Source organism: Physella acuta, unplaced genomic scaffold (genome assembly GCF_028476545.2).
Source record: "Physella acuta isolate Inbredline_101_S28 unplaced genomic scaffold, ASM2847654v3 ptg000184l, whole genome shotgun sequence".
In the NCBI taxonomy this organism is placed as follows: domain Eukaryota; kingdom Metazoa; phylum Mollusca; class Gastropoda; family Physidae; genus Physella; species Physella acuta.
Window position 1 is genome coordinate 17,501 of NW_026731703.1, and position 263,433 is coordinate 280,933.

At 38.4% G+C, this 263,433-nt stretch overlaps 12 protein-coding genes and 1 long non-coding RNA gene across 26 annotated transcripts; 5 read left to right on the plus strand and 8 right to left on the minus strand.

The window, feature by feature from the left end:
* Nucleotides 1-2,151: 2,151 nt before the first annotated feature.
* LOC131936685 (C-Maf-inducing protein-like) lies at nt 2,152-13,126 on the minus strand (the record flags this gene model as incomplete). The annotated part of the gene is made up of 2 exons (XM_059293735.1): nt 12,777-13,126; nt 2,152-2,280 (listed from the first exon to the last, which is right to left on the minus strand). Coding segments are annotated over exons 1-2 (411 nt in total), but the record flags the coding sequence as incomplete, so codon positions are not given.
* Nucleotides 13,127-28,226: 15,100 nt separating this feature from the next.
* Nucleotides 28,227-42,590, minus strand: LOC131936682 (centrosomal protein of 76 kDa). Its single transcript, XM_059293730.1, has 12 exons — nt 42,398-42,590; nt 40,103-40,328; nt 39,751-39,978; nt 39,137-39,322; nt 38,812-39,038; nt 38,196-38,390; nt 37,361-37,524; nt 37,012-37,132; nt 36,594-36,806; nt 36,145-36,232; nt 35,699-35,828; nt 28,227-32,565 (listed from the first exon to the last, which is right to left on the minus strand). Exons 1-12 carry the CDS (start codon nt 42,482-42,484, stop codon nt 32,427-32,429), a joined length of 2,004 nt encoding a protein of 667 aa, XP_059149713.1. The 5' UTR covers nt 42,485-42,590; the 3' UTR covers nt 28,227-32,426.
* Nucleotides 42,591-46,090: 3,500 nt separating this feature from the next.
* Nucleotides 46,091-105,924, plus strand: LOC131936683 (dynein axonemal heavy chain 5). Of its 2 annotated transcripts, none has more exons than XM_059293732.1 (79): nt 46,091-46,359; nt 47,628-47,762; nt 47,910-47,997; nt 54,224-54,390; nt 54,548-54,755; nt 54,857-55,020; nt 55,156-55,332; nt 55,745-55,858; nt 55,953-56,060; nt 56,756-56,908; nt 57,146-57,302; nt 57,575-57,711; nt 57,851-57,996; nt 58,092-58,215; nt 58,335-58,472; nt 58,610-58,816; nt 59,112-59,275; nt 59,450-59,603; nt 59,744-59,915; nt 60,246-60,515; nt 60,634-60,837; nt 62,112-62,350; nt 62,517-62,718; nt 62,994-63,229; nt 63,744-63,962; nt 65,216-65,347; nt 65,792-65,961; nt 66,180-66,420; nt 66,872-67,071; nt 67,459-67,612; nt 67,856-68,019; nt 69,236-69,443; nt 69,668-69,829; nt 70,095-70,319; nt 70,504-70,676; nt 71,268-71,446; nt 71,735-71,922; nt 72,064-72,258; nt 72,428-72,614; nt 72,867-72,976; nt 73,160-73,406; nt 73,610-73,851; nt 74,091-74,231; nt 74,373-74,622; nt 75,194-75,471; nt 75,676-75,891; nt 76,254-76,484; nt 76,872-77,035; nt 77,550-77,672; nt 79,624-79,693; nt 80,138-80,391; nt 81,645-81,798; nt 81,939-82,103; nt 82,474-82,700; nt 91,714-91,832; nt 92,282-92,409; nt 92,787-93,034; nt 93,242-93,317; nt 93,662-93,877; nt 95,613-95,878; nt 96,033-96,201; nt 96,311-96,466; nt 96,685-96,822; nt 97,052-97,252; nt 97,699-97,803; nt 98,846-99,099; nt 99,360-99,550; nt 99,737-99,864; nt 100,116-100,265; nt 100,427-100,598; nt 100,716-100,843; nt 101,081-101,179; nt 101,419-101,691; nt 101,947-102,209; nt 102,403-102,619; nt 102,732-102,884; nt 103,363-103,515; nt 104,022-104,207; nt 104,436-105,924. In XM_059293732.1, exons 1-79 carry the CDS (start codon nt 46,252-46,254, stop codon nt 104,646-104,648), a joined length of 14,043 nt encoding a protein of 4,680 aa, XP_059149715.1. In that variant the 5' UTR covers nt 46,091-46,251; the 3' UTR covers nt 104,649-105,924. The 2 variants fall into 2 exon arrangements, with proteins under 2 accessions (XP_059149715.1, XP_059149716.1); XM_059293733.1 differs by lacking the exon at nt 77,550-77,672 and adding an exon at nt 78,536-78,658.
* A 103-nt stretch (nt 105,925-106,027) lies between these two features.
* LOC131936684 (GPI transamidase component PIG-T) lies at nt 106,028-119,012 on the minus strand. Its single transcript, XM_059293734.1, has 11 exons — nt 118,775-119,012; nt 111,659-111,836; nt 111,273-111,510; nt 111,076-111,162; nt 110,444-110,534; nt 109,862-109,956; nt 109,508-109,712; nt 109,039-109,188; nt 107,806-108,052; nt 107,428-107,598; nt 106,028-106,775 (listed from the first exon to the last, which is right to left on the minus strand). Exons 1-11 carry the CDS (start codon nt 118,974-118,976, stop codon nt 106,631-106,633), a joined length of 1,809 nt encoding a protein of 602 aa, XP_059149717.1. The 5' UTR covers nt 118,977-119,012; the 3' UTR covers nt 106,028-106,630.
* Nucleotides 119,013-121,778: 2,766 nt separating this feature from the next.
* On the plus strand, nt 121,779-163,432 carry LOC131936680 (protein Jumonji). The gene is made up of 22 exons (XM_059293728.1): nt 121,779-122,252; nt 123,345-123,478; nt 123,571-123,862; nt 124,437-124,575; nt 124,774-124,925; nt 126,023-126,219; nt 126,623-127,147; nt 141,962-142,820; nt 142,909-143,084; nt 143,543-143,616; nt 143,799-143,880; nt 147,767-147,892; nt 149,394-149,543; nt 149,655-149,747; nt 152,254-152,372; nt 154,698-154,883; nt 155,281-155,389; nt 155,478-155,663; nt 159,148-159,272; nt 159,942-160,116; nt 161,182-161,289; nt 162,118-163,432. The coding sequence occupies exons 2-22, from the start codon at nt 123,374-123,376 to the stop codon at nt 162,241-162,243; spliced, it is 4,104 nt and encodes a 1,367-aa protein (XP_059149711.1). The 5' UTR covers nt 121,779-122,252; nt 123,345-123,373; the 3' UTR covers nt 162,244-163,432.
* Nucleotides 163,433-163,603: 171 nt separating this feature from the next.
* LOC131936675 (N-terminal EF-hand calcium-binding protein 1) lies at nt 163,604-179,931 on the minus strand. 3 transcript variants are annotated; one of them, XM_059293720.1, is made up of 13 exons: nt 179,913-179,931; nt 173,926-173,950; nt 173,364-173,472; nt 172,562-172,685; nt 172,250-172,386; nt 169,837-169,952; nt 169,598-169,624; nt 168,823-168,887; nt 168,115-168,168; nt 167,847-167,956; nt 167,468-167,545; nt 167,141-167,232; nt 163,604-165,373 (listed from the first exon to the last, which is right to left on the minus strand). In XM_059293720.1, the coding sequence occupies exons 3-13, from the start codon at nt 173,417-173,419 to the stop codon at nt 165,348-165,350; spliced, it is 885 nt and encodes a 294-aa protein (XP_059149703.1). In that variant the 5' UTR covers nt 173,420-173,472; nt 173,926-173,950; nt 179,913-179,931; the 3' UTR covers nt 163,604-165,347. The 3 variants fall into 3 exon arrangements, with proteins under 3 accessions (XP_059149703.1, XP_059149699.1, XP_059149700.1); XM_059293716.1 differs by lacking the exon at nt 179,913-179,931 and adding an exon at nt 177,006-177,131; XM_059293717.1 differs by lacking the exons at nt 169,598-169,624; nt 179,913-179,931 and adding an exon at nt 177,006-177,131.
* LOC131936678 (uncharacterized) lies at nt 170,090-172,215 on the minus strand. Its single transcript, XR_009386081.1, has 2 exons — nt 171,981-172,215; nt 170,090-170,457 (listed from the first exon to the last, which is right to left on the minus strand). It is a non-coding gene; the product is annotated as an uncharacterized LOC131936678 (long non-coding RNA).
* On the plus strand, nt 179,872-188,766 carry LOC131936676 (ubiquitin-conjugating enzyme E2 Q2). Of its 6 annotated transcripts, none has more exons than XM_059293724.1 (10): nt 179,872-179,891; nt 182,475-182,709; nt 183,724-183,846; nt 184,490-184,650; nt 185,673-185,752; nt 185,841-185,917; nt 186,033-186,113; nt 186,302-186,395; nt 188,377-188,453; nt 188,544-188,766. In XM_059293724.1, exons 2-10 carry the CDS (start codon nt 182,542-182,544, stop codon nt 188,679-188,681), a joined length of 999 nt encoding a protein of 332 aa, XP_059149707.1. In that variant the 5' UTR covers nt 179,872-179,891; nt 182,475-182,541; the 3' UTR covers nt 188,682-188,766. The 6 variants fall into 6 exon arrangements, with proteins under 6 accessions (XP_059149707.1, XP_059149704.1, XP_059149709.1 ...); XM_059293721.1 differs by lacking the exon at nt 179,872-179,891 and adding an exon at nt 180,073-180,211; XM_059293726.1 differs by lacking the exon at nt 179,872-179,891 and adding an exon at nt 180,084-180,211 and having other exon boundaries at nt 182,495-182,709.
* A 124-nt stretch (nt 188,767-188,890) lies between these two features.
* On the minus strand, nt 188,891-197,214 carry LOC131936673 (paraplegin). Of its 3 annotated transcripts, none has more exons than XM_059293715.1 (20): nt 196,852-197,214; nt 195,951-196,139; nt 195,567-195,666; nt 194,866-194,985; nt 194,466-194,608; nt 194,258-194,350; nt 193,994-194,121; nt 193,714-193,840; nt 193,353-193,502; nt 193,049-193,193; nt 192,759-192,864; nt 192,396-192,522; nt 192,136-192,298; nt 191,914-192,024; nt 191,584-191,699; nt 191,349-191,432; nt 191,192-191,264; nt 190,825-190,982; nt 190,426-190,503; nt 188,891-189,732 (listed from the first exon to the last, which is right to left on the minus strand). In XM_059293715.1, the coding sequence occupies exons 2-20, from the start codon at nt 196,137-196,139 to the stop codon at nt 189,568-189,570; spliced, it is 2,376 nt and encodes a 791-aa protein (XP_059149698.1). In that variant the 5' UTR covers nt 196,852-197,214; the 3' UTR covers nt 188,891-189,567. The 3 variants fall into 3 exon arrangements, with proteins under 3 accessions (XP_059149698.1, XP_059149697.1, XP_059149696.1); XM_059293714.1 differs by having other exon boundaries at nt 196,882-197,213; XM_059293713.1 differs by having other exon boundaries at nt 196,830-196,874.
* On the plus strand, nt 197,208-215,563 carry LOC131936672 (ankyrin repeat domain-containing protein 11). 2 transcript variants are annotated; one of them, XM_059293711.1, is made up of 14 exons: nt 197,208-197,217; nt 202,650-202,848; nt 203,306-203,396; nt 203,499-203,675; nt 203,780-203,971; nt 204,074-204,216; nt 204,444-204,648; nt 204,816-206,642; nt 209,431-209,663; nt 209,756-209,884; nt 209,994-210,092; nt 210,243-210,386; nt 210,796-210,891; nt 210,989-215,563. In XM_059293711.1, the coding sequence occupies exons 2-14, from the start codon at nt 202,819-202,821 to the stop codon at nt 211,169-211,171; spliced, it is 3,549 nt and encodes a 1,182-aa protein (XP_059149694.1). In that variant the 5' UTR covers nt 197,208-197,217; nt 202,650-202,818; the 3' UTR covers nt 211,172-215,563. The 2 variants fall into 2 exon arrangements, with proteins under 2 accessions (XP_059149694.1, XP_059149695.1); XM_059293712.1 differs by having other exon boundaries at nt 203,807-203,971.
* Nucleotides 215,564-218,195: 2,632 nt separating this feature from the next.
* On the minus strand, nt 218,196-219,021 carry LOC131936677 (histone H1-like). The gene has a single exon (XM_059293727.1). The coding sequence runs from the start codon at nt 218,965-218,967 to the stop codon at nt 218,329-218,331; it is 639 nt and encodes a 212-aa protein (XP_059149710.1). The 5' UTR covers nt 218,968-219,021; the 3' UTR covers nt 218,196-218,328.
* A 7,736-nt stretch (nt 219,022-226,757) lies between these two features.
* LOC131936681 (ran-binding protein 9) lies at nt 226,758-235,718 on the minus strand. The gene is made up of 12 exons (XM_059293729.1): nt 235,483-235,718; nt 233,782-233,893; nt 233,465-233,517; nt 233,072-233,239; nt 232,898-232,920; nt 232,687-232,788; nt 231,304-231,386; nt 231,087-231,199; nt 229,622-230,359; nt 229,196-229,347; nt 228,500-228,611; nt 226,758-228,406 (listed from the first exon to the last, which is right to left on the minus strand). The coding sequence occupies exons 1-12, from the start codon at nt 235,685-235,687 to the stop codon at nt 228,276-228,278; spliced, it is 1,992 nt and encodes a 663-aa protein (XP_059149712.1). The 5' UTR covers nt 235,688-235,718; the 3' UTR covers nt 226,758-228,275.
* Nucleotides 235,719-240,665: 4,947 nt separating this feature from the next.
* LOC131936686 (arrestin domain-containing protein 3) lies at nt 240,666-246,997 on the plus strand. 3 transcript variants are annotated; one of them, XM_059293736.1, is made up of 9 exons: nt 240,666-240,699; nt 242,216-242,331; nt 242,498-242,618; nt 242,915-243,040; nt 243,250-243,461; nt 244,195-244,377; nt 244,695-244,904; nt 245,128-245,287; nt 246,420-246,997. In XM_059293736.1, exons 3-9 carry the CDS (start codon nt 242,504-242,506, stop codon nt 246,779-246,781), a joined length of 1,368 nt encoding a protein of 455 aa, XP_059149719.1. In that variant the 5' UTR covers nt 240,666-240,699; nt 242,216-242,331; nt 242,498-242,503; the 3' UTR covers nt 246,782-246,997. The 3 variants fall into 3 exon arrangements, with proteins under 3 accessions (XP_059149719.1, XP_059149720.1, XP_059149721.1); XM_059293737.1 differs by lacking the exon at nt 240,666-240,699 and adding an exon at nt 240,760-240,850; XM_059293738.1 differs by lacking the exon at nt 240,666-240,699 and adding an exon at nt 240,789-240,845.
* Nucleotides 246,998-263,433: the final 16,436 nt, after the last annotated feature.

Genomic DNA, 263,433 nt, shown 5'->3' on the forward strand with positions numbered 1-263,433 from the left:
CTCTAACCTTACACATGACATCAATCACTGCTCTAACCTTACACATGACATCGCTGCTCTAACCTTACACATGACATCAATCACTGCTCTAACCTTACACATGACATCAATCACTGCTCTAGGCTTACACATGACATCAATCACTGCTCTAGGCTTACACATGACATCAATCACTGCTCTAACCTTACACATGACATCGCTGCTCTAACCTTACACATGACATCAATCACTGCTCTAACCTTACACATGACATCAATCACTGCTCTAGGCTTACACATGACATCACCGCTCTAACCTTACACATGACATCAATCACTGCTCTAACCTTACACATGACATCAATCACTGCTCTAACCTTACACATGACATCAATCACTGCTCTAACCTTACACATGACATCAATCACTGCTCTAACCTTACACATGACATCAATCACTGCTCTAACCTTACACATGACATCAATCACTGCTCTAACCTTACACATGACATCACTGCTCTAACCTTACACATGACATCACTGCTCTAAACTTACACATGACATCACTGCTCTAACCTTACACATGACATCAATCACTGCTCTAACCTTACACATGACATCAATCACCGCTCTAACCTTACACATGACATCAATCACTGCTCTAGGCTTACACATGACATCAATCACTGCTCTAGGCTTACACATGACATCAATCACTGCTCTAGGCTTACACATGACATCGCTGCTCTAACCTTACACATGCCATCAATCGCTGCTCTAACCTTACACATGACATCAATCACTGCTCTAGGCTTACACATGACATCAATCACTGCTCTAACCTTACACATGACATCAATCACTGCTCTAACCTTACACATGACATCACTGCTCTAACCTTACAAATGACATCAATCGCTGCTCTAGGCTTACACATGACATCACTGCTCTAACCTTACACATGACATCACTGCTCTAACCTTACACATGACATCAATCACTGCTCTAACCTTACACATGACATCAATCGCTGCTCTAACCTTACATATGACATCAATCGCTGCTCTAACCTTACACATGACATCAATCACTGCTCTAACCTTACACATGACATCACTGCTCTAACCTTACACATGACATCAATCACTGCTCTAACCTTACACATGACATCAATCACTGCTCTAACCTTACACATGACATCAATCGCTGCTCTAACCTTACATATGACATCAATGGCTGCTCTAACCTTACACATGACATCAATCACTGCTCTAACCTTACACATGACATCGCTGCTCTAACCTTACACATGACATCGCTGCTCTAACCTTACACATGACATCAATCACTGCTCTAACCTTACACATGACATCACTGCTCTAACCTTACACAAATTACATCACTGCTCTAACCTTACACATGACATCACTGCTCTAACCTTACACATGACATCAATCGCTGCTCTATGCTTACACATGACATCAATCACTGCTCTAACCTTACACATGACATCAATCACTGCTCTAACCTTACACATGACATCAATCACTGCTCTAACCTTACACATGACATCAATCACTGCTCTAACCTTACACATGACATAATCGCTCTAACCTTACACATGATATCAATCACTGCTCTATGCTTACACATGACATCACCGCTCTAACCTTACACATGACATTGGGAGCTGTGATATACCGTTTAACTTTGGTCTGACCACGGTCTCATGCATTACACCCACCCACCGGTCCATAGAAACTGGAGAACGGAATCTGCACTTTACCCCAGACACCGCTAAACAAGTTTTGATTCCTCCCGTCAAACACTTCGCTATTTGCCCATTAGCTATTCGCCCATTAGCTATTCGCCCATTATCTACCCAGCATTTATAACACACACATCAAAATTATATGGAGTGGGAGATGGGAGGGGTGGGTTAAAAAACAATATCACTTGTTTCAAAGTATATTAGTGTTAAACTATACTATCTTAAATAGAAATGCGTGTGTTTTGGAGTTCAAAAGGTGATAAAGAAAGAATTTTAACTCTATTTAAAATCAATGAAAAATCATAGTAAAATATAAAATGGAACAAAGTTTCCATTTGATGTCTTGGTCAGAATGAATACCAAGCGAAACGTCAGCCGCTGTTGAAAGTTGTGGTGAACTTACTTGTAACAGCACCGAGCCATCCTGTATGGTGATCCGTAGACAAAACTTTTGCCCTGCATCCCATCTGGACACAATATGGACGTCCTCTATACTCGAGTAGGGCACGGCCAGCTCCATGAAGCCCGTCGGCTGTGGAAGAAAAAAATAATTGCTTGTATTGTCTCAGTGTTTAATGATGGGATCTGGTGGGGAGCACCCAGCTATACAGCAGCAAGAAATGGAATGTGAGCAGGTCACAAAACGGACATACGATCGCATCAAGTGACATGCAACTGACGGCTTCTATCAGCCTGCATGGAGATGGATGGGTCTTTGCTTTATATATGAGTAGCACGTGTCTTCATCAGTTTTTCTATGGTGTCTTTACACTGTATTCAGTTCTTGCGATAAATAAAACTAGGCTAAATCCAACATCAAAAAAGGCCGACACAGCAGGAATAAAACCCTACTAACATTTAAGCTTTTGACGCCTTTTTATTTCAGCCTAACGTTTGCAACAATAAAAAAATAAATTAAAACCAGGATAATCTATGCTGAGAGTTCTAAATTATTCATTCTTCAATGGCTCAATGCGATCATTAAGCCTATTTTTTCTATTTGGTCTACTGTAGAAAGAACCTTTATCATCAGTTTCTACAATCACACAAACACAATGCAGCTTGTGTGTACAAAGGCACTCATCTAATTTTGCTACCAAGATTCCTATATAGATTTCACGTACGTGCGACTAATCAAAGCAAGAACAGCCTTCGCACAACCAAGAAACATCTGGGCTTTCAGTGACCTTTGCTTGACCATCAAGGTGCACCTTTTTAACACAAATGTAATATCTGTGCTGCACTAGGGGCCAGAGACTTGGAGGATGACAAAGACCACCATTGATTAAGTCCAGACGTTTATAAACAGCTGCCTCACATAAAATACTCAGGATCCGCTGAACCGACACCATCAGCAACGTACACCTACAGAAAACGAAAAAAATTCCGCTGCTGAAGAAATAAGAAAAAAATAAGATGGAGTTGGATAGGGCACACAATGCGCAGACCGCCAACCAATATCATCAGGCAGGCATTTAGATGGAACCCACAAGGAAAACGTCAAAACTGAAGACATGACTTTGAAGGTGAAGCTACAAAGAAGGACTACACCTGTAGTCCGGTTGAGAAAATGGACAGGACAGATACCTTGGAGATCTGTGGTTTACGGCCCAAACCCCAACAAGGGTGACGGGTAGTGATGATGAAGTGGATGAACTGGATTCAAGTTCTGTGTTCAGTAGCGTGAGACCTACTGGTGACCAGAACTTGTACACGAAGTAATACGACCGAAACATTACACTTCTAAAGTATTATACTTAAACCAGGTCCACAGAGCATAAACAATTAAATGGGTCGACCTACTATCTTGGCGCTTGACTAAACGCCTCTAGTACTTGACTTTGATACATGTCTTGTTCAATGAGTAGTGTGTTGCTCAATGACTTTCCTGGAGTGAATTCAGTACATTTTATCCACATAAGAAGTCATGTCAAGTAAAAGGAGTGATCCTGTTGTGGATATTATCTATTGCTACTCGGCGCTGAGGTTGTAAGCAAATATTTACAATATAATTTTAGCGGTGTTTATAAAGAACAAAACAAATAGGTATCCATGAAAACTTTTTATCGGATGGATTATTAGAGGTCAAGGTTAGAAAAAAGAATATGAACAGGGCAAGGTTTAGACCAAAGTTTCTGATTGTTATAAACTATACACATATCCTCGAAAATGTGATGCCGACGTTTAAGAAAGAGCCGTATGTTGTTTTGTTTTTTGTGTGTCGAAAATGTATTTTAATTTGAAATCAAAATATTTACTAATGTATCAAATTGTAACCTTATCAAACATACATGGTAAAAAAAAAAGAAATAGTTTAACCATTAATCAATCGGATGTAAAAATGTTTGAATTAACTAAAATGAAGGTATTTGATCTAACATTCAACATATAGGATCGAGATGTAGTATAGTTTAGATATGTTGCTTAGTTTGAGCCGTGAGAGTATTCCTAATGGTATGCACAGGACCAGGCCGTGCATTGATGTGGTGGACATAAATATCACAAAGTGGATCATTTGTCTTTTATCTATCTAAGAATTTCGCGATTTAATTTCTCTGTCCCTCTACCGTTCATTGACTCTAAAAGGATTACTTCTACTATGAGCATGACCAAGATAGGTAAGTGCACCGGTTTCAGGTTAGGTTTTACTTTAGGGTTAGGCTGCAGTTTCACATTTTAGAATTGCACTAAGGTTTTTTTTTTTCAAATGTAGAGATTGAGAGCAGGGGATTTTCAAGGTTTGGTTATGATTATGGTTAAGAATGACGCCTAGATTTTAGTTGTATAGTTGATTATAGGTTTACAAGCAGGTGAAAACTTAACAATAGATTGGTGTTCGGCTTAGTTTTATTTTCTTGTATTTTCATTCTTATTTCCCTGTTTACATACATAAAGTATTTTAAGCCTACGTTTAGATTCTGAATTTATAATTAAGTTTGATAAACGTCTCTACGGGTCGTGGATGGATATTTCAAATTTATACCCTGTATATAATAGCACATCTGAAATTATTTTTTTTCCTTTAAAGTAAATGCTCGTATGACGTTGCTGAAAAGGAAAATTAAAAACGTAAATGTTACGGAACCTTTTAACAACAGTCGTATAAATGATATTAAAAAACATTTAAACAAACTATTTTATAACTCTACTACTAGGGGTCGGCGTGGTCGAGTCGGCAAAGCTCATGGTTGTTAAACCGAAAAGTCTCGAGTTCGAACCCTCGGGCAGATGAGGCTCGTTAGCTGGGGACAGCCACTCTTCTAGGAGAGACAACTCCTTTCATCCAACTCTATTGCTGCCTTGTAGCTTGTAGCAAATCCAAAAATCGGAGTCAATGGCCTCAATGGAGCATAACCAGTTGACACGTATCCTTAATTGTGTTGGAGGCGTGGTCGAGTCGGCAAAAAGCTAATGGTTGATACATTCGAACAAAGTCTCGAGGTCAAACCCGCTGGCAGATAAATCTCGATCCCTTTCAACACTAATAATTAAGAACGAAGAAGAAGAACTCTAATACTAACTACAAGTGTTCTAAATAATTAAACGTGTTTTACCGATAAACGATCCTTAATAACGTAGCCAATATATTATTTAGAACAGTTGGATGGAAAAGAAAACACGAAACACTAACAGCCTAGCTCCCGTTGCATTAACGGGAGAAAACAACTAGTATAAAATAAAGTTCAAAATTAATTGGACCTAAGGCTTAGGCAATACCCCACGTCACACTGTACTCATATTTGGATTAAAATCAACATTAAGGACGGCGTCTCAATACAAGGGAGTAAAGATAAATAGAAACACAGTTACTACTTGAGACGTGTGTAGAGGGATATTTTAGCGCAGGTAGCTAAATAAATGGGCCCATCTTGTTTGGATTACAAGGCAGGAATCAATATCTCACTATGGGAACAGGAAGAGAGGAGACGGCGAGGGCAGCACCAAATACAGCAGCCCACTAAAAGCCTAACAAAAGCTTGTGGTACTGGTATCGGCTCGATGATCACTTGTTTGTGTGTTGTTAAGACGTTGAAGCGATCTGTGGACACAGTGGACACAGAGCCGTACAATCACCGTTGACATAAGATCTATACAATTATGGAGTAGGAGGTCTTTGACCTATGAACCATGCAAAGATGATTACATGTCTATAAAAAATGTCTTTCATTCGCTGACGTTTAATACGATGTTTGATGTTTAGATAAGGCGTCTAGACCAGGGGTCGGCAACCTGCGGCTCGCGAGCCGCATGCGGCTCTTTTGATATCAAGATGCGGCTCTCCAGCTCCTTGCACAAATACTAATAGTCTTAATAACAAAAAAAATATTTGAGATAAAAACAATGTTAGTGGCTCTTTAAAACCAGGGAAATTTTGAAAATTGTAACTTTTGGCTCTTCCACTTCAAAAGGTTGCCGACCCCTGGTCTAGACCTACACAGAAATGACAATTTACATTATTTATTTTTTTAAGTCAATCACAAACCTCTGATATAACGTTGTACTTGGGTTAAGTTATAGGTCCCCGTGGTACTGAAATATGTGTAAACTACAGTCACATACGGTTTAAAATGTATTAAAATTATAGGATTCATATCAAGGTTTACTATATGCAAGAGTAAATTTAATATACACAATACGCATGATGATACTAAAGAACGTCGTGTTATATACTGCTTGTATAAAGAAATGTATCCCCCCTCCACCTGAATGCGAAATGCACTGAAATATGCGATTGATATAAGCATTGTACAGGTAATATAACGCCATTTTAATATTATCCAGCTACTATATAATAGGTGTTTTATCCAGCAGCTATAATGGCTGTTCTAACGAGCTGTTGTAACATCTCTCTTACATCTATTATTCATTGGAGACAGTTACGAGTGCAAAAGATATTATTTTTAATGCATTTCTTTATGAACATCGTCTCCATTACATATACATTATCTTGAGCAACGTTTAATTGCATTACACTGTTGTTTCTATGATGTACAGAAAATTGCTGAATACCCCCCCCCCCCCCCAATCAAAACAAGAACATATTACACAGCAACAACAATAAAATAACTACGGTGGTTAATTTTTTAAATAAATTTTGCTACAATTCAATTCATTTTTTTAATGACCACAACTAAAAAACAAAGATGAAATGGTAAAACCGCAGTGGATCAATACGCCTGAAAATAGCGCAGTCGTGTTCTGCCATCTATTTTTACAACTGACAGTAGGCCTATAGGTTTTATTTTGCCATTTCTATTCCCGTGACGCAGGTCTCCTCTGCCCACTTGGATGAATGTTTCCGAGAGTACACAAAGAGTAGACTGTTTTCACGTCAAAACGCTACATTTCATCATCCCACACTATTTTCCCCACATCATGTGAGATCGAACAACAGCGTGCATATCAAATTGCCTAAGCTACACAAGCTCTAAAAAATGTAAAACAAGAGAAAAGTGTTACTTCGCTTCTGTAGAACAATTAAACTTTTTTTTAAATACACCGAGGTGCTTTTAGTTTTCAGTTTGAAGGAATGAAGCAGTAACAGACGATTAAAAAGTTTGCTAAACGTTGTGTTCTACAGAGCATCTGTCGAGATAACAACTAGCTATAATTCATGTCTCATTCATTTAGTACCACCAGTTGTCGTGTTTATTTTCGTGTCTCCCCTATGTAGATAAGAGGTTCAATGGACGGCTGACATCCTAAAGCAGCAAGCCAATCGGGATGACGATTAGAAACATCTGCTTTTGTTTTCATCCCACATTATGATGTCACTAAAAGCCATAGTGTACTACACATCATATTATTTAGTCCTACAAATCAAAATATTTCGTCCTACTAATCACACCACTTGCCCCAACAATCCTATGGCTCTACACATTACATCGACGGGTGATGCATTCAGCCCTAACACCAAACAACTCTGCCATAGATATTTTCTTTGGCCAGCGGACAATTCGATCCAATAAAGATGTTAACAACTAGATAGTGTTCATCCATGGACAGAAAACCATGGCTAGAAAATACTGTACGGTCATTTAAATACACATGTTGACTTGAGATATGTGTACTAGTTCCAAAATAAAAACCATTAAATATCTCTCAAATTTAAAAATAGAAAGCTAATTTTCCCAGCCTTACAAAGAGACACCAGGAAGACAATTTTTAAATAATTGCCCAAGGCTGGTTGTTTCTTAAATAAAACAGGATTTCGTTTTTGATCAGCCACTGGTCGACAGCTTCACAGTTTATCAAGGCAAGCTCTGTCTCATACCGATAGTTATATACTGTCTTACTAATGCGAGGTTATTCTGGTCAGTAACAAACTACATCTAAGTTTGGTTTTAACTGTAAGGATGTACTAAATCACTGGTCAGTAACTTACTACATCCAAGTTTGGTTTTAACTGTAAGGATGTACTAAATCACTGGTCAGTAACTTACTACATCCAAGTTTGGTTTTAACTGTAAGGAGGTACTAAATCACTGGTCAGTAACTTACTACATCTAAGTTTGGTTTTAACTGTAGGGATGTAGTTGAGTATCGATTACGCCTCTTACGTCATGATGCCTTACAATTTCAATAAGGAAATGAAAGATATGTTGAAAGTAAATCTTTTGTATCGTGTTTAATTAAACTAGGCAAAGCTGCTTACACAGACAAATGAATAGATCCACGCTATCCGTTCTTTGTGATACGCTCCTGGCACTGAGACCATTTTGAATGAGCTAGCGTCTAATTGGTAGGTGGAGTACAAATGTGCGACTCCTTAACGATACATTAACGTCGCTAACATAGAGAATATTTCGGGCCAGATAACCTGGCGTTAATAAGACAGTTGATAAATATCGGTATGAGGAGACCGAGCCTGCCTCTGTGAAGCTGTAGACCAGTGACTGATTAAACAACGAAATCCTGTTTTATCTAAGATGTTCGATAAATTGAGAGACGGCATATTGAAATTATTCAGGCAGTGAATAAACCAGCCAGGTTGGCTGTATTTGTATGTTACTTCCATTTTTCTCATGTTTAAGGTTGCGTTGGTCGTATATTACAGTATATACCTTTTGTTACAATTGTTTCCTCGTGATTCTTGTCAGTTTTAATAAAATATATTAAAGTTAATATCCCCCGCATATTGACTACTGTGGTTTATAGTAATATTACAATTTTCAAAGAGGCAAGTGGAAGGGATGTTCAGCCGCGACAGACCGTATTTAGAATATCATACATACAATACTACGGGCCCAGCAGTCAGAAAAAAATCTCTGTATATTGTATTCGCGTACTTTGGGTACGCTGGATGAAACATAGCATTTTGTTGCAAAAAGAAATAAGATACAAGCCCCGCTTCCCTCGTATATTGGGTAAAAAATTCATTTTACAGTCTCACAAGCACTGAATGCAACACAACCCTTCTACTCCAGTTTCCATCTTTCAACATCAAACGTGCTGGGTTATGGCCAGTCATGATCTCCATCGTAATGGGAATAGTAGTTTACATAGGGGAGTAGCCGGAATCTAAGAAATTTTGGTCAATTAATCCCCCTTTTAAGCTTGTTTTATGGCAGTATTTTTTTTACATTTGTTTAATTAGTCAAAAGTAAAAAAAAAAACAAATCGTCAAAAAAAAAAATAGCCTATATGTATGCCCTAAGAAAGTCAAATGCACGATGACCAAAAATCAGTGTGCCTAAAATAATGGAATGTTACTGAACCGGATGTTGCCAAACATCGATGAAATGTAGCCCAAGTTTCACATCAGACACGGCAACTTGTTGCTCCCATATCTTAGACAACTATAGCTGGAGTGCGTTTTTTAAGGCTTTATTAAGAGAATTCATTTTAACAAATGTTCTGACTTTTTTTGTATTCTAGAAGGTTCCGTTATCAGTTTTCTTCGTTCTCGTTATGATACTTTTTTTTTAGATAAGAGCCATAACTTCCGAAGCAATATAGTTGGATGAAAGGATTGAAGAAAACATTTTTACAATGAGGGAAAAACAATTGATGAATGCAGTTGTGCGCGTGACAATGTGTGAACATTACAGAGATTTCCCTACAGTTTTGCACCCTGCTGATTTGTTATCAATATTTAAACAAAACGTCCGAGCCTACACGAATGACGCACTCAACACTACCCTTGCTGACTTATGGAGAAACCTTTTTCCTCCTGCACAATGCTCAAGTCGTTTTCACTAGTTTTTTAAATCAATATTAGAGTGGACAATGTGGTCGTAGTCAAGAATAGATCTACTTGCCGTCACAATAAACCTTTCGTTGTGGGTAGGGACATACAATAAACATAGGCCTATACTACATCTCTGTATCTAAATACTAGATTTGAATAGTTGTATTAAAAAGAATTATAAATGGAAGCTCCAAGATTTGTTATTTGATGGCTTGTAATTTTGTTTTAAAAACATAAATGGGGATTTAAGGAGAAAACGTTCAGATGTTTAGATAAGTAAATAACAAACTAAGATGATGTTGAAAAGGATTTGTAAAACAATTTTGGGGAGCAAGTATTTCGCTCCTATAATTGATTTTAAACACTTAAATTATACCCATTCACTATGTAATGATTCTATTGAATTTTATAATAGAAAATGGTGAGGTTTAGGATTAGCTGCTTGTATGGTAAGGCCTATAGATAATTCAAATAAAACAGTACATTGGAGTGCAATATTCAAAACAGACATGACAACAAAGGATCAGCCACCATAATGCTTGGAGCTTATGATCTATTTAAACCTTGCAAGAGGTGTATAGGAGGAGCAGCCAAAAACTGATGGTTCACCCCGGGTGTTGCAAGGGGTCTCTACGCCTCTGCAGCCAGTACAAACACAATGTATTGAGTATGTTTCAGTACAATTGCTTAATTGCAAGCAAGCATAAGAAGAGTTTTGAGTAACTTTCACCATCTTTAACATACTTAATTAATCTCAGTCTACAATTTGGTAATCTTAACATTTTCACTGTTCAAGACCCAATATATTTACAAAGTGCAAGCAACATGTAGTAGGGAAAAATTCATTTTTAAAATATACAATTATTTTTTAGAATTTCTAAAATAATGTGATCTAATTAAAAAAAAAATTAACGACTGGATTTGAAATAAGCCCAAGTCACAAGCCACTTAGCTTTTTTTCTCCTTCAACTATCACTATGCCTTATTAAGTAAATGTGCAGTAGTTTTGGTTGTAAAGCCAGGTCTATTGAAAGCTGTAGAAACATTAACCTGCGGTGTTATTCAAACACATTACTTTCATGGTTTAACGTATTGAAAACTTTTAAATAAGTTCTTTTCCAACAAGATTTTTTAAAATATATGGGCCTTTAACCAATAATCTTTGTTTTTTTTAATTTCCTCCTTTTCAAAAACATCACCCGTGATATTATGAATAAATTAATTGAAAATCACAGGCTGGTTGAAGCTGGTAGTATTCTTCCTAATACATTAACTATTCTTAACTATATATCCAATTTTTATCTTCCTTGGGCTTTAAAATTATCAAGCACTCTTTAAGACTGAGAGAGAAAGATTTTCATGATTACTTACCTGAAACTGATCAGCAGTTTCAGTACCTAAATTCTATTTCTTTCTACATGCATTATTTTATTCAATTCAAGATCAATTTAATTTAATGTTTGATTTTTAACACATAAGTTCTCTATTTTGATGGTTGAAACAGGAGGAAAATTAATTGACTTAGTCTGATGTATGCATTTAATTAGCTAAAAAATGTCAATGCTGAAAACTCCAACATATGATAAGATGAGAACCTCCATTGGAAGCTACAAAAACAATTATCAAAATTCCAGTTAGCTGCTTATGTAATATAACCTGTCTTTTTTTAAACCTCTGTAGATTTTTACTTGAACTTAACAATTTACTGCACTTTACCCCAACATTTTCTACTTAATAAAAATACGGATTTTTTTATTTTTAAATATAGTTTTGTTGAATAATGCAAGTGTACTTGTATCTTTCACTTTAAATCAAACTTCAATAATATTTACAGTATTACAGATTTTTTTCTTTGATAGTATTTATTATTGTAGTTTGTCAAAGCAGGACCTTAGCATTGCTACCATTTTCTGCTGTACTTTGGTTTGTAAAAAAAAGAAATTTTTTTTTTATTCACTAACCTGTAAACTAAATGTAATTTAATTTTACATTGGTAAGCATAAAATGCCTGTAATTCTTACATTATGAAGTTTTCGTTAATACTTGTAATAATATTTTTAGGGCTTATGTTATTTCATGATTTTCAAACCACAATATCATTATAAAAAAAGTATATTTGCCCATACAAGTAGGCTAATTAATTCAGTCTAATTACTAATAATTACTTTAGTTTTAGTCATGGCCTATCTTGCCTATTTATAATAAAATATAGGCTTAGTCAGTTCATAGGCATCTATATATACATAATTCTCTTCTTGGAGACGATAGAAAACACCAAGCTGTAATCTCGCACTCTACCACCCCCACCCCTACATGGTCTGGTGAGCTGTGGTTCACGCTAAATGTTTACAATCGTAGAGCCGGGTTTAGTGACGGCTATTAGGGGCAGATAATTTAGATTGAAAAATTTTTAAACTTAGGGGAGGTAACTAAGAGGAGTTTACTTTCACGGGGGGTGTGGGGTAGGGGTTGGGGAAAGGAGGGGGGGTATCGTCCTTAGCGAGCTACTGATAGTGTTTTAAAGCAAGTATTTTCAGTGGCAGCTTTGGTACTGTAGAATTCACAAATTATGAATTACTGAAAAGCAGAAAATAAAACAACTAAATAGCGGCGTGTGATACGCCGCGGGTCGGCTCGTATTCATATAATTAACTTAGTCTAGTACTATGGCTATAGTTTTCCACAATAATCTAGAATCTCGAGGGTAGAAGCTTTACTTTAAGTAGGCCTAATATTATTAATAAAAGTATGAACAAAATTTTCTGTAAAATATTATAGATCTAGATCTAGATCTATTGTGCTTTTTAAAAGATATTGAGTAAAAAGTGACAACTTACAGTTGTTGAACGCATTTCATTATGGTCCAAAACAATTCTGTGACTTTCCCATCTTCTGAGATACCTAGAGTTCATGATTTTGCTCACAATAGTCCTTGTATGATTGAGGCGACATACTTGTACATCAGCCTCAGATATAAGTTTATGTTTAGGACCTGTTTGCAGTGGTGGTTTTGGACTTGTTGGTGACTGAACTATCCCTCCAGTCACTTCGGACAATGGTTTGATGTTGTTGTTGTCAGTAGTAGTACTACCAATCGTACAATCCGTTAGGGTAGTCATCGTTGAAGCTATCCAATATTTGTTTTTGAAAAGGCACAATAAGGAAAACTAATTCAAACTGAGGACCTTTAAACTTTAAACACTGGATAAGCACATTATTACTCTAAGCTGCCATTATATTGCTTTTTTTTCCTAGATAACAAGTTTGTAAGTTCACCACTAGACTAGGCTTAACACACATAAACCGATTATGATTGTTGTTGTGTAGTGTTAACGTAACTCACGGGCACAACTTCTGCTGGAGACAGCTAACTAAAACTATCGCTAAGCTAGAATTTTTTTTAAATTGTAACACCCTGTACACAATAGGACACACAACTTTCTAATAATTGTGTAAATGATATGATTTTAAAAACCATATTAGCTTTGATCCCCCGGTAAATCCGTGTTGTCGCTTCAACTTGGCGACAGAAATGTTTTGTTTTTTTCCGCGATGGCAGTGTATTCACAGACGATAGCAGTCCTCCATTTTATATCTTCGGAGATTTCCGGCGAAATGTCACGTGATTGAAATGACGTTGAATCGGCAGTCCTCAAAATAGATTTCCTCGTGCTCTGTTGAGTTTTCTGAAAATAACCGCTGCGCGAATAAAATACAATTATGCGGGAAGCAAATGTATTTGCGGATTCAGAATCTAGCAGAGGAAAAAAATCAATCTGGTTTTACTGAGTTTATTACTCAACAAAGGAAAGTATCAGAGATAGAAAAGCTTGATAACACAACACTAACCAGCTGTTTATCGTACACTACAGAAATGTATTTTTATTAAGCAACACTAGATCTACATGGTATAGTATAGGCAGGTCTATAACTAAGGTATTAAAAACAACAATCGAACTTCAGCCATTAGAAAGCTAACGGTTTGACTGTCATTGCCACGCCCACAACTTTTTATACAGCTGGCCTTTAAATAACCAAAGCAACAAACGTTTTCTATTACAAAATAACGTTAGTATGTTTAAAACAATACATTCCTATAAATAGATCCCATGGCTGGATTTATAAAATGCATCATACATGTATGTTGTAGCCCGCATATTTGAGGCTAACTTTACTATAGGTGTTGGACTGTACAGGTGAGGTCTACTTTACCACAGGTGTAGGGGCGGGACAGTAGCCTACAGGTAAGGTCTACTTTACTACAGGTGTAGGGGCGGGACAGTAGCCTACAGGTAAGGTCTACTTTACTACAGGTGTAGGGGCGGGACAGTAGCCTACAGGTAAGGTCTACTTTACTACAGGTGTAGGGGCGGGACTGTACAGGCGAGGTCTACTTTACTACAGGTGTAGGGGCGGGACTGTACAGGTAAGGTCTACTTTACTACAGGTGTTGGGGCGGGAATGTAGCCTACAGGTGAGGTCTACTTTACTACAGATGTAGGGGCGGGACTGTACAGGTGAGGCTACTTTACTACAGGTGTAGGGGCGGGACTGTACAGGTAAGGTCTACTTTAATACAGGTGTTCGGTTGGGACTGTACAGGTGAGGTCTACTTTACTACAGGTGTAGGGGCGGGAATGTAGCCTACAGGTGAGGTCTACTTTACTACAGATGTAGGGGCGGGAATGTAGCCTACAGGTGAGGTCTACTTTACTACAGGTATTGGGGCGGGACAGTAGCCTACAGGTGCGGTCTACTTTACTACAGGTGTTGGGGCGGGACTGTACAGGTGAGGTCTACTTTACCACAGGTGTAGGGGCGGGACAGTAGCCTACAGGGGAGGTCTACTTTACCACAGGTGTTGGGGCGGGACAGTAGCCTACAGGTGAGGTCTACTTTACTACAGGTGTAGGGGTGGGACTGTACAGGTGAGGTCTACTTTACTACAGGTGGGGCGGGAATGTACAGGCGAGGTCTACTTTACTACAGGTGTAGGGGCGGGACTGTACAGGTAAGGTCTACTTTACTACAGGTGTTGGGGCGGGAATGTAGCCTACAGGTGAGGTCTACTTTACTACAGATGTAGGGGCGGGACTGTACAGGTGAGGCTACTTTACTACAGGTGTAGGGGCGGGACTGTACAGGTAAGGTCTACTTTAATACAGGTGTTCGGTTGGGACTGTACAGGTGAGGTCTACTTTACTACAGGTGTAGGGGCGGGAATGTAGCCTACAGGTGAGGTCTACTTTACTACAGATGTAGGGGCGTGAATGTAGCCTACAGGTGAGGTCTACTTTACTACAGGTATTGGGGCGGGACAGTAGCCTACAGGTGCGGTCTACTTTACTACAGGTGTTGGGGCGGGACTGTACAGGTGAGGTCTACTTTACCACAGGTGTAGGGGCGGGACAGTAGCCTACAGGTGAGGTCTACTTTACCACAGGTGTTGGGGCGGGACAGTAGCCTACAGGTGAGGTCTACTTTACTACAGGTGTAGGGGTGGGACTGTACAGGTGAGGTCTACTTTACTACAGGTGGGGCGGGAATGTACAGGCGAGGTCTACTTTACTACAGGTGTAGGAGCGGGACTGTACAGGTGAGGTCTACTTTACTACAGGTGTTGGGGCGGGACAGTAGCCTACAGGTGCGGTCTACTTTACTACAGGTATCGGGGTGGGACTGTATGTACAGGTGAGGTCTACTTTACCACAGGTGTTGGGGCGGGACAGTAGCCTACAGGTGCGGTCTACTTTACTACAGGTGTTGGGGTGGGACTGTAGCCTACAGGTGAGGTCTACTTTACCACAGGTGTTAGGGCGGGACTGTAGCCTACAGGTGAGGTCTACTTTACCACAGGTGTAGGGGCGGGACTGTAGCCAACAGGTGCGGTCTACTTTACTACAGGTGTTGGGGCGGGACTTTACAGGTGCGGTCTACTTTACTACAGGTGTAGGGGAGGGACTGTACAGGTGAGGTCTACTTTACCACAGGTGTTGGGGCGGGACAGTAGCCTACAGGTGAGGTCTACTTTACCACAGGTGTAGGGGCGGGACTGTAGCCTACAGGTGAGGTCTACTTCACTACAGGTGTAGGGGCGGGACAGTACAGGTGAGGTCTACTTTACTACAGGTGTAGGGGTGGGACTGTAGCATACAGGTGAGGTCTACTTTACCACAGGTGTAGGGGCGGGACTGTAGCATACAGGTGAGGTCTACTTTACTACAGGTGGGGCGGGAATGTACAGGTGAGGTCTACTTTACCACAGGTGTAGGGGTGGGACAGTAGCCTACAGGTGCGGTCTACTTTACTACAGGTATCGGGGTGGGACTGTATGTACAGGTGAGGTCTACTTTACCACAGGTGTTGGGGCGGGACAGTAGCCTACAGGTGCGGTCTACTTTACTACAGGTGTTGGGGTGGGACTGTACAGGTGAGGTCTACTTCACTACAGGTGTAGGGGCGGGACTGTACAGGTGAGGTCTACTTTACCACAGGTGTTGGGGCGGGACTGTAGCCTACAGGTGAGGTCTACTTTACCACAGGTGTAGGGGCGGGACTGTAGCCTACAGGTGCGGTCTACTTTACTACAGGTGTTGGGGCGGGACTGTACAGGTGCGGTCTACTTTACTACAGGTGTAGGGGCGGGACTGTACAGGTGAGGTCTACTTTACCACAGGTGTTGGGGCGGGACAGTAGCCTACAGGTGCGGTCTACTTTACCACAGGTGTAGGGGCGGGGGGACTGTAGCCTACAGGTGAGGTCTACTTCACTACAGGTGTAGGGGCGGGACAGTACAGGTGAGGTCTACTTTACTACAGGTGTAGGGGCGGGAATGTAGCCTACAGGTGAGGTCTACTTTAATACAGGTGTTGGGTTGGGACTGTACAGGTGAGGTCTACTTTACTACAGGTGTAGGGGCGGGAATGTAGCCTACAGGTGAGGTCTACTTTACTACAGATGTAGGGGCGTGAATGTAGCCTACAGGTGAGGTCTACTTTACTACAGGTATTGGGGCGGGACAGTAGCCTACAGGTGCGGTCTACTTTACTACAGGTGTTGGGGCGGGACTGTACAGGTGAGGTCTACTTTACCACAGGTGTAGGGGCGGGACAGTAGCCTACAGGTGAGGTCTACTTTACCACAGGTGTTGGGGCGGGACAGTAGCCTACAGGTGAGGTCTACTTTACTACAGGTGTAGGGGTGGGACTGTACAGGTGAGGTCTACTTTACTACAGGTGGGGCGGGAATGTACAGGCGAGGTCTACTTTACTACAGGTGTAGGAGCGGGACTGTACAGGTGAGGTCTACTTTACTACAGGTGTTGGGGCGGGACAGTAGCCTACAGGTGCGGTCTACTTTACTACAGGTATCGGGGTGGGACTGTATGTACAGGTGAGGTCTACTTTACCACAGGTGTTGGGGCGGGACAGTAGCCTACAGGTGCGGTCTACTTTACTACAGGTGTTGGGGTGGGACTGTAGCCTACAGGTGAGGTCTACTTTACCACAGGTGTTAGGGCGGGACTGTAGCCTACAGGTGAGGTCTACTTTACCACAGGTGTAGGGGCGGGACTGTAGCCAACAGGTGCGGTCTACTTTACTACAGGTGTTGGGGCGGGACTTTACAGGTGCGGTCTACTTTACTACAGGTGTAGGGGCGGGACTGTACAGGTGAGGTCTACTTTACCACAGGTGTTGGGGCGGGACAGTAGCCTACAGGTGCGGTCTACTTTACCACAGGTGTAGGGGCGGGACTGTAGCCTACAGGTGAGGTCTACTTCACTACAGGTGTAGGGGCGGGACAGTACAGGTGAGGTCTACTTTACTACAGGTGTAGGGGTGGGACTGTAGCATACAGGTGAGGTCTACTTTACCACAGGTGTAGGGGCGGGACTGTAGCATACAGGTGAGGTCTACTTTACTACAGGTGGGGCGGGAATGTACAGGTGAGGTCTACTTTACCACAGGTGTAGGGGTGGGACAGTAGCCTACAGGTGAGGTCTACTTTACTACAGGTGTAGGGGCGGGACTGTAGCCTACAGGTAAGGTCTACTTTACTACAGGTGTAGGGGCGGGACAGTAGCCTACAGGTGAGGTCTACTTTACTACAGGTGTAGGGGCGGGACAGTAGCCTACAGGTGAGGTCTACTTTACCACAGGTGTAGGGGCGGGACTGTACAGGTGAGGTCTACTTTACCACAGGTGTAGGGGCGGGACAGTACAGGTGAGGTCTACTTTACCAAAGGTGTAGGGGCGGGACAGTAGCCTACAGGTGAGGTCTACTTTACTACAGGTGTAGGGGCGGGACAGTACAGGTGAGGTCTACTTTACCACAGGTGTAGGGGCGGGACAGTAGCCTACAGGTGAGGTCTACTTTACTACAGGTGTTGGGTTGGGACTGTACAGGTGAGGTCTACTTTACTACAGGTGTAGGGGTGGGACTGTAGCATACAGGTGAGGTCTACTTTACTACAGGTGTAGGGGCGGGACAGTAGCCTACAGGTGCGGTCTACTTTACTACAGGTGTTGGGGCGGGAATGTAGCCTACAGGGGAGGTCTACTTTACTACAGGTGGGGCGGGAATGTAGCCTACAGGTGAGGTCTACTTTACTACAGGTGGGGTGGGACTGTACAGGTGAGGTCTACTTTACCACAGGTATTGGGGCGGGACAGTAGCCTACAGGTGCGGTCTACTTTACTACAGGTGTTGGGGCGGGAATGTAGCCTACAGGGGAGGTCTACTTTACCACAGGTGTAGGGGCGGGACTGTACAGGTGCGGTCTACTTTACTACAGGTGTAGGGGCGGGACTGTACAGGTAAGGTCTACTTTACCACAGGTGTTGGGGCGGGACAGTAGCCTACAGGTGCGGTCTACTTTACTACAGGTGTTGGGGCGGGAATGTAGCCTACAGGGGAGGTCTACTTTACTACAGGTGTTGGGGTGGGACTGTACAGGTGAGGTCTACTTTACTACAGGTGTTGGGGCGGGACAGTAGCCTACAGGTGAGGTCTACTTTACTACAGGTGGGGCGGGAATGTAGCATACATGTGAGGTCTACTTTACTACGGGTGTTGTGACGGGATTGTAGCCTACATGCAGTGGCGTATTGAGGTCGGGTGTCACCCGGTGCGGCATTTAATAGTGTCACCCCCCCCCCCCCAGAGGCGTTGCGAACCTTCCCGGGGACAAACTTCCCTCACACTTTCGATTTGCACCCCCCCTCAAGTTTTCGATTTGCACACCCCCCTCAAACTTTCGATTTGCACCCCCCCTCAAGTTTTTCTCTCTATATTTTGCTATTTTTTTGCCTTGGTGTCACCCCCCTAAATGGTGTCACCCGGTGCGGTCCGCACCCCCCGCCCCCCCCCCCCCTCGCTACGCCCCTGCCTACATGTAAGGTCTAGTCTACTGGAGGGCGAGCCACACCCTTTAGCCCGAGCTCTCGTTAAGGATGGCGGCAGCTGTACCAGCCACCAGAGACACGACAGTCTATTTTCAGCGACGTTCTAACGGTATAGGACTATAGGACTGAGGTAGTGTTGGGTGACGATAGGACTGAGGTAGTGTTGGGTGACGATAGGACTGAGGTAGTGTTGGATGACGATAGGACTGAGGTAGTGTTGGGTGACGATAGGACTGAGGTAGTGTTGGGTGACGATAGGACTGAGGTAGTGTTGGGTGACGATAGGACTGAGGTAGTGTTGGGTGACGATAGGACTGAGGTAGTGTTGGGTGACGATAGGACTGAGGTAGTGTTGGGTGACGATAGGACTGAGGTAGTGTTGGGTGACGATAGGACTGAGGTAGTGTTGGGTGACGATAGGACTGAGGTAGTGTTGGGTGACGATAGGACTGAGGTAGTGTTGGGTGACGATAGGACTGAGGTAGTGTTGGGTGACGATAGGACTGAGGTAGTGTTGGGTGACGATAGGACTGAGGTAGTGTTGGGTGACGATAGGACTGAGGTAGTGTTGGGTGACGATAGGACTGAGGTAGTGTTGGGTGACGATAGGACTGAGGTAGTGTTGGGTGACGATAGGACTGAGGTAGTGTTGGGTGACGATAGGACTGAGGTAGTGTTGGGTGACGATAGGACTGAGGTAGTGTGGGGTGACGACACTGTAACAAAGACAGGCAGTGAAAGGGTGAAGATCATCAACACGGTGCTAGTTCGATCCATTGGCGTAGGCAGGGGATATCAGGGAGTTGACCTCACCCGATATATATATATATATATATATATATATATATATATATATATATATATATATATATATATATATATATATATATATATATATATATATATAGGGGGCCCAAAATTATTTTTTGCGGGGTGGCCCTTTTTTTCTAGTTCCGCCACTGATATATATATATATATATATATATATATATATATATATATATATATATATATATATATATATATATATATATATATATATATATATATATATATATATATATATATATTTATTTATTTATTTATTTATTTTTTTTTTTATTTATTTTTTTTTTTATTTATTTATTTACGAGCCGACCCGCTGCGTATCATACGCCGCTATTTAGTTGTTTTTTTTTCTACTTTTCAGTAATTTATAATTTGTGAATTCGACAGTACCAATGCTGCCACTGAAAAAATTTGCTTAAAAAAAACTAAACCCCCCTTCCCCCCCCCCCCCCCCACGTGAAAGCAGCCTCCTCTTAGTTACCTTCAGAGTTTCTTCCAGGCATCTCTTCGGGGGGGCGAAGCCCCCCCGAAAATTTTTTACCGCCCCCCCGAACGAAATGAAATTTATATAATTTATATAGAAAATATATACTTTTAACAGTGTCCGCCCCCCCGAAGAAAGTTTACCGCCCCCCCCCGAAGATTTCAAGTGCCCCCCCGGAGAAAAAAGTCTGGAAGAAACACTGGTTACCTTCTCTAAGTTCAAAATGTTTCAAACTAAATTATCTGCCCCTAATAGCCGTCACCAAATCCGTCTCTATGATTGTAAAATGTAAACAACGTGAACCACAGCTCACCAAACCATGTGAGGGGGTGGGGGGTGGTAGCTTGCAGCTTGTTTTCTAACGGCTCGAAGAGGAGAATTATATATATAGATACATAACTTTGAACAATAACTCTAAAGCTAACATTATTTTACGTTAGTTAGGAGGATGAAGGTGAGTTTGTAATTTCCAACTGCTGTTTAGATATGTGTTATTTTAAAAAAATACATTTCAATATTTTTCGTTTTATTTTTCTTCTTTCATTTTTACTTTCTCGTATACGAAGTAGTCCCTAAAGAGAAAGTACTGTTTGTAATCGTGCAAAAAAAAAAAAATCGGGTTTTTTGCAAATCTCGACGTACCTCCATGTGTTGGAAAAACATAGTTTTGCAATCTTGTCCGTATGTATGTGTGTGTGTATGTGTGTGTGTGTGTCTGTAAACACGGTTATTTGAGTACCGTAACAGCTAGGTTGATGAAATTTCATATATAAGTATTATATCTTTTTCTACTTTCAATTTGTCAAAAGCCTATAACTTAAGTAGACCCAACTATTTCAGATAGATAAACGAAATTTCACATGTAAGTAAAAGATCTAATTCTCTGCCTTCTATCAAATTCTGAGTATTTTCCGTTCACCGGAAGTAGTAATTTAGGCTATTTCCGATTGCTCAAAAAAACGCATGTAAATTTATAAAGTACTAATAATATTCCGCACTATTATACACATTTTATTTGGCGCTCACTTGGTGTGCGATTCTTTTTTCTACGAGATTCTATTCTATTTTTAAAAGCTTAAGTAATTAAAAATGGATTTAAAATAGTGTCTATATCCTGAGTTGCCATTCCCCGTAGAGTTATATAAGAATATTCGAGAACGTTTAGGGGAGATAACTCCCGGTTTATTTAAATACATTTTGGTATTATATGCGACGATTATTAGAGATATTTGGTACTTTGTCTAAACAAACTCCAAGCATTTTATATAATGCTTCCATTTCTCACTTTTCTGGTAACAATTAGCCTACGCTGCAAAAGCCTAGCATAACGCACTTGAAATTAAATGCAACAAACGGCCAGCAGGCAGGGAATAGCATGTTTCACGTTAATGGCCAGTTTTTTTTCTAAGTGTGAAGCCAGTCTAGACGATAAATTACGTCACGTGTGCCGGTGCAGTGAGGTCATGTTCAGCGTGAGAATAGATAGCCAAGCTTCCCATGTCAGGTTCGGTGTGAGAATAGATACCCAGGATCAGCTGTGAGAATAGGTAGCCAAGCTTCCAATGTCAGGTTCCGTGTGAGAATAGATAGTCAGGTACAGCTGTGAGAATTTATAGCCAAGCTTTCCATGTCAGGTTCGGTGTGAGAATAGATACCCAGGATCAGCTGTGAGTATAGATAGCCAGGATCAGCTGTGAGAATAGATATCCAGGATCAGCTGCTAGAATAGATAGTCAGGTTCCCATGTCAGGTTTGGTGTGAGTAGATAGTCAGGTTCCCATGTCAAGTTTCGTGTGAGTAGATAGTCAGGTTCCCATGTCAGGTTCCCATGCCAGGTTCCCATGTCAGGTTCCCATGTCAGGTTTCGTGTGAGTAGATAGTCAGGTTCCCATGTCAGGTTCCCATGTCAGGTTTCGTGTGAGTAGATAGTCAGGTTCCCATGTCAGGTTCCCATGCCAGGTTCCCATGTCAGGTTCCCATGTCAGGTTTCGTGTGAGTGTAGATAGTCAGGTTCCCATGTCAGGTTCCCATGTCAGGTTTGGTGTGAGTAGATAGTCAGGTTCCCATGTCAGGTTCCCATGTCAGGTTTGGTGTGAGTAGATAGTCAGGTTCCCATGTCAGGTTCCCATGTCAGGTTTCGTGTGAGTAGATAGTCGTTCCCATGTCAGGTTCCCATGCCAGGTTCCCATGTCAGGTTTCGTGTGAGTAGATAGTCAGGTTCCCATGTCAGGTTCCCATGTCAGGTTTGGTGTGAGTAGATAGTCAGGTTCCCATGTCAGGTTCCCATGTCAGGTTTGGTGTGAGTAGATAGTCAGGTTCCCATGTCAGGTTCCCATGTCAGGTTCCCATGTCAGGTTCCCATGTCAGGTTTGGTGTGAGTAGATAGTCAGGTTCCCATGTCAGGGTCCGTGTGAGAATAGATAGTCAGGTTCCCATGCCAGGTTCCCATGTCAGGTTTGGTGTGAGTAGATAGTCAGGTTCCCATGTCAGGTTTGGTGTGAGTAGATAGTCAGGTTCCCATGTCAGGTTTGGTGTGAGTAGATAGTCAGGTTCCCATGTCAGGTTTGGTGTGAGTAGATAGTCAGGTTCCCATGTCAGGTTTGGTGTGAGTAGATAGTCAGGTTCCCATGTCAGGTTTGGTGTGAGTAGATAGTCAGGTTCCCATGTCAGGTTTGGTGTGAGTAGATAGTCAGGTTCCCATGTCAGGTTCCCATGTCAGGTTTGGTGTGAGTAGATAGTCAGGTTCCCATGTCAGGTTCCCATGTCAGGTTTGGTGTGAGTAGATAGTCAGGTTCCCATGTCAGGTTCCCATGTCAGGTTTGGTGTGAGTAGATAGTCAGGTTCCCATGTCAGGTTCCCATGTCAGGTTTGGTGTGAGTAGATAGTCAGGTTCCCATGTCAGGTTCTCATCTTGGCTGAAACATATTACATGCCTGCTAGACGACAGTGGCACAGGCAGGATTTTGTCTGATGGGTAAAGTTGTATGGCATACACATATATACATAAACACATATATGCATATTATATATATATATATATATATATATATATATATATATATATATATATACATATATATATATATATATATATATATATATATATATATATATATATATATATATATATATATATTAGAAGTCCGTGCGGTGGGTCTAATCCTCTGCCACGTCTTTGTAACTTTAATTCGAAATCTTGCTTTAGTTTTAGTTTTATCTTTATAACAAAAGTGGTGTGTATCAGCTTGACGTAGCATCACTTTGCCGGGCTGTGGGTTCGGAACAGAGTCGGAAACACAGTACTATGACAACGCTACTTTGATTAATTGTAATTGTGTACGTGTTTTTCCCCACTCAAACAGCACACGTAACATTAACTCGACTTATTAGGGTGCATCGTCTGATGTGGTGTCTCATGTGCGTCACGTGGTGTTATGCATCACATGACGTAGTGCATGATGTGACGTAGTGCATTGTTCGTGTAGGCTGAGTGCATGTATCAGTCCGTGAACGAGGAAGATAAAAAAATCGATGCTGATATTCTCAGCTAGGAGCTGCTACTTAGAACCATCGACGCCGACTCCTGTGTCTTTTAGACTCCGTCTATAAATAGTTACAATAACATGTTGACATTTAGATGATCTATTCTTAGCGCATCGCATTTCTTCCCCACGCTCGAATCACCCAGGCAACAAATATTTCATCTACTGCTAATTGTTTTTATTGCCGTCAAACCACGTGATGCTGGTCTACGCGGCTAACACCGTTGCCACCAGTCCGACAATTATATCCCACCCTACGCCAAAGTCCGACAATTATATCCCACCCACCCTACACCAAAGTCCGACAATTATATCCCACCCTACACCAAAGTCCGACAATTGTATCCTACCCTACACCAATGTCCGACAATTATATCCTACCCTACACCAAAGTCCGACAATTATATCCTACCCTACACCAAAGTCCGACAATTATATCCCACCCCACACCAAAGTCCGACAATTATATCCCACCCACCCTACAGCAAAGTCCGACAATTGTATCCTACCCTACACCGACAATTGTATCCCACACACATGACCCCGAACAATTTAAATTTTTGACAGGCATCATGACTCGACTCTGCTTAAACTTCTCAAATAGTCGAGTTACATAGTCAACTTGTCTAGGGAGCTCGATTGAGCAGCAAAAAGCATTAATAAAAGATATCCTAGTCAGGCAGTTCAGAGCGGGTTGTTGGGGGGGGGGGGGGGGGGGGGGGACGACGACGACACGTGATGACAGCTGTCTCATACCAGGTTACAGCCATTGTCGTGTCGTGTCGTTTTTTTACATCAAAATTTGAGTGTCATAAACTAAAGCTGTAAAGATATAGGCTACTGTGTGTGTGTGGGGGGAGTGGGGGATATTTCTGACACCCCCGCTAAACAAAGCCCTACCTACGTCACTGCTTCGCGCTCACAATGGTCGCCTATTATAGTTTATTATTTGTAACTTAAACCGGTTTAGCCACCAAGACTCACCACAGCAGCTGAATTAACAGAAAAGTCACCACACACACACTCACATATACATATACATATACGTATATATATATATATATATATATATATATATATATATATATATATATATATATATATATATATATATATATATATATATATATATATATATATATATCCACCAATATTTAGGCTTACTATTTTACCAGTTGTGCGTAGTTATTGCTGCGTACTCAGAAAGCAAGAAAGCTTATAATAATTCATTTAAATATAGAAAACCATTTCTACGTGTTGTTTTAAAGCAATCAAATAATACATCCGCCGAACGTGTTCGTGTTATTTCCTGAGACCGGTGTTAGACCCCACTGGTGTCAGGTGCCAACCGGTGTTAGACCCCACTGGTGTCAGGTGCCAACCGGTGTTAGACCCCACTGGTGTCAGGTGCCAACCGGTGTTAGACCCCACTGGTGTCAGGTGCCAACCGGTGTTAGACCCCAGTGGTGTCAGGTGCCAACCGGTGTTAGACCCCAGTGGTGTCAGGTGCCAACAGGTGTTAGACCCCACTGGTGTCAGGTGCCAACCGGTGTTAGACCCCAGTGGTGTCAGGTGCCAACAGGTGTTAGACCCCACTGGTGTCAGGTGCCAACCGGTGTTAGACCCCAGTGGTGTCAGGTGCCAACCGGTGTTAGACCCCACTGGTGTCAGGTGCCAACCGGTGTTAGACCCCAGTGGTGTCAGGTGCCAACAGGTGTTAGACCCCACTGGTGTCAGGTGCCAACCGGTGTTAGACCCCAGTGGTGTCAGGTGCCAACAGGTGTTAGACCCCACTGGTGTCAGGTGCCAACCGGTGTTAGACCCCAGTGGTGTCAGGTGCCAACCGGTGTTAGACCCCACTGGTGTCAGGTGCCAACCGGTGTTAGACCCCAGTGGTGTCAGGTGCCAACAGTTTCTGTTCATTTACCCCCGTCCGTCATCACCCACCCCTGTTCATTTACCCCGTCCGTCATCACCCACCCCTGTTCATTTACCCCCGTCCGTCATCATCCACCCCTGTTCATTTACCCCCCTCCGTCATCATCCACCCCTGTTCATTTACCCCCGTCCGTCATCATCCACCCCTGTTCATTTACCCCCGTCCGTCATCACCCACCCCTGTTCATTTACCCCCGTCCGTCATCATCCACCCCTCACCCCTGTTGATTGCCCAAATTAGCTGTTACCCCACTACTGAGAATGCCCATAGTATACTTTTTACTTTCTCGTATACAATGTAAATAATGGTGCAAAAAATCGAAATTTTCACAAATCTCGACGTTTTACACCTCGCTGAGTCGGACAAAGTGTTGCAACTGTATGCCTGTACCAGGTGACACCATTTAGGGAGTGACACCTTGGGTAAAATTTACGGTCAATAGTTTTTTTATCCAGTTAAAAAAATAGAGGGGTGACACCAAACCAAAACCCTTAGGGGGTAAGAGAGACACCCTAACTTACCGCAGCGGGTGACACCCTAACTTACCGCAGCGGGTGACACCCTAACTTACCGCAGCGGGTGACACCCGACTTAGTGACGTCAATGCAGAGGTTTCCTGAGCGACCAATCCTTTTACTCAGCATTTAAAAACCTGCTTTCCTAAAGGTTTTTAATCACCATTATATATATATATATATATATATATATATATATATATATATATAAATATATATATATATATATATATATATATATATATATATATATATATATATATATATATATATATATATATATATATATATATATATATATATATATATATATATATATAGTTCCGTAGTCTGAAGGACAATTGAATAATCGTGCATTGGAAATCCAAGCACAAAACCTGTGCGGTAAGATAGGTAGAGCCAGATGTTGCCGCCCATGTACCAGACACCTCTCTCCACACTGCTGATGGACTCAATACACAGGACGCTATCCGTGCAGCCTGGAATCAGCTGTGTTGTAGCAGCTGCCCAAAGGAAACCTAAGGGGCTCCACTCCTGGTTGATGTCGGAGTTTAAGGGGCTCCACTCCTGGTTGATGTCGGAGTTTAAGGGGCTCCACTCCTGGTTGATGTCGGAGTTTAAGGGGCTCCACTCCTGGTTGATGTCGGAGTTTAAGGGGCTCCACTCCTGGTTGATGTCGGAGTTTAAGGGGCTCCACTCCTGGTTGATGTCGGAGTTTAAGGGGCTCCACTCCTGGTTGATGTCGGAGTTTAAGGGACTCCACTCCTGGTTGATGTCGGAGTTTAAGGGGCTCCACTCCTGGTTGATGTCGGAGTTTAAGGGGCTCCACTCCTGGTTGATGTCGGAGTTTTCTCTCCTAGACGTGCTGACGAGCCTTGTCGGGACTTTCGAGTTGGCACCCATACGCTTATCCGCCCGACGCTTGCGATTTAAACGCCACTGATCTGCCTCAACACACCCGCCTTATACTCCATGGTGTGAAAACATCCGCTAACACCAGTTCACTTGTCATCTGGCTGTAGGGTGCTAGCTTGAACTTTATCCCGTTTTCTCTAGTTTGTTTTTAAATATAGTCGTTTTTAGATTGGTTTATTATAACTAACTTTTTAGACTGAAAAGTAGACATTCTTGCGTTGTCATCAGAAATAAATTTAGCTGAAAAAAGCCACATTAGAACTGTACCAGACTTGAGTTCCAAGATTGACTATAAACATTGTAACTTGACATAAAATTGAACTAATTGGATCAAGAATACATAGTTAAAGAAACGATGATTATTTTGATAGTACATTTTAGATGGGGGGGGGGGGAAGAAGAGGTTATGTCCTTCAACTCCACAAGGTGAGCTTGCGTATGACAACTTCCAAACTATTGAGGCAATTCCTGATGAAGGTACCAGGTTTGTGACTAGTTAGATTCATTGATTCCCTACCTGTTCAGGCAATTACTGATGAAGGTACCAGGACTAGTTCGACTCATCGATCTAGTAAGAAAACATCGTCAGCTGATTGAAGACTTCCTATACAACTCTGTATTGAGCTGACATTTACAAATCAAAGGGCAACAACTATGTGGTAAATTTAAAAAGTTACTTTATTTATGTACAAGTCAAATAAACACATGAATAGAAGTGACTGAGTAAGAGGTGACGCGCAAGTCAATTCACATTCCAATGAGTTAATACAATTTATGTTCAATGAAAAGAAAATACACCCAATTTAAGAGCTAACTAATTGATTCTTTAGATGTTTTATAAAATGACCTAAAACTGTCTGATTTGAAGAGAATTAAGCAAACAATAAATTGTCAAACATCATCCATTTTTTATGTAGAAAATCTTGCAACCTTTGACATCTAATCAAAGAATACATTTTAATACTTTATTTGAATGAAACCCACCTATAGGTAAAAACTAAAGCGTATAAAAAACATCAAGGACCTTACAAAACAAAAATATTGCAGCTGTCAAACTTGTTTTTGAACCTGGATTCTGTTTATCAATGACAGTCTCAGTTTTACATTTTGTAACTCTAAACAATATTTAATGTTAACACCAGCTCACCAGGTTTACGGATTCATTCAGTTCCTATAAAATACTGTTATCTTAAACTGCATTTTTATGGCTAGTTGAATATCCTATTGATTGAAGATGAGATATTCTTGTAGTGTCACAAGATATGTATTTAATCACATTTGAATAGAAATACCCCAGTAAAATTGGGTCAAGATAACCTTCCAAAATTTGACCAAAAGCAGCTGATGTGACTTAAAAGCCTGTAAAAACACAGGTGACTTACTATTACAGGGGGATCATGTTTGCTCAAGTCTACTAGTGGGTGGAGGTTTTACTTGTGGGTGGAGTTTTTACTAGTGGGTGGAGTTTTTACTAGTGGGTGGAGTTTTTACTATTAGAATTCTTTAATGGTTCTCTGGTGATACAAGGTCACACAGATTTACATGTATCACAGATTGTTCTCTCATTTGTACTCAGTCAAATATGGCAAAACATTGGTGCTGTTATGGCAAAACATTGGTCCTGTTATGGCAAAACATTGGTCCTGTTATGGCAAAACATTGGTCCTGTTATGGCAAAACATTGGTGCTGTTAGTTAGCTCAATCAGTAAATGACAAAAATAGGGTATTATTTAATCTTTTCTTTTACAGTAACTGAGTAACAAGTAAATAACAAATTAATAAACACAGACCAACCAGGTACCTAAAACAAATCATAAATCTAATTTGTTTTTAAATTTTGTAATGTATTCATCTCAACCATGTATCCGCTGACCAACAGTTAGTGGTCAGTATTCATCTCAACCATCTATACAAGGCATGTACCAGCCAACAGACCACCAACAAATACATTACAGCCAACAGACCACCAACAAATACATTACAGCCAACAGACCACCAACAAATACATTACAGCCAACAGACCACCAACAAATACATTACAGCCAACAGACCACCAACAAATACATTACAGCCAACAGACCACCAACAAATACATTACAGCCAACAGACCACCAACAAATACATTACAGCCAACAGACCACCAACAAATACATTGAAGTATAGCCAAATGTATAATAAAATGTTATGGAAAGAAAACTCAACCAAAAAGAAAATAATCAAGCAATATGTTTTTGGTTGAATGCCTGAATTGGCACTATGACCCCATCTATTTAGATTTTTTTTAAAAACCCAAACAAGACTGTACAAGACAAGGCAGTGAGGCAGCTAATTAAAGTGAATATTGATTGGGATAAACTGCCTCTTTGTTCCATGGATAAACTATGTTCCTGCGTGTGCAATCTTTGTTCTGGTGTAATAAACAGTCATTGATTCATGCATTGATCTTTCTTCAGATGGCGTGGAGAAACACATCAAGTCAAGCTACGACAGCATGTATCAAACTTTCACATCAAACATCCTCTACCACCAGCCTGTATCAAACTTTCACATCAAACAGCCTCTACCACCAGCCTGTATCAAACTTTCACATCAAACATCCTCTACCACCAGCCTGTATCAAACTTTCACATCAAACATCCTCTACCACCAGCCTGTATCAAACTTTCACATCAAACAGCCTCTACCACCAGCCTGTATCAAACTTTCACATCAAACATCCTCTACCACCAGCCTGTATCAAACTTTCACATCAAACAGCCTCTACCACCAGCATGTATCAAACATCCTCTACCACCAACATGTATCAAACATCCTCTACCACCAGCATGTATCAAACTTTCACATCAAACATCCTCTACCACCAGCATGTATCAAACATCCTCTACCACCAGCATGTATCAAACAGCCTCTACCACCAGCATGTATCAAACAGTCTCTACCGCCAGCATGTATCAAACAGCCTCTACCACCAGCATGTACCAAACTTTCACATCAAACATCCTCTACCACCAGCATGTATCAAACATCCTCTACCACCAGCATGTACCAAACTTTCACATCAAACATCCTCTACCACCAGCATGTATCAAATAGCCTCTACCACCAGCATGTACCAAACTTTCACATAAAACAGCCTCTAACACCAGCATGTATCAAACAGCCTCTACCACCAGCATGTACCAAACTTTCACATCAAACAGCCTCTACCACCAGCATGTATCAAACAGCCTCTACCACCAGCATGTACCAAACTTTCACATCAAACAGCCTCTACCACCAGCATGTATCAAACATCCTCTACCACCAGCATGTATCAAACATCCTCTACCACCAGCTTGTATAAAACAGCCTCTACCATCAGCATGTCACAAACTTTCACTACTAACATAAAGTAAACAGTCTGCCAAACTAAAGGAATACTGGAACAATCTCTTTCACTAGTTTTTGTACAATAAAAAAAGTTTTGGTTAAGTGTACAGTGCTTGAGAAGGATTTGATGCTGTTGTTCAAAGCTTAAAGTTAAAACACAGTAATTTCAGGTGGATATTGATTGTAAGGCCGTGCCTTAAGTACAAAATCTGAGCTGAAATTATAAGCCAAGGTGAATGCTAAATTTAGCTGCAGCAGTGACGCCAGAGCTATAGATTATAAGTAATGTTAATTCCTTTCATAGGAGGCTGTGTTGGCTGACAAGCCCCGCCCTGCCAACATCTTGGTCATTGACAAATTCAACCAGGACAAAAATAAGCTGCTGCTGTCTCAATTGGTGGGTGCCAACAGGGGAGAGAATCAATAGCCTTGTGCAATGGTAGACTGGTGAATCACACAGCATCCATGGATTGAACTCATGACATCCAGAACATTCGGGTAGTGCTGGGTTCTACGGCTAGCTCAAATTGCCAACAATTTCACTTGACAAGACTAAGACAGCTTGTTCAAACAGACATGACAAGTGGCTGGAATAGACTTGTTTAGAATTTTGTCAAACATAGCATGTACAATCCTCAAGTGGGGCAGTTATATTCTTATTGAATTTCCTATTGATTCTAGACAGCAAATAAGTCACAAGACAAAGCTAGCATATAGATAATGTATATTCAGGATACCATCTCATTGCCTAGCTTATTTGTGTTGATCCTTGTGTCTCAAACGAGTGGGGGAGGGGGAGGAGATCTTGCTGCACTTATTCTCTACAATATATGTAACATAAACACCACTTGAATCAACTATTAGACTCAGTAATCCACTTTCTGGTTGTTCCATAATGTCCAAAACTGTCAAATTTTGCCTTTGTAATGTCTATATGTACTGAACTAGCTACCAGTATATAGCTGGACTGTGAAAAGCTTACCCTCTCTTAACTGCACATTTCTTTTTTTAAATGCAACTGTTCTCAACTCCAATCAACACCTCATATTTTAGTTATCCACTGCAAATAATTCTCTCTAAATACGTTGGGTGAAGACTAATGTTTTCCTTAAAACAAAATGTACCAGGATCACAATTAGTCCAGAAAAGCCTTAAGCTAAATCAATACTTTATTTAATGGCAACATCCTCATGCCAACTAAGTCAGAACGGATATGTTAACAGATAATATTGAGGTAAACATTTTACCTTCTGGTACACACGCACCAGGTGCACTAAAATCATTGAAACATTGGATTTACTAAAAAACTAAAGACTAAGTTTGACAGTGCGACTAAAAGATGACTGCTACAAACTGTTATATCAGCAAAACATGCTGTACAAAGAAAATACATATTCAAAATAACGTCTTCATTTCTTCAAAGTTTATAATGCTTAATGATTGTTATCAAATCATAAGCTTTAGATTGTATAAAGCTGCGTGTGGAAACATTAAACAACAGACTTATATTTGCAGGCAAACATAATCCAGGTGGCACATGCTGATTCAGGGTACGGATAAACACGAACTCGCACTGCTAGACGCACCTGGTCGCCCCGACAGTTGATTATTTCATCACACACAGGAGATCTATGAAAGAAAAAACTAGTGACAGTTGATTATTTCATCACACACAGGAGATCTATGAAAGAAAAAACTAGTGGCAGTTGATTATTTCATCACACACAGGAGACCTATGAAAGAAAAAACTAGTGGCAGTTGATTATTTCATCACACACAGGAGATCTATGAAAGAAAAAACTAGTGACAGTTGATTATTTCATCACACAGGAGATCTATGAAAGAAAAAACTAGTGACAGTTGATTATTTCATCACACACAGGAGATCTATGAAAGAAAAAACTAGTGACAGTTGATTATTTCATCACACACAGGAGATCTATGAAAGAAAAAACTAGTGACAGTTGATTATTTCATCACACACAGGAGATCTATGAAAGAAAAAAACTAGTGGCAGTTGATTATTTCATCAACCACAGGAGATCTATGAAAGAAAAAACTATTGACAGTTGATTATTTCATCACACAGGAGATCTATGAAAGAAAAAACTATTGACAGTTGATTATTTCATCACACAGGAGATCTATGAAAGAAAAAACTAGTGACAGTTGATTATTTCATCACACACAGGAGATCTATGAAAGAAAAAACTAGTGACAGTTGATTATTTCATCACACAGGAGATCTATGAAAGAAAAAACTAGTGACAGTTGATTATTTCATCAGACACAGGAGATCTATGAAAGAAAAAACTAGTGGCAGTTGATTATTTCATCAACCACAGGAGATCTATGAAAGAAAAAACTAGTGGCAGTTGATCATTTCATCACACACAGGAGATCTATGAAAGAAAAAACTAGTGAAAGTTGATTATTTCATCACACACAGGAGACAGGAGATCTATGAAAGAAAAAACTAGTGACAGTTGATTATTTCATCACACAGGAGATCTATGAAAGAAAAAACTAGTGACAGTTGATTATTTCATCACACACAGGAGATCTATGAAAGAAAAAACCTAGTGACAGTTGATTATTTCATCACATACAGGAGATCTATGAAAGAAAAAACTAGTGACAGTTGATTATTTCATCACACATAGGAGATCTATGAAAGAAAAAACTAGTGACAGTTGATTATTTCATCACACACAGGAGACAGGAGATCTATGAAAGAAAAAACTAGTGACAGTTGATTATTTCATCACACACAATAGATCTATGAAAGAAAAAACTAGTGACAGTTGATTATTTCATCACACAGGAGATCTATGAAAGAAAAAACTAGTGACAGTTGATTATTTCATCAGACACAGGAGATCTATGAAAGAAAAAACTAGTGACAGTTGATTATTTCATCACACATAGGAGATCTATGAAAGAAAAAACTAGTGACAGTTGATTATTTCATCACACACAGGAGATCTATGAAAGAAAAAAACTAGTGTAAGGTTTACAAAAAATATCCAGTTGGTACAAGAAAGTTCCTTGCTGTAGAATATCATAATTCCTTTAAAAAATTCTCAGATTAAGAAAACACAATAGCTTGATATACAATTCTATTCCTGATATTTTTTATATAATTTGTTTTAATAAGGGGAAACAACTCATACAGAATCTTTAATTCTATCAATTTATGAGTTGGGAAGAACTTGAAAAAAAAATTCTGCACCATCTGACTAGATTACTAAAAATAGCTCTCTCACAACAATCTTTTGGTGTCTGACTTTCAAGTAACCTTATAAGACAAAGTACCTACTAATTCACTCATTTCTAGCAATGTTATTGACTTAACCTTAAGGTGTGCAAGTACACTGCCAGGAGAGGTGGATGGTTAATGATAATTAGTTAATTAAAAGCCTCAAAGTAACAGCTTGAATAAAGGCAGCCCAGGTGAAAATATTTTGGTATGTTCAGGTAACATAATTTATATTGATAAGTGGAGGTTCCATCATTTATATTGGGTAGGTTCAAGTTCTCTCATTTATTGGATAGGTTGAGGTCCCATCATTTATATAGGACTTTGGTAGGTTCATGTTCAATCATTTATATTGGATCTTGTAACATTTAAAAGCCATTACAAAATCATTATTGGAAAAGGTTGATGTATAGAAAAAGCTGGGGAGCTAACCATCCAAGGGAAGTAATTGTTACTGATTGCTGAGACAAAGCATGACATTTTATGAATCATTAAACAGGCTGTCTCTGCTAATTGCTGTAACCTTTATCATTCTGTAAGGGCAAAGTTCAAAAGTGTTTTGATGCAATGGTCAAGACCCCTAGGTTGCTTGGATGTAGCATTTAAGTGCCCCCACATTTGTTGGTACATAATTTGATATCACATTTCCTTTAGAAATTTGAACAACATGAACTTGAGGCTGGCTGTGTTCAAACTATCACACATAATAAGCTTGTAGAAAGTTATTACACAAAAATTTCTGTTTTTACTGACCCAATAAAATTGCTTTCCTTAATGAAAAAAAAGACATTTAAGCCCCTATGTAAATAAGGCATAGATTTTGTTATTTAACATGAGGTAGAATTTGGACAAACGGCTGAGAGACTCAGAGCTAGATCACAACCCAAACTGGACAACCACAAAGTATAATTGATAACTCAGAGCTAGATCATAACCCAAACTGGACAACCAGAAAGTATAATTGATAACTCAGAGCTAGATCATAACCCAAACTGGACAACCACAAAGTATAATTGATGAAGAGCTAGATCACAACCCAAACAAACTGGACAACCAGAAAGTATAATTGATAACTCAGAGCTAGATCACAACCCAAACTGGACAACCACAAAGTATAATTGATAACTCAGAGCTAGATCACAACCCAAACAAACTGGACAACCACAAAGTATAATTGATAACTCAGAGCTAGATCACAACCCAAAAAAACTGGACAACCACAAAGTATAATTGATGAAGAGCTAGATCACAACCCAAACTGGACAACCACAAAGTATAATTGATAACTCAGAGCTAGATCACAACCCAAACAAACTGGACAACCAGAAAGTATAATTGATAGCTCAGAGCTAGATCACAACCCAAACTGGACAAGCAGAAAGTATAATTGATAACTCAGAGCTAGATCACAACCCAAACAAACTGGACAACCAGAAAGTATAATTGATGGATCAGAGCTAGATCACAACCCAAACTGGACAAGCAGAAAGAACCAGCACCAACCTGAGACAAGTAGTGAAAGCCTTGCGAGCATTTCGATGTGTGAACTGGACAGGATAACCCTTAAAGGTCTGTCCATCTGGGACTGCAAGTCTGACTGCATCTTGAAATTCTTCATTACCAGCTGTGATGCCTGACAAAAGTATCACAAATATTTATCAGTTTCTAGTTTGGTAACAGTGAGTTGACAAATTATTTTTAAATTTTAAAATTTCAACAAGTATGTCTATGTATCACTGTTTAGCGTGAGCCAATGGTCCCACAATGTTGTGAGCTAGCCAATGGTCCCACAATGCTAGGAGCTAGCCAATGGTCCTACAATGTTATGAGCCAATGGTCCCACAATATTGTGACTAGCCAATGGTCCCACAATGTTATAAGCTAGCCAATGGTCCTATAATGTTGTGACCAGCCAATGGTCCCACAATGCTAGGAGCTGCAGTATGTACCTGTGACTCGCTCTGTTTCATAAGCTGACAAGGCTGGTGAGAGGATGTAGCTCAGCTGGTCATCCCAGTTAGTGGTAAGACCTTGGTCCTGATGAAAAAAGTCTTTAGATTTGAACAAACAAATGACACTTTATGATACTAAAATCCCAAAAAATCAAGAATATTACATTTTGTCTTATTATAAATATATATATATATATATATATATATATATATATATATATATATATATATATATATATATATATATATATATATATATATATATATATATATATATATATATATATATATACTTATCTTTTTAAATGCATCTTTTTATGATTCTGTTTTGGGTTTTTCTTGAGATTGTTATTAGATTTCAGTTATTTTCTAATTTTTTTTCAAATACTGAAGGAATTTATTTCACTGTGATAAGAAAAAATGTGCACAAAAAGAAAGTGACCAACCCTTCTGTGTTCTATGACCAGAACTCTCAGCTGTTGTTCCAGGTCATTACTCAGGAGACTGGCATCAAGTAAGGAAGGGCTGATGGGGGGTGGTATTGGCCATGCTGGACACGCACCTGGACCACACACAGCTAAGATGGCATCTCTTGACATGGCTTTCCAGTGGCTTTCATTGTGCAAGTCAAAGTGGCACACTTCCACAGAGTCTGAAGGCTAGCAAGGTTAGAATAAAAAGTTCATTCCTCTCATACAGATACATGTACATTAGAAAGTATGGAAAGAAATCTTGCAACTGCAATCTGGTGCCACTTCACAAGCAGGCTGTGTGCCAAACTGCCAGGAGATTGTGACATCAATTCTGTAGCTCTATAGCAATGCAAATACACACAAAAAGAAATTTTTAAGGAATGTAACAAACCTGGCTGTTGGCAAAAAATGACTGGTGGTTGAAGACACAACCAACAGTTTTATAGTGATAACTGGGGCGAGATAACTTGTCCATTGGAGGGGCGTTAGGGTTGATGGGCTCATGGATGTATCTGTGGGCAACATAAAAACAGACACAAGGAAAAACATGTTATAACATACATAGTGGGTTTTTATTTAAGAAGTACTAATAAAGAAAGTGCTCTTTCAACAGATATAATAGATTTTCAATACAGCCGATGCTAAAGGCTTCAATAACGAATACAGGAATGGTATATCTTGAAAAAAATAATAAAAGAGCGACCAATGAAATGTTTATCAGGCAGTGATGATAAGGTTACCTGTGACCGTTGAGACTTTCCCAAAATGTAATGATTCCTTCAGCACTGATGGTCATGACCCATGCATGGACTGAGCCCTTCTGCTTGGTCCCAACACAAATATAAGCATCCAGTCCAAAGCCGAGAAGAAGGCTACATAGCAGGATAGCATGGTCTTCACAGTCCTGAATCAAGAGAGGATGTTTTCTTACATTCCATGTCTTAGCAATAGACAATACACACAAAGTAAACAAACATACACTGTTCATCGCATGAATTTGACAAAAGCTGAAAAATTTTAAAATATTGTCACTACTGGGCTAACATATCCATATTCAACCATATCACTCAGTATGTCTAAGGCATTTGAAGAAGCCAGAACAATGTCAATGTCTATGTCAACTATCTCATACACTGAAGCAGCCTATTTCAATGGCAACCATCCGACACACTGAAGCAGCCCATGTCTATGGCAACTATCCCCCCACCCTGAAGCAGCCCATGTCACTGTCTATGTCAACTATCTCATACACTGAAGCAGCCCATGTCTATGTCAACTATCCCCCCACCCTGAAGCAGCCCATGTCTATGTCAACTATCCCCCACCCTGAAGCAGCCCATGTCTATGTCAACTATCCCCCCACCCTGAAGCAGCCCATGTCTATGGCAACTATCCCCCCACCCTGAAGCAGCCCATGTCTATGTCAACTATCTCATACAGTGAAGCAGCCCATGTCTATGTCAACTATCCCCCCACCCTGAAGCAGCCCATGTCTATGTCAACTATCCCCCACCCTGAAGCAGCCCATGTCTATGTCAACTATCTCCCAAGGTGCGGGGCTGAGTATTTCCTTACCCCTCTGTTTCTGCACAAAAAGGCATGAGTGTTTGTCCACTGTTCAATTCTTCCACCACCACCACCCAAAGCCTGAAGTTTTTCATGGTGCATTAAAGAGACAAATCTGGCGGCTTCTCTTGGTGTGTCCAGAAGTCTCCCAGCTCTCAGAGGCCTGATGTAGCTGCAGACTGGGCGATTCATGCCATTTTCATCCTGTAGGGGAGACAACCAGGGACAACACTAGATTATAGAGGTGAATAAAATGGTTGAGAGAGGGAAGTACTGCAGCTCAGAATGGAATAGAAGTTAGGGGTTATGGAGAAAGTTTGACATTGCTTTATAAAGTCAATGCTGATAAAAATATTGCTTCTACATTTCTTAACATGTTTACATGCCACAACACATGAAACTATACAACCTTTAGCTAGCTCCAATAATTCAGGATTCAATACATTAAGCTGATAACTCAACACACAAAAAAATTCTACCAGATTCACGACTATACAACAGGTTGTGATAAGTAACTCATGAAATATTAAGCTGACAATCAAATCAATAAATCATCTAAAATAGAAATAAATGTTAGACTGCTTGTAAAAGTCTGCTTGTTATGACTAGGTGTAGCGTGCCTCACCATGGCAAACATCTTAACAAGCCTCTCTTGGTGGGACTCTCTGATCTGAAGATATTCCTTCCACCACTGTTTAGCATACACTAGAAAAAGTCGCTCCTTATCAGCCTGGCGACTTCTCTCCATTTCTATCTGGGCTCGAACTACATTTTCCTCTATATTTTGATTTGATTTCGGGAATAATTCTAGCTGAATGTCAAATATTCCAACAGGCACGCGAGCCTCGTTACCTAGAAAGCAATAAAAATTTGAATTACAAATGTTTGAATGCTGGTGTAGATAAATCATTGAGGGGGGAAAATTTGTTACTCTGGGAAAACTTATTTACCTGTGCCCATCATCTCTATGCTAGTCCTTAATATGCTTTGCTTAGAAGAGAGTAAGGGCCGCCACTCCATGAAATGTGATGATAAAAGGGTTGTATCTCCAATAGCATCAGTTTTGATTAAAACCAAATGAACTTGATCACTTATAGACAACATAGATGGAATATCTGCCATTTTCCCAGCCTCACCTGTAGAAGAAGTAGTGACACAATATGACACAAACACACGTATTAGAACAAATATAATGTCACAATAAGTATCAGTACAAATATAACTACACAACAAGTATCAATACAAATATAACTACACAACAAGTATCAATATAAATAAAATATAACTACACAACAAGTATCAATATAAATATAACTACACAAGTATCAATACAAATATAACTACACAACAAGTATCAATACAAATATAACTACACAACAAGTATCAATACAAATATAACTACACAAAAAGTATCAATATAAATAAAATATAACTACACAACAAGTATCAATACAAATAATATATAACTAAGGAAATGTTACCAGCTTACAACAATTAAAATGTGAACACCAAATGAATAATTCTAATTTATATGAGGTAAACTAAAACATGGAGAGATATTTACCTGAAGATTCTTTGTGTAGCTCTAACAAAAAGCCTTCATCAAACTCTGGTTCAACAGCACATGGCACCGGGCGAGATTTGTATCTTTGATTCCTAAAGTAAACATGAAGAGTGAAGTAGCCTGACACTTTCTGTCCTGGCATCACATCAGCATCATTCAAATGCTCTAAGAAAGCCTTGCCTCCCTTGACCACTAGGTACATATATCTTCTGGTTGGATCTATATTGGCTATATCAAGATAAACATTCAGTGGTCAGATATATTCCATAATTGAGATACAATGTACAAACTGAAAAGACAATCTGAGCAGTAAAAATTACTTATATAAGACATTAGTAGTAATAATTCAAACCTTTTTTCGCCAAAGGATTGTGTAAATGATCTGTTGCATCAGTAAAATGGGATGCTGGCTTTTCATTTTGTGAGCCCGCCACTTGAATGTGTCTCATGATTTCATCTACAACACCTCTCTGTCTCAGTTGATTCATCACATCAACTTCACTCAAAGCGCCATGTTGACCATTCTCAGTTGTGATCATGCTGGATACTACATTCCGGATTTGGTTTTGAATGTCCATCTAAAAATAAATTAATTAATTTAGGCAACCTTATATTAGCTATTCTTAATCCACGAGAACAAACAAGTTCATTTTTTACTTCATCAGACAAAATTTAGAACGATCAACATACACTCAAGATTTTCACACAGCACACACTGGGCTGTCCGGAAGATAATGTGGACGAACCCTTGCCCCAACAATTAAGATGCAATAAATATAGAACTGGCATTGTTTACAATTAAGTAACTCAGTGTTAGAAAACATGGTCACCTGTATAAAATTACAGTATTAGTAGCATGTTAATTAAACATTCTTAAAATGTTAAGTTATTTTGAATTTCATTTCTTCTGAGATTTGTGCAATGTATCACAGATAAGCTATAAGTAAAGAAAATACTAGTATTCTAATTAGTAGTATGCTTTTGACTTGCCAGTTGTATTAAAAAAGTTAAGTGCTAGGTTGGGTGTCACCCCGTGCAGCAAGAAACGATGTGTTTATATATATATATATATATATATATATATATATATATATATATATATATATATATATATATATATATATATATATATATATATATATATATATATATATATATATATATATATATATATATATATATATATATATATATATATATATATATATATGTATATATATTTATATATGTGTGTGTGTATAAACTTTGATCACTGCAGACTTAATAGTAACAATGTTTATCTATACTCTGTTAATAATACAGTTAGATGTTGCATTGTTTTCCCTATAGTTAGCACGTTTACGTCATGGTGTCACCCCCACCATCTGTAAAAATTGTCGATTTGTACTTAAAAGACTATTTACTTTAATTAATCATTAATGGAATTGGCAAAAAGCATTTTTTTTTCTGTACATTTTGCACTTTTTTTGCCTTGGTGTCACCCCCTAAATGGTGTCACCCGGTGCGGTACCCCCCGCCTCACCCTCACTAGAAGACTATTTACTTTAATTAATCATTAATGGAATTGGCAAAAAGCATTTTTTTTCTGTACATTTTGCACTTTTTTTTGCCTTGGTGTCACCCCCTAAATTGTGTCACCCGGTGCGGTACCCCCTGCCTCGCCCTCACTACGCCTCTGGTGTAATGTTAGGCAGGTCATGTCTAGAACTACTAGACTTTAGAGTAGAGTTTTTTAGTAGAATCTAACTCAAGGCTAACCTTATATTATTAAAAAAAAACTACAACAGACACTGCAAATACACCAACCCAACTTTGTATTGGTCAAAGAGGTTCCTCTTTAGAAGAGCCCATGATGCATACTAGTGGAAGCCTCAATGAAACTAGCCAGCTGACAAGAAGAGACAAGGGCTTCCGGGGTTACAACAGCGCATTAAAGAGAATTGCCCAAAACCAAGCCCTGAGGAGAGGTGTGGCTGCAGCCCTTTGCTCCCCAGTTGCCATAAAATTATAAATGAATGAACTCAAGGCTATTATTAAGAAGTTTGTGAATGACTTATGATTAGGCCTAATTAATATTATTAGGGCCTATAATTATATATAATATATTGTATTCTATAGCAATGTAGTATCAATGTACTATTATGTACTAATGTTAATGTGGGTCCCTCCTATACTATAGTTAGTATGTAGGCCTATGTACTATCTATTTGTGTTAGTATGTGTAGGTAGACTGTAGACTAAACTAATAAGTAAATGTATACTAATGTATAGACTATAGACTCTAGTGACTCTAGTATATTCAAGTATATTGGCAGCCTATTCATTTTTATTTCATTGAAATTGATTAGAATAACTCACACGTTGATTACAAAAATCATGACTACTAAAAATTAAATAGTATAAAATTAACAGTAGTAGTCTAGATCTAATCTAGATGTAGATCTAAATTCTAAATAAATGCTAGATCTAGAATCTATATCTTTATTTCAGATCAAGATTAGATCTTAATTCTAAATCAATCCTCATCACTAAATAAATTATTGGGCCAAATATTAAACAATTTTGAAAGGCCAAAGGAAGGGCCAGAGGGGAAAAACAAGCTCATTCACGCACGTTTTAGCAAAACTATCTGTCTGTAGGAGCCTACCTGAGAAACCTGTGAATGTATAATCTGCTTTAACTCATTAATTTTCTCTGGAGGAAGTGCCATTGTAATGTTTTTTTCATGTACCATGTAATAAATTTGTTATAAATGGTGATGGAGTTCAACTTAATTCATATTTTAGTTCTATTTTTCAGCAGCAGTAAACCAAAACATGTTTTCATTACGCACCTTGAGGTGGCTTAAAAACTATAACCGGAGTAGCGGAGTAGCCTAGTAAATTGTATAACACATTTACAGACCAACACAGACTCCAGTTCTTTTTTTTTTTTTTTTTTAATAATTTTCATGGACGTTTAGACTCAAGTTATTAATACAAATCTAAACAGTTTAAAAAATGGCAGAATTACAATTAAATTTGTATTGTTGAGAATCTACATACACAAGGGGCTATCTAATTTTAGTCACATAATGGGGGGGGGGGGAGGTTTACGCTACTAATTTTAATTTCAACAAAGTTTTTGCAACTTTTCGCAAATATTTGAAAGACTTTTGTAAATGATAATTTTAAAAAAAATGATTCAAATAAATAATCTTGATCAAGTTCGGTTAAAATGTTAGACAGAATTCGCTGTTTAAAAAAAATTACAATTGGGGATAGGTAGAGATTGACTTATACGAGGATAGAACCTAAGCGTATCGCCATTTATGTCGACGGCAACGCCCCAGATATGTTTGAGTGTTGGTTTACTGTGGCCACTACCCCATGCACATAGCTTATAGTTATAGGGGGGGGAATGTTTTAGATAACACTTTAATTATTGTTCTGAATTCATGCAGTGTTTCTTCCAGGCTTTTTTCTCCGAGGAGGGGGGGGGGGTGTACTTGAAATTTCGGGGGGGGGGAGGCGGACTAAAATTTCAGGGGGGGGGGGCGGACACTGTTAAAAGTATATATTTTCAATATAAATTTCATTTCGTTCGGGGGTGGGGGGGGGGGGGGGGGTAGACCAGAGGCGTATCCAGGTTTTCGTTGTAGGGGGAGCGAAATGAGCAAAAAAAGGCGCCGAATTTTTAACACGTTCTATATACGTGTATTTTATATATATATATATATATATATATATATATATATATATATATATATATATATATATATATATATATATATATATATATATATATATATATATAATATTACTAGCTGTGTGTCATTACTTCGATATGATGTAAAATAAATTGTAAGTAGCACTTGAAGAAATAAGAAAAAACACACAATATAGGCCGACAAAACAAAAAATTTATCAATCTAAAGAAATATATATGGGCTCTCGTGGGCACAGATTGGAGGAGCAGCCCAAAACCGAGTCCGCTGGAGATGTGTGGTTGCAGCCCTTTGCTCCCCAGGGGCCACAAAGGAGTGATAATATATATATATATATATATATATATATATATATATATATATATATATATATATATACACACTACAACCAAAAACAATAAACGCAACACAATCTGTTTTGTAATTCTTGTAAAAAAAATGTTTACATAATAATTCCTGGGACATTAATTAAAACAAGCGAAATAGTGGAAAAATCACTCTCTTAATATAGATATGTATATATCTACACATTTAATTATAAATGTCAAAACAAATAAATAATTACTTTAGAATGTAATAAAACTGTTTAACAGTATTCGTGTTTACAAAATATTTTTGTCTATAATCAGAATTTAATATATCGTCATCATAAATGCTAAAGTATTACAGCATAATAAAAGTTTTTAAAACCAGAGTTGGTATAAAAACAAGCTTTAAAATATAATAGAAAAGCATTCGGAATAACACCTTACATTTAACTAAATATCGGTCTTTTAGATCAGATCATACATTTTAATTAACTACTGCTTCTTTGTGTTCTTTAAAGATCATTTTTTAACACAGTGATAGGTATGGGTTAGTACCTTTTTATTGGTAATTGCAAAAACAATATTCACAGAGTTTTACCTGTATCAAAAGCTATGATTCTGGCGGCATGGTTCTTTGGTACATCGTCCCAAATGTACTTAACAGATCAGTTCGGGGTGGGTTGGGGGGGGGGTTCAACTTCATTCACCACTGTCCGGTCGCTTTAGGTCAATAATCCAACCCAGTGTATACCTAGGTGTGACATTAATGTCGCTCTACACAATTGTGGTGGTGAGGAGTTTGTGTGTGGGGGTTGGGGGTGGGGTGTGGGTGGGTGGGATAACCAACTCAGAGTGAACATAGCGTCAGTTTTTAGATGACTGTTCTAAACATACATATTCAATTACACATATATACTGATTCAGAAATAGATTTAAATATGTAGCAGTGGTATTAATGACAATATTTTTTGTACAGAGGGGTCCATGGGGGGGGGGGGGTTGTAACTGTTTCATATAATTTGTAGTCGTAATCACTATCGCCCAAACTGTAGGAATATTACTACTTCATCCTGATAACGTTGTTGACCTAGTCAAAATTTCCCCACCGCTACGCAGTTTGCCTATAAGTAAATTTAAATAGAGGTGCCACATCAGTTGTATTTGTGTCTGTATTGTAATTTCAAAAAATAAATTACACGATTCAAACTGTATATATATAAAGTAATTATTTGTGAAGATATATGTATACTATTTTCTAATTCAATTATTCTTAAGCAAATACATTATACAGTTGCCTTAAACTTAACACCCCTCTTGCCAAGTGGTACTACCCGTAGAGGTTTTTTTTAAATTGCAATGCATCGTAATGGTTATTTTTAGAATAACAAACTGATGCAGCTGTTAATACGTGTTGTAAACGTAGACACTACTAGACTAGTACAATAATGCTTAATTGCTGCATGAAAAGAAATCTTGTGATTTACATAGATGTGCCGACCAAAACTATTTTTTTTAACAAATATTGTTTAAAACTTTAAGTTTAAAAAGTTTCCAAAAAGGCGCCACTTTGCTGAAAATGGCCAGAGGGGGAGCGGCCGCTCCCCCTGCTCCCCCCCTGCGTACGCTACTGGGGTAGACTCTTTTCAGTGGGGCGCCCCTTCTGAGAAGATGCCTTAAAGAAACACTGAATTCATGGGTCCACGGCGTCATGTCATAGACATCATTCGACAATAAAGCATTTTATAAATCATTCACTGTCATCATATATATGGTGGAAAACTGAAACCACCCTGTTAAGCCACAGTATATATGAATACATACATAAAGGCATTCATGAATATATATATATATATATATATATATATATATATATATATATATATATATATATATATATATATATATATATATATATATATATATATATATATATGTGTGTGTGTGTGTGTGTGTACGTGTGTGTATGCCTATACACTGAAAAGTGAACTTCTATTTAGGGCGAATGTCACATGCCTTTAATAAATTCTCGCATTATTTTCAGCAATGTCATTATTTATGAATAGACATGTTTTGACACCTCAATTATGTTCCACATGTTGTCCTATTAGCTACCTTTTAAATAACTTCTAATCAGACTATTATACTTTTTTAGCTGATTTATCGGTTGCCAACTCAGTAACACAGCGCCTCCTTAACAGTTCTTTATAGCTAAGTTCAAGAGGATATTGAATCAAGTTCGAGCTCCAACTTTCGCCAGTGGAAAATGTACCTTAACACCGCTTTCATATGCAAATGAGGAAGTGTAGCACCCTACGGTATCGTAGAAACCTATAAACATTCCAAAATGGCTGTCTAACAGAAGGCATAAACAAAATTCAAAGTTCTTACTATGAAAGTTAAGTTATTTTCAGGAAATTCGTAATAAATTGATATACATTTTCTATTAGATTGACGGATTTGTTAAAAACTTTCGAAAAATTAAAAAAAATGTCAGCTGATCCTCAAATAAGTGGAAAAGATCGGCTAAAGAGCGCGGATAAAAACAAATCTCGCCTTGCAGCATTGGCGCCGGGAGAAAACATTAAGGAAAAACAGGTATAATCTCGTCTATGTGAATTTATTTACACTAATTTTTAGAATTATTGAAACATATTAGATCTAGATCTAAATAGTAGTAAAGTAGACTAGACTTTTACTAGATACAGTTCCCACTTGTAAACAATGTCAATGACAATGTTGAATGTAGCCTGAGTTAGGCTAACTCTAACACTTTGCCTATATGGTTAAGTTAATTGATTAGTAATCTATAGTCATTCTATAGTATTAGTAGGCCTATATTATTAATAAATAATTTATGTACTAAGTTATTTTTTACTTTAGTAAATAGATAGTAAATAGTTATTCTATTTACTAATTTCCAATTAAAAATCATAAAAATATTTTAAATGTAGGTTTATGACATTAATGACTATATAAAAACATAAGTGGTTAAATATTGTATAAGTATCTAAGCTGTTTGGTTTACCCACTTCTGTTCTTGTTTCCATCTAAGTTTTTTTTAAACTGTATATTTAATAAGATCCATTGATTCTAGTGTAAAGAAATCTAATGCCACAAAGAAAATGATGTAATTGATACTCAATAATAAAGAAACTAACATTACAGCCTATTTTATTTGTCTAATCTTAAAAGACATCCCCCCCCTCGCCCTAGAACATCTACCATCCCCGTCCCCCCAACAAATAACAATTTACATAGAAAATGTATACTTTTACCAGTGTCAGCCCCCTCCCCCTGGATAAAATAAGTCTGAAAGAAACACTATCTGCATGATTGGTTTGTATCGATGACGTCATTTTTTTGTGGCATTAGATTTCTTTACACCAGAATCAATGACGTCTTTTTGAGGAGCTTTGAAAGAAACACTTGTTACATTTGTAGATCATACAGAATAAAGGTAGAACCTACTTCAAGATTTAGCTGCCAAATGTAGGAAACGGGTCTAGATAATAGAAATAGGGTTTACCTTTAGTGTTTATGATCTATAAATGCGACCAATGCTTCTTTCAGATAATTTTCTCTCCCTTGAACTTAATTTTCCAGGGTAGAGGGGCGGACACTTGTAAAATTCTATATAAATTCTATTTATATTTAGCATCAAATCCGTATTCGATGACATTTTTTGTTTCCGGTTAAATTTGCAGATGAGGTGGGGATTTTTTGTTTTGGTTTAGAGAAAAGACAACACTATCAACCTAGCACCCGTTGTATTTCTCCCTCAACGTGCCATTTATCTAGTACTTAGTAAGTTTAAAAAAAATAATTTAAACTGAAGCAGGATTAAAAATATTCTTTGATTGCAGCTAAAGCTAAAAGAGGAGAGAGAGGCAAAAAGAGCCCAGTTGGATGAGAGGCATTATTATGTTTTACAAACTGTTGCCGACAGTCTGGGTTTGGAAAGGTCAGAGGTGGAAGATGCCATTTTGGAGGGCAGCCAGGTAGTTCAAGCATTTTGTATAACTTAGATAGGCTATTTTTCTTAGAGCTCACCTAATGGAAAGATATAACTATAACTTTCAATCTTTCTTTTTTGGAAAAAATTTATATTTAACATTTTTAGATTAATATTTTTTTTTTATTGCTAGATTGAAACAATGGAGAAGTTTCTAGGAGTGAATGGCTGCAACAGGCTACTCTTCTACTATCAAGAGCCAGAGGCAGATAAAGAACCTGGTTAGTTATTGTTAGATTTTTTAATCTTAACAAACTTCGTTTTACTTTTTTTTTAAAAATCCCAACACACTAATACACAAGAAAACATCATTGTCATTCCTGTTACAGAACTGGCCATTTTCTATCATTTTAATAAAAATGTATGGCCAACAACATCTATTTTAGATTGGCCAATTTTACAGAGGAGGGTTTTTTTTCTACTTGGGTTAGAGTTTTATCAAAAGGCCATGTCCTTCTTCTTCCTCTTCATCATTCTTAAAAATGTTTATGTCGGAGGAGTCAGATAACAAGTCTGTCAATTGACAAACTGGACGGTGAACTCCAGATCTCCATACAGTTCTTTTCTGAGTGGGGTATATTGTGGTCAAAGACTAGACCACATCTGATGGTGCATGCTGCAGGGTGTTATGTGTTCTCCTGGACCAACTTCTTGTTTTCTAAATATATGCTGTTTGAATCTGTTGTGTCCTGTTCTAAGTCTAAAAACTATGTGTTGTTCCTTGTGTGTTAATTTGTAATATGATTTGTATTTTGTGTAACTTGGGTGCATGTCAGAACACAATTGAAATATTATTTGCTTTTTGTAATCCTTTGTATTTCTTTTGGATGTAGAGAGATTTCATGTCAAATAATCATTGCTATTTTTCTGAAGGTTATAGGCCTACCATACAATAACATATTATTAAGATAAGAAAAACATAGCAATTTGTTCTTAACACCATATCTGAATGTTTAGTTGTATTGATTAAACAAAAACATCAACATTAGTTATTTTAGGAAAGAAAAAATGTGTCCATAAGGCAAAATGTAAACTTTAACAATTTAAGGTATGATATGTCTGCCAGGTAGAAGAGTTCCAACCATAAAAACCTCAATCAGTGTTTAGTGAAAAATTAATATTGAAATTTTTTTTTAACAAACTTTTAAAATGAACTACAAAGAAAATAATGAATCACTTTTTATATTACGATAGAGGAAAGAGTTAGTCACTTATACAATTTTTATTTTGGGTATTAATTCATAATATAAACATTTTCTATAATTAAAAAATGTATTAACATTTTTTTCAGTACATTTTATTTTTAATAGAATCAAATCGAATAACTAAAAATTTAGTAAAAATCCCAGTTCACCAAATGTATGTTATAGCACCAAAAGAATATTACTTTATATATGATTGTTTAATTGATTTTAAAAATAATAATTTAAAATCTATTTATCACATCTCATGGTTCATGTTACATTACATTGTCTTTGAATGTTGACCTACTTTTCAAGTTTTAAACCAATACGTTCAATAGAAGTAGGTGAAATTTCATTTACAAGTTTCAAACCATGTGAAAGACAAACAAAGCACAATAAAAGCTTGTCAAATTACAAATACAACCAAGAAATATAAAAAAAATTATATATTTGTTATACTGACTTGCCCTCGTAGTTTGTGGACAGCCTGGGGACTTGACGAAGAATAAATTTTACTTAACAGGCATACCTGGAAATCACCTTTGACCCATATCACTAGTACCTGAAGATTACCTTCCCGTGTTTATTGATGATCCTGTGATGGTCATCCAGCTGACCCTTCTGTGCCCCCCCGCTTAACATCTCTGATTTTAAGCTGCAGCTCTTCAGTTCCTATAAAACAGTTATGGGACTTTAAAGACACAAGCCCAACATGTAGTCCCATCTCTGATGTGCCTTATGATGTTGTGTTGGGTAAAGTCCCTAAATGTTTTACTTACACTGGTTTAATTATTGGTTAAAACTCTTTACCAATCACTAGAATTCTATTTAAAAATCTGCATATTTTTTTTTCTTATATATCATCAATGTAGCTTTTTAAAATGCTCTCTGCTACAATCCACTCCACCTATCAATTATAGTTTTATAGTTGCTGCCCTTACCCTTCATATTACCATGGAGATTGTCCATACAACAAATAGAAATATCAACCTATTGCCATCCCTCAATCAAATCCACCTATCGAAAAAGATAGAAGAAATAATAATTGGATTAACAATGGGTTAATGCTGCACCAGTTGGTACAACGTACCTAGGGTCATCCATAAATGACGTCACGCTTTTTATGACGATTTTTACCTCCCCTTCCCTCCGTCCCACATCGTCACAAAAAGCCAGACCCACCCCTTAAAATGACGTCACACCTCAGCCTACAACCCCCCTCAAAATTGCAGTTGAATTTTTTTAAAACATCGATATTTTTCCAAAATCTTGTCTGAACTCTGTCAAAATTGAGTATTTAAATAAATTCCTATTGCAATTTATTAAAACAGTTTTCTAAAACGCGAAATAACGTCTAAAATTAATTTTCTAACATTGCTTTTTTATAATGCAAAAGTGTGACGTCGCATCATCTGAATACCCCCCTCTCCCTCATTACAAACCGTCACAAAATTACGAACCCCTCCCCCCCGACGAGTGTGACGTCATTTATGGACGACCCCCCCTAATAGGCACAAGGAAATGGTTAAATCAGCACCTGGACATTACGAAATATAATACTAACGTCCATGACTCCACCAATGGCCTGCCTTCATATAAGCGTTTAAAACCAAGGCAATATGAATCATTTCATGATCTCCTGTTGGTGATTTCAGCTGTTTAAACATGCGCACACAGCACAGGGGATGAGTGGGCTGATACTCTTGTGTTGCCTGTGTTCGCTTTTTTGTTAAGTTACGCTTTCGGATAAATTGTTTGCCAATCTACCTTTAGTTGTGTGTTGAAGTGTTCACGACTATTTGAAAGAAAGTAGATTCTAGTAGCATTTCGTTTAGCATTGGTAGTTAAGGTGTGAGAACTGCTTGGTTACCACAAAATTATTTTCAAGCCATTAGCAGCATTGCTTTCATGGTCGTGTTAACACGACCGGCGCTTTTGTTTGTATGGCCTCCGCTTTTAGAACCCGTCGCTTAAACAGAAAATAATGCATCAGACGTGAATAGAAAGAGCGGGTAGGTTGAATGAAGCGTGAACGAGTTATCGGTCTTTGCTCACTGAGATCGAGGTTATTTGTATGACAGGATAAAAAAGAACAGGCGTTTTTACCAGCTCTATCGGAAATCGAAGAAATCAATTACAAACGCATTAATGTTGTGAAATACATTCCTAGACCCATCGGACTGGAACATGTTGAAACAAATATCGGAGCCTGCATCGACCGTGACCGCGTCAGTTGTTTAATATCAGTTTATCAAGTTCTTCGTAATGGTGTATCAGGTGCTATAGCTCTGCATAACAGTATCGATTGTGATACTGCATGACAGTATCGATATGCAATACGGCAGTTCATGGATGATAAAGCATGACAACATAGTACGTTACGATTGTGACGTTTTAACTTTCAAGCACAGGCGGATTGCTGTACTACTGTACAGGGACCTGCCTATAGAGGCGAAGACAAAACGTGCAGTGTCCAACTATATATATTTTCACACATTGGTACGGGCGTGTGTTGGGTGGGGGGGGGGGGGTCCATTAATGACGTCACATACATAGGAATGAGGTTTATAATGTTTTTATCAAGCGTTGTAAAAGCTAACTTTCAATGTATTGGATATATTATAATGAAAATGTGTTAATGTTCGTTAAAACGTATGTAATTTCAGGGTGTGTGGTGGGATGAGGGTATGTGAAATCAGCGAAAGTTGCGAGATGTTGTTTAAGGACAACCTCTGGGTAACTCCAGAGTGTGATGGGGGTAACTCCAGAGTGTGATGGGAGGGTAATCAGAGTGTGATGGGGGGTAATCAGAGTGTGATGGGAGGGTAACCAGAGTGTGATGGGAGGGTAATCAGAGTGTGATGGGAGGGTAACCAGAGTGTGATGGGAGGGTAATCAGAGTGTGATGGGAGGGTAATCAGAGTGTGATGGGAGGGTAATCAGAGTGTGATGGGAGGGTAACCAGAGTGTGATGGGAGGGTAATCAGAGTGTGATGGGAGGGTAACCAGAGTGTGATGGGAGGGTAATCAGAGTGTGATGGGAGGGTAACCAGAGTGTGATGGGAGGGTAATCAGAGTGTGATGGGAGGGTAACCAGAGTGTGATGGGAGGGTAATCAGAGTGTGATGGGAGGGTAACCAGAGTGTGATGGGAGGGTAATCAGAGTGTGATGGGAGGGTAACTCCAGAGTTTGATGGGAGGGTAACTCCAGAGTTTGATGGGAGGGTAACTCCAGAGTTTGATGGGAGGGTAACTCCAGAGTGTGATGGTAGGGTAACCAGTGTGTGATGGGAGGGTAACTAAGATGAGGTTGAAAGACCAGGGGTAAGGCCCCGATGGACGTTAGCAGATAAAGTATTCGTGTTTTATGACCTTAATGAATCGCAGTAACTTAAGCCAGCTCAACCCAGAAAAATATTTGCTTCACAATCCTGACATATGGGCTATATTTGACTGTCAGAACTTTGGCTGCCACATTACTACATTATGTTATGTAGGCTATGACGTGGGTTACGTATCTGTTGTCCGTTGAGGAGATAAGTATGGACGTCCGATTTTAAGTAAAAATAAAATGGCTTGGGCGTATCCATAACGGCAACCCCCACATTATTGAACTCGTTCAGTTATTGTAAGCCGTGCCCAATCTTATCAGGTTACACGAAGTTGTACAAGACTGTGATTTCACTGGAAGTGCGATAAACGCATTGGGTACAAGCTTACACGGACCACTTCATTCCAATCGATCGTCTGCTAATAGGCCCTATCCCAAATCGACGACTACATAACTTGCAAGGGAAAACATTGATTTTAAGTGTGCTTTATATTTTTAATCGAAAGAAATAGAACGATTACCAATAAACCGATAGTCCTTCGTGACTGCCAAATCATAGTATTATTTGCTCATAAAATATAATGCAAAGTGATTATTTTTTTTCTTTCTACAAATGAATTTAAAACAGTGTGAAAATATTTGTTTACACCGTAAAAAAATATTGTTTGCTTCTAGTTCTAGCCTAGTCTGGCCCTAACAATTTTTAGGCCAAACCTGAGCGCGGGTTCAACTTAACTTTGCGGTGTTTTTTTTTTTTTATAAATCACACACATTCTGGCAAAAATTTGTATTTCACGAATACATTGATATAAAATAGAACTACCTTTGTTCTCGAATCAATTTACTAGAAATAGAGCTAGAAATCTAATCTAGATTTAGATCTAGAAGAATCTATATATCTACTATCTAGATCTTATCTCTAGTTGTAAGACTTTTATTTAGTCTAGATCTAGATCTAGATTAGAAGGTGTCTGGTGTAGTCATCACTTGACGTTTAATTTTAGAAATAGAATCTAGATTCTAGATTAGATCTAGAATCTAGATCTAGTTTAGAAAATCTTCTGGATCTGTATTTTCTAGCTTTAAACTTTAAACATAGATTTAGATCTATAACCTAAATCTAGCTAGAATCTAGTTTTTTTTTCAACAGACAAACCTGACATAGCAGTGGCCTGGAAATATTTTGATCTAATTGTAGACTAATAGTTATAATATATTTACAGGCCTATTAGTATTAGACTATACTATGCTGATCTAGGCTACAAAATTATAATTTAAAAAATTAATATTGAGTACCTTTATCTAGATCTATAGACTATACTATAGAGTAACTATAAGTAAACTGGTAAACTCTAGATTTGGCCTACTAATTAAAAAATTGACAGTTTGGAGATAAGCCCAGCCACTAACGTAAAAACTGCACAGGTGAAAAGTTAAGACCGCCACTTTTTGCCAGCTCCAATTTAATGCACCTTAAAACCAACTCCTCATAAGCGTCTATGGTTAGGGTTTGGATTAGGTTAGTCAGTGCTAGGCACTTAAACCAGGGTATGCACCCAGCACAATAATGTATAAAATGCCTAACTTTGCCTAACCAAGGGATGCACCCAGCACAATAATGTATAAAATGCCTAACATTGCTTTACACTACCAACCTATCCCAATCAAATTATATAACAAAATAATAAACACTTTTCATGTTCTATTTTCCAGTATAAGCATGACTTCTAACCCCCTTCCCTACTAATCTTAGCTCTTCTGCTTAGCAGCTCTTTTTTATATTTTTTAAGAACCCCCCCCCCCCCCCCAAAAATGGCAGTATTTATGGAAGTTATTTTCTTGTGGTAAAAATGTTCAAATACATGTGTGTTTCCAATCATTAACTGACAGAAGTCGTCTGATGTCAAATAAATTTGTGTTTCCAATCATTAGCTGACACAAGTCGTCTGGGTCCACCGCCTGCTAAAATCTCTAGAACAACAAAGCCAAAGCTATTTATAGCTGATGGGAAGGAGACTCCATTGAAGGGAGTTTGTCTGGTCTTTACTCGCATGCCCTCAAGCAGTAACACCAGCGTCACTGAAGCCAACATGACAAAGGTAACCGTTCTCCTCAAGCTATCATCAGTGCTCATTGGTCTAGCTCTGTATTGGATTATTATTATATCTAATTAAAACAACGTTTGTAATGTTTTGGATATTTGAATCCTAATTTTATAATTCTTTTAAACAAAATTTTTAACATCCTGCTTGATAGGAAATCAATTTTACAATGCTTGACTGTAATGGACAAGGGACAAATGGCAGAGGTCTTTTGCGCGCAGTTGAGAGCGTGTTATCAGGCGTGTTTATACCTGCATTGAAAAAACTAGAAAATGGATGGGACCAACTGTCCAATCAGGAAGGAGGTGGCATCAGAAATGACTTTCTTAACTCCCTTGATTCATTTGTATCTGTTCTTGTTGGTAAGTGTTGGTAAACTTGTTGACTTCCAAGTTGTTAAGCTCATACCTTGTGACTGTCAAAAGTTTGGAAGGCAAATTTCAACTTCTGGTCTGGTCTGCAGGTGCACAGGAAAGCCTGGAAGAAAAAGTGACCCTAAAGCCCTGTGAGAACTTTGACCTGGCTAAAGTGAACACCATCTCAGACTACCAGACAGTGGCCAACAGCACAGAGTCACTGGAGAAGATTGAGGAGTGTATGAGGGGATGGATCAAACAGATTGAACAAGTGAGTCTCTCATCTTTAATCAACACTGTCACTAGCAGCTAACATTCACATTTCTTATCATGGTGCTTTTACCATTCCTATTTGATGCTACAGGTCCTTATGGGCACAGGTAATCTTTTCTGTCTGATGTTACAGGTGCTGGCAGAAAGTGAGCAGATGAGAAGAGAAGCAGACGACATTGGTCCTCGTGCAGAGCTCGAGCATTGGAAGAAGAGGATGTCAAAGTTCAACTACCTTGTGGACCAGATCAAAGGTCACGATGTCAAGGCTGTTCTGGGGATCCTTCATGCTGCCAAGTCTAAACTTATCAAAGTGAATACATCTTTTCTTTTGTAGTAGAAATTTGGTTCTTGTTAGTGTGAAAAGAAATTATAAAAGGGAAAATTAATTTGAGTTTTCACTATGTTGTGTCTTGTTTGAAGTAGAGTCATAAAAGTCTTGGATGATCTGATTCAGCTCTGGCAATAATTTAGTTTTTTAATGTTGGTGTTTGATTGTTTTATTCAGATCTGACAAGATAGTTTTTTTATCTTGATGTTTGACTTAGATCTGGCAAGAATTTAGTTTTTTTATCTTGATGTTTGACTTAGATCTGGCAAGAACTTAGTTTTTTTATCTTGATGTTTGACTTAGATCTGGCAAGAATTTAGTTTTTTTATCTTGATGTTTGACTTAGATCTGGCAAGAATTTAGTAGTTTTTTTTTATCTTGATGTTTGACTTAGGTCTGGCAAGAGCTTGACCGGCGCATCACAGATACAGCCAATGAAGCCAAAGACAATGTTAGATTTCTCTACACCCTGGAGAAGTTGTGTGACCCACTGTACCACAGTGACCCAGTGAGTCTAAACATCATTTTTTTTGCATACATTGTTTTGTATATCATATCATCTGAGGCTAGTTAAAATCTTGACATGTCTTTTGTTTGGTTAGGTTGGAATGCTGGAGAGTATCCCAGCACTGATCAATGCTATCAGGATGGTCCACAGCATCTCACGCTACTACAACACCTCTGAGAGGATGACCTCACTTTTTGTTAAGGTAACCCCATACAGAACCTCATTTAGTTTCTTTATGTAGGTTTCTTGTTGGTAAATTAACTACATACAGTACCTCATTTCAAGTTTGTTTATGTAGGTTTTTTGTTGGCAACCCCACAGCACTTGATTTAGGATGTGTTAACATAGTTTCTTGGTTGATTAGAGAGGTATTACTAAGTGTGTTTTTCTGAGTTTCTTGGTTGTTTTTTTGACTTATGAAAAGTTAAGTCCTTGCTCCAATAGTCTGATATCTGCCCTTGCTCAAATAGTCTGTGATATCTGCCCTTGCTCCAATAGTCTGTGATATCTGCCCTTGATTCAATAGTCTGTGATATCTGCCCTTGATTCAATAGTCTGATATCTGCCCTTGATTCAATAGTCTGATATCTGCCCTTGATTCAATAGTCTGTGATATCTGCCCTTGATTCAATAGTCTGATATCTGCCCTTGATTCAATAGTCTGATATCTGCCCTTGATTCAATAGTCTGATATCTGCCCTTGATTCAATAGTCTGTGATATCTGCCCTTGATTCAATAGTCTGATATCTGCCCTTGATTCAATAGTCTGATATCTGCCCTTGATTCAATAGTCTGATATCTGCCCTTGATTCAATAGTCTGTGATATCTGCCCTTGATTCAATAGTCTGTGATATCTACCCTTCCTCCAACTGATGTCCAACTGGTCTTGTTTCAGATCACCAACCAGATGATTACAGCGTGTAAAGCTTACATCACTGACCACAGAATTGAGACTGTCTGGTCACAACCAATGGCTGTTGTCAGACAAAAGTTGGATGCCTGCATCAAGTTAAATGATGAGTACCAGAGACACTTCCACAAAACAAAGGTCAGTTTTTTACAAGGTTGATACAAGGTTGATACTAGCTTGTTACAAGGTTGATACAGGGTTGATACTAGCTTGTTGCAAGGTTGATACAGGGTTGATACTAGCTTGTTACAAGATTGATACAGGGTTGATACTAGCTTGTTACAAGGTTGATATGAGGTTGATACTGTATTAGTTTGATCAAAATGTTGAATGACGTACCAAGTTTGAGTCGTGTGCTGTTAAAATTATTGTCAGGCAAAGTTAGAGAACACGGCCAATGAGCGACCATTTGACTTCTCTGAGATGTACATTTTTGGCAAGTTTGACACATTCACCAGACGGCTCAAGAAGATACTGGACATGTTTGACACCATGGACAAGTACTCACACCTGGCTGAGAGTAAGATTGAAGGTCAGTTCACTTGTTAAGTACACTGACAATTAGAAATAGCTGATTTATTTATGCTGAAGGTCAGTTCACTTGTTAAGTACACTGACAATTAGAAACAGCTGATTTATTTATGCTGAAGGTCAGTTCACTTGTTACGTACACTATCAATTAGAAACCACTGCTTTATTTATGCTGAAGGTCAGTTCACTTGTTACGTACACTATCAATTAGAAACAGCTGCTTTATTGATGCTGAAGGTAATGTAATCTTGTGTGATAAATCTACTACCTCAGGTATGGAGCTTATGGCCAATAAATTCAATGTAATAGTCACAGCCATTAGAAAACGTCCATACGACTTCCTTGACCAAAGAAAAATGGAATTCGACCAGGATTATGATGATTTCAAGAGGCAAATCAATGAGCTACAGGTGTGTTTGCTTAACCTTTGTAAATGTGGGTAGCACAGACAGCAGCCATAACTTTTTTTTTGTTGGTGAAATAGTCAGCTGTCTTTAGATTTGTGTTGGTAACTCCTGCATGTTTTTATTTATTTATTTCCAACTGCAGGCATCAATAGTGATGCTGATGGACCAGAAGTTTGAGAAGATCACCAGCACACACAGAGCATTGGTTTTGTTGCGCAAGTTTGAAATGTTGCAGCTAGAGAATTTAGGAATTCATGAGAAGTACCACAGGATTTTACAACATTACAGGTCTCATTTTGGCAGCTTTTGGTTTTAGTTTTAACCTTTGTACTGGTGAGGACTAATAGTTTGTCTACATGTAATGTTGTACCCTCTCTCCACAGCCGAGACATTGATATGGTCTCAAGAATTTATCAGAAACAAAAGAATGACCCACCTTTGGATAGAGATCATCCACCGATTGGAGGAAAGATTTCGTGGGCCCGTCAACTCTTCAGAAGAATTCAGGTGGGTTGAGTGAAGTACCTGCAATAAAAGGATTGATTGAAGTTTGATATTTTTAGGAAAAATATCTTTTAAAAGTAGCATGTTTTGCTTCATTTCATGTAATTTTGTTTCTTTTGAAGGGTCCCATGGAAGTTTTCCAATATCACGGAACCATCCTTCAGGGGTCAGAGGCCAAGAAAATAGTGAAAAACTACAACAAAATTGCCAAAGTTTTGCTGGAGTTTGAAATGTTGTATCACAGAGGTTGGCTTCGACAGGTAAGAGACCAGCATTTAACAAACTTATTCTTACAATTTAGTCTACATAAAGCAGCAGTATTTTATTCTGTATATGCGTTATACTTTGCTTTAACAATATACATTTGAGAGTTACTTACCTTGTGTGACATTTCCAGATGGAAGCTGCCAAGTCAGGCCTGCAGGCCTCACTGCTGGTGCGACACCCAGAGACCAAGGAGTTGTATGTGAACTTTGACTTCCAGATCTTCACCATGATCAAAGAAACAAACCACATGTTCAATCTGGGGCTGGAGATTCCTCCAATAGCCAAAACCATGAGGGCCAAAGAGATGGAATACAAGAACCACTACTCTGCTCTCTGTGTGAGTCGAACTTTTTTTGTTAACTGCCTTAGAATATAATGGACAAACGATTTCTTTAATTATCACTCTAGAAGTATTAAGTACAAAAATTCTACATTAAAAACATTTTTCAAACATATTAGCAAAATTTAACACATATATTATTAACAATTTAAATGATGCTAGAAGTGAAATTGTGCCAATGTTTTACCAACAATGTAGATGATGTTAGAAGTGAAAATTGTGCCAATGTTTTACAAACAATTTAGATGATGCTAGAAGTGAAAATTGTGCCAATGTTTTACCAACAATTTAGATGATGTTAGAAGAAAACAACAGAGTGAGAAGAAAAATTCCTGCAGCATTTGAGGCTTTAATGGGACTCCACCTGGCCAAGGTGGACGATGTGCTTGAGCCTGGCTTGACCACCCTGTCGTGGACCGCCATCAAAATACCAGATTTTATCCAAAGTGTTTACTGGTGAGAAGAAGTATAATTTGTATATAATTTTGTCATAATTTTAAAATATTTCAAAATTCTATACAAAATATTGCAGCTGTCATTTTTTTTAATGTGTGCATATCCTAACATAATGTTAGCTATTCAAAACGTTTGTTTTTACCTCTCAAAACAATTTAACTTTATGATTTTCAGTGCTCTCTCTGAGCTGGAACTGTTGGTAGACCGTGCTCATGATGTCACAGAGTTCCGCATTGATGCCATCCTCAGAGACATGGCCACTACCACACTTTGTCAGCTGCCTGAAGATGAGCCTTGGACTGTCCAAGATTTCCTGGACAATACGCAGGTGTGTGGTCAACTTTTTAAATTGAATTTACATCTTATATTTTACATTTACTTCACTGTATAGATTTTAATTATGAACTAAGTATTTGTTTCTTGAAATCTGTATCCTTTTTTTTCTTGTTCCATGATTGTGATCACCAGAAACTGTGTGCTAAAGGAGCTGTAATTCTTCAAACCAAAAGTCAGACAGTGGAGGAGGCAGCCAATGAGCTGATCAACATGCTGTGTAACATGGAGCCTGAGGAGAAAGAGGGAATCCAAGAAGAGGAGGAAGAGGAGGATGCTGGCTTTGATGAAGAGGAAGGAGATGGGGGTAAGGCTAATTCATTAACTAGTTACTTAGGAAGGAAATTCTAATTTGATGTAATCAATCAAGACCATGCTGTTAAATTACACCAGTGCAGCATGTGAGGATGTTCACAGTGAATCATTAAATTTTTTTTACATAGAACATTTTAAAATTTATCTTTTGTAAACTGAGGAGCGATTTATTTTGAAACAAGAGCAGAAATGTAAAGACTATTTATAATAAACAAAAACCAAATATATATTCGTTTGTTAGAAAAAGCAAATGCATAAGCCTATTTTACAAAATCACCTTTTGATAATGAATACCATAATTAATGAATTTAATTAATACCAGACGAGAAAGAGAAGACAGCAAGGGAAGAAACTGCAGGCAGTTCTGCCCCACACTCACGTGCAGGCAGCCGTAAGTCAAGACCTGTCTCGTCTAAACTCAACGCAGCAGCAAAGAAGAAGAAAGAGATGAGAGAGAATATCGAAGAGTCTGCCATGGACCTGCTGACCCACTTTAACAACAGAAACTTAGATGCACTGCTGAAAGCCACAAGAAACACGCTGGAATCTTTAAGGAAAAGGATTACCTCAAGTTCAATGGCTCACTACATAGGTTAGCAATCATGTTGTACCATAATCTTTTGGACCCATCTATAGCAAAACTAAAAATTGTATACCTTTGATTAAACATCAATGATTATTTGCATAAGAAGTAATTGTTTATCACACAGGAGACAGCTCTTTGTATGGTGACCAAAAACGAGACAGTCGTCCATTTTTCCGCACCAACGCCACCCTGGCCATCCCTCAGATTGTGATGCACCCAGCACTGGATGAAGTTCAGCAGGCCTTGAACAAGGCTGTGCAGAATGTCATCAGTGTCAGCGGAGCTGTGGCTCAGTGGAGCAAGGAGAGGAGGAAGCTTGTCAAACCAGGTACCCAACCTTGTCAGGTGACCTTATTGAACCAGGTACCCAACCTTGTCAGGTGACCTTATTGAACCAGGTACCCAACCTTGTCAGGTGACCTTATTGAACCAGGTACCCAACCTTGTGAGGTGACCTTATTGAACCAGGTACTCAACCTTGTGAGGTGACCTTATTGAACCAGGTACCCAACCTTGTCAGGTGACCTTATTGAACCAGGCACCCAACCTTGTCAGGTGACCTTATTGAACCAGGTACCCAACCTTGTGAGGTGACCTTATTGAGCCAGGTACTCAACCTTGTGAGGTGACCTTTAGATCTTATTGAGCCAGGTACTCAACCTTGTGAGGTGACCTTATTGAACCAGGTACACAACCTTGTGAGGTGACCTTTAGATCTTATTAAACTTGTAAGCTCATCTTTAGTAAGATGAATATCCTTTGTTCTTACACAAGATACTAACTATAATAGTCAAGTTTTAATAAATGAATTTTATATTTAAAAACACTGGTTGTTAAAATGTTTAATGTAGAAAGTTATTTTTTCCTAAACAGCTGCTTTGAGGTAAAAAGTCGTTGAACATTCACAAACTTTGTTTTGCTTGTTAAGAATTTTTGTTTGAATGGCTGCTGTGCTCTCAGAGTATGAGCTGCCATTATAAAAACTAAAAGGTTCATTGAAAAATTCTATTTGTGTTCACTTTAGTTAGCAATTGAAAAAAATCACCAGCTATCAACCGCATGCTTTCTGTCACAAAAGGTTTAGTATCAATGCTCTTTGGAAAAATAGCGTATCAATTCACAGCCTAACTGAACAGAAACAACCATATTATTTCCTTTGTTCATTGCCAAATACAATTAAGGTTTTAACACATAGTGACCCTTCTCAACCAAATGTGTCAGTTTGCACATTGATCTATTTTGAGCTTGAAATCAATTTTTGAATTTAAGTCACTTGTTATTATTTATGTCCCATGTTTACACATTTGTGGTAGAAATTTTAAAAAATATCACTTGAAAGTCAGTTTATTTAATGTTTGGCTTTAACAAGTAATTAGCTGTTAACTAGTACATTTGTGACTTCTCAGAGTAACTTTTTGATTGAGTTAAAAGTCACTAAAACTTGTGGATGGTCACAAATTGTTTCAACAATTTTTTTGGAAACATCTAAATAATAAATTAATTCTGAAGATTCTGAACGTTGAAAATTTCTTCATTTTTTGTGTGCGATATATTCTGAATAAATAATTGTACTTTATTGAAGTTTAACGTTCATTTTTGCAGCACAAGTTGATCAGACCCAGGGTCCTGATGGAATGGATCGTCGAGGCAGTGTGGCAAGTGTCGCCCAGTCCGACATATCCCACATTGACCCTCATGCAAAAAAAGTGGACGGGGTAGAGTCAGTGAGAAGCTACGCCATTGTTCAACAGCCCAAAAATTATTTAAAATCTGTCATGGAAAATAAAGAGATAGCAAAGCTTGCCTCACTGCTGTCCACCAGTATCAACTCCAACAAAAAGGTAACAGTTGGCTTAACACTAGCTCGGTGTTGGAAACAAGATTGCTGATTCAATAAACTTTCTTTTTTTAAACTAAGTTTTAAGACATTTTTTTGTCATGTATTTTATTTAAAATGCTTGTGTTGTTAAACTGCTATGTTGATATGTTTTAAACTCTCCTCACCAGGAGGTAACAACAGCCCTGGACCAGTTTGCAGACTACCAAAAAATCTGGGAGAAAGACAGAGAAGTTGCCCTAGATGAGTTTATGAAGGAAGATCCCAAGTTGTCTGAGTTTGAAGCTGCCATTCGTGGATTTGAAGTGCTGGAAGTTGAAATTAACAGTCTCCCAGAGTACTACGATGCTGGTCCTATAGCCTTATATACAGGTTAGTTTTGGCAATGATATTTTATACTGGTCCTATTGCCTTATATACAGATTAGATTAGACAGTGATATTTTAAAGCTACAATTGAATAGTAGCAGAGCGTATTTTAATTAGAATGGCAACTCAGACTAATGAGGTATTTCAAATATTATAATGTTTTAAAAATATGTGTTTTGTAACATTTAATTCTAGTGAAAGGTAGATGTTATATTATTTTTATGTACCCTCCCCTTCTCCCAACTAAATGTTAAAACTACAGTTTTTGTTCAATTTCAGAGCATTTAAAAATTGGCCTGACCAATGAGACCAAAGCTTGGAGAATGCTCTACGGGAAATTCTGTAATCAAAAGTACAAAAACCAGATGGATGACATTTTCAGCTTTATTGATGACTTCAGTAAGAGGCTGCTGCGACCAATCAAAGACCTGGATGACATCCGCTTTGCAATGGCTTCTCTAAAAGAAATCCGAGAGAATGAGATCAGGATTGATATGTGCATTGCACCTATTGAGGTACATGATCAAAACAAATTGAGAGTAGACTTAATAGATGGCCTGGTCAAAAAATGGGCATGTGAAAAAAACACTGCTATGGTCTGTCTGGTTCACAGAATTGTTTGGGTTGGTTCAGTGGCTTCACTGGGCATGGTTTGGGTGCTACCCATGCTGGGTGACACCAAAATGAAAGATTGCACCAAATGGTTTACTGTATTTGTACATTGTTGAAGGAGCAGTGACATGCTAAATTATAGCCACTCCATTTAGTGACACCCTGAGTTATACCACCTATAGCCACCAACATTGAGTGACACCCTTAAGTTATAGCACCAGTAGCCACACTGTTGAGTGATGCCACTAGGTTGGTTGCCTACATGAGAGATTTTGGGTTAAGGTTTAAGTTAAAGTCCACCAATGCATATTTATATGTAATTTTTATTTTGAGCACTCAATACTGCAGTAAACTCAAATTTTGATTAATTTTTTTAAAATGAAGTTTATGTGAATTGATATGTGATGTTGTCACCAGGAATCCTACGCCATGTTGAACAGACATGAGCTCAAGCCAGAGAAAGAGGAGGCTGAGAAATGTGACACCCTGCGCTACTCATGGGAGAGGCTTCAGGCCCAGTCCATTGAGGTACAGGACCACCTGATCAAAATACAACCTGACTTTAAGAAGGAACTCATTGAACATGTCAAGATATTCAAGGTGGATTGTGACGACTTCTATGGAAGCTATGATGAGGTGGGTTGTTTTAGTTTTCTGTTTACAGCAAACATTCCACATTAGAATAAATTATTGCAGCTGTCTGATGTTTCCTGTTGAACCATACATTGACCTTTGAAATGTAAACTAAAATGTTTGTGTACAGAAAGGGCTAGTGGTTCCCTAGAAATGTAAACTAAAATGTTTGTGTACAGAAAGGGCTAGTGGTTCCCTAGAAATGTAAACTAAAATGTTTGTGTACAGAAAGGGCTAGTGGTTCCCTAGAAATGTAAACTAAAATGTTTGTGTACAGAAAGGGCTAGTGGTTCCCTAGAAATGTAAACTAAAATGTTTGTGTACAGAAAGGGCTAGTGGTTCCCTAGAAATGTAAACTAAAATGTTTGTGTACAGAAAGGGCCAGTGGTTCCCTAGAAATGTAAACTAAAATGTTTGTGTACAGAAAGGGCTAGTGGTTCCCTAGAAATGTAAACTAAAATGTTTGTGTACAGAAAGGGCCAATGGTTCCCTAGAAATGTAAACAAAATATTTGTGTACAGAAAGGGCCAGTGGTTCCCTAGAAATGTAAACTAAAATGTTTGTGTACAGAAAGGGCCAGTGGTTCCCTAGAAATGTAAACTAAAATGTTTGTGTACAGAAAGGGCCAGTGGTTCCCTAGAAATGTAAACTAAAATGTTTGTGTACAGAAAGGGCCAGTGGTTCCCTAGAAATGTAAACTAAAATGTTTGTGTACAGAAAGGGCTAGTGGTTCCCTAGAAATGTAAACTAAAATGTTTGTGTACAGAAAGGGCTAGTGGTTCCCTAGAAATGTAAACTAAAATGTTTGTGTACAGAAAGGGCCAGTGGTTCCCGAGAAATGTGAACTAAAATGTTTGTGTACAGAAAGGGCCAGTGGTTCCCTAGAAATGTAAACTAAAATGTTTGTGTACAGAAAGGGCTAGTGGTTCCCTAGAAATGTAAACTAAAATGTTTGTGTACAGAAAGGGCTAGTGGTTCCCTAGAAATGTAAACTAAAATGTTTGTGTACAGAAAGGGCTAGTGGTTCCCTAGAAATGTAAACTAAAATGTTTGTGTACAGAAAGGGCTAGTGGTTCCCTAGAAATGTAAACTAAAATGTTTGTGTACAGAAAGGGCCAGTGGTTCCCGAGAAATGTAAACTAAAATGTTTGTGTACAGAAAGGGCCAGTGGTTCCCTAGAAATGTAAACTAAAATGTTTGTGTACAGAAAGGGCCAGTGGTTCCCTAGAAATGTAAACTAAAATGTTTGTGTACAGAAAGGTCCAATGGTTCCTGGAGTGGCACCCCGAGAAGCTTCAGACAGGCTGATCATCTACCAGAACACATTTGACACACTGTACAGAAAGTTCATCACTTACACAGGGGGAGAGGAACTCTTCGGGCTCTCTGTAAGTTTTTTTTTCTTTTTTTTGGTTAATTTTTGTTAAGTTTTTTTTGTTACTCTTACAAGCCAATCCAGTTTGTTCCTAAACTTCCACTCTGTAATGAGTAGCTTATAATCTTTGTTTTCCCAGCCATCAGATTATCCCAAGCTGTAATGAGTAGCTTATAAACTTTGTTTTCCCAGCCATCAGATTATCCCAAGCTGTAATGAGTAGCTTATAAACTTTGTTTTCCCAGCCATCAGATTATCCCAAGCTGTAATGAGTAGCTTATAAACTTTGTTTTCCCAGCCATCAGATTATCCCAAGCTGTAATGAGTAGCTTATAAACTTTGTTTTCCCAGCCATCAGATTATCCCAAGCTGTAATGAGTAGCTTATAAACTTTGTTTTCCCAGCCATCAGATTATCCCAAGCTGTAATGAGTAGCTTATAAACTATGTTCTCCCAGCCATCAGATTATCCCAAGCTGAACCAAATCAAGAAAGAGTTGAACCTCCTGCAGAAGTTATATGGTCTGTACAACAGCGTCATCGACACGGTGCACGGCTACTACGACATTTTGTGGCAAGATGTCAACATTGACAAGATTAACAACGAGCTGCAAGATTTCCAGAACAGGTGCACCACTTGTCCTTTTAGTGCATCGTTTGTCCTGTTTTAGTGCACCACTTGTCCTTTTAGTGCATCGTTTGTCCTCTTAGGGCATCGTTTGTCCTGTTTTAGTGTACCACTTGTCCTTTTAGTGCATCGTTTGTCCTGTTTTAAAAAAAACTAAAGATTTAGTTTAGAAAAACTGGGGACATTTTTCACTAAAAGAAAAAAATTTCTCTTACCAGGTGCCGTAAACTTCCACGAGCTTTGAAGGATTGGCCAGCTTTTGAGGACCTGAAGAGAACAATTGATGACTTCAATGAGATGGTTCCCCTCCTGGAGTTGATGGCCAACAAGGCCATGAAACAAAGACACTGGCAGCGCATGTCAGACCTGACGTCACATCACTTTGATGTAGAAGGTGAAAACTTCACACTTCGCAACATTCTAGAGGCACCCTTGCTCAAGTACAAAGAAGAAATTGAAGTAAGTCATTTTCACTGGTTCATGTTTGAATCACATAATGTGTGCACAAATATCTTTGCTACTAAAATTATGGCATTGCCACTCCATGATTTAACTGATGTTACATACACTCCATGATTTAAGTGGTGTTTCAATGATTGTCACTTCATGATTTAAGTGGTGTTTCAATGATTGTCACTTCATGATTTAACTGATGTTACATTGATTGTCACTCCATGATTTAACTGATGTTTCAATGATATTCACTCTATGATTTAACTGATGTTACAATGATTGTCACTCCATGATTTAACTGATGTTACAATGATTGTCTCTCTATGATTTAACTGATGTAACATAGACACACCATGATTTAACTGTTTCAATGATTGTCTCTCCATGATTTAACTGATGTTACAATGATTGTCTCACCATGATTTAACTGTTACAATGATTGTCTCTCCCCCATCAGGACATCTGTATCAGTGCGGTTAAGGAAAAGGACATCGAAGCCAAGTTGAAACAGGTGGTGACCGACTGGGGCACGCAGGAGTTCACCTTTGGTAACTTCAAGAACAGAGGGGAACTTCTGCTGCGTGGTGACACCACTAGTGAAATTGTTTCACTGATGGAAGATTCCTTGATGGTCCTTAGCTCACTTCTTAGCAACAGGTCATTTCATTTGTTCACTTGTTAGCCACAGGTCATTTTATTTATTCACTTCTTAGCAACAGGTCATTTCATTTGTTCACTTGTTAGCCACAGGTCATTTTATTTATTCACTTCTTAGCAACAGGTCATTTTATTTGTTCACTTAGAATAAGCCAAAGTTCTTTAATCCATACATTTTTTCAAATGTAGACTTTGAAGTAAAGTTGTTGCTTAAAGCTTACATTACTCTCAACAGTAAAATTATGTTAACATTAAAATTATGTTAACAGTAAAATTACTGTCAACAGATACAATGCTCCCTTCAAAGTATTCATTGTTGTCTCTCTCTGTAAACAGATACAATGCTCCCTTTAACGTATACATTGTTGTCTCTCTCTCTGTAAACAGATACAATGCTCCCTTCAAGAAAAATATCCAGACTTGGGTGGCCAACCTGACCAACTCCTCAGAGATCATAGAGAACTGGATGACAGTTCAAAACCTGTGGGTCTACCTGGAGGCTGTCTTTGTTGGCGGAGACATAGCCAAACAGCTGCCCAAAGTAAACATTTATCACATGACATAGCCAAACAGCTGCCCAAAGTAAACATTTATCACATGACATAGCCAAACAGCTGCCCAAAGTAAACATTTATCACAACACAAGACATTTATCACAACACAAGCCACTCTAAAAAAATGTATCACATTCATTTTGCCGGCGGTTTTTTTTTTTAAAATTTTTTAATGTTTCAAGTCTTTATACAGCTGATAATTCCAAGTGTATATTTAAAACAATTTTCAGGAAGCCAAACGCTTCAGCAACATTGACAAGTCTTGGGTGAAGATCATGACAAAAGCCCACGAAACCCCCAACGTTGTGCAGTGCTGTGTGGGGGACGAGACTCTGATGCAGCTTCTACCCCACCTCCTGGAACAGCTGGAGCTTTGTCAGAAGTCTCTCACTGGGTATGTCCCTGTCATGACAGGCCTGGGTATGTCCCTGTCAACTTAGGCCTGGGTATGTTTTAGGCCTGGGTATGTCCCTGTCAACTTAGGCATGGATATGTCCCTGTCAACTTGGGCCTGGGTATGTCCCTGTCAACTTAGGCCTGGGTATGTTTTAGGCCTGGGTATGTCCCTGTCATGACAGGCCTGGGTATGTCCCTGTCAACTTAGGCCTGGGTATGTCCCTGCCAACTTAGGCCTGGGTATGTCCCTTATGTCCCTGTCAACTTAGGCCTGGGTATGTCCCTGCCAACTTAGGCCTGGGTATGTCCCTTATGTCCCTGCCAACTTAGGCCTGGGTATGTCCCTGCCAACTTAGGCCTGGGTATGTCCCTGCCAACTTAGGCCTGGGTATGTCCCTTATGTCCCTGCCAACTTAGGCCTGGGTATGTCCCTTATGTCCCTGCCAACTTAGGCCTGGGTATGTTTTAGGCCTGGGTATGTCCCTGTCAACTTAGGCCTGGGTATGTCCCTGTCAACTTAGGCCTGGGTATGTCCCTGTCAGATAGGCCTGGGTATGTCCCTGCCAACTTAGGCCTGGGTATGTCCCTGCCAACTTAGGCCTGGGTATGTCCCTGCCAACTTAGGCCTGGGTATGTCCCTGCCAACTTAGGCCTGGGTATGTCCCTGCCAACTTAGGCCTGGGTATGTCCCTGCCAACTTAGGCCTGAGTATGTCCCTGCCAACTTAGGCCTGGGTATGTCCCTGCCAACTTAGACCTGGGTGTGTCCCTGCTAACTTAGGTCTGGGTATGTCCCTGCCAACTTAGACCTGGGTATGTCCCTGCTAACTTAGGCCTGGGTATGTCCCTGCCAACTTAGGCCTGAGTATGTCCCTGCCAACTTAGGTCTGGGTATGTCCCTGTCAACTTAGGCCTGGGTATGTCCCTGCCAACTTAGGCCTGGGTATGTCCCTGTCAACTTAGGCCTGGGTATGTCCCTGCTAACTTAGGCCTGTATATGTCTTCCTGCTAACTTAGGTCTGGGTATGTCCCTGCCAACTTAGGCCTGGGTATGTCCCTTATGTCCCTGTCAACTTAGGCCTGGGTATGTCCCTGTCAACTTAGGCCTGAGTATGTCCCTGTCAACTTAGGCCTGGGTATGTCTTCCTGAAAACTTAAGCCTTTGTAGGTACCTTGAGAAGAAGAGGTCTGATCTCTGCCATATGGTTTCCACAGGTACCTTGAGAAGAAGAGGTTGAGCTTCCCCAGATTTTTCTTTGTGTCTGACCCAGCACTGCTAGAGATCCTGGGCCAGGCCAGTGACCCCCACACCATCCAGGCTCACCTGCTGTCTGTGTTTGACAACACCAAGAATGTCCGCTTCCATGAGAAAATCTACGACCAGATCTTGACCATCATTTCCTCTGAAGGGGAGGTCATTGAGGTACTCTTACTTGCCCACTAGTTCCAAGTGAAAAGTATTTTTATTGATCGTAATAATTGCTCAATAATGTGTGTACAATAGAAATTAATAGAATGTTGTATTAGATGTTTATTCCAATCACTCAATAATGTGTACAATAGAATGTTGTATTAGATGTACAATAGAATGTTGTATTAGATGTACAATAGAATGTTGTATTAGATGTGAGTCACTTTCTTCTGTAGCTGGAGAAGCCTGTGAAAGCAGAAGGCAACGTTGAAGTGTGGCTCATGAGCTTGATGACCATGTCCCAGAAGTCCCTGCATGCTGTCATCAGGACAGCAGCCATGACCATTCAGGATTCCAGCTTTAACCTGCTTGAGTTTCTCAACACATTCCCTGCACAGGTACGCTAGCACATTGACCATGTACAGGTGCACTAGCACCCTGGACCCACACAGGTACATTAGCACCCTGGACCCACACAGGTACTCTAGCACACTGAATCCACACAGGTACTCTAGCACCTGGCCCACACAGGTACTCTAGCACCTGATCCACACAGGTGCTCTAGCACCCTGAACCCACACAGGTACTCTAGCACCTCACCTACACAGGTACTCTAGCACATTAAGGTAGTTATGTTGTTGACTGTCATGTTTGTGTTCCCAGGTTGGCTTGCTGGGAATTCAAATGATCTGGACACGTGATGCCACTGAAGCACTGACCAATGCCAAATATGACCGTAAAATCATGGGTCAAACAAACGACTCATTCCTTAAGCTGCTGAACGCATTGATTGACCAGACAACTGCTGACCTCACCAAAGTAGAGAGGACCAAGTTTGAGACTTTGATCACCATTCATGTCCATCAGCGAGACATTTTTGATGACCTGGTAGGAAATTTTCATCCTATGATAATTTGATACGGTCCACTAACTCGCCTTTACTTTAAGTATCACTAAAAACATAAACTCTATTTGATCTGTCCTTTTTACTAGCAGGTCTGAAGTTTTACTATTGATGAAGTCTTGTGTATTTTGTTCCCAACTGTTTATGAAATCTGGGCTTCTCTTCTAGTGTCGCCTGCACATCAAGTCCCCCACAGACTTTGAGTGGCTGAAACAGTCCAGGTTTTACTTTGTTGAGGACCAGGACAAGTGCATCATCTCCATCACAGACGTGGACTTCATCTACCAGAATGAGTTCCTCGGCTGCACAGAGAGGCTGGTCATTACCCCACTAACTGACAGGTGAGAGGCTGGTCATTACCCCACTTACCAACAGGTGAGAGGCGGTCACTACCCCTCTGACAGGTGAGAGGCTGGTCATTACCCCACTAACTGACAGGTGAGAGGCTGGTCATTACCCCACTAACTGACAGGTGAGAGGCTGGTCATTACGCCACTAACTGACAGGTGAGAGGCTGGTCATTACCCCACTAACTGACAGGTGAGAGGCTGGTCATTACCCCACTGACAGGTGAGAGGCTGGTCATTACCCCACTGACTGACAGGTGAGAGGCTGGTCATTACCCCACTGACTGACAGGTGAGAGGCTGGTCATTACCCCACTGACAGGTGAGAGGCTGGTCATTACCCCACTAACTGACAGGTGAGAGGCTGGTCATTACCCTACTAACTGATAGGTGAGAGGCTGGTCATTACCCCTTTTTACCAACAGGTGAAAGGCGGTCATTACCCTACTAACTGACAGGTGAGAGGCTGGTCATTACCCCTCTGACAGGTGAGAGGCTGGTCATTACCCCTCTGACAGGTGAGAGGCTGGTCATTACCCTACTAACAGACTGGCACTATTGTTGAGCAAATTTTTTTTGTCTGCAGGTGTTACATCACCCTAGCACAGGCACTTGGCATGTCAATGGGCGGGGCACCTGCAGGGCCTGCAGGCACAGGCAAAACAGAGACAGTCAAGGACATGGGTCGCTGCCTTGGCAAATATGTTGTTGTGTTTAACTGCTCCGATCAGATGGACTTCAGGGGTCTGGGCAGGATCTTCAAAGGTCAGTGTCATGTTTATAATTTAGATCAGTATCTTGTTTACAATTTGCTTCATTCAATATTCTAAAATAACCTACAATTAATGTTTTGTTAAAACAGTTTCCTCTGAACAACACCAGCTCACAAAATTGCAATCAGACAACAATCAGCAGTATAATTATTAAGTTATAACTTGCTAGACCAATTCTGACAGATGATAATAAACCAAATCAAAATATATTTTTCTTGATGTTTGACAACAGCATTAATCAACCATTTATGTTTTGATCAAGACTAAAAGATTTCCCCAGGTTTGGCACAGTCTGGATCATGGGGGTGTTTTGATGAGTTCAACCGCATTGACCTCCCTGTCTTGTCTGTGGCTGCCCAACAGATTGCCATTGTCTTGGCCTGTAAGAAAGAAAGGAAAAAGAACTTTATCTTCACAGATGGTGATAATGTAGAAATGAATACAGAGTTTGGCATCTTCCTTACAATGGTAGGGTTTACTCATCTTTTAGTAATAACATTTGCTAGAGAATCCTTTTTTCAAAATAGAATGCCTGAGATATTTTTACTGTACCATAGAACCCTGGTGTAATATTTGAAAGCTGCCTCAGATATTTTTATTGTACCCCAGAACCCCGGCTACGCTGGACGCCAGGAGCTGCCAGAAAATCTGAAAATCAACTTCCGTACTGTGGCCATGATGGTCCCAGATCGTCAGATCATCATCCGCGTCAAGCTGGCCGCTGTTGGCTTTATTGACAACATTGTGCTGGCTCGCAAGTTCTACACACTTTACAAGCTCTGTGAGGAGCAGCTGACCAAACAGGTGACCAACATCACAAACATTCAGTTTAGTTTTAAATCATTCAATTTAATTGGTTTTAAACTAGTGACAAGCATTGAAATTTAACCAAAGGCTTATAGGGTAGACAACACAAGGGTTGATCCAATGTGTCTGATTGCCTCCACTGTAATGAAATGTGTCTGATTGCCAGGTCCACTATGACTTTGGTCTGAGGAACATCCTGTCTGTGCTGAGGACCCTGGGAACTGTGAAGCGCCAGAACCCCACAGAGACTGAGCAGACTGTGGTGATGAGAGTTCTAAGGGACATGAATCTCAGCAAACTGGTTGACCAGGATGAGCCACTCTTTGTCTCCCTTATCTCAGATCTTTTCCCAGGTAAACCAATCTCCCTCACAGATTTTACTGGGATCCAATCACAACAAATGTACCCACTCCCCCAGGATTGGGCGGGGAGGGGCTCAAGGTTTAAATTTTTTACCCAATATCTTATGTTGGCAACCAAATACCTTCTGTAAACAATCAAATACCTTATGTTGGCAGGCAAATACTTAATGTTAACAACCTAATAACTTATGTATACATTGTGTAGACAATCAAATAGCACTGTTTGCCTTGACCCTCCCCTAGGTATCACACTGGACAAAGCAGGCTACCCTGAACTTGAAGCAGCCATTGCCAAGAATGTGGACGATGCCAAACTCATCAACCATCCCGAGTGGACCATCAAGCTGGTGCAGGTGAGAAATCTCTGTGGCAGTCATCATGGATTGGGTAGATCTTATAGAGACCCTCTACTGTACATTTAGTTTTTCTCCCTCAGCTGTTTGAGACCCCTCCATTATAAATGTATTTTTTGTGTCCATCTATCAGCTGTTTGAGACCCCTCCATTATAAATGTATTTTGTTGTCCATGTCCTCAGCTGTTTGAGACCCAGAGAGTCCGCCATGGCATGATGGCCCTTGGCCCCAGTGGTGCGGGTAAGACCTGTTGTATCCACATCCTGATGAAGGCCATGACAGACTGTGGAGAGCCACACAAGGAGTGGAGGATGAACCCCAAGGCCATCACGGCCCCTCAGATGTTTGGTCGGCTCGATGTGGCAACCAATGATTGGACAGACGGCATCTTCTCCACTCTATGGAGGAGGACGACCAGAGTTAAAAAAGGTATGAATGGACCAAAGTCTTCAGTTGTATGAATAGATGGCGGTACCAAAAGTTTAAGTTGTATGAATAGATGGCAGTACCAAAAGTTTCAGTTGTATGAATAGATGGCAGTACCAGAAGCTTCAGTTGTATGAATAGATGGCAGTACCAAAAGCTTCAGTTTTATTCTGGTGGGTTGTTGAGAAAACTTTGAACTTTTCCAGGAGAACACATCTGGCTGGTACTAGACGGGCCTGTGGATGCCATCTGGATTGAAAACTTGAACTCTGTCCTAGATGACAACAAAACCTTGACCTTGGCCAATGGTGACCGTATACCCATGGCCCCAAACTGTAAGATCATCTTTGAGCCACACAACATTGACAACGCCTCCCCCGCCACTGTCTCTCGTAATGGGATGGTCTACATGAGCAGCTCAGGCCTGGGCTGGAATCCTATCCTACGTGTAAGTTTGACCCATATCCTAATATCCTATCCTACGTGTACGTTGGCCCACGTGTAAGTTGCCCAATATCCTATTCTACATATAAGTTAACTTGTATCCTACTCTACATGTAAAATATCCCCCATGTACAGACCCCCATGCGCTGACCTCCATGTACTGACCACCATGCAATGGCCCCCATTTACTGACCCTATGGGTTTACCTTCATATACTGACCCCATGTAATGTGTTTTATCCAGGGCTGGCTAAACCTGCGTCCAGCACATGAAAAAGATATTCTCATGGGTTTGTTTGAAGGATCTTTTACTGCATTGTGGAACTATGCCATACAGAATCTGGAATTCAAAATGGACATTTTGGAAGCTTTTGTCATTAGTCAGGTGATAAAAAATTGTTAATTAATTTCAACTTTATTTTATAATCAGCTATTATAGATATCAGTTGTGAGTTTAATGTGCTATTATCTCATGACAAACTGCAATAGAGATCTTGACTTAAATGCAACAATGTCCCCCATAAAGGCTTGCAAGTTGATGACTGGACTGATCACCATGAAGGATGAGAAAGAAGGCACAGGGCAGCTGCCTAGAGAAGTGTATGAGCGCATCTACATCTTCACACTCATGTGGAGCATCGGAGCTTTCCTAGAGCTGGATGACCGGGCCAAGATGGAGGAGTTTCTCCGCAAGCACGAGACCATCAGACTGGACCTGCCAAAGATCCCTGATGGCCTGGATGCCACAATGTTTGACTTCATGGTGGACGCTGATGGTTAGCAGTTTAAAAAATTAGTTTCATTGTTCATTTTTGGGGAAGGGCGGTTACTTCACTTGACTGGTCTTTTGTTGCAAAACCTGCACACAAATTTTATTTTAATTTTGAAATTAGCTACTTAGAATTTTTCAGTGTCTGTAGAATATCTTAATTTGAAAAAGCAAGAAATCTGTGTAGAGTTTAGGAAAACTTAAATCTTGAACAGAGAGCATAGGATCAAATAGACAGTGTGGTCTAACGGTAGAGACTTAAACTGCTAACCCAAAAGTCTCAAGTTTTGATCCCAGGCTAGAGTCAGTTAGACGTCCCTGAGTCCACCCAACTCATGGGTACCTGATTCATGTTAGGGAAGTATAGGTGATTGAACATAGTGCTAACCACATTATCCCTTCAAATGCCGAAGTCACTGAAATAAGGGAACTCTTCTTCACCTGCCATATGGACCGTAAGGTTCAAAAGGAACAATCTGGAACAACCAATTTTTTTCTTCACATTTGATTAATTGTCATAAACTAATTGTAGCTTCTTGACTTAAAAAACTAATTCTCTGATACTATTGTGTTGCTAGGCAACTGGGTGTACTGGGGTGAGAAGGTGAGCAGCTACATCTACCCCACTGACCACGAGCCTGAGTACACCAGCATCCTGGTGCCCAATGTGGACAACGTGAGGACTGAGTTCCTCATCAACCTGATCGCCAAACAAAACAAAGCCGTCCTGTTGATTGGTGAGCAGGGCACAGCCAAGACTGTCATGATCAACAACTACATGGGCCAGTACAACCCAGAGTACCACATTGGCCAGTCGGTCAACTTTTCTTCAGCCACCACACCTCTCATGTTCCAGGTCAGTTCCCTGATACATGGCGTCTAATGTTTGGTTTTTGCTCACATTTTAAAAAAATTGTGTACCAGTATTTTCTTTTTTCAGTCTTACAATTTGGAATAATTTTTTTTATCTTTTAAGAATAAAAATTAAATATGCTGAATTAATCAGTTTTGCCTTTGGAGTCAGCCAAGCATTATTGTTGTTTAACCAACTTTCCCCCAGCGCACCATTGAAAGTTACGTGGATAAAAGAGTTGGCTCCACCTATGGGCCCCCTGCAGGCAAGAAAGCCACTGTGTTCATTGATGACATCAACATGCCTGTCATCAATGAGTGGGGCGACCAAATCGCCAATGAGATTGTCAGACAACTCATGGAAAACCGTGGCTTCTACAGCTTGGAGAAGCCTGGTGACTTCACAACTATTGTTGATATGCAGGTTGGCTTTCTTATAACTTATATTCACAACTATTGTTGATATGCAGGTTGGCTTTCTTATAACTTATATTCACAACTATTGTTGATATGCAGGTTGGCTTTCTTATAACTTATATTCACAACTATTGTTGATATGCAGGTTGGCTTTCTTATAACTTATATTCACAACTATTGTTGATATGCAGGTTGGCTTTCTTATAACTTAAATTCAACACACTGAATATCACTGGTCAAAATCTATTATTGCAATGTTAACTTTTCAGTTGCTATTCTTTCTTATCATTTCACATCTGTATTCTGCTGCCATACATCTCTGATTTTGAAAAAACTCCAGCCATTGACAATTTTCTAAACACCTCCCAGTTTTTGGCAGCCATGATTCAGCCAGGTGGAGGTCGCAATGACATCCCCCAGCGTCTGAAGCGCCAGTTTGCCATCTTCAACTGTACACTGCCATCCAATCCATCCATTGACAAAATCTTCACTGTCATTGGGCTGGGACATTTCTGCAAGGAGAGAGGCTTCAAAGAGGATGTCATTGCCATGGTCAGGAACTTAGTGCCCATCACTAGAAGACTCTGGCAGTTAACCAAGGTAAATTTAAAACTTTTGTATGAAGAGAGACAGTGGTTGAAATCAACTCATTGTTTACTAGCTAGTGTAGTATTTGTCACATTGACAAATTATTTATCTTTGTACCATCTGTATTTTGAAATAAATGATCCACCACACTTGTAACCAACAGCTCAAAGACTGAGGTTAGACTAAGCTTCCCATGAATGTCAATCTACCCCATATCCCAGAGGTCACATGACCAAAATCTCCAAAAAATACTGATTCAATTAGCTCGCAAGAACAAAAAAATAAGGCTCCACCATCCAATTAGATCATGATTATGTCCTTTGGTAATACCTACATACATTTGTAATTATTTTACAGATTATCAAAATACATTTCTAAAATTGAAATTACTCTTTCCAGATCAAAATGTTACCAACACCAGCCAAATTTCATTACATCTTCAACTTGCGAGATCTGTCTCGCATCTGGCAAGGCATGTTGAACACTATCAGCAGTGTCATCACTGATGTCAAAATCCTGATGGGGCTCTGGAAACATGAATGCTGCCGTGTCATAGCTGACAGGTGACGTGGGGAAATGTGTGTGTGTCAGAGTGGGAAATGTGGGGGAAGGGATGTGGTGTATCATAACTTTATAGTAAAATGAGCTTGGGCTGATTAATTTATTAAATGTTGGACACAAATACACAGGGAACCTCCACCAGCTGGTGGGTAGCAAAACAAACAAAATAATTTATTAAATGAATGATACTAGAATATTGAGCTTTTTGCTGCACTGACTATAAAATTCCAATTATAATGATGATTTTTTGATCAGTTTGGTATGAAATCTATATGTAAAATATGTTTGATGATTTATTGTGGTATTGCATGTACTGTACTATGTGAATAACTTTACCGTTATGTCATTCATAATAAAAAGCTTTAATTTCAGATGAAAAGTAGCCACTTCAATAGTTTTACTTAAATAGTTACCCTTAAATGTTACACTAAAATAGTTACCCTTATATGTTATAATTATGAATACCTGAAAGAATAAACATATAAAACTATTTTTGCTTGCTAAAACTGGCCACAGATTTACCAGTGTGGATGATGGTGCCTGGTTCATCAAAACTATGACCAGGGTGATCAATGAAGAGTGTGGTGAATCCACAGCTGTCCATCTAGAACGGAGTGATCTGTTTGTTGATTTCTTGAGGTAGCCCCAACAACATGGATCAAGATTTGGCTTTTTTTTTTTTGCTGTGTGATTTTTTTTTTTGCCTAACCCTTTTTCCTTTTAAAGAAAATTTCTCTGTAAAACTTAAACAGGCCTTAACAGCCTAAATATTAAAAAGAATAGATCTGAAGTAACAAAATTTTTTCTTGTAAAGCTTAAACAGCCTAAATATTAAAAAGAATAGATCAGCAGTAACAGAAAAATTTTCTTTGTCTCCCTCATACAATGCAGCAACTCAAGTGTGTACGTGAAATCATTTTCAAATTATCTGTTTGAATTTTAAGTACTTTTTAAATATTATCAAAACAACTATCATTAAAAATCTTTTAAGAATGATTTGTTTACAAACTGAATATAAATAATATTGATAATAAGTTAATATTTCTTAGCAAATCAAAAAGCTAGTTACATTTTCAGCATACTTGAGTTGATGTGTCTAGTCTAACACAGCATACTTGATGTGTCTAGTCTAACACAGCATACTTGATGTGTCTAGTCTAACACAGCATACTTGATGTGTCTAGTCCAACACAGCATACTTGATGTGTCTAGTCCAACACAGCATACTTGATGTGTCTAGTCCAACACAGCATACTTGATGTGTCTAGTCCAACACAGCATACTTGATGTGTCTAGTCCAACACAGCATACTTGATGTGTCTAGTCTAACACAGCATACTTGATGTGTCTAGTCCAACACCCCTCTAGTTTTCTCCACAGTGGGCTGCAGTGGCTGCTTTTATTGCTTTATGTGTGTGTGTGTGATCCTAACTTAGCCTAGATTTTAACCTGTGTGCATTCTAAAAACCTAACCCTGCATGTTGCGCCGTGGCCGTGGACAGATTTGTGACAGTGGAGGACCTGGCCTGGTATGACAAGACACTCAAGCGCCTGGTCAACCAGGAGATTAGTGAAGAGGCAGGGGAGCTGGTGGTGGAAACTTTTTTTTTCTCTGGCTTCATGAGGTGGGAACATGTTTCATTCTGTAACAGGTGTCATCCCTACACCCAGAGATGCAAACACAAATATGTTTCATTCTTTAACACAACCTGGTGTCACCCATATACCAAGAGATGCAAACACAAATATGTTTCATTCTTTAACACAACCTGGTGTCACCCATATACCAAGAGATGCAAACACAAATATGTTTCATTCTTTAACACAACCTGGTGTCACCCATATACCAAGAGATGCAAACACATTCACAATTGTATTCATTACATTAAATTAATTATCCTACATAGAATAAGCAAAAGCAATTTTTTTTTTACTTAACTCCATTTTCAAAAAGGATATTAGAAATTAAAAATAATAATATTTTAAAATTTAAAAGAAAACAAATAAGTTGCTTGCTCAAAATAAACATTTTTATTTTTATTAATTTTAAATCTAACTTTGAGACTGATGTATGTTAAATTTAAAAACAGAATTTAAAAAAATGAAATTTGATTCTTACCATAAATTCTTGTTTAGATGTGATGTAGATAGAATTGTGCTGATATAACTGATATTTTAACCTCACTAAAATGTGCTTGACATTTGATATCTTGTTACTGTTAGTAGTCCCTTAGAAGTAGAACATTTTTCACATGAAGTTTTGAATTTGATCATTAGTTACATCTTGAAATCAACAGCTTAAGTTAAGTAAGATTTAATTGATTTAAAGTAAGTGAAAACTAGAGACTTTATTAGATTGAATTTATGGTCTAAACACAGATACTAGACTATTTCAAAGTATGTAAAATTAAGAGTGGTTAGTGTTAAATTTCTTGAATATAATGATAATCTAATAAAATAAAAACCATACAATTTCGTTTAAACATGATAAGTAATGGCAGATATAAATAAATTACAGATTCTTTATTCCATGCAGTTTTATTTTTAATGTGCTCTTTTCTAACAACATATGCCTGTCTTGTGTCTCTAGAGATGCACCTGAAGCCACAGGAGATGAGCCTGAAGATGCAGACTTTGACATGCCTAAAATCTATGAACCTGTGAGTCATCTCCTTCATAACCTGCTTATTTTTGTCTCTGTAAACTTTGTTTAGCCTGCCATAGTCCCCATAACTTTGTTTAGCCTGCCATGGTCCCCATAACTTTGTTTAGCCTGCCATGGTCCCCATAACTTTGTTTAGCCTGCCATGGTCCCCATAACTTTGTTTAGCCTGCCATGGTCCCCATAACTTTGTTTAGCCTGCCATGGTCCCCATAACTTTGTTTAGCCTGCCATGGTCCCCATAACTTTGTTTAGCCTGCCATGGTCCCCATAACTTTGTTTAGCCTGCCATTCTGTCCCCATAACTTTGTTTATCCTGCCATGGTCCCCATAACTTTGTTTAGCCTGCCATTCTCACACTGCCATGGTCCCCATAACTTTGTTTATCCTGCCATGGTCCCCATAACTTTGTTTAGCCTGCCATTCTGTCCCCCTGCCTCAGGTTGAAAGCATGCAGGCCCTCAAGGAGAGGCTGTCCTACTTCCTACAGCAGTACAATGACAGCGTGCGTGGTGCAGGGATGGACCTGGTGTTTTTCCAAGATGCCATGACCCACTTGGTCAAGGTTTCTCGCATTATCAGAACACCCAGAGGACACGCCCTTTTGGTAGGAGTGGGAGGGTCAGGCAAGCAGTCTCTGACCAGGCTGGCCTCATTTATTGCTGGATACAAGACCTTCCAGATTACTTTGACCAGGTAAACTTTTGCTTTTGTTATGGTTTTGTTTGCTTACCAGATTACTTTGACCAGTGTACGCCACCCGTTGCTATGGCCACCTGTGGAGCCATGTTCTCTGCCCCCCCCCCCCCACCAATAAGATGCCATGTTCTCTGCCCCCCCCCCCAATAAGATGCCATGTTCTCTGCCCCCACCAGTTGTAGATGCCATGTTCTCTGCCCCCACCAATAAGATGCCATGTTCTCTGCCCCCACCAATAAGATGCCATGTTCTCTGCCCCCACCAATAAGATGCCATGTTCTCTGCCCCCACCAATAAGATGCCATGTTCTCTGCCCCCCCCCAATAAGATGCCATGTTCTCTGCCCCCACCAGTTGTAGATGCCATGTTCTCTGCCCCCACCAGTTGTAGATGCCATGTTCTCTGCCCCCACCAGTTGTAGATGCCATGTTCTCTGCCCCCACCAGTTGTAGATGCCATGTTCTCTGCCCCCACAAATAAGATGCCATGTTCTCTGCCCCCAGCAATAAGATGCCATGTTCTCTGCCCCCACCAGTTGTAGATGCCATGTTCTCTGCCCCCACCAGTTGTAGATGCCATGTTCTCTGCCCCCACCAGTTGTAGATGCCATGTTCTCTGCCCCCACCAATAAGATGCCATGTTCTCTGCCCCCACCAATAAGATGCCATGTTCTCTGCCCCCCCCCAATAAGATGCCATGTTCTCTGCCCCCACCAGTTGTAGATGCCATGTTCTCTGCCCCCACCAGTTGTAGATGCCATGTTCTCTGCCCCCACCAGTTGTAGATGCCATGTTCTCTGCCCCCACCAGTTGTAGATGCCATGTTCTCTGCCCCCACCAGTTGTGGATGCCATGTTCTCTGCCCCCACCAGTTGTAGATGCCATGTTCTCTGCCCCCACCAGTTGTAGATGCCATGTTCTCTGCCCCCACCAGTTGTAGATGCCATGTTCTCTGCCCCCACCAGTTGTAGATGCCATGTTCTCTGCCCCCACCAGTTGTAGATGCCATGTTCTCTGCCCCCACCAGTTGTAGATGCCATGTTCTCTGCCCCCACCAGTTGTAGATGCCATGTTCTCTGCCCCCCCCCAATAAGATGCCATGTTCTCTGCCCCCACCAGTTGTAGATGCCATGTTCTCTGCCCCCACCAATAAGATGCCATGTTCTCTGCCCCCCCCCACCAATAAGATGCCATGTTCTCTGCCCCCCCCCCCCCCCACCAATAAGATGCCATGTTCTCTGCCCCCACCAGGTCCTACAATGTTTCCAATCTGCTGGAGGACCTCAAGTTCCTGTACAGAACAGCTGGTCAGCAGGGCAAGGGCATCACATTCATTTTCACTGACCAGGAGATCAAGGATGAAGGTTTTCTAGAGTATCTCAACAACATGCTGTCTTCTGGTGTGGTTAGTACATTGTTACAGTTTTTTGTTCTTTATTTAGAAATCTATTAGTTGTTGTTTCTATTGCTGATGTATTCCTGTGTGTGTATAGCTAACAAAAAAGATTGCTGATGTGTTCCTGTAAGATGTATTCCTATGTGCAGGTCTCCAACTTGTTTGCCAGAGATGAAATGGATGAGATCCTGGGAGAGCTGGTCTCTGTCATGAAGAAGGAATTCCCTAAAAGACCCCCAAGCAATGAAAACCTGTATGAATATTACCTGACGAGGGTCAGGGCCAACCTTCATGTTTCACTTTGTTTCTCACCTGTAAGTCAGGCCTTTCATTCACTTGAAATTCAGTCAATAAATAGGTTTCACATAACACTGATTTAAACAGCTGGATGGATCTTTGTAGCATTTGTCCATCTGATGTGGCCTACTTTAAGACTAATTGTAAAAAAAAAAAATAAACATTTATAATAATAAACTTCTATATGTGCATTAAAAAGAAGATATAAAAATCAATAAAATGTCTTTCTTTAAATATATAATAAAATGCACCACTATTGAAATAACTAAAAAGAAAAACATGGATCACTTAAAGCTGCTCCTCATGACAGATGTGGACAAAGGCCTTAAGAAATCAGTTAAACAAAAGCTTGTAATGTTTCTTACACTCATTTGACTGTTTGTGCAGGTGGGAGAAAAGTTCCGCCAGCGAGCCTTGAAGTTTCCTGGTCTGATCTCTGGCTGCACCATGGACTGGTTCCAGAGATGGCCAAAGGATGCCCTGATTGCTGTGGCTGACCACTTCCTGCGTGACTTCAACATCGTGTGTACAGAGGACGTGAAGAAACAAGTCATCCACACCATGGGGATCATCCACGACGGGGTGGCAGAGAGCTGCATAGACTACTTCCAGAGGTGACAGTTGATTCTTTTAGGGGGTGGCAGAGAGCTGCATAGACTACTTCCAGAGGTGACAAAATGGTTGATTCTTTTAGGGGGTGGCAGAGAGCTGCATAGACTACTTCCAGAGGTGACAGTTGATTCTTTTAGGGGGTGGCAGAGAGCTGCATAGACTACTTCCAGAGGTGACAAAATGGTTGATTCTTTTAGGGGGTGGCAGAGAGCTGCATAGACTACTTCCAGAGGTGACAAAATGGTTGATTCTTTTAGGGGGTGGCAGAGAGCTGCATAGACTACTTCCAGAGGTGACAAAATGGTTGATTCTTTTAGGGGGTGGCAGAGAGCTGCATAGACTACTTCCAGAGGTGACAGTTGATTCTTTTAGGGGGTGGCAGAGAGCTGCATAGACTACTTCCAGAGGTGACAAAATGGTTGATTCTTTTAGGGGGTGGCAGAGAGCTGCATAGACTACTTCCAGAGGTGACAAAATGGTTGATTCTTTTAGGGGGTGGCAGAGAGCTGCATAGACTACTTCCAGAGGTGACAAATAGTTGATTCTTTTAGGGGGTGGCAGAGAGCTGCATAGACTACTTCCAGAGGTGACAAAATGGTTGATTCTTTTAGGGGGTGGCAGAGAGCTGCATAGACTACTTCCAGAGGTGACAAAATGGTTGATTCTTTTAGGGGGTGGCAGAGAGCTGCATAGACTACTTCCAGAGGTGACAGTTGATTCTTTTAGGGGGTGGCAGAGAGCTGCATAGACTACTTCCAGAGGTGACAGTTGATTCTTTTAGGGGGTGGCAGAGAGCTGCATAGACTACTTCCAGAGGTGACAAAATGGTTGATTCTTTTAGGGGGTGGCAGAGAGCTGCATAGACTACTTCCAGAGGTGACAGTTGATTCTTTTAGGGGGTGGCAGAGAGCTGCATAGACTACTTCCAGAGGTGACAAAATGGTTGATTCTTTTAGGGGGTGGCAGAGAGCTGCATAGACTACTTCCAGAGGTGACAAAATGGTTGATTCTTTTAGGGGGTGGCAGAGAGCTGCATAGACTACTTCCAGAGGTGACAAAATGGTTGATTCTTTTAGGGGGTGGCAGAGAGCTGCATAGACTACTTCCAGAGGTGACAGTTGATTCTTTTAGGGGGTGGCAGAGAGCTGCATAGACTACTTCCAGAGGTGACAAAATGGTTGATTCTTTTAGGGGGTGGCAGAGAGCTGCATAGACTACTTCCAGAGGTGACAAAATGGTTGATTCTTTTAGGGGGTGGCAGAGAGCTGCATAGACTACTTCCAGAGGTGACAAATAGTTGATTCTTTTAGGGGGTGGCAGAGAGCTGCATAGACTACTTCCAGAGGTGACAAAATGGTTGATTCTTTTAGGGGGTGGCAGAGAGCTGCATAGACTACTTCCAGAGGTGACAAAATGGTTGATTCTTTTAGGGGGTGGCAGAGAGCTGCATAGACTACTTCCAGAGGTGACAGTTGATTCTTTTAGGGGGTGGCAGAGAGCTGCATAGACTACTTCCAGAGGTGACAAAATGGTTGATTCTTTTAGGGGGTGGCAGAGAGCTGCATAGACTACTTCCAGAGGTGACAAAATGGTTGATTCTTTTAGGGGGTGGCAGAGAGCTGCATAGACTACTTCCAGAGGTGACAAAATAGTTGATTCTTTTAGGGGGTGGCAGAGAGCTGCATAGACTACTTTCAGAGGTGACAAAATGGTTGATTCTTTTAGGGGGTGGCAGAGAGCTGCATAGACTACTTCCAGAGGTGACAAATAGTTGATTCTTTTAGGGGGTGGCAGAGAGCTGCATAGACTACTTCCAGAGTTGACAAATAGTTGATTCTTTTAGGGGGTGGCAGAGAGCTGCATAGACTACTTCCAGAGGTGACAGTTGATTCTTTTAGGGGGTGGCAGAGAGCTGCATAGACTACTTCCAGAGGTGACAAATAGTTGATTCTTTTAGGGGGTGGCAGAGAGCTGCATAGACTACTTCCAGAGGTGACAAAATGGTTGATTCTTTTAGGGGGTGGCAGAGAGCTGCATAGACTACTTCCAGAGGTGACAGTTGATTCTTTTAGGGGGTGGCAGAGAGCTGCATAGACTACTTCCAGAGGTGACAAAATGGTTGATTCTTTTAGGGGGTGGCAGAGAGCTGCATAGACTACTTCCAGAGGTGACAAAATAGTTGATTCTTTTAGGGGGTGGCAGAGAGCTGCATAGACTACTTCCAGAGGTGACAAAATGGTTGATTCTTTTAGGGGGTGGCAGAGAGCTGCATAGACTACTTCCAGAGGTGACAAAATAGTTGATTCTTTTAGGGGGTGGCAGAGAGCTGCATAGACTACTTCCAGAGGTGACAAAATGGTTGATTCTTTTAGGGGGTGGCAGAGAGCTGCATAGACTACTTCCAGAGGTGACAAAATGGTTGATTCTTTTAGGGGGTGGCAGAGAGCTGCATAGACTACTTCCAGAGGTGACAAATAGTTGATTCTTTTAGGGGGTGGCAGAGAGCTGCATAGACTACTTCCAGAGGTGACAAAATAGCTGATTCTTTTAGGGGGTGGCAGAGAGCTGCATAGACTACTTCCAGAGGTGACAAATAGTTGATTCTTTTAGGGGGTGGCAGAGAGCTGCATAGACTACTTCCAGAGGTGACAAATAGTTGATTCTTTTAGGGGGTGGCAGAGAGCTGCATAGACTACTTCCAGAGGTGACAAAATAGTTGATTCTTTTAGGGGGTGGCAGAGAGCTGCATAGACTACTTCCAGAGGTGACAAAATAGTTGATTCTTTTAGGGGGTGGCAGAGAGCTGCATAGACTACTTCCAGAGGTGACAAAATGGTTGATTCTTTTAGGGGGTGGCAGAGAACTGCATAGACTACTTCCAGAGGTGACAAATAGTTGATTCTTTTAGGGGGTGGCAGAGAGCTGCATAGACTACTTCCAGAGGTGACAAATAGTTGATTCTTTTAGGGGGTGGCAGAGAGCTGCATAGACTACTTCCAGAGGTGACAAAATGGTTGATTCTTTTAGGGGGTGGCAGAGAGCTGCATAGACTACTTCCAGAGGTGACAAATAGTTGATTCTTTTAGGGGGTGGCAGAGAGCTGCATAGACTACTTCCAGAGGTGACAAAATGGTTGATTCTTTTAGGGGGTGGCAGAGAGCTGCATAGACTACTTCCAGAGGTGACAAAATAGTTGATTCTTTTAGGGGGTGGCAGAGAGCTGCATAGACTACTTCCAGAGGTGACAAAATAGTTGATTCTTTTAGGGGGTGGCAGAGAGCTGCATAGACTACTTCCAGAGGTGACAAAATAGTTGATTCTTTTAGGGGGTGGCAGAGAGCTGCATAGACTACTTCCAGAGGTGACAAAATAGTTGATTCTTTTAGGGGGTGGCAGAGAGCTGCATAGACTACTTCCAGAGGTGACAAAATGGTTGATTCTTTTAGGGGGTGGCAGAGAGCTGCATAGACTACTTCCAGAGGTGACAAATAGTTGATTCTTTTAGGGGGTGGCAGAGAGCTGCATAGACTACTTCCAGAGGTGACAAAATAGTTGATTCTTTTAGGGGGTGGCAGAGAGCTGCATAGACTACTTCCAGAGGTGACAAAATAGTTGATTCTTTTAGGGGGTGGCAGAGAGCTGCATAGACTACTTCCAGAGGTGACAAAATGGTTGATTCTTTTAGGGGGTGGCAGAGAGCTGCATAGACTACTTCCAGAGGTGACAAATAGTTGATTCTTTTAGGGGGTGGCAGAGAGCTGCATAGACTACTTCCAGAGGTGACAAAATAGTTGATTCTTTTAGGGGGTGGCAGAGAGCTGCATAGACTACTTCCAGAGGTGACAAAATAGTTGATTCTTTTAGGGGGTGGCAGAGAGCTGCATAGACTACTTCCAGAGTTGACAAATAGTTGATTCTTTTAGGGGGTGGCAGAGAGCTGCATAGACTACTTCCAGAGGTGACAGTTGATTCTTTTAGGGGGTGGCAGAGAGCTGCATAGACTACTTCCAGAGGTGACAAATAGTTGATTCTTTTAGGGGGTGGCAGAGAGCTGCATAGACTACTTCCAGAGGTGACAAAATGGTTGATTCTTTTAGGGGGTGGCAGAGAGCTGCATAGACTACTTCCAGAGGTGACAAAATAGTTGATTCTTTTAGGGGGTGGCAGAGAGCTGCATAGACTACTTCCAGAGGTGACAAAATGGTTGATTCTTTTAGGGGGTGGCAGAGAGCTGCATAGACTACTTCCAGAGGTGACAAATAGTTGATTCTTTTAGGGGGTGGCAGAGAGCTGCATAGACTACTTCCAGAGGTGACAAATAGTTGATTCTTTTAAGGGGTGGCAGAGAGCTGCATAGACTACTTCCAGAGGTGACAAATAGTTGATTCTTTTAGGGGGTGGCAGAGAGCTGCATAGACTACTTCCAGAGGTGACAAAATGGTTGATTCTTTTAGGGGGTGGCAGAGAGCTGCATAGACTACTTCCAGAGGTGACAAATAGTTGATTCTTTTAGGGGGTGGCAGAGAGCTGCATAGACTACTTCCAGAGGTGACAAAATAGTTGATTCTTTTAGGGGGTGGCAGAGAGCTGCATAGACTACTTCCAGAGGTGACAAAATGGTTGATTCTTTTAGGGGGTGGCAGAGAGCTGCATAGACTACTTCCAGAGGTGACAAAATGGTTGATTCTTTTAGGGGGTGGCAGAGAGCTGCATAGACTACTTCCAGAGGTGACAAATAGTTGATTCTTTTAGGGGGTGGCAGAGAGCTGCATAGACTACTTCCAGAGGTGACAAAATAGTTGATTCTTTTAGGGGGTGGCAGAGAGCTGCATAGACTACTTCCAGAGGTGACAAAATAGTTGATTCTTTTAGGGGGTGGCAGAGAGCTGCATAGACTACTTCCAGAGGTGACAAAATGGTTGATTCTTTTAGGGGGTGGCAGAGAGCTGCATAGACTACTTCCAGAGGTGACAAATAGTTGATTCTTTTAGGGGGTGGCAGAGAGCTGCATAGACTACTTCCAGAGGTGACAAATAGTTGATTCTTTTAGGGGGTGGCAGAGAGCTGCATAGACTACTTCCAGAGGTGACAAATAGTTGATTCTTTTAGGGGGTGGCAGAGAGCTGCATAGACTACTTCCAGAGGTGACAAAATGGTTGATTCTTTTAGGGGGTGGCAGAGAGCTGCATAGACTACTTCCAGAGGTGACAAATAGTTGATTCTTTTAGGGGGTGGCAGAGAGCTGCATAGACTACTTCCAGAGGTGACAAAATAGTTGATTCTTTTAGGGGGTGGCAGAGAGCTGCATAGACTACTTCCAGAGGTGACAAAATGGTTGATTCTTTTAGGGGGTGGCAGAGAGCTGCATAGACTACTTCCAGAGGTGACAAAATGGTTGATTCTTTTAGGGGGTGGCAGAGAGCTGCATAGACTACTTCCAGAGGTGACAAATAGTTGATTCTTTTAGGGGGTGGCAGAGAGCTGCATAGACTACTTCCAGAGGTGACAAAATAGTTGATTCTTTTAGGGGGTGGCAGAGAGCTGCATAGACTACTTCCAGAGGTGACAAAATAGTTGATTCTTTTAGGGGGTGGCAGAGAGCTGCATAGACTACTTCCAGAGGTGACAAAATGGTTGATTCTTTTAGGGGGTGGCAGAGAGCTGCATAGACTACTTCCAGAGGTGACAAATAGTTGATTCTTTTAGGGGGTGGCAGAGAGCTGCATAGACTACTTCCAGAGGTGACAAATAGTTGATTCTTTTAGGGGGTGGCAGAGAGCTGCATAGACTACTTCCAGAGGTGACAAATAGTTGATTCTTTTAGGGGGTGGCAGAGAGCTGCATAGACTACTTCCAGAGGTGACAAAATGGTTGATTCTTTTAGGGGGTGGCAGAGAGCTGCATAGACTACTTCCAGAGGTGACAAAATAGTTGATTCTTTTAGGGGGTGGCAGAGAGCTGCATAGACTACTTCCAGAGGTGACAAAATAGTTGATTCTTTTAGGGGGTGGCAGAGAGCTGCATAGACTACTTCCAGAGGTGACAAAATAGTTGATTCTTTTAGGGGGTGGCAGAGAGCTGCATAGACTACTTCCAGAGGTGACAAAATAGTTGATTCTTTTAGGGGGTGGCAGAGAGCTGCATAGACTACTTCCAGAGGTGACAAAATGGTTGATTCTTTTAGGGGGTGGCAGAGAGCTGCATAGACTACTTCCAGAGGTGACAAATAGTTGATTCTTTTAGGGGGTGGCAGAGAGCTGCATAGACTACTTCCAGAGTTGACAAATAGTTGATTCTTTTAGGGGGTGGCAGAGAGCTGCATAGACTACTTCCAGAGGTGACAGTTGATTCTTTTAGGGGGTGGCAGAGAGCTGCATAGACTACTTCCAGAGGTGACAAATAGTTGATTCTTTTAGGGGGTGGCAGAGAGCTGCATAGACTACTTCCAGAGGTGACAAAATGGTTGATTCTTTTAGGGGGTGGCAGAGAGCTGCATAGACTACTTCCAGAGGTGACAGTTGATTCTTTTAGGGGGTGGCAGAGAGCTGCATAGACTACTTCCAGAGGTGACAAAATGGTTGATTCTTTTAGGGGGTGGCAGAGAGCTGCATAGACTACTTCCAGAGGTGACAGTTGATTCTTTTAGGGGGTGGCAGAGAGCTGCATAGACTACTTCCAGAGGTGACAAAATGGTTGATTCTTTTAGGGGGTGGCAGAGAGCTGCATAGACTACTTCCAGAGGTGACAAAATGGTTGATTCTTTTAGGGGGTGGCAGAGAGCTGCATAGACTACTTCCAGAGGTGACAGTTGATTCTTTTAGGGGGTGGCAGAGAGCTGCATAGACTACTTCCAGAGGTGACAAATAGTTGATTCTTTTAGGGGGTGGCAGAGAGCTGCATAGACTACTTCCAGAGGTGACAAAATAGTTGATTCTTTTAGGGGGTGGCAGAGAGCTGCATAGACTACTTCCAGAGGTGACAAAATAGTTGATTCTTTTAGGGGGTGGCAGAGAGCTGCATAGACTACTTCCAGAGGTGACAAAATGGTTGATTCTTTTAGGGGGTGGCAGAGAGCTGCATAGACTACTTCCAGAGGTGACAAATAGTTGATTCTTTTAGGGGGTGGCAGAGAGCTGCATAGACTACTTCCAGAGGTGACAAAATAGTTGATTCTTTTAGGGGGTGGCAGAGAGCTGCATAGACTACTTCCAGAGGTGACAAAATAGTTGATTCTTTTAGGGGGTGGCAGAGAGCTGCATAGACTACTTCCAGAGGTGACAAAATGGTTGATTCTTTTAGGGGGTGGCAGAGAGCTGCATAGACTACTTCCAGAGGTGACAAAATGGTTGATTCTTTTAGGGGGTGGCAGAGAGCTGCATAGACTACTTCCAGAGGTGACAAATAGTTGATTCTTTTAGGGGGTGGCAGAGAGCTGCATAGACTACTTCCAGAGGTGACAAAATGGTTGATTCTTTTAGGGGGTGGCAGAGAGCTGCATAGACTACTTCCAGAGGTGACAGTTGATTCTTTTAGGGGGTGGCAGAGAGCTGCATAGACTACTTCCAGAGGTGACAAAATGGTTGATTCTTTTAGGGGGTGGCAGAGAGCTGCATAGACTACTTCCAGAGGTGACAAATAGTTGATTCTTTTAGGGGGTGGCAGAGAGCTGCAAGACTACTTCCAGAGGTGACAAATAGTTGATTCTTTTAGGGGGTGGCAGAGAGCTGCATAGACTACTTCCAGAGGTGACAAAATGGTTGATTCTTTTAGGGGGTGGCAGAGAGCTGCATAGACTACTTCCAGAGGTGACAAAATGGTTGATTCTTTTAGGGGGTGGCAGAGAGCTGCATAGACTACTTCCAGAGGTGACAAAATGGTTGATTCTTTTAGGGGGTGGCAGAGAGCTGCATAGACTACTTCCAGAGGTGACAAATAGTTGATTCTTTTAGGGGGTGGCAGAGAGCTGCATAGACTACTTCCAGAGGTGACAAAATGGTTGATTCTTTTAGGGGGTGGCAGAGAGCTGCATAGACTACTTCCAGAGGTGACAAAATGGTTGATTCTTGGGGAAGGGTGTCGGGTGTTGGGGAGTTACTTCACGACAGGGTGGCAGAGAGCTGCATAGACTACTTCCAGAGGTGACAAAATAGTTGATTCTTTTAGGGGGTGGCAGAGAGCTGCATAGACTACCTCCAGAGGTGACAAAATGGTTGATTCTTTTAGGGGGTGGCAGAGAGCTGCATAGACTACTTCCAGAGGTGACAAAATGGTTGATTCTTTTAGGGGGTGGCAGAGAGCTGCATAGACTACTTCCAGAGGTGACAAAATAGTTGATTCTTTTAGGGGGTGGCAGAGAGCTGCATAGACTACCTCCAGAGGTGACAAAATGGTTGATTCTTTTAGGGGGTGGCAGAGAGCTGCATAGACTACTTCCAGAGGTGACAAAATAGTTGATTCTTTTAGGGGGTGGCAGAGAGCTGCATAGACTACTTCCAGAGGTAACAAAATAGTTGATTCTTTTAGGGGGTGGCAGAGAGCTGCATAGACTACTTCCAGAGGTGACAAAATGGTTGATTCTTGGGGAAGGGTGTCGGGTGTTGGGGAGTTACTTCACAACAGGGTGGCAGAGAGCTGCATAGACTACTTCCAGAGGTGACAAAATGGTTGATTCTTTCAGGGCCTGTGTGGCTGGCTTAAGGAGATCAATTAGATCATACAAGTTCTAAATTCATTTCCCACATGTTCAAACTCTTCATCATTAAAAACAGACCCTAGAAACTTATAAAATGTTTGTCTAATTAATAAAATTACGTAAATGACAAAAAATTATGTCATTCTCCGTGGGAGGGAGGGAGGCTTTTAGAATTTTTTGACAATGTATGACAAGGAGGTATTGTTATAACTCTGGCTTGTGTTTACAGATATTGTTATAACTCTGGCTTGTGTTTACAGATATTGTTATAACTCTGGCTTGTGTTTCAATATAATGTGTATAACTCTGGCTTGTGTTTACAGATATCGGCGCTCAACACATGTGACACCCAAGTCATATTTGTCTTTCATCAATGGCTACAAGTCAGTGTACATGAACAAGAGGAACATGATAGGGGAACTTGCCAACAGGATGAACACAGGTAAGGAACATGATTGGGGAACTTGCCAACAGGATGAACACAGGTAAGGAACATGATTGGGGAACTTGCCAACAGGATGAACACAGGTAAGGAACATGATTGGGGAAATTAAGATTTTTTTCACAGCACAAGTTTTGATCAATGTTGCTGTGATTTTTTTTTTTCCCAGGAAAATCTGAATAAATAAAAAAAAATTCTTGCATCTGAGATAGCTTTAACTGTAAAGTCACTAAAGTGACAGTTGTAACCCAAAGTGTGATGAAGAGTTGAATGTTTTGGTGTCAGTAACCCAAAGTGTGATGAAGAGTTGAATGTTTTGGTGTCAGTAACCCAAAGTGTGATGAAGAGTTGAATGTTTTGGTGTCAGTAACCCAAAGTGTGATGAAGAGTTGAATGTTTTGGTGTCAGTAACCCAAAGTGTGATGAAGAGTTGAATGTTTTGGTGTCAGGTTTGGAGAAGCTGGTGGAGGCCTCTCTAGCGGTGGCGGAGCTGAGCAAGGAACTTGCTGTCAAAGAAAAGGAATTAGCCATTGCTTCAGAAAAGGCTGAAGCTGTTCTCAAACAAGTGACCATCCAGGTCAGGCATGCCTTAACATTTCTCAATCTTTGAAACAAGTTTTGAAGTCTTTAAATGCACTAATCAGTTGAGGGGGGGGGGGAGGGGGAGGCAACAAACAATTTGGTCTCAGACACTGTAGCTACCTAACTGGTAACTTTTAGATGTTCTAATTTTAAGTTCTGCTACAAGCTAACTGGTACATTTCAGTAAGGTTCAGTTAAAAATATTCAACTCAGAACAAAAACCTTTTTTTTTTCTAAATTTAATCAATTTATAGAGGAAAATTAATCAATTTTTTAATAACATTCAATTGACCCATGTTATAAATGAAAATTGACCCATGTTTCAAATGAAACTGATCCATGTTTTTGAAGCAACTGATTCCTGTTTTACAGGCTCAAGCTGCTGAGAAAGTGAAAAATCAGGTCCAGAAAGTGAAAGACAAAGCTCAGACAATTGTGGACAGCATTGCCACAGACAAGGCCATAGCCATGGATAAACTGGAGGCCGCACGGCCTGCACTAGAGGAGGCTGAGGCCGCCCTTAACACCATCAAACCTAATCACATAGCCACGGTCAGAAGGTTGGGCAAGCCCCCACACCTCATCATGAGGATCATGGACTGTGTACTCATCCTCTTCAGGTAGATACACCTTTTTATCACCTTTAAAAAATGTTATCATAAAAGAACTAGACTCCTGGACATATTATCCAAAGTGTTTTTGTTCTTATTTTCAACTTTTCTCAGTATTCAATTTAACATGTTACATATTCCTATAACATTCAACTTTTGATTCCTTATCCAATGTGACATTCTTGAACTTTGTTTCTCATTTCTCTTGATTTCTAGGAGCAAATTGAACTCTGTCACGTTAGATCCTGAAAAACCAGAATTTGTCAAGCCATCTTGGAACCATTCCCTAAAGGTGGTTATCAAAATATTTTGTTTTAATTCTTATTTATATCTGTATACCTTGTCAAGAATTTTTTTTTTTTTAAATTGGTATCCCTCAAAGCTCCTGGGCATATACTTTTTCATTTTCAATTTCCCTTCCCTCATATACACCTACGTATAATTTAAGTTTTTAATTCCATTTGCTGATAACCAGTTGCATGAATACCCATCAAACACTGGTAGTGGTTCGAAACACAAAATGAATATTTTGAAAGCCTGTAAGATTAGGGTACTTGATCTGGGCAGGTCATCAACTATGATGAGGTGAGTTTGAAGAGAAATTGAAGATTTTAAAGTTGATTTAAAAATTCTCAGCTGATGGCAGACACCAACTTCCTGAAAAATCTGGTGGAGTATGACAAAGATAAAATAAACGATGAGATGTGTGAGCACATGGAGCCCTACCTAGAAGCTGAGGACTACACTTTAGATATTGCCAAGAATGTTTGTGGTGATGTTGCTGGTCTCTTGTCATGGACCAAGTCTATGTATGTCTTCTACTTCATCAACAAGGAGGTCTTACCCCTCAAGGTAAGCTGGTCACACTCCACTGGTTTTACCCCACAAGGTAAGCTGGTCACACTCCACTGTTTTACCCCTCAAGGTAAGCTGGTAGCTTCACACTCCACTGGTTTTACCCCTCAAGGTAAGCTGGTCACACTCCACTGGTTTTACCCCTCAAGGTAAGCTGGTCACACTCCACTGGTTTTACCCCTCAAGGTAAGCTGGTAGCTTCACACTCCACTGTTTTACCCCTCAAGGTAAGCTGGTAGCTTCACACTCCACTGGTTTTACCCCTCAAGGTAAGCTGGTCACACTCCACTGTTTTACCCCTCAAGGTAAGCTGGTAGCTTCACACTCCACTGGTTTTACCCCTCAAGGTAAGCTGGTCACACTCCACTGTTTTACCCCTCAAGGTAAGCTGGTCACACTCCACTGGTTTTACCCCTCAAGGTAAGCTGGTCACACTCCACTGGTTTTACCCCTCAAGGTAAGCTGGTAGCTTCACACTCCACTGTTTTACCCCTCAAGGTAAGCTGGTCACACTCCACTGGTTTTACCCCTCAAGGTAAGCTGGTCACACTCCACTGGTTTTACCCCTCAAGGTAAGCTGGTCACACTCCACTGGTTTTACCCCTCAAGGTAAGCTGGTCACACTCCACTGGTTTTACCCCTCAAGGTAAGCTGGTCACACTCCACTGGTCTTACCCCTCAAGGTAAGCTGGTCACACTCCACTGGTTTTACCCCTCAAGGTAAGCTGGTCACACTCCACTGGTTTTACCCCTCAAGGTAAGCTGGTCACACTCCACTGGTTTTACCCCTCAAGGTAAGCTGGTAGCTTCACCTCCATTGGTTTTACCCCTCAAGGTAAGCTGGTCACGCTTCACTGGTTTTACCCCTCAAGGTAAGCTGGTCACACTCCACTGGTTTTACCCCTCAAGGTAAGCTGGTCACACTCCACTGGTTTTACCCCTCAAGGTAAGCTGGTAGCTTCACCTCCATTGGTTTTACCCCTCAAGGTAAGCTGGTCACACTCCACTGGTTTTACCCCTCAAGGTAAGCTGGTCACACTCCACTGGTTTTACCCCTCAAGGTAAGCTGGTAGCTTCACCTCCATTGGTTTTACCCCTCAAGGTAAGCTGGTCACACTCCACTGGTTTTACCCCTCAAGGTAAGCTGGTAGCTTCACCTCCATTGGTTTTACCCCTCAAGGTAAGCTGGTAGCTTCACCTCCATTGGTTTTACCCCTCAAGGTAAGCTGGTCACACTCCACTGGTTTTACCCCTCAAGGTAAGCTGGTAGCTTCACCTCCATTGGTTTTACCCCTCAAGGTAAGCTGGTCACACTCCACTGGTCTTACCCCTCAAGGTAAGCTGGTCACACTCCACTGGTTTTACCCCTCAAGGTAAGCTGGTCACACTCCACTGGTTTTACCCCTCAAGGTAAGCTGGTAGCTTCACCTCCATTGGTTTTACCCCTCAAGGTAAGCTGGTCACGCTTCACTGGTTTTACCCCTCAAGGTAAGCTGGTCACACTCCACTGGTTTTACCCCACAAGGTAAGCTGGTCACACTCCACTGGTTTTACCACACAAGGTAAGCTGGTAGCTTCACACTCCACTGGTTTTACCAACTCAAAGTTCACAAATTTTAGTTGCACAAAGCTAGCTAATAATACCTGTGTGAATATTTTATTGCATGCATTTTAAAATTAAGAATGATACCAAATTGAGTTTAAATGAGATATTGATTAAAATCTTTAACAGGCCAATTTGGCAGTTCAAGAGGGCCGTTTGAAGATTGCCATGACAGATTTAGAGAAAGCTCAAGCTCAGCTGGACGCCAAAGAGGCTGAGCTGAGAGCTGTGCAGGCTGAGTATGACAAGGCCATGGCAGAGAAGCAGGCCCTGATGGATGATGCTGAGACCTGCAGACGTAAAATGTCTGCTGCTTCTGCTCTTATCAATGGCCTTGGAAGTGAAAAGGAGAGATGGACAGAACAGAGCAAAGAGTTTAAAGCACAAATAGGAAGGTAAGACTATACTTGCTTGTAACTGATATAAAACATTTATTGAGCAATCATTTCTAAACTTAGGAGTTGTGTTTAAAACAATTATCTTTACTTTTTACAATAATGAGATGTAACTTGTGATGATGTTCTAAAGTTGTATCCCTTGAACTTGTAGACTGGTGGGAGACATCTTGATCTGTACAGCTTTCCTGTCCTACTCTGGCCCATTCAACCAAGACTTCCGTAGTCTGCTCAACAAAAACTGGATGAAAGAGCTCAAGAGTCGCAAGATCCCGTACTCAGCCAATCTGAACATGGTGGAACTTTTGGTTGACCCCACTCAGGTCAAGGACACTACACTTCTCTGTTTTTTTACTTTCTAAATGTTTGAATGATTGTTGTATGTTTTAAATGCTGAATATGTGTTATAATGATCCAGCTTTTTGTGGTCAGATTGCTGAATGGAACCTCCAAGGTCTACCAAATGATGAGTTATCCACACAAAATGGCATCATTGTAACTCAAGCTTCTCGTTACCCTCTTCTCATTGACCCTCAAGGTCAAGGCAAAAGTTGGATCAAAAAAAAAGAGGAAAAGAATGAGCTCCAGGTTAGTGACTATAATAACATGTTTATACTTCTAAAATATTCCTAGATTGCCTCTGTCTCTAGAACTATTTAAAACAAAATTTAGTTATGAAATTATATAATAATTTGGCTTTCAATTTGTTTGAAATCTGTCAAGTTTTAATAGTTTAATGAAGCAGATTTAGACTGCTGGTTGGGGATATTATTGTTCCTGCTAAAGTGGGCACATTGCACTTTTAGGTGACCTCCCTCAATCACAAGTACTTCAGGCAACATTTGGAGGACTCCATGTCACTAGGACGTCCTCTGATGCTGGAGGACATTGGAGAAGAACTGGACCCTGCCCTGGACAATGTGCTGGAGAAGAATTTTATCAAGGTCAGTGGTCATCTTAATATTTTCCAGCAATCCAACAAAAATAGAGTTTTCACAGCTGAAAAACTGGAAAATGCTTGAGCATTATCAAGCTCATTTTTATTTAGTCCAAAATCAAACCAAACTTTTTTTTTAGTAAAAGCCTAATGTAAGAAAATATAAACTGATCTAAATGATCAAAGTTAGAAGCCTCTAGAACATGTGCTCAGTGATGACTGGTTTGTGTGTACAGGCTGGCTCCATGCTGAAGGTCAAGGTTGGAGACAAAGAGTGTGACATCATGAAAGGCTTCACCCTGTACATCACCACCAAGATGCCCAACCCCTCATACACACCTGAGATCTCGGCCCGAACTTCCATCATTGATTTCACCGTCACCATGAAAGGCTTAGAGGATCAGCTCTTAGGACGTGTGATTCTCACAGAGAAAGCTGTTAGTATTTTAGATCTAAATTCCTGTGTTGTGTAAAACATCTAGCCATGAAGGTCTAAACTCCTGTGTTATGTAAACCATCTATCCATGAAGGTCTAAAGTCCTGTGTTATGTAAACCATCTATCCATGAAGGTCTAAACTCCTGTGTTATGTAAACCATCTATCCATGAAGGTCTAAAGTACTGTGTTATGTAAAACGTCTAGCCATAAAGGTCTAAAGTCCTGTGTTATGTAAACCATCCATCCATGAAGGTCTAAAGTCCTGTGTTATGTAAACCATCCATCCATGAAGGTCTAAAATCCCATGTTATGTAAAAAACATCTATCCATGAAGGTCTAAAATCCCATGTTATGTAAAACATTTATCCATGAAGGTCTAAAGTCCTGTGTTATGTAAACCATCTATCCATGAAGGTCTAAACTCCTGTGTGTTTGTATGTTTCAGGAACTTGAGAGTGAGAGGCTGAAGCTGATGGAGGAAGTCACGGCCAACAAGAAAAAAATGAAAGACCTAGAGGACAGTCTTCTGCTTCGTCTGACAACAACCAAAGTAACCGACAGTTTAACCTCTTAGTAAATCAATAAACTGTTTTAATAGAAAAGTCTATCAATATTTATATCCAATGCCAGTTATTGAATGTGTAATGTAAGATCATGTAGTTTAGCAATGCTACATGTATTCAGATACCAGACTACCACCCTCACTACCATTGTTCAGTCTTAGATACCAGACTACCACCCTCACTACCATTGTTCAGTCTTAGATATCAGACTACCACCCTCACTACCATTGTTCAGTCTTAGATACCAGACTACTCACTACCATTGTTCAGTCTTAGATACCAGACTACTCACTACCATTGTTCAGTCTTAGATACCAGACTACCACCCTCACTACCATTGTTCAGTCTTAGATCCTAGACTACCACCCTCACTACCATTGTTCAGTCTTAGATATCAGACTACCACCCTCACTACCATTGTTCAGTCTTAGATACCAGACTACTCACTACCATTGTTCAGTCTTAGATACCAGACTACTCACTACCATTGTTCAGTCTTAGATACCAGACTACCACCCTCACTACCATTGTTCAGTCTTAGATCCTAGACTACCACCCTCACTACCATTGTTCAGTCTTAGATACCAGACTACCACCCTCACTACCATTGTTCAGTCTTAGATACCAGACTACTCACTACCATTGTTCAGTCTTAGATACCAGACTACTCACTACCATTGTTCAGTCTTAGATACCAGACTACTCACTACCATTGTTCAGTCTTAGATACCAGACTACTCACTACCATTGTTCAGTCTTAGATACCAGACTACCACCCTCACTACCATTGTTCAGTCTTAGATCCTAGACTACCACCCTCACTACCATTGTTCAGTCTTAGATACCAGACTACCACCCTCACTACCATTGTTCAGTCTTAGATCCTAGACTACTCACTACCATTGTTCAGTCTTAGATACCAGACTACTCACTACCATTGTTCAGTCTTAGATACCAGACTACCACCTCACTACCATTGTTCAGTCTTACATTCTAGACTCACTCTCACAAATTTGATTCCTCCACCAGGGTTCGCTAGTAGATGATGAGGATCTGATCAATGTCCTCCACATCACCAAAGCTACTTCACTGGATGTCACTCAGAAGCTGGACATTGCAGCAGAAACAGAGGTGAAAATAAACTCTGCTAGAGAAGAGTTCAGGCCAGTAGCAACCAGAGGCTCCATCTTGTATTTCCTGATCACTGAGATGAGCCTGGTCAATGTGATGTATCAGACATCACTCAAACAGTTTCTACAGCTCTTTGATCTCTCCATGGCCAGGTACGACAAATGTTTAAAAATATTGTGTCAAGAATTAGTTGGTTCTAACTTATGTCAGGCACCATTTAATCAGCCCCACACTTGCAAGGTATAAGTCTTATCAATAAATCTCATGACAAAGCTTTTTGTTTCCCTGCCAACTTTATTTAGAGAAGTATTTTTAAAAATAATTTTTCTGACTTTCTTCCACATATATAAACTTTAAAAATTAAAAACCATTTGGATAAGTTATAACAACTGTTGTTTTTTTTATTATCTAGGTCAACCAAGTCACCAATCACTCAAAAAAGAATCCAGAACATAATTGATTACATGACCTTTGAGGTCTTCAAGTATGCAGGCAGAGGTCTTTATGAAAGTGATAAAATGACCTTCACTCTGCTCCTTGCCCTGAAAATTGACTTGCAAGCCATGAAAATTAAACATGATGAGTTTATGACTCTTGTCAAAGGTTCCTGTACTTTTCATATCTAGTCTTAGCAGTTTTAAATATCTAGTCTCAGCAGTTTTAAGTCCAATATTGCTACATTTAAATTTGTTAATAATACGAGGACTCTGTGTAGCAGTAAGTTCCCATCTATCTTGACAAATGTTACGGTCCAGTCTGGATGACCAATTGAAATGTTTGACACTTCAGGTGGAGCCTCCGTGGACACATCTACTGCCCCACCCAAGCCACCCCAGTGTAAATGGATTCCTCAGATCACCTGGCTCAACCTGACAGAGCTCAGTAAACTGCACCAGTTCTCTGGCATTATTGAACAGGTGAGTTGTTGGCGTCTGCTAACAAGAAATGTTCCTCACATTAGCTGGGATTGGTTTATTTACTTTGAAAGATTGCCAAAGGGATCTAAACCTTGCTTGTTACTTCAGATATTGGTGTCATTATACTTTTACCATTATATGAAAATATAAAAACAAAGTGTTACACTATTTAAACCAAAGTTAACAAAGAATTGAATTAAAGTAAAAAAATATTGAACCAAAGTTAACGCAGTCTTGATGTTATTTTCAAGGTTGAAAGAAATGACAAGCAGTGGAAGCAGTGGTTTGAAAAAGAAGCGCCAGAAGAGGAGGTCATACCAGACGGCTACAACAACTCCCTGGATGTCTTCCGGCGTCTGCTGCTGATCAGGTGCTGGTGCTCTGACAGGATTCTGCCAATGGTTTGTTTTATGGCCTTCAAATTTTAAAATGGTTTTACCAGTGGTTCATTGTGTCACCATCTTAAAATTGTACCATATTGCACAAGAAAGAAATAGATACAGTAGAAAATGTATGAATTAATAAACAGTGCTGAAACCAAATATATATTTGACCACCCTAGGCCAAACGCTACATAGCTGATACCATGGGGGAGAAGTATTCTGAGGGCATCATTCTGGACATGGAGAAGATGTGGCAAGAGAGCACCAACCGCTCCCCCTTAATCTGCCTGCTGTCCATGGGATCTGACCCCACACCTCTCATAGAGGGCTTGGCTAAAAAGTTGCGACTAGGTGAATCATCTATAAGCACTTAAGTAATGATAAAATCCATGTCATACACATTAGTTGACCTTCAATGTTGATTTATTTTTTTATTAAAACATCTTTTATTGTTTATTGCAAATCTAGAATGCAGAGCCATTTCTATGGGTCAAGGTCAAGAAGTTCATGCCAGGCGTCTGCTGCAACAAGGCATAACATCTGGTGGCTGGCTGCTGCTACAGAACTGTCATCTCAGTTTGGATTATGTTAATGAGGTGAGTTTTATGTTAATGAGGTGATTTTTAAAAAAAATATATTACCTTCCCCCCCCCCCATATATATCCACTAAACTACCCTTAAATATTTCCTTTTTAACTATATTCAATCACTTAACTGTTTAAAGCTTGATGTGTGTCCTGTAAAGCTTGATGTGTGTCCTGTCAAACATTGTTTAAAGCTTGATGTGTGTCCTGTAAAAAAATTGCTTAAAAAACTGCTGTTTTGCCCCTCAGGTCTTGGATGTTATTGTAGAAACTGAGACCGTCCATGATGAATTCAGGCTTTGGGTGACCACTGAGGTCCATCCCAAATTTTCCATCAACTTTTTACAGGTCAGCATTCATACTACAAACTGGAAACAAAATGTTTCTGATTTATTTTTAATTATACTACTAAATAATAAATTAAGGTCTTGAATTTGTTTTAGGAATGCCATGATATGTCTGAAAACCTCGACCATTCTTATAGTCTGACTGTTAAAATATGTCCCATCTGACCATTCTTATAGTCTGATTGTGTTAAAATATGTCCCATCTGACCAAGCTTACTTTAACTAATGGATGATCCTCAGATCTCTATCAAGTTTACCAATGAGCCACCGCAGGGTGTGAAGGCAGGTTTGAAGAGAACATTTGCAGGGATGACACAAGACTTCTTGGACATCTCTAACATGCCCCAGTGGAAGCCCATGCTGTATGGAGTGGCTTTCCTGCACACTGTGGTTCAGGAGAGAAGGAAGTTTGGACCCCTGGGCTGGAATATTCCCTATGAGTTCAACACCTCAGACTTCAATGCCAGCATACAGTTTGTGCAGAACCATCTGGATGATATGGATCCAAAGAGGGTCAGTAGTATGGGGAGTGTCCTACCTTCTGGGTCCTAGTAGTATGGGCAGTGTCCTACCTTCTGGGTCCTAGTAGTAAAAATATTATACTAAGTCCTATATGATCATACAGAAATAAAACATTTGACAGAGGTAAAGGTAGATAATTTCATACCAGGTTGTCAAATCTGTTTGGGCACTTTCACTGGCAATGTGAAACAAATTTTTATTAAATTGTAAGTCTTACCTAACTGAATCTGCCTTGTCTGTTGCTAGGGTGTCAACTGGATCTGTGTGCGCTATATGTTTGGTGAGATCCAATATGGCGGCCGCGTGACAGATGACTACGACAAGCGTCTGCTCAACACTTTCTGCCGTATTTGGTTTGGTGAGAACATGTTCCAGCCCGGCTTTGTCTTCTACAAAGGCTACAACATCCCAAAGTGCAGCAAGATCAATGAGTTCCATGAGTACATCAACAACCTGCCCTCTACCGACCCACCTGAGGTCTTTGGGCTGCACTCTAATGCTGACATCACGTGAGTTTGACTTTTTTAAGTATTTTAATTTTTTAAACATTTCAAATATCATCCTGAACTTTTACATTTTTGAGATCATAAAATTTAAATTTCTAACAGATCAATAACGCAGCCTGTATTCACATTTTTAAAACCAATTTTAAAGAAACAGTTTGTTTCACTACTGGTCAACTTTCCAAATGTCTTGCACCAGGTATCAGAATGTGACAGCCAAGTCAATTCTGGACACCATCTTAAACATCCAGCCCAAGGACAGCTCCTCCAGTGGCGGGGAGACTCGTGAGTCCATGGTCTACAAGTTCTGTGATGACGTCCTCAACAAGCTGCCCACAGACTACGACCCCTTTGAGAAGGCAGCGTGTCTTGCTAAACTGGGCAAGCTCGAGCCTCTGGTCATCTTTTTGAGACAGGTCATTTGATTCTATCCTTTCTTTATCAACTAAGCAATTATCTATTTAAAATGACCACCATGTTTGTTGCCATAAGATGTAAACATGAAACTGTTGTTTGACCCCTGTAAAGGAACTGGACAGAATGCAGTCAGTGATAACAGCTGTCAGGAGTACAGTAATAGATCTCAAGCTGGCTATTGATGGCACCATCATCATGAGTGAAACACTCAGAGATGCGCTGGATTCCATTTATGATGGACGCATCCCATCTGCCTGGAAAAAGGTTTGCCTTTATAACACTTTAGTTTTTCCATTCCATGTCAGACCTGTAATGCAGTATCTTGGGTTGGATAATGATTGTTTTAATTCACTAAATACTTTTTACTACACACACAATATACACAACTGACAGAATAGCTTAAAAAGTTTCTTGGTAGTCTATAATTCATTTTTTCATTTGAATTGCTATCAGTGATTAAAGCAGGCCTATGTTTAAACCTTATCAATGTATGTGGCTGATGTAAGCAGGCCTATGTTTAAACCTTATCAATGCATGTGACTGATGTAAGCAGGCCTATGTTTAAACCTTATCAATGTATGCAGCTGATGTAAGCAGGCCTATGTTTAAACCTTATCAATGTATGTGACTGATGTAAGCAGGCCTATGTTTAAACCTTATCAATGAATGTGACTGACATAAGCAGGCCTATGTTTAAACCTTATCAATGTATGTGACTGACATAAGCAAACTGTGTCTCCAGATCTCTTGGGACTCGAGCACCATCAGCTTCTGGCTGAATGAGCTGCAGGACAGAAACACACAGTTCAGGTCCTGGCTTTACAACGGTGCTCCCAAATCTTTCTGGATGACTGGCTTTTTTAATGCTCAAGGTTTCTTGACTGCTATGAGACAGGTAGGTTATACTATAGGTATGTGTCATAGTTGTGTGACAGGTAGATATGACAGGAAGTTGTCGCAGATAAGTTCAGACATTCTTGTTATAGTCACAGTCTAGAAAGTGACACAAATTTTCCCAACCATTTCTCTAGAAAGTGACACCAATTTTCCCAACCATTACTCTAGAAAGTGACACCAATATTCCCAACCATTTCTCTAGAAAGTTACACCAATTTTCCCAACCATTTCTCTAGAAAGTGACACCAATATTCCCAACCATTTCTCTAGAAAGTGACACCAATTTTCCCAACCATTTCTCTAGAAAGTGACACCAATTTTCCCAACCATTTCTCTAGAAAGTGACACCAATTTTCCCAACCATTTCTCTAGAAAGTGACACAAATTTTCCAACCATTTCTCTAGAAAGTGACACAAATTTTCCAACCATTTCTCTAGAAAGTGACACCAATTTTCCAACCATTTCTCTAGAAAGTGACACAAATTTTCCAACCATTTCTCTAGAAAGTGACACGTAACCACAAGGGCTGGGCCCTAGACACTGTAGTGCTGCACAACGAAGTCACCAAATTTGAGAACTCCGAAGCTGTGACCTCAGAGCCACCAGAAGGGATCTACGTGCATGGGCTATTTTTAGACGGTGCAGCCTGGGATAGGAGGAACAGCAAGCTCATTGAGTCCAAGGCAAAGGTCAGTCAGTACTCAGATGGCCCCAAAGATGATGTTTGGTGGCCTCTAAGAGATATCCACAATGTCTTTTTTTATTTAGTTTTTGGACTTCTAAATCTCTACTGATATGTTCTAATCAAGTAGCAAAATATCAAACCACTTCCTGTCATGAACACACATACATTATTAACCCCATCATCAACACGCAGATATTAACCGCATCCAACAAACTTGTTTCTTCTCTGCCAGGTTTTGTTTGAAGCCATGCCAGTTATACACATCACAGCTATAAGCAACACCACCCAGAATGACACATCACGCATGTACAAGTGCCCCATCTACAAGAAGCCGAGGAGAACAGACTTGACCTACATTGCTGAGATTGTTCTCAGGACATCACAGAACACCCACCCTGACCACTGGATCTGTCGTGGTGTGGCACTGCTGTGTGATGTCAAATAAAAAGTTTAGGATACCACTGTGTCTTACTCAGTTCAATATTTTTCTGACTGAAGTCATATTTATTCAAGTCATTTCCTGTCTCTTAGGAACAGAATTTAATGTACTAGTTCTTCAAGTCAGTTGAATAACAGTTATTCAATAACACATTTGAAAAGTGGTACTAAAATCTTTTTTTCTAATTAAAATTTTTAGGCTCTCCAGATCTGTGTCAAAACATGGTTGAACCTAGACATTTAACCTCAGTTTTGTTTTAAATGTATTCAATACAAATACTACTACTACTTAATATTTATGCAAATTGTAATTGATTGCACTTATGAATCATTCACTATAAATAAATACAAATGTGCTGCTGTAATTGTTTAGTGGCAGCCAACAGTTCCTGCCAAAGTGCCAGCAGTTAAAAAATAGTTTTAAGCTTCCTCTCATTTATTTGTTTCGCTGTATTAGTTTTTCTTTATTTATATTTATTACAAGGTGCCTCAAAAAAATGAGTTTCCTTCTTATAATATCCTTGTTGAACTTCTTGCCTTTAATCATGCCTATTTATGTAATTTAAAATGATATTCTTGCTTTATCATGTTTATATTGTAATACTAATATGTTCTAGTCTATTATACACATTTTGTATATTTTATCCTTTAAATTAGTTGGCCTCTTATACATTCGTAGACACCTATGTTAACTCATTTAAAACAGATCCTTATACTCAATTTTGATACAAATTTTTAAACTTTTTTTTCTATTTTCCTTTGCAGTTTATATTTTTTAAATTTAAAAACTTGATTGTTGCTGAAATTTCTAATAATGTGTATACTGTTAATGCATTTGTCAATAACAATGAAGGACGGAAAATTAAATCTTAATTTAAGGCATACAAATTGCCTTTACATTGTATGAATAATTTTCATCCAGTTTAGCAACAAAGTAACCATTTTATTTCTAAATTTGTGCATGTTTTGTATGTGATTTGGACAAGGGAAGATCCTTGTACCACTGAGGGGCTTATCTGTGATACAACTTTTTGAACAAATCTTCTTAATATTTAAGTAGATAAAATGAAATCATTTGATCAAATTATTTGTATAGTTTCATTTTATTGAATTATTTAAACTATTTATTAAAAATAAAATTGCACACTACAAGCTAACTTGACTTTACTTATTCTATTAGTTAAAATCACGTTACTTTATTGCACTTAACTACCTGTGGGGTAGGAGAAAAAAATGGCTCATCCATTTATAATTATTATTATTAAGAGACAATACTAATGAATAGAGAAACTGTATTACTTAAAAATCAAGTGTAGCTTACTTAAATTGGTTTAAAAGTTTAAAAAGTCAGGTACAAAATAAAGAGCAACTATGTTTCATGTATAAATGTGTTCATTTAATAATTTATTAATTAAATCAGATCATTACATATAGTAACTAGAACAATAACAAGAAACTATTTTAGTTCACCAACACATACATTCTGATTCTAAATCAATTGTTTATAAACAAAATAATAACCAGAAGATCAACTTTAAAAAACAAATGCAGTAGTGATAAAGAATGCTTTATAGCTAGACATTTAAAAAATACTAGCTATTCATTTTACTGAAGTATATTATCCCTGAAGCAATGTGCAGGTTGTGAACATTCTGATCAAACTTGTAACCATCATGTCAGCTTTCTGCAACCTACATAAAACTAGCTTGAGACCAGTTTTAACTAAACACAGAAGCTTGTGCAAACATTTCTTACAGACCCATTTATTATGAAGCTGAGCTAATATGGAATGGTTGCCTGTTCACAAGCACAACACAAACTATTAAATGTCTCAAAATTGCAGGTTCATGTAAAAAATATAACTAAGACAATTTTCATACAGTAAATATCAGGGGGAAAAAAAATATATTTATATAAACTGCAGTTAATATTTTAAGCAAATTTGTTCTTTATTTTTTAAAATTTATAAAAATAAGAGAACATTTCAAGTTATGTAATTTTGTTAGTTGGAGTTGTCTCTCTTACTTTTCCTTGATCCCTGTCTTCAGCTACTGTTTTTGACTTAGATCTCATAAAAAAGGATTTGATTTTATTCACAAGCCCTTTCTTTGAGGTAGGATCCAACTGTGTGAATCTGTCAAGAAAAAAAAAATATTTATATTAAATTGTTTCAATTCATAATTAGTTACAAGATAATTTCTACTAGATGGAGAAATACAACAGGCGCCAGGTTGAGTGTTGTCTTTTTCTCTAATCCTCAACCATCCACATAGTGTTTCTTTAAGACTTTTTTCTCATTTTTCTCCTGGGGGGGGGGGGGGCAAATTTAAATTTTCTTTGGGGGGGGGGGGGGGGGGGGCAGAAGGTAAGATAAATGTTATTTAGCGGGGGGGGGGGGCTTTGCCCTCCCTACCTGAAAGAAACTGCATGCAGACCACTTTGAAGATTAGACAAATAAATTAGGCGGTAATGTTAGTTTCTCAAGTATCGATGATTTCTTTATTATTGTTTTTTTTGGCAAAGGCTTTTTAATTCTAAGTTGACTCTAGAATCAATAATGTCATTTTATTGTGTGTACCTTTCGGCTTTAAAACTGTACATATTTCGTTTTGTTTTGAAAACGTCCTATATGTTGTATTTGACTTCACAGTCTTTCACTGTGCATCTTTTAAATTTCTTTGTGTTTTCTCTAGAGCGTTCAAGACGGACAGACAGACAGAATATAGCCTAACTATTAGAGTTAATGCTTAGCTAAAATCTTAAAGCACATCACAAACAAATTTTACCTTCGAGTTGTAAGATTATGGATGCTGCCAAATGCTATAGCAACAACAGTACAAGTCAAACAAATGACATTATAAGGCATTGAGAAATCTGGCGTAGGTAACTGTACTAGCAGGCTCTCAGTGTGAATTCGCAGAGGGAACTTTGTACTGTTCTCTTCAGATTGGAACAATCTGGTGATTGGTTATAAACAGATCATGACTTTATATCGAATCAATATTGAAAGAGGAATGTTTTCCGTATAAAATTAAGGTTGTCTATTTGTTCTAATTTTAATAAAACTTTCATGAGCCAATCCAAGGCTATTCAGTTTTTTTTACCCTAACAACTACCCGACATCTAACATTGAAATAAAAAAAGTTTAAGTGTGCGAGCCTTACATAGAATCCAGCTGTGAGGAGAACTGTGATGGCATTGTGTACTCCAGCGTGGAGGGAATCATGGCAGTAATGACTGCTGAGCCTATATGAAAACCATGGTTGGCATCTGGTGGATACTCAGTCCACTTGAGGTAGGCTCGAGAGAATGTCCAATGTAATTCTGTGACAGAATTAGCCCACAGAACAAAAGACAGCTCCAAGTGGTGTGGTCTTGATCTATCCTTTGCAGGCGTGTAGTGAACTTTATCTGTTTCAAAAAGTTGACTTAGAATACATGCAACTAAATGCTGTTATGATTAAGGGGATATGCGCAGGAAAAAAATCACAAAATTTCTAGTTTTTCGTCATGATCGGTTTCTTGCACTTTTGGATACTTTGTCCATTTTTGTATAAAGAAAATAATAACTTTAAAGAGAAAAAATTTTTTTATGTGTTTGAATTACGATTTTTATGACCCTATTGATTAAAAAATAATCAATTTTTCCCAATCTTACAAGCTCTCTATGAAAAGTTTTTTATCCGTCATTATATTGTATTTGACATCATTGGAAAGCTGGATTTATCATGTAGGCTATCTAATAAACTTAATTTCCTACATCTCGGAAACACCCAAAGCTTACAATCGGCTTTGCAGTTTACACAGATATGGTACTTTCCTGACCTAGTTTTCGTTACTTTTGGCTGTTTTTCTCAGTTCGCATGTTTTTAACACTAAAAATCCTACTACTTTTTTATTTATTAAACAATGCCAACCATATTTTCAGTAATTGTTCTTGATGCAAATATACAACTTTTGTCACGAGGGAATTGTGATTACTTTTATAGAAAAAAAGTATTTGGTAATTAATATGCAAATTTTGAAACTTTTGAATACTAAAAAGGGTACTATTTTTTAGACGTTGTAAAATTCTTACTAGTAGTTATTTCAAAAAGTTGTCGTGACAAAAGTTTTAATATATACTGAAATATAAGCAATTTAAATTTGGTTGCTATAGGAGCATAAATAAAAAAGCCTTAGTATTTTTAAAAGTACCGAAAAATTCAAAATGGCGGAGATTTTTTGGGTTTCCATGACAACCAAAATTGTTTTAGACCCTTTTTTTTGCTGTTTAATACTTACTTTTATATGCCAAATATGATTAGTATTCAAAAGGCTTTAGATTTTAAACTGTAAAAAATAGAAAAAAACAGCATATCCCCTTAAAGCACAAAATTAATGTATGATTTACTTACACGGAACAGCTCTACCATTGTTAAGTACTTGGAGAGAATTAAACTTCACCCTTGTAAACCAAGGTAGTGTATCAAAGTAGAGAATAGTTAAGTTGGTGGACAGCTGATTGTAGATTTGACAGGAAATGCCACCATTTTCTAAACCATAACCTATATCACATAAAACAACAGTCAGTTTAAAAAAAAATTCATAAAAAACCTTTTAATAACAGTTTTAGCCCAACAAAATTGTGATGGATTCAAACAACTCTTTGGTTGCTTTGGCAACTCAAGTTTTAAACTGGATTCTCTAAAGTGTTTAATACTGGAGTAGAGTTACTGAACTATTGTATCACTTTCCTGTGCAAGCTGAACTGTTGGTATGAAAAAATACTGTTGGTACTGAGAAGAAATGTGTAGGCTAAAAATGTAGTAGGTACAAAAAGTTATACAAGTAATAAATCTAATAAGGTGGAAAGTACAGTTATACCTGTAATAAATCTATGGGCATAAAGAGAGGGAGGACTAATCTTTATCATCTTCTGCGGATCACTATATGTGAAAGCAATATTCAAAGCTCTGCCTGCCCTGGTTATTAGATTTGTATCATACACAGCGTATGTGTGCTCATTTGGTCCTCTTTTCACTGAGTGTGTAGCACTGGGACTGGGTGTTAGACTGTACAACGACTCATTCTGTAAAGCAAATACACAATTTGACATTTTAGGATGAACTCATAAATATTACCTCATTGGTGATTTTTGTAATTAGAGAACTTCTTACATCATTAATGGTGATTTCTATCATTGTTAAACTTGCCACCTCATTATTATAAGCTTCTCACCTCATTATTGGTGACTTCTATCATTATTGAACTCTTTGATGCAATAGGGCAGCTGGAGACTAGGTGATTACCAAACAGACTTTTTAATGACCAGTCTGAAAAATGATTCATCAAACATTACTAGACTAGGTGATTACCAAACAGACTTTTTAATGACCAGTCTGAAAAATGATTCATCAAACATTACTAGACTAGGTGATTACCAAACAGACTTTTTAATGACCAGTCTGAAAAATGATTCATCAAACATTACTAGACTAGGTGATTACCAAACAGACTTTTTAATGACCAGTCTGAAAAATGATTCATCAAACATTACTAGACTAGGTGATTACCAAACAGACTTTTTAATGACCAGTCTGAAAAATGATTCATCAAACATTACTAGACTAGGAGATCCAAAGTGGCTAATTAAATGTGCATAATTAAAACCCTACTAGATGATCCTAAATAGCTAATGTATATAAGTAATTAAAACCCTTCAAGAAGATCCCAAATAGCTAGTGTATGTAAGTAGTTAAAACCCTTCAAGGAGATCCCAAATGGCTAATGTCTAATGTGTGTAAGTAATTAAAAGCTTACTAGGGGATCCCAAAGGACTGACGCTTACAACATCTTTCACTACACTGAGACTTTGACTAAGTTCTAGAGCTTCCTCTGTACATGCAGCATTCTGAAATGTCAATTGAAGTATGGAATATGGAATATTAATTGTAGATCATTCTCAGCAGATTTCTCAGTCTTCTTCCTACCAGTGACCAATAAATGACTATTAGGTTGTTAGCTGTAAAGTGGTATTTTTTTATTAATAGGGTCATGGTCAGGTTTGGGTTCTGTTTTTCTAGTAGTTTCCCTTAAGGTGCAATGAATAAGTTGACATGGTCCATTATAATAATGCTTACAATATTTCTTTGAGATTGATATAAAATGCGACTATATTTTAATTTTGTAATCTCAAATTAAATCTATTTTTAGCAAGTTACTTTTACTTTTTTTACCATACATTTATTTGAGAATAAAGTAAAATGTTAAATAATTGTTAATAATTTGACAGGGGTGGGTGAGAGTCAGGTTTGTTGTGAAGCGAGTGTGTGTGTGCAGGTGGTAGGGTCGTTTGGATCGGTCAATGTACCTGTCTACTATTTCAAGCTACAGTTTTAAACTTGACATAAGAATACTATTTGTAAACCTAAATAAATAATAACATTACTTACAGCACAAATGGGACGAACATCTAGTCCAAGTGAATGGTAATTAGAATCATGAAAATGGAATGCATTGAAAAGGGTAGATAATCCTGCCTGGATTTTAAACAAAAATAAAGTACAAATCTTTATTACTGATCTTTAGCATGATACATAGAAATTTAGGGAAAAACACATTTAAAAAATCAGGATGTAGACAGTCATACCTTAGAATCACAGGGCAGCAATTTTTTCCATGGAGTCAGATTTTCTGTGCAAACAATTTCATTGGGAAGATTGCCGTATCTGACAGAATGTGAGAAAAAAGAAGCACTCTTTGGAGCAATGCCATGAGGTCGAAAACTCCAACTTGGAGTAATTGTAATCTTAGAGTCCAGGAAGTTCAGAGATGAACAAAACAGTCCAGAAACAGCATTCACTAAGTCAGTCCACGCAGCATCAACACTGAAAGCATTCATCATTTAATTGTTTGTGCTGCTCAAGTTTAGTATTTAACACTAGTATAAAATTAATATGCCAATTTTAAAAAATGTATTTTTAAATCATAGTTGGAAATGCTATCTTCAAGATGAGGAGAATGAGAGGAACTCACTCTTTGACAGTTGGTTTAAACCAAACCCACAATGCAGCTCCAGGTGGTGCATCATGGACAGGGTAGCCCCAAAGTTTGTGGCGCCACAGTCCTTGAGTCTGTGACAAATGTAATTCTTGTACACCGTATCGCATCAACACTTCTCCAAGAGATTTGGGGAAAAGGTGATAATGGCTAACTGAAAATGTATTAAAATTAGCTCTAAGAATTGGTTAGCACAATTATTATTGTTGAAAACACAGCCAACAACATTGCCACTAAAGGTTTGACTCTTTTATACAAATGCATTTGTTTGAACAAAAAAAGATTGTTTCTTATTGGTCACTTTCAAAACCAAATTATAATAGAAAATTTAATTGGCCTAATAAATCACCAGTAAAAAAATACAATGCGTAAAAAGCTTGTTTTGGTTGTGTTTATAATAAGATACGCTAAACCGGACGTGCGCGCGAAGCAACAAATAAAAAATACGCTAAAATGGAGTTTCACCATAGTTTGTTGAGAAAAATTAAAATATTAGATTAGATCTATATCCTGATTTAGACTTCTAGATCTAAAAATATTTCTAGATTTTTAGTGGATTTCTTATGTACCAGTGTCATAATAGTAATAGAGTCTTCTTATTAAGGGGATGTTAAGTAAGGCTGCGGATATTAGTAGTTCACTACAAATAGCCCTCAGCAGGCTATTTGTACTCCAACCAATCAGAGTGAGGCATCTTTCTGTGATTCTTAAATTCCCCTATTTAGGCAATATGTATTATTATGTAGAACTAATGTTTTCAGATCTAACCTTATCACTAACCCTGAACCCTAACCCCGGACCTTATTATTGCCTAACCCTACTCTAACAACTAACCCTACAGTAAAATAGAAAAAAAAGCAAAATAAAAACTTTGTGCCAAAAGGAATAGATCCCACAACGCGAAAATAAACTGCATGATGCACAACCAGTTAGACTTAGACCACTGAACATTTAGAAAATTGTAAAAAAATAGAGTGTAATAGTAAGATATAAAAAAAATAAGCATACATGTGCAGGACATTAAATTTAAAAATAAATTTGAATGGCCTGCTAAAAAAAGAGAACTACAAGTCAAATAGTTGTGAAATAGCCTTCTGAGAGTTAACAACAAATTAGCTACCTATAAGACTAAGACTAACTGGTCACTAACTAATAGATTTTGTAGACAGTGACATTCACTTAAGACTTAAGTTGTCTTTGTATAATAATTGTTTGGATGCTTTATATGAAACTACCTATATCTGCTGTACGCATGTCCATTTCTAAATACATCCATGTCAATTTTTTGTTTGTTTTCTCCTTCTGGAAGACAAGTTTTTAAAGTTTCTAAGTTTAGGTATGATGTCAGCTGGTGATCCCAATTCCCCCAGGATGAAAACACTAGCTCCGGGATGAGACGATTAAAAACAACCAATAAAAGCTTTTTATAACTATGTTAACTATAAATAGCTTATACATATGTGCAGGACGCTGTAAATACTATAGCTAAGGCTACTAAAGCAACCTGAGAAGTCAAATGGGGGTGGCCGCAGCTTGGGTAATGATTAGGGTGGTTTCACCTTGCTGTATCACCAACTACTTGAGTTAGACCAGCCTAGATTTAATTACTCTATATTTCAAGCTAAGTCTAGAATCTATAGGCCTAATTTTTTCTGTTGTTTTTAATCATTTTGATCATCTACTTCTTCAAAGTTGTTCTAGAACTAGTTTGTGTCTCTACATACAAGCATGTCTAAGCAAATGTTAGCTTATGTTTTGTTAGTGATTGTTATGTCCCTTGTGTTATGATTATTATAGTTGCGTCCCTTGAGTCATCACAGGGTCATCCGTGATGTGTAGTTAATAAATTTAATCAAAGTGTTTTTTATTTGGTTTTGTAATCTATTAATTAATAATATGTATTTTAGTTATTAAAATTGGATTAAAACAAATAAAATACGATCGTTGGGCAGGCGGGGTGCAGGAAAAAAAATTAGGGGGGGGGGAGGGGGGGGAAATATCACAAGTAGTGAAGTCACTAAAACATTAAATATCTCAAATTCTATGCATAGGAATACAAAATGACTCATACATATTAGAGTAGAATAGCAGCAGAGTAATATAGTACTTTTGGTTTGTTTCAGTGTTAAACGGTTACAAAATATCACCTGATGAAAATCGGGAGTTAGGAATTTTCCGCTGTGGAACTTTAGTTACTATAATTACTGTGCAGTGTGTACACTACACTGTACTTCATCTTCATTATTTTAATTTAAACTATTTCTATACTTATAGGACTAGATACTATTACTAAGTTATTACTACTATTAGTAAGTTATTAATAGTAAAGTAAGTACTAGAAGTAAGTAGAATCTAGGATAAAACCTTAATTTAGCGTCGGATTATTATTCCAGAATGCAACAGCAGTAAAAAACAGCAAAACAATGGCAAAGTCTGTCATACAGTTCGGGAAGCCACCGGAAGTACTGTAAACCATACTTTATTTGGCGTCATCTTTTATTTTTTAATACAGAACGTATAAAATTTGGTTAGATTTATATGTTAAATACTGCTTTACTAATCATTTTGTATAACTAGTTATTTTAAAGTGTTTCAGATAAATATTTCTGCTACTAAACATTGTTTAACAGGGTTCGTACACAGTCTGGAATTTAGAAAAGTGTATTTCAGACTTTAAAAAGTCTGGTCGGGTCTACACTGTGGTATGACGTTTTTCGCTGGATCGCAGAAGAAACCAGATTTCTCAGTTACTACGTCATTGGGATGGGGGGGGGGGGGGGGGGGGGGGGGGAGGAGGAGGAGTGTTAGACCTGTCTTTTTTTTTGTTTTTATGTGTGGTGGCTGACCGTGTAAATGTGTTACAAGTATTTAAAATTGTTATGTAATGAAAGAATGATCGGCCATACAAATCTTGACCTCTTTTTTTTTTACCAGCTGTTTCTTAAGTTTGTCTGAGGTTGCAGGCAGGTAGTCTAATAAAACAATCATGAGGGAAACTGTTAAATTAGTGGTAGTCTACGTATAATTTAACCACCTGTATTTTCAATTCACTCTCCAAGCTGTTTTTGAAATCTTTGCAAAAGCTGACGATTAGGGCTAGACTAACCCACCCCTCATAGTAACTAAGGTCACTGATATCTAAACTTGTATGAACTCACAGTGACCCCAAGTACATAGTTGGTGCTGTTTGGCTGGATGGGGGGGGGGGGGGGGGGGAATAAAAGTGACAGTACAGTTCATGCTATGACTATTAGACTGGGCTCGTGACCTCACACTGACCCCACCACTATCTCTTGTTGTGTGTGTGGGGGGGGGGGGGGGGGATACCGATAGTTTTTAATTGCTCACAAAAGTTTATTGACTATTAAACTTAAAAAAATAATTTACTAGATCTACAATCGAATTTAACTTTATTTATTATTTAGCCTAGATCTAGAGATTCATATTATTCAATGGTCAAATATTAAAAATAAGGCCGATGCTAGCCGGAATAAGATATGCATGCGATACGCATGCGCAATGGAGAGAAACTACGACTTGTCATCGCGGCGATGTTTTCGATGGTACTGCGCATGCAGTGTTTACAACCGCACAACCCTAACACCAACCCTAATCCTATCCCTATCCCTAATCCTAGCCCTAACCCTCATTCTAGCCCTAACCCTAGGTCACTGCGCATGCGCAGAGCTATCTTTTGCCTACTAAGTGGAGACGTTGGAGAGAAAAATCGGTAATCCCTTAGTTTAGCGTCGGAAATTATCGGGTAATGTTTGTTGAGTTTCGGTAATTAGAGTTACAGTAAACCATGGTTTATTTGACCATTGAAATATAAATAAATTGAAAGTCGATTGTAGTAAACTAATGTTTTAATTTTTTAAGTTTAATCGACAAAAGGAAACAAGAATAAATATAATAGTAGATTTAAATTAGTAGATCTAAAAATAAAAACATATATAAATATAAATAATGTATCAAATGTAATAATTTAATGTTTTTGGCTTGCAGCGGATTTGCGACCATTAATTAATTAAATCTAGATCTAGCTAGATATCTAGCTGCTAGGCCAAGTAAAAAAATCTAGATTACGAAAATAGTAAAAATGATTACAAAATGTAAAAATGATTACAAAAATAAATCTATCCAAATTTTAAACATTCTGTTTAAAAATAAAAGAAGACGCCAAATAAAGTATGGTTTACGGTACTTCCGGTGAATTCCGGAAGTGTGTGACAGACTTTGTTATTGTTTTACTGTTTTTTACTGCTATACGATTCCGGAATAATAACCGACGCTAAACTAAGGGATTACCGAAAAATCTTCTTCCGAGTAGACACTTCGTAAAAATAAACCATGGTTTACCGTAACTTTAGTTATTGAAACTCAACAAACATTACCCAATAATTTCCGACGCTAAACTAAGGTTTTACCAAATCAAGATCTAGAAATCTAGATCTAGATATCTAGATCTAGATTCTTAGTTTGTTACAAACTAGACTCTAGGTCTAGATCTAGATCTAGTAATAAATAAAAGTTAAAGTTAAATAGGTACTAGGATAAATTTTGAAAATTGGTTTAATAGGGAAACAACCACTACAGTTAAAAGGAGCAAAAAATTACAATAACAGAACAGTTTTCCTTTTTGATGTAGCTCAAACGGTTAAATAGTTATGATTTTTTTTCGTATTAAAAAAGGTGATTTTTTTAACATAGGTTTTTTTTCAATTTCTGTGATAGAGTTTTTTTAAGCGTTTACTAAAATTGTCCTAGCTTGTAAACCATATGGTCAAATTGGTTATAACTTTGCAATATCTTTATCTATCATATATGCAAGGATAATAAACAATAAAATTAGAAATTTATGGGCAGAGTTAAACAAAAACAGAAGTAGAACAGGGTACCCCCCCCTATTTTTTCATATACAGTGCATTCATAAAATCTCAGTTAAAATTTTAACACTTTGAAAAATTAAGCTCAAACTTGCTGAGAATGATGAGCTATGGATGTGTCAGTTATTACAATCAAAATAATATTCATAACTGAAAAGATTTTTGTTTTAACTGCTACAAAGCTGATAAATTATACAATTTCGCAAAACTGAAGTCTTGTTGATGTGAAATGCAACATGATGGCAAATTTGAGTTATTAAACACTTAAGTCTCAAAATTTGCCTGGCTTTAGATGACTCTATTCTCAAACAGAAACAATCAAAATATGTGTTTAAATCTATCTGTTTGACAAAAAATAAGGGGTGGAACAGGGTACACCCTCTATTTTTAAATACGAAATTTGTTCATACACTATTTGTTTAGGCTCAATCTATTTGAATCTAAAGCTAACAACTAACTAGAGTGAAGCTCTAAAATAAGTGTGTGTGATGGTTCTATCTAAATAGTTGACAAATAGGTAAAGGATGGTAAAAATGTAAAATGCTGAGTCATCGACACACCTGACATCATTGAAAAACTGAGCGCATATATTTAAATTTTAAAAAAAGGCAAATTATACCTATTAGAAATGTAAGGTGTTTTATTCGTATAAATGTAATAAACTAAATATATAGTTTAATTTAAAAAGATGTGTTTCTGCTTATTCGTTAATATATTACATTTCAGGAGAAATTCAACATTGGTTGGTTTTTAAAGGAAATAGTTCATATCACAAATTAATTAGTTTGCCTAAATAAAAGATAAACACATTATTTATTTTAATTTCTCTTTTACATAGTGTTCCATCATTAGACCATATAACTGTCATTAGGCCATATAACTGCTTATCATATTGTAGAGATGTACTGGTTTTAGAAGTGTAGGTTCTATCTGGAAAAGTAAAGAGTACAAGTACATTATTTGCCTTCCCATCAAAATAAAAAGGTTTTTCTGAATACACCAAATATTTAATGTGTATTGTTAATACCAGACCTTCCTTTCTTCCCCCCCCCCCCCCACTACCGTCAATATCAAAACAACGCTCGCCACTATCGCCGACGTCAAAACAGCGATCGCCGGCGTCAAAACAACGATCGCCGGCATCAAAACAACGCTCGTCGGCGTCAAAACAACGTTCGCCGGCGTCAAAACAACGTTCGCCACTATCACCTGCGTCAAAACAACGATCGCCACTATCGCCGGCGTCAAAACAACGTTCGCCACTATCGCCGGCGTCAAAACAACGTTCGCCACTATCGCCGGCGTCAAAACAACGTTCGCCACTATCGCGGGCGTCAAAACAAAGCTCGACATAATCGCCAGCATCAACACAGCGCTCGCCAATATCGCCTGCGTAAAACAGCGTTTCCCACTATCGCCAGAGTCAAAACAACGATCGCCATTGTCAAAACATCGCCCGCCACCAACGCCCGAGTCAAAAATGCCTTCGGTACGATCACCAGTGTCAAAACAGCGTTCGCCATAAGCGCCAGAGTCAAAACAGCGTTTGCCACTATTGCCCGAATCAAAACCGCATTCGCCACTATCGCCCGAATCAAAACAGCGTTCGCCACTATCGCCCGAGTCAAAACAACGATCGCCACAATCGTAATTACAGTAATACAAGCATATCAGCTAGACTAAGTCACACAAGTGTTAGTAGCGAGACCCGACAACTTCCGGTTCACTTTCACTTCCAGTCTGTAAACAGTTAAAGTCCCAAACAGTACACCAAACTGTGAAGCGTTTTGCAGCTAAGAGACACATCCAATCATTACGATTTTTTACAGTAATAGAGAAAAATGGATAAGAATGGAGATTATGCAATAAAATTTCAAGTAGAGCCCATAGAGAAGTTTAGGGAATAAGTTAAACTTACCTTATTTTCAATGAAACACTCCATAAAAAATAGTCCATGAAAATATTTTTAAAAAATATATAATACGCTAAGTCCATTTTTCTTCAAAAAAATACTCCTCGCAACAAAATTGACCAGGCAAAAACGGAGAATAATAAAAATTACGAAACACTCGCACTCGCGCGTCCGCCAACTCTCGGTATTTGGGTAACGGGAGGAAAATCTCGCCGCGCATCGCAAAACGGGAGCCAAATCCTAGATCTAGTACCTAAGTTAAAGTAATACAACACAACAGTCAACAAACAATACATGTTTTTGGATCTTGGATTGAAGCATTCCATTTCGTTGTAAATTGAAAATGTGAATAAACGTATCCTTTGGATAATGGTTTGATGAACAGCTCTTCTGAATGTTCATCTTTTTGAAAAGCTCTGACACTTAAAAATAAAATAGCACTAAAGAAGACGATCATCTTTTTTATCTTCATTACGGATGCTACAGCAGAAGCCATTGCGGCAATGCAAGTCGGCAGTTAATCACCAACGATGTAAACATTTGATTTTTCTAATTTCCCAAAACCACATTAAAAAAATATATGCCGTAAAGTGATTGCAATTAAAATTATTTTTTTAAAAACTGTACTAAAAGATAAAGCAGTTAGAGTAGACAACTTGATCTATATATCTTATAATAATTAAAATATTAATGTATTAAAATTATCAAGGGTATATTTAAACAAGCTTATACCATTGTGTGTAGGAATTCACATTATGAGACCTATCGTGTTATGTTATGACAAAAGCAGTGTTTATAAAAACTTTCTTTCAGACAATTTTTTTCGGGGGGGGGGGGGGAGGGAAGACGCACTTAAATTCCGGACACAAGTTGAAGTATGTATTTCTAAGTAAATTATATTAGTTTCTATTTCATCCTTGGGCCTGAATAAAACTCTAGAGGCACTGAAAACAACAGTGAATAATAAATCGTTTTAATTAAATACTAAAATACTAAAAAGAATATACACCAAAGAAAAAGCCAGGGTAAAAATGCTTAGAGTGCTCGAAGTAAATCAATGATGCATTTGCACGCCGAACCCTTATCAAAAGACCAAATCATAATTAATAATCCTAAGCCATACCCCAAGCCTTACCTTACCCATACCCTAGTCCTAACTATATGCTATTACTCTGACATTTCCTTAATTTCGGTTAGGCTTTTATTTTTGTTTTCATTTTTAGATATTTTTTTAAAATAAAATGTTTGACATCACGTTTGATTGTTTTCAATATGTTACCATAATGCATACAAATATTTATTGTAGCACTCCAGGCAAAGTATGAAATTAAAATGATTATTCAAGATGCTCCGCGCTTTTATTGAATGTCAATATTTTTAATTTTGGCGGTATAAATGAGTTACACAATTCCTAATGCATAGACCTACCATTCCAGTTATTAAAATTAAATAGGCCTATTCTTATTTTTTTTTAAATAAAACAAAATGTATTTGTCTGTCCTCAATATGATGTTACATTGCAATGTTGTCTATAGTTTTAAGATAAATTAATTACCTCGCGATAATTACGCTGAAAGCTTTACTATTGGCAAATATGGTGACCAGAAAGATGCGCAAAGGAAAAATGTGTAATTAAAAAAGCGCAAACAGAAATGTGCGCACACAGAAAAATGCGCAAAGAGAAAAATGCGCAACTATAGTCGTTTATTAATACAGCCAGAATGTCTTCCAGGCATTTCTTCGGGGGAGGGTGACGGATCCCCCCCCCCCCCTCCAAAAAAAAAGTCTACCCCCCCCCCCGAACGAAATGGAATTTATATAGAAAACATACTTTTACCAGTGCCCCCCCCCCGAAAATTTTTGTCCGCCCCCCCTCCCGAAAATATCAGGTGACCCCCCCCCCCCCACCCCCCACCCCCCCGGAGAAAAAAGTCTGGAAAAACACTGAATACCGCTGGATGTACCATTGTTTCCTCTGTAGTTAGCAAAATTACGTCATGGGGTCAGCCCCCCCCCCCCTCCTTGTTTTTCGGGATCGTCACTATTTACCTTTGATAAACCATTAATTGAACCGGCGACAACAATTTTTCTTCCATAAATTTAGCAATTTTTCGCCTTGGTGTCCCCCTTCCCCACCCAAATGGTGTCACCCTATGCTTTCAACGCTAGAGCGGTGAAAGCGCGCGAAAAAATAAAAGATTAAGTAAATGACAAAACAAGACACAGTTATTAGGGGTCGTTCATAAATGACGTCACACTCGTAGGGGGGGGGGGTCCGTAATTTTTTGACGGTGTTTGATAAAAAGCAACATTAGAAAACGAGTTTTAGCCGTTATTTCGCGTTTTAGAAAACGGTTTTAATAAATTTTAAAAGGAATTGACCAAAATACTCTGTGTTGACAGAGTTCTGACAAGATTTTGGAAAAACATCAATGTTTTAAGAAAAATTCAACAGCAATTTTGGGGGGTGTGGAGGTTGTAGGCTGAGGTGTGACGTCATTTTAGTGGGGGAGGGGGTATGGCTTTTTGTGACGACGTGTGACGGAGGGGAGGGCGGGGGTAAAAATCGTCAAAAAAAAGCGTGACGTCATTTATGGATGACCCCTTACCCAAGATTAACTTATAATTATATGAGAAGAGGCAGTCATAAATATCGATCGGGTCTAGATTAATGCGAATAAGATCAGGCAAATGTTCTGTACACGGCGACCGTGTCCCGACTCGAATCGCCTTTATAAGCCGTAGGCGATAATTCTAATAAGCTAGGTAGACTATTTGTAAAACTTGGCCTATTGCAAATATGTTTAAAATATACGCCCTATCTAGATCTATTAGACGTAACAATTGGGCATTTATTAAACACACACGCACAAACACACACACACACACACATATATATATATATATATATATATATATATATATATATATATATATATATATATATATACGTAGATGCTTAATTTTTTTGAAAAAAAAATATTCGAAAAAAAAGTGTTTTTGTATGTCCTAATCACTAATCAGGTAATATTTTGGTAGTTGAAACATTGTTGAATGAAATGTACTTTGTATAAACTGAGACATTGGATACAATGGATATAATATATGAAATATGATGATATTCGAATATGTTAGAAAAAGTTTTCGGTTAAATGACTCAGTCGTCAATAATTATTTATTAACTTTATGAACACTATTTGGCTAGTGAGGATGATGCATTTTCCTTTATTTTTAATTATATAAAATGTTCAGAGCATTTTTATTTAAAAAATGCGATCTTGGACTCGTACTGCGGAACAAAGACTGAAAAAGTAAAAGAAAAGACATGATCGATGTCGACGCTGCTAGGAAGATCAATAGCGAGAAATTTAATTGATAGTTAGTGCGTCTGAAATTAAATTTAATTGATATTCTCTTTGTTAGTAAGATCAAGGTAATAAGGGTCATGGGTGCAGGGGTGTATTATCAGTCCGTCGCTTTGTCCCTCTCTCTCTATCCCTCTAGCTAGCCTACCTGGCACTCGCAAGGCCAGACCTATGGCTATGGGCTATGAGTGACAAGTAAAAACAATAATCGGCATTGGATTGGTGGACGAGGTGGTGATGGTGAAGTCACTCTGGCAGATTTTGGTCTCGTCTGGGCCTACCTGTTGGTTTATTAATTTGATCATCTAGATCTACATCTACCGGTGCTTAACACTTAGATCTATCCAGATCTACACAATGCTGTAAAAAATATTTGCTGACGAACATCAAGAATTAAAGCGAAAAAGGTGAAATTATCATCTATTTAATTTAGGCCTAACTATTTTTAATTTTTATCTTTATAATTTTATTTTAGATATTAGATTCTAGATTTAGAATAAGAAATCTAGATCTATAGGCTAGAATTGGCTAGATCTAAGTAATATTTCATTATAATTATTACTAGACATATAGGGCCTATTAGTATTACATATGATTATGAATGTAACATCATTTCATAGGGTCTTAGACTTAGGTCTTAATTTCTTAAATCTTGTGTTCTAACTTAAAAATACTTTTACAACTTAACTTATAATTTTAATTATCTAATATCTAAGAGAGCAGAATCAGAGGACTTATAGAAATTTATAAGTTACATAATACATTACATAAATACATAGGGCTAAGTAGAATGTTTATAAAATCTAAAATTTAGGCCTTCTCAATTTTCAATTTAAACATGATCACTGAGTAATAAATATCCCATTAGGCACTAACTTTGAGGTTTTTAGTTCGTTTTAAACTAAATTACTTAACTTAATATTTATTGTCACTCACAGCTATGGCACAACACACCATTCCATGACAACACATGTTATATCACTCTTACATTTGAGGCCATGGCAAACCACGAATTGGTTCGACTTTTTAATTGACTATGCACTAGAGTTCCTCACTAGTGATGAACCAAATAGGGGTCACATGGTTTTTAAAAAGTAAAGAATTGGTTGTGATATGAACGCCAGTCTTATGAAAAAAACAGCTCACAATAGGCATATTTGATTTCTTTTTCATAGACTGATAAAACTAATAATGCTCTACTTTCTCGCTCATTTTTTAAACCTACACTGTTGGTATTTTAAAAGTTCTTTTAATATTAATAAAACCAACTTTTGAATTTAGTCTCCATTCTTCAAAGCAAATTTTATAATAGAAAATCTATAATAGATAGGCCTATAGATTTGCTAGCATACAGTTATATTACTGTAACTGCATTTTTGCTAGAGCCAAACTTTTTAGTTGTCATTTTTCTGGTTTAAATTGATGTAATGTTTCTTATTATATATTGTGATAAATTGTCTTATATAACATGTATTATGTGCTTTTCAAAATATGTCTAGGTTGATGACAGGTAGAAAGGAAGTAAAAAATGGTTGGCCGCCGGAATTCATTGTCTGTGACAAAGCGAAGTCTTCGCAATGCAGAATCTGTTGTTGATAGAAGACCACGTCGTGTAGTCCAGTCAAAACTAGTGGTATGTTTCTTAAGTTGTCTAGGATTATTTTAAAAAATTAATTACCTTTTTAATATTAGTAACTTAAATTTAAACTTGTATTCTTTATGCAGGATGACACTGTTGGTCTGTCTCGCCAAGAGGAACAAGAGCTTAATAAAGCTCTGTATGCCTCATTGCAAGAAAATCGTCGCAATAGGTTATTTCTTGGTAATGATAGCAGCAGTAATAGTACAAGCAGCAATGGTGCTAACACTAGCAAGGCAAGTAGTATCAGTCACAAGAGCAGCAGTTCTAGAACATCTAGCAATTTGAGATCTGACAGAAGTTTTCTAGGACAGAGGAGGTCTTTACGCACTGGAACACTTTCACCAAAACACAATCTAAGGCAGACTTCAATGTCAGGTATTTGAGCTTATTTCATGAGTTTCTAGTTTGAACCCTTACAGTCCTGATATACTTTTTGCTTTCTTTTTTTTTACTCAGCCATGCACTTTATTTTACTATTAGTTCCATCCTCCTAGAGATTTTTTTGCTGTGTACACAAATTTTGTAGGGATGATAAATAATGCAGTTTTTTAAAGAAATATTTGGCATGTAGAGAAATAATTCTCATTGTTAGATGTGAAGTGTTTAGTCCTTCAGATTCAAAACAGTTTGAACTAATAATTAACATCCAACTTATTATTATACTCTTCTTATAAAAACTTCTGCCTACAATGTCAAGTCCACATAAACCTGTCTTAGGTCATATGCACAGAAATGAAAAATTGAAAGTATGCACCCTGGCTTTAAGGGTTTAGAAGAAAGTATTCCATAAGTTTTCTTTATTATGAGTTTAAAATTTTGTTATCACTTTTGTATGCAGTTCTTTACTGTAATTCTTCTCTTCTTAAACTTAAAGCAGTCACAAATTTGAACTCATGTTTTGTTAAAAAAGAAAAGATTACTGACTAACTAATACTCCTTTATTTTATAGCCCCAAGACTTAAAAAAAGTGCTATATCAGGTTCCCTCAAACGGAAATCTTCATCTGATGTTTCATCTAACATAAATCTGGATGAAAGTAGTCAAGATTCTGTCAGATCATCAACCAGCTCTGCCAATGGTTCCAAAAGGTAAAAAGTCCATTCAAGTTTTTTTTGTGTCTTACTTTATCCTATACTAAATGCAATAAACTGATTTATGCTTTAGATGCAACCGTTTTTTTTGTTGTGATTAGTATAAGTAATATCTGATAAATAAAATTTAGTTATATGTTTAACATTTCACCACAAGATGTTAATATTTGTAGACATTGTTAGTTATTTCGACAGGAAAATCCATGCGCAACGTAAATTTGCCCAAGGCTGTTCGTTGCCAGGAACACCATCCTGCACTCCAGTCAAGTCTTCAACACCACCAACTAAAGTGATGTCTTTTCGAATTCCTAAGACTGAAGATTTCCTAACCTTCTTGTGTCTTCGAGGTTACTTTTGGTGTTGTAGCCCTCAGTAAACTGCATGTTGAAGTTGATTCTGTTTAACTGTTTAAGCATGTTTATTAAATATTGTTGCTAAATGTTATTAATATATTTATTATTACTGAAAGCTCTTATATGGAAATCAAGTTTCTACTTTAATAAAGTTTGTATGGTTGAATTTTAAAACTTCAAATATTGTTGATAAAATTGTGAAACTAATTTTCTGCTGCTGCATTATTCCCCTGATGCTTGATAGTTGAACTGCTTTAAGTGTTAAGGCACTGCGACATCTGGTAAAACATTTGATGCTCATTTTTGTTCTTCTTGTGAGTCAGTGAACTTGTTTAAGCCAGACTTTAGAGCAACTCTCAGTTGGTTTCAAGTCAATCTGATTTCAGCATGTTCTTGTTTTTATCTACCATGGATATTTTTCTATCAATCATTATTGTGTTACCAGTATATTTGGATAAGTGAGAAAGTAATTTACAAATTTGAACAGTTCCACAGTGTTCAGGATCTCCTAATTATCAAATTTAGAAATAATAAAATTCTTATTGACATTTTATTTCAAAGCAATTGATAGTAGTAAAAACTAAAGAAAATATTTACTGATTTTTTTTTTTCTTCTTAAATTACAAGACACAGCTGAAATGATAATGGAAGTGTTTATATTTAAGATTGTTTCCTTGTGATCTTTGTTTTTAAAGTTTAAAAGGACACATAGATTTAAAAAATTGGTGGGGGGGGGGATGTAATCAGTGCCTTTCTAATAAAATAAAAGTATTTTATGATTCATTTTTTACATATCAGCATGGCGCCTTAAAAAAAGATTATAAATAAAATTATAGAAGTTGGATATTTTTATTAGGATATTGAATAGTTACTGTATCCTTAAATTCTTTATTTTAAACTTTTTTTTACACAATAAATGAGCATGTTATTTTTATTTCCAAAAATTAATTATATATATAAGATGATATAATTATTTCTCCATTTTAATAATGAATTTTTAAAGGAAAATACTCTGTTGTAAATTAAAAGCCTTTTTACAGAGTGAGCTTATGAAGTTGAAGATATTTGATCATACTGTTCTATTTTTTCAGGATCCTCAATTTTGCCCCCTCATCTAGATTTTTTTAACTACTCCCGTGAAGAGATGGCTGCCTCAGAGGCTGGTTCTAGGACAGCTTCTGCTGGTAAATCAAAAAGCCAGAGAGAGAGCACACCGGACTCCACTAGCACCAGCAGCGGTGCTAATGAAGAAGTGGCAGAGGCTGCAAGTATGGCAACCCCTTCACCTGTGAGTAACCAACACTTGAAGAATCATTTCTTGATGTCATTGCTTTGTTAGTTGCCTACACTTTAAATTTAAACATTTGAGTAGAAAGATAATGATTGACATGTACATGATGTAGCAGTAAAATACAGAAGCAATAGTATCTGTTTCTCTTGTTTAACTGTTTGGTGTCTACTCAACTCATAACAAGTGTTTTAAACAACTAACCCTTTGTTCATTTGTTCAAGTGACATTTCCCTGTGTAACACATCCTGTTCTTTATCATCTTTTTCTTTTGATTGTTTAGCTGTGAGTATTTTCCATAGTTGCCCCCAGAGAGTATAAAGTGAGTGTTGTGTAAGCTAGTCAAAGACACGCCACTATGGCTGTACTCATGTGCATCTCAAAACATTCGTTTTGATTTCAGACTGGCCGGGGTAGCACCAGCTTGTTGGCTAAACGTTCAGCAGCGCGAGCCAGCGCTGGCACACCAGAAACTGCTCGTGGTATCGTTAGCCTCAGGCAAGGCCTGCAGCGCAAGGTATCCACTTCTTCTTCTTCATCGTCGTCAGCTCGTTTTCCTGTCTCTTCTCCCTCTCGCTCGTTCAACATATCTCGGCTTACTAACAGCACACCACCGTACCGCAATAAGTTCTACTTTACTCCTGAGAAGTCTCCTTCACCATCTAAAGCCAGTGGCATTCGACGAGGCGAGTTTACCCCTCCATCTTTGTTTACATCGTTGCATTCAGACTCGTCATGTTTTTGCAAGTCACACACATTTTCACCTTTAGTGTGTTCATCCTCTTCAAAACTGAGCACACCCAGCCCTCGGTCTGGCCTGTTGACCAGTCGGGGCTCAACGTCTTCTTCCTCCACGTCGCTGTCATCCTCTTCAGGTGCATCTAAGAGAAAACATGAGGCACCTGATGACTGTGTTGCTGGCAAGAAGGTAACAGCTTCACCCAGCTTTAATGTCATGCGTGGCTGTAGGTTAGAGCCTGTCATTCCCATGCCATCACCACATTCAGCCATGCCATCACTCTGTTTTCCCATGTCCACCCACTCCCATGCACTAGCAGAATCCCCACCATTTGCCTCCCACACCGCTGCTCACTGCACTCTGATGAAACAACTCCAGCAAATAGCCCGAGCTGCTAGAAAACAAACCCAAGCAGTGTTGACTGAAAAGGTCCATGTATTGGCCAGTGTTAAGTGCCCACCTCTGTTCCCATCTTGTCCCCATAGAAGTATCCCTGTGAGCAGGGCCAGCCCCCAGTGTCCTGCCCACTGTAACACATTAGCAGCTAACCCCTCCCATCACTTACCTCCTTCAAAGCATGTAGTGTGTCAGTTGTCTAACATAGCATGTCAGTGTACTAACCTACTAACAGAGCATGCGTCTCCAGGCAGTTGTCAGTGTGTCCTGCATGATTGCCATTCTAAATGCATGCATGTGTCTTGTAAAACAGCACAAGGTTTGCTGGGGAGGTGTCATTTGTGTCTCCCCTCACCTTCTTTAAAGCCAGAAGATGGCATCAGGAATAGTCATATTGATAGGAACAGTAGCAATGAGAAACTTGTCAAAAAGAGGCATTTAGTTCGGAACATTAGCACCCAAAACACAAAGCATAGCTACACCAGTAGGCACCAGCCTAAAGTCTTTGTCCTTCCATGTTTGTGTGTCTTGTGTTCAGGTGTAGTCAGTTCTTCTCAAGACAGTAGCAATTGTCAGGGCATGTCACCAAGCCAGGCTTTTGGTCAGTTAGAAAATTGTTGCAGCCATGAACTGGACAGCAAACTTAAAGACAGGGGTGCTGCTTCAGGAGGTCACTGTCCAGCTACAGGTAGCCACCCAGAGAAGAGAGATGTTCCAAACACTGGTCACTGTCCAGCTACAGGTAGCCACACAGAGAAGAGAGATGTTCCAAACACTGGTCACTGTCCAGCTACAGGTAGCCACACAGAGAAGAGAGATGTTCCAAACACTGGTCACTGTCCAGCTACAGGTAGCCACACAGAGAAGAGAGATGTCCCAAACACTGGTCACTGTCCAGCTACAGGTAGCCACCCAGAGAAGAGAGATGTTCCAAACACTGGTCACTGTCCAGCTACAGGTAGCCACCCAGAGAAGAGAGATGTTCCAAACACTGGTCACTGTCCAGCTACAGGTAGCCACCCAGAGAAGAGAGAAGTTCCAGAGTCTGGTCCATTCAAGTGCCAGCTGCCTGATGCTGATGGGAGAAAAAGGAAGAAAAGAGCGCAGAGACTGGGGAAAAAAAGAAAGAAAAAATGTGTGAAGGAAGTCAAACTACCAAAGATAAAAATCCGCATAGTCAGAAGAAGAGTCTGGCATGAGAAGACTGAATATAGGTGGGGAATCATTGTGGGCAATAATCCAATCTGTGAGCAACAGAAGCATCCAGCCCAGAGAGGTTTGCTTAAGGCTGGTATCAAAAATGGCTTGAGTGAAATCCAGCAGAGTAAACCTCTTGAGCCTGAACATCAAGCAGATCCTGGCCAGGACAGAGCAGGTAAGAAGATAGAATGCCATGGGGATTTCCAGAAGGACTTTTTAAGGATATTCAACTCAGCTGTAGCATGCATCAAACCTGCAGTCAACTCTGATAGTGTTCACAACAAACCTGCAGTCAATGTACAATGTTCAGATTCTTTTACCTCCTGCAAGAATATTGTTGATAAAAGAACAGACAGAATTCTGACCAGCCAAAGACAACCATTACTGGCTGTACTAGATGACCATTCATATGGTCTTCCAGCTTACCTCACCCAGCAACCACCTGCTGGGCCTCATGGTCTACCTGCTCTCCTTGACGACCATTCATATGGTCTTACACCTTACCTCACCCATCAGCCAGATATATCAGTTGGGCATGGCAGAGCTGCCCCTGACAACCAGTCCATATCAAACAGGCATGGTGATGATGCCCCCAGCATTCAGGGCACACCTAACAGGTACGACACTGCCGCCCCTTCCATGCACAAGAGTCAGGGTGGCTATTGGGGAGCTTACAACAAGTTCCCAAACAAAAGGTCTTCAGTTGAACAACATTTGGCTGATAGGTTTTCTTTAAGACAGCAAATCATTGAAGCTTTTTCTAAAGTTGCAAGAGAAGGAAAGATTGTGGCCAATGTAAAACATAAGGAAGCTGTTGGCTTTAATAAAAATGAAAAAGTTCTACATCTAGACCACAATGGAACATTTGTTAGTCATCAATTGAACCATGACCATCAACAACTGAACCATGACAGTCAACAACTGAACCATGACCATCAACAACTGAACCATCACCATCAACTGAACCATGACCATCAACAACTGAACCATGACAGTCAACAACTGAACCATGACCATCAACAACTGAACCATGACCATCAACAACTGAACCATGACAGTCAACAACTGGACCTAGATGGTCAACAAATGGACAGTGACAGTCAACAACTGGACCTAGATGGTCAACAAATGGACAGTGGCCATCAAGAACTGAACAGTGACAGTCAACAACTGGACCTAGATGGTCAACAAATGGACAGTGGCCATCAAGAACTGAACAGTGACAGTCAACAACTGGACCTAGATGGTCAACAAATGGACAGTGACAGTCAACAACTGGACCTAGATGGTCAACAACTGGACAGTGACAGTCAACACCTGAACCATGACAGTCAACAACTGGACAGTGACAGTCAACAACTGGATTGTGATGGTCAACAACTGGACCTAGATGGTCAACAACTGGACAGTGACAGTCAACACCTGAACCATGACAGTCAACAACTGGGCAGTGACAGTCAACAACTGGATCGTGATGGTCAACAACTGGACCATGACAGTCAACAACTTGACAGTGACAGTCAACAACTGAACAGTGACAGTCAACAACTGGACCTAGATGGTCAACAACTGGACAGTGACAGTCAACAACTGGACCGTGACAGTCAACAACTGGATCGTGATGGTCAACAACTGGACCTAGATGGTCAACAACTGAACAGTGACAGTCAACAACTGGACCGTGATGGTCAACAACTGGACCATGACAGTCAACAACTTGACAGTGACAGTCAACAACTGAACAGTGACAGTCAACAACTGGACCTAGATGGTCAACAACTGGACAGTGACAGTCAACAACTGGACCGTGACAGTCAACAACTGGATCGTGATGGTCAACAACTGGACCTAGATGGTCAACAACTGGACAGTGACAGTCAACAACTGGACCGTGATGGTCAACAACTGGACAGTGACGGTCAACAACTGGATCGTGATGGTCAACAACTGGACCTAGATGGTCAACAACTGGACAGTGATGGTCAACAACTGGACCGTGATGGTCAACAACTGGACAGTGGCAGTCAACAACTGGACAGTAACAGTCAACAACTGGGCAGTGACAGTCAACAACTGGACCTAGATGGTCAACAACTGGACAGTGACAGTCAACAGCTGAACCATGACAGTCAACAACTGGACCTAGATGGTCAACAACTGGACCTGAATAGTGGCAGTCAACAACTGGGCAGTGACAGTCAAAAACCGAGCTATGACCATAAATATCTGGATCATTGTCAAACTGTACAGATAAATAGAGAAGCAGATAAGTTACGATTAGAAAATCAAGTGTTTTGTGGAAAAAATCAGTGCAATTCAAACATTAGTCTATTTTTAGGACTGCCACTAAGCTCATTTGCAAATAGCATCAAGTTTGTAGATCCTAAAATCTCAACAATAGAACAAGTGTTTGTCGATCCTAAAACCTCAACATTAGAACAAGAAAACATCAAGTTTGTAGATCCTAAAACCTCAACATTAGAACAAGAAAACATCAAGTTTGTAGATCCTAAAACCTCAACATTAGAACAAGAAAACATCAAGTTTGTAGATCCTAAAACCTCAACATTAGAACAAGAAAACATCAAGTTTGTAGATCCTAAAACCTCAACATTAGAACAAGAAAACATCAAGTTTGTAGATCCTAAAATCTCAACAATAGAACAGGCACACATTAAGTTTGTAGATACTAAAATTTCAACATTAGAACAATCAAACAATAATTTTTTAGATCCCAATAGCTCAACTTTAGAACATGCTAACATCAAGTTTGTAGATCCTAAAACCTCCACATTAGAACAAGAAAGCATCAAGAATGTCGATCCCAAAATCTCAATATTAGAACAAGAAAACATCAAGTTTGTAGATCCTAAAACCTCAACAGAACAAGAAAACATCAAGTTTGTAGACCTTAAAACCTCAACATTAGAACAAGAAAACATCAAGTTCGTAGACCTTAAACCCTCAACATTAGAAGAAGAAAACATCAAGAATGTCGATCCTAAAACCTCAACATTGGAACAAGAAAACATCAAGTTTGTAGACCTTAAAACCTCAACATTAGAAGAAGAAAGCATCAAGTCTGTAGACATTTGTCCCATCCTTGAGTTAGTAAAAAGCTATTGTGACCATAGTTCGTGCAGGTCCATCTGTAAAGAAATTTGTCTAGAGAACTCTACAGCGCCATGTCTGAAGCCAGTTATCTCTGGTGAAGGTCTTATCAAGTGGAGAAATAAACAGATTCAGACTAATTTGGATTCTGTCTTGGATGATGCACCAGTAGTTCAAGCTAAAGAAGCAAGCAGTAGGTTAAAAGAAGAAAAGGTTTTGACTCAAACTAAAGAGGATAAGCTAGAGCGAGCTAAACAAAACTGTGACAATGATTCAAGACAGATGTACACTGTGCTTCAGACAAGCAAACCAGTGAAAGCAGCTTCTATCTTGAAGAAATCTTTGGTTGCTGGTAGATGCTTGTGTCAGAGAAAGCTTGAAAAACACCAGAAACAGCTACACAAATGTTTGTGCTCTTTTTGCAAGATCAAATTTAGTAGAATGACAGTCAAACAGAGATATTTCCCATATAAAATGGTTAGGAAAAAATCCCAAAATGAAATAAAGTTCAACTTGACAAGAAAAGATGGTGATACAGAAAAAAGGTGGAGTGGCAATGTCAGACATGTGAAAGATGAGAAGCCAGTCATCATTGACTCTGACGTTGAGGAGGCTGAGGTAGACACAGAAGAGCAGAAAGGGAAACATAACTCTGATAAACATTATCCCTTGATAGTGGTAAAAGATCTGCCTAGCTCATCTTCAGTGGACAAGAACCTTTCTTTATTTCCAAGCTCAGAGATGCCAGGTGGAAAAGAGCATGAGATGGCTAGAGAGGCATCACCAGCATCTGAAGATGATGATGTTGTTATCTTAGAAGAAGATTCCAAGAATGTAGCTTCAAGTTGTATGGCTGATATTTGTGGACCAGAAAGTAATGATGTGGCCATTGATCTTTCTCTCAGCTGTGGTTCTCAGTTCTCCAGCAGGCAGGTCAGTTTTGATCTGACTGGTGCTTACACTGGGCTGACCAGTGGGTCACATGACCAGGTGCTGACCAGTGGGTCACATGACCTGGTGCTGACCAGTGGGTCACATGACCAGGTCCTGACCAGTGGGTCACATGTGCAGGTGCTGACCAGTGGGTCACATGACCAGGTGCTGACCAGTGGGTCACATGACCAGGTGCTGACAGCCTGTCATCCAGCAAGCGATGACAGTACCAGCCGCTGGTCATCTGAAACACCCACAAGTGGGCGGCAGAGTTCAAAGGTCAACAGGAGAAAAAAATGTGTTGCATCTTCTGCCCACAGGCCCATTGGTCATAGGAAGGCCGGAGCTAAGAAAAAGTCAAAGAGTCTATCATTGGATGAGACAATCAGATCATTCACTTACCCCATCAACCAGCAGTCATATTGCTATGGTGGGGAATCAACATTTTTCAGTGGCCAACCACAGCAAAACATTGTTCTACACAGTTATGGCAGTCTACACACTGGCCAGGGTTTTGCTGTGGTCAATGGCCAGTTAAAGCATTGTGAAATCTTAGACAAGAGACACATCTTACCTGAAACTGGTACAAAATCTGGCTGTCTTGCGCCTTTTACTGCAAGATTTTCAGCTTTAAATTTGAACCCAACTGTGGACTCAGTTGATCCCCACTGTTTGTCATCTAGCCACAGCTGCAGACAGCCCACACAGGCCTCTAGTGTCAGCAACAATTATTTTGAAAATTTATCAAGGATAAATGATCATAACAAGAAACAGGCCCTAGATAGTTCACTTCCAGCCCAACAGACCAGCTGTGTTTACCAGCTACGGAAAAGGTTTAGTCTGGGCAAGAGCATCTACCTCCACCATGATGATGCTGGCACCAGTCTGGAGCGCCCTGGTGGGACCAATGGCCAGAACTCTGTAGCTTTCTCCAGTAGCAAAACCTCAGTCCAGACCTGTGTAACACAGAGCAATGCTGGAACTTCACACACACAACTTCCTAAGCTGCTGTATGCTCCACTGTCCGAGTCCAACATTTCCTTCCAAACATCAGTTGCTTCATGTAACGCAAACAAAATTAGGCCTGTTGATGGCCTAGACAAATCACTGGACCAGCCAAAGCAGGCTTGTCCTATTTTTGTACCACATTCAAAAACTAGCCAGAATCACAAGTCTCATCTTGACTCTAACCTATATCAGGACCCATGTACCTCATATAGCCCTGGGCAACCACGAGCCTCATACAGTTCTTTTAGGTCTAATACCTGGTACAATCCTCAGCAACCACGTACCTCTTACAATCCTCTTATCCCACACAATCCTCAGAAACCACATACCTCCTACCACCCTCTCAGTACACTTTACAATAGTGTCAAGCCAATATATCAGAATATTCATGCTAAAACAAAGTCCCACACCAATTCTATAAGTAGTGGAGCTTCTTTTTCCCAACACCTTCCTTCTAGCACAAGTAGTTATGTTGTGGCAGCATTTGCTGGGTCCCATGAACCAATCATAGCCACTGGCAACACATTTGCTGGGACTAGGTCCCATGAACCAATCATAGCTACTGGCACAACATTTGCTGGGACTAGGTCCCATGAACCAATCATAGCTACTGGCACAACATCATTTGCTGGGACTAGGTCCCATGAACCAATCATAGTCACTGGCAATACATTTGCTGGGACTAGGTCCCATGAACCAATCATAGCCACTGGCAATACATTTGCTGGGACTAGGTCCCATGAACCAATCATAGCTACTGGCACAACATTTGCTGGGACTAGGTCCCATGAACCAATCATAGCCACTGGCACAACATCATTTGCTGGGACTAGGTCCCATGAACCAATCATAGCCACTGGCATAACATTTGCTGGGATTGGGTCCCATGAACCAATTATAGTCAACGGCACATTTGCTGGGACTAAGCCCAATGAACCAATCATAGCCAATGGCACAACATTTGCTGGGACAAGGCCCAATGAACCAATCATAGTCACTGGCACAACATCATTTGCTGGGACAAGGCCCAATGAACCAATCATAGCCACTGGCACAACATTTGCAGGGACGAAGCCCAATGAACCAATCATAGTCAACGGCACATTTGCAGGGACTAGGTCCCATGAACCAATCATGGTCACTGGCATAACAACACATGAACCAATCACAGCCACTGGCACAACATTTGCTGGGCAGGGGTCTGAGTTTCTGACCACAGGACATTTGACCACAGGACATTTGACCACAGGACATTTGACCACAGGACATTTGACCACAGGACATTTGACCACAGGACATTTGACCACAGGACATTTGACCACAGGACATTTGACCACAGGACATTTGACCACAGGACATTTGACCACAGGACATTTGACCACAGGACATTTGACCACAGGACATTTGACCACAGGACATTTGACCACAGGACATTTGACCACAGGACATTTGACCACAGGACATTTGACCACAGGACATTTGACCACAGGACATTTGACCACAGGACATTTGACCACAGGACATTTGACCAGTGAACATAGATCTGTCACTGACCAGCCTCTAGTCCCAGAAGCATATTCCCCACACACATCCGACTTGTCCATCAGGCACTCTAATGACATCCTTGTTGATGACATGTCATGTCAAAATGTGCTAGATGTCATCATGGAGGAACTAAAAATTCAGATCACACTTATCAAGGAAGAATTAATAAATGAAAATATAAGGAAAAAAAACCAACTGATGCATAAAAGTGCTGTAAGTTCTTGTCTAGATGATCTGAATACTGCAATTGACTTGTCTAAACCTGAGCAGGTTGTAGAATCTAGTGCTAACGAGGCAAACTTATTTGTAGACTACATAGAAATTATGTCTGATGCTGAGGACTAACTCACTAACACAATAGAAATCTTGCCTGCTGTCTGACACAATAGAAATTATGAGAAGAACTGTAAAGCTCATCCTGCTATTGTTATTTATTATTTTTTTTATTTTGAGAAGAGTTGTAAAGCTCGTCCTGCTATTGTTGTTTGTTATATTTGTTATGTTGAGAAGAGTTGTAAAGCTCGTCCTGCTATTTGTTATATTTGTTATGTTGAGAAGAGTTGTAAAGCTCGTCCTGCTATTGTTATTTGTTATATTTGTTATGTTGAGAAGAGTTGTAAAGCAGTCCTGCTATTGTTATTTGTTATATTTGTTATGTTGAGAAGAGTTGTAAAGCTCGTCCTGCTATTATTTATGCTTATCCCGCCTTACACCTTAACCAAAGAATTTTAAAACCTGATTTTTTTTCATACCAAATATATTTATTATTCTTGTAAAAGAAATGATTTTGACTGTTGTAGTTGTTCAAGTTTTGCTGTTTTAATTTGTATTATTCTCAAATCCTGGTCTATTTTAGTACAAATAACCTTGGCTTCCTTTCAATGATTCAAATGGTCTTGTTACCTACTATTTATTTCCCACTCACTGTTTGACATGATGTAAGGATTGGACTGGTTTAAACAGCTGTTTGGATCTTCTGCTGTACACAGGGCTTGCTTAGTCCTTCTTGTTTCAACTCTATATTTATCAATTAAGTATTTATTTTAGTACAACTTGACATCAATAAAAACTATATTGTATGAGTATATGTACTGAAAACTTGCTGAAACTACGTTTTTTTTTATTGCTAATTAGTTTTCATAGCCATCCAGCCATGGCATTAACCATATGTGAGTAGTGCCCTCAGTTGTTGAGGAATTCCATTTGTTGGTCTGTTCTTTAGTCAAGGGGTGGGGTTCATTGCTGTAACATTTTACTCAACTAGAAGCAGACCCAAATCTTTATTTCAAGTTTCTGTAGAATATACCTGTGTGGGCCATTATGTCCTATGTTTCTGTTGTTAGCATTGATAAACATTCACAATGTTAATTAAAATGGCATTACATATGTCAACTGTTTGTTGATTTTTACTATATATATATGTATATATATAGAAGGTTAAATTATATTCTTGGTGCAATATTTGATTGAAGTAAATGTAGATGCCTCGTTAAACAATGTGTTTGCTGTCTATAAACAGCACTCTAGCCTTAATGTAAAATATATTTTTTAATTTTAAACCACTTATGCAATTTTTAAACAGTATTTACATATTCAGTATTTGATGCTCATCCATCGATCTACATTTTATTTTCAAATTAATTCTCCTCTTGCAATAAGGGTACTCAGATTTCTGCAGATTTAATTGTTGCCTTCTTTGTTTACAAATTTTAAAATCTATAAATGGGAATACTCTGACGGATTATCTAGTGATTGTATGAATTGATAAACATTCCATGGATTGAGTGGAAGAGGTTCAGTGCTGGTTCTATTGCCAGATGATCATGCTTGTGGCAGGTGATCTCAAATAGATTTGGATATTGCCTGTGGCAGGTGATCTCAAATAGATTTGGATATTGCCTGTGGCAGGTGATCTCAAATAGATTTGGATATTGCCTCTGGCAGGTGATCTCAAATAGATTTGGATATTGCCTCTGGCAGGTGATCTCAAATAGATTTGGATATTGCCTGTGGCAGGTGATCTCAAATAGATTTGGATATTGCCTGTAACAGGTGATCTCAAATAGATTTGGATATTGCCTGTAACAGGTGATCTCAAATAGATTTGGATATTGCCTGTGGCAGGTGATCTCAAATAGATTTGGATATTGCCTGTGGCAGGTGATCTCAAATAGATTTGGATATTGCCTGTGGCAGGTGATCTCAAATAGATTTGGATATTGCCTCTGGCAGGTGATCTCAAATAGATTTGGATATTGCCTCTGGCAGGTGATCTCAAATAGATTTGGATATTGCCTGTGGCAGGTGATCTCAAATAGATTTGGATATTGCCTGTGGCAGGTGATCTCAAATAGATTTGGATATTGCCTCTGGCAGGTGATCTCAAATAGATTTGGATATTGCCTGTGGCAGGTGATCTCAAATAGATTTGGATATTGCCTGTGACAGGTGATCTCAAATAGATTTGGATATTGCCTGTAACAGGTGATCTCAAATAGATTTGGATATTGCCTGTGGCAGGTGATCTCAAATAGATTTGGATATTGCCTGTGGCAGGTGATCTCAAATAGATTTGGATATTGCCTGTGGCAGGTGATCTCAAATAGATTTGGATATTGCCTCTGGCAGGTGATCTCAAATAGATTTGGATATTGCCTCTGGCAGGTGATCTCAAATAGATTTGGATATTGCCTGTGGCAGGTGATCTCAAATAGATTTGGATATTGCCTGTGGCAGGTGATCTCAAATAGATTTGGATATTGCCTCTGGCAGGTGATCTCAAATAGATTTGGATATTGCCTGTGGCAGGTGATCTCAAATAGATTTGGATATTGCCTGTGACAGGTGATCTCAAATAGATTTGGATATTGTAGTTTGCTTGTTATTGACTTGGGAGAAGCTGGTTAAGTTTGATTTCTTCCCCTTCCAGCTGGTGTTGTTTTCTTTCCCTTGATAGGCTGTTGTGATTCTAATGATTAGTTGCATTTATAATTGATGCTGTTAGGTAGAGTTTATTCATTGATTTTGTTGTTAGAGCTGATTGGATGGAGTTTTGTAACATTATGTCAACATTGTAGAACTGGTCTGTGACATTGGACTTGACATAAATAATTCACTTAAGTTTTAGTTCTAGTTGAAGACCCTTTTGAGTGTTATGTTGTACAAAAGCAAATTTTAAACAAGGATCCATTTCTTATCATTAGTGTTGTGTTCAATAAAAAATTCATTTATAAATTTCATTTATATTCATTGTTAGTTTCATATCTCAGTAATTGATTTATTCTTGCTTGCTAATGTTTTAGTCAGCCCTAATCTTTCTCTGTGGTTATCAGAAGCCTCCCTGTTGTAAAGTTAATCAACCAGAAATGTCATTGACATTAGAGATTAGCCAACATCCAGACTGACTGTCATTGACACAGACCTGTCATTGACATTTTAGATTAGCCAAGACCTGTCATTGACATTAGAGATTAGCCAAGAACCAGACCTGTCATTGACATTAGAGATTAGCCAAGAACCAGACCTGTCATTGACATTAGAGATTAGCCAAGAACCAGACCTGTCATTGACATTAGAGATTAGCCAAGAACCAGACCTGTCATTGACATTAGAGATTAGCCAAGAACCAGACCTGTCATTGACATTAGAGATTAGCCAAGAACCAGACCTGTCATTGACATTAGAGATTAGCCAAGAACCAGACCTGTCATTGACATTAGAGATTAGCCAAGAACCAGACCTGTCATTGACATTAGAGATTAGCCAAGAACTAGACCTGTCATTAAGCCTAGCAGTAATTGGCATGTGCCATTAACATGCAGTATTTGCCTGGAGGCTACACGAGAGAACAAAGAGCCAAAATCAATTCTATTATTAGCTTTTTGTCTCAGTAGAAATCTCGAGCTGATAACATGTAGTTATGTAAACAAACCATTTGGCTTGGGGGAGGATTGATTTTACTGCTTAGATAAACTTGTACATGAAAGATTGCTCAAATTACATGCCATTAGTGTCTGGACTCTGTTATTTGAAGGGGAAATGGAACATTGATTTTAAAACTAGCTGTAGTAATAGTCTTCTGCACATGGCCACGCCTCCATCAAACTATTCCAATACTTTGAATCCATACATTTTCTGTAAATAATTTCATATCACTTTTCTTCATGTCTTTGTCTTCATTAAATTCTACCTTAGCTTCTAAAATGTCTACAAAATACAAATATTCAAGATTGACATTACAAAAAGTAGCCTGTACTTTTCAAGATTAATGAATAGAATTATTTTCTGAATCCTTTACCTGGCAAGTTTAATTACTTGGTGAAGCCATTACGTGCAAGTATAACTACTTGGTGAAGCCATTACGTGCAAGTATAACTACTTGGTAAAGCCATTACATGCAAGTTTAACTACTTGGTGAAGCCATTACTTGCAAGTTTAACTACTTGGTGCAGCCTGTGCAAGTTAAACTACTTGGTGAAGCCATTACATGCAAGTTTAACTACTTGGTGAAGCCATTACGTGCAAGTTTAACTACTTGGTGAAGCTATTACGTGCAAGTTAAACTACTTGGTGAAGCCATTACGTGCAAGTTTAACTACTTGCTAAAGCCATTATGTGCAAGTTTAACTACTTTTTATAAACTTGTTGCCAAGCTTGCTTACATCAGGTGCATCAAGTCAAGGTAGTATTTTATGTCAGCTGTTGTATGGCTGTTGTCTCGTACAACATATGCGCTCTTCATACAGCAATCACAGACCAGGTTTTGATAACTATAATGGTGGTGGCATACAGAATGGTTCATGTCTTCATTTGTGTTGGCATTTCTGAGCTGTTGAAAAGAAAGCCATTTATGCATGAGTGAAAACTGATGATTTGCTCTTCAGGTTGTTTCTGTTGACCTCCCTCTCTACATGCACTTTTCACCTGAATGTGTCAAGCTATTGTTTGTAAACACTAGCCTAGCTGTGTGCCTGCTCAAGTTGCCACGTAATAGTTTTTAGTTTTAAAACCATTACGTTACCAAACCATGTATTAGAGATTGATGTTGAAGATAGTTTTATCGTTCCTGTTGTTGTAGGTTGAAACAGGGGGTTCAAACTCAAAATTGTCAAATATTTTAATAGGACAATAGAGAAAGGATTATATTTCTAGAGTGCCAGCAACTAATGGGTTAACAAAGCTCTTGTAAATATGCCAGTCTCTTGCTTCCTGCTTTGTTTGTATTACTCAAATACTAACAAAATCATACCCTCAAATACTAACAAAATCAAACCCTCAAATACTAACAAAATCATACCCTCAAATACTAACAAAATCAAACCCTCAAATACTAACAAAATCAAACCCTCAAATACCAACAAAATATCCTTTTTTTTTTAATCATAAAAAAAAATAAAATGATTTTTAACTTTGGCCTTCATATCAACTGTCTGTGATGTAGTGGCTTACTTTCCCTACTGTGATGGAAATGTTGTAGCTTACCTCCCCTACTGTGATGGAAATGTTGTAGCTTACCTCCCCTACTGTGATGGAAATGTTGTAGCTTACCTCCCCTACTGTGGTGGAAATGTTATAGCTTACCTCCCCTACTGTGATAGAAATGTTATAGCTTACCTCCCCTACTGTGATGGAAATGTTGTAGCTTACCTCCCCTACTGTGATAGAAATGTTATAGCTTACCTCCCCTACTGTGATGGAAATGTTGTAGCTTACCTCCCCTACTGTGATAGAAATGTTATAGCTTACCTCCCCTACTGTGATGGAAATGTTGTAGCTTACCTCCCCTACTGTGATGGAAATGTTGTAGCTTACCTCCCCTACTGTGATGGAAATGTTGTAGCTTACCTCCCCTACTGTGATGGGAATGTTATAGCTTACCTCCCCTACTGTGATAGAAATGTTATAGCTTACCTCCCCTACTGTGATGGAAATGTGCCTCACCTCCCCTATGTAAATGGAAATTCAATGTTTGGTGTACCATCATACCCACGTACCATCTTACCCTCGTTCTTTCATACCCACCCAACCCATACAGTGTTTGGTGTACCATCATACTCAAATACCATCATACCCACCCAACCAATTCAGTGTTTGGTGTACCATCATACTCAAATACCATCATACCCACCCAACCAATTCAGTGTTTGGTGTACCATCATACTCAAATACCATCATACCCACCCAACCAATTCAGTGTTTGGTGTACCATCATACTCAAATACCATCATACCCACCCAACCAATTCAGTGTTTAGTGTACCATCATACCTACGTACCATCATATCCACCCAACCAATTCAGTATTTAGTGTACCATCATACCTACGTAACATCATACCCACCCAACCAATTCAGTGTTTAGTGTACCATCATACCTACGTACCATCATATCCACCCAACCAGTTCAGTGTTTAGTGTACCATCATACCTACGTACCATCATACCCACCCAACCAATTCAGTGTTTAGTGTACCATCATACCTACGTACCATCATATCCACCCAACCAATTCAGTGTTTGATGTACCATCATACCTACTTACCATCATATCCACCCAATCAATTCAGTGTTTGATGTACCATCATACCTACGTACCATCATATCCACCCAACCAATTCAGTGTTTTGTTTACAATCATATTGTTTGTAAGTTTAGCATTGTATGATGCTGCTATAAAAAATAGTTTAAAACCAAAGCATTGATTGTCAATCAAATGTATGAATTGAGATCATTATTGTTTCACTGTCTAATAGATCTAGCTCTTCAGCGTGGTTTTGGATGAAACTGACTGAACTTGTCCTAATGTTTTTCAGAGAGCCGCAGGTGGGGCCTTCACACCTGTAGCACCCAGTCCTGGCCAGGTGCGTGGATCAGCAGGCAGGCTGACAGGCACTAAAAGAGCGGGGAGGTCTGTGCTAGATGCCAGCAATGCTCGGAGTGCCAGGAAAAACCTGCTAGATAAACTCAGCAGTGTGGAGAAGCAAGATCCAAACAAAGTCAACCACAACAAAAAATGGAAAGATGGAGCCAGAAGAAATGGCATCAGGTTAAAGGAATCAAAAGTTGAGAGAAAGGGTGGACGTTTAAGTGCAGCACGGCAAGCTAGGAATAAATTGGTCAAGCGGGTAGATAAAGAAACCAAGGCCAAACGTAGAATAAGTCTGCGGCTGAGGAAAATCACCAGGTCTTTCAATGGTAGAGTGCACAAGTCTGACTCAGATGAAGACAGTGTGGAAGAAAGAGAGGATAAACAAGGGAGTGAATCAGACAAAGACTGGGTGGAGGCGGGGAGGAAAGCTGGAGGATTGAAGGCAAGAAAGCCGTACAAGATCCGTCCTCTAGAGAGGGTGAGGACCAGGGGCTATAGCCTGCTGCTGGCCTCTAAGCTGGCCTTAAGGAGGGCCAAACGTGAGCAGGCTGCAGTCAAAGGTAAGGCACCACCAGCCCCTCAGCGATCATCCAAGAGGGAGGATGAGGTGGCTAGGTCAGCCAGTAGGAGGGACAGCCCAGAGGGGGTCAGGAGGTCCAGTAGTGATGGGGTCAGGAGGTTCAGCAATGATGGCCACACCAGCCAGGAGCCCAAGAAAACTAAGAGGAGGAAAAGCACAGACTCGCTCACACAGCAAAGAGATTCTAACCCCACTACACCAAAGAAAACCCCACCAAAAAAAGGTAAGTTTTGAAACAGCATCCTGTTTTAACTTGTAGCCATTATATCAATGAGTTAAACATTTCTCTCATGTCAAATCTCAATCCCCAGCCAAGCTGTCCTCCTCCAGCTCATCCCCTCCCCTCCCAGCACATGAGGAGAACAGCATCCCAACTTTCCAGCCCACAGAGTCAGAGTTCACAGACCCCCTGACTTACATCACTAAAATACAACATTTGGCTGAACCCTACGGCATGTGTAGAATTATTCCCCCTGCCAGCTGGAAGGTAGTTCACTTGATTGTAGAACCATTTCTGTATGTCACCTCAGCTCTCTGTTAGCTTCTTTAAAAATGTCTAAAACTGTACCATAGAACCTAGTTGAATTGTAGAACCATTTCTGTATGTCACCTCAGCTCTCTGTTAGCTTCTTTAAAAATGTCTAAAACTGTACCGTAGAACCTAGTTGAATTGTAGAACCATTTCTGTATGTCACCTCAGCTCTCTGTTAGCTTCTTTAAAAATGTCTAAAACTGTACCATAGAACCTAGTTGAATTGTAGAACCATTTCTGTATGTCACCTCATCTCTCTGTTAGCTTCTTTAAAAATGTCTAAAACTGTACCATAGAACCTAGTTGAATTGTAGAACCATTTCTGTATGTCACCTCAGCTTTCTGTTAGCTTCTTTAAAAATGTCTAAAACTGTACCATAGAACCTAGTTGAATTGTAGAACTGACTTTTCAGTTGGACAGCAACAAAATCAGTGATGATGTGCGCTTCACCCCCCAAGTCCAGCAGATCCACAGATTGTATAAAAGGTTGCTTCACATTTCTTTGCCTCAGACTATCAAAATCTTGTTTTTTAAAACACGTCTCATTTAAAAGCCAACTTTTCACATTAAAAGCCAACTTGTCACATTTTAAACTCAACCTGTCACATTTAAAACTCAACTTGTCACATTTAAAAGCCAACCTGCCATTGTCAACTTGTTACTTACAGGTGGGGACCTAATGTTCAACACGCAGCAGCAATCAACCAGCACCTGTTGTCTGAAAACTCCAACATCTCTACCACACCCCAGGTATGTCACCCCAACATCTCTACCACATCCCAGGTATGTCACTCCAACATCTCTACCACACCCCAGGTATGTCACCCCAACATCACAACCACACCCCAGGTATGTCACTCCAACATCTCTACCACACCCCAGGTATGTCACTCCAACATCTCTACCCCACCTAGGTACATCACCCCACCATCTCTACCACACCCCAGGTATGTCACTCCACAACATCTCTACCACACCCCAGGTATGTCACTCCAACATCTCTACCACACCCCAGGTATGTCACCCCAACATCTCTACCACACCCCAGGTATGTCACTCCAACATCTCTACCACACCCCAGGTATGTCACTCCAACATCTCTACCACACCCCAAGTATGTCACTCCAACATCTCTACCACACCCCAGGTATGTCACTCCACAACATCTCTACCACACCCCAGGTACATCACCCCAACATCTCTACCACACCCCAGGTATGTCACTCCAACATCTCTACCACACCCCAGGTATGTCACTCCACAACATCTCTACCACACCCCAGGTACATCACCCCAACATCTCTACCACACCCCAGGTATGTCACTCCAACATCTCTACCACACCCCAAGTATGTCACTCCAACATCTCTACCACACCCCAGGTATGTCACTCCAACATCTCTACCACACCCCAGTTATGTCACACCAACATCTCTACCACACCCCAGGTATGTCACTCCAACATCTCTACCACACCCCAGTTATGTCACACCAACATCTCTACCACACCCCAGGTATGTCACACCAACATCTCTACCACACCCCAGGTATGTCACCCCAACATCTCTACCACACCCCAGGTATGTCACTCCAACATCTCTACCACACCCCAGGAATGTCACCCCAACATCTCTACCACACCCCAGGTATGTCACTCCAACATCTCTACCACACCCCAGGTATGTCACTCCAACATCTCTACCACACCACAGGTATGTCACTCCAACATCTCTACCACACCCCAGGTATGTCACTCCAACATCTCTACCACACCCCAGGTATGTCACTCCATCATCTCTACCACACCCCAGGTATGTCACTCCAACATCTCTACCACACCCCAGGTACGTCACTCCAACATCACAACCACACCCCAGGTACATCACCCCACCATCTCTACCACACCCCAGGTATGTCACTCCAACATCTCTACCACACCCCAGGTATGTCACTCCAACATCTCTACCACACCCCAGGTATGTCACTCCAACATCTCTACCACACCCCAGGTATGTCACTCCAACATCTCTACCACACCCCAGGTATGTCACTCCAACATCTCTACCACACCCCAGGTATGTCACTCCAACATCTCTACCACACCCCAGGTATGTCACTCCAACATCTCTACCACACCCCAGGTATGTCACTCCAACATCTCTACCACACCCCAGGTATGTCACTCCAACATCTCTACCACACCCCAGGTATGTCACCCCAACATCTCTACCACACCCCAGGTATGTCACTCCAACATCTCTACCACACCCCAGGTATGTCACTCCAACATCTCTACCACACCCCAGGTATGTCACTCCAACATCTCTACCACACCCCAGGTATGTCACTCCAACATCTCTACCACACCCCAGGTATGTCACCCCAACATCTCTACCACACCCCAGGTATGTCACCCCAACATCTCTACCACACCCCAGGTATGTCACTCCAACATCTCTACCACACCCCAGGTATGTCACTCCAACATCTCTACCACACCCCAGGTATGTCACCCCAACATATCTACCACACCCCAGGTATGTCACTCCAACATCTCTACCACACCCCAGGTATGTCACCCCAACATCACAACCACACCCCAGGTATGTCACTCCAACATCACAACCACACCCCAGGTATGTCACTCCACAACATCTCTACCACACCCCAGGTATGTCACCCCAACATCTCTACCATACCCCAGGTATGTCACTCCAACATCACAACCACACCCCAGGTATGTCACTCCAACATCTCTACCACACCCTAGGTATGTCACTCCAACATCACAACCACACCCCAGGTATGTCACTCCAACATCTCTACCACACCCCAGGTACGTCACTCCAACATCACAACCACACCCCAGGTACATCACCCCACCATCTCTACCACACCCCAGGTATGTCACTCCAACATCTCTACCACACCCCAGGTATGTCACTCCAACATCTCTACCACACCCCAGGTATGTCACTCCAACATCACAACCACACCCCAGGTATGTCACTCCACAACATCTCTACCACACCCCAGGTATGTCACCCCAACATCACAACCACACCCCAGGTATGTCACTCCAACATCACAACCACACCCCAGGTATGTCACTCCAACATCTCTACCACACCCCAGGTATGTCACCCCAACATCTCTACCACACCCCAGGTATGTCACCCCAACATATCTACCACACCCCAGGTATGTCACTCCAACATCTCTACCACACCCCAGGTATGTCACCCCAACATCACAACCACACCCCAGGTATGTCACTCCAACATCACAACCACACCCCAGGTATGTCACTCCACAACATCTCTACCACACCCCAGGTATGTCACCCCAACATCTCTACCACACCCCAGGTATGTCACCCCAACATCACAACCACACCCCAGGTATGTCACTCCAACATCTCTACCACACCCCAGGTATGTCACCCCAACATCACAACCACACCCCAGGTATGTCACTCCAACATCACAACCACACCCCAGGTATGTCACTCCACAACATCTCTACCACACCCCAGGTATGTCACCCCAACATCACAACCACACCCCAGGTATGTCACTCCAACATCACAACCACACCCCAGGTATGTCACTCCAACATCTCTACCACACCCCATGTATGTCACTCCAACATCACAACCACACCCCAGGTATGTCACTCCAACATCTCTACCACACCCCAGGTATGTCACTCCAACATCTCTACCACACCCCAGGTATGTCACTCCAACATCTCTACCACACCCCAGGTATGTCACTCCAACATCTCTACCCACCTTAGGTATGTCACTCCAACATCACAACCACACCCCAGGTATGTCACTCCAACATCTCTACCACACCCCAGGTATGTCACTCCAACATCTCTACCACACCCCAGGTATGTCACTCCAACATCTCTACCCACCTTAGGTATGTCACTCCAACATCACAACCACACCCCAGGTATGTCACTCCAACATCTCTACCACACCCCAGGTATGTCACTCCAACATCTCTACCACACCCCAGGTATGTCACTCCAACATCTCTACCACACCCCAGGTATGTCACTCCAACATCTCTACCACACCCCAGTTATGTCACTCCAACATCTCTACCTCACCTAGGTACATCACCCCACCATCTCTACCCCACCTAGGTACATCACCCCACCATCTCTACACCACCTAGGTACATCACCCCACCATCTCTACCCCACCTTAGGTACATCACCCCACCATCTCTACTCCACCCCAGGTAGATCACCCCACCATCTCTACCCCACCTTAGGTACATCACCCCACCATCTCTATCCCACCTAGGTACATCACCCACCATCTCTACCCCACCTTAGGTACATCACCCCACCATCTCTATCCCACCTAGGTACATCACCCTCCATCTCTACCCCACCTTAGGTACATCACCCCACCATCTCTACCCCAGCTTAGGTACATCACCCCACCATCTCTACCCCACCTTAGGTACATCACCCCACCATCTTTATCCCACCTATGTACATCACCCACCATCTCTACCCCACCTTGGTACATCACCCCACCATCTGTATCATACCCCACATAAGTCACTAACTTTGCTAGTCTTCTGTGCATAACACCAGTCTATTCTTGTTTCAGATTGGAGGTGTACAGATAGATCTACCTCAGTTGTATCACCTTGTTGAGGAGTCAGGTGGGCCAAAGAAAATGTCTGACAAAAAACATTGGGCCAGAGTAGCAGACATTATGAATATTCCTAAACAGGTACAGGAGTTACATATCCAACAGTTTTAGATTAGTTTAATCTTCAACCGTCTTAGAATGATGTAAATTGAAAAGGATTAGCATCTCCATTTAGTGCTGCAGATTTCATTAGTCATATCTGGGTGTGACATTTTACCAGAATTCCCAATGGAGGCGAGCGAGTTGACGAGATTCCGTCCCCAATGTTGTTGACATGGAATAAAAACGTGCTTTTTAGATTTAGACCGTAAAAAAAAATAAAAAATAAAAACTTAAGCCTAAAATTAATTTAGAAATTTTATATTTTTAGAATAAATGCTATAAAAGTTGCAAATCCAGAGAACTTGAAAATAATTTTTTGAGTTTAAGGCTACATTTCTATTTATTTTCACAAGCCTAAGTTATAACCGGATGTTTCACTTTCGTAAGACAAATATTGATTGGCTGTACAGTAACTTAGTGATCGATAACTATTTGTTTACAAAACTTTGCAGATCAAGTTTTTAAATAACAATGCAAATTTAAAACCCCATGACCTAGTTTTCTATTTTTAGCTTACAGTGTGTACAATAAAATCAATGGCGGCCTATCCAATAGCAGGATGCCATTGTTTATGTCGCCATTACACGTGAAAACCAAATTGTTTTTGCTTTTTTTTTTAAATTTTTATTTAGTTACCGAAAATATTATAAACATCAAATACATCCAATCTTTAGTAAAGTCCGAAAAAAACCAGATTGACAGGATTTTATAACCATATTAATTGTAACTACGCTGTGCATGATTTTTAAATGAATTTATACACCTCTCAAATACCTTTGAGACTTTTCTCGCTGGTGTCCATTAAAGTGTTCTATTTTTTTACTGTCCAATTTAGCAAAAGTTGAGTTTTTAAATATCTGGATTTGCCATTAAAAAAAACACCAAGGCTGTTTAAACTTTAGGCATTTAAGAAGTAGTTTTTAGTATCAAACTCCGCTTATGGCCCTTTCTGCAATTTGTGCATGTTTAGATGGTACTGCTGTGCAAACATTAACGTGACATCATTTGTTGCACAGCTACTTTCGTTTAGCTGATACTTGAAAATAATAAAAATGGATACAAAATATTAAATTTCAAATACAGTAGTAGTCTTTATCCAATAAACAGTCATTTTTAGCAGACTATCATATTTGTGAGTCTAAAAACTAACGTTTATGAATGCGTCTTTGGCCATTACTAACTTTTGTCTATCCGACATCAAGCGCACATTTGGATCACTGTGACCTTTGTTTTTTTTTTCTACGCTGTTACCTGGCTGTGTTGTTTATAGGTAAAACTAAAACAAATGTATTAAATTATACTAAGATCCCAGGTGAACGCAGTCCTGTTAAAACTAAAACAAATGAATTAAATTATACTAGGATCCCTGGTGTACGCAGTCGTGTTAAAACTAAAACAAATGTACTAAACTACTATACTAAGATCCCTGGTGAACACAGTCTTGTTTAATATTTATCTCATGCACTTTATCTTTGAGCAGGCCATGGATAGGACAGTGAGACTTTATGATATTTACTGCCATCATGTCTTTCCCTATGCAACCTTGTCAGAGCAAGAAAAGGAGCAACTAGAAGAAGAGGTCAAGGCTATTTATGAATTGCAAACTGTTGAGGATGATGCAATTACCAAGGTGATTCTCTTTTTTTTTGAAAGTCTTTCATAAGGAATATACAGCTAATATGATTTGCTAGTAAGTTAAACGAGGTTTGCCGATTTAAAGTTTTGAAATCAACTATCTTAGGGCAAGTCCATGCCGGTCAGCTGGTTTAACAGAATAGCCAGGAATGTCCAGTCAATGTGGTTTAAAGATGAGCCAAGTCCAGCCCAAGTTGAAGTAAGTCACTTGTTATTTGACATTTCACTGGGCTGATCATAGTATAACTACAAATGTAAGTCACTTGTTATTTGCATTGTTTATTGGGCTGATCATAGTATAACTACAAATGTTAGTCACTTGTTATTTGACATTGTTTATTTCACTGGGCTGATCATAGTAGAACTACAAATGTTAGTCACTTGTTATTTGACATTGTTTATTTCACTGGGCTGATCATAATAGAACTACAAATGTCATTTCAGTACTGATAGTTTTATCTAGTAAATATACTCACATTATGAAATTGATGAAAATCTTTACCCATCTTGTCCCCTTAGTCTCAGTATTGGCAGATTATTGATGTAAATCTTGTCCCCTCTAAAATTGGCAGATTATTGATGTAAATCTTGTCCCCTCTAAAATTGGCAGATTATTGATGTAAATCTTGTCCCCTCTAGTCTCAGTATTGGCAGATTATTGATGTAAATCTTGTCCCCTCTAGTCTCAGTATTGGCAGATTATTGATGTAAATCTTGTCCCCTCTAGTCTATTGGCAGATTATTGATGTAAATCTTGTCCCCTCTAGTCTCAGTATTGGCAGATTATTGATGTAAATCTTGTCCCCTCTAGTCTCAGTATTGGCAGATTATTGATGTAAATCTTGTCCCCTCTAGTCTCAGTATTGGCAGATTATTGATGTAAATCTTGTCCAGAGGCGTAGCGACCCCTCCCGGCGCCCGGGGCGATCTTTCATTTTGGCGCCCCCTATATATATATATATATATATATATATATATATATATTTATATATATATATATATATATATATATATATATATATATATATATATATATATATGCGTGAGTGTGTTTGTGTGTGCGACAGTCTGGAAAAAAAATTAACAATTACGCTGATTGTCGTTCCCTAAAACTTCACTGGAGCGACCCCTCCCGGCGCCCGGGGCGATCTTTCATTTTGGCGCCCCCTATATATATATATATATATATATATATATATATATATTTATATATATATATATATATATATATATATATATATATATATATATATATATATATATATATTATATATATATATATATATATATATATATATATATATATATATATATATATATATATATATATATATATATATATATATATGCGTGAGTGTGTTTGTGTGTGCGACAGTCTGGAAAAAAAATTAACAATTACGCTGATTGTCGTTCCCTAAAACTTCACTGGACGCCAATTAATTTCCCCTTAAGATGCTGAAACGAATAAAAAGTAGAAAATCAAAAGAGCTTAGAACAGTGGGCTCCATCGAACCCGAGAGGTTCGGTAATTCAGTTTCAGGGCTTCCGCGGAGGTCAAGACACACACCCGACTCATAGGATTCACGATCGGATTTTGTCATTGTGGACGATACAACTATTAAGGAGGGTTCGGTGATTGCGCATATGAAACTGGTGGAGTTCGGTATTCCAAAAATTTAAGAACCACTGCTTTAGGGTGTATTTTGTAGAAGGTGCAAGCCTTATTTGGTCTACTTTTGGTCATGTCTTTAGAACAATTTCGATAATAGTAGGCCAATATTGCAATTTTGAATTATCAGTTAGGTTGAACAAAGTAATAATCAGTACAATATACTAATTTTCTTCTCTCTTAAAATTTTGGAAAAGAGTGTCGCTTCCCACCCACTCGCTCCGACAGTCTGCTATTTTACTGATCGGATAGCGATACAAGAATCTGTTATATTTATTTCTCTTAATGCAGTGATCCAGGCAAGATGTAATGCAATCAAGTAAAAGTATCTAATCTCTCACGTTGAAATTGAGAGAATCGTAAGAATCTTACAAAGAACTAGTCGCATTATTACTTCGCAAAACTGGGTAGTGAAATCGTACATTCTTTTCTAAGTGTTAAAAGAGTTATCTAGCAACCGATCCAGTACAAATCCTGCGGTTTTTGTTAGTGAAAAAGCGCCCCATCATCTTGGACAAAAATGGTAGAGCGGATTTTAAACGCCACAAACTCTTTTTATGTTACACAATCATAAAATACGCTTTAGTTCAATGGGTTTCTTTTCTGAGTGATATCGCTTATTTATTCCTTAATCCAGTGTGAATTTTTTCGATTTTAGTCTTCGAAAAAGCGCCCCCCCCCCCTCCACCTAGTAAAGCTGGAGAACGGTTTTTCCAGTCACTGTTTCTTAAAGATATACGTTTTATAGTTACACAATCAAGGTAGAGAACAGTTAAATCAATAAGCAAAAACTCTCAGCCGTTAAATTTCTTTACTTTGACTGTTTATAATTCAAAACTGCAGCTTAAAATGAGCTTTTAATTTTTTTCTACCCCTTTTGGCGCCCCCTTAGGGTCGGCGCCCGGGGCGGCCGCCCTCCCCGCCCTCCCCTAGCTACGCCTCTGATCTTGTCCCCTCTAAAATTGGCAGATTATTGATGTAAATCTTGTCCCCTCTAAAATTGGCAGATTATTGATGTAAATCTTGTCCCCTCTAGTCTCAGTATTGGCAGATTATTGATGAGCGGACCAAGCATGTGGCTGTACAGTGTGGACATATCAACACACGAGCACAGGCCAGTGCATTCCCTACAAGAAAAGACAGCGCTTACTCCAGGTAGATGGGTACAGGTGGTGCTTACTCCAGGTAGATGGTTACAGGTGGTGCTTACTCCAGGTAGATGGGTACAGGTGGCACTTACTCCAGGTAGATGGGTACAGGTGGTGTTTACTCCAGGTAGATGGTTACAGGTGGTGCTTACTCCAGGTAGATGGGTACAGGTGGCACTTACTCCAGGTAGATGGGTACAGGTGGTGTTTACTCCAGGTAGATGGGTACAGGTGGTGCTTACAATACTCCAGGTAGATGGGTACAGGTGGTGTTTACTCCAGGTAGATGGGTACAGGTGGTGTTTACTCCAGGTAGATGGGTACAGGTGGCACTTACTCCAGGTAGATGGGTACAGGTGGTGTTTACTCCAGGTAGATGGGTACAGGTGGCACTTACTCCAGGTAGATGGGTACAGGTGGTGTTTACTCCAGGTAGATGGGTACAGGTGGCACTTATCCAGGTAGATGGGTACAGGTGGTGTTTACTCCAGGTAGATGGGTACAGGTGGTGTTTACTCCAGGTAGATGGGTACAGGTGGTGTTTACTCCAGGTAGATGGGTACAGGTGGTGTTTACTCCAGGTAGATGGGTACAGGTGGGACTTACTCCAGGTAGATGGGTACAGGTGGTGTTTACTCCAGGTAGATGGGTACAGGTGGTGTTTACTCCAGGTAGATGGGTACAGGTGGTGCTTACTCCAGGTAGATGGGTACAGGTGGTGTTTACTCCAGGTAGATGGGTACAGGTGGTGTTTACTCCAGGTAGATGGGTACAGGTGGCACTTACTCCAGGTAGATGGGTACAGGTGGTGTTTACTCCAGGTAGATGGGTACAGGTGGTGTTTACTCCAGGTAGATGGGTACAGGTGGTGTTTACTCCAGGTAGATGGGTACAGGTGGTGCTTACTCCAGGTAGATGGGTACAGGTGGCACTTACTCCAGGTAGATGGGTACAGGTGGCACTTACTCCAGGTAGATGGGTACAGGTGGTGTTTACTCCAGGTAGATGGGTACAGGTGGTGCTTACTCCAGGTAGATGGGTACAGGTGGTGCTTACTCCAGGTAGATGGGTACAGGTGGCACTTACTCCAGGTAGATGGTTACAGGTGGTGCTTACTCCAGGTAGATGGGTACAGGTGGTGCTTACTCCAGGTAGATGGGTACAGGTGGCGCTTACTCCAGGTAGATGGGTACAGGTGGCGCTTACTCCAGGTAGATGGGTACAGGTGGGACTTACTCCAGGTAGATGGGTACAGGTGGTGTTTACTCCAGGTAGATGGGTACAGGTGGTGCTTACTCCAGGTAGATGGGTACAGGTGGCACTTACTCCAGGTAGATGGGTACAGGTGGCACTTACTCCAGGTAGATGGGTACAGGTGGTGTTTACTCCAGGTAGATGGGTACAGGTGGCACTTACTCCAGGTAGATGGGTACAGGTGGTGTTTACTCCAGGTAGATGGGTACAGGTGGTGCTTACTCCAGGTAGATGGGTACAGGTGGCACTTACTCCAGGTAGATGGGTACAGGTGGTGCTTACTCCAGGTAGATGGGTACAGGTGGTGCTTACTCCAGGTAGATGGGTACAGGTGGTGCTTACTCCAGGTAGATGGGTACAGGTGGCACTTACTCCAGGTAGATGGGTACAGGTGGTGTTTACTCCAGGTAGATGGGTACAGGTGGTGCTTACTCCAGGTAGATGGGTACAGGTGGTGTTTACTCCAGGTAGATGGGTACAGGTGGGACTTACTCTAGGTAGATGGGTACAGGTGGTGTTTACTCCAGGTAGATGGGTACAGATGGTGTTTACTCCAGGTAGATGGGTACAGGTGGTGTTTACTCCAGGTAGATGGGTACAGGTGGTGTTTACTCCAGGTAGATGGGTACAGGTGGTGCTTACTCCAGGTAGATGGGTACAGGTGGCACTTACTCCAGGTAGATGGGTACAGGTGGCACTTACTCCAGGTAGATGGTTACAGGTGGTGCTTACTCCAGGTAGATGGGTACAGGTGGTGTTTACTCCAGGTAGATGGGTACAGGTGGCACTTACTCCAGGTAGATGGGTACAGGTGGCACTTACTCCAGGTAGATGGTTACAGGTGGTGCTTACTCCAGGTAGATGGGTACAGGTGGTGCTTACTCCATGTAGATGGGTACAGGTGGTGCTTACTCCAGGTAGATGGTTACAGGTGGTGCTTACTCCAGGTAGATGGGTACAGGTGGTGCTTACTCCATGTAGATGGGTACAGGTGGTGCTTACTCCAGGTAGATGGGTACAGGTGGCGCTTACTCCAGGTAGATGGGTACAGGTTAAACAAAATTATTTTGCTGTCTAGGCACCCATGGAACCTGAACAACATCCCAGAGAATGAGAGCTGTTTGCTCAAGTACCTGGGCCCTGTGGCAGGCATCACCATCCCCACGCTGCACATGGGCATGCTGTTTTCTACGTCCTGCTGGTCCACTGACCCACACAGCCTGCCATACATCCAATATCTTCACTCCGGCGCTGACATCATCTGGTAAGTTGTAAGGATCACATCATAGACCCACACATACATCCAATATGTCCACTCTAGGTCTGACCCACACAGCCTTCCAATATTCAGACATTCAGTTTTTCCCCTTAGACTATTTCTGTTGTAAAGTTTCAATAATGGTGTGACTTTCTGTTGTAAAGTTTCAATAATTATGTGACATTCTGTTGTAAAGTTCCAATAATTATGTGACATTCTGTTGTAAAGTTCCAATAATTATGTGACATTCTGTTGTAAAGTTCCAATAATTATGTGACATTCTGTTGTAAAGTTCCAATAATTATGTGACATTCTGTTGAAATAAAACAACTGACTAAGCTAAGGTCAATCAAGTCTAGAACAAATGTTGTATTGAACAAATTGTTGACATGCTTTTCTTCAGGTACTGCATTCCAAAGTCTCAACGTTCCAAGTTCCGTACAGCCATGCTAGAGCTCACACCTTCCCTGCTCAACAATAAGCCGAGGTGGCTCAAAGAGGATTGTGTAATGGTAGGCTCTGTACACACAATCATTGCTGTCAATCCTGTCCATGTATCTTCATTATTGACTTGTCTCATTGATTATTTCCTTTATTTAGGTGAACCCTGCCTTGCTGAAAGAACAAGGTGTAAAAGTGGGCCGATGTTTACACAGCCCCCGTCAGTTTGTTGTTGTGTTCCCTGGGGCCTACACAGCCACCATCTCTTGTGGCTACAATGTGTCTGAAAGTGTGCACTTTGTTGCCTCCACCAAGTGGCTCCCTACCGGCATGGAAGCTTCTCTGGTCAGTGATAGATTTTTGGTTTTCAGTAGCTTCAGACATTTGTTTCTTACTTCAGTCATTTGTTTCTTACTTCAGTCATTTGTTTCTTACTTCAGTCATTTGTTTCTCACTTCAGTCATTTGATTCTTACTTCAGTCATTTGTTTCTTACTTCAGTCATCTGTTTCTTACTTCAGTCATTTGTTTCTTACTTCAGTCATTTGATTCTTACTTCAGTCATTTGTTTCTTACTTCAGTCATTTGATTCTTACTTCAGTCATTTGTTTCTTACTTCAGTCATTTGTTTCTTACTTCAGTCATTTGATTCTTACTTCAGTCATTTGTTTCTTACTTCAGTCATCTGTTTCTTACTTCAGTCATCTGTTTCTTACTTCAGTCATCTGTTTCTTACTTCAGTCATTTGTTTCTTACTTCAGTCATTTGTTTCTTACTTCAGTCATTTGTTTCTTACTTCAATTATCTGTTTCTCACTTCAGTCATCTGTTTCTTACTTCAGTCATTTGTTTCTTACTTCAATTATCTGTTTCTTACTTCAGTCATCTGTTTCTTACTTCAGTCATTTGTTTCTTACCTCAGTCATTTGTTTCTTACTTCAATTATCTGTTTCTCACATCAGTCATCTGTTTCTTACTACAGTCATTTGTTTCTTCCTTCAGTCATTTGTTTCTTACTTCAGTCATTTGTTTCTTACTTCAATTATCTGTTTCTTACTCAGAGCCGGCGTTAGGGGGTGGCAAACGGGGCGGTCGCCGCAGGCCCCGCGCTTGAAGGGGCCCCGCGCTTCAGCAGCGCCATTGTTGCCTGAATTAGTTTGTAAACTTAAATAATCTTTGCTGAATTAAATTAAAAAAACAACCCAATGAAATGGCCGAAATTGTTGGATGTTAAAACTGAGGCCACGGCTGATGTTAGTGAGTTATCCTCTACATGGACTGGGACAGACCGTTATTCTAAAGAAAGACATTAGTGTCACACATCGCTGACACGGTCGACTCGCTATTGTCCTGAGGTGACTGGAGATGGCGGTCGCGAATTAGCCCCCGACCTGACATGGGAGGTAAAATCGGGAAAAACGTAAAAAGATACCCTATTGTTTGCGGACCGTTGAAGACGTTTTTTTAGTGAGCAGGCGGGGGTGCCTGTAGTAAACAGTCAGTGACCTGATGATGGCTTGCAGAGGAGGAGGGGGAGGGGAGCGGATGGGGACATGCCCCAGAAATCCAGAGTATTTATCCCTAAAATCACAATTTATACACGGTATGGGCATCTTTTATGTAATTATAGGCATCCATACAGTAATTATGTTCATATTTATTTTATATATTGTCAGGTCATCTTTAAATACATTATACTTGTATTTATTTTTATATTTTTGAAGGGCATTTATACAGTAATTATGTCCATTTTCATTTTGGTAAACTTTAACGGTATTCGTAAAGTGATTAAGCACATGTTTATTTTAATTAATTGTAGGGACAGTGGCGTAGCGAGGTCGGGTGTCACCCGGTGCGGCACTTAATGGTGTCACCCCCCCCCCCCCCAGAGGCGTAGCGACCCTTCCCAGGAAAAAACTTTCAAACTTTCGATTTGCACCCCCCCCCCCTCAAGTTTTCAATTTGCACCCCCCCCCCCCCCCACCTCAAACTTTCGATTTGCACCCCCCCCCCCCTCAAGTTTTTCTCTATATATTTTGCTATTTTTTGCCTTGGTGTCGACCCCCTAAATGGTGTCACCCGGTGCGATCCGCACTCCCGCCCCACCCCCCCCCCCCTCGCTACGCCTCTGTTTAGGGATATTCAGTATAATAGTTAAGGCCATAGTGATTCTTGTTTTAAAATAGTGTAGGCACACTAAACAAATTATAAAGTCTATACTGTTTGATATATCGGGCCGAGACTGTTTTATGGTAAAGTTCTCCTGATTTCTCAAACGTCTAAATTACCGGCAGTCCGAGCATGCCATCGCGAAACTCATAAATAACATGAAGCACATGGTTCACTTTCTATAGACACGGACCTTCTCTTGTGAGAACGCGGTCTTAATCTGTAATGTAATACGCGGACGCTCTATAAACACGCACCTTCTCTTGAATGGCTGCGGTCAGAGATCCAGTAACGTAGTACCCGAACTGATTTTTTTTTAGGGTTTGGCATCCCATAGATTTAAATGTACAGTTATCCTTCACGGGCTTCACCTCACCCCACCAACTGTCACCCCCCCCCCCCAGTGTTCCACCTTACTGAGCGTCCGTGATTACATTTGAGAATCATTTCATTTGGATATCTATAGCTGTAAACAGTGTTTTTCACGATTCGAGCTTATTCCGAAATCTATCAATGTTTTGCTATTTTTCCCGGCATCCACACACTTTGAATGCCACTGTTGAGAGTACCAGATGAAAGCACGTTATCGGGTGAAGATGAGTTTAGAACAGAGTATTTCTTATGTATAATGGATCAAGCAATTATTGGCATGAACACTCGATTTGAACAACTACGACAATACGATTCACTTTTTGGGTTTCTCTACAACATAAACACAATGAGAAAATTAAATAATGAGGATTTATTAAAAAGTTGCATAAATCTTGATATAGCGTTGCGATCGGTGAGCTCACGTGACTTAAACGGGGCAGATTTGTGTACAGAGCTCACAATGTTTCGAGAAATTTTGCCCGAAGGTATTAAGTCAGCCAAACAATGCCTTCAGTACATTTGGAGTATTCGGGATTCCTTTCCCAATACGGCGATCGCCTACAGAATCTTGCTAACAGTTCCAGTCACAGTTGCAAGCGTCGAAAGAAGTTTCTCCAAACTGAAGTTGATCAAGAACTATTTGAGATCAACGATGTCCCAAGACAGGCTTTGCGGCCTGTCGATTCTGTCAATAGAAAAAGACATAGCCTCCAGTTTGGACTATGATGATATAATCATGGAATTTTCCTCACGAAAGGCAAGAAAAGTAGATCTTCGTTTGTGAACGTACTGGTAAGATTTTCAACATTAATGTAAAAAAATCAGGTTTGAAGCTGACGTTCATCGTCACTTTGATGCGTGTCTCAAACTTATATCTGTTTTATTTTTTACTTTTCAAACAAAAAGCCTTAACAGAAACAAGCAACGTTTCGAAAGCACTTCTAAGTAAACAAATTATTTGTTAATCAGTGTCTTAATGTTAATACGACATTGATAAACAGCTTAAAAATACATATATATCGTTAAAAATATTAATTAGCGTTGAGAAGGAAAAAAAAACGCCTCACTGTACATGTTTTATTTAATTATACACCAATGAAAAAAATTTAAGGCCCCGCGCGGATGGTTGGCCATAGGCCCCGCGTACCCCTAACGCCGGCTCTGTTCTTACTTCAGTCATCTGTTTCTTACTTCAGTCATTTGTTTCTTACTTCAGTCATCTGTTTTTCTGCCAGTTATTTTCCCCTCATGACATGCTATGCTCTAATTAATTGTTGACCATTGACTCAGGCACTGACCAAGAGTGGTGAGAGGGAGCTGTTCTCTATGTGTTCCTTGTTGTGTGGCCTAACACAGGACAGTAAAGTGGACGCCCCAACATTGACCGAGGCTCTGCCCTTGTTCTCCTCTCTGGTGTAAGTCCACACATTCTTCCATTTAGTGCCAGACCAGCAGGTTTAGTGGCTTTAACAATTGGCTGCTCTAAACATTAGATCTGTCAGACGATCAACAGACTAAATTAATGACTTCAGATCTTAAGACTAGGTGATCTCAGCTATTAAATTAATGACTTCAGATCTTAAGACTAGGTGATCTCAGCAATTAAATTAATCACTTCAGTGATTAGGTGATCTCAGCAATTAAATTAATGACTTCAGTGATTAGGTGATCTCAGCAATTAAATTAATGACTTCAGATCTTAAGACTAGGTGATCTCAGCAATTAAATTAATGACTTCAGATCTTAAGACTAGGTGATCTCAGCAATTAAATTAATCACTTCAGTGATTAGGTGATCTCAGCAATTAAATTAATGACTTCAGATCTTAAGACTAGGTGATCTCAGCAATTAAGTTAGTGATCATCTTAAGACTAAACTCTATTCTGGGTAATCAGCAATTAAGTGGCAAATCATCTTAAGACTAGACTCTATACTAGGTAAATTAGACTTAGGATCATCTTAAGACTTACTTTATACTGGGTGATCTCTACGATGAAATGAGTGACATAAGATGATATTAAAATTAGCTTTTTGACCTGAGCAAGCAGTGCTGCCTGTTGTAAATGACCACACGTCTCCCCCAGGTACAAGGAGCTGGACATGAGGACACAGCTGTATGCTGCTGGCCTCCGGACAGAAAAGCGTTCAGTGTTTAATGAGTACACACCACCAGGCCCCAGTACAAGCAAGAAACGTCTGGCTGTGCTAGAGAACGAGAAAGTCTGTGAGCTCTGTGACAGGATCTGCTACCTCTCCATGGTATCTTCTGCCCTATTCAAATATCTCTCCATGGTATCTTCTGCCCTATTCAAATATCTCTCCATGGTATCTTCTGCCCTATTCAAATATCTCTCCATGGTATCTTCTGCCCTATTCAAATATCTCTCCATGGTATCTTCTGCCCTATTCAAATATCTCTCCATGGTATCTTCTGCCCTATTCAAATATCTCTCCATGGTATCTTCTGCCCTATTCAAATATCTCTCCATGGTATCTTCTGCCCTATTCAAATATCTCTCCATGGTATCTTCTGCCCTATTCAAATACCTCTCCATGGTATCTTTTGCCCTATTCAAATATCCCTTCCAGTTTCCTGTGATAAAATGTATACCTCTCCATGGTATCTTCTGCCCTATTCAAATATCTCTTCCAGTTTCCTGTGATAAAATGTATACCTCTCCATGGTATCTTCTGCCCTATTCAAATATCTCTCCATGGTATCTTCTGCCCTATTCAAATATCTCTCCATGGTATCTTCTGCCCTATTCAAATATCTCTCCATGGTATCTTCTGCCCTATTCAAATATCTCTTCCAGTTTCCTGTGATAAAATGTATACCTCTCCATGGTATCTTCTGCCCTATTCAAATATCTCTTCCAGTTTCCTGTGATAAAATGTATACCTCTCCATGGTATCTTCTGCCCTATTCAAATATCTCTTCCAGTTTCCTGTGATAAAATGTATACCTCTCCATGGTATCTTCTGCCCTATTCAAATATCTCTTCCAGTTTCCTGTGATAAAATGTATACCTCTCCATGGTATCTTCTGCCCTATTCAAATATCTCTCCATGGTATCTTCTGCCCTATTCAAATATCCCTTCCAGTTTCCTGTGATAAAATGTAACATACTCACTAGTTTGTTTATCTTGTACCTCGGGTGTTGAATGAACAGGATGAGCAGGTTCTATGTCTAGTGATAAAATGTAACATACTCACTAGTTTGTTTATCTTGTACCTCGGGTGTTGAATGAACAGGATGAGCAGGTTCTATGTCTAGTGATAAAATGTAACATACTCACTAGTTTGTTTATCTTGTACCTCAGGTATTGAATGAACAGGATGAGCAGGTTCTATGCCTAGAACATGGACTCAAACATGTTCAAAAGAAAAAGAATTTAAAAACCACTCGACTTTTTTTGCGTTATAATCAAGTAAGTAATTTTGTTTACATAAATAACTTGCTTAAATTCAATAGCCTATAATATGTGAGAAAACAATCATCACAGCTAAAAAAAAAACTAGTCAACACCCTAGGATGATGTGGGGGTCAGGGTTGATGGAGATGATGAAGACCCGATCCTTGGTCTAGTTTTATTTTTGTGTCATCACCACACACAAGTCCAATACAAAATATGATGTTCTTTATTTACAAAAATCAACTTCCTACTTCTACCTAACTAGTCTCTACTATATACTGTCTACTAATACAACTAACTACACACCTCTACCTAACTACACACCTCTACCTAACTACACCCTCCCATGACCATCCCTAAGACACTATCTACCTCTAACTTTAACATGTTTACCTGTCTGTTCCCTTACTCAACCTCAACCTATCTCCGACCATCTCTATCGCTACCTATCACTGTCTGCTTTTTACCCCAAGCTCCAGTGGTCAGCTGACCGTCCCACGTGACCGGTCAGCTCCTGTATTCCCATTGGTCTAAATAAGCTATAATCTGTTTATACCATCTACTTGACCTCTAACCTAAACTAGGGTCATCACAGATGATTGTTCTTGTAGTTTCAAAGATCAGCTTTTTAGCATTTACTGTATGCTTTTAAAGTAATTGGAAAATAATTTGAAAACAGAAAAAAAATTTACTGTAAATTTTAATTATTGTTATTGGCCTGAAAATTTCATACAATTTAGGCTGCAATCGGATACAGTCTTATAAAATTGCTTCTTTTTAGCATGATTTGAATGATGTTTTTGGAGATTGTTAAAAGTGTATATTATGTTGTCAACATTGCAGACTGAATTAGAATCTATGCTGAAGAATGCCAAAGACAGGTTAACTCTTCTAACATCAAAAACAGAACAAGCAATTTCTTCTACTGGCAGCAAAATCAAAACAAACACTAAGCAGACAACACAATAGTCTTATTTTTCTTGCTTCCTTTGAATTCCACTTTTTTGTTAGTTTTGGTGGAAATTTCTGACTTTTTTTTTTTTATAAAAAATTTTTTTTTTTGTTAGTTAAATATTGTTTTATGAAGTTGAATATTATTTTGTATATTTGAGCTTGATGTAATGTGTGAAAATACATTACTGAATTGATGTAATGTAGTTTAAAACAAATAATTCCTGAAATCTGTGGATCCTTCAATATACCTCAAACTTGTTTGTATTGAGTTTATGTACTTGATATTTCTTAGAATGTAAAACTGCAGCATTTGTTTTAAAGATCTTAATTTTGTATTTACAGCCTAATTGTACAAATGTGTTGTTTTTTTTAAACAAGTTTTTAAATATGCTCAGTTAAACAAAACAGTGAGATTCCTATGAAGTTTCTTTTGCACCTGTTACTAGCTTTAAAGGATGAAATTTTTGTATAAAACATTGTCTTATCTTATTGTTAATGTAATGTAACCTTTTTAAAGCTAGAGACCATTTTAATCATTAATATTTAAATTTTTAGAAGCAAATGTATTGGTTTACATTTTGTTATTTAAAATAAAATAATCATTTTAATGGGGCCTTATTAATTGGCAATGAAATGTTGTCAGTAATGTGAGGATTGTTGTAAGATTCAAGAACTCAGTATTTTTGTACCAGCATAACTCACATTTCATTCATATGACCATTTGTTCATGTGAAAATAGATATTGAATCAAGTGCAATTTGCCAAAAGTTAATTTAATGGAATGAGTGTATTTTTTTTTTAAGTTTGCATAAAAATATTGAATTTTCATTTATCTTGAAATTGTTTTATCTGTACAGAAATTTTGATACATTTTAATTGAACAATTGACAGTGCTAGTCAGATTCTTTATTTGTGTCATTTTTATATTCCTTTTTCTTCAACAGTAAAATTTAGTTAGGATTTAATTTAGTGTGCTGTTGAATATCTTTTGTTGTCATGGCCCTCTCCCCTAATCAACTGGTATTGTCTCATTGAAGTAAATGAAACCATTTTCTCATCTGTCACTCTCCAGTAATCACTAACTTTTTTTTTTATGACTATGTTAAGATTTTTAATAGAAAAAAATATTTATTTTTATACAATTTGAAACTGATGTATAGATTGTAAATCTGAATTCATGTTAGTAAAAAATTTATTACAACTATTTTTAATCTTGTTTGTCTCATGATGTGTTATCAGCTGCCCTCAAAAACATTCACTGAAGAGTTAAACATTTGACGCAGTTCTGGATTCATATTAATATAAGGACATCACTAGTTCCAGCAAATAAAGAATGAAAATTAGAAACAATTTTAATAATGTAAAACAAAGAAAATAATTTTATTAAATAACTTTATTACTTGACAGAGGATTAACAACACTACTTTGTGCAGTCCTAAAAGGGACTAGATGTAAACTTACTAGCATCAAATCAACTAAATAAATGTGGCAGAAAACTGCCTAGGTGATACAACAGCCAATACAAAATTGAAATAAATGTTCATCAGAATAAAACATTGGATTTCTTAAGAAATAGTAATTGAGTATTAGTTGTTGTTTTTTTAAAAAGACCAACAATAAATCAGTAAACAAAATGCAATGTAAATAACTGAGTATTTTAAATCAAGGAATGTTTTCACTGGTAGTATGAGCTGTGCTAAAGCAGCATAGATCAGGTACTGCGGCCTGCACCTTGGGGGTTCAGGGAAGACAAAGTTGAAAAATCAAAAGAAAATGTACATGTGCTTTAGCTTTGTTAACTACGCCAATAGCTGACACCACCCACCCTGGGAAGAGGGAAACAAATGATTTAAGTAATTAAAATTAAATGTAATCAGACTGACCATGGAGGAGTGGGTGATTTGTATCATTTGATATTAAGAAGATTACAACTGACTGTTGTTGTCAGAGGACTGAAAAATATCCAAATATTATAGTAGTACTGAGTGTATCCCCTGTTGGTGAGCCAGGAGGGCTTTGTTCAAACATGAGAAGTAGATATGGTTGTTGGGGGATGGATGGTGAATCATTTATTTGATGCAATTCTGAGCTCACTGAACACATTAAAAATATTTGGTCAGTTCGATAGGAATGCAAATGATTTTGTTGCTTTAACCCCTTACATCATAGCGGATAAGAATTGGTTCCTAAAGCACAACTTTTCCAAAATTAATTGGTATTTTTTCCCCCAAAAACTTTTAAAAATAGAAACAAAAAAGGTAGACATTTTAAATAATTATCACAGTAATTGAAAACATTTTACAATTTGCATATTACAAATGTTAAGAAATTTTAGTCAAATGTTAAAACTGCAACCACCCAAATATATCATGCGTGATCATGGATGTGTTAGGATGCTAGGTAATAAATTAATAATTTCATCTTACAAGAACAGCGATCATTCAACGCTCATCAGTAATACGTTCTTATTATCTACGGATTGTAGAGACATAAGGCCTCTACTGAATTTTTTTTTTCACTTAGAAATTACATTTTTGAACTTTTTAGGGAGGAGAATCAAATATAGCTTTTCTTGTGAAATCCCCCAAATTTAAAAATGATTCTAGAAACAAAACTGGAGTCAAGTTTCAATATTTGTTTATATGTAGCTAATGTTACAAGACCTGACAAGGAAGAAGTGTTCTGGGTTCAAAAGTTGGGTGGTAAAAACTTGTAACATTTGTAAACATGATCTGTCTGGAATAATGGGAGACAATGCAGTTTATAACATTTGGCATTGTAAAAAAATTGTACTAGGAAATTATGGAAGTGAGATCAGTTGATACTGAAATAAAGGTTCTATCAACAACAGTATTTGATCACAGTTAAAGTAAAATCTTACAACATTTATAAGATGAGCAAAACTGGTGATGCTAAAATGTGTCTTGCCTTGGACAAGCTACAACATACTAAAGCTGACAATGCAGTGCATGACCACTTTGAGAAAAAAGGAAGGTTTTGATTTTAAATAAATCTAATAGCTGACTACAAGACCATCAAGAGATGTTTTCAATGCACAAGAGTGGGAAGATCCTGGCTGAAAAACTCAATTCTAAAGCAATGGTCTTCTGTTCAAAAAGTCAGTCAGATCTTTTCCACCAAGAACCTGGAGAGAAAAAAAACACAGTTGCTCAACTAACTAACAAATATTTTAAAATCTAGAGAAGAATAAACAAACACTTAAGACCTGAGTTTATACACAACAAATGAGCTAGGTGACCTATTTAACACGAGCTTTAGGTCTAAACTCACTAGGTGACCAGTATTTTTTAATGAAATAACAAGTTTCCTATTTTTTTGCCAGTTCACAGAATTTTCAAGTTTTTTAAAAAATCGTCAGGCCCAAATAACCTGTGGTAACCAAATTATAGTAGGTTTATTTTGCTAATCTTACACTATATCAATAATTTAATAACCACCTTTCACCGTCATCAAAAATGCCTGAAGGTGTCACATCTTAAAAACCATATAGCTTTTTTTAACCATGTTAAAAATAAATAATAATTTTTTAGAGCTAGTAAAGAGAAACCATTAACACACTAGGCACTTCAAAGACCTTAACAATCCACACCACCATGGAAAGCAGATAAGTGGAGGTTTGGTGTTATAGACATGTATAAGAGTGAAACTGTGCATGTCTTTTCATACATAAAATAGTCCTTCAAATTAACTTGTCTATTCCTTTTTGGCAAAAAAAGAGTTCAAAAGAAAAAGGACATTTGGAAAAATTCGATCAGCAAAAAAATGTTGGTAGACAACTTTCCCCTAAAATAAAATAGCGGATCTCTGTAAAAAAGCAGAAATGTTTCATCTCTGTAAAAAAACAAAACATTTTACAAAATGGGCACTTTCCCCTAAAGAAAAAAGCGGATTTCTGTAAAAAAAAAACAGAAATGTTTCATCTCTGAATAAAAGAAAACATTAATACTAATAGTTTCGCTGTCTGTGTATCTATCTATCTATCTGACAAGAACGCTCTGTCTGACAAGAACGCTCTAGAGAAAACATAAGCAAAAATTCTATCTGACAAGAACGCTATAGAGAAAACACAAGGAAATAAAAAACTTGCACAGTGAAACGAAAACGAAGTATGACGTCGTATAGTAGAAAATAATATCAAGCCGGAGAGTGCACACAGTAATATGACGTCATTGATTCTCGAGTAAACATTGAATAAAAAGCCAATTTTGTCTAATCTAAGTGGTTTGCGTGAAGAGTTTCTTACATACAATTCTTCGGGTAGGGGCGAAGCCCCACCCCCGCGTAAGAACGTCTGAGCCCCCCCCCCCTCCCTAACTCAAAAGAAATTTCTTCATCGATACTCTATAATAAAATTACCGCCTAATTAATGTGTCTAATCTAAAAAGTGGTTTTCTTGCAATTTCTTTAAAGCAATTATTCGGGTAGTGGCTAGGCGCGACACCAGTGTTTCTTTCAGACTTATTCCTCCCCGGAGAGGGGTGGGGTACTTGAAATTTTCGGGGGCGGGGGTAGAATTTTCGGGGAGGGGGCGGACACTGGAAAAAGTATATAATTATATTTCGTTGAATGGGACGGTAGACATGTTTTTTGGGGGTTGGTTTTAGTTTAGAGAAAAGAGACAGCACTATCAACCTGGCGCCCGGTGTATCCTTCCTCAACGGGCCATTTTTCTCGTTTTACAAGATGTGCGATAAATAAAAGTTATGAAGCTAATCAGAACTATTTATTTTGCCTGGTTTCTTGTGTTTTGAATGGTAATTATTTAATATAGTCTGGAGGTCTTCATTATTAAACCTAAAGATCAAGTGATTTAATTTATAATTATGTATTGCTGTTTAAGATCAGCTGCAAGAATTAAGTAGCAGGTAGACTAAACAACATCAAAACTTACTGGGAATTTTTAGAGAATTGACTGTTTCAGGTTTCTCAAGCATTTCCGCTGTGGCACTCACCAGGGTCTTGGTAGAATCGCTGTTACAATTTCTATTCGAAAAAATTATTTTAATCTCAATTTAAAATCTAAATGCCAACAATTCTAATTTTTTGACAGAGATAAATATTCATCATCCATGTATTTTATATTTAAAATTTTTTAATTACCTTTTTTGTATGTTTAAATTGTATAGCCTAAAAAATTAGAAACATCTTTGTGTCAAGAATTCTAGTTTTACATTTTTATATTGAAAAATCAAGTGTTTGAGTAGTGAAAAAAACTTACTTTATGTAGCTCTCTTCACAGGTCCAGATTTCATAGATATTGTAAGAATGGGTTGCTTGAAATTCTCTGATAGACACACTTTAAAATATATAAAGATGACAATTTTTAACAGAGGTAGGAATGGGTTGCTTTTAATTCTCTGACAGCTAAAAAACTGTATTAGATTATCATTAACCTTCTAACTACTGGGCCACAACGCATTTCTCAACACCCCAATTCTAAGAGAAAGGTGCACTTCTCTTTAAAATATAGATTTAATATCGAGTGAGCCTTGTAAACAATTTAAGAAGTTGAATCAGATGACAATATAAAAAAGAGCAGCTTGGTGACATAAAAAATGAAACAGAAATGGTTAATACATGATTTAAAACAGACTTACTTTAAACACCCCCTGAAGCCAAGGGTTGTATCCACATAAGCTCTGAGGTGAGCATTAAAATCTTCTAGTTTTGTTTCTTGAACAACAAATTCTTTCTGAATCATCAGTATCTGACAACAAAATGTGAAGGTGAGCAAAACAACATTTCCTGCAACCCTAAATATTTCCAGTCACACAAAATGTATATGTAAACAAATCATGTTTTGAGTCACACAAAATGTGTATGTAAACAACCAGTCACAAAGAAAGTTATGCAATATTTATTTACTGTGTTATCTTCCCCAGGAACAACTTCTTCATCTCGAAATCCTTCAAAGTTGATCTGTAATTATAGAACAATTGTTTCAAAAAAAGCAATCTAATTGCTAAAAGAGAAAAAAATTAAGAAACAATCTAAATCAAACATTCTTTTTAAAAATTAACTTTTTTGTAATTCTCACGTAAACCCATTAAGATGTGTACCATTTTTGTAAATGCTATGTCTTTTTAAGTGAATAATATATTGTGAAAAGTTTTAAGTATCTGTGAAAATACCCTTAGATTTCCACTACAGAATAGCAGTTAGTTTTTGGTAAATGATAAAAACACTTCATATATTCTAAATTTGGATTGTGCAATAAAAGAAGCATAATAATGGGAACAAAAAAACTAACAACTATATTTGTCACTGTGTACATCCTGCTGCCAACTGCACCAAATACACTAGGTCGGAACAATCAAAAGACATGAATACATATAAAACAGTTTTCAGTATGTTGATATGGTCACAAAAATGCTTTAAAACCTTTTTTTTCATAGTATTATTTACATTTTCTTGGTTTATTTTGCATTACAGAAAAGTTTTAATACTTTGAAAATATTAAAACTCAGAAATGTTTAAAATTAAGGCTTTTGACAAGTTCTGGAGCCCACTTCCCCCTAAGAGGAAAAAGGCAGGCGTTCTAGCAGATAAAAAAAATCAAACGTATGAACATACCTTGTGCTCTAAGCGGTCAATTAGTCTTGCAAGTCTTTCCACTTGTTGATGCATTACACTCCCACCTGAGAAAGAATGATTATTATGGTATAAATTATAACTAAAATTATTATAAACAAAGGTTTTTAACTGCAAAACCCTATATGTTAAAGCTTTAATCCATGAAACAATAAACCTAAAATAACAAGTTTTTTAAATTTAATATTACAAACATTTTACTTGAAATCACACTATTTAAATTGACATTTTGTGGTCTTTTGTAAAAATGATAAATTAACTTAAATAGGAGGCTAAAATTACATTAACAAGACTTAAATTAAAAAAATTTTCTGTCAACAAGCAGAACTTACAAATCCTATGGTGCTATTTCAGAATTTAAAAACCCATCCTATTCAGTGAGATGCTTTCTATATACACAAAGAAACAAAAATTTTAAAAAATAACAGTAAAAATGTACAACATCTAACACATGATAAAAAGACAACAATATTTTTTTAAAATCTCAATAACATTAAAAGGTGGTAGTACAAATAGGGAGTAGGAAAATCAATGAGGTACCCTGCATGTACTTATCAACAGCTCTGAGTTTCCGGAATCGGATTGTATAGAATACTTGCCAGAGCTGACTGTTTTATAAACATGCAATACAAGCTCTGAAGTTCAATGGTAAGAAAACTTTTCAGAGAACAATAGTTTACAAAGAAAGAAACAATTATAAATAATTTCCGAACAAGGATACAGTTAAAAAAAAAAGCTTGCAATCTTAAAAGCATACCTGGAAACATATCATTCCCTTCAAAGACTGCAGAGAATGTTAATGCAAACAAATTATGCTAAATTTAAAACTATTAAACAAAAATTTAAAATAAAAAAATAGCTACTTTACTTCTATAAATTACAAAAGCAATTGAACACAAATCTGAAACCCCATACACAAGATTCTATATTAAATAGGTTATTTTTTCTATACACAGAGCAAATCTTCAAATCCAACTTAATGGCTGGTTATTTTACCTTCTCCTGAATTCATAGGACTGGCCTGGTGCTTGTTTCGTCTTGCCACACGACCAGGAATAAAAGAAGTATGTGGCTTCTTTATGTCACTGGCCTCCAGGGGTTGGATGTCTGATCTAAATAAAACAACACCAACATTAGAAATGTCTTCTGTACTTCCATACTAACAACTTAAACTTGACACAAGTGCAAGATAAATAATAAATGTATATGGCAGGAAACAGATTCAACCCTCAAGCATCTACTTTTAGGGTCGATTTTCGCCAATTTTCAAAGTAACAATTATTGACATATTATATATCAATTTTGTTGCTTAACAATCGAGGAATTCAAAAATATAAAAATTAATAGCACTAGACATTTACATCACGTTCAAAATGTAGATTAACCACACTCACTCAACTGAGATTTTTTTTTACATCTAAATGTAGTGAGGTCTAAAAATCCACGAAATTCACAAAATTAACAATATAATTACACAGAAATGTCACTTAGGCATACATTTATTTGTAAATGTGTCAAACTTTACAAAATATACCAGTTTATAGCTTATTTCTATAATTATTCTTGAGAAAAAAAACGACCGCCCTCCCCTTTAAAATTCTGGCTTTTAGAAACACTCTGGGGAAGAAAAAAATAACAGAGTTAAATATAGAAGGTCTATATAAAAAACATAATTAATAAAATATGTCTATATGCCAATTTTTAATATAGTTGCAGCATTTACATGGCTAATTATAATTGTTTAGTACTTTAAACATTAATTTAAAGTTACGACTCTCTGTGGCGTCTTTCAAGTGTAGTGTCAGTGTAGGAGTGTAGGTGAACAGGGTGTTAGGGCCTGATACGATTTCATTAGAATTGGTAATGAACAGAATGTATAATTAGAACTGGCATATAAAAACAATGTTGATAATAGATGCAGTTGTTTTAATGCTACTTATAATAGATCAAAATGACAAACATAATTAAAACCTAAGAATCTGGAAGCGCTGACCTCATTTTACTGACACGGTTGTCAAATAGTACGTAGATCTAGATTCTAGATCTAAAAAATAGATCTAGATTTACGTAATTTTGAAAATACGCTAGATCTAGATGCAAAATCACTTTTAAAAACGGAAGTTAGTGATTAGATCTATAATGAAATTGAAATCAACAACTGATATGTAAGTATCTTTTGATTTAAAAAAAAATACGCTTAGTTCTAAGAAAAAAAAAATTCTATGGTGTACTCGATCCCTATCCCAAAACGTGCCAGCCATATCGCATGCGTAGTCAGCTACTCAGCTACTTATCAAATCGATGAATTTTAAAATTATATAATAAAAGTAGGTCACCCTAAAAAAAAGAGTAAAATGGCTCCCGTTTTCACGACAGCCGTCACTCGATTCATAATTTACAGAGTTACAAAGTTCTACTTTCTTTTGGCTATAGATTTAAAGAAATATTAATTTGTTATTTCTCATGCGTTCCAACAATTGTACCTAATTTTAATAAACATTGGATTAGTAAGGACTCGATTCTTTTTAGAATTAGCCCTCGACACTATACAGACTATTGCGAAGAAACAGACTCGCGCGAATGTCGTGCGTAGGCTGGTTCAGTGGGCGAAGATTAGAACCCAATCAGACGGAAAATTTTTACTTTGAAATAATTACATTATCAATTAATTTCGATTTAAAACAAATGGCTTAAAGTCAAAAGTAAACTAAAATTTAAAAACTTTGTTATTCGCAGTGTACTCAAGATTCTCGTGTTTTAAAGATAAGTCTAGTTTTACTACGCGTGCGTGCATGGTGCGAATATCGATTTTCCCCGACAGAAAATCATAAAATTTTTTTTTTAAAGTATCTACGGCAAAATAATACTTATATTTTACAGAATTAAATACATTTAACTAAACTCTTATTTAAGTACATGCCTCGGAGGAAAAAAATACAATTTTATATCCGTAAAAAATTAACTGAAATCCCCGCTTTCAACGACGCCGATGTGTCGTAATTATGGCCATTCACTTTGTTCAAATTAAAGTAAAAAACACATTCAAATATACTTTTTTTTACTTTCATAATTTACAGCAATCATTTCTAATGAAAAATCCATAAAAATAATAGTTATTTTTACAAAATAGTATTTCTTACCTTATTAGTGCAGTACACGTACTTTTCCAAGTAGATCCATTCCGTCCAGATTTGCATACTTCGCATCCTTCGCCGCGGCACAAAATGTCATAAAAAACGTATTCCACAAAAATGTTGCTAACGAAGCTTGTAAAAACATAGCTCTATTTATCAGTATAAACAAAATCCCCGAACGATGTCTGGTTAGAAAGTTTATGAACGGCGAAGATCGAATATGCATTTTCCGGTACTAATCTGTTTCCTGCCATATGGTAGAGATTTTCAAATACCTTTCTTCTCTGGCTTGTGTGTCTAGTGCATCCAGTGCTGCCTCTAGAGGGTGTTGGAGAGCTGTTATTTGATTAAGAAGTTCTTTGAGAAAGAAACGCTTGGCAAACTTTTCTAATCTGCCTGCATCCTTGTAAGTCTAAAAACAGTTTAAGTTTAAAAGCATTCATCAAAACATGTTTATCAAAATTTATCACATTTTACTTAATGAAAATGGAATGATGTCTCTAGACACTTCCATTACTGCAAGTAGAAAATATTAGGTTGTTTTATTTTACAATTGCCTTTGATCAAGTGCACATAAAAATTGCTACCTTGGACATTCCATACAAAACATTTGTCATTTTTCTGTTCATCTCCTCCAGCAGACCAAATATTTCTTTAAAATCTCCAAGATGCTGAGTGAAGTAGGTGCACAATTCTCCAATATCAATGTTGCTGTGGATATTTGCATTTTTGTTTTAAAAAAAATTCTTTTCTTAACAACATAGCCAACTTTCAAATTTATTCAACTGTATTTCTAAGTTTTAAAAACTATGTGAAATGTAAATTTTTCATATTTTAAGAATATGATTATTTGAGATGGAACTTTGTGACACCTTTACGCAGAAGGGTCTAGGTGTTTGTGATCTTGTGGTACTATAGAAAGAAAAAAATCAGCTAAAACTGTGATGCTAGATTTCTACCCTTGTACGCCCAGAGCATAAAAACCAAAATAAGAACCAGCTTGCACTTGAAGCACTTCTGTTACTATGTTCACCTGTTGGTTGTTAGCATTAGCTAATCTATCTCTCTCATATGGTTATTACTTGCTCAAGCTATTACTCATTAGCCAGGCAGATAGGAACAAGGTTAGGAACCCACTTGACCAGCCGCTAGACATGTGGGTTTCTGCCAGGCTTTTCTTCCTCCCCCAGTGTATTGCAGGACCTGGTTGGGACAGGGGAGGCTGCTTGGTCAAGGGGACAACCTGCGGCCAGGATCTAAACTCATGGCTTTTGGGTTAGTAAGCAATCTACAGCATTAGCTTCTCAGACAACTACAGTGGTACACATTTAGGCGAGTTCCAAAAATAGAGTGACCCATATTGTTTACAAGTATATCATCAAGCATTACTTGGTGTTATGAGAGTCAATCTGTTCAAACAAGCTGCATAACTCTTCTTTCCCCATAACTCCATCAGCAAAGTAGCAGACAAATTCTTCCCAAGAGATAGAACCATCATCTGTAAAATTCATATTTCCTTTTTTCAAGAAAATGTACATGTTATACGTCTAGATACAATAGCAATTAAAATGAGAGAACTCAAAAGGGTTATAATAAAAACAGTGACACCCTAGATTACAAACTGGCAGTTCAAAGATCATGTTAGTAAGCTCATTTTCCTTTATAGTTTGCTTAGAGTGAGCAATGTTTACAATGTAAAGCTGCAACATTGGATTGAAGTTGAAGTGAGTTTCAGGGGTTATTTATTCTGTAAACAATTTTCTGTTTTTTATTTTTGTCCCTTCTTATTGGCTCAACACTACAACGGATGTCCTTAATTCTTAACACAAATAGAATTAGGAGACGCCTATAGTAAGACAGCTGCAACAACAACAAAAAAAGACAGCAGGTAAAAAGTAAACCACAGCCCCCTTTTGCCTTTTGTGAAATACTATAAAATGTGCTGTCTCACCATTTTTATCTGCTCTTCGAAATACCTGAGGAACACCAAAAAGAAAAACAAAAAGTTAATTTAATGCAAAAGCAATTATTTTCTTCAAAATGACAGGTATAATTAATCAGAGATTATTTTCAATCTTTATAAAATTGTTTTACACACACTTTTTGTAGTATTAAATACAAAAGCATCAGTAAAATTTGTATTGCAAGCAGAACGTTGCTATATAAATGGCCAGTGTACGAATGTCAAATAGGTTTTAAATTCAATTTAGTTGAATTTAGCCTAAAATGCTAACATATTGTATTTGGCTCCATATTCTTTTTAATACATAATGTTCAAAATGTGCATAGATTGATTTTAGTTGCATTTTAAATACTGTTTTTCTAACTATTTTGTATTTATAATTATTTTAAGTGTATGTGCTAATTATTGCTGCTACTTAACATTGTTCTTTCTTCTCACAACTTTAAACTTTAGTAAATTTAATCGTCTTATTTTACTTGGCATAGATCTAGAATCTAGTTGTCGCAAGGTTTTTCTGTGTTTCTTAAAAAATCATAATAATTAGTATCTAGAGCTGAACTTTGAAATCTCATTAGTGAGTCATTAGGCCTATACTATACTATAGGCCGAGTATAGGCCCTATACACTATAGATCTAGTGGGTGTTTTTGTAATGAATGATAAATGGTGGGGAGGAGTAAACACCTGACATCTGGAAAAATTTTATTTTAATTTAAAAATAAAATAGGTAGACTAACACTAAGTCTAAGTAAGTCTAAGACACTAAGTGTAAGAAATTACTAGCCTCGGGTGATTTTACGCACCTAAAACGATAGATCACCAAAATTATTGAGTATTAAGTATTAAGTACTATTAAGTACTAATAAGTCCTATTATTAAGACATTAAGACTTACACTGACTTACAGTGCTTACACTTACTTACACTTAGATCTAGAGTAAAGTTCACACATAGCGAACTCCCGACTTTCATCGACTTTCATCGGGCGCTATTTTGTAACCGTTTAACACAGAAACAAACCCAAAGTACTATATTATTCCTCTGCCTTTCTACTCTTAATATGTATCAATCATTTTATATTCCTACGCATTGAATTTGAGATATTCATGTTTTAGTGACGTGCTACTTGCGATATTTTTTTCCCCTCTTTTTTTTCCGTGCGGCCATCTGAACCGGCTTGCGTAACGATCGTGTTTTATACGTTTTAATCCTAGTTTAATAAATAAAATAAATATTTTACACTTTTAAACGTGTTGTTGATTGTATTATTAATTAATAGATTTCAAAACCAAATTAAAAACATGTTAATTAAATTAATTAACGACATTAAAAGTTGACCCAGTGATGACTCAAGGGACGCAACTATAATAATCATAACAAAGGGACGTAACAACCACTGACAAGACACAACGTAACATTTGCTTAGATATGCTTGTATGTAGAGACACAAACTAGATTTAGAAGAAGTAGATGATCGAAATAATTTAAAACAGCAGAAAAAAATAGAAATTATACAGATTCTAGGTTTAGCTTGAAATGTAGAGCATCTAGAACTAGGCTAGTCTAGCTCAAGTCGTTGGTTACGCAGCGCGGTGAAACCACCCAAATCGACACCCAAGCTGCGGCCACCCCTATTCACCTATCAGGTTGCTTTATTAGCCTAATCTATCGTATGTACAGTGTCCCGCACATATTGTAGAAGCTATTTATAGTTAACCTAGTTATAAAAAGCTTTGATTGGTTGGTTTATTCATCTCATCCTGGACCTAGTGTTTTTCATACGGGGAACTAGAATCGCCTTCGACGTCATACCTCGAAACTTTAAAATTTAAAAACTCGACTTCCAGAAGGAGAAAAACAAAAGAATTTGACCTGGATATATTTAGAAATGGACAGGTTTACAGCAGATATCGGTAGTTTCGTATAAAACATCAAAACAAATATTGTACGAAGCGATAAACAGGCGATGACCGCACCGGTGTTTTAACCGCGCGTGGAACTTTACTCTAGGAGTAATTAGATCTAGTAATGTGATAAATGTGCGAATAAGTTGCTTCATTGGCTCATGCAGTCATTGTTTATGAAATTTTAATATTTTGGCAGATTCTAGCCGGAATAAGATACGCATGCGATACACATGCGCAATGGTGAATGGAGAGAAACTATGACTTGCCTTAGCGGCGATGTTTTCGATGGCACTTCGCATGCGTGTGTTTACAACCGCAGAACCCTAACACTAATCCTATCCTTAACCCTATCCCTAACCCTAATCCTACCCCTAACCCTCATTCTAGCCCTTACCCTAGCCATAAGTCACTGCGCATGCACAGAGCTATCTTTTGCCGACTAAGTGGAGACGTTGGGGAGAAAAATCTTCGGTAATCTATCGTTTTGGGTACGTAAAATCGCCCGCAACTTGTAATGTGAAAACCAGGTGACTCCTTAAATTGTAATAATTATTTCACATTTTGAGGAGGATTTATGTTTTTTAAAATACAAAAATGTTTCCTTGTTTCATTTATGCACCTGTTTTTAAACAATTGAATTAAAACTTTTCCGTAATAAATGAAGACTAGCGTCCGATGTTTCCAACAGATGCAACCATGCTCATTTACTATGGCAGCCATCTTGTCTAAGTTTTAATTTTATATGCTTTTAGTGCCAGATTCAGGGGGAAGTCACTCTATTTTACAAATGGCTGCTGTTTATATAGCAAATCTTGCTCTCAGACACTGCTGTTTAAAGTTAATTTCTGGCCTATATCGATATATTTAACCATTGATTTGGGTTTATTATTTATTTATCTATAATATTTGACACAAACATATGACAATATACTTCTATTAAAGCTTTGACAATGAGGTAACGTTTTCGTACATTAATAGCCGCGGGCGATTTTACGTACCCAAAACGATAGATTACCAAATCTTCTTCCGAGTAGACACTTCGTTTTAATTATTCTGGATTGACTATTGAACTTAAGGTAGATCTAGATCTATTCACTATGCAGGGCTGGGTAGGCGACAAGTAAAGACTCAAAATGTTCTATATTAAAGATAGGAGTACCAACATCGAAGAAAATCGCCATTCCTTTATCAGGTATAACAGGACAAGATATTCCAGTGATCTGATCAGCGGCCATTTTTTTTTTAAATTAGTAATGGTCACGCTAAGTCCCATACGAATATGACTAAGCCTAGCATACATTACATTACTTGAGTTTCTGTTATGACTAAATATTGATTTAGAATTTAGTTCAAAACATTTTTTTAAATTGTACAAATTTCGCATTTAAGGATGACACACAAGCAGTTGCGTGTCGTCCGTAGACTCAAGGAACAAGGCTAAGACAAGAGTTCCGATTAAAAGTTTTTTTTTTAATTTGATGATACTTTAACATAGGTTAAATAAACTTTAGCCGTTAAATGCACTAAAAAGCGCTTTAGAATGATGTATAATAAAATATATATAATTGAAATGATTGGTTTTATCTCATCAAGAGATGCCCGAAAGAAACTCTGCGCCATTGGCGCCTTAATGGGTCATTACGCCTCTGACCCAGGGGCGGAACTACCATGACGCCAGACCCCGCAATGCGAGGGAGGGGGGGGGCAGACAATAATTATTATTTTTTAAATGTGATTTTCGTGCATTTTTGCCATGATGTTTGGTTTGTAAAAAAAATCTGTAGCTGCGGTACCATTATCTTTATTTTACAGTCACTATACCACGCTCTTCCACAAACATAAAAAACCACAACACAAAATGTAGTGTAAAAGATAGGCACAGCTTCAAATTTTAGTGAATTCTGTGATTCATTGCTCCCCTTTGTCAGACAAATAGGGCACGTAATATGTTCATACAAAAGCATTCTAACAGTTCGACCGGACCTTCAAAGTGTGCTGTGGCGGGATGGGGCAGGGGATGGGGGCCAAATAGTGGGCTCGAAAAATGTTGTCAAATTTATTTATATAAAAAAAAATAATTTTAATTTTAAAAATACCATTATCAAGGCGGAGTTCTCTTTCTCCTACCATTAAACACACGCAGTGGCCGGCAAAATTCTTCAAAAAAAAAATTCCGGACATTGCTTGAGAAGCCGCTAGGTATTGTAGTGAATTTGTTAGGAATCAGACAATTGTGCTTAGTAGGACAAGAAGAAAAATTAGTCTACATATATAAAAAGCAATGTATTTGTGTGTGTCTGTCTGTCTGTCTGTCTGTGTGTCTTTTATGCATTACCACACCTCTTATCACATCACCGTCGAACTTTGGGAAGTTGTTAAGAATATTCCTGGGGAGGTTTCTGCGGAAAAAAATAATTCAAATTCGCTTGTAGAAAGCGCCATCGACGCTCATGACAACTGCAATGACGCTTCGGGGATCACGACGACCTCTGTCAACATCTGGTATACGGATGCGAATATTATCTCTCACTTTGGCTTGTTTAAAATTTGTATCTGATTTTGTTAGCATTTTAGCACCTTGAGTTTGCAAGCTATTAATAGCTGCTGACATGTTGTCCATGATTTCTTGTTTATTGTGACATAATCTGCAAGTAATGTTCCCTCCATATCCTTCGTCTGTTTTATTGGCTATTCCGCATATTGCATGGACTTCGTTGCCACACGATCCACAAGAATGAACTGCATTACAATTTTTTTCACAAACTACACATAATCTGTTGGCCATATTATTGTTACGCAACTGGTCTGGACGTTCCGCCACGGCAGCAGATGTGTTAGCTGAGGATGTCGTTGCGTTTGTGGCAACCTCCGTTTCCTGTTCAATTTTATCAAGATCTTCCTCAGTAACTAAATTATCGAGAGCCTCTCTTGGTAGATTTGAAGTGCTAAGCCCCACTTTTGCTTTGCATCCAAACAAGGCTTCGTATTGCGATTGTTGGATTCCTTGATGAAAAGAAAGGTTTTTCATAAATTGAATGAATTTGACACTCTCAGCCCATTGAGCTATATAATTCATTTGTCTACATCCATGTTATCATCATATTTTGAACATTTTGGTTGGTGCGTTCTTCTGAACCTTGACTTGGATATGCCTTGGTTTTCCCGAGAACTAGTTTAAGTTTAGGCCACATGTTCTTCAGTTCAGAAATATTTTGGCAGTCATCTGGTATGTCTGTCTCTTGGTCTGACAGCCCTTTTAGTCCATGTCGCATTGTATATAGAATGCTTACTATACAAACAAGAGCCTAACAATACGTTACTCAAAATGACACCGCACCCAGAATAATAAAAACGCGATCACAATATAAATAGGACATTGGCCAGGATATCCCGGGCAGTGCGAGCATTGGTAGGCCAATGTATGTAATACGCTGTAAAGTTTAAGCGCTTCAGACTTTGGCCAGTACGTCCCCCTAACTAGTGTTTCTTCCAGACTTTTTTCTCCGGGGGGGGGGGGGCACTTAAAATTTTCGGGGGTGGTAGACTTTCTTCGGGCGGGGGGGGGGGGGGGGGCGGACACTGTTAAATATATAAATTATATAAATTTCAATTCGTTCGGGGGGGGGGGGTAGAATTTTTTCGGGGGGGGGGAATTCAAAGCCCCCCCCCCCTGAAGAGATGCCTGGAAGAAACTCTGCCCCTAACCCGAAAACATGTGTATACGCCTCTTGTAAGGGCCAAAAAAAAAACCTCTGCGCGGAGGCCTTTCTTTTCTAATTCCGCCACTGCTCTCTGACCCCCCCCCCCCCCCCCCCTCACACACACACTCGCGAACAACACAACCGTCTATCATTTTAAACGCCTCCCTTCCTCCCTCCACCCCCACCACGTCAAGCAATCTTCACACAACATAATATAATACTAACAATACTAATACGATTATAAAATACAATACGGAGTACAAGAATTCTAAAGTCAACTGGACGAGACGTTAATATATTTTAATCTGTAAAACTAAAAAAAGCAACTTATAAAAATAATATAAAAAGGTAAACAAAACAAATATGCACCTTTATTCACTTCTCTTCAGTGACTCATTAGTTCTTTTATCTGTAAAATTAAATTGAAACGATTTTGTTAATTTTTTAAAATATCAGTAATTGAACATAGATCTACGGTCAAATCAGTCCTATTTTAATAAAATAATTTATATAGCTTTTTTTCGCTTTAAAAAACTTTCCTTAGCAACAAAAAGTGGATAGGACCTAGGCCCTAGCCTACCTTTCCTTTTCACTTTGTTTCCGGGAAAATTTAAATTTCCACAAACGTTTTTTCTTCCCTTTAAAAATAACGGCTTTCGTACATTAAAGTAAACTTGGTATTGTTATAAACTAAACTTTATTTTTAGGGATAAGATTCTAGATCTAGAGTCTAGATCTACTTTAACTTCTATTTATTGCGGTATTTTTTTAGATTCTAGTAATTTAGAATCTAAATCTTAAAATCTAGATTCTAGACAAGATTCTAGATCTAGAATCTCTAGATCTTACTGATCTAGATCTAGATCTAATCTAGATCTAGAAATATAGATCTAAATCTAGATCTAGTAATTTTTATTATTTCTGTTCTTTTAGTTCTAGGGCTTTTAAACTTAACAATTAACTTAGCCAGCCTGATAAATAATGGCAATATTAAAATGAATTAAATGTAAAGGGGGGGCCTAACATTAATTAATTAAACCTAAACAAAATTCAACAAAAAGTCTTTTACTAGAATCTAGATCAGATAGATCTAGATCTAAGTAAAACAGAAAAAAAAAACAAAATAAAAACTCAGAACCAAAGACTGCTAAAGAGAATAGTATAGATTAGAACCCTCGCCCCTAAAAACTTCAAAGTCCTGTTATTAATTCAACATTAAAATTGAATGTCCTATACTTAACTATACTAGATCTATACATTATACAAATATCCGTAAATATACAAAATGATAAAAAATAAATAGGTTCACATGTGCGGGTGTGTGTGGGGAAATTGCGAGAAGCGAAATGGCGAGACAGGAAAATGCGAGAACGTAATGCGAGACATACCTGCGGAATTAAGGGTAAATAGCGGGACACTTTTTGCGAAAAAGTTTTTTTCTTTTTTTTCCATCTTTAATAATTTATTAAAAAAAAATTTTTTTTTTTAAATAAACAAGATTTAGCCATACCCTTTAACACGAGTGTTGTATGTTGTTATTTTTTATCTAGATACTAAGAAGATAGATAGATCTATATCTAGATCTATCTATTTAAAAATCCTAACATGGTTGCTGTGCTACTGTCATCGCCCGCTCTTGTTAGCGAGAGGAAAATCCCGTCTCAGTTGCCATTAATTTAAAAATCTAGCCCGCTCATGTTTATACAAACGTGAGCTGTGTCATTGTGAATTGGTAAAATCTTGTCAGCAGGAGAGATATTTTGCAACATCTATTTATAAAATCTAATATAAATTAGTATAAAGGAACATTGGAAGAGAAAACACACAGTAAGTAGTTCAGAATAGTTGTATCCAAATGATGTAGGCATTTCCTTGTGCTTAGATTTATATGGTAAAAAAAGCTAGAAAAAAATCGTAGGCGGCGGCTATAATACAAAATTTCTATGCAACAATAGAAAATATGTTTGTGGCGGCAGCGGATCCGGGCACGGCGAACTTCAAAGACGGTAAATCAGGCGGCCTCGGCGTTCCACACAGAAGGCAGAAGTTGATCTATCGTCGGCGGTATTTCCGTCGGTTTCGAACAAGGTGGTATTCTAAGTCGACACAAAAGATGGGGGGAGTTGACAAATCATCAGTATGTCTAGCGACGGAAAAATCGGAAGTTTTAACAATGTAAACGAAACGTCTTTGAAGTCTGGACCAAATACCACTGAAAATCGGGTGCGGTAAATTTTTCGCAGAAATCTTCACATTTCAACACCACCCAGCGTAAGTATCGGCTTGTGGTAAAATGCGAGACAAAAAAGTCACGTGACCGACCGTTTTCGCGCCCTTCTTGCATTTTCCCGCCTCGCAATTTTGCTTTTCGCGTCTCGCAATTTCCCCACACCCCACATGTGCAGTGTGCAGGATGATAAAAGATAAAAACAATTTATTATGATATTATGATTGGTCTGTGTACGTACAAAATCTGAAATAATAGCTATTTTTAGCTAACTACAAATAGTTTGAAAGCTATTTGTACTCTATTATAATATTAATAAATGAATACTAAAAAATTGTAGATCTCTATGGCTTTTCACTATTAAAATGTTAATAGTTGGATATAGGCCTATTCATAATTAATAATTAATTACTTGTAAAACTATCAGGCTAGCCCTATATTTCTATAATATTTATTTAGTAGTAATAGATCTAGAATCTAGTAGGAATGTCTGCTCGCTTAAAAGTATGCTTTTAACTTTGAATTTTAATTAATGGCAAATACAATGCTGAAGAGTTGACATACTTTTGTTCACTTTGAGTTGTTTAAAAAAAAGTTTTGCAACTGTTAGCTTCTAAAAAATAAAACAAAGATGCTGTCACATTTATCAAACAGCACATTAGAACCCCTCAATCCCTATACACTTACACTTGTTTAAAATGCAGGCCAGCTATATATTCTACAGTTTACACTTATAATGGACTAAAAGGAGTTAGAGTTTGATCTTTTGAGATGGATTTTCATGGTGTGCAAAAGGAGGCGAAGGACTATTTAAGTAAATCCAGCTGTGGTCTAGTCATTACAGCAGCAGATGAGATCAATAGCCAGATACATTTCAAGTTTCCAAAGAACAACTTTAGCTTTTACATCACCACTCCTGGTTCAGATCATGTATCTTGGGTAAATATTACTTTTCTATTTCATTTTGATTACTTTTTGACTACAGCATTACAGGTTTTTAAAAGAAATTAAATTTTTGTTATAGTTTTAGATGTATTATGAAAAAGCAGTAATTCTACTAATAAGAAAAAAATTGTAGGTTTTTTAAGTTCTCACAAGAAAAAAATGCTTTGGGGGTCAAGGGGTTATCCAGACCATAAACTACCTCACACTCGGGGGGGGGGGGGGGGTGTCAGTGTGAAAAGACAACAAACCTGTTGCAAAAGTAATGTTAGAAACTGAATTTTAGCTATTCATTTTTAAAGAACTTTAAAAAAAACTGAACTGAAGATTGGGGTCGGCGTGGTCGAGTCGGTAAAGCTCATGGTTGCTAAACCGAAAAGTCTCGAGTTCGAACCCTCGGGCAGATGAGGCTCGTTAGCTGGGGACAGCCACTCTTCTAGGAGAGACAACTCCGAAATTAAACAACTGCTGCCTTGTAGTTTGTTCTTGGTTGGACAAAGGCTATGGAAGCAAATCCAAAAAGAAAAGCAGGCTGAAATCGGAGTCAATGGCCTCAATGGCGCATAACCAGTTGACACGTAACGCTTAATTGTGTTGGAGGCGTGGTCGAGTCTGCAAAAAGCTCATGGTTGATAAATTCGAACAAAGTCTCGAGTTCAAACCCACTGGCTGATAAATCTCGATCCCCTTCAACACTAATAATTAAGAACGAAGAAGAAGAAGAAGAACTAGAGATTGATTAATATTGTAAATGTTGACTGGGCTTGGTATATACCCCACAAAAATCAATGATTTAAAAAACACCAAAAGAATGACAATTTTTAAGGAGACTGTAAGCTGGGGTAAGTGATGACTGGGGGGGGGGATTTTAAAAAAAGTATTCCATTTAAGAACAGCTCCTTTGACTATTAAAGTTAAATAATGACTTATAGGCTATCCACTCATTTAGAGTTTTTTTTTCATTTATGATCTAAATGATTATTTAAACTGTTGGCAATAATTTTATTTTAGAGTGTTTGGAGTGATACAGAAGATTCTCATGATGTGTTACAATTAGTGCTTGAATCTTGTGACTTTGACTCATGCAAAACTGTTTCTGATGTTCTGGATAAATTATTAAAGTGTTTAGAAAAGGTAATCTGTGAAACATATACAAATTAATCTTTATTTCAATTCTACTGATTCATCATTAAAATGATTTATTCTATAAGGGACCATATCTTTTTTTTTCCCTCACTACATCTAATTATATTCTGATTACTTATCTGAAGTGGCGTCAAACCGGCTGACTGACATGGACCAGATCATTATTGATGATATGGACCTAAAACTGCAGAGCTTGAGAATATTTTTTGAATGACTATTAGCCGAAGCCTATGTGACATATTATCTAGACACTTCTTGCTCTATCACTTTTTTAATATAAATTTGGATTGGTATTTATTTAATAGGACCACCATAATTTTGGTGCTTGTATATTATTTATTCTACCAGTAAATATAACTTTTACAGGGATAGTTAACTCCCCTTTAAAAGTATTGTGGGCCTATGCCATTGCTATTGATGCACAGTTAAAATTCTGTTATCAATAGTTTGATTTTGGTAAACAATGTCCTGGTGTGCAGAATACACTTTCTGTAGAAATGGTTACAAATGAATGATGTCAACACATGTCCAGATAATTGGATGGCAAATTCCCATACTCATCCGAAAACTTCTATGCCCTTATTCTAATACCATCAATAGTAATAAATCAACTTTTTATTTGCTGACAAAGGTACCTGGCATCAGTTCTGGCAAGGGGAGTAGTGGTGCAACTGCACTTGCTGAAATGGAATTTGAAGAAGATGAAAATGATGATGAGGAAGACTTTGAGAACTATTATGCTGAAGAGGATTGTGATGCCAAAGATGATAGATCATCAAAGGAATTTAAGGAGTATAAGCCAATGTTTCTTTCAGACACTTTTCTCAGAAGGGGTGGGGGGGGGGGGGGGGGAAGAAGGAGAGTATATAATTTCTATATAATTATGTATTTTTTCTATTTTGTTTGGGGGGCAATGGATTGCTGCGGGGGGGGGGGGGGGGGAATGAGGGGTCGCAACCAGCTCCCCTGCAGTAATGTAACTGGTGGCTCCAAAGTGCTTCCCATGACACCCCTGCAACCTGGACGGTTGCGCATTGGGGTGTTATACCACCACTGCAAAGGGTGATAAAAATACACTCAGTTTTTCATGCGCCACACCCTAGAGGGTGCTGTGTGAAAGCCTTGAGTGTACGTTCATCACCATCTGTAATAGTGAGGTAGAACACACCTCAGCGACTATACAGGTGTCTGTTGCAGAGTGCTCTCTGGAGCCACCTGTTACACTTCACCAGTGGCACCGGTTTGTTCCATGTTTTGGTTTAGTGATTGAATGTCTTGTGCCACAGTGTACCTTTTGTAAGGTGCTCTTTAAAATGAATGTAGGCGCCTCATTGCTCTAAGGGGAGCCACTAGTGCCTGATTGGATTTCGTCAACAATTATAGTAGCCCATCGTAAATGCAGTTTATGGGACTCATTAAAATGGCTGTAGGCGTCATAGTGCATTTGGGAGAGCCCAGGGTGCTCTGGGTCACCCAACCATCAAGGAATGCACCTGGTGCAGTTTGACCTTTTTGATCAGCACAGTACCCCTGATCCCTAAGCAGGACCCCCAATTAACATTTCTCAGGTACTAAGATAACTGTTAGAGAACTCTGTGCGCCTAATCGCACTCTGCTAGACACTCCCCCCCACCCCGCAGAAACCTTTTCAGGGGTATTTTTATCAACTTTTCACAATTTCAAGGCAATCAGATGAAAGGTGTAGTAATGCATAAAAGACAAACCCACAGACAGACATACTTTCATTACTTTAAATATAGATTTAACACTAGTTGTTTAATTGTAAAAATTATTTGAGTTTGTGTTTATTTTAGAAAAGAAGCAGAGAAAGACTTAGAAACAAATTTTTTCAAAAGCTCTGGTTCTGAAATGGCTGTCAAAAGGTTGATTAAAGGTATGTATGAGTCAGCATCGCTTTCCTTATTTCTCTCAGGCTACCTCAATAATTATAGTTACAGGCGGTATTTTTTGCTATTTTTAAGATTTGAAAGCTGTAAGTTCTTGGGATCCCGAATTAGGTATTGAAGCTCATCCTAGGGGAGATGACTTGTTTGTATGGGTAAGTGTTGAGTTTAAAGCACTAAATTTCCATTTTTTAAAATAAACATAGTTTAGTCTCATTCATTTATTAGCAAAATTCTGAGCTATTTCTCTATAACTATAATCTTTTATAGAATGTGAAGTTTAAAAATATCCCAAAAGAGACAAAGTTAGGTGGTGACCTAAATGTATATGCACAAAAATACAAAGAAGAGGTGAGATACATTTTTTCTTCTCGTTGACTAATTTGTTAAATAATTTCTTATATCTGTTATATCTTGATGAACCATGTTATGTTTTACATCACAGTAGTTTATTAACAATGTGTACACAATGTAAAATTTGTAACTTTATTATAAAGATCTTAATGCCTCAAGTATCCATTATTTCATATTTTTATTAGCCAGTTATAACATTGGATATGCAGTTCCCAACTGATTACCCCTTCAGTCCTCCATTTATAAGAGTGCTAAAACCAAGGTTTAAATTTTTGACTGGTGAGTTCAATGTCTGTGGCGTCACATGGTAAACAAGTACCACCACCATAAAAATCTAATACTAATGATTCTTACAGAAGAATTTTTTTAAGGAAATCAGCTTTTTATTATTTTCACAAATCAAAAAAAAAAAAAAAGATAAATGCTCCAAAGAAGTAAAAATAATTTTGATTGGCGTAACCTAAGTAATGCTGGTATCGCTAAAAATAAAAGCCTGGGCGCTCAGTGATAAAAATTGAACATAGATCTTATGTTATAGAACCTATGAAAGGGAATATATTCTCCATTAGTGAGCACCCAGGCTTTTACTTTTAGTTACAAAAAAATAAATTTTATACTTTTTAGACCTTTTTTTTTATTTTTGCATACACAAAGAGAGGAGGTTGTAGAGGAAGAACTGTAATCGTGCTGAATTATTAATAGATATTTCGCCAGCTTTTGCTGCTTAACACCTACTTAATTTAATTGTATAATGAATATAAAGGAACTATTGTAATTTTTCCAAATCAAGATTTTGACAAATTTTAATGTTTTATAACCTTATTGAGCCGGAAAAACTTAAGTTATGCAACCCTGTCAATCAGTCTGTCTGTGTGTGTATATAAGCATAAGTTGAGTACCATTTAAGTTATATTGATGAAATTTGATATATAAGTATTATATCAAATTTGTAGTTTTCTTTCAACTTAGGAGTGATTTTTGATTACTGAAGGTGGTATTTAATTTTCTTCCCATTTCTCAAAAGCCTGTAACTCGACTACTGTTTAAGTTAGGTGGACGAAATTTCAAATATAAGTGTTGCATATTATGCACAGGTTTCTATCAACTTTGAACTATTTTTGGCAACCGGAAATGGTACTTAACTCTTTACACAATAATTTGAACACTGTTTCAGTTAGGTAGACAAAATTTCATATATAAAGATAACACTTATACTTTACTTTCAGTTTTTGAGTTACCTCCATAAACTGGAAGTGTTACTTTACTCAATTCTGGTTTTAAAACAACAATAATTTGATTATCCTTACATTGAGGTGAATGAAGTTTTGAGTAATTTCCTTTGACAGAAAGTAGTACTTATGCTATTTCTGAAGTTCTAAAAAGATCACTTCTCCCCTTTCGATTTCTTTCAAACTTTTCACAAGCAAAAACTAGATGAAAATGCCCTGCTATTCTATTCCATTTAAAAAATTTAAGTATTAAAAAACAATTTAAAAAAACATTATTGCACTGGAAATGTCGTCCTCCTTATGGTTTTCTCTTTCTCTGTCCGCAAAATATTTTCACAGGATATGAGATCAGTATCTTCAGCGATATATGGAGAACTTGATACAAACTTTTGTTGAAAATAATATGTTAGATGTTTTAATTGTATACCTAAATTTTATTTAAAGAAGAAAAAAAAAGTTATTTCTTTGCATGGTCACTAATATTGTTCAACGTGTAGTAGAGCACATTGCGTTTTGACCAATAACTATTTTATAAAATATTTTTCTTAAACATGTATAACATTAAAAATATATAGACCTATAATTCATGTGCTACGGGTATCGACGGCTGTTATAAGAATAGCTAAGAAAGTTTAGGGGAAGTCACTCATGCAGTATGTTTTGTGAATATAATAAAAGCTTTTTTCCTTAAAGTAAAATTTTTTATGTGAGAATTATCTTCCACTTCACAGTTATAGTCATTAGAAAAAAATCACATCAAAGTATTTTTATTTCTGGATATATAATTATAAAGTGTAAAGCTTAAAAACTCACTGCAAAATTTAAGAAGAAGAAAAATAACATTTTCAAATCTGTAATTTCTGTGCAAACCACTAGTCTCTCTCAACAACTTTACCAAACTATGGAAGATAAAAATTTCTTATTTTGATTCAAAACGAACATTGTATTTTTGCTTTACATTAGGCACACAACCATTTACCCATTTTTATTAACTTTACTATATTTTGTCACGGCATTTTGTAAATTTGCAGGTCACGTGACAATTGGAGGCAGTATTTGTATGCAGATGTTAACAAAGTCTGGGTGGAGACCATGCAATGACATTGAGGTTTGGTTTGATAACTAGATCTTTCCAAAAAAACTTTCTCTTGACTGTCTAGTTTTTCATATTTATTTTGCTTTCTGTTGTCATCCTCAGAGTGTACTAATACAGGTTCGTACTGAAATTCTTAGTGACGAGAAAGCAAGTTTAGATATAAACAATTCCATAAGGGAATATACTGAATCCGAAGCAAAAAGTGCTTTTAAGCGAATGGTGGATAAATATGGATGGTGATTATTTGTTTGCCATTTATTTATTTATTTTAACAGTACATTCCTAATGCAAGTTATTTAAAAATTATTTACATTTTTTTTTTTTTTTAAATAAATTTCAATTTCCTTTATTTTAAAAATTGTTTTTTTAGTGATATTTCACATATCTGAAACCAAACTCCATATGGATTTAATAACCAGTGGTAGAATAGTTGGGGTTGAGAATCACAATAGTTCCAAACTTTTAAGTCTGTTCTTACGACTAAGAATTTATTTTGGCATCAAAGAATGGAGTTCTAGCTAACATAGTGTAGGCCCCAACAAAAGTTACGAGAAATACTTTGTACTGCTTATAAACCATGACTTGAAGAGAGTAAAATGTTATTTTTATTCAAGGTTCTTGTTGTAAAACATGACTTTGACGTTTGCATTATTAAAAAAGAATCGTATTGCATTTTATTAACAAGTTGTAATTGCCTATTTTTATTACAACTGTCATTTAATTTATGAATAAAAAGATTTCAATACAAGCAAATTAAATGTTAGTTTTTTTATACATAAAAATGTTTTATTTGTATCACAAGTAAACTAATAGTAACCACAATAGCAGAAACCTGTCATTTTTACACACCTAATACACAAGTACAATGTCCAGCTTAAACACAAAAGTCTTTCATAATTACATTTACATAGCTAGACATGAAATGGTAATTGAAATGTGTGGGTCTCAACATTGCTGGCAAATGTAAACATGTCTAGAAGTAAAAGTTCTTCACACAATTATTTTCTTTACAAACAGGTTCGTTTAGTTTTTACATTAACTAAATATAGCTCCTTTTAAAAATGCAAGCAATTTGAAACATTTTGTTGAAAAGAAGTCATTCAAGTTTAAAACAAGGATCACAGGTTCAGCTATTGTTTAATTTACTTTTCACTGCATTGTTGTTCTCAGGCATAATACCATCCCACTTTTGAGGCTCTATTAAGTTTTTTTTTCCAAAGTAAGGTGGGCCAATTAGTTTTTCTATGTCTTCATAGTTAAGAACTTCTTTTTCTATAAGAGCTGTTGCAAGCTGCAAATAAATATTTTAGATAAGTATGTATGATGGATACTAAAGTAAAGATATACATTTTGAAACAACATATAATGTACATAGTACTGCTGGAGCAGGCAATAGTTTGTTATAAGTATTGTATGTTATTTTGTAATTAAATCATATCAACTTAACCCTTTATAGTCCAGGCATAATAACCATGCGGGCAGGCAATAAATTGATGCATATTAAACTACTGTACTTATTAAAAGGATTACTTTAAAATGTCCTCGTTATGTATAAGGCTAGATAGCTTATTTATACACTAGTAATAAATAAAATTAATCTAGGAAAACTTATATAAACTAAAACTATTGTTATTTCAGTAAATTTTAAATACTTAATAAATAGGTAACCTAAAAAAACCTTTCTTGAAGACATTCATAGAAACTCAATTGCTAGTGATAGAAAAAAAATGTAAAAAAAAAAATTATTATTTGCTGTTTCCGTCTGTATCTTCAAAATCTGATTACCAGTGAGACTTTCATCATGACCATAAATAAATGTACTATACTGTACATTTTCCGGGGATTAAAGATGTATTGGACTGTACTACAAAAGAAAATTTCTGGGCGATAGCTGATCTATTGAAATGTACAAGCCCTTATTGACATGCATTTCAGCTATGACATTTTAACAATTAGATCTGCCATTGTCTACATATTTACTTACTAGATGAAGTTTCTCCTTGTTTTCCTTTAGTACTGCTTGAGTCTTAAGAAATGCTCTAGCTATTAACAGTCTTGCTTCCTGTAACCAAATAAAACTAAATTCCATATATTACAACATATGACTAATTATCAATATTGTCTCAGCTCTTGCAAATACTGGAAAAACATTGGCTGCACCAACAAAAAAAAAACAACTTGTTTTGTAACTGACAAATAATCCACCAAAATTATTGTTTAGTGCTTTAAGAAAAAATTATTATCCATCCATTTAATGATTTATTTACACATGCTAAAATAATATGCAGGTAGAGCAGTTAATAAAATTATTACATTTTATAATTTCATTTATACTTCTGTTGCTTAATTACTAGGATAGTATTAGTTAGTCATTAATACATACCTCATCAATTGTATGGGCTAGTTTTTGGCTGTAAGGCTTCTGTCCTGAATTTTCCTGATCAGATGGAAATGATAAATGACCAATCACTGAGTTCATGCCAAAAGACCTGATCTGATCATAAGCCATCTTTGTAACTCTCTGAAGATCATCATGAGCACCTTGTTTTAAAAAAAGTTGTTCTATTAGCTCAATATTTCTAGTCCTTTTCAGTTGAAGAGAATAACAATGGCATATACTAGTATTAAAAAGTGACAGATTATAACTTGTACAATTTAAATCTTAATTTTTTTTAAATACCAAACTTAAATCCCAGTTTCTAATAATTGATTTGGGTGGCAAATATTTTATCAGAATTCTTAATGCTTACCTGTTGATACATGATTGAATATCAGACTTTCTGCTGCTCTTCCACCTAAAGCCATACACATTCTTTCAAACAGCTGAAACAGACAGATATTGGGTACAGAAAGAAAATTCTTAAACATTTTAATACAAACTTTAATGTTTTCAAGACTGTCACTGACCTCCTCTTGTGAGTAGAGTTTCTGGTCTGATGGCAAGTACTGGGCAAATCCTAAGGCACTATTGGTTCTTGGTACAATGGAAACCTGTTCAAACATTAGATACAAATTAAAGAGAATAAAAACCAACATATTTCAATGATACACTGCAGTATTAGATATCTAAACAGGAAAACAGATTGAATAGCAGAGCAGTATGAAAAGTTTCAATAAACATTGAAGCCTAATATTATATTACTCTGAGTAAAGCATCAGTGTATTTGAGCATCCATCCTACAAGGGCATGACCAGACTCATGGTAAGCAACCACTTTCTTCTCTGTTGGTGACAACAAGCGGGTTTTCTTTTCCACTCCTGGAGATGTCAGGTTATAGCATCAAACATCAGACTTTGTGAATACGAAGCATTTTTTTTTCAAATGAATTAGTTGGTAAGTCTTGTCCCAGAAACAACTCAAATTTAAAGCTAGAATTATTTATTTCCACTAGCTACATTATTAATGTTTGATGAAGTTTTTCGCTCTACAAAGAACAAATGAATATTCAACTTTTAAATGCTTAAAACATACCTGCTAAAACCCTTTCCACAGCATACTCAAAATCTTTTTTGTCTACAAATTTTCTTTTTTCCCTTGCTGCATGTATGGCTGCTTCGTTACAAATATTATTGATATCGGCACCTAAAAAAAATTAGTTTAAAATAGTAGTCTTTTTCTCTTAATAAATTATAGATTAAAAAGAAAGATGAATTTGTAATTATTTTAAGCAGGTTATAAGGTGTCCATATTTACCACTCATTCCTGGTGTAAGTTTTGAAAGAGGTTTGGCATATGAGATAGCATCATTTTCAATTTTTAATTTATTTAAATAGACTTCAAAAATCTCCTCTCTCTCAATCAATGTTGGCAGATCTATCATAATATGGCGATCAAATCGACCAGGCCGCAACAAAGCCTAAAAAAATCAAACATTAAATCACATCAATGTTCAACTGAAAAACAACCAGTGATTTAGCCTAATTCTCAAAGAGATTTTAGGTTTTGACTCATACCTTATCTAATATATCAGCTCTGTTAGTAGCAGCTAACACAATAACACCCTCTTGTGTTTCTATGCCATCCATCTCCACTAAGAGCTGATTAAGCGTGTGTTCATCTTCACCACCTACACTCGCTGAACTTTTAATTTAAAATAAAAAGAAATAATAAGTATGGGCTAAAAACAAATAGCTGAATTCTGAAAACTTTTCTTCTGTAATGTAGATCTAATTGAAAAAATTATCATTGTAGTAAAAAAATATTTTTTTGCTTGTGATTAATAACTGAAGAAAAAAAATAATAAAGATAAGATTGTCTGTCTGTGCTAATAAATTTTTAAATTCTACATTATAAACAAGAACAAAAACAACACCAACCCTCCTCTGCTACGACCTATAGCATCCACTTCATCTATGTAGATAATACATGGTGCTTTATTTCTGGCTTCTTTGAACAGATTCCTTACCCTTGCTGCTCCTACTCCTAAATTGGATTTCATATAATAGTAACATGGAAATTAACATAACTAATACAATTTACTTTTATTTTATTATTACAAAGGTACAATCAAATGGCCCTGTTAAATTGTGGTAATCAAATTAAGCTTTTAATGTACTGAAAATAAAATAGCAACAATGTTTTATATGATTTAATTCATCCAACATACCTCCTATCATTTCTACAAATTCAGATCCTGCCATAGCTAGGAAAGGAACTTTCGCTTCACTTGCTAAAGCTCTTGCTAGCAGTGTTTTACCACACCCTGGTGGGCCTAGCAAAAGTGCCCCTCTTGGGGTTTTAGCTCCTAAATTCTGAAACACGTACTGTCACGTGATTACTTTTATAAATCAACAAACAATACATTGATTAAAAATTTTTAAAATCCCCAATATGTAAGTATTCAACACATTTCTTCAATGGGTGAGACACATCTAAGAAATCTGCTACTTTTGAATAGAAACCACACTTACCTTAAATCTCAGTGGATCTGTTAAATACTCAACAAACTCCATCACTTCTATTTTTGCTTCTTTTAAACCTGCCACATCTTTAAAAGTAACTGCTTTTGAACCCTTTGATGCAATATCCACACGTGTAAATTTAGCTTGACGTATTCCTCCCTTTTAACCAAAACATAATTAGAAGTCTAAGGCTGAAGACAAATTATAATTAAAAAAAAAAGAACCTGCCAATACAATAACATCAAATACAAAAGATGTTTAAAAAGTTTGTCCCAGATCATCAGATGTATATATTTTTATTATACATGTAAAACAGAAAAAGGCAACATAAAATGCACAGGGAATTCATTCAAGAGAATTAAAAACTTACTGAAAAAATGTCCATCATATCCATCATATTGCCATCTTTCCCTTTCATAAAAGAATTGAAAATTTGACGGACGAAGAAAAATAGAACAACTCCCACTGCCAACTGCATTGCTAGCATAACCCATGAGCTGAAAACAATTTTAATAGTATCATTGAAATATAATGCAGAAACCACTGCTAATAACTGCTTTTCAAAACCACATTTAAATGTTTTTATAAAACAACTCACGTCACCTTAGTAAACTATAATTTAAGAATTTACAATGAATAAAACCTCTTACTTGGGATAACCATACTTTATTGGTATTCTGTCTTTTAAAGGGATGTTGAGTTCATCTTCAACCTGTCTAATTCTTTCTTCAAAATTAAAACCTTTTGGGATTTTTATCACAAATTTACCTCGTGTTGCCTGAATAAGAAAACCATTGCAATCAGCTGTATTTTAAAATAGTAATATAACTGACATCAACTAAACTCATATAGAGGTGAGAAATTAGCTTTTACAATTATTCAATTTTTAATAGTGACATAATCAAAATTCCAACCTGGCCTTTGATAACAGCTCCTTCATGAACTTCTATTATGGCAACATCTTCACCACCTTGTTCTGATGAAAAGTATAAATAGATACTCTTCACCTAAAATAAGTAAAGTACAGCCATATATGTATGCACTTTTGATTCACTAACACTCTGCTCACTTGATTAGGACAAGTTTTACAACTTTCATAAAGTTTTTAGATAGATGACTTACCTCGCCTTTGAGTAAAATATTATGATAAAATTCACTCCATGAAATATATTTAATAGAAGATGCTTCCTCTCTAGAATTTGGTGTCAGCAGCCAAGCGAAAAACAAAACAGAAATGAATGTATACAAGGATCGCCTAAATTCCACTGGAAAAAAATATTTAATTAACATTAAGTTAAATGCATGAACAAATGTGCTTTATTTAAATTTCAGATTGAGGGTAAATTTCTTTTCAATCATCTTAAAATCAGTAGCTAGCTTTCACTAATACTACTTTTTAGGTTTTATTACTATTTTGGAATGCTTCTAGCAATATACAATTTTAAAATTTGTTGATAATTACACTTGAACACAAATTAAAATAAATTATGAACAGTGTCAATAATTATATGTAAAATCTAACTTTTTTTCCTTTCTTCATCTTCATCCTCATTTTCAGGTTTTTTTGATTCATGGCCATCATTTTTTGTGTCCTTTTCTCTATTCTTTGCGTCTGAATTTGAGGGTTGATCAGAAAAAAAATCTGAGAAAAAATTGAATATTGGTTTTAATTCAAATTTTTTAACACACAAATGAAATTGTATCTTTTATTTTAATTAACAATTAAAAAACTGTATTTTTATTTTTTCTATTCAAGTAAATTGTATCTTTTATTCTTATAAACAAATTCTTTTCTTCTTCTTCATTCTTAATTTAATTTTAGTTTTGAAAGGGATTCCCCCAACACAATTAAGTAAATGTGTCAGCTGGTGATGCGCCATTTAGTCAGCTGACTCCGATTTCAGCCTGCTTTTCTTTTTGGATTTGCTTCCATAGCCTTTGTCCAACCAAGAACAAACTAAAAGTGCAGTAGTTGTTTGATTTTGGAGATGTCTCTCCTAGATGAGTGGCTGTCCCCAGCTACCAAGCCTCAACTTCCCAGGGGTTTGAACTCGGGACTTATCAGTTCAGCAACCAAGAGCTTAACTTCCCCGACCAAGCAGATCTCCTATAAACAAACTGAATTGTATCTTCTTGTTACTGAGAATAATTGGAAGTTATTCTGATGCAGTGGAACATTTTTGACCCACTTAACAGGACAGGACTACCAACAAATAATGGCACCTGTATGAGATAAAGATTTCACTGTCCATGTTGGTACAAACTGTGATCTCATCAGCACAGCAGTTATTGCAGTAATCTGCTGCTTCAATTTTTTGGTGAACTGAAATTTTTGCAACAACTTAAAATTGAAATTTTTTTTTTTTCAAAAGACAACTTGCAATGTATTTTACAAGCAATTAACATTATATTGCTAAAACATCAAAAATAAATTTGAAATTTTCAGAAAATTAATGCTTGTTTTTTTTGTAATGCCTCAATGTTATTTTATGTGTCATCAGTAACAACTATACTGAGTAAATTATGTTTCAACTTTTTTCTTGCGCACATATTTTTAACTTTGGAAAAAAATAGATATGCTGTCATTAACACTTATAGGAATATTACCTTTGCTTTTATGCATCTTTGTGTGATACCATATTCTGGGTGAATGGATGTAAAAGAAGATAAAACACTTTTATCACATTTTTTAGATATAGTATGTTGATGATACGAAAAGTGCTTAACACAAGCAGAAGGATTCTTTAACAAATACTTGAAGTTATGCTGCAAAGTCTTATATAGGATTTTGTCCATCTGAAAAGTAAAAAACATAATAAGCATTGGTCAAATAAAAACTTTCATGATCTAATTCTAATTGTGACTGTACTGGATTGTATATCTCAATGTCAAGCAAACCCCCCCCCCCCCGTTTAAAAGATGATTGTTTGATACAGTGGGCATAATAGACCTATGTATTATAATTAGGCCTATATGCCACTATATGGAATAAATACTATATATTATATAAGGTATTTTTTATAGGCTTATTACATTTCTTTTTCATACAAGGAGACCTAGTTTAAATATTAAATAAGCAGTAGGCCTACCAGTAAAACTTATATTTTACGTGATTAATAGTAATAGTAAAGTAATAGTAGTTACATAGTAATAATAATAACAGAATCATGTCAGTAATAAAAGTAATAATATACTAATAACTTAGTTTAGGCAGTTGAGTTTAGGCCTAGAATCTAGATTTTAACTATTTTTTTTTACTAGCCTAACTAAGCCTAACTTGATTAATAATAATTAATTAATTAAACTTAAGAAGGAAGGAGTCTAGGAATAAGGTTTATAATAAAGGACTGTTTCTGGCGCAGTTCAGAAGGTTATGGTAAAGTGGATTGAGAATAGATGGTGTATGCCAGTAGATCTAGATTAGATTCTAAATTTTAATAAAAGACAAGGCATTTTCAAGAGTCTTATATAATTTCTAATCCTAGCCTCTGTTAGAAATGTCATTTACTTCATAGGCCTATGCTTAAGAGTAGTTCACCTTTTATCTTTTGAAACCAACCACATTCGTTGTTACATATTAAAAGGAAGCTGCATTCTTTAAGCGTTTCTACCAATCACGGAAGGCGTTATGTATTACATTTATTCATTGCGATTAAGTTTAATAAGGTGGGTATTCAACTTTATTTATATATGTTTTAACGTATTTGAGATAATTTGGCTTTCATATCCATTTCAATTTGTTCTTGGGTAATGTAGGTTTACGAAAACATAAAGCAATCTGTCGCATATCAGATCAATTTTCCAAGAAAAATCACTCAAATGTGGAATGATCCCAGATAAGACTTTTGCAATGGGCAATGGCGGCCATGCTTGGGTTAGGCGATAAGCGAAAGCCGACTTCATTGTTTTCGAATATAAGGCTGTTTACTGCACTTATTATCAATGTTTCAATCGTCTTTAGTATTGTTCTTCGTGTTTTGTTACACTGTTACTTTAAACTGCATAGTTGAGTAAAAGCTGAGTCATGTAATTGCATACATACTCATCAAATCTAAAATTATGCGTTGTCGGATGAATGTAGGTCATGACCCCATTCGTTATTGATATTGACATGCAACTTGCCTCACATGTTTGACATGTTATGTTTGCTAAGTGCATTGTCTCTGTCCTTTTTATAGTCCTCGATTACTGTAGTCTAAAAAGTAATCAACATTAGCATATTCCCCCCAACTGAAAATTAATAATTATTTAGGCCTAGATCTACTTCATAAATAATAAATATAAATATTTAATATGATAGCAGATAGGGCCTACTTAAAAAAAAAAGCACTAGATCTGGAATCTAGATCTAGATTGTGTAGTGTAGTGTAGTTAATTTAAGTTTTAAGTGTAGGCCCTATACTGGCTATAGTATAGGCCTACTATTTATTATTTTTTGGATTCTAAGCAAATATAGGAGGCCTAAATATAATTATTAGATCTATAGGCCAGGCAGATCTAAAAGCCTAATGTAATAAATTTTTTGATTGTAGGGAAAAAAGTCACAGGCTTAGGGCTAAGTTTAAAAATATGACTAAACTTGCATTTTTAAGTTTCTAGCACTAGATCTAGTATGTAGCCAACTCATATTTTAAATTAAATAATTCTGTAGGCCTAAGCCTAGTCTTTATAAATTATCAACCTACCACCAAGTCTACACCTCTACAGTTTACACTGTAGGCCTATAGTATAGTTTTATCTACTCCATCTACAATCTACTCTATGGGTAATCATAAATTAACATTATTTATTCAAAACCAAGATTAATTATAATTTAATTAGGGCCTTAGGCTAACTAGATCTAGACTAAATATTAATGAACTAATTTTTTTATAGGGCATAGGCCTGTACAAATTCAAATAGGTGTCACATCAAAATATTATAGGCTGCCATACTTTGAATATCCTACCAATAAGCCTAACTTTTTTTGTTTACAAAGTATAAAGGAATTATTTTAATTGTGTGAACAAAATCAAGATTTCCACAAATCTTAATGTTTTACGCCTCCCTTAGTTGGAAAAACATAGTTTTGCAATTTTGTCAGTATGTTTGTTTATGTGTGTCTGTGAACACGATGACTTGAGTACCGTTAAAGCTAGGTTGATGAAATTTCATATATAAGTAGGCCCCTATTATATCAAATTTGTAGTTCTGTTTCAACTTTTTAGTGATTTCCGATAAACTGAAGTGGAACTTATTCTACTTTTACTTTTTCAAAAGCCTTTAACTTTGAGTACTGTTTCAGATAGATGAACGAAATTTCACATATAAGTAAAAGGTCTACTTTTCTGCCTTCTTTAAAATTTTGAGTAATTTCTGTTGACCGGAAGTAGTAATTTACGCTGTTTCCGATTTCTCAAAAAACTCATGTGAATTTATACTAATAATATTCCGCACTATTATATACATATTGTTTGCCATTCCGGGGTCGGCGTGGTCGAGTCGGTAAAGCTCATGGTTGCTAAACCGAAAAGTCTCGAGTTCGAACCCTCGGGCAGATGAGGTTCGTTAGCAGGGGACAGCCACTCTTCTAGAAGAAAACTCCAAAATCAAACAACTGCTGTCTTGTAGTTTGTTCTTGGTTGGACAAAGGCTATGGAAGCAAATCCAAAAAGAAAAGCAGGCTGAAATCGGAGTCAACGGCCTAAATGGCGCATAACCAGTTGACACGTATCCTTAATTGTGATGGAGACGTGGTCGAGTCGGCAAAAGCTCATGGTTGATAAATCCGAAAAAAGTCTCGAGTTCAACCCCTCTGGCAGATAAGGCTCGATCCCTTCCAACACTAATAATTAAGAACAAAGAAGAAGTTTGCCATTCACTTAATGCGCAATTCATTTTCCTACGAGATTCTATTATATTTTAAAAAGTTTAAGTAATTAAAAATGGATTGAAACTCATGTCAATATCCCAAGTTGCCATCCCTTGTAGTGTTATATAAGAATATTCGAGAAAGTTTAGGGGAGATCATTCCTGGTTTATTGATCTTTAAAATATCTGATGCTAAGGCTATTATTGTACAGCAGTGCACAATTAATTGTTAGTAGCTTAAAGCAGTCTCACCCCATGAGACTAATCTACTACAGTATGATTAAAAACTTTTTTATGAACTTATGAATTAATGGTAAATTAACTAGTTTAAAAAGTTATTTCCACCTATTGACTTAAAAGTTTAATGTTTTACTTTAATTCTATTTAGCTTCCATGTGGTTGTAGGCCAATAGCAATACCATTACTCAAAATGTCAAGTGATACACAATAGCAAATTTTCAGAAACATAGTAAAAATTGGTTGAATGAATAATGAAACAAACTGCTGAAGACTTTGCAGGTGTTTTGCCTTCTCACAATTAACAACATTTCATACCGACCAAGATGTTCAGATTAGAATCAGCAATGATAAAATGCTTTTAACTTTCTTATCATCTTCACTGCCTGTAACCCCTGCTGGACTATGGACCCTGGACAGCCTACCAAAATCCTCTATCCTGTACCATTTTTTCATCCTGACTTCAGCCTCAGGTCTTTGTAGTTTCTGCCTCAAGTCCCTGTCACCATGTGTTACTGGTTGACTTTTTGCGTTTTTTTTGTGGGTCTGCACAGTTTATTCCCGACCCAGCCACATCTTTTCCGAATTTCTTAATCAGTGGAAAGTTGTCCTGTCGTTTCCCATAGGTGTGCATTGCTGATGGTTTCAGGTCAGCAGATGTCGAGTATCTTTCTGGGGCAGCTGTTTATAAAGGTCTGGACTTAGCATTGGTGGCTTTTGTCATCCTTCAAGTCTCTGAGTCCCATACAGAGGCACTGATTTTACATTGGAGTTTAAAAAGCACAACTTGGTGATTATGGATAGCTCACAGGAGGTCCAGATGTTCCTTAGCTCTGCGAAGGCTACTCTTGCTTTGTCTATCCTTGCTTTAGCATCTTTTCCACCCTGATGGTCTACAATACTACCTAAGTAAAGGACTGCCTTTCCTCTGAGTGGACTATTAAGTGTGACTTGTTCAGTGGTGGTAGTGTTTTTTAATATTTTTGTCTTTTGCTTGTGAATGTTTAAGTCCAACTTGACTTTTCTGTTACCATGTTTGTTTTCTCCTGCATCTGCTGTTGGTTGTAGGAGAGGAGCACAAGATCGTATGTGAAGTCCAAGTTGTCAGGTTGTTTCAACAGTGTCCACTGGATTTTATTTCTATGTTGTTTGGTGGCTGTCTTCATTATCAGGTTGATGGTAGGAAGGATGACAACAGGCATCTATAACATAATATATATTTGCCCTCCATGACAATTCTACAGAATGTCCCCTCGGATGTGTTATCAATGAGGTTAACTATTTCATTTGAATGCCATAGTGACATAAGAGCTTCCATAGAGTATCTCAGTCCACAATCTTGAAAGCTTTTTCATAATCAATTAAATAAACATACAGTTTTTAGTTTCAAGCAATTGAGTTGTGATGCATAGTGTTGCTATCTGGTCCATGTAGGATCTATTCTGTTGGGATCCTGCTTGCTAGTGTATTTTTAACTTTTTAAATCAATGTGGAATTCATATGCATTGTCGGGGAAACTAACTCAAGATCTTTAGCACCTGTGAAGTCTGTTTTACTCTATGGTTTGGAGATAAAGGATAACAATGAAGTACAAAATAAGAGAAAAGAAAATGTGTTTGATAAATAATAGTAAAAGATAGTTATTAAGTTAATAACACCACTAGGCATGGGAAAGAGGAAGACAACTTACTTGACTAATTGCTCTTTACACATTGTGGAGCTTTGGGCCTCAACCATAATCTACCATTTTGTATGATCCCCGGATGTTGGTTTTGTAGTTTGTCTCCCAAGACAACTCCCTACTGTCTTCAGCTTTTCTCCAGGTCTGTCTTGGCCATCCTCTCTTTCCTGGGTGGGGGAGGAGGAGGAATAGCGAAGGAAAAAAGGCAAAGACAATAGTTTGAAAGAGAGATGCGGGAGCCTGGATTGAAAAATCAGTTATGCTAATAAACTAAACAGCCAATTGGAATAAAAAGACGAAACTCTGATGTTTAAAGGGTAGTTGATAGTAGGTGCAAAAATAATTTGATCATGTCTTTAGAACAATCTCAAAATAGTATATTAGAGGTCTTAACTATATGAAAAATTCATTCTGTATTATGGAAGCTTTATGATACAAACAAGCAACCGCTCATCTCTTCTGTACAATTTACTAATTTTATAGTAAAAATGTTAGGTAATTTTAAAAATGGGAGAAAGCTTGGTTGTTATATTGTTCGTAAAAATTGTGCTAAACAATATGGCTTCCAATTCCACCTGCTCCAAGCCTATGCTATTTTACTCATCAGATAACCAAATGAATCGGTGATATTTACTTATCTGGAAATTCAATGGAATTAGGAATGTATTATTTTTAAATGATTATTTATTTTAAAAACTAAAAATCTATTATTATAGCTGCACTATGAAAAATTAAAGTGGTAATTTACTTACTCAAATAACTTATAAAGTAGACATTTTTTTCTGTTTATTACAAATTTAGGAAAATGAAATATTATTTCATGTCAAGTTATGATTGAAAATCAAGCATTAACATTTTAAAATTTTGGCCATTTTAATTTGTATGACTTTGTTTTAAAAGTATTTTTAAAATTCTCTAAGAATTGTTACTGTAGGCTTTATACTAATCAGAATAACAAAAAGGCCGATTCTAGTCGGAATAAGATACGCATGCGATACGCATGCGCAATGGAGAGAAACTACGACTTGCCTTAGCGGCGATGTTTTCGATGGTACTGCGCATGCGTGTGTTTACAACCGCAGAACCCTAATACCAACCCTAATCCTATCCTTAACCCTATCCCTAATCCTATCCCTAACCCTAGCCCTAATCCTAACCCTAGCCCTAATCCTATCCCTAGCCCTAATCCTATCCCTAACCCTATCCCTAATCCTACCCCTAACCCTCATTCTAGCCCTAACCCTAGCCATAGGTCACTGCGCATGCGCAGAACTATCTTTTGCCGAAAAATCTTATTCCGAGTAGACACTTCGTAACAAAAAATATTTGTTTCATGATTTAAAAATATTTAATATATAGCTTTAACTGTGTCTGTTTAGTTAGGGATTTCCATTAAAAATAAATAAAACAATAGAAACATTTTGAATAATTCAACTTATTAAGTGTGCCTTAAATTAAGCGCCTAGTGTTTAAAAAGATTAAACTAACTCTTTATTTTCCCCACATAATAAGCAACTTCCATTTTATATCTTCCACAGATTTAAAACTACCACCAACATGGCATTATTAATTATTCTTTTGCATAGCCTTTGTCAAGACCTTCTAGAAACCTGATGGTTCCCGGGATTGAACAAATTTTGTGCTGTTTGTTGTTGTGTTATATTTCCTACCCAATAAAGTCACAAGTAATACAGGGTAAAATTGGAAATGTCAGAAAAGAAATCTCCACCTCACAAGGTAAGAATTATACAACTCAATCACATGTTTAGTTTTGTGCCTATTAACTATGGATAAGTAATATCTGATGTTTACAAAATGTGAACAAAAAAGACTGATTTTTAAGCTGATTTCAACTTACTGCTTGAAATGTTAGTCAAAGCTATTATTTAATAGTTACATTTTCAAAATTGTGCTGTTAGTTAAGTAAAATGCAACATTTAATAGTTCTTACTACACTAATTTTTACACTAAATAAACTGAATATAATTTAAGTTTTGTCTTTACAAACAACTCTGCTGACTATTTGCGTTTTCAAATTAGTTTTATATATATATATATATATATATATATATATATATATATATATATATATATATATATATATATATATATATATATGATAACTTATGTAAACTATTACATAGCCTTATTTTCTTTCTATGGTCTAAATGGTTAGCATTTGAAATATTTTTAGGAGAAAGCATCATCAAGCAAATTGTTACAGCCAGACACAAAGTCGAGCAAAAGAAAATTAGCTGCTCCGGGTTCACCACCAGAAGAAGATGGTCAGTGTAATTATAACAGGGTTTTTCGCTAATTAGCTGATAGGCCCATGTTGCTAAAAAATACAAATGAAAATTTTAAACATTTTATTTGTTTTTCCACAGATAAAAAAACTCTACAGCAGAAACGTAAGCGTCCAAATGTACCTGAAGGTTCCCCTGAGCATGTTGGCATAGGTTCACCACGAGGTGCTGGGACTGTTTCTCGTCTTAGTGTACCATTGTCAGAGCGACAACAAATGGCTTTACTAATGAGGATGCAGGATGAATCTAGTGTTGGAGGTATTTTACAAGCTTTTAGATTCATTACTTATGTTAAAGATAACAAATATTTTTCATTGTTTTTTTTTTTTTTTTTTTTTTTTAAATATTAACTTTTTTAACAGATGCATCTCCTAAATCACCCTCATCAGGAAACCAAGTTAGCTCAACTAAACGCACACCGGCTGACAAAAAAGTGAATAAGCGCAATGAGCGAGGTGAAGCACCTTTACATATGGCTGCAAAGAAAGGAGATTATAAACAAACTAAGCGTTTACTTAAAGCCGGGGCTAGTGTTAACATGAAAGATTATGCTGGTAGGTTATTTCATAATTTTACCCATTTAAATACAATTTCTTTATTTTTTAAATATTAAAATAATAATGATTCTGCATATTTAAAAATGTCTTTTTTTATAGGATGGACAGCCCTTCACGAAGCTTGTAATTCTGGAAACTTGCGTGTTGCTAGGTATTTGTTAAAAGCTGGTGCTGATGTTAATGTTCAAGGTTTTGATGATGACACACCACTTCATGATGCTTCAAGCAGTGGACATAGAAAAGTAATGAGACCTGTATTAAATTTGAGAATGTCAAATATCTTGAATATTTATGGAATTTTCCTTTAGACTCAAACATTTTAAAATATCAGTTAGCTACTTAATGCTGCTGCTTATCTACCAAAGCAGATGTATTAAATTTAGTACTGTATTATGGGTAAATGTCTCTTAAGAGAATTTTGTATTAATTACTACTATTCATAATTGAATTTTTCGCTTTTTATTTTTAGCTTGTTCAACTGTTACTTCGGCATGGGGCTAATCCTATGCAGCCCAATCTTAAAGGTAAAACTGCTATCAATGTTGCTATATCTAGTGAAATAGAAGCTATTTTACGAGGTACAGCTAACTATAGCAGTGATTTTGACAGTCACAGTTCATCTGAAGATAGCAATTCTTCTAGCAAGGATGGGGACCGCAGTAATATAGATGAAGGTAAATCGTTATTTTTAATTTTTAAAAAATCCAATAAGATGTAGACTGTATAGGTTGACAAATTGTTTAATAAATTAAATTACTGTATGACCTTTAGGTTATATATTTTGTCTTTTTCCAAAGAAAGGCCTGTATTAGTTTAAAAATGAAATTTTGTTTGTCAACAGATTTTAAGACTCATAACACCCCAAGTAAATCAGACGTCACGTTAACCCCTGGTACGCCTAGCTCCATCTCTTCAACAATTGGATCTACAACAGCAGCCAACAGCTCAATCGGTAACTTGAATATTAGAAGGCAGTCTGTGCCTCCCTCACCTGATAAATCCACATCCACTCGACTCTTGATGAAGCTACAAAACAAAAAGTCCTCTTCATCATCTTCATCAGCAACAGATGAACAGCCCAAAGCAGAATGGGATGTTCTTCCCATTGACACTGGATGTGAAGTTACTTCAGAGGGGGATTCTAGCACCAGGCTACAGTTTGACAGATCTCGTCTTGTCAAGCCAGAAGAACCCAGAATAAATTTACCTTCAACTTTGCGATTAAATCGCAGTGTTGTTTCTGATAACGATGGGTGTGCTGATTCAACGGTGGCACCACCTGGTGTATCTACTCTTTCATCAGTCCCATTGGAGAGAATAGCAACTGAACCATTTACCCCTCGTGGTATTGATAATCTAGTTAATAGTGACACTGATGAACACGGGGATGTCTTTACAAATATTTCTGCCAACAACATCAAGACCTCTAATACTTTTACAGCCTCCTGCTCAAACCTAAGTAACTCAAATGAAATCAACAAACAACAGACATCCATAACCCAACAACCAAGGCCACAGCAACATTTGTGTCCGCCTGTTCAACAGCAGCAGCAGCATTCTCACCAACACATTCCTGGTCAATCAATAAACTCATTTCACACTGTGCGGCTTGCTTCAAAGCTACCAAACAGCTTACAGACTTTACCTAGCTCAAGTATTGGCCCGGAACCGTCAGGAGTCTCATCATCGTTTCAGCCTTCATCATCCTCGTCAATTTCCCAAAGAACAGAAGTATCATCAAGTCAGTTTTCTTTAGTTTCATCTTCTTCATCATTGCCATCTGCATCCTTATCATCAACGTCAGTATTGGGATCTGGTTTATTATCCCACTTATCACCTTACCATCCAGGAGGTCATGTGGTATCCAGTGCATCCAGTACTACTCATCTATCTACAGACTCTAGACAGGGAACATTGCCCCCAACCTTACCTTTTCAACCTTTCGCAGTGAGAGGAACCAAAGGAGGTGGTAGCATTGTCACTGGTCTTAGTGACAGGGCGGCTTCTGGGGGTGCTGTATCAAGTAACTCAACACTTCATACCACTGCCCCAGTTCCAGCTAATCTTTCTTCATTTGAGATCGGTAATAGACTTGTTCCTCGAATGGAAGACAAATCTGACACAAGCAGCTGTGATTCTCCTCTTAGGGTGGATCAGGAAGACTCTAACCCTGTACCATCTGAGCATGGAAGTAGACCATCCACCCCTAAAGTTCCCCCGCTAAAGATCATTATGCCACCTAAAGTGGGGGGCCCATCTGCAAATATTTCAAAACCTTTGGCAAAACCTGCTCTCCCATATGTGTTAAATCCAATAACAGAAAGTGAAGGATGGGATGGAGTAGAGGAGGGCGGCCAGAGACCCCCTAATTGTTCTCTTCCTACAACACAGGATACAGGGGAATTTTGTGCATCTCGACCATCTTCTAGGTCTGGTGCAGGTGTATCCTCATCTGATACTAACTCTAAAGGCCCAGAGCAAAATATAAGGAATTTAGATGTTGAAGAGTCTGCATCAAGGGAAAGTGATTTAAGGGCAGAACAAACCGATGGATCAGGAGGGAAGTCTGATGAAGGTAAAGAAAAAAGACCAACTCGGACATTAAGATCACATACTGCTATGATGCAGCAGCAGCAGAAAGAAAAACCCTCGGACAAGGAAAAAAATGGTAATGGTTTGTTTGTAGTTCTTTAATCATCCTATCATGTGCACTCCTGTTTAATCAATAAAATATGGATATTCAACAATTTATTTTGGGGGGAAATCATGCGTATATACACAGTACAAAAAAAATATGGGATTTATACAAATGATGACGCTTTCTTACGTTTTTGTAATTTTAAACAAATTTTTGCTTTATTTGTGTAACTGTGCTGAATGCATTACATTCCATTAAATTCCCCCAAACTTGTGCAGTTGAAAATAGAATTTGATAAACAAATTAAAAATTAAATTATATCAACGTTTATGTTGCCACTGGTTAAGTTCAATTAAATACAATAACTGGCTTCAGCTGTCAACCACATTGTGCAGTGATATGCGCGACTTAGCTAAGACAACATTACCTTTCTGATTTTAAAAAATTAGCTATTACCTGCAACTGGACATGCATTTTATTATACAGTATTGAAAATTTTTAATAAAAAACTAAAAAATTAGTTGTTATGGTGGCAGTGAGGCTGTTTTTTTTAAAATCTAAAATGCATCTCCATGCATCTAATGTAATAGACAAATGTAAATTTTCATTTTTTATATATTTTAAAATTTAATTACCTCTACATAGAAAAAGAACAACAGGGTAATATTTATGATATGTATTAATTGACTGTCATTCATTGTGGAGAAATTTTAATACAGAAATAATACGTATAATTATTATTATCCTAATATATAAAAGCCCATGTGCGCACTTCTCTCTCTCTCTCTCTGTCAGCAAAATATTTTCGCAGGGTATCACATCAGAATTTTCAGCGATATATGGAGAACTTGATACAGACTTTTGTTAAAAATAATATGGTAGATGTTTTAAATTTATAAACACAATTTTATTTAAAGAAGAAAAATAAAAAATAAAGGCATATTCAAATGTAGAAAAACAGTTTTAATTATGCAACCGGAAAAGTGTTTATAGTTGGGACAAGAATGCTGAAATCGATGATGTCATATGTTTGAAGTACGGAAATTACACAAAACCAATGGCGTCATCTTCCAATTTTAGAATACAAAGACATGAACTATTTCATTAAAATTTGATTTAGATCTATAAATTTACTTATCGAGACGTAATTTATGAAATTTATACAATTTCCTCGGCCAAAACTAATAACTTTAAAAAACATAAATTCCATTGAAAAGCTGTGTTTTTAACGGTCTTTAAGTCTTTTAATCAATGTGTGCATTTAATATGGTTTTGTGTTGACTAATTATGTATATAATTTGGTTTTATTTTTTCTAATAGGTATAGTAGCCTATGTTATTTTAAATGTGTCTGACTTTTATCTATTTAGTTATTTCTTTGCTTTGTCACTAATATCGTTAAACCTGTAGTATAGCACATTGCGTTTTGACCAAAAAATTTTTTATAAAATATTTTTCTAAAAAATGTATACCATTAAAAATATATAGACCGATAATTCACGTGGAACGGGTACCAACGGCTAGTTAATATATAATAGGCCTAATGTATGTTATTTCATAATAATAATATAGAAAATTTAAATTGTATTTTAACAATTCTGTATTATTTCAACATACGTTGTAATCAGAGGCGTAGCGACCCTTCCCGGCGCCCGGGGACATACTTCCAATTTGGCGCCCCCTCGAGAGCAAATTTTCGATTTGCACCCCCCCTCGAACTTTTCATTTGCACACACACACCCCCCCCCCCCCCCCCCCCTCAAACTTTCGATTTGCACCCCCCTCGAACTTTTCATTTGCACCCCCCCCCCCCCCTCAAACTTTCAATTTGGCGCCCCCCCCTAAGGTCGGCGCCCAGGGACATATGTCGTCCGTCCCCCCCCCCCCCCCTCGCTACGCTACTGGTTGTAATGAATCAAATGATTTAATTCTTTATTTTATTTAAAGCATCCTTTATAGCTGTATAAAACTGTCATTAAAAAGATGATACTTAACTGAATTCATTCAAATTGAAGACATTAAAAGGTTTTTATATTGCTTCCAGTAATTTCTAGTAAAAGAAAACATTTTTATAAAGTATTAGCGTGCCAGTCCCTAAGTGTTGCAGAGGTCTTAGAAGAAAGTCTGATGAAATATTTTAAGAGGGTTTCATCAATGTGTTACCAATCCTATGTCCTTGGACACAAGACCATGTTTTCTAATACTGGTTTATTTAAATGTAAACAATGCTGGCGCTATATTTCTTAGATCATATTTGTCGGGTTTGCCCACACTACCACCTAGCACACTTCTGGCTATGCGCTTTATGAAAGTCTTGAGTGCATGTTACTCAAGGAATAATGAAGTAGAACACCTCATTGCAATGACTGCCCGGGTGTCCACACTTATCCATAGTGTATCGTAGGAACTATAGCGCTCACAAGATAACCCGGGGGCGCCAAATCGCACCCTGGCGCGGCCTTTCACCTGCAAAATTAAATATATTTTTTTAGCAGAAACCTCCCCAGGGGTATTCTTATCAACTCCCCAAAGTTCGAATGAAAGTTCAGAAAGGTGTAATGCATAAAGGACAAACAAATACACTCACAAACATACTTTCATTTGTATTTATATATATATAATATATATATAAATTTATATAGTCACCTCATCTGTTGTCAGTTACACTTAAATGGAAATGGTCATATATTGTGTATGTTAATTTGCAAAATACACATATTTGTACCGGGTTGTTTTTTTTTTTAGTTATACTACCCAAAAATGTTAAGTTTTCTTCTATAAAAATGCATCTTTGACATAGATTTATTCTGCTTGTATAGGTAGTACAGAAATCAAAGAAGAAGCAGATAATTGCAGCACAACAAGGTCACAAAAAGGAGATGAGTGTGCAACAGATGATTCAAGCTTTCCACCTAGAAAAAGAAAGTTACGAAACAAAACTGAGCAGCAGACATTGCAAGTTTCTGCTGCAACAACTACTGCACCTAAATCTAACCAACCACTAGAAAAGCCACCAAATCCTTATGAAACTTACCTTAATTTAAGGAGAAGGGTATGCCTAATGTTAAGTTTAGTACTAAGCAGTAATGCAATATCCCAGCTCTTTAACATTACAATCATATGCTAATTTGAATTCTTTTATAGATTGCATCTCGTCATCGAACATTGTGTAATGTGGCTCCAAAGCCACCCATTGGTTTTAAAGACTTCTTAATGGTCAACTGTACATATGTTTTACAAGGCAATGCTACTAGTACATTATCAGTTCCAATGGTAAGTATAATTTCTTTAGAACTGAAAGTTTGTAAGTAATGTAAGGCTTTTCTCCTAGTTGATTTACTAGATAATTACGTTTTTTAATTTTATAAAAAAAACTTTCCAGCTACCTCCACCCAATTTGGTAACAGAACCAATGAGGGAATTTTTCATACAGCAAGAAAAAGAAAGATATCGTTTACGACTGCAACATGTTATAGAAAGAGTAAGTCCTGTTAATTTTTATATCTTTAAAATTCTGTTAAATTTAACCCATCTGATTTGTCTCTTAAAATTGTTTCAAACCCTTAATCAGAATGAAGCAAATATCTTTTCAACAAATAATTCTGCTTTTCTATTTTAAAATTGTTTCCAGGAAAAGTTAATGCTTTCAATAGAGCAGGAAATATTAAGGGAGCATGGTCGAGCTGCCAGAGCTATGGCAAATCAAACACTTCCTTTTAGTGTGTGCACAATATTGAGGGAAGAAGAAATTTACAACCAGCAAGAGTTAGAACAGGTTGGTTCGGATTTTTTCTTAGCTGAAAGTTGAGCAAAACTCACATAAATTAAAAATATGCTTATCCATCATACTTTTCATTCTGCTTTGAACATCTTATATTTAAGTGAAGATTATTGTCATAATTTTGAGATTGGTCAAGGCATATACTATTTCTACAACTTGCTAAAGAGAGGTTACAGTGGATCCTCTGCTAATCTGTGATTCTGATTGTCATTATTGAGGGGTGAGGTTTGTTTAGTGGCTTTGTCTCATTCACTGCTGAATGAGAGTACTTTGCAATAGGCTAACTCAGTCTGCCTAACAGCCATGTGTAGGTTGTTTACACTACTTACAACATTTGCTTTTTAAAAAAATTATTTTAAAAAATAAAAACTTAATGCATTTCTTTATATTAAATGATGATCAGGTTGAGGACCGGGACAAGAGTGTTAGGTCACGTTATAATGGCCGCCAGTTTATATCATGGATTCAGGATGTTGATGACAAATATGAAAAAATAAAAGTGAGGATTTTTTAATATTTTTGTTATTTAGTGGTTGTTTGTTATTTTTAAGGTATTTACTCTAGCACACAACTATTTATTATTTTTTATTTTGTAGCAACTATTACTTATGCGTCATCATCATGAAGCAGAGTCTTTGTATGCAGTTCAAAAACTTGATTGGGAGTGGAAGATGAAGGAATGTGGACTTTGTGATCACAAAAATACACCAGTCATTGATGAACTTCATGTGCCGATGGTAGCAGTCAGTGACGAATTTGAACTATTGCCTAATTCCTAACACAGGTCTTAACGTTCTTCTAGGTTAATTCTTGGAGGACGTTTCAGTAGCTGTATGGAGTGCTTTCAAGAACAGTTTTTATTCAATGTTTTGTTGCTTAAATTCACTTAATGGATTACAAATCTCCATCTACAATATCAGGCAGAACTATTACTACAGGCTTGGTTTGTGCTGAAAAATACAAACTTTTCCAATAATCTTGCTTTTGGAAATCAGGAGATATGATACATGTTTATCCGGCACAATTGTTTTCTACCTTTGGTTGGAGCATACATTCTGAACTAAAAACTGGGATGTACAAGATTAACTGTAGCACTGCCAGTTGTTATATTCTGATACATTTAGAAAATATATTGCATCAGATGAAAAAAGATGTTTATGCTTTCATGCATATACAGAGAGTGATTCTAATACCTGAGGCAGGTATGCTGTAACATTTCTAAACATAATAGTGCTGTATTGAAAATTTGAAATGTTTCTAGTATTACAGAGAGAATGTTTAGCTTTGCTTAGTTGCAATAGGTAAGGTATTCAAAATCATCAGAGGAATATTCACAATTGTTAGGTTAACTTTCCATGCTTTTTAATCTAATGTGTTATAAACTGTTATGTTGCCCAAATTGATGATACATGATGTAAGGAGTAACAATTCTGTTTTGGTGTAGTGGTGAGTGTATTAGCTATAAGTCTTTCTTTGTCATTTTTTTTCTGCAGGATCACTTCAGTGTTGTACTGTTCTCATGGTTGATGTTGTTTCTCTTTAAATTCTTTAACATGGGTAGCCAGTTGTTACTTACAACATTCTAAGTGGGGGAAAATATGCTTTTCTAAATTTAAAACTAGGTGATGTGCATTTGAAAGTTAACTAGCATTAATTACTGAATACTACACCTATAGTTTCAAAATATTTATAAAAGGCAAGGTTTTATTAATAATTTATTGTTAATTCTTATAAAATGTACAGTGTATTTTATGTTTTTTTTCCTTTAAGTTTACATATTTCAAGGAGGATGACTCAACTTAGCATTATTCATCTGTGTTCTTGAATTTTGTTTTTCAAACTATTAGGCTTATTGTTCTATATTTCATAATTACATGAATATAATTCCTGGCAGTATATTTTTCAAATCGTATGGTATTTAATTTTAACATTTTCTTATGTAAACATAGGTGACTAGTATTAGTAACAGCATAGGTTTATCAAAGTAAATTACAATTTACACTTAGTATCATGATAAATATGAAAACTTGGAGCATTCTTCATCTTTTTTGTTTTAATTTCACCTGAAAATCACCACTGGCATTAGCAATAAGAGGACTAAAAGTATGGTTTGACTCATTATTGAAATACGTACTGTAAGTTGTGTTTGATGTCGTTCAGCTCTTGTATCATTTTATTAATGTTGACGAAATTTTGATCTGCTACTTAATATTTTTACCCACCGAATTCTCATTCATTTGGCCATGTCTCTGTTTTATTTCAAAAATTTTCTATGAGAATTTTTTAACCTGATGGATATTTTGATCATTCAGTTTAATTATTTTCTGTTTAGTTATATTGTTTTAATGCATTGCAGTTCAAATAAGAATACCAAGAGTAAATAGCCTGCTCAACTGAAGTGACTATTTTACTAAATTCCTTTTTCATATAATTAAGTAAATTTTCAAATTATAGATAATTCTAGTCAAAACAAAATTTAAGTCAATTAGTTTTTTAAAGGTTTCTAATTATTAAAAATATATTTTCTTACAGTCACAAAATACAAATGTTCTAAAATCTTGTATCTATGTGAGCCAAACTGCAGTTATTTTATAGGTTTAGATTGACAGTTTTTCAAGGTACATGTTTAAATGAAATGTGCAGTTAAACTTACAAAAGTTTCAGCCACATTAGAAACATTTATCTCATCTTTATCTTACACTTCTTGACCTCATGCTCTGCAATTGTGAGCTATTGATACACGTCACCTTGAGAAGTGCTTTATCTCTTAAGTACAGATATATCTGGAGTGTGTGCTTCTTAAAGTGCATTTTATATTCTGCACTGAGTGTGTTGTGGCCTGAGTGTATACTTTGTCCTATAATGCTTCATTACTTGTCTGCCCATTTTCTCACCCACAGTTCATTTTCATAGAATTGTTATCATTTTGTTTACAAATCAATGTGTTATGTATATATACACATAAATATATAATTATGGTATCAGCTTGTTGCTTTGAATGCTTTACCTCAAACTTATATAGAGAGATTTATTTTTATATTTAAATTGTTTGAAAAAAAATCTAAAAAAAAAACAATAAAACTGGTTGTTCTGTGTATGCTCCCCATTTTAATGTTTGTTTTCCAGTTTTATCCACTTCTGTTGGTCATATTTCTCTGTATATTTTAAATATATTTTTTAGTTTAATTTTTTTTTAGATAAACTACCTTTACACTTAATGAATGAGTTTGTAAATGTAACTTTGTCACATTAATTTAACTAGTGATTAGTCATTTTTTAATTACTTTTAGTTTAAAGCTTGATAATGTTACCTGTTGACTGTTATTGGTAATTTCAGTTGAAAGATAATTAGTTATAATTGATTTTTACCATCTGTAGATTTAATCTTAATCTGTTCCAATTGTTATTGTTTGCCCTTTATTTGAAATGAAAATATTTAATGTCAAAGTATATCAGTTTTCTTAACAAATAGATTTACAAAATTGTTAACTGTATACATCCCAGTAAGTCTCAAAATGTAAATACTGTTTATTTTTGTTTTAGAATTACAAAATGCATTAGTGTTTGCAATTTTTGTGCTATTACAAGCCTTGACTAGAACCCTTCTAAAATGTGTATCTTTCAACAACAAAAATGAGTAGATCTTGAAATACCCAAAAAAAACACACACTCAAAAGTTAAATGTGAAAGTGTCTGGGTTATGAAATCTTTTAATTAACTGCACAGGTTTCAAGATTTTTTTCTTAGACTAGAGACGCAATAAATTAGATGCAAATGTTGCCACACTGCACCTTTCCTTATCAGGGTAATATTAAAAGTTGTACAACAAATAAATAATGTTATGTACATTTATGATTTTAAGTTTCAAGTAGTAATAAAGCTCTCTTTAGGAAAACTTAAAGATCATCAGTTCTGACTGAATTCTTAGGGAAATTAGCATTGTTGCATCCTGACATTAGTTTTAATTTGGACATTTTTACCATAATTTAAATGTTTAATTTGGTACTAGATTGATTAAATACATTAAATAAAATGGTTTCTTTAGGTTTATTTTTTTTTTTTTTATCTTATTTAACTGAAATAGATTTACACCCATAATATACAGTTATGCTTCGTGTCAGTTTTGAGGTCCAGTAACACATAGCAGTCTAACTTCAAAAATATTTTACAAATTCATTTTTAGAAATCTAAAATGCATGGTTTTCATTAATCTGCTGTAACTTTTAATTGACTAGGTTGTAATTGGTGTCTTTTTTTTATCTTTCAAAGAAATTCAAATATGTTTTAATTCAGTCGTCTGGGATTGTGCATTTATATAATTTAAAAATATCCTCCCACCCCTTCTACTGCATTGAACGTAACATTTCACAAGAACATTACATTAAACCAACCCCCCCCCCCCCCTTTTTTTTTTTTTTAAAAAAAATTCTAAAAACCAACACTCAATCCACAACAGATACATACTTTGAAAACTGATTATTAGAATATATTTTTGGAATAACATTAACGCCTTATTTTGCGTCATTTCCCCCACCTCCTACTCACTTGTAATAATTATAATAATGTGTACAATCCCTGAATCTGAAGTTTTGATATTTTACTTCTTTCACAAGCTTGTCATATTTCATTAATAACTGACATCAGTTTTAGTGTACTTAAGCGCTTGCTTTAAATCATTCAAGCATTTTTGTGTAATGGGGGCAGTACTTATCTTTATATAATTAGAGTGAAAAATGCTAAAATAACAATGGGTATCTTAAGAAGATACAGCAGGTTTTTTCAAATCTGTACATTACCAAATGTATGCTTTTTTAAAAAAAACTGATTACGTCTACACTGTATGTCAGTGTAATACTGTGTTTGCACTGGTTTCAAGTTGTGTTCAATCATTTAGTCTTCACCATCACATTTTAGCCATATGTTGTCATTTTTAACTCCATTTTATACTAAACTATACCCATCAATAGCTAATTGGTTTTTATCAGACTTAACAAAGCAAAATAAAACTTAATTAATGAGCATTAGGATATTTAACTTGTGTTCTAGTATTTCACAATTTATGAGAATACTTGGTCATTTTATCTCAGTATTGTATAGTGATATAAAACATTTTATTATTGCATGTTTTCTCTACCAGCCAATTCTTGAAACACATTCTTAGTTGCTAGAGATCAGTGAGCCTTATTTTGTATTAGACAACAGGTGAATGTTAAAAGTTTCTTGTTATTTTTAAGTCAACATTTATGTACATGCCACCAGGTACAATTTTTGTGTGTGAAGTAACTATAAACATGTTAGTGTTACATTTTTGAGTGAAATTGAATGGGCTAGTTATTTTTCTTGACCACTGAGCTGTACAGTTTGTGTGGATGTGAAGGCTTGTTATTTGAATAGTGAATTTCTGTGCCCTTGTTGCTACTAATTCAATGTGTCGAGTAAACCTAGAGTAAAAAAAAAAATTTGCTTTTTTATTTTATTTCTTGATTCTTTTTAACACAAATTATTATGCATCCAGAGTTTAAACAAAAGGTTTCGCAATTTTAATATCATCACATATTAACGTAATCTATATTAATAACAAAGTAGATTTAAACCACCTTCTTTATTTAAAACATGTATAAAGTTATTTCTTTAGATATAAATATAACATTGTATATAATAATAAACATTTACCAATAGTCAATAGTATAAAAAAAGTTTGGATAGCTAAAAGGACTTACTTGATTTAACCAAGCCCTCTTCCCTTGTTAAGCAAAAATGGTTTCAACTGTTTCCTTCCACAAGGGGACTGACTGTTGAGCTTTATGCCAAGACATCCCTGTTGTCTTTTAGAAGACTGAGATTCCTCATTAAAATTTTGGCCTGCTGAAACTGTAAAAGGTGTTTTGAATTACCAAACACTTTTATTTATTAGTTTTATTATATATATATAAAAAAAAATAACTTATGTTTTGTTTAATGTCAAGGAAATGTAAAAATATAGTATTGAGAGTCATCCATAATAAATAATGTCATGCATTTTAAAATTATTTTTATACCACCAGACATCAAACCTCAGCCTTCAACACACACCTCAATGTTGCTGTTTTTTTGCAGTCGAAATTAAGTATGCTAATCTATTTCTATTAAAATTTACAATATAATATTAGTTTTTGAAACATCGATTTCTTTCTATTCTTTGATTATTATTTAATAATTTGATATTATTTCTTATAACTATTATTAAAATCCTTTTAAAAACGCAAAATAACAAATTTCAGTTTCTAACATAACTGACTAAAATGGTATTAAAGTGTATTGTTGAACTATCTGCCGAAACCCCCACACTCCTTTGTCATAAAATTCCAACACACACACACCCTCTTTGACGTCATGAGGTAGTTTTTGGATGACCTCTTAGTACTATTAGGAACACATTAACTTAATTTAGCCAACAACAAAGTTCGGAACCTATTATTAGCACCATAGTTTTTTTTTGTTTATTATAATGCAAGTGGCATTAATAATATAGATAAAATAATATAATTTTGTAACTAATCATATCTTAGTTAGGACTGCAGTATATCTTAATTACTGTAGTGTTAGCGCTAGGGTGAGTAAGATAGTAAGATGTTTATCAATTACTGAATTAGTGTTATGTAGGTTTTTTTAATTAGCCTTAGTAATTATTTATGTTAAACCGCGCTTATACATGTTCAGTGGGAAAATTGTTTCCACATAAAATGAATGTTGCAGGGTTTTTAGCGCAATTTCCATTCTGGAGAATTGCGTTTATTAACTCGTCATTTCTGGGAATGGATGTATGGATGTGTGTCCGCAGCTTTAAGTCGTCTTTAAGTCGTATCTCCTCCTCAACGAAGCAATATCGAGGACTAGTTCCAAAGCAAATATGTTAAGCAAGTTCCGAGGATGAACATATGCCAAAAAAATTCCTTCTGGATTTCCCGGAAAAGCCAAAAAAACTCCAAAAAATGCAGTTTTTGGCCCATATCTCGGCAACCAGACCACTTAGCGACTTGAAACATATACCAACCGATCCCTGCCATAATTTAGAACAATATTGCCGAAGAAAGTTTTCAAAAATATCCTTTCGTTTGGCCACAAAAAATTAATTAAGAATTTTTAAACTGAGCGTCCTGTAGGCCTAGGATGATTTAGCGCAAAGCGCTGAGGTTCAAAAGTATTTTACCATAGCGAATGAGCGGAGCTTCGAAAGGATTTTTTCTATTTTGTTTTGAATTATTGAAACTACTTGTGTTGGATTATTTATTTGCTGAATATATGATTTATCTCGATTTAAAATTGTTATGGGTAACATAAGAAAATTGCGCTTAAATTGTCACTAGACTTTTTATTAACTTGTTTCTAGATGTGTATAGTATAGATTTCTTATATTGTTCGCTGCATTAACTTTCATTAAGCAATTCCCTAAAACTATTAACTCTTAGATTAGTAAACATTTATGGACACAGGTCACCTGACTGATCTTTACCACCTTGATATTTAAATGGTATTCTTTTTATGAAATCTAAATTGCTTTTAACAATGATAAAATTCCTTTGTTATCTGCATGTTGCTATTACTGCATTAGAACTGTCATCATAGTTACCATACACAACTTTTAAATTAACTTTTTCAGCGCTAAACTATCACCACAATAATCCTAGGTGGGAAGTTAAGATAAGCACTGAAGCTTGACAAAATGCTGATAATGCTATTGTATGTAATGGTACAATTACTAAATAATAGTACAGACAAAGTGAGTATGCAAACAACCTTAACTATATAACATTTAGTGTAGGATATAGCAGGACAGCTAAGAAAGAGTAGATAATGGGAAATATTGGTTATAGTTATAGTCTTGAAAATTATCCTCTGGAACAAAGGGGTGGTCCTGAGAAGGACCAGTTATAAGTGGCTTGGAAGTGCAAGTGCTTTATTTTTTGGCTGCTGCAGCTTTCTTGGGAGTTTTAGCCTTTTTGGCCACAGTTGGCTTCTTTGCTGCAACTTTAGGTTTGGCTACTTTAGGTTTGGCTGGTGCAGCTTTTTTGGGAGAGTTGGCTTTCTTGGGTTTAGCAGCTGCTGGCTTCTTGGTGGATGGTTTCTTCACGGCAGTTTTCTTGGGAGATTTAGGCTTCTTGACACCAGTTGCTGCTTTCTCAGGTTTGGCTGCTTTCTTAGGAGACTTGGGTTTCTTCTCTGCTACTTTCTTGGCCTTAGGTTTCTTCTCTTCTTTTTTCTCACCTAGACGGAATGAGCCTGCAGCTCCAGTCCCTTTAGATTGTTTCAACCCTCCGGCTTTAACACCAGCTTTAAGTGCAGATTTCACACGAGCATTGACAGCGGTCTGGTTATCGCCAACTTTGTAGTTCGCTACAATGTACTTCAAGATGGCTTGACGAGATGAACCACCGCGTTCTTTCAATGCTGAGATGGCGGCAGCAACCATTACTTTATACTGTGGATGTGCAGCTGCAACTTTAGCTTTAACGGCAGCCTTCTTCTTGGGTGCTTTGGTAGTTGTCTTGGTAGGGGCATCTGCAGTAGCGGCGGGAGCGGTAGCAACAGCGGACATTTCGAAAGTTGGCAATGTAAAATCTTACGATCTTCTCAGTACAACAGCGAGAGCAAGAATAACTGGGACAGTTGACTCGCCAGGTTTTATAGCAAGCTGCGAACATAGCGGAGAGCTACTACGTCACAAGACGAAACTGTCGCTTCCCGTGTCCGTTTATTTATGAATAAATGGAGTTTCTGTGCTAAGTCGCTAATCTAAAAAATTAAAAACATTTCAACGGTTGAGAGTAACAATATCGCATTTAATGAGCGATTTAGTCGAATTAATAATTTTTTATTAGAGATCAAACAATATAATATTTTTTCATTCATTAGTAGTTTAAAAACTAATTACACTAACAAACAGTTCGGTAGTACAGATAGGTGGGCATAGGAAAATCATTAATATCATTACTTACTCTTACTTCTCTTATAATTTTATTTTTTTACTAAATTATGTAAATGTTGCGTATTCTAAAAAAATATAATAATGAAATAAATTACCTCAGAAATAAGCTTTAAAAAACTATTTTCAATGTGACTTACGCACGTTTGACGAAAATTTATGAAGTCGATTCGCCGATTTTCATAGAGTTTGCATAAAATACCTTTTCATTTATTACATTTCGAAAACGTATCTAAGTTGAAAACTACTGTAGATTTCTTTTAAAATGAAACATTTTCCTTATTCTAAACCTAGTATACAACAACTTCTGTTAACCCACTTAGCATTCAGATTCGATCTAGTCTAGAGTCTAGGGAGCCGTTCGCCATTTCCAAATCTTCCTAGATCTACTCATCATTGCTTTCGATAGTGACATAATGTAGATTCTAGATCTAGAATCTAGATCTAGGTTCCATACTAGATCTATAGATCTAGATCTACAAATCATTAGTTAATGTAATTTTATAGTTTTTTTCGAGTAAAAATTATAAGTACAACTTTAGAAGTGGCATAAGTACTCTTCGCGCGTAAAACTCATTATATATTATAGGCTTAAATGACATTCTAACAAGGTCGAATGCCTTTCATCACGTCGATGTCAGTGAGATTTCTTATTATTATAAACCACAACTTAAACGTTGCGCTTGCCGTATTATTTTGGCCGATTCTAGTCGGAATAAGATACGCATGCGATACGCATGCGCAATGGAGAGAAACTACGACTTAGCGGCGATGTTTTCGATGGTACTGCGCATGCGTGTGTTTACAACCCTAATACCAACCCTAATCCTATCCTGAACCCTATCCCTAATCCTATCCCTAACCCTAGCCCTAATCCTATCCCTAACCCTAGCCCTAATCCTATCCCTAACCCTATCCCTAATCCTACCCCTAACCCTCATTCTAGCCCTAACCCTAGCCATAGGTCACTGCGCATGCGCAGAACTATCTTTTGCCGAAAAATCTTATTCCGAGTAGACACTTCGTATTATTTTATATTAGATCTAGATCTAGATTCATTCCCCTTACTTTACCCTATCACAGTGGCGTATCGAGGTCGGGTGTCACCCGGTGTGGCACTTAATGGTGTCACCCCCCCCCCCCCCCCAGAGGCGTAGCGACCCTTCCCGGGGACAAACTTTCAAATTTTCGATTTGCACCTCCCCCCTCAAACTTTCGATTTGCACCCCCCTCAAGTTTTTCTCCATATATTTTGCTATTTTTGCCTTGGTGTCACCCCCCCCCCCTAAATGGTGTCACCCGGTGCGGTCCGCACCCCCCGCCCACCCCTCGCTACGCCTCTGCCCCATCATAAACACACACAAAAAATTTTTTAATTTACCTCAAAACAATTATTGTATTTTAGATTTTAAAATAGCTAACAATTTGCCATATTATGTAGACTATGCCTAATATTATTAAAATGATAGAATCTATATCTAATAGGCCCTAATTCATTTATAAACTAAATCTTTATCTGACTTACTTAGATCCAGTGTTTCTTTCAGACATCTCGCCAGTCGCCCCTGAAGCAAAACTACCCCCCCCCCCAAAGTTAACTAATTAAGGGGTCGTCCATAAATGACGTCACACTCGTAGGGGGAGGGGGGTCCGTAATTTTGTGACGGTGTGTGATCAGGGGGGGGAAGGGGGGGGGGAGGTTCAGATGGTGCGACGTCACACTTTTGCATTATAAAAAAGCAATGTTAGAAAGCGAATTTTAGACGTTATTTTGCGTTTTAGAAAACTGTTTTAATAAATTGTAATAACAATTGATTAAAATACTCTATTTTGACAGAGTTCAGACAAGATTTTGGAAAAAATATAGCTGTTTAAAAAAAATTCAACTGCAATTTTGAGGGGGGGGGGGTTGTAGGCTGAGGTGTGCCGTCATTTCAGGGGGGGGGTCTGGCTTTTTGTGACGACGTGTTGCGGAGGGGAGGGGGGAGGTAAAAATCGTCAAAAAAGCGTGACGTCATTTATGGATGACCCCTCATTAACCTTCGTTATACTGTCGTTCAGTGTTTCTTCCAGACTTTTTTCTCCGGGGGGGGGGGGCACTGGAAATTTTCGGGATGGGGGGGGGCGGGCGGTAGACTTTCTGCGGGGGGGGGGGGACACTGTTAAAAGTATATTTTCTATATATAAATATATACATTCCATTTCGTTCGGGGGGGGGGAGGGGGGCGGTAAACTTCCTTCGGGGTGGGGGGGGGAGGGGGGTGTTCTGTCGTCCGTCCCCCCCCCCCCCCCCCCCCCCCCCCCGAAGAGATGCCTGGAAGAAACTCTGCCGTCGTTGAAACCAGCAATTTAAGTGGATTAGGATAGGCCAGTTAACTTTGCTCTTAGCTACATCACATCTATTGTCTATTTGATGATTTTAAAAATGATTTTTAAAACATTTTAATAACAAGCTTTTATATGCTAATACACTAAAAAGGAGAAAATAAATAATCTTCTTCAAATATATAACAATTAAGTAATATTTAAATAAATAAAAATAAAAGCGTGGGTAGCTATATTATATAAATATATATATATACAGTAAAGAATTATTACTAGCCGTGCTGGTTAGGCCCTGCACCGGCCTTTTTGAAAAACCTATATTTGTGTGTCTATTAAACAGTATATACCCGGCATTGCCCGGGGTGAGGAAATATATTACTTTACCAATTAAATGTTTATATGTAACTATGGTCGTTTGAGAAAATAACATATAACCCTAACTCTAAACTTAACTCAAACCTCAACCAACCACAGTCAAATCCAAAACACAAACGTAACGCAAACACAAACATTAAAAGCAAACACAAAAGCAAACATAAACGCAAATACAAACGTAACGCAAATAAAAACGCAAACGGAATACCAACGCACAAACGCGCAAAAAAAAAAAAACGCACTATATATGGGCAATTTTAAATAATTGTTTGAAAATTAATTAAATATCCAACTAAGTCATATTTGATGTCAGATTGTATTGGCATCAGGTCTTAACACACGTGCCGAGTTTCAGAGACATTGGGTGGTTAGAAGTGGTCGAAATTTCCAAAATAAACAGATCTTAGTAGTGGTTGTTCTACAGTAGCTGTTGCATAAGGGGAATATGTGTGAAAGATAAATGAAAGTACAAATCACTTCTATGACTTATTACTCTTATTTAAGTAGTCTAATAGGGTTGTCCATAAGGCTCATTTTAATAATTTTGTACTAAGCAAACTAAAAGCTTCTCTTAATTATTATTTTTAAAAGGCAAACTAAAGAATGTCGCTGCTATAAAAGAGATTTAATAAAAATTAATAACATAAATACAAAAAAAAAGAATAAAATAAACACGAGAAACTAGTAGCCCACCTTCCCTCCGTGTACAACGATATTACGAAAAACGAATGTAGGCACCACAGTGCTCAATGGGGAAACCGGTGTAGACCTTCTTTAAAAATGTCGTGTAAGTACTTTAAAATTGTTAAAAAGTGTTTGAGCTTTCATGGTCAATCTTTTGTTTCATCTATAAAATACTAAAAATCTTAACTAATGTTTGTTTATTTATTTTTTTATATCACGAGATCGGAAAATTTTCAATATTTGTAGAATTTAAAAATACGCAATTATGCAGAAAAAAATATTGTGTTTTAAATGTATGTAAAATCAAAATTGTCTTTATGGATTTGAATATTATCTAGAGAAATATGCAAATCCAAAAAACTCCCCTTGATAATAAAAACTCAAAAAATGTATAAACTTTGCACCATGCACAGTAGTACACCTTTTTAAAACAAAGAGGGTCGTCAGATGTGTAGACATGTTAGTTACCGATTCAAAAGTTTATTCCATTTTGATGCATTATTAATTTTCAGTTAGAGCCTTATCGGTACGTTTAATTGTTATTTCTGTTAGGTTCCAACAATGGTATTAATTTTCAATCGGATACGCAATATTAAACAGTTTTCGTTTACGTTTGAATACGTTTGACAGGTCTTCCAGTTCGAGACTAAAGAGATTAAAGTTTGTATGCATCATTATATTATATTATTTAATTTTAATGACAAGAACTTTTTTTTTGTCGGCAAAGAAAAAAAAGGATAAATACAAGTTTAAAAATAAAATAACCGTGTTTTTTAACAGAATTATTTAATGCAGTGGTTCTGTTTATGTGTTTAATAAAGTAATAAGGTGTTTGGGTGTTTAATATATAGATATTGTGGCTTTTATTAGGTAGTAGCATGCGAATGCTATCCCCCTCTCATCCTAACCCGCATGGATGTCGGGAAGGAACTGGGCGGGGGTTATTTGGGGTTAAATAACAACAAAAGGTGGGGGGGGGGGATATTGGTTTGTGTTGTTTAGTACTGCCGACCAGTAGTGGATTAAGGGGCGAGGTGCTGCAGTCAGAAGCCCTGATTTTTAAGGGCCCCAAAATTTACCCACTATAAAATAAATGTTTGAATAACAAGCTTCAATCAATTTTTTTTTCAAATATCAAACGCCTGAGTCAATATAAATACCACCTGTCCTCACCTCGATCTTACCCTGACATTGTTTATATTTAAATATAAAGCAGAAGCTCCCTAAAATAGCTTAGTCCGAACCAGCATTCGCTTATGACAATAAACATTAAAATGAGTTGATTTTAGAGTTAAATAAACCGGGAGTAATCTCCCCTAAACTTTCTCGAATATTCTCATTGAACACTACGGGGGATGGCAACTCGGGATATAGACAATATTTTTTATCTATTTTTAATTGCTTAAACTTTTTAAAATAGAATCTCGTAGAAAAAAGAATTGCGCACCAAGTGAACGCCAACCAATATGTGTATAATAGTGTGGAATATTATTAGTACTTTATAAATTAACATGAGTTTTTTTGAGAAATCGGAAATAGCGTAAATCACTACTTCCGGTTAACGGAAATTACTCTAACAAAATTTGATAGGAGGAAGAGAATTAGATCTTTTACTTACATGTAAAAATTCATTTATCTACCTGAAACAGTACTCAAGATAATATAGGCTTTTGACAAATTGGAAGTTATAATAACTTCCGGTTATCGGAAATCGCTGAAAAGTTGATACAGAGCTACACATTTGATATAATACTAATATATGAAATTCCATCAACCTAGCTGCAACGGTACTCAAGTAATCGTGTTTACAGACACATATATTCACACACATAGACATACGGATACAATTGCAGAACTATGTTTTTCCGACTCAGGGAGGTGTAAAACGTCGAGATCTGTGAAAATCTCGATTTATATATATATTTTTTGCATGATTACAATACTTCCTCTACACTTCGTATACGAGAAATTAATAACACAAACAGTAGCCACATTGTGACAAATGATTGTCTCATCTTTAAAAAAGTCAGCAATTTGAAGTTTTTTTCATCCGATCGCATCACGCGGTGGCAACAAAAATATAAAACATTAATACTGTGAAGGGTCAACACTGAACTAGTTCTCATTCTCAAGCTTTCAGACAACCTGTATTATAGGCTAACTCTAGCAATCAATGCAGAGGCGTAGCGATGAGGGGGGGGGGGGGGGAGGGGGGGGGGGCAGGGGGGGGACATATGTCCCCGGGCGCCGACCTTAGGGGGCGCCAAAATGGGTTGGAAAAAGTAATCGAAAGTTTGAGGGGGTGCAAATCGAAAGTTTGAGGGGGGGGGGGGTGCAAATCGGATGTTTGTCCCCGGGCGCCGGGAAGGGTCGCTACGCCTATGAATCAATGAAAACATTCCTAACCGTCTGTAAATTGTGTTAAAATGACAAGTCATTTTATTTACCGAAGGCCAAAAATATAAGTTTTTCCCCATGAAAGAACTTCCAAACTTCCCACCCCTCTCACCACTACGCTGTTGTTGCTTTCTGATCGGAAACTGTTTACATAAAGCGACGATGCTCCCTGAAATAGTATACTGTATACATTTTATTTCTGGTATACAATTCGGTTGCTTAACTAGATTCAGGAAATAAAACACTGAGTTTTAGCAAAACAGGCTTGAAAAAATGTTTTACTTCAATATGTGAGTGTATGAGTGATCCATGTAATATTGTAATAGCTTACAAATGGCGCTTTAATCCAAACATAATAGAAAAATGTATAGACCTTGTTTACAGACACCATTACGTTGTTTTTGTAACTACACTAGTTACATATACATAAAATAACTCGCACGTGCACACAATATGTGTATATATATATGTATATATATATATATATACATATATATATACATATATATACATATATATATACATATATATATATATACATATATACATATATATATAGGGGCCCCAAAAAAATTCAGCCGGGGAGGGGGGGGGGGGTGGCGCTCAAGCTTAATCCGCCCCTACTGCTGACATACCATTTCCAAACTGGAAGCTGGGTCATCTCTAGTTTTATTTAAATTTTTGTCAGAACGCCTTATAATATTAGTAATGCTAAACAATTTTTTCTCAGGGCTGTTTTTACAAAAAACGTTTGTGATGCATTACACCCTATCCTACATGCAGTAACAAAACTGCCAGGTAAATTACAACAATGGTACTTACAAAACCTGTACTGTACATTAAATAAAACCATATATTGATACGCTTTGATTGCACATTAACCTTTGCCGAGTTAGCTTTATACACTTTGAAACGGAAGATTTTGTTTATAAATCTCTTGACTTTAAGTTACTCGTCACATAATACTTACTTTGAACAGTAGGCTCTGATCACTTAAAATCTTTTGAACCTGACGGTCCATGGTGCAAGTGAAGCAGGGTTCACCTGTTTCTGTGACCTCTGCATATGAGGTGATAGTGTGGTCAGCACTTTTGCTTTCCCTAAAATGAGTTTGATGGACTCAGGAATGTCCTATGGACTACAACCCAGATTATACTTTTGGGTTAGTAGTAGTATGCTCTTCCATTTGACCAGTCTCATTCTCCTATCATATTGGAACAAATAAATCAGTCTGTGTTCATTAGCTCTTCTCATACAAAGGCGTAGCGACCCTTCCTGGCGCCCGGGGACAAACTTTCAATTTGGCACCCCCCTCTGGAGCAAATTTTTGATTTGGACCTCCCCCCCCCCCCCCCCCCCTCAAAAAATGCAGCTAAAATGACATTTTTATTTGTTTTTACAACCCATTTTGGCGCCCCCTAGGGTCGGCGGCCGGGGACATATGTACCCCCTGCCCCCCCCCATCGCTACACTTCTGCTCATACATTTAACTCATTATGAACGGTTTTTGGCTGGCCTGATATGGTCAAGGCCACTGCTGGGGCCATTCTGTCTACAACGCTGACCGACTTTACTGACACATCAGACACAACCAAACAGTGACTATAGAGCTGACACAAAAGAATGTGATTAAAATGTTTAATTAATATCTGACATAGCAAATCTGATAACTTGATCCTGACTATTACTATAAGAAACAAGAAGCCAGGACAGGAGAAAAAAACTGTATAGTATTTGACCAAACAAAATGGACTCTAGTTATCCAATACTACACAGTAGTGCAGAGAGCTCTGCTACTATCTTGCAAAAAAGTTAAAATATTATCAATAATGCACATAGAAATTAATGTAGGAATTAATTTAATATTTTAATCATAACCATATCACAAAAGAGAAATGCATCAAAATATGATCAAATTGGGAGAGAAATGACATAATGCATAAAGACAGGGGGGGGGGTGTAAGTGGGGATGGTAGTTTATTCAAGAGTAAGTACAACAAGTCACTCAACAATCTCTTACCACATGATTAGCATAGTGGCATAAAATGACCAGACAGAAAAAGATGAAATCATTCCACATACTTTCCATCTATACATTAACTGCAACACATGCATTAGATATCACAATATGACAAATTAGTGTTACCAATTATTCAGTCAATACAAAATCTGTTTTCATAAATCATCTTTATACAATGAGGGGAAAGCTGTGAAAGTACAATTATAAAAACACTCAACATGACATCTACTTAAAGCAGTGGCTCGTCTACTAGTAGCACTCATGTATGGCATCTATTTGAAGTCCAGGATCTCTCACAACATTAAATTCAAACACATTTTTTGCATTACAATATCAATGGTTCAAATTTTAAAATAAAAAAACTATAAAAATTTACATTAAATAGTTCTAGTTTCAATTGAAGAAGTTAAACAGATACAGCATAGATTTAAACTTCTGTAGTAACAAGCAACACTATCAAGAATTACCAAAAGAAGTATATTACACATTTACAAAAAGCTTGTGTTACTAAAAATTGTCAACCTCTACATTTTAAGCTAATCACAAATTTTAAGGAATTCAAAAGAACAGAGTCAAACCAAATTAGACTTTTGGGGATTTTACTTTTGCCACAGCTGATTAAGACTTGGAATGTGAATTTATAAGAAACATAAGGAACAATGTGTTTACAGGCTAAAACTGATGACACACAAATTGGTTGGGTGGTGTTTTACTCAGGGCAGATTGTGTTCTAAGAAACATGTTACTGGGGTAAGTCTTAAACAACTAAAGTTTTAACATACACTTAAATAAAACTCACAAAACATCACTATAAAAAAATTGAAGAAAAAAAAAGGATTGGAACATTTCACAAGCCAGCTTAGTCAATCAAACATTGATAATCAGACATAAATCAAACCTTAGTAAGCAGTCATGAATTTAATCAAACATTCCTTGTAACCCCCAAAGATAAATGATTAACACACTATTAAAATGGAAGTAATTACCAGCAATCCAATTAGAAAACATTTCATGGACAACCTTAGATGAGTAGGTACTTGGCAGATAGCCAAAGATGACAGTTATTATGAGGTCAGGAGAGGGAGGGAGCTGTGATGGTCATCTACATGGTAGCCATTTGTTAGTGAAGATAGTCTGAAACACCAGCAAATGCACAAGCTCCAATTCCTGATTTAGACATAAGGCGCATACATCGACTGGCTTGAGCTATAGTCAGCTCAAGGGGAGGCTGTTTTGGCAATCCTTTGGATTCTACAGAAATTTGAAACATAAGTAATTATGTTGGGTATATGTGTGATACAATGTATATTACCTACTTAGGCTCTAGAGATAAAGGCACCATACCTAAGATAGCACTGTTGAGAGCTGCACACACAGGTTCTCGTTTAATTGGCAACAGTTGGCTGCCTATTGGACTACTCCATGGATCAGAGTAGGCCAATAAACTGAAGGCATCCTAGAAAATACAAGCAATTTACCTTTCACTTTGTCGTCTCTCAATCTTCTCATTAGGGATCAATTATTTATGACGTCCATACACGGAGAGTGAAAATGAGGAGATTGTGTAAAGAGGAGAAGGGGTTCTTCTGACATGTGGATGTCCATATGTTAATTTAATATCAAAATACTTATATCTTCCAATAAACATTTAACCTGCATTCAAAATAAAGAACTTTAGATAGCAGAGGTATGTATTTTTACACCACCACTTTTTAAATAAAAAAAGAGTACTGTTAAGATCAGTGAGTGATAAAAAAAACCAAGAATTATGGGGTTCTGAACTTCCCATAGAAAAACCAAAACAAGCTGGGGATTTTGACTGACACAAAGAAGAAAGATGCATTAAAATGCACATGTTATTTACTTCAGTAGATTCTATATTTCTCATGTTTTATGTTTCTACTAAAATCCTTTATTTTGGACGTCATAAATGGATGACCCTATAATATATGAGCTAGTTACATCAGGGACTTAAAACCTAAATGTATACTTCTATTATTGGCATACTTACAACTATAAGCCATATATATAAGTATTCACCTGCAGGGCTTTTTTGTTGGCTTCATTTTTGCCAAACTCCTTTCTCAACTTTTGGCTCATCATTTTGAGTTCCCTACCAAATGCCAACATTTTTTGGATTGCTGCTTCATTCCCACCACACATTTGACGACGATGAGAGGGGGTATCAACATCTAATGGCAGGGAGGAAGCATTTGATTGTTTTAAGTGCTATTCAGCTATGGACATTTTTCATTGTAGCTTATAAATTGACACTCCTCTTAAAGTAAGCACCTGGAGTGCATGATCCATTTACAATAAAAGAAAGTATGTAATTATTGTCAAAATAATCATCAGAAAACTAACTTCTAACTATATCATTTTGAAAGTCTGATTCTAGTCCCTCCAGTGAGAGCAAAAACATAGATGTTCCCAAAAATGTACAAAATAGAAACAAAAGTAACCTACCCATTTCTTCATCATCATGCACAGAGTTTCCATTGACATGGTTATTTCCATTTGTGTGTGTGTTAGAGTGCTCATCTTCATCAGATAAGTCCATCTCTTCATTATCAATAAGCCTGGAACCACCCGGACCCCCATTCAGGGTTATATGCTCCCCACCAGTCATGGCATTATTGGAATTTAATAAAGCCTCCTCTTCTCCAATCCGACTGTAATTATAAGGGTGATTGTTTTGCATGCCAGCATCACTACTGTTATTATAGCTGCTGTTGTGATGATGATGCTGCAACTGCTGCGAGTATTGATGGCCATGTGAACTTGCATTTTTCCCTGAAGATCTACTTGGGCTGTTACAGTCAGGAGCAGCTGATGTGCGATGGTGATGCATCTGTTGTTGCGATGCCTGTTGGCTGTAGTGAACTGAATATTGATGCTGAGAGGAGGGAGGTGTACCAGATCTGGTATAAGGGTGGGGACTGTGTGCTGGGCTGGAGCGATTACTCCCATCGCTGCTATAGTAGGACTTTGGACTGCGAGTGTGCCCACCAGAATGAACGTTATTTAAAGTGGAGACATTTCCACCTCTGACCTCACTGTCTGTGCCATTCACCATTTCTACAAATTGACGACATTTGAGCATAAAAAGAAGATCAGGTTTTGCATCCAGTAAATGAGGGTAAAGAGCTTGTGTGGTTTCAATAGCTTCACCCATTCTTCCAGCTAAGACTAGTTTTTGTATTCCTGAAAAATAAAAATTGACAACGAAATTAGACTACCTAACGCTTACATGTCTAACTCGAACAACACGGATCACCGGCTCAGGAGTTGCGCTCCCATAAGCCAGGCCGGCCTCAGCGCAGTGTACTCCGACTAACTGGCTTAGCGTGGGCTGTTGGCAGCCTCACGAAGATGTCGGTTCGAACACTGCACATCGGTCGCTTTGCTTCCGTGGGCTCTCACCAGGCTTGCCTTCCCCACCACCTGACGCAGGACGTCGTCCCACCGTCATGGTACCCAGCTTGATTGTGGGTGGATTTCGGACATTTTAAAAACAGGTTTTGGAGCTTCGGATTGCCCTAGCGAGTGGGGTCCTCTGCGCCGTGGGTCCAACCCCCCAGTCGGGCTCCCAACGCAATTTCCCCCAAACGCTTTGGCAAAAGATGACGTTGTTCTAAGGCAGCGCACAGTGCGGCGCCGTCATTCCTTAGTGCTCCCCTTGCCTGCTGCCTAACTAAAAAGTTGGATTTTACGAAAATAAATAAACTCGCATGTTGAATATGTAAGGATCAGAAGTATTTAGAAATATTCAGTGAATTTTATAGGAGTTTGCTAATCTAAAATCTTACAAAACATTATCAAGATAGAAAGGATAAGCCTGTAACACTTTTTAAATAAGTCAAACAAATAATATGAAAGAAAATAAAGGTAACGGGAAAAGGTCTAGAATCTAAAAGCTTAATACACTCACGCTGTCTATTCTTGATTGATTCTATGTTTTCAACAATAGGCTGCTCTGTCGACCTAGAAAACGCCTCTGCTGCAGAACAGTAGCCGTGATGTACCAGATATGTAGAAACAATCCTAGAAGAAAACATACAACAGACATTAATTTATGAATATTATTACCAATTGGGATGAACTGTTCATGAACTTCTGGGAATATTTTAATAGTGAGCATACAGAACCTGTGTAGAGCTGCTTGAAATTCTCCTTTTCTGTCTGAGACAGGAAACCGCTCTATTGTCAGTTTAGTCTTTAGTCTCCATTCCTAAGATAAATAAAGAACCAAGATAAAGTTTATAAAAGGTTTAAGTGGGCAAAAATAAAAGTCTACCCAAGAGATTTGTTTATATTTCATGCAGGTTATTTCAACATTGAGAAAAACCAATCAGATTGCCAATAAATAAGTTTATGCAGATGAAATACATTGATATTACACCACATTAGTTCCACGATACATTAGAACATTGTAAGTTTTAAATTTTTATATTGCTAAGCATGAAAAATATATACTAATTTTTAATGGACCTAAGAGAGAAAAGTCTCAAAGGTATTCGAGAGGCCAATTAAATATTTTAAAAATCATTAAAATCAGTAGTTAAAATCCATATGGTTATATAATCCTGTCTGTTTGGGTTTTTTGGACTTAACAAAAGATTGGATGTATTTGATGTTTTTAATATTTTCGGTTACTAAATGAAATAAAGCAAAAACAATTTGGTTTTTATGTGTAAGGGGACATAAACAATGGCTTCTTGCCATTTGATGGGCTAGCATAATTTTTATTGTACAAATTGTAAGCAAAAAAAAATTGCAGAACTAGGTCATGTGGTTTAAGTTTGCATTGTTATTTAAAAACTTTATCTGCAAAGTTTTGTAAACAAAAAACTATGATGTGGGCTGTCAGAAATCGATCACAGAGTTCCTGTACAGCCAATCAATGTTTGTCTTACAAAAGTGAAGCATCAGGTTACATTATAACTTAAGCCTGATGAAAATAAATAGAAATATAGCCTTTAACTCAACACATTATTTTCAAGTTCTCTGGATTTGCAACTTTTATCTTCTAAAAATATTAAATTTCTGAATTATTTTTAGGCTTAAGTTTTTTTTTTAAATTATTTTTACTTTCGCTTTGCAAAATCTAAAAAAAAACACGTTTTTAATCCATGTCAACAATATGATGGAAGGATTCTAGTCTACTCAGCTGCCTCCATCAGTTAAACAGCTGTTATTTCTTATCTCTAAAACATAAATAATGTAATAGACGAATTTTGGCAAGCAGTCTAGTGATGATGACAATGAGGGTGTGGGCAAACAATGTCAAAAAGCACACAAATTAGTAAGATAACTTCATATTTTTGCCTCACATTTATTGAAATCTCCTGACCAACATGAACATTTAGAATCAGAAAGTTGACTTCCCTCCCATTTCCCATCAGCTTTTTTGTTTTGTACAAATCAATAAAAGATGAAATAGGGTATCAAGGAAATACACACAAGACTAGTCAGGTAAACAAGTAAATTAAACAGTGTGCTGGGGATTGGTTTTTGAATTGATCATTCACCTTTTTATAGTCTTCTATATCAAAAACAAACGGTAACTGTCCGAAGTTGGCCTCTACCACTTCACCAGGAGTCTGAAGGCCAACTGTAGGATACAAATTGGGCTGAAAATAGGTTTAAATAAAAAATTGATCGATGATTATGCTGTTTAAAAACAAAATTTGTTAACAACTCAATTCAAACTAACTAAAATTTCTATAGAAAAAAACTTACTGGAAGATCTGTGAAAGCTATCCCTGTAGAGAAAATAAAATGAGGAGGTGACAATATGTTTTTGAGAATGGGTATAAATGTTGAACATTTTTCTGATAGCTACAAATTAAAACTATGCAGTACAAATAATCTTTACTTCTACAGGAACATTGTAAAATATAAATAAAAGCTCACCTAGGCTTACACCATTTTTTGTGTAGAAACAAGTGTTATCTATTAAATTTACACAGCAGCCAATAGTATCCCCGGTTGTAAAGGTTGGACCATATGGTTGTCCAGCACCAGATGAGCAGAACGAGTTTCCATCATCTCCATGGTAACCATATGAATGTTTGTCCCAACCTATATCATCAATATTTCAAAATTCAAATTGGATTAGATTTGCGCAAACAATCAGACATGATTTTAGAATTCCTGCTTGACCTGACTAAATTATTCATAAAAATAATTTATTTAAAAAAGAGTTTTTACAGAATCAAGTTTTCACATGAACAAATCTAAAATTCAACCGTCAGTGATAATTCCCAAACTGCAACAAATTCAAAAATATTCATGTGCTTAATTTACCTGGCAGTCTGTTCATGTTCACACCCTGTGCAGATAATCCAATACCCATGTACCTGTTTCATAAAACATTCAATATTTTAGAGTTGTTTTAGAATGAAACAATACAGCATTCAAATTAAACATAGCTATGTAATACTAGTAATAGCAATTAATCCCAAACATAATGCACACCTGTTCTGATAGGATGTTAGCTGATCTTTTAAGAACATGGTTTAAATAACAATATTTATTAGCTAGCCCGGAGATTTTAAAGCTGCATTTCACTTTCCCTGTTGTATTAGTTAATGGTTATCACTGAAGAACAAAAACACACATACCCATCTCTGCCTTTGCTGATTACCCTAACCTCAAAGTAGTAAATACCACAAGAAGCAGGAATAGGATGTGTGGCTCTAACACTTGCAGCATCCTTGTGAGTTTTACCAATACCTTAAACAAATGTGTCAAAAATCACTTGCTGGAATAGACAACCATTGACTAGAACTGATAGAAATACTCATGCGAATTGTTTTAAAAAGAAATGAATGTTTTCCTTTCTATGATACAAAATACTAGTTGCGATAACAGTACAGACAAATGCAAAGGTTTAAAAATATACACTAAGAAGTATATTAGACATTTCTATAAAAACTTTCCTCATAGAACAAGAGTAGATTATCTAGTTTGTTGACATGATACTTATGATCATACATGTGCAAAGGGAAAAAATAAAAATGTGTTTCTTCCTAGTGATGTAAATATGCAAATTTAACAATTTAAAAAATTGATTTTTAAAAAATAACCTATTTCTATTTTGTGGCCAATAGTTGACCTGTGAGAGTAGTGAGGATACATGTGATTTCTTTCTTAAAATGTAAATCCTTTCATACTTGGTCAAGCAAAAAAAAAAAAAAAAAAGAAAGTGTACAAATATGTACAATATGGATTCATTCACATGTATGACAGAACTTGATAGAAGCCAGCACCCTAAATGCATGATTTTCATTGCCATGCCAAGTTCAGCATTTCTAGTTTGGCACCGGCAAAAGAATACTTCCTTCATGGAAGGTGGAAAATACAAGAACACAATGCAAGCTGAATTCAAGGTGAAGCAGCACATTTCTGGACTAGTGTCTGAAAGGCAAGTGCAGAGGTCACAGTGATTAACAGGAAATATGTTATGATGTTGTCTAGCCCTATTTTTTTTGTTATAATTTAATTTGATCGTTTTGTTTTTTGAACATGGTGATGATGCATGGTTATTTTGTACACCAATAAAATATATAGGCCTACCTATATTATGCATTTGAAAAAAATCATATTTAGTTTTTCTTATTAACAAGGGTTTGGTGAATGCGCATATGCAGCTGGTGGGGTTAAGTACCTGAAAAAAGGTTAAGAACCACTGATCCAGAATCTTGCTAGCTAGACTTAGACTGCTAGATCTATTTCTGGCTAGACTCAATAAAAATAGAATCTGATCTACGAAGTATAGAAAAAGCTATTTTTTTTACTAACTTATCTAGATTTCTAGATGTGGAGAATAATTGGACTAACAACAGATGTAAGCCTAATCAAAATCCTATCTAAATAAAATTATGAAATCATTGGCCTACTACTAGATCTAGCAGTACTAAAGTAAAGTACTTCGATTTAGTAGAACTAATCTAGCTTATCTAGAACTCTAAAGCTGGATCTACTTCTTCACTCTTTTGATTAGGCGATTTTACTAACTTAGAATCTAGATCTAGAATCTATCTCTAGAAGTCTAGAATCTAACAAACAATTTAATTTCTATTTCACAAAATTGAAATTTTACCTTTTCAGTTTTATGATCAATCAATCAAAATTCTAATTGACTTGGACATTGAGTTAAAGACTAATTTTCTATTCATAGTTAGCACTAAAATGTATTTCTAAAAATATAAAAAGAACCAAGATATAGGAACAGGGCTCAATGTTAGATAAGTAAAATAAGTGTGTCAACACCGTTCTACGACTCAGAAACAAAAAAAAAACAACAAAGGCTGGCAACACACCTTTATAATGAACTCTGAGGTTATTCTGCCCAAGACCAATGAAATTGAACTTGTCTTTTGGACTCCAGGAACGAGGAAGGGGAGTTTCTTCTTCATCTACGGCTGGGTATAAAAATTTAATCCTATCAATGTTATCATCTACAGAACCTAAAGAATCACTTTGAGACGAAGTGCCCGTCGCCATTTTGTTCTTTCTTGCTCTCATCACAGCTGAAGATGAAATAAGCCCGGATGTGACGGAATCGAGAAATGTCTACTATTTTTGGAAAGGGGCCATTCATTGGTCATACTAAAAAATAGTAACCAATCAAATAATTCTCTTTAGTTCTGCAGTTTTAGGTGGCCTGCTGTCGAAACACTGAAATAAAATATATGAATAAACATTGTTAAAAACCTATGCAATAACATTAACAAGCTAAAAATACGATCATGTGAAATATACATTTTCATTAGTTGTTTAGAGTCTAGACAAGTAAAAAAAAGCGTTAGTTCGCATTATAGGTAGCGCCGGCCCTGTACAGTGTGGGGAGTATGTAAGTTTGCCGTGGGTATTTTGTTTGGGGTGCATGTACGGCAGTGGCGTAGCGAGGTCGGTTATCACCCGGTGCGGCACTTAATGGTGTCACCCCCCAAAGGGGACACACTTTCAACTGTTCGATTTGCACCCCCCCTCAAACTTTCGATTTGCACCCCTCCTCAAACTTTCGATTTCCACTCCCCCCCCCCTCCCCTCAAACTTACGATTTGCACCCCCCTCAAAATTTTCAATATATATTTTGCTATTATTTGCCTTGGTGTCACCCCCCTAAATGGTGTCACTCGGTGCGGTCCGCATCCCCACCCCCCTCGCTACGCCTCTGATGTACGGGTTTGCCAGGGATTGATGTGTGTGTTTTGAGTGGGGTGGATGTAAGGGTTTGACGTGGGTGTTTAGGGTGGGGATGTAAGGGTTTACCGGGGATGTTTTGAGTGGGGTTGATGTAGGGATTTACCGGGGGTGTTCAGTGTTTCTTCCATCATCCCTTCGCCGCCCCCCCCCCCCCGAAGAGATTCTACCCCCCCCCCCGAACGAAATGGAATTGGTATAGAAAATATATACTTTTAACAGTGTCCGCCCCCTCCCCCCGGAGAAAAAAGTCTGGAAGAAACACTGGGGGTGTTTTGTCTAGGGTTGATGTAAGGGTTTGGCGGGGGTGTTTTGAGTGGGGTGAATGTAAGGGTTTGGCGTGGGTGTTTTGAGTGGGTGTGATAACTGCTGCTTTTATAAATCGGCAGGTTTCCCGAGTGGGGTGGCGGGACTGTTTTACCGGTTTTTTTGTTTTTTTTTTGTAGTAATTGTTTCCTTGTATGGGCTGTCTACCTGTTTCGTTTTAGAGGTGGATGTTGTTACACCTTTCTGTGTTTCTTGTTTTGTTACTTGTGGACTAGAGTAGACTTTTTGTGATGTTAGAATATTGGGTGTTTCCTGTGAGGTTGGCGGTGGGTTTGATACTGTTGTGTTTTGTTCATTTGTTGTCGTTTTTCCAGCAGTTGCTTTTAATGTGCCCGTGAGTAAATGTTGTGTTGTAGGTGTGGGTGCTGTTGTTGGCCTTGGTTGCTTGTGGGGTTTTTGTTAGAAAAGTATGTTGTGGTACTGTCTGGTGATGGTAGTGATGTGTCCAAGCTTGAGTAGATGGTAGTGATGTGTCCAATGTTGAGTAGATGGTAGTGATGTGTCCAATGTTGAGTAGATGGTAGTGATGTGTCCAATGTTGAGTAGAGGGTAGTGATGTGTCCAATGTTGAGTAGATGGTAGCGATGTGTCCAAGGTTGAGTAGATGGTAGTGATGTGTCCAATGTTGAGTAGATGGTAGTGATGTGTCCAATGTTGAGTAGAGGGTAGTGATGTGTCCAATGTTGAGTAGATGGTAGCGATGTGTCCAAGGTTGAGTAGATGGTAGTGATGTGTCCAAGCTTGAGTAGATGGTAGTGATGTGTCCAATGTTGAGTAGAGGGTAGTGATGTGTCCAATGTTGAGTAGAGGGTAGTGATGTGTCCAATGTTGAGTAGATGGTAGTGATGTGTCCAATGTTGAGTAGATGGTAGTTATGTTTCCAATGTTGAGTAGATGGTAGTGATGTGTCCAATGTTGAGTAGATGGTAGTGATGTGTCCAATGTTGAGTAGAGGGTAGTGATGTGTCCAATGTTGAGTAGATGGTAGCGATGTGTCCAATGTTGAGTAGATGGTAGCGATGTGTCCAATGTTGAGTAGATGGTAGTGATGTGTCCAATGTTGAGTAGAGGGTAGTGATGTGTCCAATGTTGAGTAGATGGTAGCGATGTGTCCAAGGTTGAGTAGATGGTAGTGATGTGTCCAAGCTTGAGTAGATGGTAGTGATGTGTCCAATGTTGAGTAGATGGTAGTGATGTGTCCAATGTTGAGTAGAGGGTAGTGATGTGTCCAATGTTGAGTAGATGGTAGCGATGTGTCCAAGGTTGAGTAGATGGTAGTGATGTGTCCAATGTTGAGTAGATGGTAGTGATGTGTCCAATGTTGAGTAGAGGGTAGTGATGTGTCCAATGTTGAGTAGATGGTAGCGATGTGTCCAAGGTTGAGTAGATGGTAGTGATGTGTCCAAGCTTGAGTAGATGGTAGTGATGTGTCCAATGTTGAGTAGAGGGTAGTGATGTGTCCAATGTTGAGTAGAGGGTAGTGATGTGTCCAATGTTGAGTAGATGGTAGTGATGTGTCCAATGTTGAGTAGATGGTAGTTATGTTTCCAATGTTGAGTAGATGGTAGTGATGTGTCCAATGTTGAGTAGATGGTAGTGATGTGTCCAATGTTGAGTAGAGGGTAGTGATGTGTCCAATGTTGAGTAGATGGTAGCGATGTGTCCAATGTTGAGTAGATGGTAGCGATGTGTCCAATGTTGAGTAGATGGTAGTGATGTGTCCAATGTTGAGTAGAGGGTAGTGATGTGTCCAATGTTGAGTAGATGGTAGCGATGTGTCCAAGGTTGAGTAGATGGTAGTGATGTGTCCAAGCTTGAGTAGATGGTAGTGATGTGTCCAATGTTGAGTAGAGGGTAGTGATGTGTCCAATGTTGAGTAGAGGGTAGTGATGTGTCCAATGTTGAGTAGATGGTAGTGATGTGTCCAATGTTGAGTAGATGGTAGTTATGTTTCCAATGTTGAGTAGATGGTAGTGATGTGTCCAATGTTGAGTAGATGGTAGTGATGTGTCCAATGTTGAGTAGAGGGTAGTGATGTGTCCAATGTTGAGTAGATGGTAGTGATGTGTCCAATGTTGAGTAGATGGTAGTTATGTTTCCAATGTTGAGTAGATGGTAGTGATGTGTCCAATGTTGAGTAGATGGTAGTGATGTGTCCAATGTTGAGTAGAGGGTAGTGATGTGTCCAATGTTGAGTAGATGGTAGCGATGTGTCCAATGTTGAGTAGATGGTAGCGATGTGTCCAATGTTGAGTAGATGGTAGCGATGTGTCCAATGTTGAGTAGATGGTAGCGATGTGTCCAATGTTGAGTAAATGCATAGACAGCCTTATCTCTTACCGGTGGTTGCGATGAGGAGTGCCTTGTTATCGTAGTTAAGATGTTATCGTAGTTTTTTTGTGTAATAATGTGTGATGTTGTCTAGCTGGTCAGTGTAGATGGTGATACAGCGGTTATTTGATGACAATTCAGGGTGCTTTTATATAAGTGTTTCGTCGTTGGGTGCCGTTTATTTTTATCTTTTTTGTGTAATGAGAAGTGTAGGCGGTGCTAAGTATCTTAGTGACGTCGAAAATGTCCGATGAGAATACCCAGGTGTCAGCTCTGTCGTAGTCTTGGAGTAATATTTGCTGATTGCTAATGAGCTGTCTGATTCTTAGACCACGCAGATTTGGTTGACTGCTTGATGTGATTAATACCTCCATTGCTGTCTTAGCTGTTGAAGCTGAAGAAAAGATCTGGGCTTTCTTTTTCGGATAGATCCAATGAGACAGTTGCTAACCTTGAAATTGCTAGAAAGAATTGGGTTACTTGTTTCATTTTAACCACATGAGCCGTAACTCATTAACTTAAAAAAATACACCTCCCTCCCCCCCCCCCCAAAAAAAAAACTTAAAGTCGGAAACAGTTTACTTTTACTTTAAAACAATTTTTATTGCAAAGTCGATTACATTTTTAAAAAAAAAATTGTAATTATTAAAAAGAAGAGCACAGTAACTCATTTAAACAAAAAAAAAAAAAACAACTTCAAACCAGTACTAATTACCCGAATAGAGATAGACAGTGTACCACTGTGAAAAAACAAATACCAAAGGGGTCGTCCATAAATGACGTCACAACAGCATGTAGACAAATTGCGTCAATGTGACCATGGTTGAACCCCCTTACTGGTCGCCATGGTTTCTATCAGACATTTTCTCATGAGGGGGGGGGGGGGGAGGGGGGGGGGGACGGGGTCTCCTTGATGAGGTTGAAAAATAGGACAGAGCTGGAAAGAGAAGACCTTCAGGCAGTGGCGTAGCCAGGATCGTCTCAAGGGGGGGTTCCAATTTTTTACCCGGGGACAAACTTTCGATTTGCACCCCCCCCCCTCAAACTTTCGATTTGCACCCCCCCCTCAAACTTTCGATTTGCATCCCCCCCCCCCCTCAAACTTTCGATTTGCACCCCCCCTCAAACTTTCGATTTGCACCCCCCCTCAAACTTTCGATTTGCACCCCCCCCTCAAACTTTCGATTTGCACCCCCCCCCTCAAACTTTCGATTTGCACCCCCCCCCCCCCTCAAACTTTCGATTTGCACCCCCCCTCATACTTTTTATATATACCGAGGGGTCTATGGGGGGGTTATGACCCCCCCTAACCCCCCCCCTGCCTACGCCACTGCCTTCAGCAGACCGCGGAGAGTTAAGATGACAGTCTTGGCACTGACATTGACAAGGGGAGGGTTGTCGAATTAGGCAAAGAAATAAAATTTGATACGTTCAGTTACAATCGCTCATCTTTTTTAGTCTTGTTGTAGGCCGTGTAATGTTATTATTGTACTGATGACTGATATGCGATCCGTTCATTAGATACAAACAATGGCAATGTCCGGAACCATACTCTAAAGTCTAAATAATGTATATTTATTAAATTACATAATTTTATGGCGAAAAACAAAGAGATTTTGTTTGGCCTCTAGACCCTTATGTTGTTTATATCCGGTTTTGCTAAAAAGATTTCAGTGAGTTAACTTTTCTTTTTTATCTAGAATCTAGATGATAGATCTAGATTAGATCTAGATTCTAGATTTCTACAGATCTATTTATTTAGATCTAGATCTATCTAGATCTAGTGCCCTATGCCCTATCCTATTCACATAGTTTGTTGGTAAGGTAGGCTATTCACTGACACTTGACAGCCTATAGCTCGTACTTTTAGTCTTTAATTTAATTCTTTAGAAGTTTAGAAGCCAGATTTGTGCATGATGCAGCATAGCGATTATTTATTTTATTCTCCGCTTCTTGTTTACCTCCAGATGAGCGTATTTTATTATAATAACCGAAACACACGCCAAAACTGAGGCCAACACAATTTCAAACAGCTATTGCCCGAGCTATGTTTGGTAAAATCACGATATAGCGTCGGAAATTATTGGGTAATGTTCGTTGAGTTTCGGTAACATTCGTTACTGTAAACCATAGTTTATTTGACCGGTGAAAAAAAATAAAGTCAAGTGCATTAAATTAATGTTTTAACTTAATTTACAGTTTAATTGACAGAAAATTAATAACAGATAGAAAATCTAAATATTATTAATAAACTCGAGTGTAGTAATTAATTTTTTTTTTAAGAAACAGAAAAAACCTGCAGAAGATTTGCGACAACCAGCTCTTGTTCTTCATAGTAAATAAGACGATTAGATTAACTAAAGTTAAAAGTAGTAAGAATAACTAGAATAATGTTTAGTAGCAGCAATAATTAGCACATACACTTAAAATAATTAGAAATACAAAATAATTAGCAAAACAGTATTTAAAATGCAACTAAAATCAATCCTTGTACATTTTTAAACATTATGTATTAAAAATAATATGGCGGCAAATAAATGATTGTTTACAGTATTTCCGGTGGTTTCCGGAACGGCTCGACAGACTACGCCATGGTTTTACTGTTTTTTTTACTGCTGTACAGTTCCGGAATAATAACCAACGCTATATCGTGATTTTACCCTATGTTTTATGTATGACGTATGCTGATAATCAAAGCCAATGTGAACTCACAGTAGTCACAGTGAACCCTCGACCGTGTAGGGTAGGGATTTTTCTCCCGCTGACGATCACACTGCTATTTAATTGGAACAGTTCTAATGCTTTTTTAATTTTTTTTTTTTACCTTTTGTAATTAAAAATCAGATTCATAAAAAAATAAGTTGATCTAGTGTTTTCCTAACGTTTTTGTGTGTTTCGGTTGTGTTTATAATAAAATACGCTCAACGGGAAGCGGGGAATAAAATACGCTAAAATGGAGTTTTACCAATATGTTTAATTTTAAATGGTTTACTATTTAGGTTAGGCCTAAATAGTAAATAAGTAACATTTCATTTTCAACTAAACTTCTACCTCAGTCTTACTTAGTCTTGTATTAGAATTAGATAATAATTAATTAGGCTATTAATTAAATATAAAATATAATAGTATAGTAGTAATAAGTAAGTAAGTATCTAGATCTAGTAATAGCAAAATAAAATGACTTCACAGGTTGAGGCTGTTTCATGTTCCAGGTGGCTGTTAAGTTTGCCATGTTATGTTGGAGCATCAGAAGAGTCTGACATGAGCCAAAACACTTTGAGGCTGTTGCTACTTTCATTTTGAAGGTACATCAATCTGCAAAAAGAGAATGAGATAAAATAATGTTAAAATAGTTTTACTTATCTATTGAACGATTGTCTTATTAGTTGAGACTCTGTTGAGACAGTATCTCTCTCTATCTCTTACTAAACCCAATTGCTGTATAGTTTATAAGTATCATCTTTCTAACAGGTGAGAATGCGAGTGGAACTTTTTGAATTACACTTTAGCAGATCCAATTCCATCTACATAGCTGGTCAAGTGGTCAGTGGGAGTGTTGTCATCAAACTAGCCAAAGAGACATGGATAAGCTGCAAGTTTTGTTTACTATATTGGTGCTTTCATTAATTAAAAAATTAATTGGCACATATTCTTGGCGTATGTATTGACACATTTATTTGTCACAAATTTCTCTTTACTAGACAATAGTAGTGTTAATAAAAATATTCACATTTTAAATTATTAAGATCTTCATATGATTGAACAAATATGATACTGTGCATTTAAAAATAAACAATTCTTACAAATAAGTTTTATTGTACATAGATTTTGTTCAAACTTCAAAACAGCAAGTTGCCTTATTTATCTCATTTACCCTCCTTCCTCCAGCTATCGACATAAAATTTATTGGTCGTGCCAAATCAAAGTGGGATGTGTCCAATGGCGATACTTCAAAACATTATCAAGCCATGGAAGTCTATATAGACAGTGAATATCACCTGTATAAGAGCAGAAGTAGGTTGAAGTTTGGTTTTTATTTTAGACTCAGCCCTTTTTGTATCAGCTCCCTAGAATACTTGCTATATGACCTTTGACCTGGTACTTGTTACCCTTCAACCTGTTACCTCAGTATTATTTTCAATCCAAGAATGTTTGTTGAAGTGTAAGTGAAACTATTGTAGTGATTAAGTACACAAATATTGCTTGCTTGTTTGAAACACCAGGCCAGACTGATAACCAACCTCCTGGGATGCATGTTTATCCTTTTGATTTCACTCTCCCTACTGATGTCCCGTCTTCATTCGAGGGGCGCAGGGGCTATGTCAGGTATCAGTGTATTGTCACGATGGACAGGGGCTGGAAGGGTGTGCTGCAGATTGAACAGGACCTGACAGTCATTCGACATCTCGATCTCTCCATCTTACCTGATGCTGCTGTAAGTCACAGACCTCTGCCACATGTTGTATAGTCACTTCCTACCAGTGGCATATGTTGTATGTCCATGATGTCACTTCCTGTTGTATAATGTAGTGACCTGGTCAAGTGTTAATGATGTAGTGACCTGGTCAAGTGTTAACGATGTAGTGACCTGGTCAAGTGTTAATGATGTAGTGACCTGGTCAAGTGTTAACGATGTAGTGACCTGGTCAAGTGTTAACAATGTAGTGACCTGGTCAAGTGATAACAATGTACTAGTGACCTGGTCAAGTGTTAACAATGTAGTGACCTGGTCAAGTGTTAACAATGTAGTGACCTGGTCAAGTGTTAACAATGTAGTGACCTGGTCAAGTGTTAACAATGTAGTGACCTGATCAAGTGTTAACAATGTAGTGACCTGGTCAAGTGTTAACAATGTAGTGACCTGGTCAAGTGTTAACAATGTAGTGACCTGGTCAAGTGTTAACAATGTAGTGACGTGATCAAGTGTTAACAATGAAGTGACCTGGTCAAGTGTTAACAATGTAGGGACCTGGTCAAGTGTTAACAATGTAGTGACCTGGTCAAGTGTTAACAATGTAGTGACCTGGTCAAGTGTTAACAATGTAGTGACCTGGTCAAGTGTTAACAATGTAGTGACCTGGTCAAGTGTTAACAATGTAGTGAACTGGTCAAGTGTTAACAATGTAGTGACCTGGTCAAGTGTTAACAATGTAGTGACCTGTTGCCAGATGCCCCAGCACCTAGAGAGGGAGCAGATGTATGAAGGCTGCTGCTGTGACTCAGGTAACGTCTACATACAGCTGGACCTGCAGAAGAGTGGCTTTGTCCCCGGGGAACCCATGAACTTCACCATCATCGTCAACAACAAGGCTACATCATCAATTTGTGGTGTGGTCATGTCATTAGTGCAGGTATATCTGGGAGGGGGGTTATGTCATGAGTGCAGGTATATCTGGAGGGGGGTTATGTCATTAGTGCAGGTATATATGGGGGTGGTGGTGGTGGTGGTGATGTCATTAGTGCAGGTATATATGGGGCGGTGGTCATGTCATTAGTGCAGGTATATATGGTGGGTGTGGTGATGTCATTAGCACAGGTACCTCTGTGGGGTGCGGATGTCATTAGCGCAGGTATATCTGTGGGATGCGGATGTCAATAGTGCGGGTATACATATATGTTTTCTCATGCCTGTAATTAGTCTACTCCCTGCTTGACCAACTGTTTTCAGACTGTGCGCTACACTGGCTTCAGTGACAGCTTGTTCTCATCTGGCCATCCTAAGTACCATGACAAGATCAACCACTGGGTTCTCTTTCAAGCTGATGACGACATTGGCGCCGGCAAAACTTTCCACTTGGTCAGCGCTTGTAGCATACCAGCTGTTGCACCTTCCCTGTTGGAGGGCTGCAACATCATTGACATCATGTATGAAATTCATGTAAGTCCTGCTAGAGATGGCTGTAACACTGTGTAACATTGACATGTGACATTGACATCATGTCACATTAAAATCATGCCACATTATAATTTCTGACATTGTCACATGTAACACTGACATCTGTTTGCCACTGCCACCACGTGACCTTGACATGTGACCTTGACATCACATGACCTTGCCATAATGTGACCTTGACATCATGTGACCTTGCCCCTGTCTGCAGGTAGAGGTGCCAGTGGGCTGGAAAAATGTTCAGCTGAGTTGTACCATTTTTATTGGGACCATCCCCCTGCAGCGCACAGAGCCACGCCCTAGTTCACACTCAGATGAGGGATCTCTAGACCTGGATCTCACCACTCCCCCCTTGAGACAAAACTATGAATGTAAGTCGTCTAATTTAAAGATAGCATGGTTGTATGACACCTTCTAAAGGCCTACGTTCATTATCACAGCCTAAACTAGATCCCACCTACCCCTCACAGGACTGACAAAAACTATTTGACTCCATTTGAGAATAATTTAATGTTTAATTTAGCAATACTGTACTTAAAAACATACATTATCTAGTATTGACTATTTAAAAAACATCATTGGTCATTTTAATGGTGGGGGGGGGGGGGGAGGGAATCATTGAGTGTGATTGTGCTCCCAACCACATGCATGTATCAGTTCTTGTATTATGACCAACCCATGCATGTATCAGTTCTTGTATTATTACCAACCCATGCATGTATCAGTTCTTGTATTATGACCAACCCATGCATGTATCAGTTCTTGTATTATGACCAACCCATGCATGTATCAGTTCTAGTATTATGACCAACCCATGCATGTATCAGTTCTTGTATTATGACCAACCCATGCATGTATCAGTTCTTGTATTATGACCAACCCATGCATGTATCAGTTCTTGTATTATGACCAACCCATGCATGTATCAGTTCTTGTATTATGACCAACCCATGCATGTATCAGTTCTTGTATTATGACCAGCCACAAAAACTTCCTGTAGTCCTTCCCCAGATGGTTTCGCCCAGCTTTCCAATAGTGCTAGCCTTTTATAGTTCTAGCTTTGTAATAGTGCTAGCCTTTTATAGTTCTAGCTTTGTAATAGTGCTAGCCTTTTATAGTGCTAGCTTTGTAATAGTGCTAGCCTTTTATAGTGCTAGCTTTGTAATAGTGCTAGCCTTGTAATAGTGCTAGCCTTTTATAGTGCTAGCTTTGTAATAGTGCTAGCCTTGTAATAGTGCTAGCCTTTTATAGTGCTAGCTTTGTAATAGTGCTAGCCTTTTATAGTGCTAGCTTTGTAATAGTGCTAGCCTTGTAATAGGGCTGGTAAGTAGGTCACCAACCAGTTCTACGGCTCAATAAGACCTGCATGAGGCATAGAACTGGTTGGTGACCTACTTACCAGCCCTATCCTATAGTGCTAGTCTTGCAATAGTGCTAGTCTTGCAGTAGTGCTAGACTTGTAATAGTGCTAGTATTGAAGCAATCACGTCATTTAACTTTCAGTGCCTCCTTCGTATGAAGAGTGTGTGTTTGGTCGCATGGAGTCCCAGGAGAGGGATGGTGAGGGAGAGGCTGACCACGATGGACACACAGGAGCCACATCTTCTGGCACCACCGCCTCGCGTCGCAGCCGACTGCGCCGCCTGCCCAGCTACCCTTACTACAGCACTGACCACTTCGCCAGCAGCAGGGAGCTGAGCATAGACAGTCAGAGTGGCTACCCACCCCCTCCCCCCGGCCACAGTGGCTACCCCCACCCTCCCCCTCTTTCACTGGAGGGCTATACATCAGTACCAGTTACAGAGCAGCCTGTATCATCCCTGCCTCCCCCGCCCAGCTATGAGTCATTACAACTCCACAGATAATCATCAAACATCATTTGTTCCACTGTTCACTGACTCTGTCATAGACACTAGCATCCAGCAGCCAGCTATGAATCCAGCAGCCAGCTATGAATCCAGCAGCCAGCTATGAATCCAGCAGCCAGCTATGAATCCAGCAGCCAGCTATGAATCCAGCAGCCAGCTATGAATCCAGCAGCCAGCTATGAATCCAGCAGCCAGCTATGAATCCAGCAGCCAGCTATGAATCCAGCAGCCAGCTATGAATCCAGCAGCCAGCTATGAATCCAGCAGCCAGCTATGAATCCAGCAGCCAGCTATGAATCCAGCAGCCAGCTATGAATCCAGCAGCCAGCTATGAATCCAGCAGCCAGCTATGAATCCAGCAGCAGCTATGAATCCAGCAGCCAGCTATGAATCCAGCAGCCAGCTATGAATCCAGCAGCCAGCTATGAATCCAGCAGCCAGCTATGAATCCAGCAGCCAGCTATGAATCCAGCAGCCAGCTATGAACCCCCAGAACTCCCCCTGTAAGTGAACTCTGAGCTAGCACCAACACCTGAATCCCGCTGTGCTGAGCTGAATGTTGAAACTTTTAGAAAACCTTTCCTTACTGGACATGTGTGTAACCCAAGGTTAGAAATGTTGAGGGCCAGAGGTTTTGTGTTGCTAAACCAGCTGTCCAGTGTTTGGTAACCACAGTTGTGTTGTGTTGCTAAACCAGCTGTCCAGTGTTTGGTAACCACAGTTGTGCAGATCACTGCAGTTCATGTCGACCAACTCGGCCTTCTTATAGCCTCTTGTTTTCTAGTCCAACTTACTGTCTATTTGCTCATTCATTTGATGTTGTTTGCTTTTTTCAATAACAAGTTTGATGTTGGTATTATTTACTCAAAAATACTGTGGCTAACCAGATTTTAATATTTTTTTAGCCAAATTTGGATTAATTTATACTTTTTTTTGTCCTTTTATCTCTGGTAAATAATTAATTTATTCCTGAATTTTTAAACTTTACACAAATTATTTTACTGTAATATGTCTTATTTTTGTGATATTTAGCTGGTGAAATTTTATATTTGTTACAAAAGATCTGATGTGTAAATTGGCCGACCTAATACCAGATTAAAGTCATGATATGGTACTTGAGATGATACCAGATTAAAGTCATGATATGGTACTTGATCTGATACCAGATTAAAGTCATGATATGGTACTTGATCTGATACCAGATTAAAGTCATGATATGGTACTTGATCTGATACCAGATTAAAGTCATGATATGGTACTTGAGCTGATACCAGATTAAAGTCATGATATGGTACTTGATCTGATACCAGATTAAAGTCATGATATGGTACTTGATCTGATACCAGATTAAAGTCATGATATGGTACTTGATCTGATACCAGATTAAAGTCATGATATGGTACTTGATCTGATACCAGATTAAAGTCATGATATGGTACTTGAGCTGATACCAGATTAAAGTCATGATATGATACTTGAGCTTTACTCTACACACACACACTACAACCACTGCTTGTAAGCATAAGTCATTCATGTTATTTACTAATATTATTTACTATCTCTAATGTTCTTCTTAGTTTTGGGATAGCTTTATCTTAGGATTAGAAGAAAAGTTCAAGTGTATTTGTTCTGATTTGATGTAATTGTTCTAGTCACAAGCTGTTGTACTGGCAGTGATTTTGTTTGCTATCAAACATGTGCAATCTTTACAAGTGTTTACACACAATTTTTTTTTACAAGTTGTAATGTGTAGTGACACCCACTACACATCACATGAAGTGGGTGTGTCACATATGGGGGTGTGTCCTGTAATGGACAGTCTTCAGTATTTCCATTGATGCTGTAATCTTTACCAAGTGCAATCTACTGTTTACCTTAGTGAAACTTTTACAAACTTTCATTCCAATTTCATACACATACAATCATTGGCCATTTCATACTGTATACACACAATCATTGGCCATATTATACTTGTATATACATGTACTTATTGCCCATACCATAGTTGTACACACACAATCATTGGGCATTTCATAGTTGTACACACACAATCATTGGTCATATCATAGTTGTACACACAATCATTGCCCATATTTTAGTTGTACACACACAATCATTGCCCATATCATAGTTGTACACACAATCATTGCCCATATCATAGTTGTACACACACAATCATTGGCCATAACATAGTTGTACACACACAATCATTGGCCATATCATAGTGGTATACACACAATCATTGGCCATATACTGTATACACAATCATTGTCCATATTAACACTGGCCGTGCCCTGTACTTAATGTTTGACATGTTTGACTGAATGTGAACCTAACTAAACATGGGCCCTACTCTATGGCCTGTACAACTGTTTCTCCCTAGCTTTAAGCCACGTGCATGTGATAGAATTTAATTCTTTAGAGCCAAGTTTGTTCAGCAGATCAAGTTTATCAGTGCTCAAAGACCAAAGATAAAGTGATGTTCATATACCTCAGTCATGATCTTGTGCTCAGTCAGGATCTTGTGCTCATGTAGTCATGATCTTGTGCTCATGTAGTCATGATCTTGTGCTCATGTAATATGATCTTGTGCTCATGTAGTCATGATCTTGTGCTCATGTAGTCATGATCTTGTGCTCATGTAGTCATGATCTTGTGCTCATGTAATATGATCTTGTGCTCACGTAGTCATGATCTTGTGCTCACGTAGTCATGATCTTGTGCTCATGTAGTCATGATCTTGTGCTCATGTAGTCATGATCTTGTGCTCATGTAGTTATGATCTTGTGCTCATGAAATATGATCTTGTGCTCATGTAGTCATGATCTTGTGCTCATGTAGTCATGATCTTGTGCTCATGTAGTCATGATCTTGTGCTCATGTAGTCATGATCTTGTGCTCATGTAGTCATGATCTTGTGCTCATGTAGTCATGATCTTGTGCTCATGTAATATGATCTTGTGCTCATGTAGTCATGATCTTGTGCTCATGTAATATGATCTTGTGCTCATGTAGTCATGATCTTGTGCTCATGTAGTCATGATCTTGTGCTCATGTAGTCATGATCTTGTGCTCATGTAGTCATGATCTTGTGCTCACGTAGTCAGGATCTTGTGCTGGGTTGTCATGTGGTTGGCTGACAGCTGATGGGTTGCCAGACATTCACTCGATTCAGCTGGGCCAAATGTTTATGTTCATTTTTAAATTTATATTTTTGAATGCTACAAATGATGAAATTTAATGACAAATTCAAAACGAACCAAGAAGTTTTGATTGACATTTGTATATTGTATTTTGAAGGCCATCCATAAATTACAACAAACTTGTTTTTTAACACTTTACACACGAACTTAATTAATGCTGGCAGTGACTGTTGATAGCTTAAATAGGGGGATAGTTTAGGTAATGGTAGGGGATAATTTAGGTAATGGTCAGGGGATAATTTAGGTAATGGCAGGGGATAATTTAGGTAATGGCAGGGGATAATTTAGGTAATGGCAGGGGATAGTTTAGGTAATGGAAGTGGATAGTTTAGGTAATGGCAGGGGATAGTTTAGGTAATGGTCAGGGGATAGTTTAGGTAATGGCAGGGGATAGTTTAGGTAATGGAAGTGGATAGTTTAGGTAATGGCAGGGGATAGTTTAGGTAATGGTAGGGGATAGTTTAGGTAATGGCAGGGGATAGTTTAGGTAATGGTCAGGGGATAGTTTAGGTAATGGCAGGGGATAGTTTAGGTAATGGAAGTGGATAGTTTAGGTAATGGCAGGGGATAGTTTAGGTAATGGCAGGGGATAGTTTAGGTAATGGAAGTGGATAGTTTAGGTAATGGCAGGGGATAGTTTAGGTAATGGCAGGGGATAGTTTAGGTAATGGAAGTGGATAGTTTAGGTAATGGAAGTGGATAGTTTAGGTAATGGCAGGGGATAGTTAAAGTAATGGCAGGGGATAGTTTAGGTAATGGAAGTGGATAGTTTAGGTAATGGCAGGGGATAGTTTAGGTAATGGAAGTGGATAGTTTAGGTAATGGCAGGGGATAGTTTAGGTAATGGTCAGGGGATAGTTTAGGTAATGGAAGTGGATAGTTTAGGTAATGGCAGGGGATAGTTTAGGTAATGGAAGTGGATAGTTTAGGTAATGGTAGGGGATAATTTAGGTAATGGCAGGGGATAGTTTAGGTAATGGCAGGGGATAGTTTAGGTAATGGCAGGGGATAGTTTAGGTAATGGCAGGGGATAGTTTAGGTAATGGCAGGGGATAGTTTAGGTAATGGCAGGGGATAGTTTAGGTAATGGTAGGGGATAATTTAGGTAATGGAAGTGGATAGTTTAGGTAATGGCAGGGGATAGTTTAGGTAATGGCAGGGGATAGTTTAGGTAATGGCAGGGGATCGTTTAGGTAATGGTAGGGGATAATTTAGGTAATGGAAGTGGATAGTTTAGGTAATGGCAGGGGATAGTTTAGGTAATGGTAGGGGATAGTTTAGGTAATGGCAGGGGATAGTTTAGGTAATGGCAGGGGATAGTTTAGGTAATGGCAGGGGATAGTTTAGGTAATGGCAGGGGATAGTTTAGGTAATGGCAGGGGATAGTTTAGGTAATGGAAGTGGATAGTTTAGGTAATGGCAGGGGATAGTTTAGGAAATGGCAGGGGATAGTTTAGGTAATGGCAGGGGATAGTTTAGGTAATGGCAGGGGATAGTTTAGGTAATGGCAGGGGATAGTTTATGTGCATATATTAATTTACTCTTGGGTTTAACTAGTTATCTCAATTATAATGTGTTGAAAGCTTTGGTCTGATATCATTTCTATAGTGAGTGTTAGAACCTTACAACAGCCAACAGTAGAAGCATCATTGATTACTTTGGTACTTTGATTACTTCTTTACTTTACACTTTTACTTTTACACTTGATGTGTAGAAATGTTTGACATGTAGGTTTACATAATTAAATTATGACAATGATTGATTAATGAAAACATTTGTGTACTTTTTCAATGTGTATTAAAACATGTTTTATTCATCATTGAGGCCCAGTTTGGTTTAACTCGTTCATCATTTAAGCTCAGTTTGGTTTAACTCGTTCATCATTTAAGCTCAGTTAGGTTTAATTCATTCATCATTTAAGCTCAGTTAGGTTTAACTCGTTCATCATTTAAGCTCAGTTTGGTTTAACTCGTTCATCATTTAAGCTCAGTTTGGTTTAACTCGTTCATCATTTAAGCTCAGTTTGGTTTAACTCGTTCATCATTAAAGCTCAGTTTTTGTTAACATTGTTGGACCTGGGACAGACCACAATCTCTCAGTATGGCTGGACATGGTGCTGACCATATAATCTCTCAGTATGGCTGGACATGGTGCTGACCATATAATCTCTCAGTATGGCTGGACATGGTGCTGACCATATAATCTCTCAGTATGGCTGGACATGGTGCTGACCATACAATATCTCAGTATGGCTGGACATGGTGCTGACCATACAATCTCTCAGTATGGCTGGACATGGTGCTGACCATATAATCTCTCAGTATGGCTGGACATGGTGCTGACCATATAATCTCTCAGTATGGCTGGACATGGTGCTGACCATATAATCTCTCAGTATGGCTGGACATGGTGCTGACCATATAATCTCTCAGTATGGCTGGACATGGTGCTGACCATACAATATCCCAGTGTGGCTGGACATGGTGCTGACCATACAATCTCTCAGTATGGCTGGACATGGTGCTGACCATATAATCTCTCAGTATGGCTGGACATGGTGCTGACCATATAATCTCTCAGTATGGCTGGACATGGTGCTGACCATACAATATCCCAGTGTGGCTGGACATGGTGCTGACCATACAATATCCCAGTGTGGCTGGACATGGTGCTGACCATATAATCTCTAATTGGTGTTGTCTTGTGTTCTCAAACTATTTCAGTATTGACATCCACCACTGACATCCACCACTGACATCTGACACTGAAGACTTTTTATCCATCATGATAGTATTGATTGCTCAAATATTTGCACGCAACCAATGTTCTATCCATCACAATAGCTTAGTTTTTAAAGTGTAAAATGATCTTGTCAATGAGGACATTGTTTCCCCAAACTGTAGTGGCTAACTTAGGTTTCAGTGTGCAGCTATTTTCTTCCAACCTGTAGTGGCTAACTTAGGTTTCAGTGTGCAGCTATTTTCTTCCAACCTGTAGTGGCTAACTTAGGTTTCAGTGTGCAGCTATTTTCTTCCAACCTGTAGTGGCTAACTTAGGTTTCAGTGTGCAGCTATTTTCTTCCAACCTGTAGTGGCTAACTTAGGTTTCAGTGTGCAGCTATTTTCTTCCAACCTGTAGTGGCTAACTTAGGTTTCAGTGTGCAGCTATTTTCTTCCAACCTGTAGTGGCTAACTTAGGTTTCAGTGTGCAGCTATTTTCTTCCAACCTGACATTGGCCAGACATTTATTTAGTCACTGTAGCCCCCTGCCCTTTGAATTTATTCAACAAAAGTTTCATTGAATAGATAACCAAGGCCTGTTGTGTGGGGGCGATTTAATTTTTTTCTGCCAAAACTTGACATTTTGTGCATGGGCGTAGCGAGAGGGGGGGGGGGGGCGGGGGGTGCGGACCGCACCGGGTGACACCATTTAGGGGGGTGACACCAAGGCAAAAAATAGCAAATTATATAGAGAAAAACTCGAGGGGGGGGGTGCAAATGGAAAACTTGAGGGGGGGGGGTGCAAATCGATAACTTGATGGGGGGGGGGGGTGCAAATCGGAAGTTTGAGGGGGGATGCAAATCGAAAGTTTGAAAGTTTGTCCCCGGGAAGGGTCGCTACGCCTCTGGGGGTGACACCATTAAGTGCCGCACCGGGTGACACCCGACCTCGCTACGCCACTGATTTTGTGTCAACTCTTGCTACAATAAAACACTGTCATAATATTTTATTGGTTTTCTTGTTGACACACTGGGAGTTATAAAATTATTATTCCAGATATCTCACGGCTGCGGTCAAAGGGAAATAACTTATAAAATTAAAAACAAAAATAAATAAACTGGATGATCCGCCTTGTAATTTCCATTATGAGTTGTCAAACATTCTAATGCATGAGGTGTTTCTAAAGAACAGTTTTAAAATGTCTGTACCAACTCCACTGTACCAACTCCACTGTACCAACTCCACTGTACCAACTCCACTGTACCAACTCCATTGTACCAACTCCATTGTACCAACTCCACTGTACCAACTCCACTGTACCAACTCCATTGTACCAACTCCACTGTACCAACTCCACTGTACCAACTACCACTGTACCAACTACCACTGTACCAACTCCACTCTACCAACCATCACTGTACCAACTCCACGGTACCAACCATCACTGTACCAACTCCACTGTACCAACTCCACTGTACCAACTCCACTGTACCAACTCCATTGTACCAACTTCATTGTACCAACTCCACTGTACCAACTCCACTGTACCAACTCCATTGTACCAACTCCACTGTACCAACTCCACTGTACCAACTACCACTGTAGCAACCACCACTGTACCAACTCCATTGTACCAACTCCATTGTACCAACTCCACTGTACCAACTCCACTGTACCAACTACACTGTACCAACTACCACTGTACCAACTACCACTGTACCAACTACCTCTGTAGCAACCACCGCTGTACCAACTACACTGTACCAACTACCACTGTACCAACTCCACTCTACCAACCACCACTGTACCAACTACACTGTACCAACTCCCATTGTACCAACCACCGCTGTACCAACTACACTGTACCAACTACCACTGTACCAACTCCACTCTACCAACCACCACTCTACCAACTCGACTGTACCAACTACCTCTGTAGCAACCATCACTGTACCAACTCCCATTGTACCAACCACCGCTGTACCAACTACACTGTACCAACTACCACTGTACCAACTCGACTGTACCAACTCGACTGTACTAACTACCTCTGTAGCAACCACCACTGTAGCAACCACCACTGTACCAACTACCACTGTACCAACTACCACTGTACCAACTCGACTGTACTAACTACCTCTGTAGCAACCACCACTGTAGCAACCACCACTGTACCAACTCCCACTGTACCAACTCGACTGTACCAATTCCACTGTACCAACCCCACTGTCCTAATTCCACATTTCAAACATGTTCACACCAACTACAAGGATTTAAAATTGTCATCCTCCTTAACATGCCTACCTTTCGCATCAGGAAAAATGATAGTGTTGTCTAACGATGATGTGGTAATGATAGTGTTGTCTAACGATGATGTTGTAAATGGTCATGAATCTTTGAGTTGTTTTGTTGTATGGAGCTGACACATAGAGAGACTAGCACGGACAAGATACAGACCTTTATTAACAAATGTCTCAGACAGATTCTGGAGGTGGCAGGACTAAGTGCCTAATATAGGCACTTAGTCTCTACGGAGAAAAACAAGACAGGAGCCCACGACACAACAAATGAAGAGGAGGCGCCGGGAAGGACACACTACGAATGGCTCACCCAAATCTGACATGCCAGGCGCTTGAGTGGAATCGCCAGGGAAAGCGGAAGAGAGGGCGCCCAAGACAGACCTACTTGAAGGGGCGCCCAAGACAGACCTACTTGAAGGGGCGCCCAAGACAGACCTACTTGAAGGGGCGCCCAAGACAGACCTACTTGAAGCACTGAAGACAGCAGGGCTGTCATCAACAGCCGGCGACCGGACATTATGGAAGGTCATGGATGAGGTCATATGCTCCACAAGGTGATGGTTAAGACAAGTAAGTTAACACTAGGCTAGTCACCACGGATAAAATACGACTGGGTATAAATTGCCGGCATTTGCCCTAATGTCTAATGCTGTTTTCTACAAACTTATTTAGACTTTAAAATTGTTTTTGTTTTTAAATCCCATTAAAATAGCTAAGAAAATGTTTATGAACAAAAAATTCACCCCCCCACCCCCCCCCCCCCCACCCCCCGCCTATTTTAATTAAGAAAAAGAGAATTGGACAGATCTGGATGTGAAAAACAGTTTTCTACCCCCCCCCCCCCCCACAGGGGACACAATCCATGTTTTTAGTTTTCAGTTGCCGGTACTGCTGGCTGACGTCATTGGACCAAACCCCACCCGTCCCCCACCTGCCATAGAAGGTCACTCAAGCGGATCACATCGAAATCATTCAGGCGTGGCGACGGGAAGAAAAATGGTGCATTGCAACAGAAAAAGTTTTTTTTTAATGGGCGGGGATTGAAAAACACGTGATATTTACGCTTATTTCGCCTCCCCCTCCCCCTCAGTCCTTCACATTAATCAGTATCTTCTGCTATTTACGGTTCCTATTTTGGCCGACTTAGGGCTATCGTACTCGTAGTTGATTCCGTCTGTTGTCAATTTGACAGACCTTAACCAGGGGACAGAACTCGTTCACTGAGTGTAAAGTCCCTTAACTACAATCTAACGTCATTCAGGAACCATAACTCTGCCACGAGTTGTGAAGTAAATCGCTAGCCTGGTTCAGTTCTCTCTACCGTAGCACGAGCCAGCAGGCCATGAGACCGGTTGGGTCGGTCCCCCACTAGCGGGGGCGGCAGTCAGGGAGTGACACCTGTGATCGTCTGCCCTCCAGGCCACACGTCTGCTAGCGGAGTTTTTGGGTCGGGATTTTCAAATTTCAAATTTTTTCAAACACCAGGTGATTCGGTGATCAAAGTCGCGCTACAGATTATAGTTATACAGTTTATGTAGGGTTTCTCACGTCAAAGTGTGTCGAGTTTCTCACGTCAAGGTGTGTAGGGTTTCTCACTTCAAGGTGTGCAGAGTTTCTCACTTCAAGGTGTGTAGAGTTTCTCACTTCAAGGTGTGTAGAGTTTCTCACGTCAAGGTGTGTAGGGTTTCTCACGTCAAGGTGTGTAGGGTTTCTCACGTCAAGGTGTGTAGAGTTTCTCACGTCAAGGTGTGTAGAGTTACTCACGTCCACGGTGTGTCACCGGGACAGGTGAGAAAAATGTGAGCTGTTGGTCTCCGAATGGCCGGACAACCATGGAACATCGAAGTTGGACCAGCGTGAAAAAAAAGTTTCTAGTGCCACAGTTGTGTCAGTGACAGTTGTCAGTGACAGTTGTGTCAGTCAGTACTGACTGTGAGACCACCTTCTGCCATGTTGCGCTACAACTACGTCTGCACGTGCGGCAACACTAGCACCTACGGCAAGAGGATTTATATCTCATCGTCTGCCGGCCAGGGTACAGGTGAGTAGTGTGGTACAGGTGTGTGGTACAGGTGTGTGTGGTACAGGTGTATGTGTGGTACAGGTGTGTGTGGTACAGGTGTGTGTGTGGTACAGGTGTGTGTGGTACATGTGTGTGGTACAGGTGTGTGTGGTACAGGTGTGTGTGGTACAGGTGTGTGTGGTACAGGTGTGTGGTACAGGTGTGTGGTACAGGTGTGTGGTACAGGTGTGTGTGGTACAGGTGTGTGTGTGGTACAGGTGTGTGTGGTACAGGTGTGTGTGGTACAGGTGTGTGTGTGGTACAGGTGTGTGTGTGGTACAGGTGTGTGTGTGGTACAGGTGTGTGTGTGGTACAGGTGTGTGTGTGGTACAGGTGTGTGTGTGGTACAGGTGTGTGTGTGGCAAGAGGATTTATATCTCATCGTCTGCTGGCCAGGGTACAGGTGAGTAGTGTGGTACAGGTGTGTGGTACAGGTGTGTGGTACAGGTGTGTGGTACAGGTGTGTGCTGCAGGTGTGTGGTACAGGTGTGTGTGGTCCAGGTGTGTGTGGTACAGGTGTGTGTGGTACAGGTGTGTGTGGTACAGGTGTGTGTGGTACAGGTGTATGTGGTACAGGTGTGTGTGGTACAGGTGTATGTGTGGTACAGATGTGTGTGGTACAAGTTTGTGTGGTACAGGTGTGTGTGTGGTACAGGTGTGTGTGTGGTACAGGTGTGTGTGGCACAGGTGTGTGTGGTACAGGTGTGTTTGTGGTACAGGTGTGTAGTACAGGTGTGTTTGGTACAGGTGTGTGTGTGGTACAGGTGTGTGTGTGGTACAGGTGTGTGTGGTACAGGTGTGTGTGGTACAGGTGTGTGTGGTACAGGTGTGTGTGGTACAGGTGTGTGTGTGGTACAGGTGTGTGTGTGGTACAGGTGTGTGTGTGTGGTACAGGTGTGTGGTACAGGTGTGTGTGTGGTACAGGTGTGTGTGTGGTAAAGGTGTGTGTGTGGTACAGGTGTGTGGTACAGGTGTGTGGTACAGGTGAGTAGTGTGGTACAGGTGTGTGTGTGGTACAGGTGTGTGTGTGATACAGGTGTTTGTGGTACAGGTGTGTGTGGTACAAGTTTGTGTGATACAGGTGTGTGTGGTACAAGTTTGTGTGGTACAGGTGTGTGTGGTACAGGTGTGTGTGGTACAAGTTTGTGTGATACAGGTGTGTGTGGTACAAGTTTGTGTGGTACAGGTGTGTGTGGTACAGGTGTGTGTGTGGTACAGGTGTTTGTGGTACAGGTGTGTGGTACAGGTGTGTGTGGTACAGGTGTGTGTGTGGTACAGGTGTTTGTGGTACAGGTGTGTGGTACAGGTGTGTGTGGTACAGGTGTGTGTGTGGTACAGGTGTGTGTGTGGTACAAGTTTGTGTGGTACAGGTGTGTGTGGTACAGGTGTGTGGTACAGGTGTATGTGGCACAGTTGTGTGTGGTAAATGTGTGTGTGTGTGGTACAGATGTGTGGTACAAGTGTGTGGTACAGGTGTGTGTGTGGTACAGGTGTGTGTGTGTGTGGTACAGGTGTGTGTGGTACAGGTGTGTGTGTGGTACAGGTGTGTGTGGTACAGGTGTGTGTGGCACAGGTGTGTGTGGTACAGGTGTGTGTGGTACAGGTGTATGGTACAGGTGTGTGGTACAGGTGTGTGTGGTACAGGTGTGTGTGGTACAGGTGTGTGTGGTACAAGTGTGTGTGGTACAGGTGTGTGTGGTACAGGTGTGTGTGTGGTACATGTGTGTGTGGTACAAGTTTGTGTGGTACAGGTGTGTGTGGTACAGGTGTGTGTGGTACAGGTGTGTGTTGTACAGGTGTGTGTGGTACAGGTGTGTGTGTGGTACAGGTGTGTGTGTGGTACAGGTGTGTGTGGCACAGGTTTGTGTGGTACAGGTGTGTGTGGTACAGGTGTGTGTGGTACAAGTATGTGTGGTACAGGTGTGTGTGGTACAGGTGTGTGTGGTACAAGTTTGTGTGGTACAGGTGTGTGTGGTACAGGTGTGTGATACAGGTGTGTGGTACAAGTTTGTGTGGTACAGGTGTGTGGTACAAGTTTGTGTGGTACAGGTGTGTGTGGTACAGGTGTGTGTGTGGTACAGGTGTGTGTGGTACAGGTGTGTGTGTGGTATAGGTGCGTGGTTCAGGTGCGTGTGGTACAGGTGCGTGGTTCAGGTGTATGTGGCACAGTTGTGTGTGGTAAATGTGTGTGTGTGGTACAGATGTGTGGTACAAGTGTGTGGTACAGGTGTGTGTGTGTGTGTGGTTCATGTGTGTGGTACAGGTGCGTGTGGTACAGGTGTGTGTGGCACAGGTGTGTGTGGTACATGTGTGTGTGGTACAGGTGTGTGGTACAGGTGTGTGTGGTACAGGTGTGTGGTACAGGTGTGTGGTACAGGTGTGTGTGTGGTACAGGTGTGTGTTACAGGTGTGTGTGTGGTACAGGTGTGTGGTACAGGTGTGTGGTACAGGTGTGTGGTACAGGTGTGTGTGGTAAATGTGTGTGTGTGGTACAGATGTGTGTGTGTGTGTGGTTCATGTGTGTGTTACAGGTGTGTGGTACAGGTGTGTGTGTGTGTGTGGTTCATGTGTGTGGTACAGGTGTGTGGTACAGATGTGTGGTACAGGTGTGTGGTACAGGTGTGTGGTACAGGTGTGTGTGTGGTACAGGTGTGTGTGGTACAGGTGTGTGTGGTACAGGTGTGTGTGGTACAGGTGTGTGTGGTACAGGTGTGTGTGTGGTACAGGTGTGTGTGTGGTACAGGTGTGTGGTACAGGTGTGTGTGGTACAGTTGTGTGTGGTAAATGTGTGTGTGTAGTAAAGATGTGTGGTACAAGTGTGGTACAGATGTGTGGTACAGGTGTGTGGTACATGTGTGTAGTACAGGTGTGTGGTACAGGTGTGTACTTTACAAGTTTTGTTGACTCAGTGTGCATTAAACTGTTAAAAACAAGTCTGTGCCTACTAAGAAAAGCACCGAACCAATCCACAATCACACGTCTATTTATGACCGGACATGGGACAGGTTTAGGCGGGGCTGAGATATAAAGCTTTAATAGAGCACCATTCATTCGCCATACATTGGGGTCAAAGTTCGCGAACCTGATAACAGCATTCTGTCACCTCACCCCCACACACCACATATAAAGATATATATATATATATATACATATATATATATATATATATATATATATATATATATATATATATATATATATATATATATATATATATATATATATATATATATATATATATATATATATAATGACAGCAGAGGCGTAGCGACCCCTACCGGCGCCCAGGGCGAACTTTCATTTTGGCGCCCCCATCTATAATAATAGTTTCGCTGTCTGTCTATCTATCTATCTATCTATCTGTCTGACAAGAACGCTCTAGAGAAAACACAAGCAATTTAAAAACATGCATAGTAATTCGAAAAACGAAGTATGACGTCGACACATTTAGCGCACAGAGTAGAAAATAATCTCAAACCCAGAGAGTGCTCAAAGTTATATGACGTCATTGATTTTCGCGTTAACATTGAATAAAAAGGAAATGTCTAATCTTAATGGTTTGCGTGAAGAGTTTCTTGCATACAATTCTTCGGGTAGGGGCGAAGCCCCACCCCCCGCGTAAGAACGTCTGAGCCCCCCCCCCCCCCCCCTCGGGGAGGGGGCGGACACTGGAAAAAGTATATAATTATATTTCGTTGAATGGGACGGTAGACATGTTTTTTTTGGGGTGGGGGGGTGGTGTGTGTGGGGGGTGGGGGGGTGGTGTGTGTGGGGGGTGGGGTGGTTTTAGTTTAGACTTTTTCCTCCCCAGAGAGGGGTGGGGGTACTTGAAATTTTCGGGGGCGGGGGTAGAATTTTCGGGGAAGGGGCGGACACTGGAAAAAGTATATAATTATATTTCGTTGAATGGGACGGTAGGCATGTTTTTTTTTTGGGGGGGGGGTGGGGTGGTGTGTGGGGGGGGGTGGGTTGGTTTTAGTTTAGAGAAAAGAGACAGCACTATCAAGCTAGCGCCCGGTGTATCCTTCCTCAACGGGCCATTTTTCTCGTCTATAATAATAGTTTCGCTGTCTGTCTATCTATCTATCTATCTATCTGTCTGACAAGAACGCTCTAGAGAAAACACAAGCAATTTAAAAACATGCACAGTAATTCGAAAAACGAAATATGACGTCGACACATTTAGCGTAGAGTAGAACATAATCTCAAACCAGAGAGTGCACACAGTAATGTAATGACGTCATTGATTCTCGCGTAAACATTGAAAAATAGGAAATGTTGTCTAATCTAAATGGTTTGCGTGAAGAGTTTCTTGCATACAATTCTTCGGGTAGGGGCGAAGCCCCACCCCCCGCGTAAGAACGTCTGAGCCCCCCCCCCCTCCCCAACTCAAAAGAAATTTCCTCATCGATACTCTATAATAAAATTACCGCTTAATTAATGTGTCTAATCTAAAAAGTGGTTTTCTTGCAATGGGACGGTAGACATGTTTTTTTTTGGGGGGGGGGGGGGGGGGGGTGGAGGGGTGGTGTGTGGGGGTGGGGGGTGGGGGACTTTTTCCTCCCCGGAGAGGGGTGGGGGTACTTGAAATTTTCGGGGGCGGGGGTAGAATTTTCTGGGAGGGGGCGGACACTGGAAAAAGTATATAATTATATTTCGTTGAATGGGACGGTAGACATGTTTTTTTTTGGGGGTGGGGGGTGGTGGAGGGGTGGGGGGGTGGTGTGTGGGGTGGGGGGGGGGGGGTGGGGGGGTGTGTGTGGGGGGGGGGTGGTGTGTGGGGGGGTGGGGGGTGGTGTGTGGGGGGGTGGGTTGGTTTCAGTGTTTCTTTCAGACTTTTTCCTCCCCGGAGAGGGGTGGGGGTACTTGAAATTTTCGGGGGCGGGGGTAGAATTTTCTGGGAGGGGGCGGACACTGGAAAAAGTATATAATTATATTTCGTTGAATGGGACGGTAGACATGTTTTTTTTTTGGGGGGGGGGGGTGGGGGGTGGGGCCGGTGTGTGGAGGGGGTGGTGTGTGGGGGTGAGGGGTGGGGGTGGGGGTGGTGTGTGGTGGGGGGTGGGGGTGGGGGTGGTGTGTGGGGGTGGGGGTGGTGTGTGGGGGGGTGGGTTGGTTTTAGTTTAGAGAAAAGAGACAGCACTATCAAGCTAGCGCCCGGTGTATCCTTCCTCAACGGGCCATTTTTCTCGTATTAATACTAATAGTTTCGCTGTCTGTGTATCTGACAAGAACGCTCTGTCTGACAAGAACGCTCTAGAGAAAACACAAGCAATTTAAAAACATGCACAGTAATTCGAAAAACGAAATATGACGTCGACACATTTAGCGCACAGAGTAGAAAATAATCTCAAACCCAGAGAGTGCTCAAAGTTATATGACGTCATTGATTTTCGCGTTAACATTGAATAAAAAGGAAATGTTGTCTAATCTTAATGGTTTGCGTGAAGAGTTTCTTGCATACAATTCTTCGGGTAGGGGCGAAGCCCCACCCCCCGCGTAAGAACGTCTGAGCCCCCCCACCCCCCCCCCCCTCGGGGAGGGGGCGGACACTGGAAAAAGTATATAATTATATTTCGTTGAATGGGACGGTAGACAAGTTTTTTTTGGGGGGGGGGGGGGGGGTGGGGGGGGGTGGGGGGGTGGTGTGTGTGGGGGGTGGGGGGGTGGTGTGTGTGGGGGGTGGGGTGGTTTTAGTTTAGACTTTTTCCTCCCCAGAGAGGGGTGGGGGTACTTGAAATTTTCGGGGGCGGGGGTAGAATTTTCGGGGAAGGGGCGGACACTGGAAAAAGTATATAATTATATTTCGTTGAATGGGACGGTAGGCATGTTTTTTTTTGGGGGGGGGGGGGGGGGTGGAGGGGTGGGGGGGTGGTGTGTGTGGGGGGGGGGCGGTGTGTGGAGGGGGTGGTGTGTGTGAGGGGTGGGGGGTGGGGGGTGGGGGTGGGGGGTGGTGTGTGGGGTGGGGTGGGGTGGGGGTGGTGTGTGGGGGGGGGTGGGTTGGTTTTAGTTTAGAGAAAAGAGACAGCACTATCAAGCTAGCGCCCGGTGTATCCTTCCTCAACGGGCCATTTTTCTCGTCTATAATAATAGTTTCGCTGTCTGTCTATCTGACAAGAACGCTCTGTCTGACAAGAACGCTCTGTCTGACAAGAACGCTCTAGAGAAAACACAAGCAATTTAAAAACATGCACAGTAATTCGAAAAACGAAACATGACGTCGACACATTTAGCGTAGAGTAGAACATAATCTCAAACCAGAGAGTGCACACAGTAATGTAATGACGTCATTGATTCTCGCGTAAGTAAACATTGAAAAAAAGGAAATGTTGTCTAATCTAAATGGTTTGCGTGAAGAGTTTC

Coding starts and splice junctions, on each gene's coding strand:
- LOC131936675 (XM_059293716.1), bottom strand. CDS start 177,077: ATGGCCGCTGATCAGATCACTGGAATATCTTGTCCTGTTATACCTGAT. Junction 172,387..172,561: donor TTTTGTATGGAATGTCCAAG/GTAGCAATTTTT, acceptor AACTGTTTTTAG/ACTTACAAGGATGCAGGCAG. Junction 167,233..167,467: donor TGTGAAGAGAGCTACATAAA/GTAAGTTTTTTT, acceptor TTTTTCGAATAG/AAATTGTAACAGCGATTCTA.
- LOC131936676 (XM_059293724.1), top strand. CDS start 182,542: ATGGATTTTCATGGTGTGCAAAAGGAGGCGAAGGACTATTTAAGTAAA. Junction 183,847..184,489: donor TATTAAAGTGTTTAGAAAAG/GTAATCTGTGAA, acceptor TTGCTGACAAAG/GTACCTGGCATCAGTTCTGG. Junction 184,651..185,672: donor TCATCAAAGGAATTTAAGGA/GTATAAGCCAAT, acceptor TGTTTATTTTAG/AAAAGAAGCAGAGAAAGACT.
- LOC131936684 (XM_059293734.1), bottom strand. CDS start 118,976: ATGGCTTCTGCTGTAGCATCCGTAATGAAGATAAAAAAGATGATCGTC. Junction 111,163..111,272: donor TGCTGCCCTGTGATTCTAAG/GTATGACTGTCT, acceptor TTTAAAATCCAG/GCAGGATTATCTACCCTTTT. Junction 109,957..110,443: donor CAGTCCTTTGGGATCCCCTA/GTAAGCTTTTAA, acceptor ATCATTTTTCAG/ACTGGTCATTAAAAAGTCTG.
- LOC131936672 (XM_059293711.1), top strand. CDS start 202,819: ATGTCAGAAAAGAAATCTCCACCTCACAAG. Junction 203,397..203,498: donor TTCACCACCAGAAGAAGATG/GTCAGTGTAATT, acceptor GTTTTTCCACAG/ATAAAAAAACTCTACAGCAG. Junction 210,387..210,795: donor ACCAGCAAGAGTTAGAACAG/GTTGGTTCGGAT, acceptor AATGATGATCAG/GTTGAGGACCGGGACAAGAG.
- LOC131936683 (XM_059293732.1), top strand. CDS start 46,252: ATGTCAGCTGATCCTCAAATAAGTGGAAAAGATCGGCTAAAGAGCGCG. Junction 70,677..71,267: donor ATTACCCCACTAACTGACAG/GTGAGAGGCTGG, acceptor TTTTGTCTGCAG/GTGTTACATCACCCTAGCAC. Junction 74,623..75,193: donor CTTCATGGTGGACGCTGATG/GTTAGCAGTTTA, acceptor TTGTGTTGCTAG/GCAACTGGGTGTACTGGGGT.
- LOC131936681 (XM_059293729.1), bottom strand. CDS start 235,687: ATGAGAGCAAGAAAGAACAAAATGGCGACGGGCACTTCGTCTCAAAGT. Junction 233,518..233,781: donor ATCAGCAAAGGCAGAGATGG/GTATGTGTGTTT, acceptor TTTATGAAACAG/GTACATGGGTATTGGATTAT. Junction 231,387..232,686: donor ATATAGAAGACTATAAAAAG/GTGAATGATCAA, acceptor TATTTATCTTAG/GAATGGAGACTAAAGACTAA.
- LOC131936680 (XM_059293728.1), top strand. CDS start 123,374: ATGGTTGGCCGCCGGAATTCATTGTCTGTGACAAAGCGAAGTCTTCGC. Junction 143,085..143,542: donor TTCCCCCTGCCAGCTGGAAG/GTAGTTCACTTG, acceptor CTGACTTTTCAG/TTGGACAGCAACAAAATCAG. Junction 154,884..155,280: donor TCCGGCGCTGACATCATCTG/GTAAGTTGTAAG, acceptor GCTTTTCTTCAG/GTACTGCATTCCAAAGTCTC.
- LOC131936677 (XM_059293727.1), bottom strand. CDS start 218,967: ATGTCCGCTGTTGCTACCGCTCCCGCCGCTACTGCAGATGCCCCTACC.
- LOC131936673 (XM_059293713.1), bottom strand. Junction 191,700..191,913: donor TGTGGAAAGGGTTTTAGCAG/GTATGTTTTAAG, acceptor TGACATCTCCAG/GAGTGGAAAAGAAAACCCGC. Junction 190,504..190,824: donor TAGCCCATACAATTGATGAG/GTATGTATTAAT, acceptor ATTTGGTTACAG/GAAGCAAGACTGTTAATAGC.
- LOC131936682 (XM_059293730.1), bottom strand. CDS start 42,484: ATGGTACATGAAAAAAACATTACAATGGCACTTCCTCCAGAGAAAATT. Junction 37,525..38,195: donor TTTTGTGCAGAAACAGAGGG/GTAAGGAAATAC, acceptor CTCTTGATTCAG/GACTGTGAAGACCATGCTAT. Junction 36,233..36,593: donor TGGTCATAGAACACAGAAGG/GTTGGTCACTTT, acceptor TTTTTTCATCAG/GACCAAGGTCTTACCACTAA.
- LOC131936686 (XM_059293736.1), top strand. CDS start 242,504: ATGCGAGTGGAACTTTTTGAATTACACTTTAGCAGATCCAATTCCATC. Junction 243,041..243,249: donor TCACCTGTATAAGAGCAGAA/GTAGGTTGAAGT, acceptor TTGAAACACCAG/GCCAGACTGATAACCAACCT. Junction 243,462..244,194: donor CCATCTTACCTGATGCTGCT/GTAAGTCACAGA, acceptor ACCTGTTGCCAG/ATGCCCCAGCACCTAGAGAG.